The sequence below is a fragment of the Schistocerca serialis genome, chromosome 2, assembly GCF_023864345.2.
Source record: "Schistocerca serialis cubense isolate TAMUIC-IGC-003099 chromosome 2, iqSchSeri2.2, whole genome shotgun sequence".
In the NCBI taxonomy this organism is placed as follows: domain Eukaryota; kingdom Metazoa; phylum Arthropoda; class Insecta; order Orthoptera; family Acrididae; genus Schistocerca; species Schistocerca serialis.
In genome coordinates this window covers 982,603,046-982,853,024 of record NC_064639.1, presented here as the reverse complement: position 1 = coordinate 982,853,024, position 249,979 = coordinate 982,603,046, and the positions used below count along the sequence as shown (strand labels likewise).

Sequence of the window (249,979 nt, the reverse complement as noted above, 5' to 3'; positions counted from 1 at the left end):
TGTTTCCTATTGCGAACAAATTAATTTTTAATGCGTAATTTTACCTGTCCATTCGACAGAGTGGTCCAACATTAGTCTACTGCGATATTTGTTTTATCGATATGTATTATCAGGGAGTAAACTATGAAGAATAAACAGCAATCCAGCAGCGACTCAGTAGCGCTGCATGCTTGGCGGTAGAAGTCAGCGTGGGCTAGAGCAGTGGTGTCACTGCTGGAGTACTCGTCACTCTTTGAGATTTGTTGCTCCTTTTAATACATACCGATAGGACAAATATCACGCCAGACTAATCTGGGATGGCTCTATCGAATGACACGTAAATTTCCGCTTTAAAAATAATTTTGTTTATAACAAGATACAAACCGACGCTTTCCGTCGACACTGGGCGTCGCATGAAAGATGCGTTGAGCACTGTTTGTGTGGCCTGATTCCAGCGGCACAATGCAAAAACGAAATTGAAAGTATCTGATGAAACACCAGAGAAAAGGCGCCTGACGACTCATATTAGAGATACCCTGTATGTTTCAGATTTACTTTTACACATTCATCGCGGTTCTAGAACTTTCAGTGCACAAGATACCTCTTTCAATCCCTTTTAGTAGTAGTAGTAGCAGTAGTAGTAGTCGTCGTAGTAGTAGCTTAATTCATCCGTAGATCTCTTTTTACAGGGGTATAGGAGATGTCAAAGTATTTACAAATTTAGATCAATTTAAAATAAGCTAATTCGTATACACATATATTTACAGACTTCTAGTTAGAGACAATCATTAGATTTACTCCTGGTATGCAATACTATTTTTACAAATAACTTATTAAATAATGTAATGCCACATTGTTCACTCATATCTCACTATCAGTCATTGCACACACTATACACACATTGTTTCATAACACTTCACTCACTACACACACACACACACACACACACACACACACACACACACACACACACACACACACACGCACTGGTGATCTTTGGGCCATTTTCTGTTCCACAACTTCCCATTTGCTATCCTGAAAAACTGAGTCAGCATCCCTCCATAATGAGTGAGATGTTGAGCTCAGAGCTATTTTACGAGGATTTTACAGATATCACTACCATTTCTTAAAGATACTGAGACATCATGACATTAAAAACTGTCCTTTGGTGCCATCTTGAAAATGTCAATTCTAATTTACAGCCAATAACTATTAATATTCTTCTCATCTCATCTTTTTACTACGTAATGCCTGTTTATAATCCACCAGACGTAAAGTAGAGGCTGAAACCTGAAATAATACCTTCTGTCAGTTAGTTATTCCTGTCATTATACAGGTTGTCCGGAAATTACCTTGACAAACTTCAGGGACCTGTAGACAGGAGTGAGTACAAAATATTTTGAACAGGAACCCATGTCCAGAAATGTTATATGACAGTTTCAGTTCAGATGTTAAACTGATCCATGTTTCTTTGAGGAATTGAGTTAGATGTGACATAGTATGATTATTAGGTAACAATTCGAAAGGAAGTGTAAAGAAACATCCATTTATCATTTAAGCACATTTTTTGTGTTAACACATAAACTTTGTATGTTTATATTATTCCAAGATAAAAAAGAACCCAGTATACTGAATACTCTGAACAGTACTGATTCATTACAACACTGGCTCGATCTGGCGACCATCAACGTAGTTACAGACATTGTGCCTACGAAGTATTTTCTGGTACACACTCTCCATCCTACCTGGTGTCTCTTCAGTTTCTAGTGAAGCGTCCAGAACTCTTGCCAGCAGATTTTCCTGTGGCTCTACAGGAGTCTCGTAAATTAAACTTTGCATATGACCCCACAAGAACTAGTCCATAGGAGTTAAAACTGGCGATTGCGGCGGCTATACGGTTGGACCATCTTGGCCTATCCATCTTTCACCAGACTGTCTGCTGAGATATCTCTGAACTGTACATGAGGAGTGAAGTGGTGCACAATCATGTTTCAACCACATTTCCTGGCGGAAATTTGGTGGTCCGGCTTCCAAAAAGGGGTCCCATGCATCTTATGGGAAGATCAAGTATGCAGGACCAGTTAGCTTGAGAGGAAGGAGGTATTGCCTAATCACATGATCAACCAGAATACCTGCCCATACTTTAATACCGAACTGGTGCTGAAATCCCTGAAAAATGTGTCATGTGGGTTTTCGTCCTCCCTGACAAGAGCCACATGGGGTAGCCATGTGGTCTAAGACGCCTTCCCACAGTTCGCACTGAGCTTGAGAGGAAGGAGGTATTGCCTAATCACATGACCAACCAGAATACCTGCCCACACTTTAATGCCGAACTGGTGCTGAAATCCCTGAAAATGTGTGACATGTGGGTATTGTCCTCCCAGACAACAAGGGATAGAGCCACACGGTCTGAGACACCTTGCCACAGTTCGCACTGCTCACTGCTCCCCCCCCCCCCCCTCCGTAGGAATTTCGAGTCCTCCCTTATGTGTGTGTGTGTGTTGTACTTAGCATAAGTTAGATTAAGTAGTGTGTAAGCCTACGGACCGATGGCCTCAGCAGTTTGGTCCCATAGGAACTTACCATCACATGGCTGTTTCGCAAATTGAGAACACGGTCCATAGTGAACTCAGGTTCATTTGTGAACAGAACTCGACTTCGAAACTGAGGTGTGGCGATGCAACGGTGCAGGGACCATGTGCGGTAGGCAACACATTGTGGAAAATCAGCTAGACCCAAATCGTGTACCCTTTGCAAGTGGTGTTCATGTAATTACTGTTCAAGCAGAACTTTCCAGACGATACTGTGGCTAACACACACTTCACACGCAATTGTTCGAGTGGTCATTGACAGGTTCACTTCAACACGATGCAGTACATCTTCTTCAAATTCAGACAGGCAGCATTGCCATGGAGCATCACAGTCCTACCGCCTCACAGTGTAGATACCTGTTTCTCGGAGCCACTACGTAACTTGGGCAAAATGTGTGTGCATTGGCCTGCTACATTGTGGAAAACGTTCATGATACAAACGACTAGTAGTTCTTCCGTTACCTCGAGCTTTGCCATACACAAGAAGCATGTCTGTGTATTCCAAAAACGTTGACCGAAGCTTGTTTACTTATCGGAGACGCACAGGCACTGAATGTCTCGCAGCAAGGAGCACGTTAAGTGACATCAGGTGACCAGTGTATGAATTATACATCTGAATTGAAACCATAGTAGATCGGAAACGTTAAGTTTCTGGACATGAGTTCCCATTCAAAATATTATGTACTCACTGCCCTCCACAAGTTATAGAAGTTTGTAATGGTAATTTCCGAACACCCTGTATATGGAGATCTTTAACTCCCATTGCAAAAGCTTATTAACAGAGATAGAGAATAATCAAGCGATTGTATGAATGTTGGGTTACCAATTCTAATATCTCATTCCTCCAAAAGACCATCAGTACTGGCATTATATTATGTTCTCCTAACTTTAACAACATTTCCAAGTGAGAACTTTTCACAGATCCACTAAGATCTGACCATGTACCAATTTTGTTGAATGTTATCAACAATATAATAACTCAAAAAAGCCAGCTCCTATATGGATGGAATATTAGAAAGTTTAATGGGAAGTATACAAGGTCATCTTATTTCAAAACACCTTTAAATCTGGGGATTTATCAAATGTGAGAAATTAGTATAATAACCTAAGAAGTTCAATACTGGATGCAGCAGAACATTCAGTACCAAGGAAAAACTCAGTGCAATTGAATAAGAGGCCTCTTTCTTGCTGGTGGACTGCAGACTGTTATAAAAGAATTGGCATAAGGATACTTGCACCTCATAAATACAGGAAAAGTCCTTCTCTAGATAATTTTCTTCAACTAACGAAAACTGAGGTACAAACTAAAAAGAAATTAAAACAACAAAAAGTCTCATTGGCGAACTTTACGCAAGAACTTAAGTGAATGTACGAACTATGTGAGGTATGATATTGTCTCAAGAAACCAAGAAGCAGGGTTTAACTGGCAAGAAGTACCCTCAAACAACTGGATGACTCCTGTTTAAAATCATTGATGACAGACTGAATCAGCCCATTGGAAATTTTGTATAATATCTTCTTTTAATCAGGCCTAATTCATTTCTCCCTCTTCTTTGCACGCTCGTTTCACTCTGATTTCTGGGTCACCCTTTGTTTGAGGCTGCATTTTCTTTAAATATGATGATAATGGAGGAAATAATTTTGGAATGACTTCTGGTAAAAACAGAAGCCTCTGACAAGGGAATTCTGGACAGTTCCCATCTGAGTTCTTGTGAACTTCCACTCTTGACACATCACATTCCTCAAGTTCAGTATGAATAATTCTTCTGTTGGATGTATTCGTCCACTTTTAATACATCACTTTCCATCAAGTTCAATAAAAATAATACTTGTGATGGGTGGATTCCAGTCGCTTCTGCAGATGTTTTTTATCCAACATTTTCTGCTTCCCCCTTTATTGGGGAATCTAAACACACCTTCTTCCTTGCTGGATTTGTAATTGCTCTTGCAACTAGGAACACAACATTTTTCTGGTGTCTGTAGATAGAATAATACACTGATGGTTAATATCTTAAACCACCTACTATTGTTTATGAATGACAATAGAGAGATCCAAAAAATAATTTTAAGGTCCAATGTAATTTTTTGTTCATTCTGTTGGCGAAGGTCGATCGGATAGCACAGCTGCAAAAATAAATGTATAAAGACATTACAAACTTAACAGAACGCTACACTTACTTTAGTGTTTTATCTTCGACTGTAGTCATGACTGTATGCTACAATTTTAGCAGAGTCCAATATACCACAAATATGTAATTCGAGACGTGTTATTTCGAACCACAGTATTTCATGCTGGTATTACAAAAAATAAAATTTTACATAAAACTAGAGTAAAAACCCCTTTCCACACGCTGTCCGTATGTATGTTTTACGTACTTCTGAATGTGTTACATTCTGAACTTTCTTTCAATTTTCCATGCACAATACAGGTAAAACTGTCCCACTCAGTGTTTTCGTTTGTAACGCACAGAAATAACCTTGGCCTCAAATTGTTACAGAATTTCTGTTGAGATGGACAGCTACCATTAGATGAACAGCTACCATTAGGTTTCGGGTGCGCTTGCTTTTCCTTTGTCGACTCTTCACTAGTTGGGGCCACCTGACAATCAGTTGCACAGTGCATAGCATCCTTATCGTTACCCCTATTGTTGCTCCTACTCAGCAATAGTGCTCATTACAACAGAAAACCTAAGGAACTATAGAGTAAACATTTTACATTGGCTGACCATTGCTTGTATAGCTACATATGTACTGCAGTGGGCCCACCCACGTCATGATAATTTTAAAGTGTGGTATATATGTACAGTGTACTGTACATACGTGACTATGTGTTTCTTAATGTTTTAATTCCTACATTACAGTTAATGGTAGGAGTAAGAAAATTTCTCCTGTTGAATCAGAAACTGGAGGCTATGGAAGGACTAGACTAAAGAAACTTGCTGCTGGGTATGGAGTCAGTGAAGTAACAGTTAGAGATGCCACGAAACAGGGATAAAATTGAGAAGTTTTCAGAAAACAAGAGTTCTATTTCGTCATTTGAACGGAAGTCAGTGAGTACGAAATGGAGGTGCAGACGATCTTACTGCAAGTTCAGGAAGGTTGGTTAGGTGGAATAAACGATACGGCGTAAGGCAGCTTGAAATTTATGGTACACATCTTTCTGTGGATACTCAAACTGTTGGACTATTTTGAGAGAAATTAAGAACAATAATACAAGAAGAAAATCTTACTCCTGATCAACTGCATAACTGTGATGAAACAGGCCGAAATTATAAAATGCTACCATCTAAAACTCTAGCTTACAAGGAAGAACAGTTGCCCCAGGCTGCAAAAAACGTAAAGAGAGGATAACAGTTCTTGCTGCATCGAATGTAATAGGAGACCATAAAGTGAAGCTGCTAAGCCTAGAGCTTTAAAAAATATCACTGCTTTCTGCACTGCCTGTTATGTATGTCCACTAAAAATATGCTTGGATGGAAAAACATATTTTTAAGAAGTGGTTTTTCGAAGTTTTTTCCCAGAGACTAAAAGATGCCTGAAGAAAAAGTTCTTGCCTTCCAAAGCAGTCTTAAAGCCTTACAACGGCTGGCTCACACCTGTTGAGGGAGAATTACAATGTGAAGGTATTCTAGCATTGTTCTTACCGCTTAACGTGACGAGTTTAGTACAAACTGACCCAAGGCGCTCTACAGTGCTGAGAAAAAAAGGTATCGTCGTTGTTTGCTCCATACGCTTCTACAAACAACAGGAGGTGATGGAACCATCTAAAAAATTCCATTAAAAAACTGCGAAAAAAGATGTAGTTTACTGGATAACGTATTCATGGACTGAAATAAAGACAGAGACACAAAAAGTCTTGGAACCAGATTTTACGGAATGAAACGAATACCTACAGTACAGACGAAGATGTCCTACCATTGGCAGAACTGATGAAAAAACTTGCTGTGTGTGAAACTGCGAATGCGAGTGATGTTTCAGAATAGATGAACAGTGATGAACAGATGAAATTGTACCAATGGTCACTCACACCGAGGGTTTGGTAGCGCTTGATGAGGCATTGCGTTATATCAAGCAGCAAGTGGAAGCTATTCAACTGACACTGTAAAGGCAACAGTGATGAAATCTAAATGGAATTTTTATATTTTATGAAGTTGCAAAGACCGTTAATAGTTATAGTTCATTACTGATAACATGATGTAATATCTTTAAATTTTTTTTTGTTTATTCTTTGGTAGCAAAGATGTGATGATTCGGGGATAGCTGCTAAGTAAAAGTCAATAAAGAAGTCTTAAGCAGGCCAAGTGGCGTGTGTTCTTGGTGATTTAAAATTAGACTAAATATGGTCAGGCAACATCTTTTGGGAACTGCCGCAAATATTACGTTACAGCAGTTATATTTGGTGACCTCGACGTGATAATAAGAAGATATGACGACAAACGGGAGCGTTTCCGAAGATCGCCTGGAAGCAAACAAGGTTAGCATCAAAATTCCGCCTTTTTGGAGTGAAAAACCCGAAATTTGGTTCTATCAGGTAGAAGCACAGTTCAGCATTTGCAAAATTGTCACAGAAGAAATTAAATTTAACCACCTAGTATCACAATTAGAACCAAAATACATCGAAAATATCTGGGACATTATTTGCGGCACAGATGCGAATAAATATTCGTTGGCTAAGGAACATCTACTGAATATTTTCAAAGAAAGTGAAGATAAGCGTATTAACACATTAAGTCCCAAATTAATTTTTTTAATTGAATTTTTTATTCCTGAATTATAATGTAGATAGTGTATGAACCACAATAAGTACAAAAATAGCCAAAAAATATTTATACATGCTGATATAATGGCCATCCTCAAAATAGGACACTGGGATCTAACAGTATCGTATAGCATACTAAATTGTATTTTAGTCTCAACTATTTTTTTCTTGTGAAATGGTACAATCGATTTCACACACAGTGTTACACGGCATTTAATACAATATGTTTTTGGTTTCCCATTGCATTTAGCTTTTACACATATTCTTTGCGTCCTTCTTTTGTCAATCATATGACCAATTCCATCAAATCTGATGTCTGGTATCACTCTCAATTGACTTGATGGGTATTCCATTGGACATCTAATATTCGGTCTTCCGAGTCCAATTTCAGGTATGTAACTGTAACAGCACGTCTGAAATCCAGTAAATCCTGTGCATTTTTCCCATGTGTTAGTCTGTAGAAGAGTCAGGCATTTACGATGGCCATTTCCAGCAAATGTGTAATAGGACCCAGTACCATTTTTTCCCTCTAATTACTGTTGCATATTTTCCAACTAACCGGTCATGGTGGTCAACACCTCCCATGTACGCGTTACACACCTTCAAAACGGCAGGTTGTTGCACTTGTGTCTTCTTACTTTCTTGTCTACTGTACCGCGTAGCTGCTCCCAAAGGTTCAACTTGGTCAAAATTTGTATCAATTGTAACACATCTGTTGTCGTGCCATCAAACAAATAAGACTTCACCATTCCTGTCGAACTGGTAGTCATAGTTTCCTCGAACTGTCTTTTTCAGTTAGTAGTGGACAGTCAGCGACTCGATTCTCTCTGACAGTCCCAGTTGCTCAAAAACCTAAATTTCTCAGATGAATCAGAAGATCTGTACTAGTGAAGAAATTGTCAAAGTACACACAATGATTCTCGGGTTTTTCAATGCAGTCCAACATGTTTAGGACTACTCTTGATCCCAATAGTAGGTCATCCCTTGCAGTATCTTCTGGATCCTTTCCACAGTATAAATCAAATTTGAAACAATAGCCACTTGCTCCACAAAGAGACCACAACTTACAGCCAAATCTAATAGGCTTGCCTCGGATAAACTGTCCATCTGGAACTGTATTGTTTACTAATGAGTAAGATATTCATAAATATACTTACATAATACACTGTAAATTTCAAAGTAACTTCATATCCTATAATTTATATATAAAAGAGGGGTCGTTACTTACCTCAGCAACAAAAACTGGTAAAATTACCACGTTCTAAAAAGGAAATACATCAGCAGTAGCAGAGTTTCATATTGGAACATGCAGCAATACAAATAACTGAAATGATAACACCAAGTCCCAGTGTCCTATTTCGAGTACACCAAATTTTATAACAATAGAAAACAATGAATATAACTCCAATTGAGCTAACAATGCAAGTAGTTTAAGAGACACATTGTTGACTATAAATAATCGCAAAAAGATCTTTGCCACATATTTCAAATATTACTAAATTGTCGATAAAGTAAACACCTGTAATAACGAAAAGTGTGCCTTAGTATTCAATAATCAATTAACGGTAGGATTTATTGCTTTTAATTTTCTCTAAGCATACATTTGTTATAAAAAGCATCAACAAATGACGTAGAACAGTAATAGATGCAAATTAATAATTTATTGTGTATTTATAAATGAATATGTGCTCTGTTCTCAAAATGGGACACTGGTACTTAATGGGTTAAGAGATTAGTTACTAGAATTGATCTGGGAGACCAAAAACCTAGTCAGTTATTACGCAAATTGCAAGCCTTGGCAGGTGTAGATGTGTCAGAAAATGTCCTAAAGACACTTTGGCTAGAAAAACTTTCGGATTCTATTATGAACATTTTAATTGTCAGTGACGAGGGAATCGAAAAGGTGGCTATAATGGCTGACAGAATAACAGAAATAAATCCCCATAACGAATTGTTCGTCACAAAAAGTGGTGCCTGTAGCCAACAGGATGTTTCGATAACAATGAGTGCCTTGATGACAAGAATTTCGGGGCTAGAGCAACAAATGGCCGCGCTGTCAACTGGTTATCGAGGCAGGTCTCGTAACAGAAGCTGTTAGCGTCAATGTAAAAGAAGTCGTAGTAAGTCTCGAAATAAATACATCCCCAAGGGCAAGTACTGTTATTACCACTTTCGCTTTGGGCAGAACTGCAAGCCTGAAAAATGCACACCTCCATGTAGCTGGACTGAAAAGGGAAACGCGACCCAGCAGCTGAATTAGCGGCAAGTTCTGCTGCCCAAGTCCATTGCCGCAAAACCCGCTTATCTGTAACCGACAAAAAACGGGATTGCAATTTTTAGTCGACAGTGGGGCGGATGTTACTGTAATTCCCACTCACGCAAATGTTAGTGGTGAGTCACCATATAAATTGTATGCTGCAAATGGTACCGAAATTCCTACATACGGAATCGAACTATTGGTCTGGGACTGCGACGTCAATTTCAATGGCCATTTATAGTTGCAAAGATCATTAAAGCTATATTCGGTGCCTATTTTTTGAATAAATTTCAACTATTAGTAGATGTCCATTATTAAAGATTAATAGATGATGTAACCAAGGTCAATGCTGAGGGTAAAGTTATGTAAATCTCAGAGGAAAACGTCCTGAGCACCATGAACCAAAACTCAAAATTTACAGATCTACTGTTACAGTATCCAGACATAGCTAAACCTAATTTGGTACCTAGCGAAATTAAACATGATGTCAAACACTATATTACCACTGAAGGCCCGCCTGTGTTTTCTAGGGCAAGACAATTAGACCCAAAGCGCATGGCGATGGCAAAACAAGAATTTAAATTCATGTTAGACAATGGCATCATTAGACCATCTAAATCTGCACTTGGCAAGTCCTCTCCATATTGTACCTAAGAAGGATGGCTCAATATGTCCGTGTGGAGATTATAGACGGTTAAATGAAAGAACAACTGCAGACCGTTATCCTGTACTTAAAATAGAAGATTTCCATTGTATTCTTCAAGGCAAAAACATATTTTCTAAAATCAATCTCTTTAAGGCCTATTATCAAATACCTATTGCTGAAGAAGATAGGCACAAAACAGCTGTAATCACACTATTTGGACTGTATGAATTTAATGTCATGAGCTTTGGCCTGCGCAATGCACCTTCAACATTCCAGCGATTCATTAATGAAGTTATGTTTGGGCTAGATTATGTGTTTCCTTACCTCAATGACATTTTAATTGCCTCATCCAGTATTGAAGAACACCAAACACACCTGAAACTAGTCCTGGAGCGATTGTCTAATTATGGACTTCGAATCAACATATCAATATCAACCTTTGGAGTAAATGAAATTGAATTCCTAGGGTACTGGATAACATCAGAGGGATCCTGTCCACTACCTGAGAAAGTGCAAGCAATTTTAGAGTATAAGTTACCTGACAAACTGCATGAGCAAACTACTACTGTCGCTACCTTAAAGATGTGGCACAGACACAAGCTGTTTTGCATGACTATCTTAAGGGAGCAAGAAAGAAGGATAATAGACAAATTCAGTGGACTGAAGAAGCAAAGAAAATGTTTGAGAAATCTAAACAAGATATAGTAAATGCTGCATTATTGGCTTATCCTAACTCGGAGTTACCCCTAGCATTACGTACAGACACATCAGATATTGCTGTTGGTTCTGTGCTCCAGCAACTGGAAAATGGAAATTGGAAACCTGTTGCATTCGTTTCACAGAAACTGAGTAAATCACAGAAGGGTTACAGTACCTATGACCGAGAATTATTGGGAATTTACCTTTCAATAAAAAAGTTTAAGCATTTACTGGAAGGAAGAGACTTTACAATCTTCACTGATCATAAGCCACTCACATTAGTTTTCAAGCAAATCAATGATAAGGCATCTCCTCGACAGATGAGACAATTGCAGTACATGTCACAATTTTCGACCGATATTCGTCATGTCAGTGGCCATGACAATATTGTTGCAGATGCCCTATCCAGAGTTGATGAAGTAGTAATGCTGGACTATGATGAAATTGCCAAAAACCAGCAACAAGACCAAGAACTACAGCAACTCCAAACATGGGACAACTCCTTAAACTTCAAGTCATATCAACTTCCATCAGTGAAAACATTGTGGTGTGACACATCCACTGCAAATATCAGACCTTATATTCCTCAACCTTTTCGTTATAAAATATTTCTTCATTTTCATGGTTTAGCTCATCCTGGCATAAAGACAACAGTGAAACTGTTGAGTAGCAGAGCCATTTGGTCAAACATCAAAAGTAATGTGCGACAGTGGACTAAATCCTGAGTCAGTTGTCAAAAAACCAACGTCACTCGCCGCACAAAATCACCGCTAGACAAATTTGAAGAACCTGATGAACGTTTCAGTGTCGTGCACATTGACCTCATTGGACCTTTTCCTCCTTCTAATGGCATGACTTATTGTTTAACTTGTATTGACCATTTCGCATCTTGGATGGAAGTCATACCACCTGAAGATATTTCAGCTGAAAAGTGGCAACAGCCTTCTACCAGCACTGGATTGCAAGATTTGGTGTACCATCACAGGTAACCACTGACCAAGGAACACAGTTTAGATCGCAGTTGTTTAATAATTTGGGCATAGTATGTGGTATGAAAATTCAGCACACAACGCCATATCATCCTCAATGCAATGGTAAAATTGAGCGACTACAAAGAACTATGAAGTCTGCAGTCAAGGCCCATAACAGTTCTAATTGGACAGAAATTCTGCCTACTGTTCTATTGGGGTTGCACACTGCAGTGCTAGAAACATCGAATCATTCCATTGCACAGATGGTATATGGGAAAACTATAAGACTCCCTGGTGAATTTTTTGAAGAGCCCACTACAAAGATTGAACTTGATTCATTTGCATCTAATTTGCAAAAGCAAATGCTTTATCTGAAACCTAATAGGCCTACACAAAGCAAGTCAAGATCAGTATTTGTTCCAAAAGATCTGCTAACCTTTTCCCATGTCTTACTGAGATGTGACAGTGTTAGAAAACCATTAGAACCTACATATGATGGTCCCTTTCCTGTCATTTCAAGACATGAAAAATATTTCACTATTAAAAGGAAGTGCAAACACATAAATGCGTCAGTGGACAGACTTAAACCAGCTTTTCTGCTGCAAGAAAAATGGGAATCAGAGAAGGAACTTCCAAACTTTTCCAAGGACACTGAACCACAACATACCATAGAGGAACAATCTCCAAATATCAGAGTATCGAAGTCAGAACGGATTATAAGGTTCCCACCTCGATTCTTAGAACAGTTGTCTCTGTGGAGAATTAATCATATATCATACCAGATATTGTAAAAAGTTTTTGTAATTATTTTGTATCATATCTTTTGTCATTCCAACATGTTTTTTTATTGATTTGTGTTAATGTTGTGCTGATTTTTTAAGAAAATTCCTTCATCACCATGTATTAATTCGTAACCATGTTACTGGTGGGGGAGAAGTGCAAAGGCAACAGTGATGAAATCTAAATGGAATTTTTATATTTTGTGAAGTTTCCAAGACCGTTGATAGTTACAGTTCATTACTGATAACATGATGTAATATCTTTAAATTTTTTTGTTTATTCTTTGGTATCAAAGATGTGATGATTCGGGGATAGCTGCTAAGTAAAAGTCAATAAAGAAGTCTTAAGCAGGCCAAGTGGCGTATGTTCTTAGTGATTTAAAATTAAACTAAATATTGTCAAGCAACATCTTTTGGGAACTGCCACAAATATTACGTCACAGCAGTTAAAACACCATGATTCTTAGAAGATGGAGCAACATTGCTGCTGAAAAGTGAGGTTCCGTTTTAAAACAAAGGACTATGGACAATTTCTTTAAAATGCAACCTATATTTTTGCAACTTGTAAATGTGTTCCCATATAAATTCATATAAAACAAGTATGTACTATATTGGTTTTTATTGTTTTTTATTATTTATTATTTGTTTTTTAATAATTATTGTGCCCATTAATCATTTATTCATGATTTACACATTGATTTAGTGATATTTCCACATTATCGGACTTTTTTGTAATTTGAGGTAGCCTCAGCCCCAATTAGCTCCAATTACTGACTCAAAAATACACAAACATTTCGATTTACTATCAAACATTCACATTGATGCAGATGCTCTAATGTAACATTGCCATACTGCAGCCCTCAAGTGGCTAATACAGGAGCTGTCCATGGACTCCTCCTCCATTCAAGTCAGTGGATCATGCAACAAATTTAAATTCAAATCATTTTCCTTTGGGGTCTTTATTGTTATAGCACTTATGGGATTCAGTGTCATATCAACACAATTGATGTGGGTATACCATATCAATTCCCATTCAGCTGCCAAAATTATGACTCATTATTGTAACTTGAGAAGACAGTTTTGGAACAAGAATGTATGAACTGGAGTTTTGAAGTTCCACAGCTATCACAGTTAAAACAATTTATCCTCACAGCTCTTTTTCCTTCTTCACAGCAGAAGCAATACCCATAAAGAAACATTAATATTTCATAGATAAACAGGATATTGCAACATAGCAATTATATCAGATTGTGACGTTACTGCTCAGCATTTAATGTGATGAAGGGGCAAATGTATGACACTGAATAAAGCTTGGCTCACCAAAGCCCCAGGGATGAGCTGGACACTGCCCGCTCTATGCTCTGTTGTTGCATTATCAAAATAATTTACAAAAATGTCGTTATGTGATCGAACAACTGAGCATAGACAAGTTATGTGAATTATAAATTAATGAACATAAATGGCCAGGGAAACATTTGTAATAAAGATAAGCAACACTGCAAATTTAATGCAAGCTGTGACATGCACTAGGTACATAAGTTCCCTTACCAGCGCTCTTAAATGCCTATGAACAAGATTTGATTAGTGATTCGAAGCGTATCCACATAAATAAAATCACACCACTCTGCTGTACTCACCGATGGCAGAAAACTAGAGTCTTCCCTTCTCAGCCTATGTCTTGAATCTTTCTTTCTTCCCTTCTGTCCCTCCTGCTCCCAAGAGCATCTGTTTCCCCACTAAAATCATCAACATCACAACATTTCAGCCAATGGGAGCTCGAACAGCTCCCCAAGAAGTTGCACACTTCATACAACAGATGGACCACCATTCCGACACTAATGATTCTATAACTAAAATACATATTCTAATCGACAGGTTATGACATGACATGTCCATTGACATCTAACAGCAACATATTTGTGCTTCTAGTGCACACTAATTTATATTATAATCAGCACTGATCACAGACTAATAAATCGATTCACTAATAACAATATATTGCTTCATTTTATGAGAATAAGTATCGAGAATGGTCTGGTTCAATACCCAACGTAATGTTATAGAATATTTGACTACTATTGTTTGTTACATGAAGGCTACTGTTCAATGCTGTTACTGGACTTACGGTTTATTGTGTATCATAGAATCATTTATCACCCAGTAAATGTAAATATTTGCAGTGGAATGAATGGTTTGACAGCAAATGTGTTTATGGTTCCTGTTGGAAATTTTTTGTGCGATGTCTTACATTCCATTGATTGATTGCATTTACTGTACCAGTTTTTCTGGTCTCTTTTCGGAATATTTAAGTGTGTGTTATATCTGTCGTTATCCAACCACATACACTACTTTGGGTCCAACTACCTGCAGTCGAAGGCAACTCTCTGCAGATGGCTGTAAAGATCATGCCGGCAAAACCCCGTCACTCACCCGCTCTAATCCCCTCATTGTCCATAGGCTGACTCATTACTTACTCAGTGGAAACAATTTCCAACCTTGTAGCTTTTTGTTCTTACCCTATTCGAACTCAAAACCCACTTAACTATTTATTTTGTTCTACCACAACTTCGGAATTTCCACGTGACTCGTTAAGTTATGGTCTTCTGTTGTGTGTCCTTGTCGCACTTGCCGAATGGAAATTACACCTCGATCGCTCAACAAATGTTAACCGCTGTTTTTGTTCATTTCCAGCCAAAGATTTCTCCCTAGAGTCGTTATGTTATAACACCTCCATTTAATGTGACATTTAGCTTCCTGTATGGCACACAAAGTACCACCTAGCATAAGTTGTGACATTGAACATATTCTAAAAATTAGTGTCTAACCAGTAATTTAAACAACCTGTGGCGCACTTATTTTAACTACAAGGATCAGCAGAAACCAATACACTGCGTGTACAGTCATCATTAATTCAACTCGAACATCTGAATTAGAATAATAAAACTGTTTTAGCTTTCCAACTTTTAGATGTCTTTTAGGAATTTGTATTCATTTGAGTGGATTATTGCTTGCCTTAGTTAGTTAGTTAGTTAGTTAGTCACATGTCCCATGGATCATTTTTCATGATCGATAGAAATGATGTGGAGCGAGTAATTGTACACAACATCGCAAATTAATTTGAACATGTCTAAGGTTTTTTTTTACAAGAAGAAAAAAAGATATATACATGTGACTTAGTAATTCCTACCCATCACCTTTTAGACATCACAGTGATAGAAATTCTTCTATGGAATAGGAGGAGTTGTCAAGGAGAAACTGTTTGAGTTGGTTATCAAATTTCACTTTGCTGTCTGTCAGACATTTTATGTCAGTGGGTAAGAGGTCAAAATTTTTGTCGCAGCACTGTGCACTCTTTTTTGTGCTAAAGACAACCTTAATGTGGAGTAATGAATGTCATTTTTCCTTCTAGTATTGTGATTATATACCTCATTTTTTCTTTTGAACTGTACTGGATTATTTACAACAAACTTCATAATGGAATAAATATATTGTGAAGCAGTAGCCAGAACTTTCATTCTTAAAGAAGAATAAAAATATGCAAAACGTGTCAAATTACTGATTTGTCTCTCCCAAATATTTGCAATGATTCTAATCCCATATGTGGCTGAACTAAGTTGTTTTAGCAGTTCCAAATTGTGTCTTTTCCAATCTCAATTCTCATCAAAATAAAACCCCTAAAATTTTTGAACTTTCCATCGTATTTATTATTTTCCTCACCATGTGTTACACTTATCACTGCTGCCGTAAATCTAGATGTGCAGAGCGAATATGTTGTGTGTTTTTTAAATTGAGTGTGGAACCATTTGTAGAAAACTGCTCAATGATACTTTTAAGAACTTTAACTTCTTCAATTTCTGAACATATACTTGGGATTATTAAGATACTGATGTCATCGGGAGAAAGAACTAATTCTGCTTGTTGCATACTTGTCACCAGTTAGTGGAAAGATTACTAAATTCTTATTTCTATGACCACTTACAAACTCTTCAGAAACCAGAGACACATTGCTTTCTGAGTCAGGAGGCACGCATACCTTTTCATCACACATCTCAATCTCTATAACTGGTTGTATAATTTCAGCTTCTTTCGTCTCTAAACATTTCTCCCTTATTAGATCATTTGTGATAGCCCTTCCTCTTTCTTCAACTTCAAATTTATGCATCTCATCTGTCGAACAACCTTCAACATTTTCACGTCCCTATACCCAAATGGAAGCGATTCCCTGGTCTGAAACACCCAAGCCAGTTGTGACACAATCAATGTCCACAACGTTATCTCCTGAAATTTCTCCCTCACCTTCCCTTACCAATAAATGTACTACTTTTGTTAACACACACTCAACCTTTTCCAGATCCACTGTTGAAACACATGATACACTATAACTAGCTTCTTCAATATCCGCTGATACAATATACAAAGCACCATAACTATTTCCTTCAATGTCCATCAACACATTAAAAAAATTTTGTGGTCACTACCCACATCACAAGGATTGCTGCTGTTAGATTCTGTGCCAGTCAAGTTTAATACAGTCTATTTCCGTCAAATTTGCACTTACTTCTGGTCTCGAATTTGATATCCAGTTTTTCACCAAACGTTTTCTATTGTTATTCTTTTCTTCCCTTGAATCAAATAAACTTTCCAGCCCCATTTCATAGTCATTTAAAATATTTTTCTCACTTATCCCTCTCCCATTTTTATTACTTTGCTTCATACTACTCTCTACTTTCATCTCTTCCTTCCTCCATTTCCGTTATTAAAGCTCTGTTATCCAGGTTCCTTAGATTTGTTACCCATTGTGTGCTTTTGATGACAGTTTATTTTGAGTTCTGTACCAGAGACGTGGCGAAAATTATTTTTCCGATCTTCTGTCATTGTTATATGGTCCTTCTGTTTCCTACCACAATTCCTAAAATTTCTTTCTTGACTGTTGTCCACTTGATAAGTATACGCATTGCTGTTACTGTTCAGATGAAATTGATTATGTTGGTTTCATTCATGAACGGTGAAATTACCATAGTGATTCCCATTGTCTTGTCTGCTGTAAAACTTTTGCAGCTTAAATTTCAGTGCCAGTTCTAACTTTTCTATAAAATCTGGAAGTTCACCAATTGAGTTGGTCAGGCTAATCACTAGGTCCCACTACAAAGATTCTGTGCCTCATCGCTTGATTGTTGTAATTTCAGTCAGAAAATCCAGCAGCCAGCTTATGTGCATTAGCTTATTTTGCTCACATACACAAATCCCTTGCATCCTCATATTTCCATGTCTGTAACTTGGGCCATTTAAGAATTCATTATGAACTCATGTCTACCACGCCTAACTCAAGAACGTATTCACGAAGCACTTTTCAAACACTACGTAACTGATAAATGAATTATTCATCATATTTGTCTGTGATTGCACATCACCATTTAACTGCCTTTTAAGTAATTTGAACATAGTTTCATCAGACATTCCCTGTGCAAAACTATCTCTGCATCTGCATGAGGCAAGAAAATTTGCCATCACCCCAGCTCACAACACATCTTTCCCACTTTTACATCTATCAATTTTTTTACCTCACATATTTTTCTTTCCACCTGAATGACATTGTAATGTAGTAAGTTATTACGAAATAACATTCGATGCGGTAAGGCACACAGCCGTGTAGCACAGTGGCATCAGGATGGCTACGTTTTTTTTCACTCAGACTCACAGTGCAAATGATGCTACTGGCTGTGTGTGCGGTCTCAAGTAACATTCAGTCGGTACACAAATTCATACCCCCTACAAATCTAAATAAACCATAGTAATTGTCATCCGATTTTGTTCAAACTTGGTGCGCAATCTTTTGTTATTAAGGAAGGGGTCCTGTCAAAATTTCAGAATTTTATCTATTATAATTACGAAGATTGAGAAAATTACTTAACTGTCCTAAAACCGACACTTAGGTTTCAAAACTCAGGAACAATAACCAAATGTCTTTTATTATCATCTGAAGTCATAACAAAGCTCACAGTATATAACATGACTTAATTGGAGTATCCTTTGCAAAACTTCAATTACTCTACGTTATGTAGTACAAAAATCATTCAAAATTAATATTATTTTTTGGTGTGATACATGGGAATGAATGAGAGAGTATATGACGGACATAGATTAAAACTTAATGTCATTTTATGTACAACCTTATAAAATCGTACTGTGGGAAAACGTGTGTTTCAACCAAGTTGCTGATTATGTATGTCGATGGGTGCTTGCTTTTGTAAGAGAGCAGCCAGAATAAAAGTCTGAAGCGGAATAAGATTCTATATTAATTTAAAGAATATTTTGGATTTTGTTCTATTTTATTAAACAATACATTATAAATTGAAATCGTAATGACATTAATGACTGGTTATTGGTTGGCTATGGCAAGTTTTGCCACGAGAATGATCCGGAAGGAAGATTCTGATTGGTCGTTCAGATCACTACCTAATCAGAATTAAGCAGTTCCCCGTGCAGATAGATAGATAGGCAGTGGGGAGAGGAGCATCGAGAGGCTCTCTCTGACCTGCTTCCAGGTAACACCATGCTAGATGTCTCCGTGAATATAGTATGTAATATGAAGAACTAGTGAGATCATTTCAGATAGAATGTGTCGTGACTACAGCGGTTTAAGTTACAAACATTTTGAGGGACATATGATGTTTCAGAATTAAGTAGTTGAAGTTTTATAGGCATGTGAACTTTTGGTCGTAGAGGCAGTTCCGAGTGGCATATTCCGTGTTTTTGATGGATTACTTCTGTGAGCATTTCTGACATAGAAGACCATTGAAACGACCTGAAGTTAAACTCGCTAATAGGGGTGGGTCAGTGACTGTTAGATCACAAAATTAATTGGGTCGGACGTGCAGAAATTCTGGCTGCTTTTATGTGTGAAATATTTTGGATAAACAATGAACTCGGAACGATAAAGCATTTGCATCATTAAATAGGGACTTGACAGCCATTTCATGTGATTCCTTGCGAACAAAAAGACGATAATAGAATTTTCAAATGCTACTGCAATTAAACTACATTCCCCTACTGCCCAAAATTTGTGAAAATGAACTTACAGGAACTGGTTTCCAACTCGAGTTACACAGCCTCTGTGTGGTAGGTGTTAGGTAGTGGTTTCATCAACACTGCTTTACACTGCCTAGCATGTATCTACTACTGCAGAGTGAAGGGACGTCAGAAGGAAGAAATATGAAGAAATATAGAGGCAGGTGAACTGTCTGATGAAAGTGACTGAGAGAGAGAGAGAGAGAGAGAGAGAGAGAGGGAGTAAGGAGACGAAAGAACGGCTGACCGACCCCGCCCCGCCGTAACTGGTGCATTTAGCGCCTAGGAAATGATAAGTTCGAGTGTATACAAACTTCAAAAGCAGCAGTGCAAATAATCAGATAAATGAAAGACCCACACATGTATAAAGAAATTTTAATAGGACCACAGTAACGGAGTGGAGAATATAGTGGCGAGAACAACCGGTGTAGAAAGCGGCAACAGCTGAATATCGCGAGGCAAGGAGCAACAGCAGCCGGGAGTCTGCGGCGGTTGGTAGCAGTGGCCAGAGTATGGACCCAGAAACTACACCTGCAGGGCCAGAGCTTGGTGAATGGACCCGCAAGAATATCTCGCCATGCTGATGATGGTAGATAAAAGCTCTTCGTTTGGTGTGTGTGTGTGTGTGTGTGTGTGTGTGTGTGTGTGTGTGCAGTGAAACTTGTGAGCATGGTGTAAAATAATAACCATGAGATAGTAGACGAGAAAGTGGGGTGGATTTGGGTAGAGTAAAATATGAAGATGATGCAGTGACTAGTTAATTTAATTTTGATGTATCACAAGTAAATGATAATGGTCTGCCAAATTCAATGTATGTTAATTATGAGAGTGATAATGGACAGAACATGGTGGAAACCGATGTCCCATTTATACCTGTTACTGTTACAAAAATAAAGCAGGAGCCAGTGTCAGTTGCTTGTGAGCAGAAGGATAGTGTGTGAGATATGTTAGCCAATATTTTAAAACATGAAAGGTGAGATGAATATCAACATGAAATAAATGGGTTCTGATATTGACACTAAAATGAAGAAAATTGGTTCTGATATTTAAACTTCATTAAGTTCTGTCATGACCAGATTGAACATTGAAATAATTGGGTTGCATGCTGAAGTTGATGGACTGAGGTCTGAAGTTAATCAAGGTTTACGAACTTATGAGCAGAAATGGAATCCAGAATGGAAAATAAAATTTCTAAATTACGAGATTTATGGAAAAATGATATGACTTTGTTTAGTAATGGTGTAAAAAGTGAGGTTAATATAGTAAAACAAGAGTGTAATCATGATGTTGTAATAGTAAAAAGTAATTGACTTCTCGGATTAAGAAAGTTGTTGATGACAACAAACAGTTAAAGGAACAAGTAAATACAGAATTAGATAAAATCTAGGAACAAGTCAATAATGTGGGAAAACAATGTGAGGATAGTCACATTGTAATGGAAACCAAATTAAGGATGAAAAAGATGTGTGTGCGAAATTTGAAGTGCAAGTGGCTACTAAAATTACTAACATAGAAACGAATGGAAGTCAGTTTAGTACTGCTGTAGATGAATGACTGTGTGACCATGAAGGTAGACTAAACAGAGTAGAACAGAGTGTTAATAACAGTAGTGGTTGTATAGTACCTAGTGGTGTAATAGTATCGTCAGAAATTGGATATGTGACTCATCGGCAATTTTTGCGGTTCGACCCGAGTAAAAATGTACATCCAAAGGAATTGTGTAGTGTTTTTGAAGACGTCTTGCCCAAGTTTTGGAATGACAAACAGGAAATTGGTTTCATTACTTCAAATTTGATGGAGAAGCTAGAATTTGGGGAAATTGGGCATCAGATAAATATGACAAGTTAGAGGAGTTTAAACAGGCGTTTTTTGAGGAATATTGGGGCAAAAGAAAGTAGATGGAAATTTTAAACAAATTTTGGGCAGGGGAAAAATTTGATCCAAAGAGAGAAAGTATTAAAAGATTGGTACAAAAATGGGTAACAATTTTATCGCATTCGAACTCTAAAGTGGAGACAGAACAGATTATTATGGGAACAGAGAATAAGTTGCCTTTATACTGGCAGAATAAAATGATTTCGGCATCTAGTGATGATATTGACAAAGTCATTCATTATCTGGAGAGAGTAGAAAATATTTTAAAAGAGGAGAAGAGTGTAAGAAGATATTATAGGACTCACATTAGGCAAAGTGAAAACTGAGCTGTAGTACATGTAAACAGAACAGGAGTACAAAGATCTAATAATTACAGAGGCACATTCCGAGGGCGAGGGGGTCCTTGTGGAAATAGATATAGCGACAGAGACAGAAACATTGAATATAGACAGCAGCAACCAGCTGACAGGGTGATGTGGCGCAGATCGCCAGTCAAAAGGAATTTCAGGGTCAATGACCATGTAGAAGAGGAGGAAAACAAATGGCAGTCTGTAATGGCGCTCGCATTTGCAGACTAAAGCAGCATAATTTAAACCTGCTAGGAAAACCTTCTGTAAGAAAAACACCAGCTGAAGAATTTGGGGGCAATGTGGTAGAGATAATTATTGCAGAGGAAAGAGACACTGTAAGAAATTGATTTTTCAGGGGAAATGTAGTCGAATTTTGTGAGAGAAAAGATCAACACAGCGATTCAAGAAACCAGGTTAATAAGGAACAGATAGTAGAAAGTAACGATTCAGAACAGGTTGTGAGGGTGAATGAGCACTGCAAAGCAGATGAGGGGCTTACCGTAAACTGTGAAATTAGCACAAAAATAGGGGAAACGGTATTGGAGGTACCGGAGGTAGAGAATAATACGGCAGACGAAGTTTTGTATAGATTAAATGGAATAGTTTCAGATAGTGAGGAAAAAGAAACAGAAGAGAAGGAAGCAAAGGGTAATTTTGAAAATTCTGACAACACCATGGCAAGAGTTGCAGAATCTGGTGATACTATTAAAGAAGGGGAGTATTTAAAGAAGTGTTTCAATTTATCAATAGTGGACAGACTAATGAAAGCTGCCAGAGATAAAGAAGAAGACGAAACCCCAGTGAGCATGTGCGTTATTTCCACAGGCGTTTTAGACTTCAATAGACATGATGTGATGCAGGATTTGTTAGAAGAACCTGATTCTGAATTCAGAAACTACAGGACAACCTATAATCGAAGTGACGATTTTTTATGAAAAGGTTCCTTATTTATTGGATAGCAGTTCTGATGTATGTGCAGTGTCACAGTGTTTTGTAAATGAACTCCCTGCTAGTAAGGAGGTGTTTATAATGCCAGTGGGCGTCATAAATATTATGGTAGCCACAGGGAAAAATAAAAAAGTAGTTAAACATGAAATTATGCTACAGTCAGGTTTGGTGAGGTACAATTGGATCAAATTTCTTTTTATAATTAATGGATTAAGAGTTGAAATGCTGGCGGGTGCAGATTTCTTACAAATGTACCAAGGAAAAGTAGATTTTCGAAATAATGAAGCAGTCATTGTAGTAAATGGAAGAACAATAGTTACAGCTTTCTCTGGAAAAAGACAATACGTATCCAATGAGCAAAATTACATTCCTATATGGTATTGCTGAATGAAAGAGTATATTGAGGGGTATAATGAATATGGCGAAAGGAAGGAAGTAAATCCTTCTGAGGCAGAAAATATCAGGATGAAAATTGATGAAAAAATACATGAATTATCAAATTTGACTGAAATACAAAAGGACGATGGGGACAGTAGTAACTAACATTCATCGGGGGATGCGTGTTCTTTGGGTCGTCAGATGTTTGACGAACACCAGGCATCCCGAGTTGTTGGCAATATTATTTCCTTTTCGTTTCGTATTGTCAACCTAACTCTTCATCATTCAGAACTTATTGCAATCTTCTTTCCTTCTTCCCTATTGTAGTGAAGAATGGAGGTAAAATGTAGATAAAGAGAATAGGGGCATCAGAAAATAAGAGAGGGAGTAAAAGACTATTTTGGCAGTAGATGATTAAAAAAAACTAACAGGTGTTGATGTGGAATGAAAGAAGCGAAAGAAATGAATAATTAAAGGAATAAAGTAATGTGACTATGTAATAAGTAAATTTTAAATAAATTTTGAAACATACAGAAATCTTGTAAGATGTTTGGAGTAAACGGGAATAAGGGAATTAGAAATGAGTAAATATTTTATATATGTGATGTGTGTTTGAGAGCCACAGAAATTGGTATAAGTGATTTTCAGTATTTTCGACAATTTTGCATTCTCTTTGTATAATAATTTATTTTCTGTAAAATCATGCAGTTTAAATAGTAACTGTAAAGGAAATATTTTTTCTGAAAGGAAAAATTAATAGAGAAAATGTTTGTAATTTTTTTGGAATAAGTATTGCTTTCAGCAGAAACTTGCTTAAGTAATCTATCATTAAGGAAGGCATAAAATGATTGTTAAAAAAAATAAGGCAGTAGTGCCAATTTGGGTACTGTTGGTGTTTGTGAATATGGTTAATTCATTTTCTACTGAAAATAATTAGAACTATATGAGACTATGGTATACAAGATGTTGGATTGCAATGAATATGGAGCTGTCTTGGGAAAAAGTTTTGTGAAAAAAAATAAGCAATAATTTTTGAGTATACTAAAATTTGGAAGGTTCCTTGTAAAATTAAGGACTATCATAAATATATATGTGTAAAGTTAGGATGCAGACCTTAAGAATGGAGTCTTAGACTTACTTTATTTTGCAGGTACGAAAATTTGAAAAACTCGATATGAGAATGTAAAAAAAAAAAAGATTTAGGACTGAGGCTGGAAGCTGTATCTCAGTGGTGTGCGTATAAAGCAACTAAAGTGTAAGTGCGCAAAAGAAAATTGTTATACCAAATATGTGACGCTACAGGAAGTCAGTGTTTCGTTTTCTTTTTTATTATATAAAAAGGACGTACCCTCTATGTTCTCATCTGTTGAAAGGTCATTCCCCAAAGCAATTATAATAATATATTAGGTTAAATAAACGCTAACGTAGCAACTTGTAAAATGTTTGATTATGTTCAAAATAATATAGAAATGTGTAAGATAATTCTTCGTAGGAAAATTTAATTTCAAGGAAAATTCGAATATTTGCTGACGTAATGGGTTTGGTAATATTTTCTTTTTTGATAAATGTTAAAAAGAGGAATTTTGTACGAAAGATAATAATTCTGAAGAAAAAAGGAAATTTTGTAAATTAATTTTGCTAATTGCTATCAAGTCCAAGCCTCTGAAATTTGATGTCACATTGTGAAAAAACTGTAATGTAAGTTTTGATATTTTGTTCACCTGAAAATTTATTTTTTGTAAGTAAGAACAGCTTTCATTTGAAGCCCCATAGTGAAATGTCTCGGTGTAGTTAAAGAGTTCAGTAATAACATTGCCATTGTAAGAACTTCAAATGCACTCAGAAGTAATTTTAGTTTCTTAGGGGGGGGGGGGGGTGTAATGTAGCAAGTTATTACAAAATAACATTCGATGCAGCAAGGCATGCAGCCATGTAGCAAGGTGGCTTTAGGATGGCTACGTTCTTTCTTTGCTCTGACTCACAGCACAGCTGACGCTACTGGCTGTGTGAACGGTCTCAAGTAAAGTTCAGTCGATATGCAAATTCATACCCCCTACAAATCTAAATAAACCATAGTAATTATCATCTGATTTTGTTCAAACATGGTACGCAATCTTTTGTAATTAAGGAAGGGATCCTGTCAAAATTTCAGAATTTTATCTATTATTGTTACGAAGATTGAGAAAATTACTTAACTGTCCTAAAACCGACACTTAGGTTTCAAAACTCAGGAACAATAACCAAATGTCTTTTATTATCATCTGAAGTCATAACAAAGCTCACAGTATGTAAAATGACTTAATTGGAATTTTCTTTGCAAAACTTTAATTATTCTACATTATGTAGTATAAAAAACATTCAAAATTATTATAAACATTCAAAATTATTATTTGATTACTATTATTTTTTGGTGTGAATACATGGGAATGAATGAAGAGCAGCCAGAATAAAAGTCTGAAGCGGAATAAGAATCTATATTATTTTAAAGAATATTTTGGATTGTGTTCTATTTTATTAAATAATATATTAAAAATTGAAATTGTAATGATGTTAATGACTGTTTAGTGGTTGGCTATGGCAAGTTTTGCCACGAGAATGATCTGGAATGATCATTCTGATTGGTCATTCAGATCAATAGCTAATCAGAATTAAGCGGTTCCCACGTGCAGATAGTTAGATACGCAGTGAGGAGAGGAGCATGGAGAGAGGCTCTCTCTGACCTGCTTCTGGGTAACACCATGCTAGATGTCTCCGTGAAAGTAGTATGTAATATGAAGAGCTAGTGAGATCATTTCAGATTAGAATGTGTTGTGACTACAGCGGTTTAAATTAAGAAAATTTTGAGAAGAATGTGATGTTTCGGATTTAATTAATTGAAGTTTTATAAGCGTGTGAACTTTTGGTCGTGGAGGCAATGCCGCGTGGCATATTCCATGCTTTTGATGGATTACTTCTGTGAGCACTTCTGACATAGAAGACCATTGAAACGACCAAAAGTTAAACTCTCTAATAGGGGTGGGTCAGTGACTGTTAGATCATAAAATTAATTGGTTCGGACTTGCAGAAATTCTGGCAACTTTTATGTGTGAAATATGTTGGATAAACAGTGAACTTGGAACGGTAGAGCATTTGCATCATTAAATAAGGACTTGACAGCCATTTCATATGATTCCTTGTGAATAAAAAGACGTTAACAGAATTTTCAAATGCTACTGCAATTAAACTGCATTCCCCTACCGCCCAAAATTTGTGAAAATGAACTTACCGGAACTGAGTTTCAACTTGATTTACGCGGCCTCTATGTGGTAGGTATTAGGTAGTGGTTTCATCAACGTTGCTTTACACTGCCTAGCATGTATGCACTACTACAGAGTGAAGGGTCGTCGGAAGGAAGTAATATAGTGGTAGCTGAACTGTTCGATGAAAGTGACAGAGAGATAGAGAGACTAAGGAGACGAAAGAACGACAGACTGACCCCGACCCACTGCAACATCTTCAGTAGTTTTGCCCATTTCGGTTAGAATCTGTGGTAGCTTCCTCTCAATCATATCCCATATACCCATTTTAATTTTCCAATCTCAGTTTATATGTCCATGTTCAAATTCCCCCTCTCAGTTCAGAACTCACATTATAAATACTAGTTTGTATGTCTTCCATCATCATCGACAACATCTGTGCAGTTGGGCCCTCCATAACTAAATTTTCCCAATTTGATTTGGCACTATTCGATTAGGAACAACAAGTGCACATGGAGTGTTTAATCGGGACAAAATCTGTTTCTGTCATTGAGCCTGCTAAGTCATATATTTACATTTTCTCTGCCAGTATTTAGCTTTTCTGCCTTGATTACTGTCTTTGATTTGTTGCTGACCCGAAAGTGAAGAATTCTGCCGACGATGGACTATAGTCGATGTCGATGGAGATCTATGTGTCGTAGCCGTAGCCGTTTCTGAAACCTGTGCCTTCATTCGAGTCTCCACTGCTGCAGCCGACGTCTTGTACTCAGCAAACGTTTGCGTTGCTGTCTTCTTCTCATTTGAACATTGCTCTACAGTACATCTCCCGCGCCAAATTTCTATCGTCTTCGTATCCCGGACGAGAAAACCCCATTTGCGATGTAACTGCTCTGCGTTTGATGTGACAGAGGGGCAAATGTACCGCTCTGAATAAAGCTTGGTCTGCAAAAGTCCTAGGGACGAGTCGTATACCGTTTGCTTTACACCCTGTTGCTGCGTTGGCTAAAAGTGATCCTATGTTCGAATAATTTATGGTAGAAAAGTTATGTCAGTTATAAAATAATGAACATAAACAGACATGGAAAGCAATTGTAATAAACATAGGAAACCATACATATTTAACTTTAAGAGCAGATGATATATTCAGTAAGCACCAAACTCCTACTGAATGGTGGTCCTAAAGCAGTTTTATAATTAAAAAGCTATTGAAATATATCAACAGCCTTTGAGTTAACTAGTGTGATATGAAGGAGGACACAATCCCCCAAAGATCAAGGTGCGATGTGCACTCAGTACATAAATTCCTTCACTCGAATTCTTAAATGCCCATAAACAAAATCCGATCCGAGATCCGAAATGTCTCTGCATAAATAAAACCATACCACTCTGCCAGATTCACAAATGGCAGAAAGCTACTAGAGTCTCTTTCTCGCTCGATGTCACGACTCGATCTTTCTTTGTCTATTTCCTCTTGCTCTCAAGAGCTCCGCTTCCACCACTAAAATCCACCAACGTTACGACGCTTCAGCCAATGACAGCTCGAACAGCTCCCCACAATGATACTGACTTTGTACAACACTTTGACATTGACGCAGATGGGTCACCATTGCTACACTAATGAATCTATAACTGAAATATATATCCTTAATCGACAGGTTATATCGTGACATGTCTGCTGACACCAGTCCTTATCATTTTAATTACACTGATGGTAATAAATCGCAACACCAAGAAGGAGTTGTGCGACGTAATCGGAATTTGGTAGGCGTGTTTCTTCATTTGAAAGATAATGTCTATTCAAATTTCGCGCCAGTCGAGTAAGAGTGGCGCTAGCAGCACCACTATGAGGATGAAAATCAGGTATGCTTAAGATAAACTCTGTAACTGTCGTGAGCATTAGTGACCCATAATACAGGATGTGGTGGGTTGATGTTAGTCAAGAATGCCCTTAAGGCGACAAAGATCCCATTATCAACATCTCGCTGCGTTTGAACGAGGCCGTATAATAGGGCTGAGAAGCTGGATGTTCCTTCAGCAATACTGGAGAAAAACTTGGCAGGAATATAGCCATTGTACATGATTGCTGCAGTAGTGGTCACGAGAACATACGGTCGCAATTTTAAGATGGGGTCTGGATGGCCACGTGGCACTTTGGAGAGGGAAGACCACTGTGTTTGATGTATGGCTCTGGTGCATCACACTGCATCTGCAGGATCAATCTGAGTACCAGTTGGCACCACAATGACACAACGAATTATGCATATTGGTTATTCTAAGAACAGCTCCGAGCCAGATGGTCTGTAGTGTGCATTCCACTGAACCCAAACCATCGCCATTTGCGACTTCAGTAGTGTCAAGCGAGAGCTCAGTGATGGGCAGGGTGGATGTCTTTTGTGTTTTCTGATGAAAGCTGATTCTGCCTCAGTGCCAGTGATGCCCATGTGTTAGAAAGAGGGCAGTTTAGGACTTGCAACCAACTTGTCTGTGTGCTAGACACACTAGACCTTCACTTTGTCCAGTTATGTCCTGGGGTGTTGTCCTGTACGTCGGCAGGAACACTCTCGTGGTTACCCCATGCATCCTGAATGCATATTCAGACGTCAGTCTAGCGATTCGACCTGTTGTGCTGCCATTTTCTAGTCGTGTTTTCCATCAGGGTATCGCTCGCCCACATACCGCTGTTGTAAACATGCTCTACGAGTGTCGTCATATTGCTTTGACCTGCACAATCACGAGATCTGTTTCCAGTCGAGCGCATGTGCGACACCATCAGACGACAACTCCAGCGTCATCTGTAACCAGCACTAACTGCCCTGTTTTGGACGACCAAGTGCAACAGTCATGGAACTCCATCCCACCATCTAACATCCGGCACCTGTACAACACAATACATTCACGTTTTCATGCTTGCATTCAAAATTCCGGCGCTTACTCCAGTTATTAGTGTACAACCATTTCACATTCCCAGTGGCTTATCCCACACTTACTTTAACCTGTTATACTGGCATGTAATTACTGGCGCCGTAAGGAGGTGCGAATAATGTGAATTATTTCGATGTGTATGGCTCATAGATACTCTCATCAGCAGCAATTGACGAATTTGAGTTCGCACTTCCACAGTCTCTCACTACGATTACCACTGTAACAGTTTCAATTGATTGATATATTAACAGTTCTTTGAACACAGTTATATTTGTCTTCTTTCTTGAAGAAGAAGATGCAGCGTCCGGGTCCATGATAAACAAAACAGTATACTACAGTCATAAATAATGTCGCCATATGTTCCGAACTTTGCAGGCCACAGTGGATCCAGATATCATTTTCGGGATCAAGCAGTTTAGAACTGAAAGAAACTGCCTCCCTTTCCACAAGATATATTGTGTAAAAACTTTTGTAGTAGTACATACGTTGTCTGACACACGCACCAAGAATCATAACAGGAATAGACTGATACCGGAAGAGTGAAAACTTTGATAGCAGAATATGGAAACATTAGAATACAGATTTCTTTTCTTACACCTCTTTTTGGCTTGAGCATTTTTATATTGCATCCTTTCCCTGCACAATGTTGTGATACTTATTAAATGACGTATACTTGATGGCTAATCCAAAATAAGATGTACCATACCTGAAGCCTACTTTACACTGGTGTTGTCAATGATTACTGGACGACTGGATACAGTAGTGGTGATGTTACAAACATTAACGCAGATAATCATATTTCGCATGGAAGTACCATTTAAACTACTTTTTTTGCCTGGTTAGAAATCAAGTACCTTTATTTTTGGCCATGTTTACATCTTATTTATTCCCTGCACATGTCATATTCATTTGTTTTACAATTAATTCAAATGAAATTTACAAAACTTTAAATGTTCAGTTTCTGAGAGATCATGACTCGGCAAAGGGCAGGTTTGAATTAGAGTCTTTTGCTCCATTTTCGAGATGTAACCACCACCGATAGTTTGCATGGCCACATTTCCAGTTTTTAAGTAGTGTTCTTTCTATGCATACCTCATGGGACCATCGGTATGACTATAGAGAACAGTTCCGCCTCGAATCTATAATGTTGTAGACGATGAGGAATTGCATGTTGTTATAGTGTTCAGAGTATAGCTCCATAGAATAAGTATATGTTGATTTGTGTTTCGTTAAAAGTTCGATGCCACAATGGAGAAGCCATAAAGTTCCAACAATGGTTATACAAACCATGTTGTCCATCATGTATTTCAGTGTGCAAAAGGCCATCCTGTATCATTGGCTTAACGTCAAGAGCTCACCATATTCCAGGTAAGTCCATAAATTACTTGCTGTAATTCCTCCTTCATAGTAAAATTCGGCGTCCAACGCCACTACAAAGGGCAGTTAGAACGCTTTTCTCCTTGTAAGCACACGCAAGTTTGATCACTACTTCACACAAGTGTGTATTCCTCATTTGACACACGCTAAATATATGATATCTGGGCAGTTTTTCTTGAAGTTCCTTTTCATTTCGCATATGGTAAACACCCTTTTCACGTAATTTTCTTACATGTGTTTGTATTAGTGAATAAAATTTTATATGACTTAAGCAAAGAAAATAAAACATGACATAAATTTACTTCTTATAATTACACATAAATGTCACTTTAATATTAGCTGACTTGTGAGGTCTAATACATTTTACTTATATACTAGTTTATACATGAATTTATCACATCATTTTCGATGTTTGTATAACAATATTGAAAAGCATGTGAATAAATTTAAGTCGTTTTCGCCTTCAAAAATTCATAAGGCAACATTTTCGTGACAAGTTACTTCATATTAAATCTCATCATTAATATATCATTTATGTTTACAACTCCCATGAGGAGCTAGTGCTCTCTTTAACATTTAACCTCATGATTTAATCTTTGTTTACATGAATAATTTGCAAAACGTGTTACATGTTGGGCTGAAAAAACAATATACATATATGCAATCTGATGATATGCATGAACTACTACCATCATTTGATGTAACTCAAGCCTTTGTAATTCTAGATTGCTAACGAAAGGAACAGAGAGCCAACTTATGCATTTTCAGCACAGGAAATCATAACTACACTTAGCCATGCCTCTCTCAAATCTACCAGGTAGTGGTCTACGAATCTACAGAGAGATATGGCAAGGAAGGGAAAGAAGCATTTATCATCTCCCACCGAAATACATCGGTTACACAACACACAATAATTTAGTAAATTGTATGTGAACGCTTCTTTGTGTTTTACGACAAACTACTCATTGTTTGAAGCCCTATAGATAAAATTCTAACAACATTGTGTAATACAAGTTTATTAATTTGCTTAAAAGTACCTGTAATGATTGTACTTTAGTGTACTTAATTTATACTTTTCACTGCACAATACAGTTCCTGTGTACGATAATATGTTTATACGCAAATACTTTGCTATGAAAGTTGTGTCAAAAGAAGTGTTTGTGGAAGGACATTCAGGTAAGTCATGATCATGTGTAATTGTGTCTTGAACACTTGTATTCAGCGTTCATATCTGTTACTTACATTCTTCAATGTACGGCCCAACCCCCATTTCTTTCATGTCCTCTTGCAGAACTGGCCCTAGACTTCATTTCACAATGTTTTATGTAGCATAACTTCGTTACAACCACAAAACATTCACAGTATCACATTCATGCACATATTTATGTGTAAATAATTACCTATATTGTGATGTAGCCTGTTTCTTTTCATGCCAGCTATCTAAATTCTCTTTCTTCTCATTACTGGGATGTGTCCTTGCATCATTCCCTGTAAAAAAACCTAACATTGACTTATAAATCAAGTACATAGTTGCTCCAAGGCCAATCAATGTATGATTCACAATTTTTACGTATATATTTCCATCCAGCACACAATTTTTAAATTTTCTCACTGATTCTCAGAATTCAGTCCTTTTTTGTGGGAGCACAAATATTAACAGTATGTAACGTACAGAAAGTTCTGGTTGAGAGTTACAAATTATTCAGGAATAAAGAGTATAACTCAGGAAAAGGCAGAAGTGCTGTGTCATCGATAGGCACACAGACAAAATGTATAAGATTCGCTAGCTTTTGGAATAAACTTCCATTTTCAATCTTGTAGGAATAACATGTACACAAACATACACACACACACACTCAGTCGATCTCCAGCTTTTTCCTTGCCCACAGTGAGTGTACTGGGGTGAGGTGAGGGTGTGAGGTGGGGTGGGCGTGGGATAGAGAGAGGCAGGAGGAGAGAAGTGGTTGGAGGGAAGCTTCTAGCAGCTAATAGCCTAACCATTAAAATCTCTATTTCTTGATTCCACCCCTCCTTCTACTATGACCTTCATCTTTTCAGATTCCCCCAGTCTCTTTCCTGAGAAACCTGGTTCCACAAAAATACATTTCCATGGCACCCGAACCACCTCCACTCTCTCTGCAAAATACTGTTACTATGCAATCCCCACTGGCTACACTTCACCACCCACACTGAAATCCTGACACTCCAACACCTAGAAGAACCTTCCAAACAGCACCACTATAAGCTATCCAGCCTGCTGACATCCTATTCTCGCCTTGGGGCACCACTATCCAACCCCCAATCCTATCCACAGTGGAACTAACCCCCATAACACCCAGGCCCTGCCTAGCTGATCTTTTCAACCTACCACGTCCTCCAAAGTCCCCTACCAACACTCAGAAGAAGGTCCCACAATGAGCCCTCTACCCACATAAAACCATGTTGGACTTGTGAAAGACCTGTTCTCTTCTCAAGCTCCCTACAGTTGAAACACTTCTTGGCATCAACCCCTCTAATCAAAGACAATCCAATCCCAACATCGAACCCTGCCTGTCCCAATTCATACCACCATCCAACCATGACCCTACCACACTCCCACCTAACCATCCCTTAGACACCTTCCATGAATTTCGAACTTCCAACCTGGCCTCACCATCCTTCCCCAGGTCCCTCCCTAAGAACAACAACCTTTCAACAATAGGAAGGACTGTCCTATGCAACCTAGAGAAAAGGATCCTGAAGTGATTATCCTCCCAGCAGACAAATGTTCCACCATTGTTGTGATGAACTGGAGTGACTATCTGGCAGAGGGCCCCCACCAGTTGTCTGACACCTCGACCTAGAAGCTCTGCCAAAGTGACCCCATCCCATTAGTCCAACACAACCTGCAACCCCTGCTGAAATCCTTAGGCGCTTCTCAGAAACTTTCCACTGAATGCATCTCTCTATGCACCCCAACGAGAGCCTGCACACCCACCTTCTACATGCCCCCAAAATCTACAAACCTAACTATCCTGGGCACCCCATTGTGGGTGACTACTGTGCCTCACTGAAAGAATCTCGTCACTTGTTGATCAACATCTTCAAACAATTGTCCAAAACCAAGCATCCCACATGAAAGATACCATCCACTTCCTACATCAGTTCTCCACCATCCCCACATCCTTACCTCCCAGTCTCTACTTGTAGTTGATGATGCAACCTAACTAATTTACCCTTGAAGGGAAGGTGAACAAAAATATTCGTGGCATAGCCATGGGCACCCATATGGCACCTGCCTGTGCCAACCTCTTCATGGTCCACCTAGAGCAAACACTCCTAGCTTCCCAAAAACCCAAACCCCTAGTGCAGTTCAGGCTTATCCAGGACACCTTATCCTGATTCTTTCACAACCTCAACACCTTTTCTCTCACTCACTTCACCTGGTCCTTGCCCACCCATCATGCCACCTTCCCAGTTGTTAGTCTCATTCTTTCAGATGTGTCCATCCACACCCCAGTCCACATCAAACCCACCAATCACCAGGTACCTGCACTTTGACTACTGCCTCACTTTCCACACCAAAAAGTCCCTCCTTTACTGCCTTTCACTCATGGTAGAGGCATCTGCAAAGATAAGAACTCCTTCTCTCAGTAATCTGAAGGCCTCACAAAGGCCTTCACATATATGCAATACCCTCCAGATCTAATTTTCAAACGTGTCTCCCTTGGAATATCCTGACACACACCTGACTCTCACATTCATTCCAAGTAGTGACCCCCAAAAGGCGCTCCCTTTATCACCCAATACCACCAATGACTAGAAAGACTGAACCACATCATTTTTCAGGTTTTAATTATCTATCATCATGCCCTAAAATGATGTAAATCCTACTCCTCCCAGAGTGGTGTTCCACCATCTACCCAACCTCCACTACATCCTAGTCCGTGCCTATATCACTCTGTACCCCAATCCCCTGTCACAGGTCCATCCTCCCATGGAAGACCTAGATGCATGACCTGACCAATACACCCACCCAGCACCTCTTACCCCAGTCCTGTCACACGCTTATTCTACCCCATCAGGGGCCAGGCCACCTGTGAAAGTAGCCATATCATGTACCACCTCTGCTGCAACCATGTACAGAACTTTACATTTGTATGACAATGAATCAGCTGTCAACTACAATGAATGACCACCGCCAAACTGTTGCCAAAACCAATGTGCACCACCCAATGCCACAACATGTAGTGGAGCACAGCTTCCAAGATTTCCGTAGCTGCTTCACAACCTGCGCCATTTGGATCCTCCCAACCACCACTAGCTTTTCTGAGCTACACAGATGGGAGCACATCATTTGCTCCCATAACCTTCCTGCCCTGAATGTAGCTCATTACCTCTCCTGCCCCACCCAACAGTGTGTGTGTGTGTGTGTGTGTGTGTGTGTGTGTGTGTGTGTGTGTGTGCGTGTGTGTGTGTGCATGTGTGTGTATGCACACCATCCCCTATTGCAGTACCTCGATCCAATTTGTGTCCCCACATCAGCTAGTTGTGTGCTGTTGTCTCATGCCCTAGTCTATGAAATTACATGTCCATCCGCCTGTCGCCTGCACCCCTAACTAGACCACAGACAGCTCCCCACTCACCCATGAGCGGCTAGACGCTTATCCAAACACCCTCCCTCCCTCTGCCTCTCTCCACCCCTCACGCCACCCTACCCCACTCCCCCACCTCACTCCAGCATACTCACTGTGGCCAGGAGAGAGCTAGAAGTTGACCGATCACAATGTAGGAAGACAGGCATGTACATGTGATTGAGGGTGTGTGTATGTGTGTGTGTGTGTGTGTGTGTGTGTGTGTGTGTGTGTGTGTGTGTGTGTGTGAGTGTGTGTGTGTGCTAGTGTGCATGTTTTTCCTACAAGATTGAAAAAGGGAGTGTATTCCGAAAGCTAGCGAATATATGTACCTTTTGTTTGTGTGCCTATTGATGACAAACGCTTCTGCCTTTTGATGAGTTGTCTCCTTTATTGGACTGATGGCCTTTGTAGTCTGGTCCCTTCAACCTCCACAAATCAACCAACCTCTCCTTTATTGCTGAATAATCAGCATGTCTATCACTTTGACTTACCTTTTTACTTGTATTCCATATTCATACAATGAGTACACCTGAAACTAATAGGTATCTTCCTAGACGAGGCTCAATGTCAAGAGTGTAGCAAGATGGCGTCGAGTGAACATTTTTCGTATTGCGGTGTCTCAGTTTCTTTAAAAATTGATAGTGACGTTTGTAAAATCAGTACAAAATATCAAGAACTTCTGAGGAAATATTAAGAGCCAGAAACTAAATATAAAGCAGTGGATCGGAATTATCGACTAACTCAAGACAACGCTGTTGTTAATAGTTATTCGGCGCAGAAAATGTGGCGTGTGCCGAAAAAAACAAACAAGCAAGAACTACATGTAAGTACAGGCTCAGTGATACCATTATCAAACAAATTCTCAGCACTAGTAGCGGATTCCGGTAACACAACAGACATAAACGAACCAGAAAGTAATCGCAAAACTGCCCCTAAAGAACCAAAAAAGAACTTGCCAAGATTAAGATGCACCAAAGGGCTCCTTCTGTATGCCGACAGTCATGGAGCAGATCTATTTAAACGTTTTCGCGAAAGTAAGCCTTCAAAGCATTCAGTTTTTCCGAAAATCAAGCCTGGTCCAATGTTAAATGCAGTGGTGCAGAAAATTACACCAGAAACAAGTCAATTGAACAAAGACGCTCACGTTGTGATTATTGGCGGTGGCAGCGACGTATACAAAAACGAAAGCAAGACAGCCCTGCGATGCTTCCATAACATATTACCAAAACTATTTCAAACGAACATTGTCATCACAAACGTGCGAGTGCGACATGATTTACCACTGTGGTCGTGTGTAAACAAGGAGATTCGACACTACAATTCTAAGCTAAAGAAACTGTGTGATAAATTTAGCCACGTACATTTGGTAGACTTAAATAAGATGAATCGTGGTGAACATACAAAATACGGATTCCACTTAAATAGGAAACGGAAGGCCAAGCTAGTTTCCCACATAAGCAAACTGTGCGAGAAAGACAGTGTGGAGAAAGCTCCAATTGCTCTGGGCTACAACCACGAGGTTTTTTTTTAGAATAAAGGACGATAATAATAGTTTTCAGGGATGTATTTCGGGTATTACTGAGTCCCGTTCGCGTAAAGAAAACGCAGGCTGTGAAATAAGTGATCAGTCATTGCAGGTCAGTTCTAAAAAACCAGTGTATGCCAAATTTTGTAAAAGTTGTAACTCAAACAATTTTGATTCGTGCAAGATGGTAAATGAACAAGAAGGGATAACACCTTTAAAGTTAATGCACTTTAATGTACAATATCTCAGAAACAAACTAGACATTCTACAAATATTCATAGAGGAACACTTGCCACACGTACTAGTAATAACGGAACATGGGCTAAAATGCAGTGAAATAATATATTATAGATTAGAACGTTACATACTAGCAAATATTTATTGTACGCAAAACCATGAAGGTGGTGGTGTGGCAGTTTATGTTAATAAGGATACAGAAACTAAAAAATTTCCTTTCTTGAACACCACACCAAAGAAGAATCAATTGAAATGACAGATATTGTACTCCACAGTAATGATCTTAAGTTAACAAAGCATAAAGTGATTGGAGTATATAGCCCATCAAATGCTGATGTAATGTTTTTTATGGATAAAGTTTGTAGTGTTATTGGTCAGGCCGGTTTTAAAGACCTTACTATATTAGGTGACTTTAATACAGATGCAAACTCAAATAGTATAGTAAACTTGAAACTCAGTGATGTACTGACCTTATACAATCCTGTAAATATAGTGAACTCTGACACCAGAGTGACAGACACATGTTCCACTAGAATAGATTATGCTATAATCAACAAAGATGTTGTAGATAAGGTAAATTACAGTAACTTAGATTCTCTTTTTTCTGACCACATCTGTCAGATGATAGAATACAACAATTCAGTTGTGCCTAAAATAACAAAAAATTGTGCTACAGAAACGAATGCTGAATACCTCAAATATTAATGCTCTGAAAGACAAACTAGCGAATGAGAAATGGGATTCTGTGTAAGAGGTAAAAGGGTCGGATGAGAAATGGAATGAATTCTACTCAACCTCACTGCATCATTATGAATATAGTTGTCCAGTCAGAGAAATCCAGAATTAGTTAAACACTGTCAAAATGGAAGTAATCCTAGACTAAAACTCCCAACAAACCTGATTATGCTCAGGCAGCAAGTACATGACCTAAACCAGCTTTATAAAGCTACTACTATGCAGGTTTTCATGGAAAAATACAATAGGGCTAATCAAATTTTTAAAACTGAAATTGTTAACCTAGGGAAGCAGATTAACAGCAAAACAATAGAACAGTCTGACAACATAAGCAAAGCATCTTGGAAACTGATTGGCAAATACCGAAAAGGTCCCAACAAGATGAACATGGAACCACTCAGCATAAGACATGATGGTAACATTATAAAAGACCCAGATACTATATTTAATATTTTTAATAACTACTACATTTCTGGTGATCAGTCAACCCATATTATAGATTCACAGGTAGAGACCCAATGCCATCCCACCCAATGTACCGAATTTGAATTTGTGGAAGTGAATGAGCAGGAGGTTCGCAGGGTAATATACATGCTAAAGAAAAAATTTTTTTCTGGATGGGATCGTGTATCCAGTGCTATTACTAAAGCGTGCTTAAAAGAAATCTCTAAACATTTTACTCACCAGATTAATTGCAGCATTAGAGAAAACATGTATCCAGCGGTTCTAAAAATGAGTGTAGTGAAAACAGTGTATAAAAAGGGAAGGAAGGAAGATGTCTCCAACTATAGGCCAATATCATTAATTCCCACTTTTAGAAAGATATTCGAAAGCATTATCCTTTCTCTGCTAAGTGCCTTTTTCACAAAACATAAACTGCTTGTAGATTCACAGCATGGCTTCAGAAAAGAGCTAAGTAGAACCACAGCAGTTACACAGTTCACCAATGAAGTTTACTGTCTGTTGGACCAGAAGATGCAGACTGCAGGTATATTTTTGGACCTGACAAGAGCATTTGATACGGTAAACCATAGGGTACTTCTTAAAAAGCTAAAATCTTATACTATTGGGTATCAGGCCATGAATCTTCTAACCAAATACCTGCTCAATCGTAAGCAAAGCACTAAACTGTCATACAAACTAGATAATAAAATCATGAACTCCCAGTCCACCAGTGAACCTGTATTACAAGGTGTACCACAGGGCTCAATCCTTGGACCCTTTCTCTTCCTTATTATATTAACGACATCGCACAACCCATTAGCTCCCATATTGTAAGCTATGCAGATGACATGTCAATTTTATTCTATGGGAGTGAATCCAATGAGCTAGAATCTCTTGCTACTATTGGTGTAACAGAAGTAACAAAATACTTCAATGATCAGGGACTCACGGTGAATGTCACCAAATCTCAACTACAGACATTTAAAACAGGCAGTTCTCACCACAACAATATGAATAGTGTGTGTAATACCTCTGCAACAGAAAATGGTAACTGTAAATTCCTGGGTGTGTACGTTGATGAAAATTTGCGGTGGACATACCACATTAATTTCGTATGCGGAAAAGGCAGTAGTGCCATATATCTCCTCAGTCAGCTTGCAAAGATAGTTCCTAGCCAAGCACTGAAATTAGTATATTGTGGAACACTTTACCCCTTTCTCAATTACGGAATTGAACTGTGGGGCTGTGCATCTGATGTACATTTAAAAAGTGTACTACTACTTCAGAAAAGAGCAATAAGACATATACATGGGATGGGACATAGAGATTCATGTCGTGAAGTGTTTGTGCAGCACAAATATCTGGCAATATATTCTCTGTATATCTTCAAAATAGTTGTATTTTTTATAAGTCAACCAACAGAAGCTATCAAGGACAGTGATGTACATGATCACAACACTAGAACAAAGTGTAACTATTCCCATAACAGAACAATGTTAAAAATGACTGATAGAAGTTCCTATATCTGTGGTTGATTTGATATAACAAGCTACCAAACTCTCTAAGAATGTACACGGGAAACGTTTTTAAAACAAAATTAAAATCTTTTCTAATAGAAAAATGTTTATTTTCTTTCAACGAATTTTAGGATAGTGATCGTAACATGAGGCACTAGCATATCAGTTGTAATGTGATAAATGTAAAAAATAGACATAAGAAGCAACAGCTACAGAATATAGTGTATTTTATAATTGTAACTATAACAATAGTATTAAGTCTGACGTTTGCAAAAGCCATCATTATGATGGCTCCATGCAAAGAAAATGTAAATAAATAAATAAATGATCTCCTCTCATAGCTTACACAGAGTGCGAGCATATCTCTGGAATATTCATTCTTTTGGGGTATATAGTGATTTCATCTACTTTAGTGCTTAGTTTATTTTGTATATAGCTGTACCATAGATTTTTGTGTATACATTGTAAACAGTAACCCAGCTTGCAGATACATCCTGTTGTTAGTTCATTTTGTTTCCTTCAATGTAAATATTTCCTTAGCTTATTTCTCTATTCTTACATTAGTTTTATTCTTGTAATGTCGACATTGGTATTTATTTTAGTAAGCAATTTATGTTCATAATCTTTCTTGTATATTATGCTTGGTGTACAGGTATTAATGTTCACTGAGCACCTAGTGTGTTAAGCAGCTTATTGGACTTCTTTTGCCTTGGCTCATGCACTGAGGCCACTGTCCTGCAACGCAGATTTCCACTGCACTTGCACGTTGCTCCTTGTCGTAGTGCTACATCACTTGTTTCTCCCCACCAAATTCATCAATTTGCAGTTGGAAGGTGTATGTATATTAGTAGTGAATTAGCATCATGGCAGTTAAATTTAGCTTATTACTTATATCACAACATACATTTGTCAGTGATCAAAATCTTAAATAACTAATGACTTACCTTATTTCTATTTGCGCATATATAAATAACAAGAGAGAAACTTCCTGGCACGATTAAAACTGTGGGCCGGGCTGAGACTCTAACTCACGACCATTGCATTTCAGAGGCAAGTGCTGTACCGACTGAGCTACCCAAAAACGACACGCATCGCCTCCTCAAAGCTCTAATTCCTCCAGTATCTCGTCTCCTACCTTCCAAACTTCACAGAAGCCCTCCTGCGAACCTTGCAGAATTACCACTCCTGGAAAAAAGACATGGCTTAACCACATCCTGGGGGATGTTCCCAGAATCAAACTTTCACTCTGCAGCGGAGCGTGCACTGATATGAAACTTCCTGGCAGATTAAAACCGTGTGTCGGACCGGGACCCGAACTCGAGACTTCTGTGAAGTTTGGAAGGTGGGAGGTACCGCCGGCCGGAATTAGAGCTTTGAGGACAAGTCGCGAGTCATGCTTGCGTAGCTCATTCGGTACAGCAATTGCCTACAGAACGCAACGGCCCGAGTTTGCGTCTCGTTTTGGCACAGAATTTTAATCTACCAGGAAGACTCATATCAGCACACACTTCGCTGTAGAGTGAAAGTTTCGTTCTGGGTACGAGAGAAAGTTATAGCATACAAATCCCTTTTGATCCTTGTGTGGATAAAGGCGCTTGTCCCTTCCACTTAGAGGATAAGCTGGCCTACATGATCCTGGATGAGGGCCTTGTGTAATTACAAATGAGACCATGTATAAGAATTGCCATTTGCATTTAAGTTAACCATGTTTGGTAAACTTTGGTTGCATTCACAGCAATACTTCTTGTTCAATGCGGAATTGTACAGTGCGGCCCAATCTTTTGCCACAGACTTTTTTCTGTGCTCAGCCTTTTCCCCGAGATTAATCAAGGCTTGGCGTATTTTTTCTTAAAATGACGTATCTCAACATTATTTCAATTGGTGTAAAACATGTCGAAGTATGTGACAAGCTATTATTTATCTGCTGAAACAGCAAGCCGAACTCGATCCATTAAGTATGTTTCTGTGGTGTGTAGCAACGTATAAATCTATTAAATTCCTTAAACACCCTTCCTATGGGGCTTGCTTTGGGGTGGAATTGTGATACCAGTATGTGTTTATTTTATTTGTGGTTGCGAATTCCTTCCATCTGTTAGCTTTGAAGTACGATGCATTAACAGTTAACAGTATCTGCAGCTTCCCTGCTCTTGGGCGCTACTCGTCTGTAATTCTTCTAATAATAGAACTGGGGATCACTGATGTCACTGCATACAACTTAACAACCTGGAAAAAAACATCAAATAAGACAGCCGCATACTTTACACCCCCTTTTGCTTTTGGATAAAGACTGGCAGCATCCAATGATGCTAATTCTAAAGATTTTACAGGAACTACTAGATGCAGTTGAATTAATTTTGATTGATTGGAGTGTTTGGTCTTCTGACAAGTAATGCAGTTACGAATTACTTGGAAGATTTGGTGCTGCATGTTGAGCAAGTAGTAGAACGTGTTTATCTTATCAGCACATTTAGAAACACCATAGTGACTGTATATATTGTGAGTGTAAAGAATGAATTCATCTACAAACTTATCAGGTAAACATAAGCTCCACTGTTCTTTGTTAGGTGTACGTCGGTAAAACGGTACTCCTTTATAAAAATTATAAATTTTTTAAAGTTATTCCTCCTTTGCATAGTTTGAGTCTTATCTTTTTCCAGCAGTTGCTTCAGACTATTTTTTTGTTTTGCATAAGTAAGTTGTGGATTTCAGAATCCTGTTTGATGAGCTCTAAAATTTCAGTTAAACTTAGGGGTAGCCTTGTAAAGGCGTCAGCAATTATGTTTTACTTACCTTCAATGTACAACAAATCGAAACTGTATCCCTGCTAGTAAAGACACCCTCTGACTAATCTTCTGTGGAACAGTTTGCATGTCAAGAGAAAAGAAAGTGCTTGGTGGTCACAGTAGACTTTGGTGTATTTTTCCTACAAATAATTTTCGAATTTTTTAAAAGCACAAAATATAGATAAACTCCGAGCTTTGACACTGAATCTGATCGTTCACATTCAGTAAGAGTTCTTCTTGCAGAACTAATTATCTTAGATGTTCATTGTTAATTTATCTTGGTGATTTGGAATAGGCATGCCCCAAGAGCCTGCGTAGATGCATCAGTATTTAAACAAAACTCTTGTGACCTGTCTGGGTGATGCAATATGTTTGCATTGAGTAGAGATTCCTTTATGTTTTCAAAGTCGGTTTGGCACTGATTGGTCCATATCCATGGATTATTCTTCGATAACAGGTTTAACAGGGCATCTCTGTCCAGCAGCTGGTTAAGAATAAATTTTATAAAGAAACGCGCCAAGCCCAGACAAACTTTGAGTTGTTTTTTTGTTCCGAGGTAGGGGAAAATGTCTGATTGCATCTAGTTTTCTCGGATCTGGCAAGGTATCTTGTAGTGGTATGATGTGTCCTATGAATTTGACCTTTCCTTCCCAAATTCAGACTTCTTTAAGTATGATGTAAAGCCATACTCTGAGAATCGATATAGCACTTGCTCCAAAAGGCGCATATGCTCTTCTTATTGTAAGGGGTCATCTTGAATGTGCAGCCCGATTTTGTAATATAATTCATAAACTATGACTTGAAACAGTTGTCATATGTAGAAGAGATGGTATCTTTGACACCATTGAACCAAAGATGTTGCCTGAGTGACAGAATCGATTGTAAGCAGCAATGTACAGAGTGCAGTAGCAGTTGCTGTTGCACTCTGTTATAGGTAGAGTGTAAGACTTAAGGCTAGTGGCTAGCTGTGAGATCTTAGTTGTTGGTCCATACACACAGCATAATATGTTTTTATAAAATGAAGTGATTAACAATACTGTTTGTGCTCACATGGAGCCAGTAAACGTCAGGTCCATTGTCCATGGCAATTATGTAAAGGTAATGATTTTATACTGCTGCTTAAAGGGAAAGCGACTGCAGCAAATTTGTAAGGTAATGAAATTTTGTATATTTAGTTATAAGTATGCAGCAACATTATATGTGGATTTAGCTGAATTTTATAATATTGACCCTTGACTTTAGGAACCAAGTATTTTCCATCAGTTTTAATGTATAGGTTGGCAAGGTGTAACAAGCCCAGGAGTACGAATGGGTGGTGTACTTTAAACTGACTTCTCGTTTCGAGACCGTTGCTTTTCTTGACCGTGCGCCCTGTCCACACCACGTACCTGGTGATCCTGCAGCGGTCGTACTGTTCTGTTCCACACTGCTGCTTGCTTGCCTGAAATTATTTATCGAAATATGCAAGCGAATAAGGGGAGCCACTCAACGTTAAAACACAACACTGTTCGATGTCTGGTATGAACAACTATGTTCTGAGACGATTAAAGGAAAATCGCAGGTTGCACTATTTACATTCTCATTCAGAAGTGTTATTCCAATTAATAGATGATTAGCAGCCCACAAAATGTCATTTAGACGAGCGTACGCGTAACCGACACGACACGGGTGATTGTTGATGATGCGGAAGCCGAATGATCGAACGAAAGTTCTTACGCTCGTCACACACACAGATACCTGGTAGTAGTCCTCCTTGTCACTAGTAATGATATAACACTGTTCGTAAAGTTAATTTCTCAGTTCTCACTTGTACGAGCGTGCGCGTAACCGTCGCGGCGCGGCTGATTGTTGATAATGCGAAAACGCGATGATCGAACACACGTCCTCACGCTCGCTACAGGACACTGGCATTTGACTGCACCCTATCATGGTAACTAAATTTTTACTGATTCACATCAGTTCATTCTGGGAGACCGAACACGGCGCGGATGATCGATGCTGTGCGACACGCAACGAGAGGATACATAAATATGTTATCGACGGCACTGCTCATTTTTTCATTACTTCTAGACCCACTTTCCTCTGAATCACTTCCGTATTTCATCATTTTGTTGTAGCAGCACTTGTAGCAACACTTCAACCTGAATACTAAAAAAAGCCTCTCACATACAGAGCTACACACTACACAACATAACAGTACCATGTCCCGCGCTCGACTCTCTACAGACGCGGCTGCCCGCAAAGATACTCCACAATTAAGCCAGCGATATGACAATACGCTTACAAAGGTATATCCGATTTGTAATATTTTGTGTGTTTTGTAATCCTGATACAGGGAAGTTAAGTTTTGGAATCTATTTTGTCAAACGTTGTCAGACTTTTTCTCGTGTAACAATCCAAATGTTTCTAACTATGACAGTAAGTGCGAATTGCAGAACGGTTGAGAAGTTCACTGATTTTGAATGGAATGTAAAATGTTTCATATCAGATTTTTTGAAGTTAAAACTTTATTATGAATGCAATTTTCAAACTGAAGCATTTGGTCTTAGTATATCCCCTTATCAGTACCTCATCCTCTTCCATGCTGTGTTTATTTAAATCCAATGAATATTTTACTAAAAGAAATCATTTTTTTAATCAGAGGCAGAAAAATATAAATATGCCAGAATCAGAAAAGTATTAATGTTTCTAACAGTTTCAATGTGGTAGCATTGCACAGTGCTGAACCAATATCCAGTATTTTCAACAAACATTTGCAAGGTTTTTCATGTATCAGCCAATCTACTGATATTATTTGTATGAAGCTATTTTATGGCTGGCATTGCACTTTGCTGTGCCAAGATTGAATATGTCCTATGCCTACTGTGGAGAGATCAGAATACCAAGAGTACATTTGTTGCGACTCTAGAGCAAACGAAAATTTATTTCATTGTTTATTTGCACAGGAAATTTTGTCAATTTATTGTCAGGGCATAGAACTTGGCGCTCAAGAGTCTAGATAATTTCAGAGGGATTGATTTCATTATGGGCACTGTGTATTGGTTTTCCAAAGTAAGTTGTTTAATTTTTTGGATTACAGTAAAACTTGAAAGATGGCAGTACCTTCCAGGCAGGCCACTGCCAAGGTAGTACCCATCAGGCACCTCCCCTGTTATTTTATTTTGGTGATTATCATTCAATTTAATTCGCCTTTGGTGTATCTAAATTTTCCCTGATTGATATTAATCTGATGATTATTAGGGTTAGGGTAAAACACTACTTGCATGACTTGAGTAGCAGTAGTAAAATTAAACTCGGCTATGGAGACAGATTTGTGGACGCTGGAGGTAACCTGTGCATTAGGGGCAGCTTTAGAACTTTCCCTGAGCAGCAACCGAGTTCTCGGATTCAGCGAAGTGGGCCATGGGCCTAGCAAGGCAGTGGTTGTGGGTGGCCATTCTGGCGGCCGGCCTCGTTCCACTAGCGGCCGAACAAGAGGGTGGGAACGCCGTGGCTTAATTTGAAATGACATTTCTTTAGAAACTGCCGCCTCTGGGCGTCCTGGCGCCAGCCTAACCGCTTTATTAGCGAGTGGACGTGGTGTGGGAGTCTTGTCTCCTTATCTCATTATGCCCGGCGGGGTCAGGGATTTTCTCTGCCTCGTTATGACTGGGTGTTGTGTGATGTCCTTAGGTTAGTTCGGTTTAAGTAGTTCTAAGTTCTAGGGGACTGATGACCATAGATGTTAAGTCCCATAGTGCTCAGAGCCAATTGAACCATTTGAGCCTTATCTCGTGTGCGGGTCCAGGAAAAGCGTATTCGGGCTGGCGCCTGACTAATGTGTTTATTACAAGAACAGTGTACCTTATGAGACAGGATAACGAATTTCTCCGGAAGTCGCGTTTCTTAGATGCCGCCGCGCCCCTCCAAAACGGCACCCATTACATCGTGTTATGGACGAGACGGAGCTAGTTTTCACAAGGAAGCTTCCTTCATCTTGTGAAATGCGCCAGGGGTTTGGCTGCAGACACTGTGTGCTGATTTTTTTTTTTTTTTGAGAACAGAATGTGTACTGCAATACAGTGGTTGGTTGACAGGTCTCCTTGACAGAAAACATGATTGGCGGGGTAACCATTGTTGGTAAATGATAGTTTTATTCGAGAACATTGGGGGGAACGGCTGTTTTCGGAAGGTTTTGAGCAAAAGGGAGAGGCGGTGACTTGGTTCTCGAGTGTCATGGAGTACAGTTTGTTGTAAAGACATCGCGGACGTGAGACAATCAGCAGCAGATGTGGCATCATCTCCCACAGTATGACACTTCAGCTGTGCCCACTCGCAGATGACAGCATCTCGTCTTTGACTGGTTATATTGGTAACGTTGCGAAGCTTTGGCATATTCAGAAGCCTATCAATCACTTTCACGACCATCTTTTTTCATAGCAGCTTTTTACTTGCAGTAGTCACTCCCAGTGTCCATTGCTTGCTTAATTATATTTTGATGTTAGAGACCATTCAGTGGAATGATACTGCAGAGTGTGCTTGCCTAGATTGGCATCCTTCCACCCACAATAGCTAGTTTCATTTCATAAATTCCAGTTAGGATCCCCAAGCTATTGCCAGCCAACCTGAATTCATGTTAATGAAATGTTACACAGTTGAAGTTTCTGTTTATATGTTTGTTCTGTCTTGACACCGATATTAGTTAATAAATCTCTTTGTGTTACCATAGGTCTTGTTATTAACTTCTCAATGATACCCATTCTCATTACCTATGTTGTCATTTATGTTGCGGGTTTGAAGAAATTAATTTTATATGACGTTAGCCAACTCAGGGATGATCCTCACTGGGGCCACTAGTCACATATGCTTGCGCCATTGATATACGTGGCACCTCTTGGGTGTGATGGATATGACTTTTTAGTCGTTTGGCAGATGGAGAACTACCGCTACCACAGGCTAGCTTCCAAATTGATTAAGCACACCATTTGCTCAACAACACATCGTACAGTAAATTTTCGTAACACGAACATCCGCATTTCAAATTCATTGGCAAACAAACACACAAAATATTTTGAAGAATGTTATACATACACTATGTGATCAAAAGTATCCGCGCACCCCCAAAAACATACGTTTTTCATATTAGGTGCATTTTGCTGCCACCTACTCCCAGGTACTTCACATCAGCGACCTACGTAGTCATTAGACATCGTGAGAGAGCAGAATGGGATGCTCTGCAGAGCTCACAGACTGCAAACGTGGTCAGGTGATTGAGTGTCACCTGTGTCATACGTCTATATGCGAGATTTCCACTCTCCTAAACACCCCTAGGTCCACTTTTTCCGATGTGATAGTGAAGTGGAAACGTGAAGGGACACGTACAGCACAAAAGTGTACAGGCCTACCTCGTCTGTTGACTGACAGAGACTGCCGACAGTTGAAGAGGGGCCGGCCGCGGTGGTCTCGCGGTTAAGGCGCTCAGTCCGGAACCGCGCGACTGCTACGGTCGCAGGTTCGAATCCTGCCTCGGGCATGGATGTGTGTGATGTCCTTAGGTTAGTTAGGTTTAAGTAGTTCTAAGTTCTAGGGCACTGATGACCACAGAAGTTAAGTCCCATAGTGCTCAGAGCCATTTGAACCCATTTAGTTGAAGAGGGTCGTAATGTGTAACAGGCAGACATCTATCCAGACCAACACATAGGAATTCCAAACTGCATCAGGATCTACTGACAGTTAGGTGGTAGGTGAGAAAACTTGGATTTCTTGGTCGAGCAGCTGCTCATAATCCACACATCACGCCAGTAAATGCGAAACGACGCCTCGCTTGGTGTAAGGAGCGTAAGCATTGGACGATTGAACAATGGAAAAACATTGTGTGGAGCGACGAATCACGGTACACAATGTGGCGATCAGATGGCAGGGTGTGGATATGGCGAATGCATGGTGAACATCATCTGCCAGCGTGTGTAGTGCCAACAGTAAAATTCGGAGATGGTGGTGTTATGGTATGGTCGTGTTTTTCATGGAGGGGGCTTGCACCCCTTGTTGTTTTGCATGGCACTGTCACAGCACAGGCCTACATTGATATTTTAAGCATCTTCTTGCTTCCCGTTGTTGAAGAGCAATTCGGTGATGGCGATTGCATCTTTCATCACGATAGAGCACCTGTTCATAATGCACGGCCTGTGGCCGAGTGTTTACACGACAATAACATCCCTGTACTGGACTGGCCCGCTCAGAGTCCTGAACGGAATCCTATAGAATACCTTTGAGATGTTTTGGAAAGCCGACTTCGTGCGAGGCCTCACCGACTGACATCGATACCTCTCCTCAGTTCAGCACTCCATGAAGAATGGGCTACCATTCCCCAAGAAACCTTCCAGCACCTGACTGAACGTATGCCTGCGAGAGTGAAAATTGTCAAGTCTAAGGGTGGGCCAACACCATATTCAATTCCAGCATTACCGATGGAGGTCGCCACGAACTTGTAAGTCATTTTCAGCCAGGTATCCGGATGCTTTTGATCACGTAGTATGTATATAGAATGTTACACCACGTAGGAGTTCTTATCATCAATTATTCGACATACACAGTGACTTCATTAAGTAGTTATGGACCTAAAACTTTGTCTAACGCGGATATGAAGACACCTGCTCTCAATTTTAAGCCGAAAGGCAAGACACAAAATTTATAGCTTCTGCACCCATATAAAAGTCTGTGTACTTCGTACTGTCTTCATGGCTGCCATTTTACAAGCCATAACGTGAGCGAACAGTATGGCTAAAGAGAAAAGAGACTATTTACTGTTAGTGAAACTGTTTTATGTGAACGGCAGCAGTTAGAGAATTGCATTGAGAGAGTTTCGCCAACTGAGAGGACTGGTAAGAGGCCTAATCTCATTAAATAGTTTAAAGAAGATGATAGTGAAATTCCAAAACTTGGCCGAATTTTGTGTGACACCCGGAAGAGGAAGGTGTCCTGTCCAGTAGATGTTAACGAAGTTGCTGTTGCTTTAACTGACCATGCAGCACATGCCCCAGGTAGTGCTAGTGCTTGTGCAGTGTCACCAGAATGGTCCAGACCGTAGTCAACAGATCGAGAAGTTCTGTGGTCTGTTTTACACTGGTACCCATACAAGATCCAGATGTTGCAGCAATGGGAACCTCATGATCCGCAGCAATGTTCTCAGTTTGTTATTTGGTTTCTGGCATGGATCGAAGTTCATCATATGAGGCAGGGCAATTTTCTGTGGAGTGTCGAGGAACATTTTACACTGCAGGGTGTGAGGATTACACAGAACTGCCAAGTTGGAGTACTGCTAAACCGCGTGTTATGCACGAGATCCTTATGTGACTGTGTGGTACGGATTCACAAGCACCTTTACTGTTAGTCTGTTGTTCTTTGAAGGGAGTACACCCAGAGGACCTGTCAGGCATACCCTGGCGTCTGCTTGTTATCGAGGCCTCCTGTACAGCATGTGATTCCTGCTTTGTAAGAACACAACTTTGTTGAAGCTATTGTCTTCATGCAAGATGGTGCAGTACCTCATGTCGCCCGCCCAATGAAAGATCTTCTTAATGCAACTTTCCACGAATGTGTTATTTCCAGAGGTCTTCACCACGCGGTCTGTCGCACCTTGTCACGGTCCACGTGGGCTGCCCCCATCGGAGGTTCGAATCCTCCCTATGGCAAGGGTGTGTGTGTTGTCCTCAAAGTAAGTTAGTTTAAGTTAGATTAAGTAGTGTGTAAGCTTAGGGACCGATGACCTCAGCGGTTTGGTCCCATAAGGCCTTACCACAAATTTCCAGTTTTTTTTCCAGGGGTCTTCCAGATTCATGACCTGCAAGGTCACCTGATCTGAAGCCATGTGAGTTTTGGCTCTGTGGAAATCTAAAGAGCGCGTGTTCCATGGACATGTTTGGTCTCTATCCAATCTGAAAGTCAGTACACAGGAACACGTCACTCAGATTCCACCAGAACTGCTTTGAGAAACTGTTGATCACATTGTTTTATAGATGCAACAACTCGCTGACGTATCTGATGCACATATTGAACAACTTGTGTAAGTGATGGTCAACAATAAAATCAACATTATGGCTTTCTTACTTGTTTGACCACTTCTGGCCATATCTGGTTCCAACTCCGTTACATATGGAAACATTTCTATACGTCTTTGTTGCATTCACAGTATCAGATTTGCACCTGTTGGCTGAAACTGGAGCTAACGTATTTTCTAGTGTATATCGGTCCTGCATTAACTGCATAAGAATATCTACCAAGTTTCGCTGCCATACAATAACTGCAGTCGATACTGGACCTCTGTGAATAGCTGCACTTAAATTACAACCACTCGGTATTTGTTATGTTCCATTGCAGCCTTAGGATTCTCCAAAGACTGGTCAAGTTGCTCTCTTCTGTTGTAAGTGCGTCCTGGCCACACTTGCTGGGAGTACACTGTACCTCGACTGGTCAGCAAATATTAACTACTTATTATGTGCATTTCCTGCCTAGATTTTCTTCCCAGACTTGTTATGTTATAAGATTACAAAAGTGTTATTCAGTGTAATGAATGTTCAAAATGGAACTACAGCAAACTGAATTTTCTATCAGTGCTTTGCAGAACATGATAATACCAGGTGGTTATAATTAAACTTTCCCTATTTAACACATTATAACTAGGAAACTAATTACCACATGAGTACCATACTTGGTAGCATCAACGACCAGAGTATGGGGTGGGTGATTTCCATGCGTCACAGCGCCACCGACGAGTTCCAGTTATGGTCACCAGGTACAATGATTTGTCATCATCATTTATAGTCTCACACACCTGACCAGTTACAGTGCACTTGTTGACGTATCAAAATGACATTTGACAAGAGGGGCAGGGCATTATTGGTGAAGCTCTGTTATCAAAACAACAGTAATGCTGCAGATGCCCTTCGAGAATATCGGCAGCCGAAAGGATTATGAAAGGGTCCTCTTTCTCCACTTGCTGTGTGGAGCATGATGATGTATGAATCAACAGGAGAACTGTGTGTCGCTACAAGAAGAGGCCGACGACCGGTTGCACCACAGGTGGTTGATGAAATAGCTGTTGCTATGGCAGATAATGCTGCACGCAATTCACGATCATCAGAGTGTGCGTGCTGAACATCTGCAACTGTACTCGGGCTCGTTCACTACCTATTTTTCACGCGGCTCAGCTGCAAAGGGGTTGGCAGTGAACGGTTGCATTTGCGCCCCTACCATTAAGTCATATATTGGCTAGCTCATGAACAGCAGTGAATTGAACTATACACATTCAGATTGAAACTTATTTATTCAAAAGAAACACTTTAACTTTGTGGCCACGCATTTTTAAGTTCACAAATAAATCCGATCTGTACAAATAATAATCAGTGAAATTCGCACACGGTTTGTCTCGCACCTACACACTTTCACGTTGTTCCTTCACATACACTGGCGTCCATGCTAACACTCGCGGCACATTGCCGCTCCCAACTTGCCACCACAACCGACAACGACCAAAGACCCGATTTTCCCGGTCATATCCACAGTCATGAGTCAGGTCATGTGACACTACATTAGTCAAAATAATCCCTAAACATGGCCATAATTCGATTACAATTTTTATAAGATTTAAATACTTAAATCTAAATACATTATATAATTTTACACATTTATCACCACAATGTTATAATTCGTTGCAATTAAAAGAAAACCAAAACACTATGCAACGGAACTACAACGCCCATCAAAACACAAAACAAGTATTTTCCGGTCTATTTTGCCCAACATATTATCTCTGATGCTGTGCTTTAAATTTAAATTACGAACTACTTGAAAGAGCTCCATATTATCCCCTGTTACCTTACACATTCTGTGGTCCACTGTATGGAAGGTGCTTCGAACCATTCTCAAAGGGTATCCATACAAGATCCGTATCATACAGTAGCTTGCACCACAGGATGAACAATGACATGTTGACTTCACCCTCCATTTTCTCCCAAGGATTGAAGTTGACCAGGGCGGGCTGTGGACCATCCTATAGACAGATGTAGCTCATTTTTCTCTGACGGGTGAGGTGAAAACACAGAATTGCCTAGTGTGGGGATTTTCATATACAGTCACTGTGCATGAACTTCCTCCGTGTGGTGAACGTGCCATCATATGGTGTGGCTTCACTGCTATCACAGCTATGTTCATCATTGGCCCATTATTTTCGAACAGGTTGCTGCTCAAGGACCAAAGACATTTAGTAGCAGCATTACTGTGATATAATTTGCCCTTACAGGAGAGAGACACATTGAACTCAACAGTTTTCATGCAAGATGGGGCCCCACCGCACTTCACTCATGAAATTCACCTGCTTCTCTGAAACACATTTGGTAATGATCGAATTATCAGCCAATCGTTTCCAGATGCTTGGTGAGCACAATCACCTGATCTCACTCCCTGTGATATCTGGTTGTGGGGCTACCTGAAGGACAGGGTTTACGAGGGGAACATTCTCACTTGTGCTGATGTGCTGATATGAAGCACAGCATATCAAGAGAGGTAGCCAGCATACTTACAGACATGGTTTATTCTGTTGTGCAGAATGCTATCCTGCATTTGTAGACTCTTCTGTACACTGATGGGCGCCATATTGAGCTCCTTTTTTAGCAGTAATGTTACCAGTATGTAATGAACTGTAGCAGCACATTAAAATTGTTTCAATTGAATTGATTGTGCATTATTTCTCTCCCCCATATCTTTGACATTAATGCTAAGAAAGTTGGTCCTTGTACATAATTAGTTTCGATGTTATAAGGTGTTAAATAGGGAAAGTTTAATTATAACCACCTGCTAATATTAAGTAGGAAACACTTATTAAGGTTACACATAATTATATTTATGTGGTCACAAACTGACTTTTGCCTCTTAGTCTGTCATTGGGTGACAACTGAATTGCACAAACAGATAAAATGACACGTGACTTACACAGACATTATTTACACAGAAGATACAAAAGAAACAAAACTTGTAGCATGTAGAGGGTTTTCATTGGAAAATATTACATTTTTATCATACAGAAATAGTTTCAAAAATAAAAAATAATGTTTTTCATATGGAGATACATTTAACAACTAATGAAAAAACGATTTTCAATTTCAGTATATTATTTGTAACTAAAACTTGATTTAACAGAGGTGAAAAAGGTAGCTGAGTTTAACCAATTAATTCAAAGCTGGCATTCTGTGTCATATGTCTGTTGATGTTGCTGATTTCCAGTATTCACAGTAGTGTCATCTTTCTGTTTCTCTTTACAGAAAGTAAAACTTCACGTTCTAAGCACATAAGTGTCTTTCTGTTAAAATACGATTGGCCAAGGTTAATCTTTGTTTCTTAATCTCCAGCTTCTCTTATGTTCATATATCCTAATTGCCACATCTCTGCTTCATTGGCCAATGTGTACCTTATGCTTGCATATGATTTTATAGACAGCACTCTATACCAAATATTGCAGTTTGTCTTTACTATTAATTGAAATTTTTCATGTTGTTACAATTTTAAAATGCAGGTCTGTAGTTGGAAGACTTCAGATTTTTTGGGAGGTTATTTGAAATTTTGTCAATACACATGCAAAAACAAACCCACATTTTATAATACCAATGGCATATCAAAAATTTTATTCAGTAAGAAAGACAAACTACAATTTCAAATTGTTAGTGGGATTGTCTAATATTGTTCATATAGTGATCCAAAACGATGACATAGGAAACATCTCTTCTTTCGTTTGAATCTCATTACACTCTGGCAATGCTCACAATGAACAGGTAGAACAGTTAGCAAAGTTAACAGTTAGGTTAGAAATTATCTACCATTTACCAGTTCCTAAATCAGACCTTAGTCCATGGATGAAAGAGAAAATCAGTATCTACTGGGAAGAATATATCAGCTTATCTATTCTAGGAAGGACAATTGTATGCCTTGATACGAACATAATTTCATCTAAATCTTGGTTTTATGATAAAAAGATCTCTAGGAAGCTAATAACTTGTGTAGTTCAGATGCATTGTGGCCATGGATATTTTCCAACCTATCTACTTCTACATCTATACTCTGTGAATCACTTCAAATGCAATGGCAGAGGGTAGAAGGGAATATCCCACTGTACCAGTTATTTGGGCATTTGACCATTCCATTCATGTATGGAGTATGGGAAATGATTATTTAAATTCCTCTGTGCTTGCCGGAATTAATCCATGATACTTAGAAAAACTGGTAGAAACCAACCTCGGGGAAGATCAATTTGGATTCCGTAGAAATATTGGGACACGTGAGGCAATACTAACCTTACGACTTATCTTTGAAAATAGATTAAGGAAAGGCAAATCTACTTGTCTAGCATTTGTAGACTTAGAGAAAGCTTTTGACATTGTTGACTGGAATACTCTCTTTCAAATTCTAAAGGTGGCAGGGGTAAAATCCAGGGAGCAAAAGGCTATTCGCAATTTGTACAGAAACCAGATGGCAGTTATAAGACTCGAGGGACATGAAAGGGAAGCAGTGGTTGGGAAGGGAGTGAGACAGGGTTGTAGCCTGTCCCCAATGTTATTCAATCTGTATATTGAGCAAGCAGTAAAGGAAACAAACAAAAAAATTCGGAGTAGGTATTAAAATCCGTGGAGAAGAAAGAAAAACTTTGAGGTTCGCCGATGACATTGTAATTCTGTCAGAGACAGCAAAGGACTCGGAAGATCAGTTGAACGGAATGGACAGTGTCTTGAAAGGAGGATGTAAGATGAACATCAATAAAAGCAAAACGAGGATAATGGAATGTAGTCGAATTAAGTCAGGTGATGCTGAGGGAATTAGATTAGGAAATGAGACACTTAAAGTAGTAAATGAGTTTTGGTATTTGAGGAACAAAATAACTGATGACAGTCGACGTACAGAAGATTAGAATGTAGACTGGCAATGGCAAGGAAAGCGTTTCTGAAGAAGAGAAATTTGTTAACATCGAGTATAGATTTATGTGTCAGGAAGTCGTTTCTGAAAGTATTTGTGTGGAGTGTAGCCATGTACAGAAGTGAAACATCGATGATAAATAGTTTGGACAAGAAGAGAATAGAAGCTTTCGAAATGTGGTGCTACAGAAGAATGCTGAAGATTAGATGGGTAGATCACATAACTAATGAGGAGGTATTGAATAGAATTGGGGAGAAGAGGAGTTTGTGGCACAACTTGACTAGAAGAAGGGATTGGTTGGTAGGACATGTTCTGAGGCATCAAGGGATTACCAATTTTGTACTGGAGGGCTGCGTGGAGGGTGAAAATCGTATAGGGAGACCAAGAGATGAATACACTAAGCAAATTCAGAAGGATGTAGGTTGGAGTAGGTACTGGGAGATGAAGAAGCTTGCACAGGATAGAATAGCATGGAGAGCTGCATCAAACCAGTCTCAGCTCTGAAGACCACAACAACAACAACCTATAGGAGTAGTATGAAGAGAGTTGTAGTATATTCCTGGAGTCATCATTTAAAGCTAGTTCTTGAAACTTTGAAAAAGAAGACTTTCTCAGGACAGATTGTGTCTATCTTCAACAATCTGCCAGTTCAGATCTTTCAACATTTCAGTGACTCCCTCCCATGGGCCAGACAAACAGTGGCCATTCATGCTGCCCTTTTCTGAATATGTTCAGTATCCCTTGCTAGTCCTGTTTGGTGCACTTCCCACATACTCCAGCAATGTTCTATATTCGAATAGCATTAGAAGGTACCTCACAGCGCACAGAACTGCTGCCATCTTTCAAATGTGAAGCACTAGACGAAGCAGGGGAAACAGTAGCGATCTACAGAGCAGTGACACCACTGAGGTGTTGCCATAGAGATATTTACAAAACCACATTATGTTATTGGTTGAACTAGGCCCACAAAGTTGCCACAGCCATCCCACTGCCACTATCAAGGATCAACTTACGCCGACTCAGCTTCAGGGTTGGTCGCAGGAATGATCTGTAAGCAATCTCCTTTGTAGACTGATTGTATTTGATTAGTATTCTATCAACAAAATGAAGTCTGCTATCTGCTTTACCCACAGTGGAGAATATGTGGTTGTTCCACTTCATGTCCCTACCAAGCATTACACCAAAGAATTTGTAAGAGTTTACAATTTCCACTTTACAGGTTACTAAGTGTTTTCGTTTTGCGAAGTGCACCATTTTATATTTTTGAACATTTAAAGCAAATGGCCCATCATTGCATCTCTTTGAAATCTTATTAAGATCTGACTGAATATTTGTACCATTTCGTTCACACTGTACTTCATTCTATAAAACTGCATCATTTGCAAAATGTCAGAGGTTACCATTCATGTTGTTTGCGAGATCATTAAATACAATGTGAACAGCAAGGGACCCAGCACACTTCCCTGGGGTACACCTCAAGTTACTTGTAACTCTTCAGCAAATGGGAATCTTGTAGTGGTACATGCTGCTATAAAACATAGCCACATGTCTCACTTTCTTGTACTAGCCTGATGAAAGACGTGCATGTGAAAAACCTGTTTTAATTAATAGTAGTGTAAATAGCATCTACTGTGGCCACGTTTGTTGCAATTTATGTGGAGATATGAGAAAGAATAATGCAGGCACAGTTCAGAAAGTGAAGATGGATGTGTAATTTAAACTGGCACCTTGAAGTTATGCTTTGGGGGTGCTGTGGACTCCACGGACGAAAGGGACCTGACAACAATGATCGAGTAGTAAAGAAAAACGAATGTTGCTGTATAGACTCTGTGCTATGGTATCTCGAGTTAAGTACAAACTAAAGGTTTTGGTCAAACACTGAAGGGTCATGTATGAACATTTGGTCTGAAAAGCTTTGTTAATCATCAGTTGTTGTGAGCTGAGAACTGTATAAGCTCTCTTATAGCACTTACCCTCTGCAATTACAAAAGAAGTCAATGGTCAAATGCGTGGCACTGCATTAATAGGAACACAACATCAAGAGAAAACAAGACGGTGACCGGGAAATTCAGAAAAGAAGGTGACTGTTGTTACAGGGAAGAATAAAGACTGGGCAACTCGCACTATATCGATCGCTTAAAACCAACTCACAACAAGGAAAACATCTCACACAGCGTCTAACTTGAGAGTAAAGACAAGAGGAAATAAAATAAGATAGGTATAATGAAAAATTAAAACTAAAAACGAGAAGATGAACATCGTTGCCTAGGGCGACGGAAGTACGCAAGCCATCAGGACTGCAAAACACAAGGAGATAAGCCGACTAGGGAGAAGATTTTCGAAGAGCGGGTTCGACAACGACAAGTGTTGTGAGAGCTTTCAACAGCAGCACACCGTTGCTTCCCAGTAGGTAGCATAGGCAGGGCGCTACAGCACCTGGTGCGGCAAATTACATGAGCTGTGCAGTTTATCAACTCCAGAATTTGTGTGTAGTTATTTAATAATTGACTGTGACCTAAGGTGACACTCTTGATACTCAAATATAAAGATGGCAGAATACTAATATTTGGTGACAACAATTAGGTTTAAGATTAGAAATGTTGATCATTTGCGAAATATATTAAGATCGAGTAACTTCAGCTGCATAAATGACAACTGGAAGGCAGGAAGCATGTCTACATAATATAATGTGTTATTTTCATCCAAACAAAACAGAATTTGGTATTCTTAAGAGTAAACCAATTGAAACTTCTCCTAATCTAGAAAAGTTATAAGATCAATTAATGACTCAGAGCTAAAGAAGTTTAAAAGTAAGTTGAATTTAATAGAATGGAATAAAATAATAATCACTGCAGACGCAAATTAATCTATCAAGAAATTTTAGAACTGTTAACTTAACATTTTGAAGCATGTTGTCTTAAATACCACAAGAAAATAGCGAAGCAGATTCGCTGCACCACACAGCATAATCTAATAACCTGGTCCACCCCACATCTAAGTAGAATAATAATCATAATGCTATTCTGTCACGATATGTCTAAGCATAACAATGCTGACAAGGAAATATATGTGAAATGTCTGAAATCAAAGCAGAAAAGTGTGAAGCAAATGATACAAATACACTGAGCACAGTGAATAAATGCGAAGCTGTATGGGAAATTATTAAAACAGAAATAAACTGTGATGATAAAGTAAACCAGTTACCAATACCACCTGACAATCTAAATTGCACATTTTGTCAGTCCTTAATCAGATGACGGCATCATGAAGCATGTGAGTAAAGCAGACAGCTTTCAAGGGACTCAAGTAACTGAGAAGACATCAATGAATCAATAAATAATCTCAGAATTTCTACAGGAGAGAAGTACTATGGCCTCTCAGATTACGTTATTAAATATATCAGAAATCAAATTGTAATGCCATTGACGAAAATAATCAGTAAAATTTTAAATGAAGATATTTATCTGGAATACTTAAAAATATCTGTAGTTAAACCAGCACATAATAAAGGAGATATAGCATGTCCGGATAACTCTTGACCTATATCACTTAAACTCATAATAATACTGTATGTATAAACAGATGATTCAATGTTTTGAACATAATGATATTCTTTTGTCCTCACTCTATGGTTTCAGATCCAGCCTTTCTACATTCAAAGTAATTGAGAGCATAGTAGCAAAAATATACAATTGTTTTGAAAATAAGAAAATTATCTGTGCAACTTGGTTGGACCTCAGAAAAGCTTTTGATTTTCTCATAAAAAAAACTCCAACACTATAGAGTGAGAGAGAATGCTCTGTGCCTAGTGCGGTCTTACTTGGGCAATAGAAAACAGTTCATTAAAGTAAAAAACCATATACAGAATATCTTCTGATTGTAAAGAGGTTACCTCAAGGATGTATTCGTGGACCTTTCCTTTTCATAATTTTCATAAATGAATAATCCACAGTTGTATCATGTGATTCATTGCTATATGCAGATGACACAACACTCATCACATGTGATATCAACCCTGAAAATGTGCAACACAACTTGACAGTTGCAACAGAGGCATATACTACCAGGCTTGAGGCAAATGTACTGCAGAAGAGCGATGGTAAAACTGAAGACACTGTATTCAGTCTGAATCCTCCCAGTCATGATAACAAAACAGTCAAATTACTAGAATTTCACATAGATTAAGAGTTCAGTTGGGATACTCACAGAGGGAAATTATGTGACAGACTAGCAAGTGCCATTTGTTGGCTGTACAAGCTGAGGAGCAGTGTCAGTAAAAGAACTGCTACAATATGCACATTTTGCCTTCTTACATTCCCATCCGAATTTGGGATACTATTATGGGGCAATTCCATAGGTTCGAAATTAGTGTTTAAATGGCGAAAGGAAACTGTAACATGCACTGAAGGACTCGAGCCATATGAATCATGTCGAGATTGTTCAAAGAAACTAAATATAATGGCAGTGACTAGCCTTTACAATTGCAGTTGCGTTGTCTTTGTTAAATAAAATCTAGGCATATTTGACTTAGGGAGGGCAGTTTATGACCATAACAGAAGAACTGGGCGTACAAATAATGTGTCATACGCTATGCTTGCAAATACTCATAACAGTTACAAATATCTTGGTCCTATCTACTTTGACAAATTACCTGAAAATGCATATACAGTGCCAGTAAATAAATTTAAAACTAGTCTTTTGATATGAATGAAAAGTACAGTCAATTAACTCTGCTCAAGAGTTCCATCACTGTGTGTCAAATGAACCATGTTTCTTATAAGAATTAACAATAAATTAACTACAAACTTTACACATGCCACACTGTGTAACTATTTCATTACTGTTTCATATATTTATTGTTCGTTATCTGTTTGATTACTCAATAACTTTGTCATTCACTCACTATGTATTTCATATATGCTCTAATTATTAGGAAACTTTTTGTTGTTATTGGCATTTATTTAAATATATAGTTTATATAATTATCATTATTGTGTCAACTTTGATGACACTGACTGCATGTGAATATGCTCAAAGGTGAAATAAAACATTTTTAAATTTGTACATGAAGAAACAAATAAACCAAATGAGATGTCTAATGAAGTCGGGCAACTAGATGAACTATCTCAAAATAATAAAAAAGTAGACGATATGGCCAAGAAATAGAAAAAGTTTCAAATTACAGGAAACATTAGCTAATTTACCTAAGGAGTTGAAAACGAATGTAGTTGAGCGTTGTGATATAGAAGAGAAGATGCGAAAATAAAGTTTAAAAATGTAAATCAGAAGATGACACGCTTAGAGAAATCATCTTTGAGCAATTATGAAACTATATTCAATCAAATCTCAGAGATTCAATATAAGGTAGAAATATTAGAACTACATAAAAAACTTTATTGAAATTTCTACCAATGACTTGACTGATTTGGAGAAGCATCTAGAAGAAATGGTAAAACAAAAAGTACACGAAAAAGTAGATACCAACACCGCTACCTCTAGTACTGTGGAAGATACTATTAATAAAGGAGTGAGTCACACAAATTAGGGAAAGATTTAGGAGACACTAAACAGGAACTTAGAAGCAAAATAGCTACATCTAACATAGAATTATCGCCAGAATTATTGAAAGAATTGTGAACTGGAAATGGAGTTAGTTGTGCTAAGCAGTTTTCAAAGTTTAAGATGGAAGGAGAAGTACATTTATCGTACTTCTTAAGAATATGTTCTCAATCTATGCCTCAGAGGTATTGTGAGAGTTTAAATATAAGGAAACGGACGAGTAAGTTTTTCCCAAAATATACCGGCCCTTTCAAGATAATAGGGATACCACATTCTAAAGTAATATCTCTGATAGATCTCAAAATGGAAGCGTGCGCGAGTAATGAGTGGTTGGGCAAATGTCTATAAGGTACAAAACATATGTAGAATTGTGGACAGGTGGGAATGTGAGTCTCACGGGAAGCATGCAAGGGATAACCCCCCCGCAGTCGCGCTATTCATCTGTGTCCTCGGTGGCTCAGATGGATAGAGCGTCTGCCATGTAAGCAGGAGATCCCAGGTTCGAGTCCCGGTCGGGGCACATGTTTTCAGCTGTCCACATCGAGGTATATCAACAACACCTGTCAGCAGCTGAGGTTTTCAGTTAGTCATCATTTATTCCAGGGAAAAGCTGCACGGTCATCAACAGTAACTGTTCTTTCGAGAACAAGTTACTGTCTTCGTATATATAATTTATAGATTGCTTGTAAGGGTAGCCACACTATCTCTAATTGTGTAAGGTATTCCACATGACATCTTTCATATTAGTGGAGGAATCTGTAAAGCATAGCAACAAGTCTCACTTTTCATTTACTAGAACAATGAAAGATGTGTGTGTGTGTGTGTGTGAAAAACGTGACTTTAATTATTAGCAGCACAACGAGCATTTGCTGTGCCCACGTTTGTTAGAATTTATGTGCAGATATGAGAAAGAAAAAATGCGGCACTGCCCAGAATATGACAATGGATGTGTAATTTGAATAGGCCAATGAGGGGTCACCTGCACTTTGCAGTCATGCTTTGGGGATGCTGTGACTCCAAAGAAGAAAGGGGCCTGACAACAATGATCGAGCACTAAAGAAAAACGAATGTTTTTACGTAGACTGTGTGCTACACTATTACTGTGCTATACTAGTACGAACTTATAGTTTCGGTCAAACATTGAAGCATCATGTATTAACATGCATGAACATGCTGTCTGAAAAGTTTTGTTAATTATCAATTGTGTGAGTTGAGAACTTATTTGGACATAGAAGAGTTATGGGAACCATGTTTTGTGGTTTTGTAGTGAGTTGTTTGGATGTAGAAGCTCTCTTCTAGACCTCACCCTCCGCATTTGAAAAAAATGTCAGTGGCACTGTATAACAGAACGACATCATCAAAAGGAAACAAGACGGTGACCCAGAAATTCGGAAAAGAAAGTAACTGTTATTATAGGGAACGAGTAAAGACTTGGCATCTCGCAATATATCGACTACTTAAAGTCAAACCACAACAAGAAAAACACCTCGATCTTTAATTCTCCTTATTGTGATTGTGATATGTCCTATTTTGGTCTCAGCTGCTTTTTCTGCATTTGTTCCAAATGCAGTGCACTCTGGCAGAGTGCTATGGAAAATTTGGTAAGAACTAGTGTTCATCTAGCATGTGGTTTTCCAAGTACACTTTATGGCCACTCGACCCATAGGTATAAGTAAATATTTAAATTTTGTAATATACTCTTACTTTACATTACTGCTTGAATATAGCTAGAGGTTCTGGAAATGAATACTTAAAATCATATTTGTAACTAGTATTAACAAGGAACTGTATTAGTATTTGTAATGTGTATGTCTGTATGGTAATTTTTTGCGAACTTCCAAATTAATAAACAAAAATGAAATGAACATCTTAGGCTTCTTTCCGGTTCCAGAGACTCCTCTCCGTTAACTCCCCGGAAATCCAGTGCAATGTAATATTCTCAGAACTGGTCGGTTCTTGTATATCACACTTTTCTATATAGTTTATCGCGTGACTGTCGGCTTTTTTTTATATATCAGTGAACAAAAGGAGAGAAAGCAAACCTAACTTGATTACACGTTGAAATGATTTGGTATTTGTTCGGAAAGTTGTTATTGTCAAGCAATCTGTGCATTTATCTGTTTTTTTTAAAAAAGTGAGTTTGTTCTTCTAATTGTTAACGGCTTAACAGCGTAACTGATTAAGGCAGAACAGTGTAACTCTTGGTGCCTAAATAGTGTATCTAACCTGAAGGGTAAATAAATAAATAAGTCGTCTCTCTTAAGCCGATTCACATATGCAACTAATGTGGCGCCACAGCTCTTGTCTTTCGGTAGTGACACCTTGAGCCATCCCTCGCACAGGACGCCACAAATTCTACGTAGTTGCACAGCTTTCAGTACGGCGTCTGTTGAAATTATGTGGTCGGGTATGAATATTAATGTGCTGGATATGGCATTAGAGCTGTGACATGAGTTAAATACAAGGAAGACGAAACCCAAATGTAGGATCCATAAATAGATTTCACACAGGTCCACAGACAGAATTATAAAAGAAATATCACACGAAGACGACAGTGCTGTCTACAATGGCGAACTAACCAACGGCTGGCATGTAAATATCATCTGCAGGCACGTCACTCTTCCGGGATTTTAGAATCTTATTGTGTTCGTTCATATATGCATTTTGAATAACCAAGTTTTAGTTTAACAGCTGCTACCATACACTCGGGGGCTATTTGCTGCGTATAATACACAATTTGTATGTGCTGGTGTTCTTGTAGTTCCAGAAACTGCGAAAGTGCACCCGTCCTCCACTGTTTTCACTTTTTTCAATAATAAAATGAAAACACAATGAAATCGAATGGATTGCAGCAGCAATTACTCCACGATAACTGCGACAGAATGCTTTTGTTTCGAAACGCTACCATAAGGGAGCAGTAATGGAAGGACAGTTGCGCAACATAATACATCGAAGTTGAACGTTTTGTGGCATGACGAACCTTGCGTCTCTTAAGTTGCGCCACTAAAAACTGGAAGTTCACACATACAGCAGCATTGCAACCACAGTCTAACAGTCGCGACACTTACTGCTGTAAAAGTTGTTGCCGTTTGACAGATGGAGCGACACTAGCGCTTCAAGCGGCAGGTAAGGTGAACGTCAGACGCGTCGTAAGCATAATGTGTGTTTGCATTCATTTCCTACGTAATCTCCGAATTACTCGAGTTAGTTTCTTGCCTCCAAGAGTTTGTGTAGTATCAGAAAGCATATACGTTTCTAAAAATGATTCTAAAATAAGCGCAAGTATGGACAAAAGCCATGAATAGAGTGACAAGCTACAACACATTCGTGAAGAAACACTTGTGACATTGGACAGAATTGCAGCTTACCACGTTGATATCAAAAGAATATAAACACACAGATTCACATGTAAGAAGCACGGACATGTACCTCTACATGCAAAAGCGATGGACAGCTCGTTTATCGTTCTGTAGGCCTACTGTGTTTGTCACTGTCGCCTGTTGCCACAAGTACGACCATCTTTATGACAAATAGTGGGAGAAATATGCTGAAAACATTATAATGAGCTGATTACATTACATTTTACGTAAAAACCAAATATTTGAATAACTTTCATACAATCTGTCTGTAGGCACTTTCCTTGTCCCATAATAATTTCGCTCGAAGTCTAGCAATCTGCACGTTCTGACACTTCACACGCTTTTGCAAGACACGAACAGCTGCACTTAGTCTAACCACTTCATCGTCAAAGCAGGTCTGTGTTGATGATTCTCACGAATCTGGCACTAATACATGGAGAGTTGAACTGGCTGCTTCTGTGTCATAGGACTGTTTTACAGCTTTAGAGTGACTGTCGAATCTTTGTGGCAGTTTCCTCTTCGTCAGTTGAGGTGGCTTATTTGGAATGTCAAACAGTGTGGGTACTGCATTCCACACGAGTTTTTATTGTCTGCGTTCATGAACTGGTTTTGTTCTAAATGTAGCGAACAAAACCTAATATTATTATACAGGTAAACTGGGTCTTTCTTCATAAGGTCTTCTCGTCTGCTATTAACTAGCCATTTTTTTGCTCCTAAAGCGAAACATTCATCATTTATACACATACATTTGCAAGTGAATCCTGACGATACAGTTTAGTAACATGATGGTATATACCTCTCAGGATCCTTAGGAAACCTAAAAAAGACAGCTGTGGTGTCTTCTTCCTATTGCTGCTGCAATTTATTGCGCTACAAACGCTCCCGATGGTAAAAACCATTGTATAAATCAAAACAAACAATCACTATTCGCTTTCACAATCGCGCCGAACTCACAGTTCAAACTACCGGCCGCTTTGAGCGCTGCTGGCGCTGAATGCAACAAAATTGAGGCGAAGTGTCGCGACTGTTGTGTTAGACTGTGATTGCGACTGCAGTGTCCCACTAGCTTTGGCGATACTTTCGTTGTCTGTGTGGGCTCAGCTTTATTGTTTGGTGATATTGTATGAGCCTCTTTGAGAACGCGTTAATGTCAGACTTGACCTGTGATAGTTTTGATCTTTGATAGAATTGAATGTATTCAGCGATCTGTGTAGTGTAATTTGTTAGTAAGTGAACATTTGTGTGGAGTGATTTGCAGATAAAATAAAAAATGGCTGTGTTAGCAGCGGCAGCTCTTCTAGATGAACTTATGGGGAGAAATAGAAATATGGCACCAAATGACAAAACGAAGGAACTCAATTGGGAAGATCCAGAGGTACATAAATGTTCTGCAATTGCGTTTTTTTCTACCTTTGATATTATCAGTCCACCACCAATAATAATAAAAGACCATGTAACTAAAGCAATTTTCTCAAAAGATTTTGCAGTGTAGCAGTAAATGTGGGAGTGAAGCAATAAGGTCGAATAAAGTAGACGTATTACATATGCAAGCAGTTGAAGGGGTTCAACAGAACAGTTTTAACCGCTATTTTTAATTAGTTTGGAAACGCGCGTTAAACAATTTTCAGAGAGTATCTTCTGAGTATATGGTGTGTGGTAGTTATACCAAGCGTTTTATTTAAATAACAAAACTGTTCAAAAATGCCAAGCTTATCATGTTAGCTCTTTCTAATATTGGAAACGGTGCGAACTTCTGTATTCGATTAAAATAATACAGATACGTTGTTTTCATTAAATGCAGTGCTTCGAAAATGTGTTTATAGTTATCACAGATTAGTAATGCCGCTATGAAATGTGCCTGTTTTTAATAACCTTAGTGACGCCGTATCAGTATGTTACTGCTCTACTTTTGTCGTCACACCAAATATAATATGCTGTTCTTTTATAACCTGTGGATCGCTCCCTTGCCTCTCACCCCAAACCCCGTGTCTCCCAATTTCTTCTTGCAGTCTTGCCTTTGGTATATGACGACACATTTCACATCAGCTTCTGCATACATTTTTTCATGTCTCATTTCTCTGTTTCTACTGGAAGTGAGGACCCAGCACTCTACTCTGCCTTTCTAATTTTAATGTTTCAAGCTTTGAGTTCACAGAGGCTGCTGAAGATGGTTTCTGGAACTTGGAAACTACTAAAAAATTGGTTTCTCAATATTCACATTAAGGCTTTAGATCTATTAGTACTCATGTCTACTTTAAACTTCTTATGAATCATATACTCTAGATTCCAGACAGTGTTTACTGATAGCTCCTTGCAGTTAATATTAATATAATCTTATTTCGAAGAAGTGTATGAAAGAACACCACTTGTGAACAAGGCTGAAGAGTTGTTGATAAAATAATAATCTATGGAAGAAAACTACATATGGTAACATTACAGGTATATAGTTTGCTTAGGAGGCAGTCAGAAAATTTCACTACAGGCAGCTCCGTCTCAACCTGGTGTCGATGTAACCCTCTTTCCGCCCTGAGGAAGGAATTAACATTTTCAAGCAACATAAGTTTTTTTCTACTTTTAAATGTCAGTGTGCCATTTGCTCTTGAAGGCCCATTATTCTCTAACCATTCTGTTTCCCTGTAATACAATTTTCTCAAATGATTTTTTTTCCTGTTGATAATGTTTCAGGTATGAAATTTCGGGTCTGAAATTTGATTGATATTATAGCCATTTGTTTATATTTTTCTATTGCAAATTCTATGAAATCACATTTGTTGACAGTACTGCAAGCTGTATATGGTGAAATTTTGTCCTCATGACTTGTTTGTAAATACGCGAGCTGACTTGGGGCAGTGTCCAAAGGTCCATGATGATGAAGTCAAAGCACTGTATGAAAAATCAAACAGCTATAAAAAACAGCAGTATGAAGATGAATTCATAAGGTTCTGCCAGAGTATGCTTAATGAAGTGGAGAGGAAGATAATCAAAGGAAAACAAAGACTTGCCTTAATGGGTAAAACTGATATGGTAAGTTAACTGCAAGTATTAAAAATTATTTCTGTATTGCTTTAAAGTAACATATAAAATAATTAATCTCCATATTTCTTCTTCCAAGCTATGTGGTATTTGCAGCATTGACAAATATTCTTAATGTTTTATGATCAAAAAACTTGTTTCTCCACTATTACACATGTAATATGTATTTAGGGGAAGGGGTAGCAGATGATGGCTGCTATAGTAGCTGTGTGCTGGAAACAGTTTAGTGGTGGTGACAATCGCCAACAGTTGTAAATTCTAGTAATTAATCAATAACGGTGCGTAACACCAGTGGGAACAGAAGATAAATGTAGAAAGTGGTAATTATGAATAAAAATGAGTAACTTAGGTGGGCTATTCCATCCGACAGACTGGGACATTTGCATAACATTTTAACAAGTTTCGTTTTCAGGTTATTCCATGCCACATGATCTAGAGATTTCTGCATGATCATCACAGAATTTGAGTGAACATTTGCACATGTTCCCAATAAACATTGGTAAAGTTTCGCAATCACTAATTCAGTACTTCAATATTATGAAAAGGATAGTTGCTGCTCACCATGCAGTGGAGATGCTGAGTCGCAGATAGGCACAAAATGAGCTGTCGGTCAACAAGGCTTTTATCGGAAATGCAAAGCCCCCCCCCCTCCACACACACACACACACACACACACACACACACACACACACACACACACACACACACACACGCACGGCCAGTCTCTTGCAGCTGAATCTAGACTACGGGCAGCAGCGCATGATGGGAGAGGCAAGCGGACGGGGGTAAGGAGGAGACTGGGGTGGAGAGGGGGAAGGATAGCAGGTTAGGATGGGGGATGGTGAAGTGCTGCTAGTGGGAGCATGAAGGGACAAGATGGGGAGAGGGTAGGGCTGCTAGGTGGTGCAGTCGAGAGGTTAGACAGAGAGTGGGGGGGGGGGGGGGAGAGAGGTGTTGGGATAGTGGAAAAGGAGAGAATTAAAGACTGGGTGCGTTGGTGGAATAGAGGGCTGCATAGTGCTGGAATGGGATCAGGGAACGGGCTAGATGCGTAAGGACAATCCACCTAGCCCCTTCCCTGTTCCCATTCAGCACTGCACTGCCCTCTATTCCACCAATGTACCCAGTCTTGTTACTTCTCTCCTTTTCCACTCCCACGCTCTGTCTAATCACCCGACTGTACCTAAATGTCCTACCCTCTCTCTACCTTGCCCCTACATACCCCCACTAACAGCACTTCACTGTCCCCAACCACTACCCTGCTATCCCTTCTCCTCCACCCCCCAGCCTCCTCCTCACCCCCACCCAGTTGTCTCTCCCATCATGTGCTGCTGCTAGTAGACTGGCTTCAGCTGGATGCTATGGTCCTGTGTGTGTGTGTGTGTGTGTGTGTGCGCGCTCTCTCTCTCTCTCTCTCTCTCTCTCTCTCTCTCTCTCTCTCTCTTTTCGACAAAGGCCTTGTTGACCAAGCGTTCATTTTGTGAGGGTCACTTTGTTGTGCCTCCCTGTGACTCAGCATCTCCGCTGAATGGTGAGTAGCAACTATGGTTTTCATAATACTATCCTGGATTTTCTATTGTTTAACTCAATACTTCCAGAGATACGATCATTTGTTTGATCCCATAGCACAGCGAACAACAGTGCACTAGGCCGTCTTCTACAACTTTTTGCCCTCTCTTAAGCGAAATAATCGTAAAAAAATATTTCATGAGCAAATTTAATACGGATAATGTGAAACAATGTCCGTTGAAAAAATAGTCACGCGTAAAAGATGTGAAGTTTAGCTTTTTATATTTCTGGAAGTAATTGCTGGATGAACCTAAAACCGTGCATGTCATAACTTACCAATACAAGGTCTTAGAATTAGAATCTCTCTCTCTCTCTCTCTCTCTCTCTCTCTCTCTCTCTCACACACACACACACACACACACACACACACACACACACACACACACACACACACACAGCTAGAAAACAAGAAGTTGGAAGCGTATTGAGAAAAGGGGTAGTACCCAAAATTAAAGTAGACGTCTTTTATTGTGTTCTACAAATGTTTAGTGCACTCTGGGGAAGGCAATATCAAAAGTCTTGATGAGATAATGTCTGAATAACTTGAAAAACTCCAAAAGAGAGATGTCTTTGTCACGCTTCATTGTGACATATTTCAGTCTTCAGAGTCAAGGCGCCATTTTGCGGCAACATTTTGACAAGTTTCGTACTCATCAACTCGGGTGAAATAGGGAACTTTACCGCAGAATGATGCCTTGACTCAGCTGATAATGCGAGAAAGCCTGCCTTCCCATATATATTTCAATCTGTTTTTCTGCTGTAACTACAAAATCAAACTGGTTATAAACTTCACAATTTTAATTTTGCATTACCAAGCCAATGCAGATCATGGCAGTAAAACTGTTGCATGACAGCTGCAGCTCATGTTTTTTAAGTAGTCTTCACTTTTTACATCATTATGACATTCTGAAAATTATAGTGAAGTTCATAGCAGTCTTCTTGACAGTTTTTGGAATGAATTCATATTACAGAGAATTATTAGTATTTTTTAAATTGTGTAATTCTGTTGATGTGCTATTTTAATTCTGGTTTAAGGTATGGTGTACTTCATGTTAGCACAATTTGCGATTTATGTGGAACATTAGTATACTGGTGAAGAATTATGTAAATGTGTTGCTAAGGTCCATCATGGCTTAACCACTTATGGCATATTTTAAAGTGAGAAAACCAGTTCCTAACCACCCAGGGGTCCATGTCCGATAGCTGTGCAACAGCAGCTGTGGGTGATTTTTTTTTACCACAAGTTCCCAAGCCTGATTACAGTTTCTTTACGCAGGATATTCTGAGCTGTCGTCATGTGGTATCTTGAACAGAATAATCTCCTCTATGCCAATCGTGCCAAGCACAGATTTCAAAAACATCGATCATGTGAAACCCAACTTGTACTTTCCTCACGACATACTGAAAGCTTTGGATCAAAACAGTCAGGTAGATGCTGTATTTCTTAATTTTCGAAAAGCATATGGCTCAGTACCACACCTATGCTTATTGTCAAAATTACAGTCATATGGGGTATCAAATGAAATTTGTGACTGGATTGAGGACTTTTGGTAGTGAGGGTGCAACATACTATCTTGGATGGAGAGTTATCTTCAGGTGTAGAACTAACTTCGGGTGTGCCCCAAGTAAGTGTGTTGGGACCCTTGCTGTTCATGTTGTGTATTAATGGTCTTGCAGACAATAGTAAAATCAAGCTTTTTGTAGATGATGCAGTTACCTATAATGAAGTACTATCTGAAATAAACTGCCTAAGTATTCAGTGAGATTACAATGATATTTTCACATTGCAGCAGTGTGTGCGCTGATATGAAACTTCCTAGCAGATTAAAACCGTGTGGCAGACTGAGACTCGAACTCGAGACCTTTGCCTTTCACAGGCAAGTGCTCTATCATCTGAGCTACCCCAGCTTTCCTTCTTCCAATACCTCATCTCCTACCTTCTAAACTTCACAGAAGCCCCTTTGCGAAACTTGCAGAACTAGCACTCCTGGAAGAAAGGACATTGCGGAGACAAGGCTTAGCCACAGCCTGGGGGATGTTTCCAGAATGAGATTTTAACTCTGCAGGTTAGTGTGCGCTGATACGAAAGATCCAGACTTGGAGTCTTGTTCTGGCTCACAGTTTTAATCGGCCAGGAAGTTTCATTCAGTATATCATCAGAGGGTCACTTTTGGAACTGGCCAACTCATACAAATATATGGATGTAGCACTTTGTAGGGATATGAAATGGAATGATCACATAGATTCGGACATGGGTAAAGCAGGTTGTAGACTGCTGGGGAAGTGCAATCAATCTGCAAAGGAGATTGCTTATAAACCACTCCTGCGACCAGTTCTAGAATATTGCTTAAGTGTGCGGGACCCGTATCAGATAGGACCAATGGGATATTGAACATATACGGAGAAGGGCAGCATGAATGTTCACAGGTTTGCTTAATCCATGGGAGAGTGTCACAGAGATACTGAAGGAACTGAACTGGAAGACTCTTGAAGATAGACGTAAACTATCCCGAGAAAGTCTATTAATAAAGTTTCAAGCACCAGCTTTAAATCATTACTCTAGGAATATACAACAACCCCCTATGTATCACTCACATAGGCATCTTGAAGATAAGATTAGAGTAGTTACTACACACCCAGAGGCATTCAAATAATCATTATTTATGTGGTCCATACCTGAATGGAACAGGAAGAAACCCAAATTACTGGTAAATGAGATGTACCCCCTGCCATGTACCCCAAGTTTGTTTGCAGAGTATAGATGTAGACCCCCCCCCCCTACGCTGACAACATTTCTGTAAGTGTCAGAGGCCTTAGTTAGGAGAGGTCTCTTTTAGGATCCTAAACTTAAGTTTGCTCCAAGCTACTAAAATATTTTACAGGTTTCTGTAGTGCTGCAGCATGTTATGAGGAAGACTAGACTGCTGGTCAGATGATGTCACTGATGGGATTGTTTGGGAAGAAATTTTGATAAGACAGAATTAAAAAATTACGCTTTCTGGATGTGATTGCCTCTTATGATTAGATTCACAAAAAAAACTATCATTTTTATTGAATTTCTTAATTGATTTCATTTTTTATAAAGAGAATTTTGTAGAGTTGAATACTGTAGAGATGTCAAAAAAAAGGCTACTTATTTCCAGTACTCAAGTTCATTTCTTGGTCATCAGGGCCTCTGATTTTATTTTCCACAAAAAGTACTAAACAATTGTAGTTCATAATGAAGATATCAGATTTGATTATCAGTGAAATATGTACCCATCTTCAGTGCACCTCCACCGTGTCGTTGTTTTTAGTGTCTTATATGCTCACATTGCAAAATCAAATCAAGTTCTTAGGTAATTTGATTATGGTCTCTCTAGTGAAATTGGCTTATAAGAGTTTGCAGAAGAATCTTTCTTTGTAAAAGTGGGCCAGATATATTTGGCAATTTTAGAAAAATCGTCAGCTTTGCCCTCAATTTGTGAACTATTGGGAAGCAGTAGGAGAACAAAATTTTGCATTCTAAGACCTTGCATTGAGTTCTGAAGTAAAAGATTTCATGTTTATTCCACAATTGCTTCTGCAAATATAAAAAGCTAAACTTCACTTTTTTTTTTCTTCAAACATCCACTTCTTCGGCCAACTTTCCTTTAAATTATTACTTCAGTTAAGGGAGTGCAAAAAGATGTACAAAATGACCTAGTTTTGTTTCTGTCAAGAAAATATTGTTGGAGGTGTTATGTCTCACAGTTGCTGAAAACTCACGGGTGCTCTGTTGATAGCTCTACAATGGAACCAAACAAATGAACATATCTCTGGAAATATTGAATTAGTGATTGTGAAACTGTACCAGTGCTTACTAGGACCATGCGTAAAAGTTCACACAAACTTTCAGCAAAACCTGTGATGTTCATGTGAGAACTTTTGCAAAATTAGACCACTTGGTGTGGCACGGCGCATTCCAAACTTTAATTTATACTGGATCAGGAACTTTCTTTCTGTGACCATAACATGGGATAGACCTAAATACAATTTTAGTAAAACAAAATCATAGACATGCAAATGTGATAAAATGGTATAAAAATTATGTGAAATTACACCCAACTGGATTCTAAAAATTTTTATGGTAGATAAGTAGTGTGTAGCCATTTCTGCATTAATGTTTTGTTGTTCTAACTCCCCCCCCCCCCAAACTGACAATGGGACTGACACAAAACAAGTTTCATTTTAACCTGTTTTATTGTAATAATATTGGTTTCCAACATGGACATATAAACAAATTACACATTTTAATGAAAAATGTACTGGCTGTGAAATATTTATGTTCAAGCCAAGGAATGAAAATCGTTGTCAGTGGTCGAGACACATTAAGAATTTGAAGAATATCAGACCTAGGCACCCTTGCGGTATTATCGGCTCTAAATGTATTGTCTTTCTAAAGGTGGTGACTTCTTGTTCATCAGCATCTACTGTTAGAACTTTTGTTTGAAGTCTGTAATGGATTTTTTGGTTGCAAATTTAACAAAAAAGGAACCACTCAAATATATTTTCATCCCACATTTCATCATTGACTACATTATTTAGAGCACACAGAGAACTCACTGTTGCAATTTTCTCTGAAACAAAATTAAATTCAAAAACATTTTTGGTGATGAAATACTCTTTAGAAGTTATTATTTGGGGGGAGATTACTGTACAGTACCATTCCACCTGCCTGCTTTGTTCCATTACATCATGAACACAACACAAATAAAATGCAATGGACAGCTGCAGGAATTAGGGGGTTTTTGGCAGGGAGAAACGACAAATATGACGATATGAATAATGTCGGCATTCCATATGCTGGAAAAACACACACACACACACACACACACACACACACACACACACACACACACACACACACACACACACACACAATTAAAGCCACGAACTACACAACAAATGAACAATTTCAGGACCAATGACAAAACAGTAGCCGATAACTAATCACATTTAAATAACTGTCTCACAAGACAACAAAAACAAACTTCTAAATCACCAAGTAATACAGCAGTAAGTCTAATGCCATACTAACATCACTCGTAAACATAAACTCCGCACTGTAATGTGCTTAGCACTCCCTCTACAAACACAATCCATGTCAGTATGTCACACATGACAGCACACAACGTGACAGTTATGTCACTGGTCAAAGCCAACAAGTGGACTCTAAGCAAACAGTTGAGCATGTGGGCAATAGTGCATCCACACATTGTACAGAATAACTGTCATGGGTACTGCACAGTTATCATGAATAGCTACATCAATTAAAGACTTAAGCTTTTCAACTTATTCCTTACCAACTTCATAAACAGGACACCACATTTCTAGCCCAATATTTTCCAACCAAAAGCACATGCCATACCATTCATTTGAGTACAACTCAACAATGCCTTTACTATGAACTTGCTACCATGATACATTAGGCTAAAATTATATTGGATATTATTACTTTAACCACACCAGGGCCATTCCTAATTGAAAAACTATTTAAAAACTCACATAATGTAATACATCTATGAAAATAACTAATTTTAGAAAATATAATGTAATTGGATAGATTAAAAAATCTGTTCACCAAGTGGCAGCAGGAGAAACTACATATATAGGTTTTGAAATTTGCAAGCTTTCAGAGCCAATGTCTCCTGACAGAGGGGTTGTAGGGGAAGGAAGCAGGCAGAAGAAAATGACTGGGAGATGTTGGAAAAAGAGGCCAACAACCCCGGGTCACGGGAGACCCAGCTGGGATGGGAAGGAAGGAACGATTGTTGGGAACTGCACTGGATGAGATTTGAAAACCTAAGAGCTTAAAGGTGGAAGCTAGGGTGATATGCAAGACTGAGATTATTGACAAAACATCGTGCACGAGTTAATAAGAGTACAAAGCTAAGTGCATTTTATTTGTTAGAGGTGGGGCAGGGGGAAATGGACAGGGCAGAACATTAAAGATGTAGAAAACTAAATGGAAGTTAAGAAAGGAGCACTTATTGAGGATAAATGCTGTGACTGAAGAAATTAATATCAGTTAAAATGAGATGAGTGACGATAGCCAAGAACATGTTGTAATGCCAGTTCCCTCCTGCAGAGCTCTGAGAAGCTAGTGTGTGTGTGTGTGTGTGTGTGTGTGTGTGTGTGTGTGTGTGTGTGTGGAGGGGGGGGGGGGGGCTGAGCAGGAGAATGTAGGTGGCATGTGTGGTGAAACAGGTACTGGGGTCATGCTGTAAAGCATGCTCTTCAACAGGGTATTGTGTTGCCAGTGTGCATCCTCTGTTTATGTCCACTCATCATGACTGATAACTTGTTGGTGGTCATACCTATGTAAACAATGTTTACATGGCAGCTAGTACACAACATGGGTTGTTTCACAGGTGGCTCTCGCTTTGATAGCATAGTTTTTGCCAGTTACAGGGCTGGTACAGGTGGTGGTAGGAGGGCACTTAGGGTAAGATGTATAGCAGGAATGGTCAGAGATAGGAGCCAAAGGGTTAAGGAAATGGGTGTGGAAGTAGCATAAGGTCTGACAAAGATATTACAGAGATTGAGAGGGCGATTAAGAACTATTCTAGGTGTGGTGGGCAAAATATTGGACAGAATGGACCTTATTTCGAGGCATGATTTTAGTAAATCATAGCCTTGTCGAAGTAGCTGATTAACACATTCAAGACCAGTTCTACTAAGTTTTATTTGGGGGGCGGGGGGGATCGGCAGTACCAGGACTGGCTGTGATGGCTGGGGAAATCTGCTTTTGAACTAGGCTGGTTGGGTAATTACGTCCAGTGAAAGCTGAGGTGAAAATGGTGGTGTGTTCCTGTAAAGTGTCTGCATCTGGACAAACATGTTTGCCTCGAATGTGAGGCTTTGTGAGAGGGAACGTTTGAATGGAAAGGATGACAGCTGATAAAATGTAAGTATTTTTGTTTGTTGGTAGGATTAATGAGAACAAACGGCATTACGTGCTTGTGACAAGCTGGGGATGTTTCCATTACCATCACGCCTCATATGAGCTTAATATGGTCCAGGGTATTATATTCCGCAGGGATCTTCTTTTGCAGTCTGAAGATGAACTGTATGCCAACTTAGAGCTGCGCGGTTAGAGGCACCATGTCACTGATTGCGTGACCCCTCCCACTGGAGGTTCAAGTCCTCCCTCGGACATGGGTGAGTGTGTCGTTCTTAGCATAAGTTAGTTTTAGTAGGGTGTAAGCCTAGGGACCGATGACCTCAGCAGTTTGGTCTCTTAGTAAATCACACACACATTTGAACATAGACAAGGCGCATTCATTGGGGTCCGAGGGATAATCAGGTTGCCACCAGTGCCTTCATCTTGGCCTTAGAGGGTGACACACTACCCAACAAGGTCAAGATGATTGTCATCCGCTGTTATGTCAAGCCATATATCCCTCCTCCAATGCAGGGTCTGAGGATGAGGTTAAGATTCTGGCGTCCGCTGAGACCTAGATCTCGCCAGACCCTCAGACACAATGGATATAGCCTGTTCAGGAAGTAAGTTGGTGGCAGCAGGTGACCCTGATGCGTAGACTGCCTCATTGAATGTTTCATGCCTTCCCAGTCTCATGATCACGTCATCCTCCAGTGGAATTGCGGAGGTTTTTTCCACCACCTGGCTGAGCTACGGCAACTGTTACACGTTACACCTGCTTTCTGCATTGCCCTCCAGGAAACCTGGTTCTCAGCAACGCGGACCCTTGCCCTTAACGTCTACAGGGGATATTACAAGAACCGTAACAAATATAATAGTGTGTCAGGTGTAGTTTGCATTTATGTCCTGAACTTGGTATACAGTGAACCTGTGCCCCTTCATACTCCTCTTGAAGTGGCGGTGACTGTCAGGATACGGACAACACAGGAAATAACTGTCTGCGGCGTATATCTCCCTCCTGATAGTGCAGTACCCTTGAGCATATTGGTTGCACTGATTGACCAACTCCCTAAACTTTCCCTACTTTTGGGTGATTTTAACGCCCATAACCCATTGTGGGGTAGCACCATGCTTGCTGGCCATTGCAGAGATGTTGAAAATTTACTGTCCCAACTCGACCTCTGCCTCTTAAATTCTGGGGCCGCTACACATTTTAGTGTGGGTAATGGTAGTTACTGGGCCATTGATTTATCAGTTTGCAGCCCAGGACTTCTCCCATCAATCCACTGGAGAGCACATGACAACCTGTGTGACCACTCCCCATCTTCCTGTCATGCCCACGGACCTCTACCCATATGGGCTTTGAATAAGGCAGACTGGGTATCCTTCTCCTCTGCTGTAACCATTGAATCTCCCTCATGTGGTGCCATTGATTTGTGATTGAGCAGGTCACTACAACTGTAATTTCTGTGGCGGAAAACATGATACCTCGTTTTCTAGGGTGCCCCCGGCGAAAGACAGTCCCTTGGTGGACACCGGAAGTCGCTGAGGACATTAAAGAGTGTCAGCGAGCTCTACAGTGACATAAGTGGCACTCTTCCCTAGAGCACCTAATAGCCTTTAAGCGGCTCCGTGCCCTCGTTTGCCTGCTTGTAAAATGATGGAAACAGGAGTGTTGGGAAAGGTGTGTGTTGACCATCTGGTGCCATACGTCACCTTCCCAAGTCTGGATGAAGATTAGACGTCTTTTTGGGTACCAGACCCCAACAGGTGTCCCTGGCATTAACATCAATGGCGTGCTCTCTACCGCTGCAAACGCGATTGCTGAGCACTATGCTCGAGCCTCTGCGTCGGAGAGCTACACCCCCAGTCTTTTGCACCCTCAAACAGTGGATGGAGAGGAAAGTCCTCTCGTTCACTACATGCTACAGTGGACCCTACTACGCCCCATTTACAGAGTAGGAGCTCCTCAGCAGCCTTGCACATTGCCCCGACAGCTCCTGGGCCGGATCTGATCCATAGTCAGATGAGTAAACATCTCGTCTGACTACAAGCGATATCTCCTCGTCATCTTCAACCAGGTCTGGTGCGATGGCGTCTTTCCATCGCAATGGTAGGAGAGCACCATCATTCCGGTGCTAAAACTCTAAAAATCCGCTTGATGTGGATAGCTATCGGCCTATCAGCTTCACCAACGTTCTCTGTAAGCTGCTGGAACGTATGATGTGTCTTGGGTTGGGTCGGGTCCTGGGGTTGCGTTGCCTACTGGCTCCATGTCAGGGCAGCTTCCGCCAGAGTCGCTCTACCACTGATAATCTTGTATCCCTCGAGTCTGCCATCTGAACAGCCTTTTTCAGACGCCAACACCTGGTTACCATCTTTTTTTGACTTACGTAGAGCATACAACATGACCTGGCGACATCATATCCTTGCCACGTTGTATGAGTGGGGTCTCCAGGACTCGCTCCCGATTTTTATAAAAAACTTCCTGTCGCTCTGTACTTTCTGTGTCCCAAGTTGGTGTCTCCAATAGTTCCCCCTGCATTCAGGAGAAAGGCATTCCGCAGGGCTCCGTATTGAGTAAATAGTGGCTATTAACAGCCTAGCAGCAGCTGTAGGGCCGTGGGTCTCCCCTTCTCTGTATGTGGATGACTTCTGCATTTGGTATTGCTCCTCCAGTACTGGTGTTGCTGAGCGGCACTTACAGGGAGCCATTCATAAGATGCAGTCATGGACTGTAACCCAGAGCTTCCAGTTTTCAGCCGTGAAGTCGTGTGCCATGCACTTCTGTTTGCATCGTACCGTTTATCTGGAACCTGAACTTTTTCTTAATGATGATCCACTCACTGTAGTGGAGACATATTGATTCTTAGGACTGGTTTTCGGCACCCAATTGACTTGGCTACCTCACCTTTGTCAGCTTAAGCAGGAGTGCTGGCAAAACCTCAACGCTCTCCACTGCTGAGCAACACCAACTGGTGTGCAGATTGCTCTATGCTGCTGCAGCTCTACAGAGCCCTTGTTCAATCCTGCCATGACTATGAGAGTCTGGTTTATGGTTCGGCGGTGCCCTCAGCATTGCGTTTACTCGACCCAGTGCACCACTGTGGCGTTCACCTATCAACGGGAGCTTTTAGAACAAGTCCGGTGACCAGTGTCCTGGTGGAGGCTGGAGTCCATCCATTGCGGATCTGACGTGCACAACAGCTCACCAGTTATGTTTCACACATTCATAGTTCTCCTGAGCATCTGAATTACCGTCTCCTTTTCCCACCCGCGGCAGTTAATCTCCCGCATCGGTGCCCCAGTTCAGGGCTCGCAATTGTGGTTGGTGTGTGATCCCTTCTCACTGAACTGGAGTCCTTCCCTTTACCACCTCTACTTGAGGTCCGTTCACGTACAACTCCATGGTGTACACCTCGGCCGAAGCTTTGTTTGGACCTTTTGCACGGCCCTAAGGATTCTGTTAACCCTGTTGCTCTCCGCTGTCACTTCCTCTCGATTCTTGATGTGTTCTGGGGCTCTGAAATTGTATACACCTATGACTTCATGGCGGATGTTAATGTTGGCTTCGCTTCCACAGAGGCCATATTGAACAGCATTCCTTGCCCGCTGGCTGCGGTGTATTCACTGCATAGCTCATGATCATATCTCGTGCACTCCAGTACATCCGTTCCTGTTCTGGTGAGTCGTTTCTTCTCTTTTCTGACTCCCTGAGCAGCTTACAAGCTATCAACCAGTCCTACCCTCACCATCCTTTGCTGGCGAACATCCAGGAGCCCATCTCTGCCCTGGAACGATCCGGTTGTTCATTGGTGTTTGCGTGGACCCCTGGACATGCCGGACTCCAAGGCAGTGAACTTGCTGACAGGTTGGCCAAAAAGGCTACGCAGAAACCGGTCCTGGAGATGGACATCTCTGAAACTGACCTGCATTGGCTTTGGGAGACAGTGGCATAGCAGTATAAACAACAAACTGCATGTCATTAAGGAGACTGCGAATGTGTGGAAGTCTTCCCCGCAGGCTTTTGGCAGGGAATGAGTTGTCCTTTGTCGGCTCTGCATTGGTCATATGTGGCTCACACATGGTTACCTCCTCCATCATGAGGACCCACCTCAGTGTCGCTGTGGCTCCCAAATGACAGTCGTCCACCTCTTGCTGGACTGCCCACTTTTAACTTTCCCAGCACCCTACCTTCGGTGTTGGGTGACAATGCCTCAACAGCAGCTTTAGTTTTACATTTTATTCATGAGGGTAGGTTTTATCATTTGATCTGAGTTCTAGTGCATGGAGGTTTCTTGTTTTTAATCTCTTCTCCCTGTTTCTTGCGTCTCTGTGGTTTTCTTGTCCTGTTATGTACATTGTAGTGTTTGTTGTCGTTCTTCTGGTTCTTTCTTTCTCCTGTTATTGTGCCATTCATCATCTTTGTTTTCTTCTTTCCCTTGGGTAATTTTTCTGCTGGGAGCAAAGGACTGATGACCTCACAATTTGGTCCCTTTCCCTCCCTTTTAAACGAACGAACCAACCAACCAACCAACCAACCAACCAACCAACCAACCAATCTACCACCACCCTGTAACTGGCAAAATATATACTACCAGAGGGAGAGCCAATTGAAATGACACATGTTGTGTACCAGCTGTTATGTGAACACTATTTGGCCTTTTACATTGCCATGAATACCACCAAGTTATCAGTAGGGAAGAATGGGCATAGACAGGGGGTTTATACTGGCAACACACAATATCCTGTTGCAGAGCATGGGCTACAACATGATATTCGTGACCTCAGTGCCTGTCTCACCACATGTGTCATCTGGATTCGACCCCCGATACTAGTTTGTCAGAGCTCTGCAGGCGGGAACCATTGTTACACTTCCTTGGTTCTTGTCACCCAACTTGCCTTAATTTATACTAATTTCTTTGGTCTCTGCATTTCTTTTCAGTAACTATTCCTTGCTTCACTCCCTTTTAGGTTTCTATATCTTTTATGTTCTATCCTGTCTATTTTCCCCCGCCCCTCACCTTTTTCACATTCAGAGCGCTTAACTTTGCACTCTTATTAACTCGTGCATTGTGTTTCATCAGTAATCACTGTTTGCGTATTACCGTAGCTACCACTTTTAAGGTTTTTAAATCTCATCCAGTGCAGGTTTGCAACAATCACTCTTTTCTTCTCACCCCTTCAACTAAGTCTCCTCTGACATGGGGTTGTGGGCAACTTTTGCAGACTCTTCCCATTTCCTACACCCCATCAGTCATTAATTCCCCTTCCTTCCCCTTCAACCCTTTTGCCAGATGAAAGAACCACTGGCTCCGAAAGTCTGTAAATTTCAATACCTTTATATGTATTTTCTGTTGTGCCATTTGGATGGTGGGTTTTTTATCTATCCAATTACATTATATTCCCTAATGGGTATCAAATATTACTCAATATTAAAAAAAAACTTTAAATTTCTCTTTTTCATCAGAGTTTAGGATCATTAAAACAGTTCCTTCAAGTTGTTTAAAAGTAGGGAATAATAAACTACTTTCAGAGTTTCTTCAAACTGGTCTTTCAAGCTGTGATGGAACAGGACAGGTTACAAAAATTAATTGTAAAGTTTCAAATTTATGTTGTTAATTATTTGCATATTACATTGTTTTTGATAGTATTTATTACTTATGAAACATACTTGCATTTTTTAAATAACATGAAGTTGTTTGTTTTAGTGTGACAGAAAGGGACAGTGGAATACACATTTTTTAACTGCATTAAAGGCTTCTTTGCATTACAGGTCGATAACTATATTTTACATATTTAATAGTAGTACTAAAGAATTTATAAAAACAAAAATACAGAAAATTAATCACAGCACACTATAGGAAACCTGTCTTTTGGAACTGTGGTTCAGGAGCTTGCTTTCTTGTTAGCAGTACCTAGATTTGTGTCTACAATTGCCAGGGAATATGTAGCCTCTACTGGAGACATGATTCACATTTATTTTTGTAGAAAATTGTGTGTAATTTATTTAAAATTTTGCTTATAATTGATTGGATGTACAGATATGATCTGTTGAGAAAAGCAGCTGTGTTTGCCTGCAAGTGAAGAATGTGCTTCACTGATTAAGGTGTTTCGTAACAATATTTTTATTTTCCTACCCAGTTCATTAAATATATCATCTGCGGAATACTGATTTCGACCATTCATGAGTATTCATAGCTGTGTGACCCAGTTGTGACAACACTGCAGATAGAATCGATAAGATACGTAGCATTGAAGTACAACTGAAAAGAATACTATTCACACATTATGGGAAGACTTTTGGTGTGGTTGAAATGCATTGACAGATTTTGTTTTCCATTCGCTATAAAGCAGTAAATCAGAAGAAAGACGAAAGTAATGAGAGGTAGCAGAAATATGAACAGTGAGAAACTAAACATCTGGATTGGTTATCACAAAGCAGACGGGGTTAAATAATTGTGCTACCAAAGCATCAAAATAACCCAAGACAGTCAGAGCAAGGACATAAAAAAGCAGACCAGCACTGGCAGAAAAGGCATTCCTGGCCAAGAGAAGTCTACTAGTATCAAACAGACCTTAATTTAAGAAAGAAATTTTTGAGAATGTATATCTGGGACACAGCATTGTATGGCTGTGAAACATGGACTGTGGGAAAAACGGAGAAGAAGAGACTCAAAGCTACAGAAGAATGTTGAAAATTACATGGACTGTTAAGTAGGGAATGAGGAGGTTCTCTGCAGAATTGGTGAGGAAAGGAACATATAGAAAACACTGGCAAGAGGAAGAGACAGGATGGTAGGGCATCACTTAGAACATTAGAGAATAACTTCCATGGTACTAGAGGGAGCTGTAGAGAATAAAAATTGTAGAGCAAGACAGATAGGAATACACCCAGCAAATAATTGAGGATATAGGTTGCAAGTGCTACTCAGAGATGAAGAGATTGGCACAGGAGAAGAATTCGTAGTGGACCGCATCAAACTAGTCAGGAGGGTGTCTCAAGGAAAAAAGAAAAGAAAATGCAGAAAGTGGGCACAGTAAACTGGAAGTCAGCCACAAGTGTAAATAATTCTACATTGTGACTGACAGGTGTGAGGAGCAGTGTGCGGAAACAAGCTCCATGTGCCTCTCACGACAGAATATCTGTGTTCTGTAGAAAGCAGAAATGACAGATACTCAAAGGGATTGCCAGCCCCTTCTGGTGTTGTTCGGGTTGTAATCAGACTCCGTGATGGACCAGGGTTAATCTTTTCACTCATTCCAAAATTAAAAAATGCACAACACACAGCATTCAGTCACTTTCTGAGGTTGGCAGTGTCACAAACAAGGTTCAGGCCTGAACTCGACTGATATTTGAGACAACTACAGTTCAAAACACCTGCCGTCTGAAACTGCTGCCTTAAGTTCCCACAATACATCAACTTCCTAAACCTTAGCTACCAGACAAGTGGTTTTTTTTTTTTTTAATGTTAGGTCATATAATAGGGTCCAAAGTTTCATTACACAGTGTGTATGTTATTCAGACCAGACCATTGTAATGCCTGCAGTTGGTCTGTCACCAGAGAATTGAGTAATCTGATACATTGTGTTTGTGGACATTTTATTTTGCGAGCACTTTCTTACACATTTTGTCTTTCCAAATTGAAGTTAACAAGGCGATGTGCAATACCAGTAATAGAAAACTGGTTACATTTTCAGTATTTATATGCAGAAAATAAACCTATTTCAAACTATCTCTAATAAAATATTTCACCTGGATACAATTTGCTATGCAAGGGCATTTATTAGGCTTTTTTGCATTTTTACATTTTGATGCACAGTATTGCTATATTTGCTTTTCATGTCCCTAAAAATTCATAGAAATTTACATGTTACCATGCATGTTTTATGCAGAGCAGGAATCTGTAAACCTGACTGCAAAAAATTTTCGTCCATGCAAGCAACCAACTTTAATATTTTGAATTTCAATAAGGCTTGTTTTTAAACAGTCTGGCCTGTTAAAAAGAAAGGTTTTGTGATATAGCTTTTAAATTATGGACGAAACATACACATCAGTGACACACTAAAGTATGCTTGCAGCTGCTCCTCAGATTAGCATTTTCTTATGTCGTCTCCTCTTCTCCCCCTCTGTCCTTGATAGTAGACAACTGTAAATTATATCATCTGAGTTGTGACATTCAGAAACATGTATATGGCAGCTTGTGCACAGAGGATTGTTATTCCTTCATAGATCTATAAAAGTGATTGTAATATAATCTTGTTTAGCATATTGTATTTTAGAAAAACATAATCACATAACACTGGAAAATCCAGAATGGAATGTAATAATATTATGTAAAGGAAAGTTGCTACTTACCGTACAGCAGAGATGCTAAGTTGCAGATAGGCAGAACAAAAAGACTGTCATAGATAAAGCTTCCAGCCATCAAGGCTTTTGTCAGCAATAGATGTAGACACACACACACACACACACACACACACACACACACACACTCTGCAAATGCAACTCACATCCATAAAACTATTTGAGTTACAGAACTGAAATTTGTTGTACTTTATTCAGTTTCTTCTCATGTTTAAAAATGTAGCCTACTTACTAGATTCAGAAAACATTGAATTTTCCAAAACATGTTTTTTAATTCTTAAAATTTCAAAATTATAAATTTGTTTTGTCTCGAAAAGAAAGTTGCTTATACACTACCTATACTGAAGCACCAAAGAAACTGGTATAGGCATGCTTATTCAAATACAGAGATACATAAACAAGCAGAAAATGTCACTGCAGTCAGAAACTCCTATATAAGACAAGTGTCTGGCGGAATTGTTAGATCAGTTACTGCTGCTACAATGGCAGGTTATCAAGATCTAAGTGAGTTTGAACGTGGTGTTATAGTTGGTGCACGAGCAATGGGACACAGCATCTCTGAAGTAGCAATGAAGTGGGGATTTTCCTGTACAACCATTTCACAAGTGTACCGCGGATATCAGGGATCTGCTAAAACATCAAATTTCCGACATTGCTAAGGCTGGAAAAAAACCTGCAAGAATGGGACCAATGACTACTGAAGAGAATCATTCAACGTGACAGAAGTGCAACCCTTCTGCTAACTGCTGCAGGTTTCAATGCTGGGCCATCAGCAGTTGTCACCATGCGAACCGTTCAATGCCGAAGCCCCATCTTGTGTTCCCTTGTTACAAAGCTTTATGCCTCCCCTGGGCCCGGCAACACCGAAATTGGACTGTTCATGACATTAAACATGTTGTCTGGTCGGGCGAGTCTCATTTCAAATTGTCTAGAGTGGATGGACATGTACAGATATGGAGACAACCTCACGAATCCATGGACCCTGCATGTCAGTAGTGGACTGTTTAAGCTGTTGGAGGCTCTGTAGTGGTGTGGGGCATGAGCAGTTGGAGTGATATGGGACCCCTGGTAAGTTTAGATACGACTCTGACAGATGACATGTGCATAAGCTTCCTGTCTGATCATCTGTGTCCATTCATGTTCACTGTGCATTCCAATGGACTTGGGCAATTGCAGCAGAATGATGCAACATCCCACACATCCAGAATCCCTACAGAGTGGCTCCAGGAACACTCTTCTGAATTTAAATACTTCCGCTGGCCCCCAGACTCCCTAGACGTGAACGCTATTGAGCATAACTGGGATGCCTTACAGTGTGCTGTTCAGAAGAGATCTCCATCCCCTTCTACTTACAGATTTGTGGACAGCCCTGCAGGATTCATGGTGTCAGTTCCTTCCAACACCACTACAGATATCAGTAGAGTCCATTCCACATCGTGTTGTGGCATTTCTGTATGCTTGCGAGGGCCTTACATGATATTAGGCAGTTCTACCAGTTTCTTTGGCTCTTCAGTGTATAATGTGTGTGCTTAATCTCTTGATAGTATTCCAACGGGATCATACTGAAATAAAATTTAATTTTACTGAAATTTGCTTTGCCATCTGTATACAACTTTTGCAGACTGGTTCATGAAACTAAAGTTAAAATGATATTAAAAATTTTCTCATTGCGCCAGTTTTGTAGCAGCCTTCTGCAAACTGCACATTAAGTACTTTTTATTTTAGTTATGCACACAGACCCATTTCAGCGTATTTGCAATGTGTCTTCAGTGGATGTCAGATCAGTGTCTAAAGCTGTTTGTTTTACAATTAATGAATTACAACTAACATAAGTACAACCAATAAACAATAATTAAACAAAACTTTCCAATTAACTTTCCAATGAACTTAAATAGAGATCAATTCTTGAAACAAAATTAACAAAGCATTGGAGGGGGAAAGAGGAGCTGGTTGCCGGAGTGCAACACATGGTGCACGAGTCAAGCTTATGTGTAGCAACCTTTCTGAAATAGTAGTAGTGCCATTTTACACAAAATGCAATGAGAGTCATTACAGTCTGAGGGCTCGAGGACCAAACTTCACTGGCATGCATTACTGGGTTCGTGTAATGGTATTTCAAAAAATTATTGATTCATAGTTAATGCATTAATTTAATTTAAACTAATGAATTTTACATTTTTGTACCCCTTTTGGGTTTCATCTTTTTGATGCTTATGATTTATCTTCCTTTGATTTCATAAGAACATACACTTTGAATAAAAAGTGGTGAAAATCTTGTTGCAATCCCTTAAAAAGAAACGGAGACTGAATGATTGACCTGATCTGGAATACTGAAGAAAGAATGAAAATCTGCACTTTATGTAGATGGAACTTATCAGTGAAAGAAAAGTGAGTTGCTGATCACTGAAATCTTACGGAAAGGTACAACTGAGTTGTAGCACGTCTTATGATCTTGAATTTGTTAATGCTGAAGAAGGCTTGCATTAATTGAACCACTCGTTGGATTCAGTATGAAAATCCTCAGTAATAAAGAAATGTATCAGCTCAAAGAAATAATGCAAAGATAAAGCTGATTAAATTAATTTGAAATTAAGTGAACCTTCTTACAGGGAGAAACAGGTGAAAATTAGAAAATATGTGACTATTATGGCACACAACCAGAAACTATTGACTATTTTAAAGACAAGTTTCGCATTTCTAATAGAAGTGAAAAGTTTTTAGTGCTGATTTCCCTAACCAAAGTAGGCAGTACACTCATTTAGAAAGAGTTTGGAGTAAGCAACTAGGTGGCAAGGAAAACAAAGTGGAAGAAAAGAGCATACACTCTACTCTGTATCCTAAGCCTGGATAGACCTTGTCTGCTAAATCAGTTCTGCTAGTGAAAGAGTTTTATTGTAATGATAATAGTAGCAGGTGAATGCCTGACAAACAGGATTACATTTCTATGGGAAAAGCTGGCGATGGAAAGCGTATGTATGTTCAAAACAGATTAGCTTTAAGAAACCGGAGAGAAATGTACAAAATTGGCTGTATTAAGGCCAAACAATTGTATTACAGCTGGAGCTAGTGGGACTCATACTGTTTGCATTTGTACAGTTCATCAAAATGTGAAAGTAATTATAGCTGGAGCAAATGTGAACATAATGTAAAGAAGGAAAGAATCACACCATTGGTTGATTTCGCATGGACTGACCCATTATTCAGTCTTTTTTTCTTTTCTTTTAGAAAACGTAATAGCTTTATTATTTGTAGTAATGAGGAATACAGGGTAATAATGAATAACAATATTGTTACAACTTACATGCACAGTGTGTATTGCAACTATATTCCACCACATAATTTCTGCACGCTCTGTAAAATTAAAGCTTGATTCTTCATGTACTTTCACTTTTTTCTTTCCAGGGACAGCATCCTTCAAAATGCTTTAATTCCTCTTTCTAGTAATATTGTTTTTTTTTTTTTTTTTGCAAAAAAGCTTGAGCACTCTGGCTACCTCATTCTCTTTCCCGATACAGTTCATTCGCTAAGACTGAATTCCAAACCATGTTTGAAACCAGTTCTCTATGTTTTGGTGCTTTAAGAAACTCTCTTTCAAATTTATCACGCAATTTTGTAACTGTCAGGAAAGCAGTGACGACGACACTGGTAGCTTGAGAGCAAGGAATGAGTAGTTTTCCTCTGCTCATATTCTGTACAAGGGAATACATTTCTTGTTCATCTGAAATGTTATCTAACACCAGAACATGACACAAAACTCACATTTTGTATGTTTCAAAACAGAGTAGCATCAATAACTTGCTATATATGTCAGAATAGGCAAATCTTCAGTGCAATTTTCAGAAATTTCTGATGAATTAACTACAATTTCATCATACAGGGAATGAATCTCAATGCCAATAGTTCATGCCTCAGAGAAAATATCCTGTATAGATTGTACGCTGATCTCACCAAAAACAGTCGATTTTAAATTTAGCCCAATTACAGAGTGTAAGTGAAGCTTCTTTTCTACTTTGTACACCTGCCTGATGCTGACGTACTGACCTTCACATAATTGCCTATACTTTCCAAATCTCTCTTCAAGAATTATATAAAAGCCTGTGTTGTTTGGATTAATGCTGATTATGTTTCTTTTGTTTAGTAAGCCCTCATGATATCGAATGTTTACTTTTTCCCGTATACTTAGCCTTTCTAACATTCCATTAAGATATGCATACTCTGGGACAGCTGCTGAACATTGTTTTATAGGGCACATGAATTCATCATTTAATCTGTTACCTTTAAATGTTTTCACATTAGCTGTTTTCCACCATTTGACAAACAAACCAATGTAATTTGGTGTTTCTGCACAGTGATGTAAGAAGCGTTTTGAACCCAGGGTTTGAAGGGCATTAGCTGTGACATCACTGAAAATTTGCAGAGCTAGTTTAGAATTTTGTTTTTCAAAATTATTCAGTCTCATTGCTTTCAAAGTCAGACCATAACAATGGTTTGCCAGTTTTTCATGTTCAAGGTCATACAGCTTCATTCAGTAGTCAGTCATATTGCATGCATTGTGGGATAAATCGTACAAGAATTATTTTTTGCTTTAACCAGTTATGTCAGGCGCACTTCATAATGTGTACAGGGATGGTTACAAAAAACAAAGGTCTTGTTAAATCTTCGGGATGGTTATATACATAAGAGACTGAAGGGGGATTTGAAAATGATGACATTGCCTTTCTATTAACAGAATTATTATCTGAAATTACAGACAATAATTTGAATCATGTGTCTTCAAGACCCAATATATATGATTACTCTTTCTGGGGACCTAAGTTAATACTAGAAAACACTCCTTGAATTGTTGATGGATGAGGGCCTACAAAAAAACCATAATCCCTATTAAACCTATAAGCACATGGAGAAATGCTGTAAGATAAACAAGAAAATGTCACGAATGAAGGAGTATATGCAAGATCCATTGATGATAGTAACTTCAACTGTTCAGTGGTTAAGTGTATATTTTTGCTCTTTTCATACTCAAATAATTGAAATGTCTGCATTATTTCACACACACAACTCAAAATTTACTCAATATTATTTGCTGCATTAATCTGCATGTCAGCTTTTTCCTCACAAAAGATTACCTAATTCAACGATGCTTGAAACCCGTGTTAAAAACTCTTCACTGTTTAGACCTAACTTGTTTGTTTGCTTGTTCAAAACAAATACTGATACATCAAGGGTTTCACTAACAAGAACAGGATATTTTATCACAGGAACAGTTTGAATGTTAGCAAACAATACAGAGGTAGGTTTTGTAATAATACTCCAGAAGTCAGATAATTTTAACATTGACAATTTGGCCTTAACTCACACACTTTCCTTCATACTCTGCTGAACAGCAGCCTAAATATTTTAATTTAATTGTATAGATAAAAAATCTACTCACCATGTGGTGGCAGAACATGCATATAAAAGTGGGTTGTAATTAGGCAAGCTTTCGGAGCCAGTGACTCGTTCTTCAGACAAAGGGTTGAAGGGGAAGGAAGTGGGATGAAGGAAAAGGAATGGAGAGGTCTAGGAAAAGGGGTAGATCTCGGAAAAGCCGCCCAGAACTGCGGGTCAGGGGAGACTTACTGCACAGGATGAGAAGGAAAGACTTGTTCTTATATGCCTAAATATTTCGCTCTTCACATTTCTGTCTCTTCACCTCAGGACCAAATCTGTAGCTTCCAGGTTTTCTCAAATAGTGAGGGCAGTTTGGAAAAACAGATGGAACTGCTGTTGAAAGCAGACTTGGTCTGGTGAGTGTGTGAGGAACTTCTGTATTTCTACTGTTATCTTGAGATGTTCTTATACTTTCAGTAGGGTGAAAATATTGTTCATGCACCTATAACCAGTAACCCACATGATAACTATGGAGATCAGATTATCACAATCATAATGAAGACTATCTAATATTACTGAAGGACTATTGTAAAATAGTGCTTGAGAAACTAACATATTTGTAAATGTTAAATATTACATTTTATAAATTTTTCTGATATGTGTTTATGAACTGTTAGCTGAGTTACCATAATGAATTCAGTGTCTGACCATTCGTATGAGGCTAATTTATGAACTGTTAGCTGAGTTACCATAACGAATTCAGTGTCTGACCATTCGTATTAGGCTAACTGCTCTTTCCTAAGTCCCACTATTCAAAAAGCAGGTTGAAATCCTTATTCCTTTTTTGCAATATATTGAGCACTGTAATTACCATATTCTTTCTGAGAGCAGTTCATTCATAAAAACAGACCCAAAAAAACTTAACGTGGAAAACAATAAATCAACCTGCTCTAGCAAGTAAGAACACATCCTCACCCCTAGTACCTGATCATGGAATGTATAAGACTGATCAAGCCAGAGATAAATTGGTCTCGGTCATAACAAAGGGCATCAGAATGAAGTAAAAAAGAGACATTAAAACTAATGAACAAAATAGACCCAGTGTAAACACTGTACTTCCCTGCAGCATAAATAAGCTAATTTTGTTACATATGAATGTGCAGTCCTTAAGGAGTTAAGTTACTGATCTCCAGTACTGGCTGAATGAAATCATGAACAGCATTCTATGTTTGAATGAACACTGGAATAAAGAAAAGAAATAGGCTTGGTTGTATAATTTGGTTGTTCAGTGACAACAATTTGTTTTTGAAGCCTCTGCTATGGCACTGTGCACTCAGAAGTGTCTGATGAGGAAACATTCGCAAAAAGTTCTCCACTTTAATTTTAATCAGTTCCAAATACAAGCGTTATAGAATTTTTGTCACAGGATATATTAACCCAGAAATAAGAGTAAAGAGAAAAAAATGTGATGTTTCCTAAATGTGTTAAGGTCAATAAATTTCTACTGCCGAAATGAAAAATTGACTAGGAAGGGAGTGTGCCTTAACAATTAGCAATGTGTGTAGAAATTAAGTAGAATGTGACACCATCAAATTAGGCATACCTGACCATTCTGGCATATGGCTCAAAACTGGAAACCTGCTTACTGACAATTCCAAGATGTCAGCTATATATACATAGTTCTCAAAGAAGGGGACACTGAAAAAATGAGAAATTACTTTTAACTAATTGAGTTGCCCAATAGACTAACCAGTGAGAAAGAGGGTAATGAATGCTTCTTTACGTTCATTTCCATCATGAAACACACTAGGCAGTAACTGCCCTCTTGTTTCTAAAAGATGCAAAACTTGTGATAGTCACAAACCACAATACAAAAAAATGGTATACACTGCAACGTAGTAAAATGAGGATATTTTACTCATGCTGAAGGACATAACTGCTGACAGTTGAAAGAACAAGAAAAGCTCTATAAGCTTAAGAAAAACCCACATATCAAAAATTAAAGCAGCAAGAATCAAAGCTGATGAACAGTACTTTAAATCTGAAAAATAACTGTAAAGCACCTAGAATGTGGTAACAAGTGAAATAAACATGGGAAAGGAGGAGATCACTATCTCAATCAACTGTAAGACTCTCAATGAGTATTTTGTGAATTCTGAAAGTTCCCTTGTATCACAAAGCGGCGATACATGTGGTTTTCTTTTTCTTTTTTCTTTTTTTTTTTTTTTTTTTTTTTTTTTTTTTGGGGGGGGGGGGGGTGGTCTCCTCTGCAGTCACAGAGTAAAACTGATAAAAGATTCACTTAGAGAAGAATTGGTGCTACAGACCTTATCTGCTCTGTAAACAAGCTGAACTGCTCCAGAACAGAGGACTGTCATGGGCTCAACAACAATGTTCTAAAATGTGTAATTGTGGAAATTAGAATGTCAGTGCTCTGTCTTGTTGAATTGTTGATAAAATTATTGATGATAGTACTTTCCCTGAATGCCTCAAAATCACAGTTGACAAAGCCAACTGCATGGTAGACATGCTGAAGAGCTGACAGACTTAAATATTTAAAACTGCTAAACACAATGCCTTATTGGATTTATATGAGTGGCTCGTTTCACATAGTAATAAACCACAAATATGCAGTGCTCCAAATCAGTAACACACTGCCAAAACATTAACACAGTAAGTGCTAGGGATCGTATAAATTTGAGGTTATGCTTCACATTATCAACTTCATAAAAATTTTCTCTCAGGCCGCCTTTGCACATGGTCACACAATATCTGTAAGGCATTTGTCTCTCCCTAACAGAAATAAGTGCTGTGTACCACAGAAATAAAATTAAAAGCATTGTAAAAGGCTACATTGTGCAGCAGTCACGCATCCCTATGCTCAGTTTCTCAGCACAACACGAGTTGCTTCCTTTTGTTACGACTACTCTTGGCATACCCATCTTGCTGTTCACAGGCAGCGCACAGGCCTTCTCAATCTATGTGGCATTGCAGATATCCTAACAGTGTCATCAGTAACCAGTTCAAGATGGTAGTGATTTGATGAGAAATAGTTGGACCATATCGCTTTTCCACTTTCTTGAATAAAATATTTCACTGCCTTTCATGACCAGAGACGGCTACACAGGATCTGAGCAAAAGGGGAGGTGGGGGGCTGGGGGGCTGGGGGGAAGAACTCTGGGAGAGGAGGAACCCCTATTTATCTTGTATCCCCTTACCCTCTTAACAGATAGGTCCCTCTTATTCTGGGGTCTGAGTGATCTGTGCATCCTTTTCAACCTTCCCTAGTTTACACACTTCACCTCCCCAGGGAATGAATTATTGGTTCTGAAAGCTAGGATACTGTTTTGAATTTTTATGTGCAGCTATTGGCAGTACTTAAATTCCATTTTCTAAAGGTGAATATTGTCCAGCAATTCTCATAGTTTTTTGTTTTGTAGAATGAATTTTCCATATAATACAATTAAAATGCTCTGGTTCTTTTAAGTGTTAAGATTTTTACCTCTACATTGTGTAGGTCTTGCTGGCTGCTTTATTTTTACTGTTTTCATCCACACGTAAAACTTTTTATATATAAATTTCTTATATAACATTACTCTTCCGTTGCAGGTGTCCTTGTCACCGGCTCAAACTCAACGCAATGAAGAGCAGATTGCATTCCTCACTGAAAAAATCAATGGTCTTGTAAGTGAAGCAGAACAAATGGGTATTCAGGGAAATGTTGAACAAGCACAAGGACTTATGAAGCTATGTGATCAGCTAAAAGAAGAACGTGAGCAGTTAAGAGGAACCAATGAAAATAGTCATTGGCAGCAAGTAAGTGAAATACAAATTAAACATGGTTCAAAAAATTCCTGGTAAATCTCCCCAAGTCTGGTTAGCAACTGGAGAAATACATTATTACTCTGTTGCTTAACTTACAAAAAATATTAATAACAAGCATGTACTGATATATTTTACCTAAGGGCTCTGTTGAATTTTACAAACAATTATACATGGATGTGCAACAGAGAATATTTTGCTATTTTGTATATTAACTCGATTTAATTGCTTGAAACATATACCGGTCTTTAGGTGTGTTTATACGAGGTCAGGCAGTATATAAAGATAAGCGGTTAATCACTTTGGTATCACATATAGAATGACATACTTTCACATTCTCATGTCTGTATAACTCATGTCCTGAGATGACACAGGTCCCAGAATAGTGGTGGAAGGTGATGATCTAACTGCAATCAGTCTGTAAGGTAAATAGTAGATACGTCCAATAGGATTAAATTCCGTAAAGCATGCTGACTGTGGTTCTTAAGTGATACTCTTATTTTGTAATCTTCCTTGTAAAGCTGTTTGATTCTGGACCTTGTTGTCCATAACAAGGAAATATGGGCTAAAGTGCACGTAACAGTGCTGACAGATGTTGCTGGCAATGCCTTGAGATAGCTCTTAGTCACGTGACAGTACGCAGTAGCCAGTGGGAATCACTGGATCTAATATGTTCTTATTTTTGAAATGAAGAGCAGTAACTTCCATTCATCTGGTTATCTAGAATGTTAAGGTTGGTTACTGATTTTTATATATTTTTTGTGTTGCATGTTTCTCAGAAAATTTCAGGAAGTTTGGTGATATTGTTTTGTATTCCAACAGAGTTGATTTAATTTGTCGAGATAAAATTGTAGAATGGCAGTTTGAGTAAGGTCTTATTACTAAACAAAGAATTTAGACAATGGAAAATCCAGAATGGGTTTTAACAATAATATAAAAAGGACAGTTGCTACTCAGCATAAGCAGAGATGCCGAGTCGTAGATAGACTGTCGCAAATACAGCTTTTGACCAACGAGGCCTTTGTCAAAAATGGAACACACACACACACACACACACTCGCCCGTGCATGACCACAGTCTGTGGCAGCTGAAGCCACACTGCTAGCAGCAGCACCAGTGCATGATGGGTGGGGGCAAGGGGGAGGAGGGATAGCAGAGTAGGGGTGGGGGAGTGTACAGGGATGAGGTGAGGGAGGGTGGGCAGCTAGGTGCATTTGGGAGCTTAGATGGAAAGCAGAGGAGTGGTGGGGGAGGGGGGGGGGGGGGCAGGAAACGAGCGAGGTAAAAAGTGTGTGGGTGGAATATAGGGCTGTGTAGTGCTGGAATGAGGAAAGGAATGGGGCTGATGGGTGAGGACTATGAGTATCAAAATTGAGGTCAGGAGGGTTACAGAAAAGTAGGATATATTGCAGGGAGAGTTCCCACCTGCACAGTTCCTGTAACACTTGTGGCCTCGATCTTCATTAGTCATTGTCCTCACCCATCAGTCCCTGCTCTGTTCCCATTCCAGCACTACTCAGTCCTCGATTCCACCCACGCTCTTTTTACTTCTTTCCTGCTATCCCCCCCTCCCCCCCACCTCTCCCCCACCCTCTGTCTAAGCTCCTGACTGCACTTAGCTGCCCACCCTCCCTGCACCTCATCCCTGCATGCTCTCGAGCAGCACTCACCGTCCCCCGTCATTACCCTGCTATCCCTCCCCCTTCCCACCCTAGTCTCCTCCTTAACCTCCACCCAGTTGCCTCTCTCATCACGCACTGCTGCTGCTGCTCGCAGTGTGACTTCAGCTGCCACAGACTGTGGTCATGTGTGTGTGTGTGTGTGGGTGTGTGTGTCTTATAACTTGTTCCCAAAAGAAACAAACATGCGCTTCTGACTGTACTGGAAAATTTGTTTTTTGTAATCACTACTTCAATTAGTCACACTGCCATTTTGTTGATTTTAACAGTAATGTTTTCTTTGCAAATGTCTAGATTTCCAAGATAATGATTAACTTGAGAGTAGCAGCACATCTTAAAGTTATGTTAATTGACTAGTACAGTCCAAGGTCTAGGTTAGGTTGGACTATGACAATTTGGTTGTGACTTGGCGAAGCAAACAAATCTCAACACAAAATTTGACTACCATAATACATTGCTGGATAGCATAGGTTGAGATAAGCTTTCGTATTGGCAGTAAACTGCATGTATTTCTTATTTCTGATTTTACTGAAAATTTGATGATCTTGTCCATTTACAACTTAACAGAACGAAATACCCTATTTTATTTCTGAATGAGCACTCTCATTGGTTAACAACAGTTGTCTTGGGATTCATCGTATTTCGTTGAGGCATATTTGTCTATTACCTTCGAAAAGTAATCATGTTCCAAGGTTTTGGCTACATTCTGTCTTATTAGCAAAGCTTAAATTGCTACAAGTGAACAAAATAATAGCTAAATATATTTATGAAGCAAAGGAAGTTACGAAGGAAAATATCATTGATTATCTGCTTCTGAACACGATTTGTCGTGTTGGCTTCTCGTGATCGATCACACGAACCATTACCAATAGCAGCATGCCACAGAAAAGCTGGTGACAGCATAAGTGACTTTTGGTATCAACTGTTTTTTTAAGTGTCAGCACGTCGAATTGAACTGTTGCCTATTTTATGGAAATTGAGAGTTCTATACCAAGTAAATTAACTTTTTGCTGCTATGGATTGTATTCACATCCTGCTATGCCACTCGCCAGGTGCTGTAGATGTGTATATGCATGATGCTTGAGTTTTCTTTCATGCTGCTGATCTCTAACTGCTGTGGAAGAGTTCCTTTCTTATCTCGGTGAATAAATACGTTTCAAAGTACTTGGCATAGAACATGTGTGTTTCAGTTCTTAACAACTGTTCCCCTTTCATGTCGTTTGACTCTTGTAACTGCAGTCTGGTTTCTGTACAAATTGAAAATAACATTTTGCTCTCTGTATTTTATTCCCGCTACCTTCAGAGTTTCAGAATGTAGTCAAGTCACCATTATCAGAAGCTTTCTCTGAATCTTCAAATGCTATAAACATAAGTTTGCCTTTATTCAGCCTGTCTTCTAAGAAAATGTGTAAGATCTGTATTGCCTTGTGTTTTGCGTATTTTTCTGGACCCCAAACTAGTCTTCTCTTAGATCATCTCCCAGCTTTTGCTTGCCCATGTAAATAACTTAAGTCAGTAGTTTGCAAGCATGGTGGTTTGTTAGTGTGAACAGGTCTACTTCAGAATTGGAATTCTTCCTCTTATATATTGCATACCACGTGAAAAAGTGGCTGGCTGTCCCAGAGATCTTAATAATTCTGAGGAAATGTCTACTCCAGGGACCTCGTTTCCATCTAAGTCTTTCAGTGCACCATCAAATTCTTCTCACAGTATCATATATCCCATATCATCTTTACTTTCTTACTCTTCTCTTTCTATGATATTGTCCTCAGATTTGTCAAGCGGTTCTAGGCGCTGTAGTCCAGAACTGCGCGACTGCTACGGTCGCAGGTTCGAATCCTGCCTCGGGCATGGATGTGTGTGATGTCCTTAGGTTAGTTAGGTTTAATTAGTTCTAAGTTCTAGGGGACTGATGACCTCAGATGTTAAGTCCCATAGTGCTCAGAGCCATTTCCTCAGATTTGTTTGCATTGCATTCATCTTCTATATATTCTTTTCACCTTTTAGCTTTCCCTTCTTTGCTTAGTACTAGTATGCCATCTGAGCCCTTGATATCCGTTCAGCATGTTTCTACAGCCTTGCATTCCTCCTCTAGCTATTCGTGCTTAGCCATTTTCCATTTTGTGCTAATCTCATTTTTAGACATTTATATTTGCTTTCATCTACTTCATTTTTACATTTTCTCCTTTTGTCAATTAATCCATTACAATTGCACACCTCTTATCCATCCTTTACCCTCCACACCACTTACACGAGATCTGCCACACAGAACTATTTCCATATGTTGCCACATGACCATCCTTTCTCTGTTGTAGAAACCATCTCTAAATCAGCTGCTCATGGGAATCTAATAGATATGTAACACAGAGTATATGTTTATAATGCTTGCAGACAGCTGAACTGGCAGCTTCACAAGAGAAACAGATGGAAGTCTGTGATGTCTGTGGTGCATTTTTAATTGTTGGAGATGCACAACAACGAATTGATGATCATCTGATGGGGAAGCAACATGTTGGTTACGCAAAGCTTAAATCTGCATTGGATGAACTTATGGTGAGTTCCTAGACAGTAACAGCATATATCATAACCGATAACTTGGTTTCAAGTGAATATACATCATGGATTTTTGTGTGCACTCACTCTAAACATTCCTGTTGTCATACTTTACCATCACATGCGGAAATATGTGAACTACACTCATAAAAAATTCATGACTTTGAGGTGTGTCCTTGCATTGGATCAGTACATAAGTTCATGCCATTTTTACAGTGCTAACAACACAGGTTACTGTGTGTTCTATTTTCAAAAGTAACAGTGAGTGCCTATTCAGTACATCAGCAGTTTTTTCATTTCATTTCTTGATAGCAATTTCTGTGATCAAGAATGCCAGTTTGGTTCCACTAAAAGCACAATTTTTTTAGGGTATTCATCACCCTTCACAGGGGGTGTTGCTTTTTTTGATAGGCAAAGCTTTTCTTTCCTCTTCTTTAAGTTTGCATAAAGGCACCATTTCTTGTCACCTGTAACAATGTTTCTGGTTTGTGCCTATGAAAAGCCTAATGGTAACTGGCCAGCAAACGCAAACATATGGTTATTTGTAATTTTTGTTGTTGTACCTGTACTACCCTTGTACCAAATTTTTTATTCCATAATTTGTGAGTTTGCCATTCACAGAAAACCCAAATACCCAGATGTAAGAGTAGAAAACTCATTGTGCCGCCCCACCCCACAAAAACATGTATTTTATGACTGTACTTAGAAGAAAACAGCCTCAAGACAGAATTGAACACAGAAAGCTGTTTCCCTAAGCAGTGGCTGCAGGGCCAAAACAGTACATAATTTAGAAATACAAATACAAATACACAAGAACAAGACAAATATTTGACTTATGACTAGCTAGAGTAAGACAATGACCCAAATATAAGTTTATCTTTAAATTATATTCCTTCCCCCTCCCCCTTCACCCTCTATACATGTTTTGATCAATACTGTGTTGATGGTATATCTATGCATAAATAGCTATTAGTGCATATGCAAATGTATGCATACCTCATATTAATGATATGTGGTTTATTATTGGCGTCCAATGTTTTTATGGTTTATCATTGGCAATGTTATAATTTTACTCAGTAAAGTTAAAACATAGCTCTTTGGAGGGTACTTGACTTCTCATACACTAGACCCTGCCCCCGCCCCAGATTTGTTAATTTGTTACATTTATACGTTCCATAAATTTTTGTTAAGTGACATGACCCGACCCCCTTTTCACATCATTAGTGTGGCTGACACCAGTTTCTACTCAGACATCCTTTTCTATTACTAGGGACCTAATAGTAGAATGGTTCCACATGCATGTTGTACATGATTAACAGTATACATACTATCAATGGAAAATCCAGGATGGGATGTAACAATATTAGAGAAGAAAAGTTGCTACTCACCATATAGCAGAGATGCTGAGTCGTGATAGGCACAACAAAAAGATTCATACCATTAAAGCTTTCGGCCATTAAGGCCTTTGTCAGCAAAACACACACACACACACACACACACACACACACACACACACACACACACACTACTTGCAGTCTCAGATAAGAAGTGTGGTTTCAGGTATCTGAGACTGTAGACTTGTGTGCAAGTTGCGTTTGTGTGCAAGAGTGTGTGCGTGTGTGTTTGTGTGTCTATCGCTGACAAAGGCCTTAATGGCCAAAAGCTATAATTGCGTGAATCTTTTTGTTGTGCCTATTGCGACTCAGCATCTCCTCTATATGGTGAGTAGCAACTTTCCTTCTCTAATATAGTATACATACTATTGGTGATGCCATAGATTCAGGGCTTTTATATGCTTCACACCACTAACCTCCCCCTCCCCCCACCACCCCTACCTCTTTTTATACCTTTACATTTTCCATGTTGTTGAAACAGTTTTAGCTAATTTTCGTATGGATCTTGTATTTTTCTTTATAATTGGTCTGCACACATGGTACAAATATTAAACAATATGTATACTATGGGACAGACCATGGAGACATACAGCTACAGCAAATGTTACTCCGATCCCTGAAATTCTCTCCCCCCCCCCCCCCTCGCCCCCCCCTGTTCCTTTAAATTCTTACACTTTTGTAAAGCAGAAATAATTCCACAGCTAGCTTGTTCGGGTATAACATACATGTAGGTCTTTACTGATAGTTAAATCCATTGTTAGATATTCATACTGCTGCAATTGGATTGTGAAAGGTGTATTGAGCACATGACATGTTCAGATTACTGGAAATTTGTTTAATAAAATTGGTTAGGAATGGACAGTAAAGTCACACATGTTGTAATAATATGAATAATTACAGTTCCTGTATGACACCATTTGAAGTGACTTTAGCCTTGGTGTCTGTTGCTAACACTGATTAATCCTGGTCTTATATGGACTTGTCTTTGGAATTGTTTTGGTTGTTTGGTTTTTATGGTCTCTGGGTTTAGTGGTTATTGATTCTCATATTGTTTTAACATTGTCTACGTAAACTTTTTATTATCAAAAAACAAAGATGATGTGACTTACCAAACGAAAGTGCTGGCAGGTCGGTAGACACACAAACAAACACAAACCTACACGCAAAATTCAAGCTTTCGCAACCAACCTTCATCAGGAAAGAGGGAAGGAGAGAGAAAGATGAAAGGATGTGGGTTTTAAGGGAGAGGGTAAGGAGTCATTCCAATCCTGGGAGCGGAAAGACTTACCTTAGGGGGGAAAAAAGGACGGGTATACACTCGTGCGCGCGCGCCCACACACACACACACACACACACACACACACACACACACACACACACACACACACATCCACACATATACAGACACAAGCAGACATATTTAATATTTATGATATGATTCACTGATGACATTGCTATCCTGAGTGAAAGTGAAGAAGAATTACATAATCTGCTGAATGTAATGTGCAATCTAATAAAGTACAGAATATGGATTGAGAGCAAATCTATGAAAGATGAAAGTAATGAGAAGCAGCAGAAATGAGAACAGCGAGAAACTTAACATTAGGATTGATGGTCACGAAGTGGATGAAGTTAAGAATTCTGTTACTTAGGCAGCAAAATAACAAACGACAGACAGAGCAAGGAGGACATCAAAAGCAGACTAGGACTGACGGAAAGGGGATTCCGGGCCAAGATAAATCTACTAGTATCAAACATAGGCCTTAAGTTAAGGAGGAAATTTCTGAGAAAGTATGTCTGGAGCACAGCATTGTATGGTAGTGAAACACGGACTATGGGAAAACCAGAACAGAAGAGAATCGAAGCATTTGAGATGTGGTACTACAGGTGAATGTTGAAAATTAAGTGGACTAATAAGGTCAGGAATGAGGAGGTTCTGCACAGAGTTGGAGAGGAAAGGAATATGTAGAAAACACTGACAAGGAGGCGGCACAGGATAGTAGGACATCTTAGACATCAGGGAATTACTTCCATGGTACTAGAGGGAGCTGTAGAGGGCAAAAACTGTACAGGAAGACAGAGATTGGAATATATCCAGCAAATAACAGAGGACGTGGGTTGCAAGTGCGACTCTGAGATGAAGAGTTCAGCATAGGAGAGGATATGGGGCGGGCCGCTTCAAACCCTGTCGGATGACTGGTGACCACAACAAAAAAGTTACCTTGGAAGGTGTTGAGGTAACACATAGCAACCAAAGACACTTGTTATTGCAATTCAGTTTCCAATGTTCAGCAGTGGATTCAACAGTTTGGTAATGCTGTATATTGTTTCAAGTGTGACCATGTTTAACCTTAGACTAAGTTTTTGAAGAGAATCATCTGAAGTATCTGTTGATCTGCACAAGTACTGTGGTAATGGGATTATATTAACTGAGAATGACAGTTGAATTTAGACGCTCCCTTAGTCTGTTCCAATTTTCTACTGTTGTGGCATGCTTTGATTGCCTTGGACCTGGACCCATTGCAAGCTCATCATATTATGGCTGTTAATATCACCTCTGTACATTGGCTTCATGGAATGCACTATCACTGGCTACCTGTGGGCTGCTTTCACTCAAGTTACATTGAATAGTGGCAGGTGATGAAAAATGGATATATTTTGCGAATCCTAAGTCTTGCAAATCGTGTGAATCCTGGCAAACAATCAACATCTACTGCAAGACCAAATCGCTTTGGAAAGAAGACAATGCTCTGTATTCGGTGGGATCAGGAGGAGGTCACCTATTATGAGCTGGTGAAACCATTAACACTGGTCGCTAATAACAGCAAATGATCAATTTAAATTGAGCATTATGTGAAAAATGGCCGAAACATGGGAAAGGCAAGCGCTCCATGATAACGCCCTATCACACACAGCAAAACGGGTCTGGGAAATACTAGGACATGCGGCTTATTCTCCAGACTTGGCTCTGTCCGATTATCATCTATTTACATCACAGGGACACACTCTCGTTGAACAGCACTTCAATTCATATGAAAATGTATGAAAGTGGCTCGCTGACTGCTTCGCTTCAAAAGAACTGTTTTATTTTTGCATGCCATTCATAGCCTGCCGGAGAGATGAGAGGATTATTTTGAATAAAATATTGTTTACCAATTTCAAACAACAGATGTGTAATTATTGCAACTAAATTCCGATTTTATACTTCTGAACCTGGTATGTTGTCTTAAAGTGCCACCTGTTTCCAAATATTGATTATTTGTTCATTTGTTGAAACGTTTTCTTAGTCGTGGTTCTTAAATGTAGAAATTTTGAGTCTGAGTTCTAAAAACAGCTGTTGGACAAAGCTTTTTGTCTGTAAATATTATCTTATTTAAATTATCATTAAACTAAGGTGTGTAATTTCATGAATCTGAAAAGGTAATCCTTTTAATTGGTTCTATATCTCTTAGTTATTTTTCTTAAATAAGTATGGTTTAATAAACAATGATTTAAACTCAATTCTGTCCAGTCCTTCCACTTAATTTTCTGTTTGCCTGCAGGAGGTTTGAACTCAAAATAGGATATTCAGATTTATGCATGCAAATTAACACACACAGTAAATAACACACTCCCTTGAAAATCAAGCACCTGGAGCAAAGAAGAAGAAATTTTAAACCTATGCATAGAAAGCACATTATGGCGTGGAAAATGAATACTAATAATAATAATAACAACAACAACAACAACAATAATAAACATTCATATGACATCTTGGGTGTGGGGGCATGATGGTAGGGACCATGTTCCCATGCAAACAAATACCAGAATGGAAAATAATCAGAAAAAAGACCACGACATCAGACTAACTATTGACAGTCATTTTACCACTGCAGATACATTTATAAGATATGGTTAAATACATGCAAATAACAAAATTGTTGCTAAAATGGTAGGAATTATGTCAACAATCACATACACAATGTATTTGATATCTTTGACCATCACTACAAAGGGCATCCTGCTGCCCAGTAACCCTTATGCCACGTCCTAAGTGAGCAACAGAGGCAACTGGCAGCAGGCAACAGGTTTAGACAACAAAACACAACCACACTTATAGTTACGGAAGTGACCTAGATGAGTGACATCTGTGGGGCTGCCTGTCCTCCGCTGCAACTCGTGATGTTTGAAGTCAAACATGTTTGAATTTTTTCACTGCAGTACATGCGAAAGTGAGAGCAACAGCTATGAGTCTTCTCGACAAAGTGCTGGAGCAGACATGCCAGCTGCTATGAAATACTTATCTGACTTCAAGGAAACTACGAGGGTGGTTTGAAAAGTTCTCAGAATGGAATAGAAAAAAGTACTTACATCAGTGAAACTTTTTTAAATTTTTCAATGTAATCTCCTTGTAGATTAATGCCCGGCTATCAATTCTTCGTTTTAAGTGAATCTTCATCCAACAAGAAAAATTTTCAGTTTTGAGAAGAGATGGAATTCTGATGGAGCCATATCACGTAAATAAGGCGGGTGTGGCAACAATTCATACCTCCGTTCATGTAATTTTGCCACGGTGACAGCACGTTTGTGGGAGCGCATTGTCTTGATGGAAGATGACTTTCTTCCTTGCTAAACCTGACCTTTTTCCATGTATCTTTTGTTGCAATTTGTCCACAAAGTTAGTGCAGTATTCTCCAGTAATTGGTGGCCCAGTTTGCTTTCTTTGGTGGCGGAGAATCAGCATGTTTCCACTGCTTTGACTGTTGTTTTGTCTCTGGGCACAAAAAAATCTTGTTCATTTCTCCTAAAACAGGTCAAACACTGTCTGATATGTCCATTCTCATGCGTTTTTGATCCAGCGTCAAGAGTTGCACCACCCATTTTGCAGATAATTTTTTCATTTATAATTCTACAGTTAAAATGTGATATACCCTCTCAGTTGACATCTGGCAAACGTGAACAATTTCACGCATTTTCAATCGGTGATCCTCCATGACCATTTCGTGCGCACTTTTGCAATGATTCCTGGAGTGGTGACACATTTTGTCTGCCACTGTGTGGATCATCATCTAAGATCTCCTGACCAAATTTAAATTCATTTGTCCACTTGGCTACAGTTGAATGTGAAGGAGCGGAGTCCCCCAGTGTATTCTGGAAATTAGTATGAATGTCCTTTGCTTTCATATCTTTCTTTACGAAGCACTTAATCACTGCTTGAATCCAGATTTTTCCATCTTCGCAAATCACTATGCGGCAACAACAGAGCCACATCACCCCCGACACTCTCTTCCACGAGCACTGATGTGGCACATGCTTACAGGCAACAGTCCAATGAATATCATGTGAACAACTTGTGCTAGCACTGACCTGTCGTGGTGATTCCGAGAACTTTTCAAATTACCCTTGTATTCAGTGAAAAAATTCTACTTATCATCTTACATCTTGATATCTTTGTTCAATATGGGATTGAATTTTTTTGTTGTTCATTTTAGTTACTGTGCTGCTCAAAACGAAGTAAAGGACTGCACAACATTTTTAAGAGTTTGCACAGTTAAAAATGCACAGTGTAGACTTTGCATGTTGTTCATTTTAGGTAATACGTATCTGCCTATGAAACGTAGCCAAGATAATGAAATTGTATTTAAAGTTGAGAATGGAACGATATCTCTCTCAGTTCTTGAGATTTTGAATTGTATATGTAGCAGATGGGTCGCACGTGATGTGTCCAATTCCATCCATGTGCATCAAGAATCACAAGTTTATAAAAATCATCATATTTCATAAATGGTTCAAGATATTGAAATGTTTTTTGCAAATGAAAGTACACAAAGATGACATTTTGTCATCTGATTAACAAACGGAATGTTTTAGTCAAAGGTTTGAGCAGAGCAAAGACAAGATTCCCTACGAATTGCACAATGTGCTTTGTCTAAATTTTTACAGCCAAATGAAAAGAGAGAAATGTGCAAACAAAGTATCAAAGTGACGAGCATGTGGTGTAATTTTGCAACAAAAATTTATGCTTGAAAGTAATCAAGGTAATTAAGGGAAACTTAATTACTGATTTTGGAGAAAACTGAAGTATTTCATGAGCAGTTGCTGCTAGCTAGGTAAATGAAGAGTCAAAAAGTTCATTTCTTCAACACCTAGTTATTTTGTGCACAAACAGAGACACTGGACTGAAATTTAACTGTCAACAAGGCTTCCTTCAAATCAAGTACTACATTTAGGACATTACAAAAACAGAAGACTGCTAGGAAGGCAAGTGAGATGTCAGTACTATCACATTTTTTTGAATGAATCTGGGGGGGGGGGGGGGCAGGGGGAAGAAAAGACAAATCATATATTTTGTGAAATGATTTATATAAAAGAAACAAAATATATTAGAGAAACATTTCACATGCCTCTGAATGATGCTTGAAATCATGTACAGTGAATGACATGGACCAAATGTTTATCTAACCTAGTTTATTTCTTAATTTTATATAAATCATTTCATAAAAATTCCACCCATTTTTTTCAGAAAATTGTGTGTTTTATTTATGCAGGCTATCTGGACTAACTGAAACACTTGGCATTGACAATGACTGCTGATGATTTACTTTCCAACAACCAAATATCAGTAAAATTTCGTGGTTGTTCAATGTGTTTTATTAGAAATTTAATGTGTGTGATATACTGGAACACGTGTATATACTTGAAGTCCAAGTACTTTGGCAAGACGTTAAAAATATACTTTGAGATGCAGTGCAAAGAGTACATATAAAACTTAAGAGACCGAACAGGTGATATGATTGTAGTTGAGTCAGTTAAAATATAACCAGCAGCTTCAGCTCAACCCAGAATAATTCAGATTACTAGCCAAAGACGCTACTGTTACACTAAGGTGATTAATTTATTGAATTCTCCACGAAGAATCCTTCCTTTGTAAATTTCATTCACCACACTCCCTTATCACCTTATTTTCCTAATTAAAGCTAACTGTGTTGCCTTCCTCTCAAGCTATAATACTCTTGAATTTAATCCTGCCTTTATCTCAACACAGCGAAACTAGACTACATGCATCCAGTAACAAACTACTGAATGCCACCAAAAGAGAAACGGCAAAGTAGTAAACCAGCTTCTGAGATGCATCTCACAACTTCATGTTAATCTGTCAGGAACAGTACATTCAAGTTACCACATAATTATTCACTAAATAACTAGTCTCAAAAGATGTGTGACTCAGCACTAAGTAACAGCAGACAGTCACTACAGTGGTAATGTAGACAATGCAGATAATCATGTAAATAATGGAAAGAGTAAAAAACTAAAGGAAGATGGTTCAAAGTTAACACCAGGCAGGCAGGTCTTCTAAGACCATTTTTGGAGCAATAGGAATGAATTTTTTATAATATTCTGTAACGATAATAATTTTTTGAACTGGAAACACAAAGAGGTGAATATGACTATTGGACTGAAATTTTTTCAGGCGACTGTCAACTTGGAGAAATGCATGGTAAACACTGAGCTGTCTTACAATATATTTATTCGCAACCAGTTTTGATCATTGATCATCTTCACAGTACTGGCATAAAAATGGAAACAAAGTGAAAACTGAATATCAACACAGATTACATTTTCATGAGAATTATTAGTCCGAAAAATTAAGCATACTTACAAAAAATATTGTGACAACTTCACTTGTCATACATGCCATTTAACCACAAAAGGCATCATAGCTGACTTGCAAATAGCAGAAAAAGGTACTTCACACCATAATACCGACTTAAGCAAGCGAAAAACATTGAAAAATGAACTATGTAACAGTAGTAGATGCAAAGCACCACTAGTCAGTTGCAACAACATCCATTAGGTAACACACAAGTGTCAATCAAAGAAGCTACAAGTCAAAGAACAAGGTCTAAGACCAAGTTCCAAAATATGCGCACACTATAGTACAGTCACAGAGCAATACATGTGCACTAAAATCACAATAAAAGAAATAAAATAAAAGCAGATGCAAATGTATAATTTTTTCACTTCATTTCAATACAATATTATGTAATACAGTAGCCACATGATACTAATCATTTGGTCAAAAACACCACATAAGCAAAATAAACACAGTCATGTACAATAATATGCAATAAAACCGTCACATTACCCAATTGCAATATCACATGATGAAAACTGAGCATTTAGTAAGACCTGCATCATACAAAACTGTAAACAGGTATGCGATGTTGAAGAAATTACATTAGGCAATCCAAATACCATGAATCATTGAAACTGGAAGCAGACAGAGGTCTGAGGATGCAAACAATGTAACAGAATGAGGAGCTGCAGACTGCATACAGTGTTATGTCACATAATAATCACCTGATATTATTAAAAAAATTATTGATATTACAATGTCAACATAACAAACCACAGACTTGGTGAAAACACCATAATAAAAAGTTTAATATAATAGAGGGAAACAATCCACGTGGGAAAAATTTATCAAAAACCAAAGATGATGTGACTTACCAAACGAAAGTGCTGGCAGGTCGAAAGACACACAAACAAACACACAAAATTCAAGCTTTCGCAACAAACTGTTGCCTCATCAGGAAAGAGGGAAGGAGAGGGAAAGACGAAAGGATGTGGGTTTTAAGGGAGAGGGTAAGGAGTCATTCCAATCCCGGGAGCGGAAAGACTTACCTTAGGGGGGGGAAAAGTTCCACTCCTGAGCCTTTCTTTCATTTCCATCATTGCTTTTTCCGCACACCAATTGAACAATAGGGGGGAAAGACTACACCCCTGTCTTACACCCTTGTTAATCCGAGCACTTCATTCTTAGTTGTCCTCTCTTATTATTCCCTCTTGGCTGTTGTACGTACTGTATAGTACCCATCTCACCCTATAGCTTACCCCTACTTTTCTCAAAATTTCGAACATCTCGCACCATTTTAATTTGTCGAACGCTTTTTCCAGGTCGACAAATCCTACGAACATGTCTTGATTTTTCTTTAGTCTTGCTTCCATTATGAACCGCAATGTTAGAATTGCCTCTCTGGTGCCTTTATCTTTTTTAAAGCCCAACTGATTGTCATCTAGCACATCCTCAATTTTCTTTTCCGTTCTTCTGTATATTATTCTTGTCAGCAACTTGGATGCATGAGTTACTAAGCTGATTGTGCGATAATTCATGCACTTGTCAGCTCTTGCAGTCTTCGGAGTTGTATGGATGATAGTTTGTTGTGACTTGGCAAGACAGCCAAGCCACTATGAGATAGCCGAAAGGCACGCATTTAAGCTCACGCAGGCTTGCGTGAGGTCTGGAACAGTTAAAGGAGTTCAGTCTAGTAAAAAAAGTATGTAGCTTTTGGAATAATTAACTTCAATCCATAATTGGCAAACATCGGTCTGACGGTACATGCATCACAAGATAAATAGCAAATGATAATTGCGCCTTGCTAGGTCGTAGCAAATGACGTAGCTGAAGGCTATGCTAACTATCGTCTCGGCAAATGAGAGCGAAATTTGTCAGTGAACCATCGCTAGCAAAGTCGGCTGTACAACTGGGGCGAGTGCTGGGGAGTCTCTCTAGACCTGCCGTGTGGCGGCGCTCGGTCTGCAATCACTGACAGTGGCGACACGCGGGTCCGACGTATACTAACGGACCGCAGCCGATTTAAAGGCTACCACCTAGCAAGTGTGGTGTCTGGCGGTGACACCACATATTTTTCCAAACCTCAGATGGTATGTTGCTGGACTAATACTTTCTACACATCAGTGTGAATAGTTGTTTTATTGCCACTTGCCCTAATGATTTTAGAAATTCTGATGGAATGTTATCTATCCCTTCTGCCTTATTTGATCTTAAGTCCTCCAGAGCTCTTTTCAATTCTGATTCTAATACTGGATCCCCTATCTCTTTAAACTCCTGTTTCTTCTCCTGTCACTTCAGACTAATCTTTCCCCTCAGAGACCTTCAATGTACAAGGTATTAAGTTGAGCAACATTACTCAAATCGAGCAATTTATCGGATCAGAAAGCTCCTTGTATAAGATGATTTCCACCAAGGAACCAACAGCAAATTCAAATTGCCAAGACCACACAAATGTTCCATCTATAGATAACACCCGTGTCCACAACTATTAAATAGGCAAAAATTTAGAAGGCTACCAATCACTCCAAGGCACATCAGATTCAGCCAGAGGGCACATACTGCCCACGGACTCTGCGCGGCTCCCCCCCCCCCCCCACCCCCCGGTCCGACTTCAGAACACCAACTAGCCATCCAATCTGCTGCTGCTTCTCACTGCCCATCATGGCTCCACCACACACCATGGCACCATGAGCTCCAAGCCGCAAGAAGTGACATACACCAGGCGCGTGGGGCTTGCTTTCAAAGAGGGACCCAACCGTGGCTCATGAGCATCATGAATCTTTGTGTTTGTACTGCATTTTTATTTGGAATTATAAAATAATGCTGGTAACAACTATGTTGCGTCTCATGTGCATCTTTGATAGGTAGTTTTAATTTTGTTACTCATACTGCCAACGGCAGGTACCTAGTAGCTAAGGATTTTCACTACTTTCTTTGTGTAATTTGAATATTGTGTGTTGCTTCAGACAGCACGTCAGAAAGCTCGTGAGGAAAAAGAAAAGAAACGTGAAGAGGAAAGAAGAGAACGGAATCGATTGAGGGAAGAAGAAGAACGGAAAAGGAATCGTGAAAGAGGCAGAGAAAGGGATGAACACCGTAGAATGAGGGAAGAGGAAGAGAGACGATCACGTTCTCGAAGATCCAGGTTTGTAGTAATTTAATAATTTGTTGTTTCTGTATTGATCTGAAAGATGAAAGAATTCCCCATGTGTAATGATTATTATTCTGCATGTACTAGGTAAATGTCAAGAGGAAGCACAGTTATGTGTACTGAAACAAATGAAAGTTGCAGTTGTGGTTCTAGGTGTTGCATTGATACGTAACACATGGGACTATCTCCCTCTTGTCATTGTAATGGTGACACTTTGTCTAAGATCAGACAGAAGTTTTTGTTTTCCTTTAATAATAAAACTTGGAGCATGCTGCCTGGCAACTTGACTCTGCTTTGTATTTGTACATTTACTGAAACCTGCTTGAATATTTCGTCCTATACTTTCCTGTTCAGTGTTTCCTATAAAATTTTGTGCAGAAACAAACTTTGTATATTCTGGAATCTTTGTCCTCACCTTTGTGTTTTCTGGATAGAATTTATCATCTGTTATTTCTATAATTTCTGAACCAAATTTTTAAGTCTTTAACATGTTTAAGAAGGACAAATGACAAGATCTTGAGCAGTCTTTGAAGTGATGTGTGCAAACCCTTATTCAGTCTAATTTTGTAATTGTACAATTAAAAAAAAAAAAAATAAATAAATAAATCCATTTTCTCGTACATGACGTTTCACATTTTCAGTGATCTGGCAACCAAGAGACACTCAAATTGAGAGCGAGACAACTATTAAAGATGCTTAGAAGATAGACATAATTTTTGTTCACTAAAATACTTGATAATTCCACATAAAAAACAGCACGAAAATAAAACACATTATATTACTAAGTGACTGTCCCGGAATCCCAGAACCAGCTGAAGGATGAGTATCTGACAGCTTCCAAGGGCAACAAAAATTTTATTCTTAACATTTCACATAATTATTGACCAAATTTAAAGATTCATAATACTATCATAAACTGCTCATTAAGAGGTATTATGTATTGTTAGAAGTTTAACACAATAAGACAAGTATTGCAGTTAGAAACAGTTTTAAGACAGTGTAACAATACCTGGACTTTTTTCACCCAGTATTTAAGAATCGGATCGCTTAGTAGTTTGCAACAAACTTTACACATAATTTCAAATTTTAATGAAACTTTGTCTTTCTGACACCCCCAGGAAACGATGAAAGGAAAAAGTTTATTGCTTATTACATTTTCGCTGTTCATGCAGTAAAACTTCAGCATCAGATATGACATTTTAATTAATACTTCTTTACTACTGACTAAATTCACAACACAGTTTGCAGACAGTATACAAATATACCTGCAATATATCATTGCGTGATTCACAATCCTGGAGATATGATGCGATAAACATTGAGATGCATGAAAAACTTGCTGTTGCTTAACATGGAGAGTAAATTACCCAACTTTCTTCATCCAGTGTTTCACAATGAGAGCAGTTAGCGACTTCCAACAAGTTTAATGGCATAATTTCAAAGTTTTTGTCACTTATATGCATAACGTCGAATATTTAAGACTCTGACTCATTTGTAAAGTTATTGGACATTTGGAGCTGAGCTATACATGAGAGAGAGATTCTTTAAAGAATCGGGGATTTACTTGTTAGTACTAATTAGAAAACTCACAAAATTATGTATACTGATGTAAGCACTTAAATTAACTGCTGCTTATATTAACAATTCATGTGTGATATCTTAATTACCAGATTCTGTTCCAGAAATTTGTATTAATCCTGGGTGATACTAAATGCCAAATAGCTCGGCAAGCTTAGCCAGCTTATATAATGGGAAATTTGTGCAATAACAACTATAAGCAATGGGATAGATTGTTGCCCACCACCGTAGACAAGGCATTGAACAGCAGATACGCATATTTCAAAGTGGATTAATCAATTGGACAGTCCTCCTCCACATGTAAAAATCTCCCCCCCCCCCCCTACACACACACACACACACACACACACACACACACACACACACACACCAGTCGGGGCTTAGAGTTGCACAGAGGCAACTGGTTATAGAGTGTGTGTGTGTGTGTGTGTGTGTGTGTGTGTGTGTGTGTGTGTGTGTGTGTGTGTGTGTGTGTGGAGGACTCCATGAAAGCTGTCTTACTTTTAAATGTGCAGGTCTATTGCCAGCATCCAGTTTATAGAGTGACTAGCAATCTAGCCTATTTCATATTGTTTTTTATGTATCTACAAGGTGTGTGAGAAAAATAGTGAGTGACAACACTGTGAGCGATCTGGCAACACTGTGCTGTTCTTCTTGTGTAGACCGGTGGATTCATCCCTAACAGATGCTCAGTCAGAGTTTGTTCTGTACAGCCATCAAGTGATTTTCGAGAATGCCATCAGTGAAACTGTGTTTGTGTTGTGTGTTATGAAAATGGAACAGCAAAATTTAGAGGAATGTTACGCAAACAGTTTTGTGTTAAACTTGGGAAATCCATGAGTGTGTCCTTTGAAAGTTGGAACTGGTCTATGGGGAACATTTCTTTTCAAGAGCACGAGTTTTTCACTCGCACAAATCATTTTTTGAAGGATGAGTATATGCTGAAGATGAACATTGCTCAGGGAGACAATCAACATCACAAACTGTTGAAAATATAAAATGTGTGCATGCTCTTGTGAGATTTTCGTCTGGTCAAACTATCAACCAAGTGGTTTACAAAGATGGAATTGAAAGGCTCAGGAAAAGGGTGAATAAAGTGACACCGTACATTGCAGACATGCGGATGCTGCATCTTGACAATGCCCTGTGTCACAGAGCCCCTCTATTACGGTGTTTCCTCCCTCAGAAGGCATTCCTGTTGTTCTGCAGTCCCCCTATTCATTTGAGCTGAGTCCTTGTGACTGTTTTCTTTTCCCAAAATTGAAAAATGTCTTAAAAGGACTGACATGTTAAAGACCCTACCGGTTCAAACCTTTCAGTGTTGCTACCCAGACTGGAATGACGTTTCTGCTGTGTACATTGGCTGAAAGGAACTACTTTGAATGGGACGATATTTTTATTTGAAGAAAATAAATCTCGTTAGTTTTCTCACACAACTTGTGTATAATGAAAATCCACAGTGAAACATCAATGTCAGTATTAGAATAGAATGCTACTCACGACATAGATGTGGTGTCAAATGGCTGGGAGGCACATGTAATAGTAGCCTGCTCAATTTTAGCTATTGGACGAAGTCTTTAATTAGTTTCTGATAGCTACAATCTAACAGTGTGTTATTAAATGTACCTGTCTGCTGCCAACCACATCCTCTCTGTGGTGATTAGCTTTATTCAGTCTTGAGGTTTGCGTTTTTGTACCAAATTTCAATTTTTTGTGAATACTCAAATTTTCATATGATTAATAGTTAAAAATGAGAATGTTAGTTTTATTAAAAGATTATTAATTATTATTGATTAATTAACATTTCTGTTTGATAGTAAATTTAAAATTAAAATAAAATCTAAAAAGAAAAAGAAAAGAATTGGTTCTAGACAAAATATAATTAGTGACTTTGTGACTGCGGGACTTAAATATTATCCATCCAGCTACCGGTGGCTTCATTCTTAGTTTCTCTTCACTTACTGAAAATACCATACTTTGTTGCAGGATTATCAGTCTGTAATGTGCATTGCCACTGAAAATATCCATTTAATTAAATTCCGTTGGGAATATACATTCAAAAATTGATCAAGAACCATTCCTTACCTTGTATGGAAATAACTTTTACACACAAGCTTTGACACAGCCTGATGGTCTGCATCTGTCATTATACTCTTCCAGCTACAGCTCTGAAGTAAATTCCTTAGAGATTGGGATGTTTGCCACAGCAATACATCTATCAAATTCGCCTCGTCATGGAATACCTCTTTGCTTTTTGTGACTCATATATTGGTATTTTGCATCATTTTCAGGACACTGAATGAGGCATTCGTTGAGATGTACCATATGTGTGTGTGTTTTGAACACTAGTCTACCCTTCTGATGCTGTTGTGATCACTCGCATCTCATCCCATATATCTCTCTCTCTCTCTCTCTCTCTCTCTCTCTCTCTCTCTCTCTCTCCCCCCCCTCCCCCCCCCCCTCACACACACACACACACACACACACACACACACACACACACACACACACACACACACTTGCGCGCCTGAAACATCTAGTAACTTAGACATGTCAGGTGATTTCGATAATTTTTGCATTATGAGCATTACCTCATGGTCCATTGGAACAAGGAACATTGGGTACAGAAATATACTTTGGAGCACAGCCTAATGACTATAACATTAAAAAATCACCATGGATGCACATACCAGTCTTGAAAGGGTGCATTGAGGTTACAACTTCTGTCTCAGGTTAGTGATATTTTACGTGTTCATAACCAAACCCAAAACAGAATTTTGCGGCATCTTAAAAATGAAATGTTCCAAGCACATTTTAATGTATTAATATGAGTGACAGGATAATTTGCCAACTCATGGGTGGGGGTAACTCCAAAACCCTACCTCAAACCAAAGTATTGTAAGTGCACAAATAGTTCTGAAAGAGTCCTGCAAATGGGAGGACACTGTGTGACGTTCACTTGCTTTATTTCTTTGTTGATAGTCCTTGGTGTCAACGTATGGCATTGTTATGCTGGCTAAAAAATGGAGTGGAAATTCAATACTGACTACTGTAAATGATTTAGCTGACAGTTGTACAGCTTTGTTTCACAGTTCTTTACTTTCACTGCTCACAATCCCCCAGTATTACACAGTTATACAGTCAGTTCACTATTGGTAAACTTTTGATAAGCCTCATTGATAGTTTGCAGGCAAACATCAGCATTCTGCTACAATAGTTTTCTGTTGAACATCTATGAGCAGTAAATACCTAACCACACAGTTCTTTCAGAATAATAATACACTATGTGTGATATTATTTCTCAAATCAATTGAACAGACACTGTCATTGTTTTAACACACAACCTATTTGTGTTACACTAATTCCAATGTTAAAGCATTATTGTTATTTTAATGATACAGACTTCCCATCTGAAAATCGGCTGTGGACAGACTGTCTCGGGACCAAAATTCAGCCATTTATATATCTTCACAATAATAGGCACTGAAACTATACATTGTTCAATGTTTAAGTTACAGAAATTGCAATTGAAACATAACTCATCCAATTAACTGAATACATTGAAAATTTCCTCCTCTTTAACAGTTCCTTCCATCACAGAGGTTAGGCCAAATTATTTGTTTAAATAATGAAATTAACAGATATAGTTATGCAAACAAGCTTTTTACAAATCTGGTAATTATTTTGGTATTAAATAAGGGCAGGCTTCGCTAATACATTTTCAAATAGAGCCAAAAAATACTTTAAGAATCCTAGTAGTTTTTCTTCCAAATGTTTATAATTAGTACACAATTTATATTTTTTTATAAACATTCAGGCAAGTTGAAATGTTTTTAACTGCTTAAGATGAATTTTTTTCATATTGCATTCCAAAAAATAGGTTTTTATTAATGAAAGACATTTTATAGTGAATGACATTATATAGAGAAATAATAGTATAGCTTTTAAAACTCAAAATAATGCATTACAAATTTTTCAAGATCACCATTAATAAAATCCTGAGTATACTTGTGCACTGGACGTAGGCTAAAATATCCTGAAACTTAATCATTTTTAGTTTCTGTGTAGATATGAAGTTCAACCACATATTTCACAATGATTTCCTGTGAACAGAAATATTGGAGGAGTTGAGTTGAGAACAGTGGACATATATCTCTCTTACCACTGGTGAGCAGCTGTCAGTCGGATGACGAACTGTTGTCACTCTGTCTCTAATGAAGTAATACCACATTCTTCTTCACTTTCTAAGATCCTCAATTCAATGGCAGACCCATGATCTCTATAGCCAGTAATTTTTTTGTTTGTTTTTGTTTTGTGCACTGCCTAAACAGTAATATAGGACAGAGGCTGAAAGTGCACATTTTGTTGTTAAGTATCCATAGCTTTGCACAGTAAAGATGAAACATAGTGCCAAACACCTCAACCGAAACATGACATCAGGCTACAAACATGGAAACGGATGCTCTTGTGACCAAACAGTGAACTATCAGCACCGAGACGGACATAAGCAATGTTTTATTTCTTAATTTATTTATATTTCTTTAATTTATTTTTTTAAAAGGTTTGTTGTTAATCTGCCTGAGTATACTTGGAATTTTAAGTTCTATTAAAATAAAATAAAAAAACAAGATAACTTAGGATTTTATGTTAAGGAATTAACATACTTGTATATAAGACACTACCATTTGATTCGCAAATGTGTAATGATTGTGATGTCCACATTTCAGATTTTAACTGATTTGTTTTATACATAGACATAAACACAGTTTTGGGTTTTAGGTAAATTGTATGGCATTTGGTAGTCACAATTTCCTGCGTAATTATTTTAGTCTTCTTCCGTATTAATCTGACAGTGTTTTAATGGCACATTTGAAACCAAAAACTGTGTTCTAAATTTTACATTTCATGGATAGTAATGTGTAGGTGTGTCTAAATAGGTTAGTTCGAGTACAGGTGTGATTTGAACTGAGACTGTGTTGTATGATCTTTCTTTCTCTTGTCTAATTTTAGATACTTTAAAGTTGAGCTTCACAACTATACTTAAGAGGGGGAAAAGCTTGTATTATCCTGCATTATTATCCAGATGCTATTACCCTGCTGAAGTGCATGCTAAATGTATAGTAAATATGAGGGCCATAGTATATTTTTCTCTGACATGTGGCAGAATTGAAAATTAAATAGAGTGTGAATACCGTAAAGGGTTTATGTACAGATACTTCATACGCATATTAATTTATTTTACAACGTACTCATTGTGGCAAATGACATTTGAGGCATTAGTCATGATGATACACCAGTGTTCCTTTCTCCGCTGTAACAGATGTTGAGGAATGAGGAAAAGGCAGACAATACCATCTATGATCAGCTGTTAAATTTATAGATAGGCTGTCAACTGCAGTCTGAGAACATATTGTTGTCAGAGAGAAGAGGGAATGCAAACGTAAACTCTTTGTATGATACAGTAAAGCTTATTCTGAGTGTTAATCCTCTTTCTAATATTGCTAACAGTGATTGTAATAATCCACAATATTAAATTTTGATGCCAAAACCCAGGGAAAATGGAGAAGAGGTAAGGATTTATATCCACAAAGAAGAATTTTGACACACTTAAAGTTCAAAAATTTTGAAAGCATCATCCTACACTCAACAAATAAATAATGTGCAACAGTTGCTATTCCAGTTTTGCTTGCTGATTAATTTCTCATTGGTTTACATATATCCGTGTACATAAAGGTCTGTGATTGCAGTGCTGATTCTTGATGATTTTAGCTTGCGTAGATAGTCAGTAATGAACTATCTGAGTTTGGCTATTGGAAGAATTACACGCTATGCCCAGGACAGCAGTGATTATATACAAGATACACTCCAAACATATCACATTATGTAAACTGTAAATGTTGACTGCCATAAATGTCACACTTGTTAAAATTTTCTGGGTAATTAATCTGTGGTCAAATGAATTTCATATTTATATCCAATGTTTTGTCTCCATCTGGATGACATCTACAAGGCAGTTGTAGTTTTTTGAAGGTCCAGTGCGTACCCTAACTCGCTACTGAGTGAAGTAAAATTCCATTTCCGTGTGCTTCTGCGCAGATCTGTGGTGACACCTGTTTTGAGGTCGAGTGCAGTTGGCTGTTATCAGTTGCTGGTGTTTGCTATTGATATCACACCTGGTGGAAGAGTGGTACACATCTGCTTCAGTACTGGAATCCAGGTACTGCTCAGTTTCACACCCTCCTCTTTCTGATTAAATTTACTTGGGTGTTCAGTAATCTCTGTTGCCACCCTGTGTAGCCTTTCATAGTAGCCACTTGCCCCTGCCAGTACCAGAGTTTTAACAAACTGCATCAGGTGGTCTCCTGGCTGCAAAGCATAATCTTCAATAGTTTGTCTTCCAGTCTCTCCTCTTCTACAGTTGCCCTTATTTTCTTTTAGTCACTTTTCAACAGTTCTTTTAGTATGGAATAGATCCACATAAATTGAGAAAGCTTTTGTGAAGACCAAATACACAAAAATCTGCGAAAGCCCAAACAGGTGAAATGGTTTAGTGGAAAGTATATTCAAGGGATGGGGATAAAACACTTACAGTGCTTCAGCTCACTTGCCTAAACATAAAGGTCACCATCCAGTATTAAATTACACCCATATGTTGGAGACATAGAAAACAGCAGAGAACTGCATTGTCGTGTTATGTTTTGACAAGTTACGGTGTTACTATCTCATTAACAATGGCAGTATTACTTAGTCTGGTCACTGAACTAAGACAAATTGTGACATTACAACTATTATCAAAAACAGTAACGTTCTTCTGGCGTGGTACAATAGATAAGGCTTAACACCCAGACTTCTTTTTTACATATACTCTATAGCATCACAAACCATTGTTAATTTGCCTTATAGTTAAGTCACCACTTCTTGCTAAATCCTAATATATTTCAATATTTATATTCTTTTGTGATGAAGACTGTCTTAGTTTACTTCACCAGGAATTATTGGATAAAGTAAATACTTCATCTCTAGATATACGTTTACATGTTTCATCACTGATATCAATTTATTTCATGTCAAAACAATTACACCAATGCACAATATTAGACCAAGGCCAAGATTAAAATTGTATAAACAGCAAGATCATACTTCTTCAATTGTGTGGCACATAGTAACCATATTTCATTTCAAAACACTTATAAATTTGTTATAATAATATGCAACGAAGCTCGTGATAGTGCAGCCTACAACTTCTCCCTGGCATTGGCCATTAGCTGTTTCGCTGTAGTGACCTGGACTGTCACCTGTCAGGCCCGTAGATAAGTGCCAGGCCACATTGTCAAGAACTTCCCCTCGTGAAACTGAAAGAAAACACAATTTTTTTTTTTTTAATACTTTGGTAGATATCTACATCTGCATTTATACTTCGCAAGCCAGCCAACGGTGTGTGGCGGACGGCATTTTACGTGTCACTGTCATTACCTCCCTTTCCTGTTCCAGTCGCGTATGGTTCGTGGGAAGAACGACTGCCGGAAAGCCTCCGTGCGTGCTCAAATCTCTCTAATATTACATTCGTGATCTCCTCGGGGGGTATAAGTAGGGGGAAGCAATATATTAGATACCTCATCCAGAAACACACCCTCTCGAAACCTGGATAGCAAGCTACACCACGATGCAGAGCGCCTCTCTTGCAGAGTCTGCCACTTGAGTTTGCTAAACATCTCCGTAACGCTATCACGCTTACCAAATACCCCTGTGACGAAACACGCCGTTCTTCTTTGGATCTTCTCTATCTCCTCTGTCAACCCGACCTGGTACGGATCCCACACTGATGAGCAATACTCAAGTAAAGGTCAAACAAGTGTTTTGTAAGTCACCTCCTTTGTTGATGGACTACATTTTCTAAGGACTCTCCCAATGAATCTCAACCTGGCACCCGCCTTACCAACAATTAATTTTATATGATCATTCCACTTCAGATCGTTCCATACGCATACTCCCAGATGTTTTACAGAAGTAATTGCTACCAGTGTTTGTTCCGCTATCATATAATCATGCAATAAAGGATCCTTCTTTCTATGTATTCGCAATACATTACATTTGTCTATGTTAAGTATCAGTTGCCACTCCTTGCACCAAGTGCCTATCCGCTGCAGATCTTCCTGCATTTCGCTGCAATTTTCTAATGCTGCAACTTCTCTACTACAGCATCATCCGCGAAAAGCTGCACGGAACTTCCGACACTATCTACTAGGTCATTTATATATATTGTGAAAAGCAATGGTCCCATAACACTCCCCTGTGGCACGCTAGAGGTTACTTTAACGTCTGTAGACGTCTCTCCATTGAGAACATGATGTTGTGTTCTGTTTGCTAAAAACTCTTCAATCCAGCCACAGAGCTGGTCTGATATTCCGTAGGCTCTTACTTTATCAGGCGACAGTGCGGAACTGTATCGAACGCCTTCTGGAAGTCTTGGAAAATGGCATCTACCTGGGAGCGTGTATCTAACATTTTCTGGGTTTCATGAACAAATAAAGCGAGTTAGGTCTCACACGATCGCTGTTTCCGGAATCCATGTTGATTCCTACAGAGTAGATTCTGGGTTTCCAAAAATGACACGATACGCGAGCAAAAAACGTGTTCTAAAATTCTACAACAGATCGATGTCAGAGATATAGGCCTATAGTTTTGCGCATCTGCTCAACGACCCTTCTTGAAAACTGGAACTACCTGTGCTCTTTTCCAGTCATTTGGAACCTTCCATTCCTTTAGAGACTTGCGGTACACGGCTGTTAGAAGGGGGGCAAATTCTTTCGCATGTATAAAATAATATACATTCAGAATAAAGTGATTTTTATTTACATGACATTGCTCAGGCAGAATATGACAGCTGTGTAACAGTGAATATTCTGGAACAGTACAAAACACTTCCGTATCAACTATAAATGAACACCCTTTCCTCTGAGGTACTCAGGAACACCTAAATTATAAGTAGATGAAATCATTTACTGCAGAAATCTGTAAGCAAACTAAACAAAAACAAAAATCTAAATGAATGATTGTTGTAGAGTTTTTTGAGTAAATCGATGTTGCTGACCCCCAAAATGTTGAGGGATATGTCTAAAGGGAAAGCAGAGTTGAAAATTTCGGGACAGTTTCGCAGCAGCTTGTATGAAATTGACAAAATGACACTGCAGACCATCTAATCACTCCATATTAGACTAAGAATAAGCTTTGTGAATGGGATTATTCAAAAAAATCTCAGAGCCAATTTTGAACTGATAAAAATGGTGTAAAGTAAGGATGCCACAAAGTTCTGTTCCTCTACTGTTCTCTGGATACCTATCGATTCTGTCACCAGAATGTGAGTGCCAAGTCACCCCCCACCCCCTCCGCTCCTTTTTCAGGTACTAAGTTTTGCAGCAGTTAAGTGTTCATCATTCTTTATAGTTCATGAGCTGATATTACCCATTACCATATCTGCTTTTCATAATCATACCTGACCTTTACAACTAGAAAACTTTCCCGTTATTTCTTACATCTCATAAGAGAGAATTGGTATGTATTAAGAAAACAGTAGAGGAACTGAACTGTGTGGTACTCTTTAACTTAACAGCACACAGTCAGTTTGAAATTCGCTCCTTGTTTTCTGTCACTGCAGGAAACACACTGTCCTGTGTGTGAAATGTACCATTGGTGAGTCTCTCCTAGTCTTATAATTTTCCAAATTATACAACACGTAACATGGACCACATAATTGAATGCTTTCGTAACATCTTAAATTACAATTTAGTCATAAAAGCACTTTACACGGAGAAGAATGATGTTTCTCTTACCACTTCATTTCCTATGTAAAATCTAATTTCATGTTACTTCTCTTTTCTGTGTTATTTTTTTCAAACCTTCAAATTACCATTAGTTACAATATTAACCAGAAATTGTTTTCCTTCTTTCTTTCACCATTGTTGTAAATTGATTTTGCTGACAGGTATTTTAATTTATTAGGAGAGCAACTGCCCAAAGGGCGAATTGCGCAGGTGGCAGAGTGCAGCACTAATATATTATCCTTAAGATTGTTAGCCAACTTGATATTTCATCATACTGCACTCTCAAGTGATTTCATGCCTGACACAATCTCGTTATGGCTTGTTTTCTGTAAATGCATGTTACATAACTCTCATGTAACACCAGCTTGGAGACCTGCATACTAGCTGACTATTGTCAGAAATCGGTGATTAAATATATTGCATCACACTCATAGATCACTGACAGTTTCATTCTTCCTCAGAAGAGAGATGATATGGGATATAATATGTTGACGACCTACACAACTGACCACGGGTTTAATTTTTTTAATGAGTCCCCAATTTTCTTTCGTGTAGCGCTCTCGTGGGGAAGATGGTAGAACATCAGTTTGTTGTACAGAGGATCCTGGGTTTGAGCTCTTGTCATGCCAGTATTTGTACTGTAGTACATGTGAAACTATTATTAATAATAATAATAATAATAATAATAATAATAATAATAATAATAAACAAGCATTGGCCAAACAACTTAGAAGATACAAAAAAAGTGAAAATAGAAGGAAACAAAACCAAACATTCAACACAACCCAAAAGAAATTTTACCAGACAATAGATAACACACACACATTAAAAATAGACAATCCACCTAACATAACAGACATGGAACACTTCTGGAGCAACATATGGTCAAACCCGGTACAACATAACAGGAATGCATGGTGGATACAAGCAGAAACAGACACATACAAGATGATACCACAAATGCCTGAAGTGATAATTTTGCAACATGAAGTCACCCAAGCAATTAATTCTACTCACAATTGGAAAGCCCCTGGAAAAGATAAAATAGCAAATTTCTGGCTAAAGAAGTTCACCTCAACACATTCACATCTAACTAAATTATTTAACATTAACGATATGAATATAATAGAGGGAAACATTCCACGTGGGAAAAATATATCTAAAAACACAGATGATGTGACTTACCGAACGAAAGTGCTGGCAGGTCGATAGACACACAAACATACACATGAAATTCAAGCTTTCCCAACAAACTGTTGCTTCATCAGGAAAGAGGGAAAGACGAAAGGATATGGGTTTTAAGGGAGAGGGTAAGGAGTCATTCCAATCCCGGGAGCGGAAAGACTTACCTTAGGGGGAAAGAAGGGGTATACACTCGCGCGCACGCGCACACATCCATCCGCACATACACAGACACAAGCAGACATTTTGTGTGTGTGTGTGTGTGTGTGTGTGTGTGTGTGTGTGTGTGTGTGTGTGCGAGCGAGTGTATACCCCTTCTTTCCCCCTAAGGTAAGTCTTTCCGCTCACGGGATTGGAATGACTCCTTACCCTCTCCCTTAAAACCCACATCCTTTCGTCTTTCCCTCTCCTTCCCTCTTTCCTGATGAGGCAACAGTTTGTTGCGAAAGCTTGAATTTCATGTGTATGTTTGTGTGTCTATCGACCTGCCAGCACTTTCGTTCGGTAAGTCACATCATCTGTGTTTTTAGATATAAATTATTTAACAGTTACATTGCAGACCCATACACATTCCCTGATACACTTACACATGGAATAACTTATCTGAAACCTAAAGATCAAGCAGACACAGCAAACCCAGCTAAATATCGCCCCATAACATGCCTACCGACAATATACAAAATATTAACTTCAGTCATTACACAGAAATTAATGACACACACAACACAGAACAAAATTATAAATGAAGAACAAAAAGGCTGTTGCAAAGGAGCACGAGGATGTAAAGAGCAACTGATAATAGATGCAGAGGTGGCATATCAATCTAAAACTAAACAAAGGTCGCTACACCAGGCATACATTGATTACCAAAAAGCTTTTGATAGTGTACCCCACTCATGGTTACTACAAATATTGGAAATATACAAAGTAGATCCTAAATTGATACAGTTCCTAAACATAGTAATGAAAAATTGGAAAACCACACTTAATATCCAAACAAATTCAAATAATATCACATCACAGCCAATACAGATTAAGCATGGAATATACCAAGGAGACTCATTAAGTCCTTTCTGGTTCTGTCTTGCTCTGAACCCACTATCCAACGTGCTAAATAATACAAATTATGGATACAATATTACTGGAACATACCCACACAAAATCACACATTTGCTATACATGGATGATCTAAAACTACTGGCAGCAACAAATCAGCAACTCAACCAATTACTAAAGATAACAGAAGTATTCAGCAATGATATAAATATGGCTTTTGGAACAGACAAATGTAAGAAAAATAGCATAGTCAAGGGAAAATACACTAAACAAGAAGATTACATATTGGATAACCACAGCGACTGCATAGAAGCGATGGAAAAAACAGATGCCTATAAATATCTAATATACAGACAAAAAATAGGAATAGATAATACAAATATTAAAGAAGAACTTAAAGAAAAATATAGACAAAGACTAACAAAAATACTGAAAACAGAATTGACAGCAAGAAATGAGACAAAAGCTATAAATACTTATGCTATACCAATATTGACCTACTCATTTGGAGTAGTGAAATGGAGTAACACAGACATAGAAGCACTCAATACACTTATACGATCACAATGCCACAAATATAGAATACATCACATACATTCAGCAACAGAAAGATTAACATTAAGCAGAAAGGAAGGAGGAAGGGGATTTATCAACATAAAAAACCTACATTATGGACAGGTAGACAATTTAAGAAAATTCTTTATAGAACGAGCAGAAACTAGCAAAATACACAAAGCAATCACTCATATAAATACATCGGCTACACCACTGCAATTTCATAACCTCTTCTACAACTCTCTAGATCACATAACATCAACAGATACGAAGAAAGTAAATTGGAAAAAGAAAACACTACATGGCAAGCACCCGTATCATCTAACACAGCCACACATCGATCAAGACGCATCCAACACATGGCTAAGAAAAGGCAATATATACAGTGAGATGCAAGGATTCATGATTGCAATACAGGTTCAAACAATAAACACCAGATATTACAGCAAGCATATTATTAAAGATCCCAATACCACAACAGATAAATGCAGACTTTGCAAACAACAAATAGAAACAGTAGATCACATCACAAGCGGATGTACATACTAGCAAATACAGAATACCCCAGAAGACATGACAATGCAGCAAAAATAATACATCAACAGCTTGCCTTACAACATAAACTTATAAAATAACACGTTCCCACATACAAGTATGCACCACAAAATGTACTGGAGGATGATGAATACAAATTATACTGGAACAGAACCATTATAGCAGATAAAACACCACCCATAACAAACCTGACATCATACTCACCAGTAAGAAGAAGAAATTAACACAACTAATCGAAATATCCATACCCAATACGACAAATATACAAAAGAAAACAGGAGAAAAAATTGAAAAATACAGCCAACTGGCTGACGAAGTCGAGGACATGTGGCATCAGGATAAAGTTGACATTATACCAATTATACTATCAACTACAGGAGTCATACCACACAATATCCACCAGTACATCAATGCAATACAGCTACATCCAAACTTATATATACAACTACAGAAATCCATAATTATTGATACATGTTCAATTACCTGAAAGTTCCTAAATGCAATATAACATATACTGTACAGTTAAAAGGAAGTCACGCTTGATCAAGGTCCGCGTCACTTTCCATTTTTGACCAGACGTAACGTCTGAGAAAAGAAAAAAAGAATAATAATAATAATAATAATAATAAATTAATTCCACGTTTGTGATACAACTGTTTCTTTATTATTTTATTCAGATTGTTTGTGGTTATTCTATGAAACTACAAATTTACACTATAGGTTTGCTTCTTTCAAATAAACGAAGTAAAAGCAGACTGCCAGTAGAACATTGCTGTAAAATCTGATCAGTGATTGTAAATGTCAGAACATGATGTCCCATATAACAGTTTCACATGTAGTGGCATGACCAGGGCTCAAACCTGGGATCCTTCACATGATAAACTAATGCTATGTTAACTTCCCTATGGGAGCACTATACTATAGACACTCACTGTTATGCTTTTCCTGTATGCTTCAGGTCAGGTGCTACTTATTACTTACCATTTACGTGCTATCTCCTGGACAGCATCACATCGCATAAATTATATCTGAGTTTCGGTTGATACTCTGTCAGTATACAATGTTTGATATCGATATGACTGTCAGAGGTTTGAGTGTTGGTATAATGCATGAGTACAAGCTTTAGTATTGTCTGCAGTGAAATTCAATGGCTGGGCTGTTACTTTCCTTGATTAATATATATTTTTGCACCAGATGCAACATAGTCGTGTATATGAACAGTGATCCAATACTGTCAAATGTTTTTTATGCCAGTCTTTGATCACAATATCAGTTCTTTTGACGTTGACCGGTTTCAGTCAGTAATGACCATCCTCAGATCTTTTCTACACCATGTCCTAAAGTGATAAGGCCGTAATGGCATCGTCAAAACATATAAATTTACTCAGCACAGCATCGTCGCATGGATACGGCCTACTCTACATCTTATTTTAGATCTATGTGACGATGCTGTGCTGAGTATATTTATATGTTTTGACGATGCCATTAACAGCCTTATCACTTTAGGACATGGTGTAGAAAAGATCTGAGGATGGTCATTACTGACTGAAACCGGTCATCGCCAAAAGAATTGATATTGTGATCAAAGACTGGAATAAAAAACATTCGATACATTTTTGCTGTGGCGTGTTATAGTGTAGTCTGTTTTTTGAATGTTTCCTTTGGGCAGCTGTCAGCAGTGAACATGTATTTCAGGAAATTCATGACTCTTAGGTTCATTAGAACAATTTATTAATTTGCTACCAGTTTTGGTCACTGACCATCATCTTGCATGAAAAATTGGCTACTGCAGGTCTTATTTCAATTGTGTTGAACCATGAAATCACATTAACTATCATTGTTGTAAGTAATAATGTAAAAGAACAATGCTTTCTGCACATCAGGAAACTGTTCCCTGTTGTGTGTTCATGAGGAAGGCTGCTGATGTGTGAAAAGGAATGTCCTTCTATATTATTACTTATGAAACTGACAGTTAATGCAATTATGTGGTTAACATGATTCACATGTGACTTGCCGTAGCCAATTTTTTGTGCCAGATGATGGTCAGTGACTGAAACCAGTAGCAAATTGATAAATTGTTCTATTGTAGCCAAATGTCATAAATTTTCTGGAAATATGTTTTTTGCTAAGTAATCTTTTAATGGAAAATAGGTGTCAAAGAAAATTGTTTTCGTGTTGCCTTTTGTCATAGTTGTGTCAAGTGTGTTTTCTGATTTGTCCTTAAATGTTTTTGCTGCAAGTAGACTCTTATCTGTAAATATTTTTTGCCTTCTAGAAACATGACTTCTGTGGCTCCTTTGTTTTAATATTTGTGTTATCATTATGTGACGAGCTTCTATTCAGTTTTCTCTGTGTGTTCCTTTCAGCAATAATGTTGGTCACTTGTTAACAAAGATTCTCTTATGTGGAGTTTAAACTAGTACAGGACAAGGAATGCCAACTTCTGTAAACTGTGAGTCACTTCAATTTGGACTACCATAATTAGGAGAAAAGGTGTTGATAAAACCATTGTGTCCAGGTATTAAGAATGTCACCTAATCCTCAGAGAGATCTGGAAATTACATTGGTACTTGACTTTGTAAGATTATGACTGAATTCTCCAGGTTGTGTCTATTTTAGAATATTCCATCAGAGTAGTAGTAGTAGCTGAGAATTTGTTTGGATTGCTTCAATAAAGCATTGGAAAGCAGTGATCAGAGGGTAAACAAGGGGCAGAAATGCAAGTTTTGATGGCTGATACGTGATGAAAACCTACATGGTAAACTGGGATAACATAATGACAAGAAACAGCAACATACTGGTGGCAGAAGGAAATAGTTGGTACAAGCATTGCTACCATAGAACCACGGTGTTTTAATATTTGAATAGTTCTGCTCTGTGGTCATTTTCCGTGCCATTTAGCTGTGATGAAAAAAATTGTTCCTTAAGAGGTTGTTTTCATAAACAACCTGCTTGGATATGTCAATATAATCCTTTCTCTTGGACCATGATTACTTCTCCATCTTTACCATGAGCCCACAATATCCCTTTACGCTAACACACGTTGATTTCAAAGAAAAAAAATCTTTGGCGTCATGTTGTGGAATCTGTTCATTATTTTGTTTGTGATATTTGTATATTTTGTCCATGAATAACCAAAAGTGTGTTTAACCTTAAGCGGGCATGCTGTTTTTGCTCGAGTAGGCGCGTGAGGTATTCAGTACCCCACCGCCTATGAGCAGTTATAATTTCTTTAGGAATTGTTAAATATTTTATATTTTGCAGTAATATTTTTGTACATTTGTTTCAAAAGCTTTAATCAGTACCTGAATGAAGAAATTATGTAAAAGAGTGAGAAAATAAATTATTTAATTCATATATGACAATCAACTAGTAATATAAAGATAGCTATACATTTTAATTTCAATTATTTTTTGTTAACTCTTTAGAAATATATTGTACCTACAATAAATCAATTGCACAAAAATAATAAATGATGATTCAGTCGGTCTCCTCTTGATGACATGTAACACACCTAGGGTCTGTAATCTGATGTGCGTGTCAAGTAAACCTATTGCACTTCACACAAACTTTCATTTTGGAGTTGTTTTTTTTTCCCTTCCACACACAAGGCAATGCCCTTCTTCCTCTTCTCTGACTGCACTGGTGTGAGTGACATCTGAAGGGACTTTCCTTCTTAGAAATTTAGGAATATTGGTTGGTAGTGATATGATTTTCGATGTATTTTTCAAGTGTCCATTCATCAGTGCAAACACTAAAGTCTTCAAAAAATGTTGATTGTTCCTTCTGGTTTGAAAAGTGAATGCAAAATTTGGCAATTTATTCCAGCTATAATTAGCAAAGTATAAAATAAGATCAGAGGCCTTCTCCCTGTAATTCGAGAAACATAGTATCCTGCTATCAATTTGTCCATAGTATCCACTCCTCCTTTAGTGCGATTGTAATCAATAATGATGGTTGGCTTTCCTGTTTGGAGGTCAGTATCATCCGTACCATGCATTGTGGACAGCAGTATCACTGAATGATTATTTTTTGTTGAGTATGAGAAACGATTTATTACCTTGAAAGCCAAAGTTTGATACTTTTTTAGAGGCAAGTGGGATCTCCCTTTTGTTCTTACGAAGAGTGCCTAGAATGGTCACTTTTCCTCTAACATATCTTCTGCTAACTGGCACCTTGTGTACCAGTTGTCAATGGTGACATTTTTGTATGTACCTATTTGTCGCTTGTCAGCCTTTTTTACAATTTCTACTGGTCTGTTTGATACTTGAAATGGTCCATCTGGCTGCTTTCCCATACATACTTCAATATTACTGATGTAAAGATTCTTTGCGTCACACATGGCCAATATTTTTATCCCATATTTGGTGGGTTTGGATAGTGTGTACTGGATCTAGGAGCAGTGCCCTGTAAGTCCAATCAACATTTCGTCGGTCCTCACATATTCAGTAGTATTATAGGATCCTTTCAGGTTGGTTGTAATGGAATGTAAAAGCTTTCTGACAGTAGCTAACTTGTCAAGTTTTCTCCTTTCATTTCGAGTGGAAATGTCATCTAACCTCATACGACGCATTACAAACAGAAATCTCTTGGGATATCCATCCTGTACCATTTGACTCCAAGTTCTTCTGTATTTACGTGTTGACCTTTCTTTTTCTTTATGCCTGTCAAAAATAAAATGTCGAATAGTGCCATGATTTCACTTTTGTCTGTAACTTTACAATCTCTTGTACATTTGTAGTTTGTTCTAAGGTTGTCAGTATATCTGTTGTTCTGGGATAGTATTATATCAATTTCAAAAAGCTTGAAAAAACACATCTATTCCAATAGAAATATTGTTTGAATAGCTTGTGAGACTGGGTGAAACTTTTATAATAATGTTTTGCTTAATTGTTCTTGTTTTAGAGGCCAGTTTTGTACTCCATTTTGATTGTTTGTCTTTTCCTACGAAAAATTCAATTTCTGAACTTCTTTCTTCCTCACTCTTACTTTCGCCCTGCTATTCGGAGTTAGTTTCATGGTCTTGATCGCTAATATGAACTTCTTTGTTACTCAGGTCATCTTCACTTTCAGCTAATTCAAAAAGTCTCTTGGCTTTGTCAGGCTCTTGAAGATATGCAGGTATGTCCTCAAATGTTGTAAAATCTTTGGACGTAAAAATAAATAGGCAAGAAAGAAAAAATTGTTGGCTAACAACTCTTACATTGCAAAAATGTACGAAAAAAATACTTGCATATTTTTTGATAATTGTAATAAATGCTGTTGTGAAAAGGTACTTTTATGGTTCAATACTTTACTTAGATAAAGTGAAAATTGCACACTCTTTCCAAATTGTCAGAAACAAGTATAATATGAGTTGGTGCACCACATATGGACTGCCCCACCATGTTTTCCCTGTGATACAATGAGATACTGAGTGCTCAGAGTCGAGGAAGGAGAGTAGAGGTGAGGAAAGGGGCAAGGAGGGTACAGTGATCAAATGCCTAGAGTTGCCACATCACAGGGGTCTGTGTTATACCACAGCACTATGTAATTCCGCAGTGGGTACTCGATACCTCAGCACGCCTGCTCTAAGATTAAGAAGTGCTTTCTTAATATTGCTGTGCATTGATGTAATCGATTATAGGTTTGTGCAGATGAATGCCATTTATACTTCTGTAGGTACATACAAAAAATACAAAATATAATAATATCATAGTGGCAAATTTAAAATAAATTTCCTACTTATGCTTGGAACACAAGCACAGAAACAAGTTGCAGTAACTAAAAAAATTGACTGTATTGGTGGTTTATCATTCCAAATACATTTGTCACAACTCTCAGACCTACACTTTAATTTGGCTGCAATTAAAAATGATTTTGGTGATGATTGCAGAAGCCCACACCATTCCTCTCACAGAAGTAGGAGTCATCCCAGAAAAGGAAATGAAAAAGAGCACCACCACAAAAGCAGAGGGAAAAGCACAGAAGACAGGAGCCAGTAAGTTCCTAATACTTGTATAACTAAATTATTAGCAACTTGTAATTTTCATCTACTTTGGATCTTAAATCAAAAGTAGTGAAATTGTAATTTGTTTTAAGATTTAAAGATATGTACCATCTTCAGTGCTTGGTGGCCGACACACGTGATATTTCGTTTTGCACTTGGAGAGTCAGACCAGATGTAAAGATCCGCACCATTTTCTTAATGAAGGGCTAGATGTTCACGACAAAATTCAGTATTAAACTGTTGAACTAGTCTACTACAATCATCGTATATACTTGCTGTCAGAAGCATCTCATTCAGACAATAAGGTAAGGTTTTAAGAAATGTAATAGAAGCTAAGAATGTAATTAACGGAATTAAATCAAAGCAATATGGGATGTGAGGTGGTCAGAAGTGAGGGAGCACAGGAGCTGCCAAGAGATCAAAAATTGAAATCCAAGTTAAAGTGCCACTAGGAGCATAAAAATATGCACATCTTGTCATTTCTCACTGACTGCATGTAATATATCATTTAGTGTCATGCATTTGTGAAAAATCACAGATGCATTCATTCAGCAAGTACTGAAGAGAAAACTGATGAGTTTATAGTGATCACAATCATTCCTGCCACTAAGAAAAGTGTGTGTCACTCTGTCCTCAAGTACTTCATGTGGTCAGTGGCAATAGGAATGTTTTCAAACCCAAACTGAAGACTCCTTTCTTCAAATACTCATATTCTCTGCAGAAATATTTAAGGATTGTTTATCTGTGGTTTTTGTTACTACAACACGCTAAATAAAATTCTTGAAATAATGCTGTTGTATTGATGATTCAAAATTATTTCTAAAAAGTCTTGATTTTGCCATTGCAGCAACTAAACTAGGTTTGGAGACATAATACAGCCACATGACATTGTTGCTCATATTTGGACTTTAAAGATAAAATGGAAATGTCGTGTGGCTAGGGCCTCCCGTCGGGTAGACCGTTCCCATCGACACGCAGGTCGCCGAAGTGGCGTCAAATCGAAAGACCTGCACCAGGCGAACTTTAAAGATAACAAAGGTATAATCAAAAAGTATTTTGCGACTGAGTGTCCTTTGTCGAAGGTGGTAGAGTATATGAGAACAAAGTAATCGGCACTTCAGACTACTACATGAAAACAAAGCATCAGAATTCACTTAACAATTGATCTCCTTAGATGAAATGTGCCTTCGGTGTCAGTAATTGCTGGTGAACAGTACACAGTCATTGATGAAATGGATCGCCACATAAGACTGTGTTATACGAATAAGAAACATGGAATTAATGTTTTCGAATTGACAGTGAGCTTGTATTTTGTTGTAAATACAGAAGCCCTGATAAGGTGAATTGAACATTAATATCCAGGTACTTCTCACAAAGAAGTTACTTCAATATCATAACCACAAATGTTGGAGATATTGATACGGTTAATATTTTTAAAGTAAGCTTACATATTGTCACATGTGCACACAACAAAACACACATTTATTCGTAAGCTTGATATTGTTTTGGTTGAGCACTATGGCGATTATTTGCACTTTTATATCTGATTCTGTAGGAAGTATTCCTCAAGGGTTTGCATGTTTCCAATGGCCTGATTTAGGACTTACATCTCATTGTCATAGTATTTGTCTTCACTGTGTGTCTCACAATCCAGCTTCTTGTTGTGTTTATATTTGTTTGTTTTTCAGTTTTCTGTCTCATTGTTAATTAAATGATTCTGATTGAAGTGACTTCAATTTTTTTGTAACCATTAGGAGTAGTTGCCACAGTAGAAAGTGATTAGTTACTGAACTCCTTTCCTTTTAGCTGTGTTTTCAGAATTATAATTTTGAGATAATAGAAGCTTCAGCCCAGTGTGTCCACGGTGTGAGTCTGGTAGAAAGAAGACATCACAGTAATTCTTAACCAGAAGGACATTTGATACTAATAAAGCATTAATTTTAGAATGGCAGTTCACTAATATTTAAGTGTTTCATTACAGTCAGCTAAAGTAGTCAGTCCTGGAACAACATTCCCTCTCAGCTGTTATGAGGGATAAAATGGTACTTCATTTCCCTGTAAAACTCATTATGCACATTGTTCTGTCTGGAAATTGTTATTTATTAAGTTTTGGCTAATGAGGGTTTGCACTGCTTTCACACACTTTATCAGCATTGGCTATGTATATCTGTTGGAACATTAGTTAATGCCACTACTGCAAATAGAGGAGGAGAAGCTGGAAGTAATTTTGCTGTACAGTACCTCCAGTATGTATACACAAGCATCTGTTGGTGGCTAAATCTAAACTTGACATGCTGATGGATCGATTATGTGCTGTCACAGACACTTCCTCTTTCGAATGTGAACTTTAAATATCTGTATGTATGAGATCATGAGATATCATGAAAGAAGGTTGTATACCTGGAAGAATCCTGGAGATACTAAAAGGTATCAGATAGATTATACAATGGTAAGACAGAGATTTAGGAAACAGGTTTTAAATTGTAAGACATTTCCAGGGGCAGATGTGGATTCTGACCACAATCTATTGGTTATGAACTGCAGATTGAAACTGAAGAAACTGCAAAAAGGCGGGAATTTAAGGAGATGGGACCTGGATAAACTGAAAGAACCAGAGGTTGTAGACAGTTTCAGGGAGAGCATAAGGGAACAATTGACAGGAATGGGGGAAAGAAATACAGTAGAAGAAAAATGGGTAGCTCTGAGGGATGAAGTAGTGAAGGATCAAGTAGGTAAAAAGACGAGGGCTAATAGAAATCCTTGGGTAAGTGAAGAAATATTGAATTTAATTGATGAAAGGAGATAATATAAAAATGCAGTAAATGAAGCAGGCAAAAAGGAATACAAACGTCTCAAAAATGAGATCGACAGGAAGTGCAAAATGGCTAAGCAGGGATGGCTAGAGGACAAATGTAAGGATGTAGAGACTTGTCTCACTAGGGGTAAGATAGATGCTGCCTACAGGAAAATTAAAGATACCTTTGGAGAAAAGAGAACCACTTGTATGAATATCAAAAGCTCAGATGGCAACCCAGTTCTAAGCAAAGAAGGGAAGGTGGAAGGAGTATATAGAGGGTTTATACAAGGGCGATGTACTTGAGGATAATATTATGTAAATGGAAGAGGATGTATATGAAGATGAAATGGGAGATAAGATACTGCGTGAAGAGTTTGACAGAGCACTGAAAGACCTGAGTCGAAACAAGGCCCCGGGAGTAGACAACATTCCATTAGAACTACTGATGGCCTTGGGAGAGCCAGTCATGACAAAACTCTACCATCTGGTGAGCAAGATGTATGAGACAGGCGAAATACCCTCAGACTTCAAGCAGAATATAATAATTCCAATCCCAAAGAAAGCAGGTGCTGACAGATGTGAAAATAACCGAACTATCAGTTTAATAAGTCACAGCTGCAAAATACTAACGCGAATTCTTTACAGACGAATGGAAAAACTGGTAGAAGTGGACCTCGGGGAAGATCAGTTTGGATTCCGTAGAAATGTTGGAACACGTGAGGCAATACTAACCTTACGACTTACCTTAGAAGAAAGATTAAGAAAAGGCAAACCTACGTTTCTAGCATTTGTAGACTTAGAGAAAGCTTTTGACAACATTAACTGGAATACTCTCTTTCAAATTCTGAAGGTGGCAGGGGTAAAATACAGGGAGCGAAAGGCTATTTACAATTTGTACAGAAACCAGATGGCAGTTATAAGAGTCGAGGGGTATGAAAGGGAAGCAGTGGTTGGGAAGGGAGTGAGACAGGGTTGTAGCCTATCCCCGATGCTACTCAATCTGTATATTGAGCAAGCAGTAAAGGAAACAAAAGAAAAATTCGGAGTAGGTATTAAAATTCATGGAGAAGAAGTAAAAACTTTGAGGTTCGCCGATGACATTGTAATTCTGTCAGAGACAGCAAAGGACTTGGAAGAGCAGTTGAACGGAATGGACAGTGTCTTGAAAGGAGGATATAAGATGAACATCAACAAATGCAAAATGAGGATAATGGAATGTAGTCAAGTTAAATCGGGTGATGCTGAGGGGATTAGATTAGGAAATGAGACACTTAAAGTAGTAAAGGAGTTTTGCTATTTAGGGAGTAAAATAACTGATGATGGTCAAAGTAGAGAGGATATAAAATGTAGACTGGCAATGGCAAGGAAATCGTTTCTGAAGAAGAGAAATTTGTTAATATCGAGTATAGATTTAAGTGTCAGGAAGTCGTTTCTGAAAGTATTTGTATGGAGTGTAGCCATGTATGGAAGTGAAACATGGACGATAACCAGTTTGGACAAGAAGTGAATAGAAGCTTTCGAAATGTGGTGCTACAGAAGAATGCTGAAGATTAGATGGGTAGATCACATAACTAATGAGGAGGTATTGAATAGAATTGGAGAGAAGAGGAGTTTGTGGCACAACTTGACAAGAAGAAGGGACCAGTTGGTAGGACATGTTCTGAGGCATCAAGGGATCACAAATTTAGCATTGGAGGGCAGCGTGGAGGGTAAAAATCGTAGAGGGAGACCAAGAGATCAATACACTAAGCAGATTCAGAAGGATGTAGGTTGCAGTAGGTACTGGGAGATGAAGAATCTTGCACAGGATAGAGTAGCATGGAGAGCTGCATCAAACCAGTCTCAGGACTGAAGACCACAACAACAACACGAGATATCTTACTGTTGACTTTCATTAAGGACAAAGTTTAGATGTCTCCATTAAGTGTCATTCCAGGATTTGAAAGAACCATTACTGAAGTCATCAAGAGCATTACACCAGTGCTGCTTGAGAAGGTTTCATGAAAATGGAATTTCTGGATAGGTCATATTACCCATGGGCTCACATTTCTCTGTACATATTTCAAACTTTTCTGTTTAAGAGAGTAGTAAAATCATGTGTCTGTGTTCAGTCGTGATGATGGTATAGCCTTTTGAATTTTTCCAGTAATTAGTAGTCAGTCTGTACTGTGTTGTCATGTGATTGCAAGTAATTGATGGCATAGTAAATAAATTTGTGTTCCAAGTCATATCTGTGATTTGTCTCAAAATGGTCTTCTGTAAAATATGCAGTGTATTAAACATCAGGATTTCATAAATATGTACTGAATTATTGTCTCCATTCCAGATATTCTATAGTTGAGTGAGACACTATTGATGAGAAACACACTTGTTGGTACTCCTGACCATGAGATAGATCAAGTAAAGAAGGCACCTTGCACCCCTTGGTCAGTAAGAAAAGAACTATAATTTAAAAAGAAATAATGTTCACCAAACCTGAGAAAATTCTGGTCCTACGCAAAATCACAAAGTGGGTCTAAGGCTTCTATCCTTTCTTTTGTTGACAAGTATGGTGTGGCAGTAGAATATAGAAGAAGGGAAGTTTAAATTTTGCATTTAAGATATAGTTCACGGTGGAGGATTATACAAACATACCACCGTTTGGCCCTCGCACAGACTCTCATATGGAGGACGTGGATTCAGGCATCCCTGGGGTAGAGAAACAATAAGAGTTAAAAGCAAATAAGTTTCCAGTTCCAGACAGAATCCCAATTCTCTTGTACAAAGAGTGCTCTACGGTGTTGGCCCTTACTTAGCCTGCATTTATTGCAAATCTCTGACCCAGTGCAAAGTCCCAAGCAACTGGAGAAAAGTTTGCTGCAGAATTCTCGAACATATTCTCAGTTTGAACATAATAAATTTTCTCGAATTACAGTATAAGAGAGAAAGATATTCTAGATTTAGGAGCAGCAGACCAAGCAGCACAATTTTTGTCACTATCAAAATTTAATTTGGCCTGCATAACAAGATTATATAGGAATTTTAGTCACAAAAATGTGCTGCTATTTATTAAAAATACCAAGCCTCACCATGTGGTCAGTAAACAAACACACTGCAACAAATGACACCTACTGAGTGGTATAGTTAAAGTGTGGCTAATCATGGAGGTTCGGTGTGGGCTGTAACTATTGTGCGGCAGTGAAACTTAGTAGCTAAGCTAATGCCTTAGTGTGGAACCTATTTATGCTAAAAATAATTTGTTCCAATTTTGACCACGAGGTGTAGATCTGGTGCTGTACAGTATCTCATCGAGGAATTGTGCAAGTGGCAGTTAACAATAAAATCAACATTATGCCTTTCTCAATTGTTTGATCTTTCCTGCCCACATCTTGTTCCTAATCCATTGCCCATGGGAACATTTCTGTACACCTTTCTTGCATTCACAGATTTACAGCTGGTGGCTAACATTGGAACTAAGTTTCTTACGTCATGAATCGGTTCTGCATTAATACAGTGGAATGTCTACCAAGTTTCACTGCCATACGATAATTGCGGCCCACGCTGATCCTCGGTGATTAGCTGCACTTTAATTTTAACCACCTGGTACAATAACTTTTGCACTGCACAAGTATATTCAGTGAACACTTCCATTTTTTTTAACAGTGCAGACTAAGTAGATTAGTGGTAACAAAAGGAATTAGAGCGTGTAGCATTGAGAGGAGGAAACTGCATATGGAGCCAAAAGTCAATTGAAGCACGAATTTCTTAAATATGCAATCACTTATGAAAAAAATATTTGACAGAGTAGTTAAACCAACAAAGCATACTGCAACAAATGGATTCATTTGCAAAAAAATCAAAAGCTGTGTGGCCCATTATAAGAGACGTAGTTTGCAGTGAAGTGGACTATAAATTGTAGCATGTCAGAGAAATTGCTCAGATTTTAAGTTTTCCAATGTTTCAGGCTTTGGTGGTTATGTGAAAATTTAATGTCCTACAAATTTAAACCTAGTGGATTGGGATGAGGTCCACATGAGAATAATGAAAAATGGTTGTAGTATTGCAAGCCCACTGTCCCTCAAACCAACCAGTCTTTTGATGACTGTGGATATGTTTGTGGAATAGAATGGTGTGTAGTGCTGGTGTGGGAGCAGGGAATGGAATTGGTAGATGGAATGAATAGTGAATGTTGTGGCTAGAGGGGGATGGGGGTGGTGCTATGGGAATGAAGTATTTGTTGTATAAAGACAAGACACAGGCATTTGGAGTGGGTGGCTGTGCCACTATTGAACACTATCTTTGCCAATGCCTGACTGACCCCAGACCTAAAACATCCTTCCAGGGCACCATGACCATACCATCATCTGACCATCGGAAAGACTATAGAGAAGCAACAAATAAATCACCAGGTCCAGATGGAATCCCAATTCAATTTTACATAGAGTACTCCACAGAATAGCCCCGTTACCCAGCTTGCACTTGTTGTGAATCTCTCACCCAGAACAAAATCCCAAGTGACTGGGAAAAAGCTCAGGAGACCCCAGAGTGTAAGAAAGGTAAACGAAAAGATCCACAAAATTACAGATCTACAAATCAGCACGGTTTTAGAAAGCATTGCTCTTGTGAAACTGAGCTTACCCTTCTCTCACATGACATAATGCGAACTATGGAAAACAGATTCAATACTTCTAGATTTTCAGAAAGCGTATGACTTGTCCCAAAGACTTCTTAAGTAATAGAACCCTGCATGTTGTCCTCGACGTCAATATTCCCCACAGACAAGGGTTTGTCAGCAGTGCTCCAGAGTAGTGTGATAGAACCGTCATTATTTTCTATATACGTAAATGGTCTGGCCAACAGGATGGGCAGCAATCTGCAGTTGTCTGCTGATGATGCTGTGATGAACAGTAAGGTGTTGAAGTTAAGTGGCTGTAGAAAGATACAAGATGACTTAGAAAAAATTTCTAGTTGGAGTGATGAATGTCAGCTAGCTCTAAGTGTGAAGAAATGTAAGTTAATATAATAGAGGGAAACATTCCATGTGGGAAAAATATATCTAAAAACAAAGATGGTGACTTAACAAACGAAAGTGCTGGCAGGTCGATAGACACACAAACATACACAAAATTCGAGCTTTCGCAACAAACTGTTGCCTCATCAGGAAAGAGGGAAGGAGAGGGAAAGACAAAAGGATCTGGGTTTTAAGGGAGAGGGTAAGGAGTCATTCCAATCCCGGGAGCGGAAAGACTTACCTTAGGGGGGAAAAAGGACGGGTATACAAACGCGCGTGCACACACACACACACACACACACACACACACACACACACACACACACACACACAGACACAAGCAGACATATTTGTAAGTTAATGTAAGTTAATGCATATTAGTAGGAAGGACAAACCTGTAATGTTAGGTTACAGAATTACTAGTGTCCTGCATGGCACAGTCAAGTCATTTAAATATCTGGGCTTAATGTCGAAAAGTGACATGAAATGGACCATGCGTGTGGGAACTGTGGTAGGGAAGGCGAATGGTCGACTTCAGTTTATTGGGAGAATTTTAGGGAAAAGTGGTTCACTTGTAAAGGAGACCACACATAGGACACTGGTGCAACTTATTCTTGAGTACTGCTTGAGTGTTTGGGATCCATACCAGGTCAGATTGAAGGAAGGCACTGGAGCAATACAGAGGTGGGCTGCTAGATTTGTTGTCGGTAGGTTCGAACTGACAGGTTTGAAAATTACTGAACTGTCAGTTTAATAAGTCATGGTTGCAAAATACTAACACAACTTCTTTACAGAAGAATGGAAAAACTGTTAGAAGCTGACCTCAGGGAAGATCACTTTGGATTCTGGAGAAATGTAGGAACGCGCAAGGCAATACTGACCCTACAACTTCTCATAGAAGATAGGATAAGGAAAGGCAAAACTCTTTTTATAGCATTTGTAGGCTTAGAGAAAGCTTTTGACAGTGTTGACTGGAATACTCTCTCTCAAATTCTAAAGGTGACAGTGCTAAAGTACTGGGATCAAAAAGCTATTTATAATTTGTAGAGAAACCATATGGCAGTTATAAGAATTGAGGGTCATGAAAGTGGAGCAGTGATTGAGGAGGGAGGGAGGCAGGGTTGTAGCCTATCCCTGATATTATTCAATCTATATATTGTGCAAGCATTAAAGGAAACAATGGAAAAATTTGGAGTAGGAATTAAAATCCAGGGAAAAGAAATAAAAACCTTGAGATTTGCTGATGATATTGTAATTCTGTCAGAGACAGCAATGGACTTGGAAGAACAGCTGAATGGAATGGACAGTGTTTTGAATGGAGGATGTAAGAAGAACATTAACAAAAGCAAAATGAGAATAATTTAATGTAGTTGAATTAAATCGGGTGATGCTGAGGGAATTAGAGTGAGACACAGAAAGTAGTAAATGAGTTCTGTTGTTTGGGCAGTGGTGATAGTAGATTAGAAGCTATTGAAATTTGGTGCTACAAAAGAATGTTAAAGATAAGGTGGTCAGATCACACAACTGAGGAGGTGGTACTGGCCTCAACATTCGTTATTCGCTCCGTCTACCTATTCTGTTCCTTGCTCCCACACCAGCACTACACACCATTCTATTCTTCCTATGTACCCACTGTCTGTTCCCTTCCCTACCTCTTTCTCCCCCTTTTTTTTTTTGTTCCCTCACTGTCCCTCCCTGGACATAACCTCCTGACTCTGCACCTAGAAGCCCTATCATACCCTCAGCACATCCGTGTACACACTCTCGGGCAGCACAACATTCTCCTCCCCCTACCCACCCCATGCCTCCTCCCTATCCCCACTACCCACCCCAGATTGCTGATTATGTCAGAGTCAGTTGCAGCCAGCAATCGCAACACTGCAGCTGGAGACAATGACCATGTGTCTTGAGGTAAGCTTGTATGAGTGTCCATGTGCGTGTTTTCTAGTTCAAAAGAATGACTTGCTTGTTCAAAATAATGAGATCGGCAACAGTGAGAAAGACCTGTAGTTTCCCGTTTCACCTTGTGTTCATTTTTTATGAATTGGCTGAACTTCAGCATATTTTAGTTGATCTGGGACATCCCTCATGAAAAGAATGGTTTATTTGAGTGACAGTGTGTGTGATCCAGCGAGTTTAAATAAAGGGATCACTCATTTAGTACTGGAGGGAAGCGTGGGGGGGATGTAAAAATCAGTGTGACCAACTGATGAATACATTAAGCAGATTCAGAAGGATGCAGGTTGCAGTAACTACTAGGAGATGAAGAGGCTTGCACAGGCTAGAGTAGCATGGGGAGCTGCATCAAACCAGTCTTTGAACTGAAGACCACAAGAACAACAAGTCTGCACAACACATAAGTGTTACAGAGATGCTTCGGAAACTCAAATGGCAGTCCCTAGTGGGAGGGCGACGTTATTTTTGAGAAACACTATAGAGAAAACTTAGAAAATGGTATTTGAAGCTGACTGCCAAATGATTCTACTACTGCCAACATACATTGTGCGTAAGGACCATGAAGATAATATTGACAGTAATATTGACAGTCCTTTTTCCCTCTCTGTATTCATAAGTGGAAGAGGAAAGGAAATGACTAGGAGTGGTATGGGGTAACATCTGCCATGAATCAGACGGTGGCTTGCGGAGTATTGATGTAGATGTAGACCAATTACGTACTCACCCACAACTACTTCTCTTTTCAAGGCATCACCTACAGAGAGGTGGGTAATAGAGCAATAGGTACCCACATGGCACCATCCTCTGTCAATCTATCCACAGTCTATTCATGGGCCATCAAGAGGGATTGTTCATAACCAACTAGAATCCCAAGCCTCTCATCTGCTTCATATTGTTTGATGACACATTTGGAATCTTGACTGAGGGTGTGGTCACCTTACCCACATTCCTCCAGAACCCCAACCTCGTCTCCCCATTCAATTCACCTGATCCTCCTTAATCCAAAGTCATCATCCTTCATATTATCATCGTTAAAGGATGGCTGCATCAGGAACACTGTCCACATCAAACCTACCAACCACCAATAGCTGCCATGCATTCCATACCAAGAAGTCCCTTCCATTCAGCCTAGCCGTCCTTTGTAATCACATTTGTAATGATGAGCAGTCAATCCCCAAATATGCAAAGAGTCTCAGAGGGCTTCACAGACCGAAATTACACTCCCAGTCTTGTTCAGAAACAGATCTCCTGTGCCTTCTCTCTCCAGTCATCTACCACCTCTGTCATACCCACTGTCTAGCCAAGAAGGAACAATACTCGCATGACTCAATACCACCCAGGACTGGAGCAAGTGAATTGCATTCTCCGGCAGGGTTTCGACTAACTTTTGTTGTGCCCTGAAATGAGGAATATCCTACCTTCTGTCCTCCCAACCTTTCCACTGTGGTATTCTGCCACACACCGAAACTAAGCAATATCTTTGTCCATCATTATTCCTTCCCTGCTCCCAACCCCTTGTCTCAGGGTTAGTATGCCTGTAATAGACCTCGACAGTGTCGAGAAATGTTGTAAATGTTTGAAAATGATCCTCATTTTTTAAACTCAGTTAAAACTGGTGATGAGTCATGGGTTTTTGAGTACGACCCTGAGACAAAAAGGCAGAGTTCAGAGTGGCACACCCCATCGTTGCCCCATCCCAAGAAGGCACGCATGAGCAAGTCCAGGATCAAAACTATGCTCATTGTCTTCTTTGACGTCAGAGGCATTGTTGACCACGAATTCGTACCTACCGAGACTACAGTGAACTCAGCTTTCTACTTGGAAGTGCTCAAAAGATTGAAAAGGAGGCTCTCATGCTGCCGAAGCTACATCAAGGACACGTGGAAAGTTCACCATGACAACGCACCAAGTCACAGCGCCTTCGTTGTCAACGACTTCCTGGCCAGGGCTGAGACCCCATTGGTTCCCCAGCGTCCCTACTGTCCTGACCTGGCTCCCGCTGACTTTTTTTTTGTTTCGTCGGTTGAAACAAGGAGTCGTGAAAGGAAACCATTGGGACGCAATTGAAAGCATCCAGGCGCATGTTACATCTGCTGTAAAGGACATTACGGAAAAGGCATTCCAGGATGCCTTCCAGGCATGGAAACACCGCCTCCAGAAGTATATGGATGCAAGAGGGTGCTATTTTGAGAATTTTTGATTATTTGTACGAATATATTCAAAAAATGATTTTTATGAATTTGGTCGCATTACTTATGGAATGCACCTTGTATAGTAGCTTCTCTGGAGCTCTTGGAGTGATAAATGCTAGAATATCTTGACTATCAGCCACATAGTTTTTCTGTTAAATCCTTCAATACAGAAATTTTCCTTGAGTGCCCATGTGCAGTGCCTTCTTCTTAAAAACCAGGAGCCTGTGTTGAGTGATGAGCAGCCACTATTTTGAATGAGTATTTGTCGGCAGATACCTCAGGAATGTAATAAAGCTTTTTCATTGCACCTTAACATTTTTTTTTAAATCTCTGTCTTTGAATGAAGTCCTTGAAAAATAGTGAACTGTAACTGGTGCCTCCTTGTTTGCATCATTGAGAGACATGGCCAGCTACGCCCTTTGTCAGACATACCCTAAAGTCTGCTGTATTGGTTCTCATTACTTTGGTTAATACACACACTGTCTTGCATAATTTGATACAACTTGTAAAGTTAGTTACAGGCAGAATGGAGTGTGGTCTCCAACCCAGTGCCATGCTACGAACTGCTTTTAAATAGTAATATAAATTACTCTCTGTAGATTATTAGCAAATAGAATGGAATTAACCCAGGACTAGTGCAAGCCATGTGTTTAAAATTTGTAGTGGCACGTGTACCATATGTTAGATTTATAATAAAAGTGTAGACAAATAAATGATTGTGTGCCACTGCATTGCTTGTCACATTATCAGTGGGTTTATATTTCTGTAGAACAAAATAAATATCTTGAAAAAGTACGATTGTGACACAGTTGATGTCAGTTTGAGTAGTTTCTACAATTAAGTCCTGATTGTTTCCCTAGCTCTGTTGAAACCACAGAGTATGTGCTTTCCTTAATATCTTCTTCCAGTAGAATGTTAAAATACCCGATGCATAGAAGAATGTATCATACACACATAACAATGAAATGTTAACTTTTGTTTCAGTCACTCCTCTCATCATAGTCACTCCATTGATGGATCTAACCGTGACCATGGGAGAAGCGCAAGCAGACATTCAGATCATAGAAGGGAAAAAGACAGAGGTAGAAATTAATATTTGTAAACATGTTATTTCCTATTACCTTTCTTTCTCTCTGTTCACTGTACCATAAACTACTATAAGCAATAAGCAAACAGATAATGCCCATTCTCATAATCCGATAAGATAGGTTTCCACTTTCAAAGCCAAATTTTTTTCAAAAGAAGTGAAGAAAATATATGATAAAGAAAAAGTTTGTATTCATTTATGTTTTGCATGAGTGACTTTCTTGAGAAAATAACACCTTGTGGCACATCCACATGAGATGCTAGTATGTAAATCAGCTGCCAACCTGTCAAAAGTAGATTGGTGATGTGAATTATCAACTGATTATTGTATCTGTCTGGTTCTAAAATTTAGTGTGTAGAAGTGTGTGTGAAACTTATCAGCTTGTACTACCTTTGTTCTCATTAATTCGCCTGTTTTCAGTGGATATGTGGTTGGTGCTACTGTTTGAATGAATGTAGGAACTTTCACAGTGAGTCGTCAGCAGTTTATAAATTTGGCTCCAGTAATTACAGTGTACGGTCACGTTAATGTGACCACCGCATGTGTTAGACATAATGCAAAATAACCACTCGCATATGGCAAGTGGAGGGCGCTAGTGGAGAGGGTATATGAAGTGTGTCGGGAGGATGTGGAAAATAGTGCAGTAATTGTTATAATGCAGAAATGGAGTGATAAACTGTCGTCCAAAAGGGCATGATCATTGGCTTATAGGCCAAGGGTGGAAGTATTTCAAGTGGCAAAGTTTGTAAACTGTTCACATGCCACCGTGGTTAAAAATGCTGTGGATGGCAAATGGTGCTATCCTAAACCAGTGCCAAGGTAACTGTGGTGCACCAAGGGCCATAGATGACACAGGTGAACGATGGCTGCGGAGATGTGTGTGGACGAATAGACATGCAACTGTTGGGCAGTTGACCATCCAGTTGAACCAAGGGGCTGCCAGTGATGTCTCCTCAATGACTGTTCCATGAACGTTGCTGCGTATGAGCCTCTGCAGCAGGGGCCTAGTTTTCACGCCCATGCCGACTGCTGTTTATTGGTGATGCAGGCTAGACTTTGTATGGCAGTATCGCAACTGGATGTGCACCGAGTGGCAACAGGTGGCCCTTTTGAAGTGAATCATGTTTTATGCTCCTTAGGACAGATGGCCTTTGGCGTGTATGGCACTGAAACAATTGACAGAAGGGTCCAGGCTGGAGGATGGTGCATTATGGTCTGGGTAATGTTTTTGTAGCATTCCCTGGGTGATCTCATCATTCTGGAAGACACAATGGGTCAACAGAAGTATGCATCTATCCTTGGGGACAATGTCCACCTCTAATTGCAGTTTTTGATAATACAATGTAAATGGATAGACAAAAATCTACTCACCAAGTGGTGGCAGAAGAACACAAACACAAGGTTTAACTTTCAAAGCCAGTGGCTCCTTCTTGTGACAGAAGAATTTAAGGGTAAGGAAGAGGGCTGAAGGAAAAGGGGTGCAGTTTGTTTTTTCTCAGCATGATGGCATCTACCAGCACTACAGTGCAACATATCTCACAGTTTGCAACGTACATGCATGCTTCAAAGGACAACAGAAAGAGTTTACCATACTCCCATGACTGCCAAATCACTCAGGATTTGAACCCAATCAAGAATCTTGATACTACCTCAATCAGGCTGTTCTCACTGTGGACCCTTAGCCGTGAAACCTAGCACAGCAGACCACAGCATTGGAATTGGCAGGTCTCTACATTCTTGTCATTACCTTACAGAACCTCAGTGAGCATCTTCCTGTATGTCTGCGCTGCAAGAGGTGGTTATTCAGGCTTTTGACAGGTGGTCACATTAATGTGACTGAACCATGTAATATAATTACAGTGATATGTATTTTATAATTATACAATATTATGTAGAAATAGATAGCACAAAAGTTCGATGGCATATCAGGAAGAAAATACGCTAGGTAGATACACAAAATCGTATATGCCGCAAGTTATGGATAGTTAAAAATAAATAAGAACATGTCTAGAGAAAAGTTGTTGTACATTGTATTTAACAGCATGGTGGGAAAAAAGGTGCAAGAGCTGACTTTGGAGAATGGAGAAGTTTTTCTGGAGAAACATCCAAAGAGTACAGCTTGAGGTCTAACAACCAGGCAGTTGTGTTGCAAGACTAAGCCAAATGATGTTTTTTGTGATGTTAGCTTGTGTTATGTACTTCAAACACAATCTGTCGCCGAGTCATTGTCCACTAGATTGTTAATGTAAATTGTTAATAGTAGTGGCTGTACAACACACTCTTGTGGTACTCCCAAAATTATCTTTACATTTGTCTCTCTTATTAAATTAAGAACGACATGTTGAGTCCAATTTCAAAAGATGTCCTGTAACCAATCTCGAATTTGGTCAGATACTTGGTAAACTAGTATTTTGTTCATTAAAGAACTGTGGAACTGTATTTGAATGCCTTTTGGAAGTCAAGGAACATGCCATCAACCTGGGTGTCATTGTCCCTGAGGCAGTGGATGTAATGGACAAACAGACCTGAGTCTCACAATATCTCTGTTCGCAGAATCGATGTTGATTTTTACAGACATTTTTTGTTCAAAAACGTTGTAATGCATGAGCGTAAAACGTCTTCCATAATCCTATGAGAGATTGACGTCAGCGATAGAAGCCCATACTTATGCACATCTGTCCAACAGTTTGTATAGAAAATGGGCATGATCTGCTCTTTTTCTCCAATTGCTAGGCACCTTTGGTTGCTCCAGTGATCTACGATGAACTACTGCTAGAAGGGGAGCAAGTTCTTTCACATAAACAATATAGAACGTCACAGGTATTTCAGCAGGTCTAGTTGTCTTTCCACTGTCAAGCATTTCTAGTTGATTTTGTATTCTGGGATCACTAATCTCTGTATGTGCAATTTCAGTATTTGTGCATTGATTGAAAGGAGAAACTGATGGTCTTCCGTGGTGAAACATCAGAAGAAGATCAAATTCACTTTTTCAGCCTACACTCTGTTATTTTCCATTTCAGTTCCAGTATGGCCACTGAGCAACGAAATAGGTGATTTTGATCCTTTTACTGACTTTATGTTAGACCAAACCTTCTTAGGATTTATAGTCACTTCTTTAGGCAAAATTTTACTTTGAAATTCACTGAGTGCTTCTTGTACTGCTCTCCTCACACTCATTTTGGCATTATTCAACATCTGTTTGTCTGTCAGGCTTTGACTTCACATAATCAGAGATGAATCTGTCTTTTCTCTCGCAATAACTTTGTAACATGGCTGTTGAACCAGGGTGGATCTGTTCCATCCCCTACGACCTTGCTCAGCACATACTTGTCTATGGCATATTGTACAGTGCATCTGCTCCATATCTTCATTCAGAGGGCTGAATATATGATGATGATATCTTAGATACTCTGCATTTTGTATCCTGTCACTCTCACTAACCACCTATTTTGGAGTGCTAACCTACCATGATTTCCTAAAGTAAAGGATGAGATCTAGGGCTGCAGTTTCAGTGGGGGTGAAGAAGCAGCAACTAATAGTGGTGGATAGGAACCAATGTTTCAGCACATCCAAAATGTGGTAGGATGGCATAAGGAATGTGCAGCTTTAGAAAGTGGTTGCAAAACTATCCAAAATGGGTAAATGGTAGAGTTTAATAAACTATTCCAAAACCCAAAACAATGGTTGCTGTGTCATTTCTTAAGAGTTAACACAGTCATGCTGTTCAACCCATTCACTGTGACTTTCTGTGCCCTGCAATATAAGCACCACAGGACAAATGTACACTCGATGTTCTTATTCACAAGACATGTACATTAGTGTTTCAGTCATCTTTGTTTCAGCATGTGTCCTGTTGCCTAGTAGGCACAGGGTCCACCATGGGCCCTGATTGCTTGTTCCATGCATGATGGCATCAACACATATAAGCCACAAATGGCGTCCTGTGGTATAACCGTCCATGCAGTTGGTTCCAAAGTTCATCTTTGGTGGTTGGCATTGGGTCAAAGTGCTGCACCCGTCATTTCACCATACCTCTCACCTTTTCTTTTGGCGACGAGTCTGGTGATCTGGCGGACAGGGTAAAAGGCTGACATCATGTGACACCAAGAAGGCATGTGTTCATGCAGCATGTAGTCATGCATTGTCTTGCTGGAAAGTGGTGTTTGGGTTGATGTGCGGAAAAGGTGTGGCTAAGGTTTGCAGGGTGTCATTCACGTAGGTTACATTGGTCACCGTGCCCTGGATACACACAAAGTGTGATTTGCGGTTGTATCCAATAGCAGCACCCCACACTGTACGTATCGTAAGAATGCAGTGACTGTGATGTCACTCTCCGTCTGCAGCAAACCAAAATGTGACCACCATTTTCAAATAAGCAGAACCTGGATTCGTCCAAAAACACTACCTGATGCCATTCCTGTCCCCAGTGATGTTGTTTCGTACACCATTGCCATCTTGCATATTTCTGCACATTTCTCAAAGGTAGGCGGAGAAGTGGACGACATGCACGTAACCCATGCCGTAATAAACAGCAGTACTACCCCTGTTACTAACAATTTGAACCTAGACATCCTCTATGGCTTTGCTGCCAACAAAAATGTAGTTCAAACCTCAAATACAATTTGTATCTATGAAAAATTGCGTAAGAGAACATCTGTGCCAAATGCGAAGCCCACTGCATCAGAACAGAAAGACATTACAACCAAACTGTTGATCAAGAAACACAATGAGAAAGGGGCAAATGTACATGATTTTCAGTATTCTCTTACTGACAGAGCCTAGATAATTTAAAGACAGCCGTAAGAGGAAAGTTCTTTTTCATGCAGTAAGTACACATAGTTCTCGTAAACTTGGCTATTATAAATTTTTGTAGTACAGAGTAATATCACTGTAAAGTGCAGTTCAACCTTTTGTTCGTGGCATGAATATTGATGAAGTTCAAGGGAAAGTAATTATTCATTGGCACATGCATTATGTCACTCTCTTATTGCAATCTGATTGCCATGCATTACTCCTGTAAATGTCCTTACTTTCATCGGATCATTTCTCTGTGCAATGGTGATGGAATGTATGTGTTGCTAGAATGTTGTCTTTGCTGACCAGATAATATGAAAGAAATTTAAGGCACTTCTTAATTAAGTTGAAATATAAGTGGTAATACACTGAACTGTACTCTATGTTGACAATGTGGCTATATTCATCACTTTCATAGACATAAAGTTTGGAAAAATAGGTGGCTTACGATGTATTCACATTATTTGTGAATAACTCGAGGACACCTTTTCAACATTACATACTCCATTATGATCTGATCTGAAATATCAGAAGTTCATAAATTCGTTACTGTTAAGCAAGGTACAATAAATTTATTGGTAATACAAAGAATATTAACGAATTATTTGTGTTTTGATTTACTTATCTACTGCAGAACTGATCGTGAAGGTGTTCATTTCTGTACTGGCTTATGCTTGTTCAGACAATATGGGAAATTTGTTTTTCTATGCCAAAAAGATGCTCAGACACAAAGGAAGACTTTGTTACAATGAATTTATAAAGTTAAACTTGTGATCTTTCATTGCTTACCGTTTCATGGTACCAACCAATAAATTTCTGTATTCCTTCTCTGTACCATGGAATGAGGTGCCATTGATCAGTTTGGAAATTTAAATTGCTGTATTTTCGAAAATTCAAATGTACTGAAAATGGAAAGAAATAGGATATTGTTTTTTACTGTACAATTGATACAATGAATTTGATTTTTTAAATGAGCAATATGTTGAAGAAAAATGCAAATGTGAGTGATCAATGTTAAACTGTACAGTGAGTTACTTTAATTCCCCTGATTTTTTCAATGAAATTGAAAGCAGTCCCTTTGAGCAACATTTTCCCTAAAGAATGGAAAAAATTGCTTAAGTGCAAAAAAGTTATTAAATTTTTAAAAGTTTGAGGGTGTCATTCATCAGGGCAATAAAAAATACTTTTGAAAAAAATCAGCCTTATATAATAAAGTAATAAGTAATATGATAGTGTTTTACAAACTGTTAGGAATTCTAGAATGATTAAACACAGATCAAAACATCAATCACAGTTTCCTTGATCAGAAATATTAATTGTAAAACATAATTAGAAACTAATATCAGTCATCTTCTTAGATCTATAACTCATGAATATTAATTTCAAATGAAAAAATAACAAATTCACCCTCCTCTATAAGTTTTGTTAAAAAAGATATTGCATTGTCATGATCTGTTTCTGAAATATCCTGGGTTCTTTTAAATTTCGTTTTATTTTCAGCTGACTTGAAAATCTCTACAAGTAAGGATTCTGTTTCAGTAATTTGGCAAACATATTTTCAGATATATTTGCCATGCCTCGAAAACAATTTCACCAACAAAAATGTCTGCAACTCGTGGTCTAGTGGTTAGAATTGCTGCCACTGGATCATAGGGTCCCAGGTTCAATTCTCGGCCGGGTTGGGATTTTCTCTGCCCGGGGACTGGGTGTTTGTGTTGTCATCATTATCATTTGTGATAGTGGCTAAATTGGACTGCTTAAAAATAAAGAAAAAGACTGTGTAAAAATTGGGACTTTATATAGGAACTGATGACCGTACAGTTTAGAGCCCCACAAACTAATCATCACCACCAATAAAAATCCTTCTGAAGTGCGTTCTGTCTACTCATCTTCATATTTCACCAAATCTTCCTCAGGATCATTTTCATTCAGTTGTCTATCTGGATTTCCTCACTTATACACCTGTAGCTCTGGCTTGAGATGAAACTGGCTCAACCAGTGCTTGCGTTTCTATTTCTTGATGACCAGAATCTGTGGTGGCGTTCTGTTAGTCTCTCTTGTTATTACTGTGCTGATTTTGAGATTGGAATGTTTCCTCTCGCAATACAATATTCTTTCCAGGAGCTACCTCCAAACCTCTCTTCTTTCTTGCTGGTCAGTTTGAAGTGCTTCCATATCTTGAGTCTTTCAAGAAATCTGTTGAAGTATTTTTCAGTTCCCTGTTCTTTAATATGTTATCTTGTAAGGCGATTAAGAACTTTTTGATTGTGAAAAGGACAAATACCACTTTCACAAAATCTGCTCACAATATTCCGTTTAACCCTGGAAGTTATGCCTTTGTGAGAAAAATTTGGTTTTTGTTGTGCTTGATTCATTTTATTGAGAATCTGGAAATCAGAAAATCTGGAAATGTATCCTTTGGAATAGTTGACAATTTAGCATTCTTCATCTTCCAATTTGTCAGCACTTGGTGTCGGGCTGTTTTTATTGAGCGGGAGAATGCCACCTCCAGAGATTGGCATAAGTGTGTTGAATGTGGCACTAAACATACAAAATCATCATCATTTTCACCACAAAGTTATATGACATCTTCATCTAAATGAGAAGAAAGATTATCTCCAATAAGAACTTTACATCTAGGCGATCTTTTTGAATGCGGCAAAAAACTACTTCCAAGCCAATCTCTGAATGTTCAAGTATCAATCCAACCTCTGACTGTACAGTTAAATGGTGATCCTGTTTAGGAACAATGCTGATTGCGTATGATGGTAAAAGCACACCGTAATCAGACCCACAAATCATAATTGATGTGATGCTTTTAGATAAATTCATTGGCTTTTCCAGGTATTTGTCACCTCTACGATATATCCCTGGATCATCACTCAAGTTAGACTCATTGTAAGTGAAAATAAGAGTCCGGCACATATTCTAAAGTTTTTTCGAGGTTGTTGAAATATTTCTTGAAATTATCAGGGGATACTGCGGCTCGAGCTCGTTTGATGTTAGTAGCAACCTGTTTAGAATACTTGTTTTTGTGATGCTTCAGTAGTATGACCAGTCTTCTCCAGTAAGCTTGTTTCTATAGCACTGAAACAAAAAAGGCTAGCCATCATTGCAAATGTATTGATAGTTTACATTAAAACTGCAAAATTGCTAGGTCTGAGGGTGAGATTGATCAGTGACCAAAGAAACCCCTTGCCTGTGTTCAGTGACACCCTCTGAAGAATAAAAATAAATAAAAAAAACCTTACAGTGAATGAAATATTTGAGGTTGGAATACAAAACAAGACCTCTTTCTCAAGCTAATTAAACACATACCAACATAAACTACCATATTTCTAGCACCTTTCATATCCAGTCTGGTACCCTGAAGTTATTTAAGCCTTTGAAATAGTTAAAATGTGATAGGTTTTTTATGAAAATCTCCCATATCGATCCATTTGTACATGGAGTTCTTGGTCGCTGACAAAGAGTTACTTTGAGTGCTGCCAGTGCAGAAACAAAATTCGACACGAAGTAATTCTAAGTAATTCTTCTTTTTAAAAATTGCGAAGTTTTTATGAAAGTTACGCCGTGAATCAAAGTAATGCCATTCGGCAGTATCTAACACAATTAAATTTACAGATAAAATCTGCTAATGCACACTTTTTTGGTGTTTTGTATAATGTTGGCATTCACAACTGCCCTCAATAAATATTGAAGAAAATCTTTTTCCACCATTTTACAGTCTTTCACTGGAAGGGATAGTAACTCATCAGCTGGTCTCCTCTGTCAGCACCTGTTTTAGACAAGTTGTAGTCTAATACAATGTCTGGCTTTACTACCTCAACATATCTTCTCCAGGATTTTACACTGACATATGAAGCAGTCATCTTATGCTGTGTTGACAACATCACGTTTGTCTTTCCATTTCAAGCAGAAAATGTGACCTTCGGGACAAAATGTCATTTCTCCTTCCCTTAGTTTTTCATTTGTTAGGTCACTAGGCAAACCTATCCTGTTTCTCATCACAGTTCCAACTCCCGTTGTATTTCTTTCCCATAGTTCTTCAAGGACTGCAGCACTTCGATAAAATCTGTCCGGCCAGGTATACCACAAGTCCTTTTCCCAAGTAAGAGGGACATAGCCTAAGCAGCAGGGATTTCACAGAATTTTCAACATTTCCTCCAGCACAAATGTCAGAATTGCACATGTAACCTGTTTGAGCATCACTTACAAAATACAGTTTTATCCCATATTTTTCTGATTTGTCTTTCATATAAACATGGAATCCAGCTCTTTCTCAAAAAGGACATATTTCTTCACCCACAGTCAGGTTTTGTGATGGATAAAAGACTTTTCTGCACCTCTCTGTGAAAAAGTTCCAAACAGGCCTTACTTTATGCAGAGAGTCATGGTCTGGTTCTTGTTGAGGTCTTCATAGCGCATTATTGTTCACATGCAGCATCCTGAATATGGCAAGAAATCTGTCTTGTGACATTAGCTGAGAAGCAAATGATGAAGGAAGCACAGGGTCTTCAGACCAATAATCCCTAAGCTTAGGTTTCTTTAGAGCACGCATATGCAAAACGATTGCAAAAAATTGATGTACTTCATGTATCCTTGCTGCTCTCCATTTCTTCCATACAGATTTTGGTTTGATTCTGTTCTGCCGCCGAAGTTCAGAAATAGTATCAGTAGCGTATATATTTGTCTCTGGCTTTCCTTTTAGAAACCTGCTGTGATCAAAAAATTGGTACAAAGTTAGTTTTGTTGATAATGTATCAACAGGAACCTGAATTCCACTCATTTCTTCAAACAGAGGTAATTCAGGGAGTGCATCAAAATGACACCATTCATTATGAAGGGCAGGCTGTTGAACTGAATGACAAACCTGACTAATAGAAACTTGTGCATTAGCTTCTTCATACTCACTACCATCAGCAGCACAGGTTTAACTCTCCAGCTCATGCGAGTCATCATCGTCTTCTGAAAAATTGCCGATGTCGTCCAAAAGATCATCAAGTTCTGAGCCATTGTTCAAGAGTTCTTCAATCTCTAAGGTTGACAAGTGAAGTCTGTTAGCCATATTCACTATTTATTTGTGTCTCTACACACGGGAAGGATGCACACAATAGCACAACGCTTATGAAAAGCCAAACAATTAGTCTTGCCACTCACAAACGTAAAACACACATTTAAATCACAAATAAATAAGTCAGAAGTGAAGGACATATGACATACATCTGTCAGATTTTATGGTTAAAACATAGTGAACGTATCTAGTACGTCCATCGGCTCCAGTGTGTTAAATTATTGCAAGGTTGCGGTTACTGATGTCATTCAGTGCAGAAGGTGGTCTATAATTTTGTATTGTGTCTCTCTTTTTAAAAAACCACTTTATTTGCCAAGATCGCTATGTTAACACAATAACTGGAGTAATAGTTTCGGCAATATGTATTGCCATCCTCAAATCTTTGAAAATGAAATATCTAGAGGTTACTGCCCTACAATCAAAAAATAAATAAAAATGTAGTAGGAAATACATAAATATTTTTTAATAAATGAAACATACCATAAAAAGTCAAGGCATTGCAGTGATGTGCCCCGTGAGAAGCACTGCATCAGTAATGATCAGCGTTGTCATCTAAATTAATTACAACAAACACCTCCTGGTTGGGAGAATAGGTACATCTCAAGTCTTTACCTCTACCTGATGGATTGAACGGGACACACATGTATGCTATGGAATGTAGCATACTGAACACAACTGAAGGATCCATTCATAACAAACTCTGCTATTTGAACTGGCGGTAGATGAATGATGACTCACGTAAAATACATTCATAATTGAATACTCCAGTTAACAGTGTAGGGAAAGATTGCTACTTACCATAAAGAAGACAAGTTAAATTGCAGACAGGCTCAAATAAGACACACCAAGTTTTCGACCACAGCCTTCATCATTAAAAAACAAACAAACACACACACACACACACACACACACACACACACACACACACACACACACACACCATTCATGCACACAAGCAAGCACACCTCATGCACACATGACCGCCAACTCCAGCATCTCGGGCCAGAATGCAGCTATGACGTGGGACGCAAGCAGAACTCAGCAGGGGGCAGGGAAGGGGAAGGGATAGTAGTGAACGGGCAGGGGGAGAGATCAACACTGTCTGGTAGAGTGTACAGGGACCAGAATGCCAACAGGTGGCGTGTCGGGAGGTGGGGCTGGGAGATGGGGAAAAAGGAAAGGAGCAGCAAAAGACAGACAGATGCATTGGCAAAGGGTGGCAAATAAACAGGGCGAGAGACGAGAATGAGGAGGAGTGATAGGACAGAGGGTGTGGAAACTGTTGGTTGAACGTTGTGGGGACTGTATGTTATTGCAGGTTGAAGCCAGACTAATCACGGGAGTGGAGAATGTGTTGTAAGGATAATGCCCGTCTGCACCGTTGAGAAAAGCTGGTTGTGGAGGGAAGGATCCACATGGCTCGGGTAGTGAGCAGTCATTGAAATCAATTGTGTTATATTCCAACATGGTTGCTTTCACAGGTGACGTGCCCCTGATGGGGTAGGATACACAGGACTGGAATAGGAAGTGCTGGGTGGGTGTATTGAGCAGGTTTTTCACCTGGGTTTTCCACAGGGATATGATTCTTGTGGCAAGGGGTTGGCATTAAGAGTGGCATAGAGATGGACTAGGAAGTTGTGGAGGTGGGTGGACAACGGAACACCACATTGGGAAGGGTGAGAAGTATCTTGGGTAGAACGTCGCTCATTTCAGGGCGTGATAATAGGTAATCAAAGCCCTGGTGAAGGATGGGGTTCAGTTGTTCCAGTCCGGGGTGGTACCAGGCGATGAAGGGACACTTCTTTGTGGGTGGTTCTGGGGGGGGGGGGGGGGGGGGGATTGGGGATGTGAGGAGAAATGGCATGAGATCTGCTTGTGGAACAGGTATTGGTGACAGTGCCTGTCTGTGAAGGCCTTGGTGAGACCCTCAGCATACTGAGCAAGAGAGTTTGTCACTGCAGGTACATCATACCCGGGTGGCCAGGCTGTATAGAAGAGATTTTTTTGTGTCAAAAGGTATGACAGCTGTTAAAATGCAGGTACTGTTGGTGGGTTTAATATGGACAGAGGTGCAGATGGAGCCATCAGACAGGAGGAGGTCAACATCTAGGAAGGTGGCATGCTGGTTTGAGTAGGACCACAGGAAGCAAATGAGAGAGAAGAAGGTGTTGAAGTTGTTAAAGAAAGAAGGTGTTTCTTGGCCCTGGGTCCAATCATGAAGATTTCATCTGTGAACCTGAACCAGACTAAGGAAGGTCTCCTCTAGATGGCCCCTAGAAAGGTTGGTATAGGAGGGTGCCATGTGGGTGCCCATGGCTGTGCTGCAGATTTGTTTAAATAACTTCCCTTCAAAGGAGATACAGTTGTGAGTTAGGATAAAGTTGGTAAGGTGTATGACGAATGATTTAGTGGGTTTGGAGTCTGAAGGATGTTGGGAAAGATAGTGTTCTGGAGTGGTAAGATCATGGGTTCAAATGGCTCTGAGCACTATGCGACTTAACATCTATGCTCATCAGTCCCCTAGAACTTAGAACGACTTAAACCTAACTAACATAAGGACAGCACACAACACCCAGTCATCACGAGGCAGAGAAAATCCCTGACCACGCCAGGAATTGAACCCGGGCGCGGGAAACGAGAACGCTACCACACAACCACGAGCTGCGGACTAAGACCATGGGCATGAAGGATGATGGTGTATAGGGAGGTGGTGTCAACATTGACAAGTAGGGATCCAGGAGGTAAATGGGTGGGAATGGTGGGGGGTTAGTGAAGGAAATGGTTGGTGTCTTTGACATGGGGAGCTACATTACAGGCAATTGGTTAGACGTGGTGGTCATTGAGGGCTGGAATTCTTTCAGTGGGGGCATGATAACCAGCTGCAATGGGGTTTCCAGGATTGTTGGGTTTGTATATTTTGGGAAGCATGTAGAAGGTGGGTGTGTTGGGTATTGTAGGGGTGGGGGGGGGGGGGGATGGATTCAGGGGAGATGTTCTGGGAAAGGCCTAAGGCTTTAAGCAGGGATTGGAAGTTGTGTTAGACTTCTGTGATGGAATCACTCTGACAGAGTTTATAGATGGAAGAGTCAGGTGATTGGCAGAGCCTTCTGCCACTTAGTCACTGCGTTTCACAACAACAATAGTGGAACCTTTGCCTGCAGGTAGGATGATTAGATCAGGATTTGTTTTGAGGCTGTGTATGGCTCTCTTTCTTCTACTGAAAGGTTGGTGCTCTGAGGAAGGAAATTGGGGAGGGATGGTGATGCTAAGTTGGAGGTAAGGAATTCCTGGAAGGTTACCAGCAGATGGTTAGAAGGGAGTGGGGGATCACAATTGGATGGTGGTATGAACTGGAAGAGTAAGGGTTCGGTGTTGGAATTAGGATGATTTTGGTTGGGGGGATTGGTGGCAAAGAAGTGCTTCCATTGCAGGGATCAGGAGGAGGAGAGTAGGTCTTTGACAAGTCCAACATGGTTAATTTTGGGTGTAGGGCTAAAGGTGGGGCCTTTGGGTAGGACTGAAACTTCTATGGAGCAGAGGGTTTTGGTGGAAAGGCTAACAAAAGTGTTACAGGAATGTTTAGGATCTGGGTTTGGTGGAGAGTTGGTAGGGAGTTCTGGGGGATGTGGCAAGTTGAAAGGTCAGCTAGGCAAGGGTATGATTTACACTGTGGATACGATATGCCACTCCTAATGCCAAATCGAGGTGCAAAACTTACCCAGTTCACCCACCCATCACTTCCTGTTCCAGTCCTGTAATCCTACCCCTTCAGGGCCGATCCACCTGTGAAAGCACCCATGTCATTTACCAGCTCTGCCACAGTGATTGCACACCTTTTTATATTGGTATGACTACCAACCAGCTGACCACCAGAACAAACGACCATGGAAAACTACGGCCAAGAGCAGAGTAGACCACCCTGTGGCACAACATGCATCTGAATGTAACACACTTGATTTCAATGACTGCTCACTACCTGTGCCACATGGATGCTTCCCTCCACCACCTGCTTTTTCTGAATGGTGCAGATGGATGTTATCCTTATAACGCATTCTCCACACTAGTGATTACCCCGAACTCATACTATGGTAACATACAGTCCTCACACCCTCCACCCAACGGTTTCCACACCCTCTGTCCTATCATCTCCTCCCCATTCTCATCTCCCACACTGTTTATTTGCCACCTTCTGCCAATGCATCCGCCAGTCTTTCACCACTCCTCTCCTTTTTTGCACCTTTTTCCCCATCTCCCTGCCCCATAACCTCCTGACACTGCACCTGATGGCCTTCTAGTCCCTGCACACTCCACCAGACAGCGTTTGTCTCTCCCCCCACCCATACACTACTATCCCTTCCCTTTCCCCTCCAGATTGCTGCTTGCATCCCACGTGATAGTTGCATTCTGGCCTGAGTTGCTGGAATTAGTGGTCATATGTGCATGAGGTGTGCTTGCTTGTGTGTATGAATGGTGCGTGACTCTTTTACTGATGAAGGCTGTGGCCGAAAGCTTTATGTAAGTATCTTTTAATTGTGTGTATCTGCAACTTAATGTGTCTTCTTTAAGGTAAATAGCAATCTGTCTTTCGCCTCATTGTTGATATTCCTACCTGAAGTTTCCATTGTTTAATACTCCAGTTATATATACCCTCCTATTCACATACTAGATATAGTTTGACTTAATACTCATACTATTTAAGTATTTACACTCATAATTGAATTTACTCCTAATAAGTAAAATGTATGTATGTTATGTGTGATGCCTGACACAGCACAGAGTTCATTATTAATAAACTTTCCTCCAATCAGCGATAAACGATCTGCCAATTTACATAACTTGTATTCAGTATTCAGAACTAAATAGTCCATCTATATACTAATTCAAAATCATGTGCATACTGCATTAAAGTGTAAAACTATTATGATGATCAAAAATTAATAGGAATATTTGTTTTTCTTAAAGAATCTTTAATTATTGATCATCATCAACAACTTTGTCCCTTTCAAAGTAATCTCCCTCAGGTACAATACACTTGTGCCAGCACTTTTTCCAATCTTAGAAGCACCTCTGGAACTCGCTTTTCATTATGGTGTTCAGCTCCTTCTGGGATTTTTATTTTGTCTCGTCAGCAGTGCCAAAACTATGTCCTTCCATGGTTCTCTTCAGGCTTTGGAATAGAAAGAAATTGCAGAGAACCATGTGTGATGAATATGTTGGATAAGGCATGTGATGATTTTGTTTCTTTCCAAAAAATCATGAACAAGCATTGAGGTTTGAGCGGGAACATTATTGTGACGGAATTTCCATGATTGGTTTTGCCACAGTTCTGGTCATTTTCTTTGGGTTGCTTGACGTAAATGGCACATAACTTCCAGGCAGTATTCCTTATTGGCTGTACAGCAGTAAGACAGGAACTCACGTTGCACTATGCCATTGTGATCAAAGAAAACAGTGAGAAGAACCTTCACACATGATCAAACTTGTCGAATTTTTTTCAGTCTTGGCTCCACAGGCAGTTTCCATCAGGACGATTGGGCCTAGATTTCGACATCATAAAGGGACACCCATGTTTCATCACCTGTTATAACATTGTTAAGAAGTTCTGTATCATTGTCAGCTTCATTCAGCAATTCTTGAGCAATTTCAGAACAAACTTTGGTACTACAAGTTTCGTGCTAAAACATCTGAAAAAATTGCTTGATAGGGGTCAAGAATATGTCAACATCACCAGCAAATTCTCTGATGGTGATTCAGCAATTTTCCAAAATCATTTTCAGTACTACTTCCACATAATCATCAGTAATTGATGTGCCAGGGCATCCATGATGGTCATCATCTTCTCGACATTTCTTGTGTACAGACTAGATTTTGGTCTTTACACCATTATTGAATACAAAGATCGTAGACCATTAACTTATTTTGTTGTATACAGTGACATATTATTTCACGCCATTATATAGTACAAAGTTCTTAGGCCATCCACAACATTTTGCTGTGCACTGTATAAGATGACAAATGTACAGTTCAGCACATTTGATTGAAATGATATAAATGATACAAAATTAACTTCTCATAGGAATGCAGCTTATCATCGTGCAGGCACATCATATTTGAGGAAGTCAGCCCAAAGCAGGCACACACACTCTTGTCTTACTCATAGATTTGCCAATAGCCGCAGTCAACATTTTGAATGCGATGCTGCACTTTATTCCATTTTTCAACCAAACTTTAATGCAAATTCTTCAATTCATCTTATTCAAAAGTAAAAGTCACGAAGCACTCAAAAACACATGTAATAATCTTTCCGACTTTCATCAAAAACTAAATGCTGAAAACAGCTGAAATGCAAACATATGTCAGGAAAATGTGAACCAACAAGATAAAAAAAATTGCAAAATTTATTTCTAAAGCCCACAGAATAAAAACATTCCAATTACTCATTGATCCCACTTTGTACTTGAGTATCTCCACTTGTAATTCTACTTTCTTCACCGCCAGTGCATATCAGGCCAAAATCACCGTTTAGAAACTTGTTACAGTTTAAAGCTTCATTTAAATGTTGACATGTGGCGAAATCACAACTCAGTCCCCCAGTTACACTTTCACTACAGCATAAGTATTTTTCATATATGGGTTTAAAATAATCATAGACTTTAGTCAGCTCACTAGGACACAAAAATTCTCTTTTAAATGCTGTTTCAAATTGACACAGAGTTTGAAACGTACACTGGTATTTAGCACTCTAGTCTATAGATTCCTGTTGTAAATTTGTAAGAATAAAAATAGATTGAGTCATATCTGCCCAACTTTTTGCTAACTCTTCCTTACATTGTTCCAAAAGTGCAAATGAATGTACAGAACCATCTGGTTTGAACTTTTGAAATTTCTTGCTGGTGTACTGAAATATCACCCAAAGAATTGGTGATTGTGTTAGTAAAATCAACATTCTGTTGTACTGCTGGTTCGTTTCGTTCTGTTAGGTGCTTCTCCAAACTAGTCACCGTATATTGGGCACTCTTAACTACTACATCGAAAACTCTACTTTGTTATAATCTCTCTACATACCCACCCATATCTGGGATTTGATTATATAAAATTTTGGGTTAATTAAGTATCTCTTGAAATCATTCATTCACTTCATTGCCTATTGGGTTACTCTATTTGTTTAGTTTGGCAGGCAGCTTCTTAGGCAAAATCTAATATTAAGAGTTTCTACATTAGAAGGTTTATCATTTGCAGAGTCTGCTTGCATAGCTACTTCCTCTCCTTGTGTCTTTACATCGGAGATGCCATTTTTTTAACACCTCTTTTTGGGTTTTAAGTGTGGTAATAACATCAGTTAACTCTTGCTTTGTGGTTTAATGTCTATTTACCAGTTCTTCTAACTGGTCTAGCTTCCCTAAGTTTTTTTTAATATCTCTGCTAACAAATTTTCCGTATTACATGTAGCCTTAGTCAAAAGGTAACAATACTGCATACACTTAAGGCCATGATATCCTGTTATTTTGTGTTGAAACAAACAGGAAGAGGCAATTGTTCATTTATCTACAACACTCTGAGCAAATCACTCAATATGTACCTATTTCTTGTTGTAGACCCAGTTAACATGGTCAGCTAATCTTGCTTACATCTAGTGTAGTGATAAATTACACTTACTTTTGTTTTACAACATGATGGAATTACTTCTTCGTAAATATTGCAGTCACATTGGACTTTGGTTTTTACTTTGTGTACTTGTGTTGCTTGGGACAACAGTGTATATTTTTCTCTTATTTTCTTCAAATTATTTTTTTTTTTTTTTTTTTTTTTTTTTTTTTTTTTTTTTTTTTTTTTTTTTTTTTTGTAAAATCCCAAATACTCTCTTTTTCACACCTCCAATTTGCATCCTGCACCAGGGAGCTAAACGAGGTGTAAACAACCAGGCAGTCCTGTTGCTGAAGTAAGCCAAATGAGATGTTTTGTGGTGTTACCTTGTGTTATGTACTTCAAGCATGATCTGTCACCCATATTGTGTGTATGATAGTTTACGTCGTAAGTAATTTCTGGTCGCAGTTCTTAAAGCAAATTACTTGCTTGGTCCTGCTTTGCAGTACCACATGACATTTCTCTTGAACTACTTCACTGTGATGCGATTTATTGGTGCTAGAAGAGAGCTGTATCTGTCCGAGCTACTAAATGACATACACAGCTTAGTGATAATTTTTCTGTATTTTACACCCATTGATTTTTCTACACAGCTTTAATTACAGTGATGGTTGAGCACCTCTCATAGCTCATGACATACTGTTTAAAACAGATGTGTGTCGTACTATGACATGAGCAATCAAAAGTAAGCGACAGTTTTTAAAATGACATTTGTTTCTGCTTGTTTACGTTGTTGAGCCCATTTCTCTCTTCCTTGACCATCAAGGCATTACCAAGCCACAGTGCCCAAGGAGCAAGTGCTGTGCCACGGCAGGTGTAAAGGTTTATTTGCTGTAATGTCTTGCCAATGTTCAGAGCAGACATGATGTACATTTACACAGACATAGAAACAAGAGTGTGCAGAATGGGATATTTTACGCTTGCCTACTACCTAAACCACCTGTTTTTTCAGCTCTCACAAAAATCTTTCATTTGTGTAAGAGAGTAAGAGTGGAACATGTTATTCTGAAGAATCTGGTGTTACACTACAAAATCAAAGTGTTTCACATTACCATCACACTGTGAATTGGAAAAGGAGAAAAGCAGCCTGTAGATTAAGAAGCATGTATTGCCTGAAAGTGTGGTGGTTTCTGCTCTTGGATTCTTACCAAAGTTAGGGTCCTTTTGCTGCATTTCATTCCACAAAGTTCCCATCCCTTTACTGTATTTAGAAAATATTGAAACTAGTTGTTACAGTTTAAATACATATCATTAATTGTGTGACTGGGCAGAATGTACTGAGTATTTTGTTATAAACACAAGTGTGAACCATTAAAGTATCCATAAATAAATGATCTATACCTATAAGACAGAGACACAGCAAGCACCCTTAATATCTAAATACAAGCACAAAATGGACAGCAGATAGCATTTCACAGACACAATTTGTTTCAGTGGTACGTAAACACAAATGGCAACTTACCATTCAAGTCAGTGTACAGGAGTAATAGACATAGTGTGGTGCAGTAGTCATACTTGTCACAAGTAGTCAGTATGGACAAGAAAGTCACTCACGTAAATCATGCTTTAGACTGGAAAAAAAAGATTAAATTAAATGTCATTTTAACAGCCATGAATCATGTTCTAGAGAAATGGCTCAATAATTAGCAGTTGTGAAAGAACACAGAATTAAAGCACAAGTTCAGCAGGAAGACTGGAATAACACAAACAACCATTATTATTGTTAAGTTACCATCTTGATGAAATGAGAGTGAATTGTAGTTATGCAATGATTTGGAAAGTTAAGTCACGAAGGCACATGAATCGGTCATTCAGAGTTGTACTTTGGTAAGCAACCAAATATTTGTATAGTTACTTCGTGACCATAGCCCCAAGTGACAGCAAATTGTATAGTTTCTTGTTCAGTTCTTCCTTCCTATTACATCTGTATCATTTGAAAAAACTGATTTATAGTTTTAATGTAGTCAATACAAAGTGTTGCTAACCATCCCTTTCTGTGGTACTAGATGTCATTAACATAAAGATTATACAATAATATGAACTTGACGTTGTAATCTTCATCTCTATCTTAATAGTATAGTGGATATATATATATATAGATACATATTTTTTATAGGAGTAAATGGAGATTCAAGTAGACGTGGATCATCACCTCATCGTAGCTCCAGTCATTACAGGCACAGTTCACGGAGTGCAGGAGGAAGCGGATCGCATGGGAATGTTTAGCAAGTGCCCAACATTTGAATCAGTGAGTGAGATTCTCCAAACAGGTATGTGCTCAGTTTCATTGAGATTACTGCTGAGGAAAATCAAATGCTACTTACCAATTTGCCTTTCAGAAAAATCAGCTATGAGGTAAGTGAGACATGTTGGCCTTCCTTAACCCCACTACCAGATTTGTCTGTCACAGGAGGCCCTGTTACAAATGGAAAAATTCCCTATTCCAGCTTTGTTTGGTTATATGTTCTTATCCTCATTGTATTAGAAAAATAATTGTGTTAGTGGTATAAAAATATTTATGCAGTGGTCTCGCAGCATGTTAGTAAATGTAAAGAAATTTTAATATGAAGTCATTCATGAATTTATTCTAATTGGAACTTTTTTCATCCACACATTTTAATAACTTTATTATTGGAACTTTGTATGTGGCTGCTTGATCTGTGTCTGATTAATAGGTGTTTGTAATTTCATGCTGTATGTAGGCGGTAGTAACACAAACTTAAATTTTTTGTGTTTCAGTAACAAGGAATGCCTGTAATTTTCCAATATATTCTTGATACTTCTGAATAGTTTAACATATTGTACCCCATAGGGGGGGGGGGGGGGGGGGGAACTGTTTCATCCATCAAAGTCGGTGCGAAAGTTCCTTAACAAACCAACGTGTGTAGCTCGTATGTTGAAAGGCATTCAATTTTGAGAATAAGTGTATGAACCCTGATCCATTCTTAGACTTCTTGATATATCTGTGTTGCTGTCTTTGTTTCTTCAAGGCACAGTTTTTCAAATATTGTATATTTCGTTTTGCTAACCAGTACCTAAACAATGCAATAATTTCCTCTTCAACAGATTTGTGTTAGAATAAAAACACTTTGAACACGCTACAGTGAAACCTCTATATAACGTTTTTCAAGGGACCACAAATTCTGAGTACTGTATAGAGGAAAACACTATAAAGAGGAAGGCTTCCAAATAATAATTATAGGGCATTACTGGAGATAGGGATACCACTAATCAGCTTTGAAAAATTGTGCCATAGAAGACATTTTAAATTTTCACAATACCGTAATATGATATTCATTGCAAATGATCAATGTATCAAATGATTAGTTTTTTGTAATTAAACCATGAGGCCCGGTAGGTGGATGGGTGAAAATAAATGGATCAGTTTGTACTGTGAAAAGTTATAACAGATTCTTAAGATATGAAATCATTGTCCAAAGCTGACAGGTGGTATCCCGTTCTTCAGTTGACCCAATTATAGAATATGAATCAAATTTTGTTTATGATATACTGCACATATTACATAAAAACACAATAAGTGGTACAGATTAAAAAAGAATTAGTCACAAAAAAATTACTTTAATAATTAAATTATGAAATGGAACTTAAATTTGCACAGAACTCTAGAAACCTATCCAATCTGAAAATCACATACCTATGATTTTTTTAAATATTCAAGCAAGCATATTTGTTTTCTATTTCTCCTTGACTGTATGGCAATCATTTATTGCTTGTTCTGTCCTCAAGTCTATGGGCCATCATATATCTCCTGAATGTTTCAAAGACTTCAGCTGCCTTAGTGTATGAGGGCACAGGGTCGTCTTCCTTGTCACTGTCACTTCCACTACCACTATTATTCTCCAAACTTCTCTCTGCAGTCAGCTCCTCAATACTTTGTACTCCTGTGGTTTCCACGTTGTCATCCACAGCCACAAAGTCCTCAAAAGTGACAGAATCACTGCCTATTAATTCCTGAAACTCTTGCAAATCACTTGCAACATCTTCCGCAGGAGCTGCCATCTCATTTTCATAGAATCCGCTTTTGTGAAACAGTTTTTAATAGTTTCAGCACTGACTTCCCTCCACAAGTACATAATTAAATTTATTGCCTGTAAAATATTCAGCTTCAGTTGTGAGCTCTGCTGGCTTCCTGGTTTTCTTTGATCCATCAAATTCAAGGCCTTTTTGTACAAGGGCTATCCTATATTTAACCTTAAGGGCGTGTATTATTTCCAAGTCCAAAGGTTGCAGTTGGGTGACAGGAAAATTACTTTCGCATTTCTCAGAAAGGATAAGTCTGGTGGACGTGCTGCACATCTATCCACAAACAGCAGCACTTTTCTTGCAGCACTCCCCATTTTGGCGTCAAATTCTCTGAGAAAACATAAAAATATCTCACTCGTCATCCATGGTTTGGCATTGTTTGTATATTTGCACGGAAACATGGAAATGCTTTTGAAGCACCTTGGAGTTTTTTGGCGTTCCGATAACCAAAGGTTTCAGTTTTTCACTGCATCGGTGTTTGTACACAACAAAACGGTAAGACATTTCTTGCTCTTCTTACCGCCTTGGCAGTTTTCCCCATGAAAAGTAAATGTCTTTATCAGTTTGTAGCCATGTATCAGATTAGGGAGAGTCTGCATACACTGAGTTACAGTTGGTTCGTCCACACTTTCACTTTCTCCACATTCCGCTTTGTATACAACACCATGATGCTGTCAAAATTTATCAATCCATCCATTGGACGCCTTAAAATTTTCCATTCCTAACTGCAGTGATATTTGAAGCACCTTCTCCTTCAGATTAGTTCAGTTTATAGGAATGTTTGCAATGCGTGCTTTCTGAAACCAAGTTAATAAAACTTCCTCCATTTCGTCATAAGTCGATGGTTTCACATGCATGCATTTCCAATTTCCACAATTCTCAAACCCTTCCATTATCGACGATCTGTTTTTCATAGTAGTGTTGAGGGGGCCAGTTCAAATTGCTTCGCTAGCTCCACGTGACTCTCACCAGAAGATGCCTCCACTTTTTTAATAACAGAAAACTTCTCTTGCAGAGAAATGTTCTTCCACTTTTCACTCATATCCACCGATGAGAGCTTTTTTTTAAAAAAAAAAAGTTATATCGAAGACACACCCTCACTAGACACACAAACTGTTTGCTGATCAGCTCACACAACATGCTATGAATACAAAGCATCGACTGAAATGGCACCAAAAAGCAAGAAGAATGTGTGTCACATGTCACGTGACCGGATTCTGCCACTGACATATGAAACACGCTGAGCGCAGGCTTTCGGAGCTGGTGCAAATTGTGAATCCACAGATTGGAAAACTGTGTGTTTACATCCAGTCACTTAAACATTATAAAGAGATGAATAATTGACCAGGGTTCCAAAAATATGAGTGAGTGTTACATGGAGGAAATTGTAATATAGAGTAAACTCAGTAAAGAGGAAAATTTAACATTGTTTATATGGGCTTTTAGTCAGGACCGAAAAAAACGGACGTAATACAGAGGAAAACATTATATGGAAGAATGTTATAAAGAGGTTTCACTGTATAATTAAATGCAGCTGATTCCATAATACTGTGACAATCTTAGTTTCTTTGTGTATAAAACACACAATTTTCAATTACATGGAAGAGATTGAATTTATTGGATAATTTTATCCAAATTTGCTGAATAAAAAAGCCTTTTAAATAATTCCACTGTTAGAACTTTCAAAATTACTAGATGATGTTTGATTAATTTTGAGGATGGTAGTTACACAAATGGTACCTATGGGACATGTTTGTTGATGAAATTTCATGAAATGAATTCCTCTCTCTGCTCTAAATATTTTACCCCTTCCTAGTCCAAACACCATTATTCGCTGTCCATGCATCTTGTTGCCTGGGAAATCTTTGTAAACAGTCTAGTGCCACCGTGTGTGTGTGTGTGTGTGTGTGTGTGTGTGTGTGTGTAGAGTAAATTAGTGGCTATCGATTATCATTACATTACATTAATACTTGTTCCATAGATCATGAATAATACACACAGACACGCGGTGTTCAAAAAGTCTCTCCGCAATGCCATATGATTGCCATATGATTGTTCACTTGCCTGGGTTTTTCAATGAAACAATAAATGCACGATACCACAGTGATATTCTGTACCTGTTCGTAGGAGAACTTGTGTTAAGTGAAATACTGAACGGTTATTTTCAACAAGATGGTGCAACCGCGCATACAGCTCGCGTTTCAATGTCACTGCTTGCTGATGTTTTTGGTGATCGTATAATTTCACAGGGACTTTGGCCTCCACGATCACCTGATCTAACACCACCTGACTTTTTCTTCTAAAGCAACTGTCTATAAAAACCGTCCAAAATCCAGCAATGAATTGAAAACTGCAATATTCACTTTCACTGCTTCTGTTACAGAAGAAATGTTACAGCTTGTGTTTGGAAACATGATTACGTGAATTGAATTGTGTGTTCAAGAACAGGGGTGACACTTTCAACATTTAATTTGAAAATTTGTAAGTAAAAATGAATATTCAATAAATTAATAACTTGTATTTCTCAAAATTTCGTATTCATTATCTATGGAACAAGTATTAATGTAATGTAATTATCTATCAGTGTGCTGCTTTCTTGTACCATTCGAGTAGGAAAATCAACAACTGACATGAAATTGAAAGAACCGAGTAGTACTTCAAAGTCAGTCTTTCTATCAGACTCTTTCAGAAAATCTACATTGAAATCCCACAAACAATAATCTGTTTCCCTCTGTCTGACAGACAGCACAACAAAGAAGCCATGTTTTTCAAAATTACCTGAAAACTTCCCAGTGGAGACCTATACACAGCTACAGTTAAAAAAGTACCGTTATTTAGTCTAAGCTACCACACACATGCTTGTATACGTTGTTGAATGCAAAAATTTTTAGTTCATAAATTTTTCACTCTGTGATAAATTTTAACAGGTATAGCAACTCCTCCTCTCTCCATAGTGTCTCCCTTTTCCATATTTGTGACTATATGATGTTCAGACTGGCATACTAGATTTATTCCACCGCCAATTTCTAAATTTTCTAAACAAACAAGAAGCTCATCTACTTTATCAATCAGTGGAGGTGCTAGCACTTTGGTCACATAATTTTTTTTTTTTTTTATTTTTTTATTTTTTTTTAAGGTGTGCATTATATGTTACCTGACTTGTAAATGTGCTCTTGAAATTGGTCATTGTGGCAGAGCAAAAGTAGTGTGCCTCCTTATATCTCTTAACAGAAGATATATTAAGAAACTTGTTCTCTTCCTTACTTTGTTAATAGGGAGGTTTTCCGAATTTACCTAACGATCACAGCGCAAGGTGTATTGTACCACATGGAATCCATTCCAATACATAATCATGTAAGAGGATAGACGAGTACAGTTACATAAAATGATGTTAACATGGTCGAACCAATATTGTGACGACCTGCAACTAAGTACTTTCATGTGATGTGCACCTGCTACTTTGTAGTCTGATGCAGACATACGGCAGTTAAGAGTATGAAGTCACTGAGTGAGACTGTCATATGGAAAGAAAAAAAAAAGATCTGTATTTATGAATGCCAGGCTAAGATACATGTACTAACTGTAAGGACTGTGCAGAAATCATATGTGCTTTGGACATATTTTTGCTATAGGAAAATACCTTTAATGTATCAACAGCAAAAAATGACTTTTCATGCTGGAGTAGTGGCTGCTCAAAGCTCCTTCTCCGTCAGGTGACATCAGCTTCCTGTTTTGTTATTTTGTTATTGTTATTCTCACATTTGGCTGCAAATTTCTGTAACAATACAGTCAGCAAGTATAATAGCAATGTAGCATAACATGATCATCAATTACAAATTATAAGACAAATGATTTAGACAGTATGGAATCCTGTTAGGGGAAAGCCATGTACGGGAACAATCTGGGCATTGGAGGGAAAAAAATCTGACCAAATATGCAAAGTAAACTGCAGAAATGCTGTTTGTTGCTTTCTAAAACTTGCAGCAATGGAAGCCATGTACTAGCAATGAAAACCAAAGAAACATACATCCTGTCCAGATTTGTGAATGACTGAGTAAATAAAAAATTTTAAGCATTATTTCCCTGAACAAGCTAATATTTGAACAAAACAGTGTGGCTGATACTTGTTATATTATTATTATGTAGTGGGTACCTTGCTGTTATACCAAAACAAACAAATTGCATGTATTCATAGTAGAAGGTATCATGAAACCAACTAAAGTTCTTCTAAAACTAATTAGTCAAGGCACACACAATAAAGTAAGGTGCACATGTTAAGATGTAAATAATGTGACTCAAGCTCACTGGCTAAGTGACAGAGTGCAAATCGGAAGGCCCTAGTTTCGATTCCCACTCAGTCTGAGGATATTATTCTGCACTTACAGCTACTTTCATCTCTGGCAATGAGTTGTATATGTGGAAGAATGTGAATTTGTACCTTGCTTTGGATCCACACTACCCAGAAACCTGTCAAAAGCATAAGACTTTTCCATATCCTTTACCCTGTCACATTGAGTTACAAAATAACCCTTTCCTTAATTTGGAACTAGTTAATGCTCTTGACTCACCACTTGATGTGGCCCCAGCCCAGATTGAATTCATAGTTAGATGATCCATCATGCTCTGCCAACAGATTGAAAGGATATTAGCACAGTGAATATGCTGGGGTCTCAAATCACAGGGCCTTGTAGCCCCCTACCATCTGATTAGGCTGGAAACAGCAATCCGGCAGCCTTTTTCTAAGTGTCAGTATCTCATTGCAGCACTTTTTGACCTACGTAAGGCCTGTGATGCCACTCGGTGCCATCATTTTACTTCTATAACTCGGGATTTCAAGTCTCCTTGCCAATTTTTATTCACCAGTTTTTATACCACCAGTTATTTCGTGTTAAGAGTTGGCACACTCAGCTCCCCTTGGGTCCAAGAGACTGGTGTGCTGCAAATGTCTTGAGTGTTACTCCTCCTTCTCACCATCAGTGGTCTAGTGACTGCCTTGGTACCAGTGGTCAATCTCAAGCTGCATTTCGACGACTTTTTCATTTGGTATAATCTCTAGCCTCGGCTGAACACCTGCTCCCAGCCGCCATCTAAGGGCCTCCCTTAGGACCCTTCCTCATTGCTTCCAGTTCTCTCTGACGGAAAAGTGAGTGTATCTGTCCTTGTCATCGTATTTTATAAGTTCCCCTCACCCAGCGTTCTGGGTGACTTTTCCAAACTCTCCCCATTTCCTAAACCTCCCCAGTCCCCCCCCCCCCCCTGTCCCTCCTTATTCTTCCCCCTTTCCACCCCAATTCTTTTTCTTTCCACTTCAGCCCTTCTGCCAGGAGGAGGAGCCACTGGCTCCAAAAGATTGCACAGTCCCTTAACCTTCATATCTGTGTTCTCCTGCTGCTGCTGCTTGGTGAGTAGATTATTTAGCTATTCAGTTACATTATATTTTCAAAAATTGATTAGTTTCGTTGATATATTAGCCCATGGAAAAGTGAATCAATCAATGCAGATGGTTGGAGACACCTCCCGCTGCATGTTAGATCTGGGGGTCTCTTGTCCCTACCTCCTTTACCAGCTGCCTTGGTTATTGACCTTTCACTCTGTTGTTCATGCTTCTAGATGCAGTTACCCTATTTCTCGTCTATACCCTAGTTTCCGTTTTAGGGGTAGCTCTCTGATGAATAATGAAATGGTTGCTGTTCCCATCTTTAACTTTGACTATAACAAATTGGGAGTGGGATGCATGTGCGAGTGATGGCCACCATCACTTGCGGAGCCATTTGGGACACTCACCTGAACCTACCCATCTACTGACCTGTTATTTCTCTCCCCATATTTTCTTATTGTTGGTCCAATTGATGTCTTTCATTTTTAGCCTACTAAGTTTTACTATCATGAACCTCCCTGCTACAAAGCATTATTTACTCTGTAACTGTCCTCACCCTTAGTCTGGTTGGTGCGGATCAGCTGAGAGTGCTGTTTCTCTCACCATAGATGATCCATGAGTGAGTTCTATTCTGCTCTCTGACCCACACACTGGCCCGACCTATATACTTTTACCTCTTTTTAAATTATGTCTCCGATCTGGCAACAGTATCACTTTCAGTGCCTTGATTTTACCATTTCTTACCCACTTTCATAAGTTGATCAACTTTCTGGCTAATATTACTTATACTAGAGAATCTGTGTCTTGATCAAGGGACTTATGAGCTTGCTATTTAGTCCTGTAATCCCCAACCAACCTACTATAGTCGATAGGTTAAAGTAACCTCCAACTAATATAGCATGATCAGGGTACTTCCACGCTGCTGAGGCAAGGCTTTCTGTGAATGATTCTGCAACTGTTAAGGTGAAATAGGGTGGGTGATGAAAACCTCTAATGATTAACTTAAATTCACCTAGGCCAGTTATTCACATCTAGATAATTTTGCATTCAGACACTATTTGGACTTCAATAGATATAGTATTTTTGTTAATCACAATGAACACTTCCACTCCTGTGGCATTTAACCAGTCTTCTCTCATTAAATATTGCAAAGCTTCCTACTGCAAGTTTCATCCAGCTCACTGTTCTGAGTGTAATTTGAGTATGACCCCTTTCCTGGAGGGCAACAAATTCAGGGACGCTTGAACAAATTACTGTTAAAGTTTTGACATTTGAAGTTTATTTAATTTCCGCACAATTCATTTTACTATCTCCACATCGACTGGTGAGTGTTCATCAGAGGCCCTCAAACTATTGCCTGACCTTAGCGTCTGCTTCCCCGTATAGTGTATTCCCGACTATCAAGGAGAATCCTACAATTGTCAGTCTCATAACACATGTCTGAAATCTGCAGCCAGGACCATCACAGAAGCAACTTAACCTCTCATTGAGACCTTCCACTCACTCCAAAGCAAAAGACCTGATCAATTCTGGGTACAGTGGTGCAAGTTGTAAGGTCTGCTTGCACCTGACAAAAAAAGACCAGCAGTTTTTACCACCTGTATGTTCTTAGGTTGCTCTCAGAACCCAAGCAACAGGCATCATTGGTGCCAATGTGAGCCACACACTGACGGCTGCACCCCTGATAGCTGCAGGCAGGGCTATCGCAACACCTTGGACGAGCCCCATGGCAGATGTACTGAGTGCATGGTGGACTTCTGTCCAATCATAGACACTATTTCCTTAAGGGTCCATGACAGACTTAATGTTAGAGATCCTTATAACTAGCAGACACCTTCATCAGTGTGCCTGCTCAGATGCTGTTGAAAGAGAAGCCATTTGTCCTCTCATAGGATGAATGTTTGAGGCCAGTCTCCACATTGTCTGTGCCTCAACCATCATGAATGCTACTCACCTTGAGGCGAACACTAGAAGGTGCTCTAGCTGTAGAGTATGTGGCAAACAACCAACACCTGAGGTATTCTGTGTGATACTCTGTTTCCTTGACACCTCTACACCACAAGCTTCAGAGTGCTGACCATGGCCAACAGCATCTTCAGTTCTTCGCGAACACGATCTACCTAAGGGGCTGTATCTTTTTTTTTTTGGTCGTGTATGCAATGTCAGCTGAAGTAAATCTAATGAGACTGTTTTTTATCTTTTTATTGGTGGATGCAGTGTTTGTTGCCACTGTGAGGAAGTAGTTGTTGAATTATATCACTGATTTTCCTACTTTTCCAGAGCAAGTAAGGAGGCTTCCTTTGTTTGAAAGTGCAGTCATACGTACCAAACCCTTTGTAATACTTTAAACACCAGTGAAATGTAAGAAAGAGGCAACCCATGATAAATGTGGCAAAGCAGTCCACATATTGCCCCCAAAGGCTCGGAGAAATTGCTCCAGCAATCACACAGCATGGAGTTGTGCCTGTCCTGTTTTTCCAGAATAAAAGAAAGTGGAAATGTGAAGTGAATGCACTGTTGTGAAGTGAAAATGACACTGAACTGAAGGTGTCTACAGAAAAGTGCTAGCCCCTAATTTAGTAAGAATTAGTCTAATTGAGCAATCTGTTGTGTTTTTCAAAGCACCTCATGCTGGAAACAAGTTTTTCCATGTGTACTACTAGAAAGAGCTGTCTACTATATAATTTGTTTTGTTTTATTGTTATGTTCTTGTCTTTGAATTTAACCGAGCATATATACACAATAACTCAAAATACACTCGTATGGGTTAACAGTTTGACGACCTTTTCAGTGTTTGTCTCTAAAAGCTGATACATTGTCAATGATGAAAATAAATTCCAAATATGACTCTACAACCATAGTTACATTATTTTTTCACAGTTTCTGTGTAGGTCAATCACAAATTTATTGCAGTGACAAATTTTTACAGTCAGCATTGTTAGGTGCTGCTAGAAAATTAAGCTTAAAACGCAGTTCCCTATCAAACCACTAATATCTATGGTATAAAAGATTCTATTATTTTGACATGAAACTGTATTTTTAAGCTTTGTTTTAAAACTGTATCTAATGATGGCTAATTATTGAAACTGTACAGCATGCCTGTTTTAATATTTGTGTGTTCAGATTCAAATTTGTTGGTATCTTGAAGTTCTGAACTACTGCATCTGTAAATAAATTTTCTTCTTGGACCATGTTGGCACAGGTTGCTGGGCCTTGTTTCCACTATCATTGTACTTGTGCTGTAATCGAATAAACTTCACTAGCTTTTTGACACACTGTGAAATAATACAACATGCTTCCTCTTTTAACAAATGCATATATTGCCTCTCATCGTGCAGTCACTTATTGTGTGTCAACATCTAACAATAGGGAAACATCTCGTCTGTACAGTTCGAGATTATACATTCAACTAATAACATTTTTGACAGATCTCTAAACATCTTCTCTTATGTTATGTTGTGGCATCATTCATCATTGTCACAGCATTCGGGGTTTGTCTGCAATGCACTGCACTACTCCAAACCAGTATGCTGACCCAGATATTACCAAACCCCATGCAGGTACCACAACTCATTGTAATGTTGTGATCGCCATTCCACTTTGAAGACATGTGGCGTCCGTCCATATAAGTGTTACATGCAAAACGGATGACAGAAATCCGCAAATAGCTTTCCATCCTAAACTACATTGTTTTAGTTATTGTGACCATCGTTGGTTGGTAGGTAGATGTAGGGTTATATGTCACTGCCAGAGTGATATGTCACACCAAATATTCCCCGCTTAGATGAATGATGTCACTTTAAATAGACAAATATGCTGCAGTACCTATATTTAAACTCTTGGCCTTTCCATTACTACATTATCTTTGAATCTTACTCCTGTTTGTACAGTATTGCTTTGATTATTCATTCCAAAGTGGAATCAAAGAAATATTAGGTCCTATTATGATGATAATACAGGGTGGCGCAGGGGAACGGGAAATTTTGAACGTTACAGTTGGCAGCACTGTAGCGCCGGCAGATGTTCGAAACTTTGCACAATGGATGTGAACGCATTGCCATTTAGTAATCATGGAGAATTGGACTGGTGCGGAACTTGCAGTAGCCGTGAGAGCGTTTTACAAAAATGGTGATAGTGCGACTGCCGCGCAGAGAACATTTCGACAGCAGTACCGGCTTGGACGTCATGGACGTGTCCCATCTGCGCATGCGATTACAATGTGGGTGTGTAATTCTGAAGAAACAGGATCTGCCTTGAAAAAGAAACCTCCAGGTGGCATTCCAACGGTAAGTACCCCAGAGAACATTGCAGCTGCTAGAGCTGCAATCGAGAGAAGTCCTCGCCGCTCCGTTCGACAGCATGCATCTTCGCTAGGGATTAAGCAACGAAGCGTACAAAGAATACTGTAGGAATTAGACTTCCATCCCTATAAGTTGCAGATTGTGCAACACTTACATGAACGAGACCCAGCGTCACTTATGGAGTTTAGTAGCCAGATATTGGCTAAAATAAACGAGGACGCGAATTTCCTTGGTAATTTGTGGATATCAGACGAAGTCCATTTCCACATGAACGGATTCGTAAACAAACAGAATTTTCGTTATTGGGCACAGGACAATCCTTGTGAGTTTCACCAGCGACCTCTACATAGTGCCAAGGTCACAATATGGTGTGCTGTATCATGTCATGGTGTTATCGGCCCCTATTTTTTTGAACGTGGGGATGGTAGTGCAGTGACAGTAACTCGATATGCTTCAAACATTCTTTACACCGAGACTGTACGAGCTTAATCTTAACGTCGAAAATATGTGGTTTCAGCAGGACGGAGCCACATCACACACTGCTCGACAATCAATGGCAGCAGTTCGTCAATCAATGGAAGACACATTATTTCATGTAACGGTGACATTGCATGGCCTGCGAGATCCCCTGATCTTAGTGTGTGCGACTTCTTCCTGTGGGGATATCTTAAAGGCAAGGTGTACCCTACACGTCCTGCAACAATCCATGAACTGAAGGAGAACATTGAAAACGAAATCACTGCCATTCCCCAAGATTTGCTACACCGCGCATTCCAGAGTTTTCATAACAGGCTGTTAGTGTGAACGCCGAATGGGAGCACATCTTTCCGATGTCATCTTTAAAAAGTAAAGAGACACTTTTGGACATTTTGATCGTAAAGACATACTGAATAATGGCATACTGAATACATTCACTTTCATTAATGAATTACTAGTTTTATGAATTTATTCATGGAAATGACATTATTTCGAAATTTCCTGTTTCCCTGCGCCACCCTGTATTACATTACTTCGACTGGAAGCTACTTAAGTTGTGCTACATCCTGCTGCATGGTGTCTTCAATTTGCACCATCCCCTTTTGGGTTCCCCCAGAACATGCCAGACAGGTGCCCTCTTGGCTAACCTTCTCGATCAACTAAGCCTCATTTGTCTTAACACGGGAGCACCCACATACCTTTCAGATTCCATGCACATCTATTCCCATTTGGACCTTTCCTTCTGCACTGCCCATCTTGCCTATCATCTCGAGTGCTCCATACTCTCTGGCATGTACTCAAGAGACCGTATCTCGTGTGCTATCAGTTTGCTGACTCCTACACCCATGTGCACAACCAAATGGCAGCTTTCTAAGGCTACCTGGAGGCTTTACTCCTCCCTGGCGACCTTCGACGAACAACATTTCCCCAGTTGTGATGACCATGTAGAATATCTTACAAATGTTATCCTTACTATTACAAAACATTCAATTCCTTGCACATCATCTATACTGTGCCGTGTCTCAGTCTCTTGATGGACTGAGGCTTGCCACGACGCAATAGGCATGTGGAGACATGTTCTCCACGTTTTTGACCACCATGCTATGATGGCACACTGCATTCGTTATAAACAGTTGCGTGCACTGTGTTGTGGTGTTCTTCAGGATCACAAAAAAGCTAGCTGGTTTTGATTTACTAGTTCTTTTAATTGTTCCACTCCCTGTTCTATCGTGAACCAAGTGGAGGCGGCTCAGGCAGTACTCTTCTCTTCTCAGAATCGCGAGTGCTACAATGCCACTTTTACTATGAGGGAGCTAAATTATGGTCTTACTATATCCCGATCCTCCACACCAGGGCCTGATGATGTTAACATTCAGATGTTGCAGAACGTTTCTCTTGCGGGCAAGTACTTACTCCTTCATACATACAATCGCATCTGGGCAGAGGTAAAGTTTCCCAGACGCTAGCGTGAAGCCACTGTCATACCCGTGCCTAAGCCTGGTAAGGACAGAAACCTTTCTTCTAGTTACAGTCCCATTTCTCTCACTAGCTGTGTTTGCAGAGTGATGGAACATACAATTTATGCCTAGCTGGTGTGGTGGTTTGAGTCTCGCAGTTTACTAACCACTGCACAGTGCAGATTTTGAGGGTAGCATTCTGAAGTTGACCATCTCGTCACTTTGTCAACACGTGTCATGAATGGCTTTCTGCGGAAATATCAGACTGTGGCCATATTTTTTGATTTGGAAAAAGCATTAAGACACCTGCTGGAGGACTGGTATCCTCCGTACTCTGTATGTGGAGGTTCTGCCTTGTTGGACACCTTTATACTGGAAAACGGTGTGCCTGGTTCCGTCCTTGCCATCACCATTAACCCTATTATGGCTCGTCTCCCGGCGGGCATCTTCAGCTCCCTTTTCATTGATGATTTTGCCACCTATTGCAGTTTTCCAGACATGTCTCCTTAAGCAGCATCTTGAGGGTTGTCTCGATCATCTTTACTCGTGGCGCATCAACAGTGGCTTTTGCTTTTCCACTGATAAAACCATTTGTGTGAAATTCTGATGGTGCAGTTGGTTTCTTCCACTGTCTTTACATCTTGGGCATGTTGCTCTTCCATTCACTGAAACTACGAATTTCCTGGGGGCTCATTCTTGATAGGAAACTTTCCTTGTTTTTTGGCATGTCTTACCTGGCCGTCCACTGTATGCGGTCCGTTAATGTCCTACATGTCATCCGCAGTACTCCCTGGGGAGTTGATCAGATCACTCTCCTTCATTTGCATTGGTCCCTTGTCCATTCAAAACCAGACTGTGTGTGTTTTGTTTATGCATCTACAGGTATGCAGAAGTTGCCGAACTACCGCTGTCATGCAGCCATGATTTTCTCCTCAGCAGATACACATGCCGTTTGTCTACCATGCCTGGCCACCCATCCTGTGCCGCCTCCTTCGTTGACTCCTTTGATCGCCAGTATGGGGTGCATCCCTCTTCTCTGTTACCTCCAGAGTTTGCTTTCGGCTATTGCTCCGACAGCTCAACTTCACACCACCTGCCACTTTGCCAATGGGTGTGAACCCTTCACTGCCTTGGCTTCTTGGACAGCATTTGCTTCCTAAGGACATTACTCCAGACTCGGCCTATCACCATAAGTTTCTCAACCTTCGCACGGAACATCGCTTTAGTACCTCTGTGTACACTGATGGCTCTTGGATTTACCATGGTGTTGAGTGTGCTTCCGTCCTTGGCACCAACAATTTTCAGTATAGCTTCCAGAAAACTGCTCAGTATTTACAGCGGAGCTCTTCGCTCTTTTTTCATCCCACAAAATACATCCGCCGACACAGGCTTTTCAATTGTCATCTGCTCTGACTTACTTAGTGCCCTTCAGAACCTGTTTGTTCTTTACACCATCCATCCCTTACTGTAGTGGGTTCAGGAATGCTTTCACTTGCTCGCTCTTGATGGAGCCATTGCGATGTGGGTCGCTGTTAACCTCCATCTGATGGGGAAACGAGGCTGCCATCCTCCTACCTCGGCCTGCTAGTTTTCCATTCCCTCCAGTGATCTCTGTATTACCGTCTGTCAGCACGTGGTGTCACTTTGGCATACCAACTGGTCGTCCCTTCATGGGAACATGCTCTGGAGAATTAAACCTTTCTCAGTGCCTTGGACGACCTCCTCTTGGTCCTCTCTCTGTGAGATCATTATTTTAGCTAGGTTGCATATTGGGCAATGTCTTTTTAACCATCACCATTTGTTAACTGATGATCCCCCCACCTCTTTGTGCTCATTGCCCTCAGTTTTTGACAGTTCACCATTTCCTTAGGGAATGCCCTTTTTTTAACCACTTATGTTCTCATTTATGTTTGCCATCTGAATTATTGGCCATTTTAGTGAATGACACGCTGGCTGTCGACCGCATTTTACTTTTTATCCATCGTAGCAATAGGGCAAATGACATTTAATCTTTAGTTCAGGACCTCAATTGTCTCTGTGGCATATTTTATGGACTTTTCTCCAAGTCCCTTTATTTTAGCTGTCTTTCCTTCCATCGATTGGGCTTAATGTGTAGTTGTTTTTAACTCCTTTTTCATTTTCGTGTTCGACAGTTCTGACATGGGCGGTTATGACCCTAGTTGTTTTGCACCCAGTACATATTTTTAGATACACCACCTGACCTTAGTTTGCTTAATGTAGGCACAAGGGCACCTGCATCCTATTTTAAATATCCCTTCTCATTTCTTTTTGAGTTTCCACAAATATTTGACCCATTCCACACCCATGACAAGTGATGCTCAACACAGCGAAGTTTCTTTTCCACATCGGTCGATCCTTATTCAATACAATTTTCCGTAGCTCTCATATGCTCCATTCTTGGGGAATCTGACTTTACTGGGCATCAATGCTGCATAGTACTGCCATTAGAGAACTCTGTGTCAAACTGTAGCAGTTCTGTTGAGAGAAAGGTTGTAATTATTACAGTCAAATACATTGGTGAAAATGGTTAGTTTGTCATGCACAGTCATTTCTGAGGAAGAGATTGTAGAGCTTTTGGAGGAATGTCTTAGTGAAAACAAAAGTGACAATGATTTTGATGATAACAGTGATTCATTTTTCAAGAACTTGAGTGAAATAATGATGGTAACAGTCCCCCCTGAAGTGTTTCAAAAAATATCACACAGTGCAAGTTTTTGTGTTGTAATGCTTATGTGTTAAATATATTTGAATGAAAGTACACTTTTTATTTTAATGTATATCCTATTTGCCAGTCAATGAACACATTTTTCACTTAAAAAGATTTGTGCAATTCTCTGAGGCATGCTAGCCACCCAGGTGACAGCAATTTAAATAAGAATGCTTGGAGAGATGCCCTGTCTGCATTACATATTACAAAGGGTTAAAGTCATCATTTGACCTAACATAAATTTTTAAACATAAATATACAGCTAAACATCAGTTTTTTTCCACTGTAAATAATTTCCTTGAATGCTAATACTAAGTTATTAGCACAGTTCTATGTAGACATTAGACATAACAAAAATTGACATCCCACTGGTGTAAAAGATTCAAAGTACCACTTCCAAAAAGTCGACAGAATTGTATTCTGTATTCGTTTCAACCACTGTAATTGTAATTGTGCTCTAAAATTAAACAATCTTTCCCTGAGCAATCAATTGCAGATGTCATCTGATGAAAGTGTTGTCAACAGAAAATGTAATATTTTGCTGGAAATTTTGCAACAATAAATCTTTATTTCATACCTCAAAGATTGCAAGTGTGGAACCCGACATGTCTGCCTCACTTAAATCTATATTCTGTTTCGAATTATCAAAATTGACACTTGTCTCTGAAGTTTCAATTCAACAAAACGTTTAGTTAATAGATTTACAACTAAATCAAACTGTATAGATATATAAAAATGTAACTCCTCTGGTATATTTTAAATGGTGGAGTCTAGTTTAGTTTTTCTATTATTTGTTTCTAATTTTTCCATGTGAGACTCTGTGATGCTCTTCTGACTTTTGAACTTGCTTATCTGTTTTCTTCTTTAAATCACCACTAGCAGTCTCTAGTCTGTCATTAAATTCAGTGATTGTACCTTTGACTCATGAAGAGTCTTTCCAATCTAACCTCTAGAGTGTCAGTATTTGAGTTAGTAGTCTCCCATCTAACACCTCAAGTGTTCAAGCCTGTATTGAATTATTTAGATCTGTTTTGATTCAGCTTTATTTGCATCTAGCTTGGTATTTGAGTGAGTATTATGAGCTTTCACATCTCCCAGCATCTTAAATACCTCTTCCCTCATACGGGTCAGTACAGGCATACAGTGAAACCGATGAGTCTGCAACTAATCTTCTCCTGCTTAAACTCTCACATTGGAGAGATTACTCCAGTAAAAAAAATATCTTTTGAACACTACGACACTTTAATTACCCCAATAAAAAAGGAAGAGGAGGAGGAGAAGAAGAAGAAGAAGAAGAAGAAGAAGAAGAAGAAGAAGAACAATAGAAGTCAGTTTGGCTTCAACACAGCTCACCTGAGTGATTTATGTGGCTCGCAGCATCGTGACAATGACGTGGCACCATATCACTGTACTCCGTGAAGTGGACTACTGTTGGTAGGTGCACTGCTGGTGATGATACTACCTACCTACTACTGTGATGTAGTCTTTGGAACTTATGAAACATAGTCTTTTATAATATCAACCAACGATCTCCCAACTGGTGGGCTTTAATTCTTCTATGATTTAATAGTTTTTGATATTTAGTTATTATTTATTGACAAATTATTTCTTCTCAAATGTATTTATTTCCTTGGATGTTATTACTTGCTGTTGATTTTGTTACTAATGACAACAGCAATATAACCATTGATAGGTTTTTAATTAAATTTTACTTTCACATTATAGTCAGTTTAGTCTGAATATTTTTTAAAATTTTTATTGATTTCCAGCACCGAATTATTCTGGGTCCTGTCACCAGGGCGCCAGAAGTAATGTTCCCCTTCTGATATTTGTGCGCTCATATTCGGATTTGTTATCTTGAAGATCTGAATTGTTGCGTCTGCAAATAAATTTTCTTCTTGGACCGTGTCAATGCAGCCACTGCACCTGGACCTCGTTTTCACTGCAGTTGTATCTATGCCTTTATTAGGTAAACTTCACCAACTTTCAACCCTCTATGAAGGAATATAAAGTACTTCTTCTTTTTTAAAAAAGTTCTTATATTGCCTCTCAGTGTACAATCACTTATTGTGTTTTAATATTTAGCAAGAGGGAAAAATCGATCATATGTGCAGCTCAAAATTGAACAGTTGACTGATGACACTTCTGATATTTCTCTAGAGATCTTCTGTTCTGCCTTGATGTCATTTAGCATTGTCATGGCACATGCATTTTCTCAGTGGTGCAATGTGGTGCTCCAAACTACGCCAACCCATGTAGGTTACATAAACCACACCCATGTACGGCAATGTGTGGTAAAATTACAGTTGTTGTCACACTTTGAAGACAAACAGTATTCATATGTGTAAATGTTACAACTAAACTATTACATGGTTTGAACTACTGCAACCATCCTGTGTTATTCGTCATTTAGGCAGATATAAAGTTACACATCAATGTGCCAGAGTGATATGCTTTACACAGCGTGTAGTTGCAGTTAATTTATGTACAAACTAGATGAAAATTATTCAAAATAATGGTGTGTGTGTGTGTGTGTGTGTGTGTGTGTGTGTGTGTGTGTGTGTGCGCGCGTGTGTGTGCGCACACTACATTTCTCAAATATCCCCTTGGTGTTAGTTCCTCAAACTTCACTGAGAAAGGAGGTGAACAATGCAGAAAAACCTCATTACTAAGATGGCTCTCCTTTCAGCTGTGGCATAGTAAGAAGTTCATAACAAAAATAATCAATTATTGACAATATAATGTAAATGGGTAGATAAAATATCTACTCACCAAGTGACGGCAGGAGCACTCACAGAAAAAAGGTTTAACTTTTACGAGATTTCGGAGCCAGTGGCTCCTTCTTCTGGCAAAAAGTTGAAGGGCAAGGAAGAGGGGTGAAGGAAATTGGACTGGAGAGGTTTAGAGAATGGGGTACAGTCCAAAAAAATCACCCAGAACCCTGGGTCAGCAGATACTTACTGGGTGGGATGAGAAGGAAAGAGACATTCCTTTTTCTTTACCCCTCTTCCTTCCCCTTTCAACTCTTCTGCCAGAAGGAGGAGCCACTGGCTTCGAAAGCTTATAAAAGTTAAACCTGTGTGTGTGTGTGTGTGTGTGTGTGTGTGTGTGTGTGTGTGTATGTGTGTGTATGTGTGTGTGCGCGCGCGCGCATGTGTGCGTGCGCGTGGGTGCTGCCTCTAGGTGAGTAGATAATAAACAGTTTGCAACAATGAGGGAATTTGAGTACCTTGTTCCAGGAAAACAATGCATTCTACTAACACTTCTACAGAGGTGTCAAAATTATTAGACTCAAGGTTGTTTTTTCTTCAAATGAACACATTTTACAGTTTAAAAGAATTTGTTCACCAAATGAGAATACCTTAGTACTTTATATGCAATGCATGCCTTTATTCCTAATGAGCAGTTCGACATATCGTGGCTTTGTGTATGTGAGCCTTTAGCATGAATTTTTGATGTCTTCATCATGATGTCATATATAGATCAGTTTCTTGATGAGTTGCAGCCTTGAATTGCTGATGCTCCTCAACTTCTGGTTAACAATTGCCCCCCAATTCTCTATAGCATTTATGTAGGGGACTATTTCCAGCTATGACAAAGTTTTTACATCATTTTCAACTAAGAGCTGTGCAGCTGAATTAGCTTTATGGCAAGGTGCACCATTGTGCATAAACACAAAGTTACCGTTGGGAAATAATTCCTTCACCTGGGATAAAAGCCTCTTTTCCTAAATTTTACTATACCGAGTCTGATTCACAGTTCCTTCCACAATGTAGAGGCAGCCAGTACCCTTTGCTGACATGACACCCCACCCCACAACAGACTTAGGATGTTCCACAGTTTGCACTATACAAAACTCAGAAATACAAAACTTAGAAAACTCTTCCTCAACCATGCTTCAGATGTACTGTCTACTTTCTTCATGTATGGAGAATATAGACTAGTCAGGAAAGCAGACCTGAAAGGGGGGGAGGGGCAGTTTAATCATAAAAGGGCCATGATTTCAGATGTTATATGCTCATATGAACAGAAGGAAAAAAAGAATTTCTCCATATCTGTTTTCAATATTTTGTTGAAAACAAACATTCAACTTTCAAAATAAATTTTCACGTATAGGTTCTCAATTGGTTTAAATAAAGTTTATTTGCCTAGCTCAAGTCCTCTTCAAACTGATTTCTAGCTTCATGAATCCATTTAAATCTCTTTGCTCTCATTGCTAGAATGCTTTCTGCAGCTTGTAGAGGTACAAACATTGACTCTAAAGTTCTCCAGAACCGTGTTGAAATCTTGACTGGTAGCTGATCTGTTGTTTTTTCGCCATCTGAACAAGTTTACATTGAGTTCTAGGGGACAGTAGGCTCTTGCGTCCACAGTTCTCCTGATGTGCAGGACTGAAATTAATGCCATCTTTCACTGCCTGGCAAATGTAGAGTACAGATTTTTGTGAAATTTGTAACCTGCTTGCTATTTCTCACTGGGAGTACTGTTTTTCTTCAAGTAACTGTTTGATAGTAGTAACTTTTCTTGGTTACAGATTGCTTTTTGGACCCAAGTCCAACAAATACCTGACAAATGAAAGAATTATCGATAATAAAGACAATATTTATATTTTATGGCTAAAATTCAAGCAGAGATACTCATAAATTATTGTTTAATTATACATTAAATATAAACACACCTGAAGTATGTCCCAGCAAAATTAAACTGTCTCCAAAACAGCTGCAAACAAGCAATCTCTGCCTCAACAATAACAGTTGACTGATAGGGAGTGCTGCCAACATTGTTATTGGCACAGTACTGCCATATAGATATAATTGAGTGAAAATGCCAAAATCAGATGGTTGAATAATTCTAGAGCGAAATACACTCCTGGAAATGGAAAAAAGAACACATTGACACCGGTGTGTCAGACCCACCATACTTGCTCCGGACACTGCGAGAGGGCTGTACAAGCAATGATCACACGCACGGCACAGCGGACACACCAGGAACCGCGGTGTTGGCCGTCGAATGGCGCTAGCAGCGCAGCATTTGTGCACCGCCGCCGTCAGTGCCAGCCAGTTTGCCGTGGCATACGGAGCTCCATCGCAGTCTTTAACACTGGTAGCATGCCGCGACAGCGTGGACGTGAACCGTATGTGCAGTTGACGGACTTTGAGCGAGGGCGTATAGTGGGCATGCGGGAGGCCGGGTGGACGTACCGCCGAATTGCTCAACACGTGGGGCGTGAGGTCTCCACAGTACATCGATATTGTCGCCAGTGGTCGGCGGAAGGTGCACGTGCCCGTCGACCTGGGACCGGACCGCAGCGACGCACGGATGCACGCCAAGACCGTAGGATCCTACGCAGTGCCGTAGGGGACCGCACCGCCACTTCCCAGCAAATTAGGGACACTGTTGCTCCTGGGGTATCGGCGAGGACCATTCGCAACCGTCTCCATGAAGCTGGGCTATGGTCCCGCACACCGTTAGGCCGTCTTCCGCTCACGCCCCAACATCGTGCAGCCCGCCTCCAGTGGTGTCGCAACAGGCGTGAATGGAGGGACGAATGGAGACGTGTCGTCTTCAGCGATGAGAGTCGCTTCTGCCTTGGTGCCAATGATGGTCGTATGCGTGTTTGGCGCCGTGCAGGTGAGCGCCACAATCAGGACTGCATACGACCGAGGCACACAGGGCCAACACCCGGCATCATGGTGTGGGGAGCGATCTCCTACACTGGCCGTACACCACTGGTGATCGTCGAGGGGACACTGAATAGTGCACGGTACATCCAAACCGTCATCGAACCCATCGTTCTACCATTCCTAGACCGGCAAGGGAACTTGCTGTTCCAACAGGACAATGCACGTCCGCATGTATCCCGTGCCACCCAACGTCCTCTAGAAGGTGTAAGTCAACTACCCTGGCCAGCAAGATCTCCGGATCTGTCCCCCATTGAGCATGTTTGGGACTGGATGAAGCGTCGTCTCACGCGGTCTGCACGTCCAGCACGAACGCTGGTCCAACTGAGGCGCCAGGTGGAAATGGCATGACAAGCCGTTCCACAGGACTACATCCAGCATCTCTACGATCGTCTCCATGGGAGAATAGCAGCCTGCATTGCTGCGAAAGGTGGATATACAATGTACTAGTGCCCACATTGTGCATGCTCTGTTGGCTGTGTCTATGTGCCTATGGTTCTGTCAGTGTGATCATGTGATGTATCTGACCCCAGGAATATGTCAATAAAGTTTCCCCTTCCTGGGACAATAAATTCACGGTGTTCTTATTTCAATTTCCAGGAGTGTACATTAGAAAACATCAATCTTTTTATTTTGTGTCTAATAATTTTCACACCTCTGTATACTAAAAAACTGCGGTTTCATTAATTATACACCTTATTTCTGCCACAAGAAACAATAGACAATGTGGCTCTCGCAGATCCCATAGCACAATGCCCCCATTGTTTCCTCAGTTTAGAGGTAATAAAACAAACTGCCATGAAACTGAAAATTAACTTGTCCTTGTGCCAATATGCTGATAGCCTCTTGATGTTTAAGAAGATATTTATATTAAAGACTCTTTGTAACACTTTCTCTGCATATGGTCATTCTTTCCTGTTGATCTTCCAGTCTGTCCCCCAATTCTTACGGATACTGCTGAATTAAGTCAGTGGTTAGCTTCTTTCTCTTTAACCGCCTTCTCTGTTAATGTTATAACAGCAGTAAGACACTTCTAACGGTGCTTCTTCCGTGTGTGGAAGTCTTTTGACCAGTATTCTATTATGATATTTTGTTCTCTATACACATCAAGAATCTGAAAGCAAGAGCTCTTAAAACACTGAACTTGGTAGTGCCTTAATCACATCTCATGGGGAGCTGGCATCTGCTCACATCTTAAAAGGTTTTTTATCTGACTCTTTTTATTATCGATATGTGTACTAATCAATTAAGCCTGTGTATTTGGAAATTGCGAGTTATGTTTACTGAGATAGGATTAGGCTGGCTTCATATGCTTACATAACAAACCATGTATCCAGCTTCTATGGCCTTACTTTAAAGCCACCACTTTCTGTTCAACAGCTGCTTATGTTACATCAAATCATAGTCAGCTTTATAAGGTCCATCTATTTCACTGTTATTAGCATCCTATACTGATTCTCTCATACACACTAGAACTGGTCGTCATAGCTCATTTAGAAGGGGGAAAAAAGAAGAAAATTGGAATCACCTCCAACATCAAACATGATACCACTTGGTTTGAGCCAACTTAGTTTGTAGCTAGAGCATTTGTGAACTAGTTTGCCATTTGGATGTTTAAGAAGCCTAGAATCTTTATTGGCTTGCTGGTGTGCAGAATTAGTTGTATGCCATTGTACTTTTGTAAATAAGTTGTATAAAATATTTCAAATGCGAACCATAATTATGAAGCATTACAAGTAAATGAATCTGTGTAGTAGGAGCATTATACTGCTAATAGCTCATGGTTTGGATGATCATGTTCTCAAAAGGTTTTCAAGCTTTATGAATTGTGTGTTAAGCAGAGAAGCTAGTCGCGAAGGTTCAAACTCCCCTACCTGTTAACAGTAGTAGCAGTGTGTTGTATCATTTTATTGGATGCCCAGAACTATAGGAAATAGGTGAAATTAAGCTATGGCAGTCAGTGTGTCCTGAAGAAATGTTGTGGCACAACATGCCAGTGTGTCCTGAAGAAATGTTGTGGTACAACATGCCGTCATCTTGGTGACATGGGGGAAACAAGTTGTCAGAAGTGAGAAATACTAAGTTGTAGTTCATAAAATCTGCAAGCAAGTCATCACAAACATTGCTCCTGCCGTCTTAGATGACAAGGTGGGTTCGGTAACTAGTCTCTGAATAACGCATTGCCCTATTACTTAGGAGTTATTCAGTCTAGACTAACAATAAATATGAAATGCTTATGGTACATAAGTTAGTGTGTTGCCTTTTAAAAGGGGACCTTTATAAGTGATCAGTCATAATTTTTTTGTGTAGTCACTTTAATCCTTTTGTTCCATTTCAAGTGTACTTTTTTTTGTACAAGGCCTTTCCTAAGTGTTAAACTTATTGTATGCTTGTGTGTGTGAAAGAGCTACAGAAACTTCTTTTAAAAAAATCTTAAGCACTAATAAATGAATCCCCATTTCCTCCAAGTATTTTAGTGTGTTTGTTGGTATGTTAAACATAAAGTGGTTATATTTTTGCAGTTTCTGCCAAATATGAAACTTCCTGGCAGATTAAAACTGTGTGCCGGACCGAGACTCGAACTCGGGAACTTTGCCTTTCGCGGGCAAGTGCTCTACCGACTGAGCTACCCAAGCACGACTCACGCCCCGTCCTCACAGCTTTACTTCTGCCAGTACCTCGTCTCCTACCTTCCAAACTTAACAGAAGCTCTCCTGCGAACCTTGCAGAACTAGCACTCCTGAAAGAAAGGATATTGTGGAGACATGGCTTAGCCACAGCCTGGGGGATGTTTCCAGAATGAGATTTTCACTCTGCAGCGGAGTGTGCGCTGAACCCACCGATTCCATAGTCGTGCTTGGGTAGCTCAGTCGGTAGAGCACTTGCCCGCGAAAGGCAAAGATCCCGAGTTCGAGTCTCGGTCCGGCACACAGTTTTAATCCACCAGGAAGTTTCATATCAGCGCACACTCCGCCGTAGAGTGAAAATCTCATTCTGCCAAATATGTTTTTGCAGTCAGAAATCTAGCTTTTACTTACAACTGAAGTGGAAATAACATTAGAATTCAGCCTCTTAATATCTAACATAAGGACTTAATCTCTGTACTTATGCAGGAGGTTTACTAGCTACAGATGAAAATGAAAACTGCAGTATTATAATGAAAATTGCAGTATTGTAACTATATCTTCCTGCTGAATGGAATTTACTTAGTTTGTACAGCAAATAATTTATTTTTGCTTAGGCCATTGGCCATATCACATAAAAACATATAAAACCTTAGACATCATCAATCTAACTTGTTGCTCCCAAGCAGATAACCTGACATATCGTACAAAATTGTACACTACTTGCCATTAAAATTGCTACATCAAGAAGAAATGCAGATGATAAACGGGTACTCATTGGACAAATATATTATACTAGAACTGGCACATGATTACATTTTCACGCAATTTGGGTGCATAGATCCTGAGAAATCAGTACCCAGAACAACCACCTCTGGCTGTAATAACGGCCTTGATACGCCTGGGCATTGAGTCAAACAGAGGTTGGATGGCGTGTACAGCTACAGCTTCCCATGCAGCTTCAACACAATATCACAGTTCATAAAGAGTAGTGACTGACGTATTGTGACGAGCCAGTTGCTCGGCCACCATTGACCAGACGTTTTCAATTGGTGAGAGATCTGGAGAATGTGCTGGCCAGGGCAGCAGTCGAACATTTTCTGTATCCAGAAAGGCCTGTACAGGGCATGCAACATGCGGTCATGCATTATCCTGCTGAAATGTAGAGTTTCGCAGGGATCGAATGAAGGGTAGAGCTACGGGTCGTAACATATCTGAAATGTAACGTCTACTATTCAAAGTGCCATCGATGCAAACGAGGTGACCGAGACCTGTAACCAAAGGCACCCCATACCATCATGCCGGGTGATACACCAGTATGGCGATGACGAATACACGCTTCCAATGTGCGTTCACCGCGATGCCGCCAAACGTGGATGTGACCATCATGTTGATTTAAACAGAACCTGGATTCATCCGAAAAAATGACTTTTTGCCATTCGTACACCCAGGTTCATCATAGAGTACACCATTGCAGGTGCTTCTGTCTGTGATGCAGCGTCCAGGGTAACCGCAGCCATGGTCACCGAGCTGATAGTCCATGCTGCTGCAAACGTCATCAAACTGTTGGTGCAGATGGTTGTTATCTTGCAAACGTCCCCATCTGTTGACTCAGGGATCGAGACGTGGCTGCACAATCCATTACAGCCATGTGGATAAGATGCCTGTCATCTCGACTGCTAGTGATACGAGGCCATTGGGATCCAGCACGGCGTTCCGTATTACCCTCCTGAACCCACCGATTCCATATTCTGCTAACAGTCATTGGATCTCGACCAACGTGAGCAGCAGAGTCGCGATATGATGAACCGCAATTGCGATAGGCTACAGTCCGACCTTTATCAAAGTCGGAAACGTGATAGTACGCATTTCTCCTCCTTACCCGAGGCATCACAGCAACGTTTTACCAGGCAATGCCGGTGAACTGCTGTTTGTGTATGAGAAATTGGTTGACCTCATGTCAGCACGTTGTAGGTGTCGCCACCGGTGCCAACCTTGTGTGAATGCTCTGAAAAGCTAATCATTTGCATATCACAGCATCTTCTTCCTGTCGGTTAAATTTCACTTTCTGTTAAGTTTGTTAAACATGATGTTTAGAACCCAGGGAGACAATCCTGTTGACAATGTTGTTCATTACCTCCCTCACAATGCCTGCATATTTTAATGCAAGATTTTACTCATCAAGAACAGTGAAGTGTGAATGTGGCTTATAATATACGATGTTGATACAAATTTGGTCTTTGGCCTTGCTAAGATAGCTAATGATTATTTAGTTGTATTAATCACATAAGACAAAAAGTGAAAAGATTCCCATCCAACATGAGCAACAGGTACAGGACCAGTAGATAAGAAGCATGAGAGAGGATCTTTTTTTTCCTATTCAATAATTTTCAAACATACTTAATTTCCCTCAGTCAGTTCACCAAACAATTATAGTCTTTCACATCATCTTTCTTCCAGTGTGTCCAAAGAAACAAACATTTTCAATACAACAGGGCCCATTTCCACATACTTCTGGTCTCATTATCATAATTTATACATGTCTCATCTAATGTGACTGGTTGTCAATTTTATATGTACTTTTTTTGGTAATTCTTCATTAGGTGAGTTAACATGAAGCAATGTCCTTTTTTAGGATGTCATTGCTGTTTATTCCATGTCCAGATAATGTTTCATGAAATTCATTACATCACTGGTGTATGCCTAGAAAATAATGGGAGCATTAAAAGTAATTGCTCACCATATAACAGAAGTCATCTGACACATAAACCAGATTGAAAATGAGGTTGAACTTTGACAATAAAATTTTCTTCTTTAGAGCTAACACACACACACACACACACACACACACACACACACACACACACACTGTTTTGGCTGCAGTGTAATGTTGTTTTATTTTGTGTGTTTCTTACAAACTAATGCCTAAACTGAACTTTAATTTGCAAATTATAGATCATAGAGTTGCAGTCTTACTCAATAGCCTTGAGACCCGTATGTTTACATTAGTGAGCTCTCTTGAAAAACAAATGAAGGAAACATTTTTTGTTGTTGTTGTAGTAATAAGACACTGATGCATAACAGTTGCTTCTTCAGTTGTTATATTGTTATTTGCGTATTGAGTTCTTACTATTTCAGAAAGTTGATTAATTTATTATATTTGTGAACAGCATAAAGAAAAGTAAAGTCTAAGGTTTTTGGAGAGCAATATTTACAACTTGGGGTAAGATCCATTTCTATGCATGTTCATTCACATCTCAGCTGCAAAATGTTCTGTTTACTATAGATTATCAATTTATGTGTCTGTTATTGACATATTGGGAGCTGTGACAGATAAATACTTTATTCCAGAAATCAAACAATGGAAAATCCAGGATGGAATGTAACAGTATTATGAGAAGGAAAGTTGCTATTCACCATATAGCAATGATGCTGAGTCTCAGATAGGCACATCAAAAAGACTCTCACAATTAAAGCTTTCGGCCATTAAGGCCTTCGTCAACAATACACACACACACGAGACTGTAGTCTCAGGCAACTGAAACCACACTGCGACCAGCACGGGACTGTAGTCTCAGGCAGCTGAAACCACACTGCGACCAGCAGCACCAGTGCATGATGGGAGTGGTGACTAGGTGTGGGTAAGGAGGAGGCCGGGGCAGGGAGGGAGAGGGATGTATGGTGGTGGTGGCGGCAGACACTGAAGTGCTGCAGGTTAGACGTAGGACAGGAGAGAGGTGGGGAGGGGGGGGGGGGGCAGGGGTAGCGGAAAAGGAGATATATAAAAAGACTAGGTGTGGTGGTGGAATGACAGCTGTGTAGTGCTGGAATGGGAATACAGAAGGGGCTGGATGGGTGAGGACAGTGACTAACAAAGGTGGGGTCAGGAGGGTTATGGGAACGTAGTATGTATTGTGGGGAAAGTTCCCAGCTGCGCAATTCAGAAAAGCTGGTGTTGGTGGGAAGGATCCATATGGCACAGGCTGTGAAGCAGTAGAAACATTGATCAATAAGTCATTCCGTACTAACTACGACTGGCCTTCCACTTTCTTTTGTTGTTGCAATATGCAGATAGTGAACTCAGTACTTCTTTTTTATGTATTTTTCTGTAGTTGCTTCAGCATTGTACAGCTGCAGCATTTTCACAAAATCATTTTATCATGACTCTCTGTAGTAATATAGGTGAATCTCTCTCAGTTCATGCAGCTTCCTGTACTCTAACCTCTGCAACACTCCCATTATTGCATCCATGCATCATAGCAGTCAGCTTAAATAATCACTCTGTTGTATGATGTTTGTCACTGTAGTGTATCTTCATTATAAATACAAATATGAAGGCATAGAAAAAAAGATATATGGGGATGATCTAAGGGATTACTTCCAAATTGATTTTTATCTTTCTCTTCCTTGGACTTCGGACATTTAATATTAAACACTTTTTGTACTTTGTATTATTCATTGGTGTATTCTCTGTTTAATAGGAGTGATCTAAGTTAAAATACAGGAGCACCATTCGTTTTCTAGTTGTTTATTATGGAGATTTAAGAGAAACAACCGTGTACTCCTGTGAGCAAGACGGTTGCTGTTGCCTTCAAACAAGGTCTCCTCTTCACACCTCCCCTCTGCCCTGTCCACCGTTTGTGAATATTTGTCATTAACTTTATTAGGATAAATTCAGAGTGTCAACAAATGTTGATTACTTATAGTTCCTTGGGCCCTGGGTCTAAATTTATTTTTGACAGTTTCATAGCTTTTATATTTTCTCATTGTTTTATTACTGTTATTAACTTTACACATTACCATATATTACCTTTTTGTTTTTATGTTATAGATCTTATTATCCTGTACTGCTACCAATGTTGCCCCATTAATTTCACTCCTTCCCCCCCCCCCCCCTCCCCCCCCCCTCCCCCCCCCCCCCTCTCTCTCTCTCTCTCTCTCTCTCTCTCTCTCTCTCTCTCTCTCTCTCTCTCTCTCTCTGTCTCACTAGTAACATGGCATGCAAAGATCCACATCCATTATTCAAAAGTGAAAAATGGTTAGGTTTAATTGTTCAAACTTGTTCAGAGTGTGAGAATTTCTGTTGTATAAAAACACACTGACAGTAGAATGGTGTCAGTATGGGGTTTTCCTTCCCTGTTTACATGATTATACATTGAGTCTTCACCTGTATTTAAACAGTGCGTGTTCAGTTCTTCCTCTCAAATCTGAATGCTTGTGTTCACTTACCATAAACCGTTCTATGAAAATGTCAGATGGTTGTCACTTATTTCATGTAGCCAGCTTCCATTTTCTGTATCATCACTACATATTAGACATTTTCACCATCTAAGACTTTATTGTTGATCCAGTACTGCATTTATCAAAGTTGTTAGTGAAATGACACAATTTCAGAGATTTCACTGGTCTAATGTAGAAGTGCTTTTATGTATATAGATTGAAGCGGCGAGTGAAAATTTGTACCAAGGCCGGGAATTGAACCTGGGTCTCTTGCTTACTATGCAGATACACTAGCCACTAAACCACCTTGGCACAGCAGATAGCACAACCGCATGGCAGCTGTAGTGGAAGTGAGAATTTGGATGAAGGAGGAATGAATGCCAGGGTAATCCATGCAGTTGTGCAAACCACTGTGCCAAGGTGGCTTAGTGGCTAGAGCATCTGCACAGTAAGCAGGAGACCCAGGTTTGATTCCCAGCCTTGGTACAAATTTTCACTTGCCGCTTCGGTCTGTATACATAGAAGTTCGTAGTCACTGCATGAGTGCAAATCACGTTTTTCATTGTTATATCAAATTGGTGCTGTTTGCATCAATATTGCAGTCATAAATATAACATTTGCTTTGAAGTAAACAAGTCATTAGGAAGCGTACAGTACACGTTGATGGTTTAGTAATAGCATTTATGAACAAAGCTTAGTCAGAAACTGGAATGGACTGGAACAGTACAGTAACCATCTTCAAAGTTTTGAGACTTCGTCTTGGTTGTTATTGTATCTTGTCATATTTTTAAAGTAATCTTCCTTGAAATGATCGTATGGCATTGTTGTCTGGGAGGCCCCATTTGGGGGAGTTCGGCCCCCGAATTGCAAGTTCTTTTTAGGTGACGCCACATCGGCGACTTGTGTGCACTGCTACATCTATTCAAACCACTTGCTGAAGGCTTCATAATACTTTTTTTTTTACAACATTATTAAAGCAAGCGTCGTATGTAGGGACATCTGTTTCTGCAGACGCAAATCGACGACCTTAGTTTGGCGAACAGGAAGAAGTCATAAAGATAAATTGTAACTATAGGGTGGGTGAGACAGTGTCTGGACCCAAGACTTCTCATTGAAGTACTTAATTTTTTATGCCCAGTAAGCATTTATTTATTTTTTAGTACTCATCCATAGCTGAGGTCCCTTCTACAGGTTGGACAAATAGAAGCCTCCCGGAAAACATAATTCCAAGGGACAAAGAAACACAGTAGAGGAAAGGAAATACAGTACTAACCTGACTATAGCAGATGTTGAAAGTGACCACCATTGTTTTCTTGGCACTTTTGGGTCCTGGTCAGCAAGTTGCTAAAGGCAAAACAAAGCTGGACTGCTGGAATTGCTGCAGCCTCATCCAAAATGTTCTGGTGCAGTTCTGGAGGGTTGTTGCGATACCCCTTAGACTTCAGGGCTCCCCACACAAAGTAATCACAAACTGACAGATCAGCTGACCTTGGTGGCAAGCTATGACCGCGATTAAACTGACCTCTGCTAACATCTCTGTTAAGCGTAAAGATTACATAAATGGGCTCAGAAGGTTAGCAAGTTGTGGGGTGGCTGCACCATCATGTTGGAAGTAACTGTAGATCTTTACCTTTGCTGTTCGTTAAGGTACATTCATGTCCAATTGTATCCATTCATCCGGGCCACTTTTATTTGCCGCACCCTGAACATCATGAAGAGTCACTGTCAAATGTTTTATAGCCACTATCTGTGGTATGTATCTTCACGGAGTACACTATACTGACCTGTTTGAGTAGGGAGCTGAAGTTGAAGGCTTCTGTCTCTCATACTAGCAGATGATGAAAGAGCCATAAAGTAAAGCAAGGTATCCTAGCAAATTTAAACTGCTTCAGGTGTACACAGCTGTGTGTTGGACTGAGCATATGGAGCGAATGGCCCCCTCATGCAGACAAGGCCTGGGGATAACTCTCACTGTGGTTCCCTACACAGTGAACTATTCCATGTACTTGGGTTGGTATAACATACTAGTAGCTCAGCTGGCTCACTTTCAGCTTAGCTGACACAGATTTTACACTAGTGTTACGTCACTAATAGAATTATGGCCTAGAGAATGCCCTGGTAAAAGCACCACCATTGAGGAACCTTCCTAAAAATTAAGGGATTTTTGACTACATTATTTATTCCCCTAAAAACCAATGCACATCTGCCTGTTAAAGTATCATTTATCTACCAACTTTTTCTGGTACTAAATTACAGAAAGTGGACATGCTATAAAGTGTTTTATTTCGTAAATATTTGAAGATTTAAGTTCTGATAGGATTCATTGCTGTCATTAGTCTATGAGATTTTTCTCCTCATCTGTGTGTTTCTTGTTTCTTTTATGGTTTAACAGTTCAGCTATACGAGCATGCTTATTATGTGCAGTTAGTAATCTACAACTACATACATATCCATAAGCCATGATATGGTGCTTGCTGGAGGGTACCTTGTGCCACTGTTAGTAATTTCCTTTCCTGTTCTAGTCACAAATAGATCAAGGGAAAAACAGCTCTTTGCATGCCTCCATACAAGCTCAAATTTCTTGTTCCTTTGTGGTCCTTATGTGGTATATATGTTTGTGGTAATTTGCTGAATGGAACTGAAAGTTGTGCAGTGGGATGTGAAGTGTGGAAAATATGATGGAGGTCTTGTTTATATGAGGAACCTTCTATTTGATGTAGATTCAGTTTTTGTTTGATATGGATTCTATGTGACAGTGTGTGTTTGTTACCTATGTTTCTGTGAAGTCTGCAGAGATTTGATTTCAATGAAGAACATCACAGTTCCTGGCTATAAAAAGCTTAATTCATGATGTTATCACATTGTGATTGATAGACAAAATATTTTCAGATTTCCAGTCAGATTGATAATTCCATATTTATTAATGACCATAATCATATTCTATAGTGCTTACTACCAGGACTCCAGCCATGAATATGTGTGTGTGTGTGTGTGTGTGTGTGTGTGTGTGTGTGTGTGTGTGTTTGTGTTTAATTCCTTCATGATAAATGATAAGGCCGACAAAATGCACTTTTAAATATGACTCGTCTTTCCAAGAGCAGAGCGTATGCAGAAATAGTGTATGTGTAGACATTAGACAGGAGATAGTCCCAAGAGTAATAACTTTCGAGCATCCCACAAAGCATATGTACTTTGTACTGACTGAATGAAATTCATAATGCCTTTTCACAACTGTGTTTTACTTTGGTTCTTTTGGGTTCTCTCACTCTTTTAAATGTCTTGAAAAGAATTTCATGGTTTCCATGCCATGAAATCTTGCATACAGGTGATGGAGGACACTACATTTGCCTAGTGCACCTGCCCAAATGATATATTCCTCTACATCATGGTTTTTCAGTGTGTGAGTTGGAACAAGAAACTTGTGAAATACCCTTGCATCCACCTTCTGAATCTCTTAAGTTTTGCTGCCAGCTCATCAGATACATGACTTAAACTTGTAATTTAAATGTAGTTTTTTTGTTCTGTCAAATCTTGTCTAGTTAATGGAAAACATCTCTTGCAGTAAATTTCTGTGTTGGGTATCAGCATTAGCATGTAAGGAATTTTGAGGTAATCACCACCTTCATTACACATTGTTTTTGTTGTTCGGTACAGAACAGTTTGCAGATATATGAAGTAAATAGAGACCATTGTTTCATTATTCATTATTTGCAAATATATTATGTGACCAAAATTTAAAAAAGACAAAGTGGGCAACAATCATTTATTTTTCACTTTCTTGTTCATCATTTCTCTTTGAAATTATTCTTAGACATTATTTTATATTGTGGAAAGGATTTTCAAAGTGGTTGCTTTGATGATCCATTACTATGCAGTGATAAAAAAAAACATGCCACAATGGTTTGGACTAAATGTTGGCCAGTGTTCAGGAGTTGATTTTATGAAGATGGATGACACCTGTTGTATGCATTTCTGTATTGTTGGAGATTGATGCTATAATTTTGTTCATTGTCAAGCTATTAGTGTCCCCTATATCTAAATATGAAAATTGAAAATTGAAAAATGGAAATTTTATGTCATACTAGTTGCGCGTGAAAACCTGATTAGCAGCAAATTTGGATTTTAGCCAGCAGCAACTTGAGAAATGTTTCATGCATTAACTAAATGCAATTCGTAGTGAGCTTAGGAAAGAGAAGATAAAAAATATAAAAATGTAACAGATACATACACAGTAAATTATTCAGAGAAGTTCTTCCATATTTGTTTTGTCTTTTTGTACATATTTCTTTTCTTTTCTACAATCACCAAAGAATGGTACTTTAGTACTTACAAAGCTCAAAATTTATTAAAGTCTTCTTATATTCATTTTTTGTTGATCATTCCCCAACAGCCAAAGCTTATACTGTTGGGTCACTTTATTTTGCTGTGATACTCTTACAGCTTTCATTTATTATTTACTTCTTAGAATGTCACATTCTGTTTTCATATCTGATATTCGAAATGTTTTTCGTAGTCCACATGATTTTTACTTCTTGTTGATTTTTGAAAAATTCCTCTCCCACCATTTGGAAGTATTTCACAAAAGTAATCACAATATATATGCTCTCCATTTCTGTTATTTAGTGGGATTATTTTGTTTTGCATTAATTGCGTAGCTCACAGAAAACAGACTGCTGGAAATTTGGAAATTCTCTCCCAGCTAATTTCTTTCTTGTGTCAGATAAAACTGTTTGTCAAGTGATTGTTTAGTGTATGTGATTGTTACCAGACTATGAACAGCACTAAGTTTCATGAATACTGTATATATTTTTGAATTTAGTATGTGTTGTTATTCGTGTTAGATCCACTAACAACAATTTTAAGCATTGAGAATGCAGAAGTTAGTTAAAGATGTACATGTTTCCCATATTTATTGAAAAACTTGTTTATTGATCACCCCTCACACCTACCTTAATTCCACTTCCATAATAGCCGAGGAGAATATATTAGATGTGCATTGGAAAGAATAAGCCACACTCCGATACCTTGCCTCCAACATTATACTCTCATACTTAATATTGTGCAGTTGTAATTTCATTTGTGTTTGAATTGACTGTTTGCATTACGAAGTCAACAATCCTGTGTAGATAAAATTACAATGGAAGAGACTACTATAAAATACATGTTTTGTACCAATAAAGTAACGTAGTGAATTTGTGGGGATAGTGATGTAAGGAGTTTGTTAGTTTTGACTGATTGATAGTGTAACATTTACTCCACTAGCAATGCTGTCCGCTCAGCCTGCTTGTGATTCGTTGGTTGGCTTAGAGCCTGCTGGTGTAAACATCTTCAGGATTTTACTCATTTCCAGGTGATCTCTAGCTACTATAGTTTAAGGATCTCATTTATTGCGTGGTTTATTTGTGACAACATTTAAGATAGCAAATGTTTAATTACTTAATATTAAATATTTTATTTTAGGCAGATAATGCATATAGTTATATTAATTACGTGCTTTTAGGATTTCTGAAACACTTTCTGGCAAGCAGCACCAGTGGAGGAATCTATCTGGGTATACGTAATTATCACTATGAACTTGTTTTTGAAATAATTCCCAAAAACTATTCACTGTGTGTTTAAATGTCTTAATGCTTCTTTGTTAAATTGTTTGAAAGTTGAGCACAAAATATAAAAGGATTCATTGTTGTTGGCATGAAGTGCCTAAATTAACTGTATGTAATGAATAAACTGTTAAAAATGGTTTCATCCTGCATAAAAGGTAAATGATGACCTATTAAAACCAGTTCACTCTGTGTGAAAATAGCAGTTAATCGTGTGCAAGTGTAAAAAAACTGTTTGTGTTGCCACAGTTGTGGCCAACATAAAATTTCAACTACCATCATATCAAAACAGTTTTATTTTGTGCTTGAATTTAATTTGATAGATTTTCTTTGTGGCTGTTATGGCACTGTTTCAAAATGTTCACATAATTGTCGAAGATAAACTGATACAGGAAATATTAAAAAATTAAGAGTTTTAATCTCTACTGAAATGAAACCAAAATCAGAGGAAAATAGTTGTCCATTTTATAATTCCATTTATGATTCCTGCATCTCTTTCAAAGTCCCTTAATTTCTCAACCATAGGGTTGTGCCATGTACAAATTTGATTTCATATCCTTCTGCATTAAGAGTTTTATTAAACTTTTCCTGGGGCCTCTTAATAGTAGGACTGTGTAGTATCTGCTACTGGAGTTTCTGGAGCATTTAAATAACTCTCTTGCAGTCACTAAACGTGACTATGCCACAACATGCTCCATTTCATTAGATATTTTCTATCTCTTCTAAACTGGTAAGGCCCCCAGACTGATAAGCAGTACCCAAGAATCTGTTGAATGAGTGTTTTGTGAGCCACTGCTTTCGTGGATGAAGAATGTTTCCTTCACATTCTGCGAATAGCTTCTTCTGGTAATTACTGGTACCAGTGATTTATCATTTATAATGTAAGGGAACAGTAATGGAGCCCCTTGCCTATTTATGTGCAGTATAATACATTTCTTTACTTTTATGGTCACAGTCAACTGCCAGATTCTGCACCAATTGTTGAACCTTTGCAGATCCTCTTTCAATTCACTACAGTCTTCTGAGGTTTCTACTTTCCTATAGACAACAGCAATGGTTCACAAATAGCCTCCCAGAATTTCCAATGTTATCCACTAGACCATTTATGTATTACGCATATAGTAAACAGTACCAACCCTATAACACACTCTGATTACTGTTGAAATTACTTTTACACTTGTTGATTTAGTCCCCTGAAAAACAAGGTGATGAGTGCTATGTACTAGGAGACCCTGAATCCAGTCATAAATGTTGTCCAATATTTGGTTCACCAAACTACTGTGCAGAACTGTTTCGAATTCCTCCTGGAAGCAGAGGATCACAGCATCAACCTCGCTACTGTTGTCTGTTGTGCTCTGTTTCTCAAGGATAGACAGAGCAAGCTGAGTTTTGGAAAGTGTCTGGCTGTGAAATACTTGTTGGTATTTACAGTTTACAAGTCATTTTCATTCTCCAGTCATTTTCGTTCTCCAGAAATGTTATGATGCAAGAGCATAAAACATGTTCTTCAGTTCTGCAACAGATCAGTATTGATATATAATTATGTGCATCTGTCAGATGAACCTTTTTGGAAACAGGAATGAATTTTGCCTCTTTCAGTAGCCTGGTACTCTGTTATTCCAGTGACCTACAACAAACTGCTTCTAGAAGGGGAGCAAGTTCTTATGCATAATTTCTATTCCTCAATCACTTATCTCAATATCTGCCATTTGAGAGTTTGTGCAATGACCAAAAAAGACAAATCGTATTACACTTTTCCACAGTGAAGCATTTTTGAAAGACTGGATTCAGTATTTGACCTCCTCTATGTCATCTGCTTTGGCACCAGTATGATCACTGAGAGACTAGATTATTTTGACTGGCTTTTGACTTAATCTAAGGCCAACACTTCTTAAAATCTGTGGTCAGTTCAGTTAGCAAAATTGTACTTTTGGATTCATTGAATGCTTCTTGCATTGCATTTGTTATTGCTAATTCTTGACGTGGCTTAAATCTGTGAGGCAGCTCTCTTTGTTTTCATAGCAACTTTGTAAAAGGGCTCGATCAACAGTAGGTCTTTCCCATACCTCACAATCATCCATTTGTACTCCATGTCTTCATTCCCAGCACTAAATATTTGATCTGACAGATTGGCTGCTCTGTAATTTGTTTTACATCATCCAATAAAAATGTTTTCCTACCTTAAGACACCTTATAACACCTGTAGTAATTGATGCTATAACAATCTCATGATCACTGATGCCCTTTTTATGTTAAATGATTCAAAATTTGTATATGTTAGTCACTGAGGGCTTTAAGATGTTACAATCTCGACTTAGTTCTCTAACTCCGTCAAACATTTTTCAGAAATAAATGTTCAGAACAATCTCTCACTAATCCGTGTTCTTGACATTACTTTTAATGATGTGACTGTCACCTTCTTTTGCTGACAGATTAAAGTGTCACCCTGTTACAGTCATCTGATCAGGAAACTTATCCATTATATTCTCCAGGATTTCTCTAAAGTAACCTACCATTACAGGTTCTACAGCAGCTGGTATATAAAAGCACCTGATTATCGTGTTTGACCTGTCATTAATGCTTACCATCACCCAGATTATTTTACTATCTATTTAGGTGGCCCTACACTTCTCCAACCAATAGCATATGCCGAGAACGCCACATCCAAGATTGTCACACCATACTTTGAGACATGGTTAGACCTTCCAATTTTCTCCAGACTAGAGGGTCACAATCATTGATTATACATGTGTGATGCTGCAGATAGTGATCCATGCTTACATCCTGCGAACTGTGTAAAAGAACTGAGGATGACCTCAGAACCTAGATGGCAAGCATCATTTGTACCAACATGAGCTATGATTTGCAGCCAGTTGCAAGTAGTATTTTACTCATTATTAAAGGTTCCGCCTTTTATGCAAAACACTGTTTTTTCTTGTTACCCAAACATGTTTTGGCCTCTCTGTGCCATCATCAGTGGGTTTTGTTTATTGAAAAACTGTAAAAAGTGTATGTATTTTAGGTTGTAACTGGTCTAACAAACTGAAGCTGAAAGACAAGTTTATATATATATATACAATTATGACAGCGGGTCATCTGCAAACCATACATTGTAAATGTGAATTTTATCTGCAAGTTAACACATCGCTTAATTTTTTTAAATGTGATATTGGTGTGGCAAAAGTTTTGCATATATGCTTATTAATGTAATGTATTTGATTTAAAAATATATATATTTTGTGTATATATCTGTTAATGTAATAACAAGTATATACACAAAACATTTTGACATAGCAAAATCGCATTTTTTTAAATCAAAGGCTGTCTTAATCCACAGATAAAATTAACATTTACGTCATTTGGTTTGCAGATGACAAGTTATCAGTGCAGGACACCAAACAGATGGTTCTGCAAAATCATATGACATACAATCAAAGTATGGACAAAAACTTCCTGTAGTCCTCATTTTGTTAGGCTGCTTACAACCTAAAAATGTTGATTTCTACAGTTTTTCAGTAAACATAACACACTGATGATGGCACAGAGGTGATGAAACATGTTTGGAAAACAAGAAAAAACAGTGTTTTGCATAAAAGCCGGAACCTGTATCCAATAAATTTAACAACAAACATAGACAAAAGTCCAAAAGACAAATACAGGCATATAGTATGTTCAGAAGCTGCCAATAGTCTCTCTTTCCCGTCTTCGACAACACCACTTTGTAAACATTCGAAGTACACATTGGCCTTCATTTGTGATGTGCCAGTTATTTCTCTAAAGGGCTCCATTACCCATCTAACATTGGTGCTCCCAATTGCCAGTGTGTCCACTCTGATCTTGTGTGGACTTGCTATGAAAATCTAACTGGGCCCAGATTTGAAGCATGCTGTGCTGGCTCAGATATGTTATCAGCATAGGGCAGCACTTAGTACCTACCGAGAGAATGTAAGCGGACAGCTGTGCTCTCTGATTTTGGATTCTCCTTCTGCTCTGAGAAAAGAAATCCACTATTCACTCAGCAAGTGAGGACAAATTTCTTACCTTGCTCATTGGTATGTGGTGCAATGTTGGAGATATCAGCAACACTAGAGTGTCACAACTTTCGCTAAAGTGCTCAAACATTGCTACAACTTGAGCTGTGGCCTGAAGCCTGTTGATCTTGTTTGTGGCTACTACCTTTTTCCAGACAATGGCCAATTCCCCTCATGTCCACACTCACAAACACCACAGTCCCTATCCATGTCTCGTTATACAAAACTATATAATAATAATAATAAAAAAATGTGTCAACCAAAGTAGTCAGAAAATGAGAAGTGCAAAAGATAGAAAAAATAAGCAATGGAACACCCCAATGGTGATTCTATAAATGGCGTAAATCTCAGCTATGGTGTCGTCTGGACATACTGAAGACGATACTGCTAATCCCTGTCAAGGAAAACCACAAGCTCCAATTTTAGTACAGATGCACTAAACACAGCTGAATTGCACACAAGCCACATGCATATATCAGTAGGCTGCTTAACAACAATCAGACTGTCCTATTGTGGTGCTGTTGATAGTAGAAATCTACACAATTAAAAGTATGAAACACACAAAATATAAACAAGGAAAATAGTTATTTTTGTCAATTGTAGTAACAATCCTCATCAGTAAATGAGCCCTGCTTTGAAGATAACCAGTATGGTCAATCACGTAAGCAAAATATAGAAGTCAGAGGTTGGGGAAGAATAAGCACCAAACTTCAGTTGGCAGGAATAATGTGAAGAAGTGTAGCTTGAGTGCAGTAGTGAAGTTTGTAAGACAGTCATGACAAAACTACCTGTATATCATTCCTAACTTGTTTGGCTGGTAAATGTGTGAAGAACATCATACACACTGCCAGCAAATATCAGATAAGTGGAACAGAGTGGAGACTTACTTTTGAAACCATTAACTCACTAATAAAGTTCAGGGACAAGGCAGTTCTTTTGTCCTCTTTTTTTTATTTTTGGAGACACATTGAAATATGACAAGTCAAATGATTTGCATAAATGCACAGACTTTCTTCTCCTTGTGATGCATATGGAAAGGAATGGTCCTTGGCATTTGGAAAATAATGGTTGGTTGTTGTCATAGCCATTCAGTTTGTGCACTAACAGAATTAGGAGGAAAAAGACATAAACCATTCATCAATACAAAAGTGATGTTTGTACTTGAATAGTTGCACAGAGATTAATTAACCTGACTTAAGATAGTTAAGATGATATGGGAATTCACCAGAATAATAATTTATTTCTATAATAATGGTATTAAGAGAAATGTGCTAGAGAAAAATAAAAAATGAAAGCTTGGGTTTCCATTGGCATAGCATTCCAATGGAAATGTTATGTAATTTCTTATGGGAATGTGTTTTTCATATTTAGGGTCTAAGTTACACTGATGTTTCTCATAACAGAGGAGGAAGTCACTTTGTAAGAAAACGTTATCAAATTTTTTAGGCAGCTTTAGTTTACTTCTCACTTTTAATCTATGTAAAATTTTTGAAAACATTATCAGCAATCCTATATATTAATATGATAATTTAGAAAAAAGTCTTGATCGCAAATTTCTTTTAATCGGAGTGACCGGTTTCAATCCTTAAGGATCATCTTCAGACTCCAAAACGGCAGGTGGACTTCCATGAAGAAACATGCGCCGACCCACGACACTGAACTGACTGCTCTCTGCACCAGTTCAGCATTGTGGGGCGGTGCAGCTTGCTCCATGGAAGTCCACCTGCCATTCTGGAGTCTGAAGATGATCCTTAAGGATTGAAACAGGTCACTCTGATCAAAAGAAATTTGTGATCAAGACTGTTTTTTAATTATCATTAACCTATTTCTCCATCTATTGCTTAAGGATGACATTACGTTCCTACTTTCCAGTCTCCTGTCTTCTTACATTTCTAATCATTATTAACACCACTTACACAACTCGACATGCACTTTGTTACTTGCTCAGGATGATTACACTTCAGATATTTACCATGCAAGCCACACTAGTATGTATTGTGTATCACTTGAACTGCTTACCACCCTCACTCATCCCAAACTGATTCCAATTACATTCCCTCTAAAAATCACTTCATGCTTCATTTCACTATTAGCCTGTAATAGTGATGTAATGCACTCAGTAATTGTAAAACAACTCATTCACAGAAGACTGCATTCTACGAGGGTGGTTTGAAAAGTTCGCAGAGTCTGATAGAAAAAAAGTACTTACTTCACTGAAACTTTTTTAATTTCTCCTTGTAGATTAATGCACTTCGTCCAACGATGTTCCAGTGCCTTGATTCCATCTCAAAAATGAGTTTCCTCCAGGCCTGCAAAATAGTTGTCAACTCCGGTTATCAATTCTTCATTTGAAGTGAATCTTCGACCACCGAGAAAAATTTTCAGTTTTGGGAAGAGATGGAAGTCTGACGGAGCTGTATCAGGTGAATAAAGACAGGTGTGGCAATAATTCATACATTAGTTCGTGTAATTTTGCCATGTCGACAGCACGTGTGCGGGCGCGCATTGTCTTGATGGAAGATGACTTTCTTCCTTGCTAAACCAGACCTTTTTTCACCTATCTTTTGTTGCAATTTGTCCAGGAAGTTAACATAATATTCTCTAGTAATTGTTTGCCCAGTTGGGAGATAATCTACAAACAGAATCCCCTTCGCATCCCAGAACACTGATGCCGTGACCTTTCCCGCCAAAGGAATTGTCTTTGCTTTCGTTGGTGGTGCAGAATCAGGATGTTCTCACTGCTTTGACTGTTGTTTTGTCTGTGGGGTATAGTATTGCATCCAATTTTCATCTGTGGTCACAAACTGACACAGAAAATCTTGTTAGTTTCTCCTAAAATGGGCCAAACATTGTTCCGATATATCCATCTCATGCATTTGTGATCCATCGTCAAGAGTCGTGGTACCCATCTTGCAGGTAATTTTTTCATTTCTAATTCTTCAGTTAAAATGTGATACACCGTTTCAGATGACATCTGGCAAGTGTGAGCAATTTCACGCACTTTCAATCAGCGATCCTCCAAGACCACTTTGCGCACTTTTGTAATGAGTTCTGGAGTAGTGACACATCTTGGTCAACCACTGGGCAGATCATCATCCAAGCTGTCCCAACCAAATTTAAATTCATTTGTCCTATTGGCAACAGTGGGATATGAAGGAGCATTCCCCCAGTGTAATCTGGAAATCGGCATGAACGTCCTTTGCTTTCATACCTTTCTTTACGAAGTACTTAATTACTGCTCAAATCACGATTTCCCCCCCCTCCTCCCCCCATCTTTGCAAATCACTACACGGGAACAACAATAGAGCCATGTTACCACCACAGTTCTCTTCTAAGATCACGGACATGGCACGTGTTTAAAGACAACAGCCCAATGAATATCACATGGACAACTCGTTGCGCTATCGCTGACATCTTGTGGTGATTCCAAGAGCTTTTAAAGCCACCCTCGTAAATATTGCTCCCTTCATGAAATATGACGAAGGTTATTTTATGGGTTGTGGACATTTATGCAATAAAAGCTTTACATTTCCTCATTATCACCAAAAAATTTGAAAATGGTGAACATTAAAATTGAGTTAATAGAAGCCTTTCATCACTACTGCGAAAATTAGTAATGCAAAGCTAACTTTTTGTATAATGTGTTGTTAAGCAATTCATAACCGTAGAAAAGAAGTTGAGCATCTTGGCTTAGCTTTCGATCTTGTTCCTGTTTATAGCAAGCTTGCACATACTGTATTTGTCCCTCATTCCGGAAGATTGAGGTAGATGTTGCATGGAAAATTATTATATGACATCATATTGCAGTTCTCTTCATACTGAGTACATAAAGTACAGTGTTTATTATGTTGAACAAGTTTAATCTTTCTTGAAGTAATGAACTGGAGAACATATAGTAAAAAAAGTTTACAGTTTTGTGTCAACAGACATACTGTAACTTTAGAAAATCCAGTAGGGAATAATAATAATATTATGAAAAGAATAGATTGCTACTCATCATATAGTGGAGATGTTGAGTCAGAGATAGGCACAACAAAAAGACAGTCAAACAAGTAAGCTTTCAGCCAAAGGGCCGTGTTTGGGGGGGGGGGGGGGGTAGTGTTTAATTTGGAAGAAGGCATTTTGACCAAAAGCTTACTTGTCAGTCTTTCTGTTGCACCTTTCTGTGGCTCAACATCTCTGCTACACAGTGAGAAGCCATCTATCCTTTTCATAATACCAAAGGGCTGTAACTTTAGCCAGAAGTAAAACTAAAACATTTTCTCATGCATGTTAATATTGTGTGATAACAGGTTTGGCAGTAAATGAAAACTGAAATGAATTCCCTTCTTAAATCTTCATTGAGGTTAGCTGACTGTCAGTGTGGTCGTTCGTCATAACTAACTTCACTTGTGCCATGTGTTGTATGAGAGCACATATGTTTTAAATCATTAATTTCATCTCTCCGCTAACATTGTCATTCTAGCTTTTATGTTTGCTCCCATGATAAATCTCACTACTGCTGTAGCCAGCTGCATTCAGGAGCCTCAGAATTTATGTTAAAAGAATGATTTGAACAGATTCCTCCTTGAAAGTTTTTTAGTGGCAGTTTAACAAAATTACAGCTTATTCCCTTACTTGTCACAGTAGTTCACTTTGAGACTGCAGTAGTATTGTTTTTTGCCATAGTGTGAATATTATGTTGAGTGCCCTGGTATCTAACGATTATGCATTTTCTACTTTTGCCTTTTGTACTGGGCACATTAAAGACAGTATAAACAAAATCTGCTCTAATTTTGTTAGTCAGAAGACAGGATGACGGGTGGAATTCCGTGACTGTTTATGTCCATTGTGCTGACCTCGTAATACATTGTAGCAAGATTTAAGCAGTGGTACATACTCAAGTGAATCACAGAAAAGCTGTTTGAAGTATCTTTAAAACTGCGCCATTTTGCTGTAGATTTGTTACAGAATGAAATAAAAATTAACAAGCATCTGGTTAAATGTTAGAGTGAGAAATATGATATTTAGTAACCATGATGCTCTTTCATACTACAAAAGTACACTTGAGTGCTGTAATCTATTTGTTGAAACAACAGAATTTTTAAAGTAATGTCTGCATTGCCAGAAAGTGTGATCAGAATCCTAATATATATTTACAAATAAATCATTTGGGGTAGTTCTGCTATTTTATTGCAGCAGATTAGGCATGGAAAATAACTACTATGACATCATATCCAGCGCAATTGTGTGGGGACAATTTCATCTTCATTGTATCCCCTTATCCCCACAAATGGTGTGTTAATGAAAGGATTCATTTAGAGGTATTTATATTTTTTCAAGCAGGATTTGTATATCATAGTTAACTTTGATTCTCACACATAAACACATGAAAAAATGCATGTGTTTTTGTGTATTAAATGACTGCAAACTTGGCAATGAAAAACTGTTATTTTGCTATTTTTTACATTAATAAAAAATAAATATGATTGGAAATATATAAACAGTTTCCAGTTAGTAATGTGTTCATTCATAAATTCAGCTGTAAAAATATAGAGAAGTTATCCCACTTTATATTGTGATTCATTGCAGAAGTTAAAATTTGATTTGAAACATAATGAACTTTATTGCCTTGTTGCTGCAGTTACATGTTATAGTTGATTATTAAGTTTGAGATGGTGTAATGTTTTGACAGTAATAATAAGCAATGTAATAAGTGAGAAAAACAGTAAACTTGTAACTGGACTGACCATACATGCAAGGCATAGGTATTTTAGTGAAGTGACACTGCACTAATCTCTGTCTTATGATTGGTGATACTGAATACTCAGAATACAGTTGTTTGTTAGCTGAATTTAAAGTGTACTTTTAAACTTCAATGTTGCTTGATATTACATGCATGCACACGTGGTAATGATAATTGTACTTCATTTGCAGTTAGCTCAGAATCCCTAAAATGAGTAATTTGGTTATTCAATTACTCAGTATTTTACGACCATATAATGGTGTAAAATGCACATTCACAAAACTTCAGATGTCTACAGTGAATAATTGCAGCAATATTCTTATTTCCAAAGTAAATATTGTGCTTCTGTCAGTTCCTCGCACCATCTTGAACCAAGTGTGCTGATAAATATAAGATATTGTGATATCTATGACTAAAAGCTGTAATATTACTTCTTTCAGTCACATAAAAAGGGTATGCTGTCTACAGTGTACTCAAGAAGCAGTGTCAATATCCTTGCAAGCAGGAGTACAGAGCTATATTTGATTGAAGATCTTGGTCTCTCACTGTGTCGGCACAACCTGGCGATGTTCTGTTTGGAAATGTTTCTCTTGGAATCTTCAAGATGTCATCCCAAATGCAAGGTGATCTTTATTTATAAGCATCCTTCTTTTGTTATTGCTACTGGCTCTGAAAATTAAAAATCACATTCCCCTAGTGTCCAGTCATTTACATTAACTGGTTTATATGAATTTGTAAGATTAATAAATTGTGGTTAACTGAATGTATTACATCACTACTCACTTTCAGTAAATGACAGCATTATCTTTGTAATCATTGTAATAGTTCATCATTCATCATGCATTTGTGTATGTTACTGTGAAGTGAGTAGTGTCTTGATATGGAGGCAGCAAATGTAATTTTGTTACTCCCAAGTAAAATGTGATAATATCAAATGAGCAGAAAATATGCAACAAGCAGACCACCATATTGCTGGAACTGCTGTAATTTGCTGCATGACTACAGCTTCTTTTATCATTGTTTTGATGCCACCTGGATATCCATTTTGATAAGGTATGTTTGAAGCATCTTTAATGTTTTAGAATGAAATTACTTTTTATACAAATGATGATTCATAGTGATGAGTTACAAGAATTGTAAAATTATGTTATGGAAAGGAAATAAATTCTTGAACATCAGGAGTATTCTTTTTATTGTTGGAATCTTGTTATTTCTTTCATTTGAAACCCATGATTCTTTTATCATCAGACAGGATTAAAATTTCAGTAATATCTGTCAAACTAACAGTCAGATGTGGTCAGTAAGATGTGTACATAATGTTTATCTCTCATGTGGGTCATGTTGTTATTTGACATGCCTGCAAAATAATCCTCTCTGTCTTGTTTTAAGGGAGATGACATGATGATATTATAAATACCAAGGTTGTATGGTTGATAGTATCTGTGAAAAAGTTTATTTAGCATTCCTTCAAATAGACTTTTTCTGAGTATGAGTCATAATTGGAAAATGCAGACCCTGCGGTAACACTAGGTACATGCAAAGGGTTGCCTTTTTGTCACAGAAGAATATATATAGTTATCAGAAGGTGACCATTTGTCAGAAGTGCCATGTGATTCACTCTTGTACAAATATGGCAATTAAAAGCTGTTACCCTTCACCTTTTCTCAGATAAAATATAAATGAGCATGAATACATATGCACATGATATAAAATTGTGAAGTATTATTTTAATAACTCCAGATCAAAATATTATTACAATAATTGGAAAACTTTCAATATCAAATCTGTAAAGACTGGTAGGAATCATCAATACTCACATTTTGAGACAAACTGTTCTGTTGAGGAAGTAGCACAGTGATGAGCATGAATGCTGTTGCATTGCGCGCGCGTGTGTGTGTGTGTGTGTGTGTGTGTGTGTGTGTGTGTGTGTTTGTTTTTATTTATTTAGTTATTTAAACTTTTTGTTATGATAAGGTACAAGCAGCAATACTTTCATTTTGTAGCATTCTAAAATATATGTATACACCTTGAGTGAACAGAAATGGTGAACATTTTGGAGAGCTCAGCCTAACGTTGTCGCATTCAGGTTTGGTATACTTGAGGCCGCTTTTGCAGAAAGTCTTCTGTTATAAAACTTGCAGGTATTTAACCTAAAAGTATTAGACTTGATGATGGTAGATTGTGTGATTCTACATCTACACAATTACTGTGCAGTTCACTCTTAAGTGTTGGGCAGAGGGTTCATAGAAACTTTCTGATTATTTCTCGTCCTTTCCACTCTTGAAAAGCAAGTGGCAAAAGTGAACACATGAATCTTTCCATGAAAGCTCTGTTTTCTATTATTATATTGGGATGGTCATTTCTCCCAGTGGCAACTGTGTCAGAAAGTTAGGATTTTCTGAATTGCAAGGATGATAGAAACTGTTAGTGAAAAGAACTCATAAGTACATTCATGGAAAAAATGGGTCTGGGAAGTGAAACAATCACTAACATATTCATCTTGCTCATAGCTGTGGGACTTTGTACTACATAACATGTCCTCCCAGTAATGCCATCTTATATTAATCTCTTGGAGCACTAGAGTCTGGTTGAGGAGCACAACTCTCTTTAATTTCAATACTGGATTTGCATTTGGGAGGATAGATTCAAATACCCGTCCAGCCATCCTGATTTAGTATTTCCATGGATTCTCTAAGTCTTTTAAGGCAAACGTCAAGATGATTCCGTTGAAAAATACATGGTCAGTTTACTTCCTCAATCTGAGCTTTAACTCTGTCTCAAGTAATGCCAAAGTAATAGAGCTTTGACATTTTAGAAGAATAGTAACATATGTCTTGCACTTTCACTTCATATCCATTGAAACATCTAACAATTTAGAATATTCTGTTTCATTCATTGATTTACTGTCATGTATTATTTCTAATGACGTGCTCAGGATTTGAGCAATTTGATCAACACTGAAATGCATTTGTTGTTTATTGTCTAAGTGCAGTGGCAGTCCATTTTCAGATAACCAGTTGTTAATTTTTAAGAAAATGTGATTTAATTTTCAAGCGTTGCATTGTCAGAAAAGAAACTTATTTCTGCTTCTTGGATATATGAAAGCAGATCATTTACATAAAATGAACAAGAACAGGCCCAATATTGATCCCTGTGGATTCCTGTAGAGATTATTACCCATTCTGAAGACTCTGGTTATGTACATTCATTTGGGCCTTAATCTGATAAACACCTTCTTTAAGTTAGGTAGGATGAAAACTAGTTATCAGCACGATCTCTGATACAACAATATTTGAGCTTCTCTGGTAGAATACTGTGAACTGCACAGTCAGATGCTTTTGACATGTTACAGCAAATACCAGCAGGTAATATTTTGCCTTTTAAATTTTATATAATCTGATTCATGAGTTGAAAAATGGCATGGTCTGCGGAGAGACATTTTTTATGTGCAGTTTGAGATTAAGTATCTCATTTTAGGGAGATGCATTGTGGTGAATTCAACTGCAGTGATGTGTTTTCAGGATTACACTGTGTTTCGTGACATTTTAACTTACCTTGCTGCTTGTTCCTGCTCACTGTGCTGCGTTGAATCCATTCAAGTGTATAGTTATCATTCCTTTTGGCATTTTAGCATAGTAGCAATTCAGTTAGATAGAAGTTTTGATAGCTGTAGTTCTGTGTAGTTTGTAGTCAGGTAGCTTAATCAGATGTAGTTCATAGCAAACTTAGCTTAAGGCATTCTTAGATTAAGTAGGTGTAGCTAGAAGAATATAAAGCATATTTAATTTTAATATAACTCATTCTTTCATTCACATAATAATCTTGTACATAGTTTTTCATTCCTGTGTGTGTTTCTATGTTTATAAATAGTTCGTGTGTGTGTTTTTCCTTTCCTCGTGTCTGTATTCCTTTTTTGTAGCATTTAGTTTTCTTTTTGTAAATATCCTCATTCCCTCTCCCTCTCTTCTTCTTCTTCTTCTTCTTCTTTTTTTTTAAGAATATTGCTTCCTTCTACCATCTTAATCTATTTCCTATTTTTCCTACTAGTTCATGAAGAGTACCAACACTGGCACTACATTTAATCATTCAAATTGTCAGAATAATTGCTCTTTCAGTTGCTTGTGGTAGCACTTGCCGCTTTGTAAAAAGCTAGGCAGCATATTGTTAGTATTTTGCAGTCCATCGCCTGTGCGACATGATTGCTGTGTTCTCATGTAATTGAGAAGTACTGTGGGGAGGGGGAGAGTGAATGACCTTCCAAACAGACCCCTTTTCTGCTGCACCTTACATACGCGCTGCAGGCAGTATTGTTGTATACATATACATATATGTACTATTGACGAATATGTTTAATGCACAGTGCACTGGGAATGTTTACCTTTCCAAATAGTATTACAAACATAAATTCTATTACAGCCTATTTCATTTCAAGTCATCTTACTGACCTTACTTTGCATGTTATTTACACCTCAGTCTATATACGTGTGTGTGTGTGTGTGTGTGTTCGTTTTTGTGTAATAAATGTCATCCTAACAACAATTTTTTTTTACTTCCATATTTTGCCTTCATATGTGATTTAGAAATGACTCTCTCTCCTAATTGCATTCTGTGTAATGTTTGAGGTCCATGACCTCCATCTTATTGTACAAATTCCTTTATGCAGGCACAATCCATGCTTTTTCCTGGTGTTTGGATTACTTAGTAAGTAATATCGTGGGTGTCGTATTTTATGTATGATGTAAGGTCATACATACACTAATTGCCATTTTTGGTTCCGTTTCCTATGTTTTATTGATGGTGGGTGTGTTCGTAACAACACTACTTGCCCTACATGAAAAGTGGTCTTAGGGCCAATCTTTTTATCCCGAGTACTTGCAATATCCATTTTCTAACATTTGGGAAATAACAGAACAATGTGATTCTACTAGTGCACTGTGTTACCCATAATGTCCCCAAGCGTTGTGTGTCTACTATATAAAACTGACGATGCATTTTCCTGGCAACCAGACACCAGTTATGAGAATCAGGCATTCTTCGGTAAAATAATACTCGATTGTGCTATTTGTATTAATTCCCTTGTTCAGAGTAGTAATTGTCCACAAGCTGTTGCCTTGCCTTATGCCACTGTTCGTCGTCTTCTTGTAACTGGGCCATGTTCTTTCACATTTTAGGGTAATAATATCTGAAAGAATTGTTGTGCATAAGGAGTACTCTGAAATCTGAGGTCTGCTCCGTGACTTCCACATACTCAATCTTTTCTTGTGGAATTCTAGAGAAGGCATCTGCCAAAATATTCTGTTCACCCTTGACATGAATGATTTCAAAATCAAATCCTTTTAAGAACAGGCACCATCTGGCTAACCGTTTGTGTAGTAATTTGCACATTAATAGGAATGAAAGTGCTTGATGATCACAGAATACCTTAGTATGATTTATCCTTAAAATTAATGACATTTTTAAAAAGCTCAGTAAGCTCGTCACTCTCTGTAAGTGCACGACTTGCGAAACTGATGATGTTTATGTTTTGACATACATGTTCTGTCGTGATTTGATACAGTATTGCCCCCCGTCCTTGTGTCAAGGCGTCAGTACTAAGAGAGAATTCTTTCGTCGTATCTGGGTATATTAAAATGTCGGAGTTTAATAAAGCCTGTTTAATTGCCTCAAAATCCTCCTGGCACTCGAGTGTCCACAACTGCATGTGGGTTTTTCTCAAAAATTCAGAGGAGCATTGCTATTTAATAGCTGATTTGGCAAGAATCTGAAAAAAATGATACAAACACTACAAATGCCTTAGGCTGTTCCTTTGTCCTTTGTCCATGGTCTAGGAAAACGTTTATGTCTTGCCTGTTGGGATCAGGTCTAATACTTGTAGGTGAGATGATGGTGCCTAAAAATTTTCTCTCTTCCTACACAGACTCGATTTTTTTTCAAGTTAGCGATAAATTCATATTCAGAGAATCTTTCTAAAAAATTTCTGAGTATTTGTTCATGAGCTTCCCAAGTGGATGGGGCTATGAGGTAGTCAGCCACATTCACAGTGACTTGGCTCAAAAGTTCTGGCCCAAGCTCTCCTGTCTAATGCAACAATAAATACTCCGACACACGTTAATGCCAAATAGCTGAACCCAAAATTGGTAACTTCTACTGGTGCACACAAAGGCAATGTACTGGCAACTTTCAGGATGGAGTAAAATTTGCCAGCACAAGGCCCTGAGGTCAGTCAAGGTCAAGTACTTAGTGAAATTTTAACAATTACTCTTCAATATGTCTGACCTGGTTTTTAAGGATATGATCATTTTATTTGTTTTGCTGGTAACAAGATGAACAGTATCGTCAGATTTGGTTACTGCTAAAACTGGATTGCAGTATGCTGAGTGCGATAGTTCAGTTATACAGGGTGTTACAAAAAGGTACGGCCAAACTCTCAGGAAACATTCCTCGCTTAATTTCCATGTTAGAGCTCATTTTAGTTTCGCCTCAATTCACCGCCAGTTGGCCCAATTGAAGGAAGGTAATGTTGACTTCGGTGCTTGTGTTGACATGCGACTCATTGCTCTACAGTACTAGCATCAAGCACATCAGTACGTAGCATCAACAGGTTAGTGTTCATCACGAACGTGGTTTTGCAGTCAGCGCAATGTTTACAAATGCGGAGTTGGCAGATGTCCATTTGATGTATGGATTAGCACGGGGCAATAGCCGTGGCGCGGTACGTTTGTATCGAGACAGATTTCCAGAACGAAGGTTTCCCGACAGGAAGACGTTCGAAGCAATTTGATCGGCATCTTAGGGAGCACGGAACATTCCAACCTATGACTCACAACTGGGGAAGACCTAGAACGAGGAGGACACCTGCAATGGATGAGGCAATTCTTCGTGCAGTTAACGATAACCCTAATCTCAGTGTCAGAGAAGTTGCTGCTGTACAAGGTAACGTTGACCTCGTCACTGTATGGAGAGTGCTAAGGGAGAACCAGTTGTTTCCGTGCCATGTACAGCGTGTGCAGGCACTATCAGCAGCTGATTGGGCTCCAGGGGTACACTTCTGCGAATGGTTCATCCAACAATGTGTCAATCCTCATTTCAGTGCAAATGTTCTCTTTATGGATGAGGCTTCATTCCAACATGATCAAATTGTAAATTTTCACAATCAACATGTGTGGGCTGACGAGAATCCGCACGCAATTGTGCAATCACGTCATCAACACATTTTTTCTGTGAACGTTTGGGCAGGCATTGTTGGTGATGTCTTGATTGGGCCCCCTGTTCTTCCACCTACACTCAATGGAGCACGTTATCATGATTTCATATGGGATACTCTACCTGTGCTGCTAGAACATGTGCCTTTACAAGTACGACATAACGTGGTTCATGCACAATGGAGCTCCTGCACATTTCAGTCGAAGTGTTCGTACGCTTCTCAACAACAGATTCGGTGACCGATGGATTGGTAGAGGCGGACCAGTTCCATGGCCTCCACGCTCTCCTGACCTCAACCCTCTTGACTTTCATTTGTGGGGGCATTGGAAAGCTCTTGTCTACGCAACCCCGGTACCAAATGTAGAGACTTCTCGTGCTCGTATTGTGGACGGCTGTGATACAGTACGCCATTTTCCAGGGCTGCATCAGCACATCAGGGATTCCATGCGACGGAGGGTGGATGCATGTATCCTTGCTAACGGAGGACTTTTTGAACATTTCCTGTAACAAAGTGTTTGAAGTCACGCTGGTACGTTCTATTGCTGTGTGTTTCCATTCCATGATTAATGTGATTTGAAGAGAAGTAATAAAATGAGCTCTAACATGGAAAGTAAGCATTTCCGGACACATGTCCACATAACATATTTTATTTCTTTGTGTGTGAGGAATGTTTCCTGAAAGTTTGGCCATACCTTTTTGTAACACCCTTTATTGTACTTAATCATGCGCTCGATCTCTTTCCTGATGGCCTTCTTTTTTGTTGGTGGACTTGTGTATGACTTGCGACATAAAGTTTAATGTGGATATACCTTCATTACACTGGGTTTTTCTTCAAAAACGTGAGAGAATTGTTGCAATAAAGCATGTGAATCATGCTTCTGTTCTTGTGCACATGTGGTTGACTCAACTTTTTGATGTATATTCTATTGGGCCCCCCATGAACCGTGGACCTTGCCGTCGGTGGGGAGGCTTGCGTGCCTCAACGATACAGATATCTGTACTGTAGGTGCAACCACAACGGAGGAATATCTGTTGAGAGGCCAGACAAACGTGTGGTTCCTGAAGAGGGGCAGCAGCCTTTTCAGTAGTTCCAGGGGTAACAGTCTGGATGATTGACTGATCTGGCCCTGTAACACTAACCAAAACGGCCTTGCTGTAGTTGTACTGCGAACGGCTGAAAGCAAGGGGAAACTACAGCCGTAATTTTTCCCAAGGGCATGCAGCTTTACTGTATGGTTAAATGATGATGGCGTCCTCATGGGTAAAATATTCCAGAGGTAAAATAGTCCACCATTCGGATCTCCGGGCGGGGACTACTCAAGAGGACGTCATTATCAGGAGAATGAAAACTGGCGTTCTACGGATCGGAGCGTGGCATGTTAGATCCCTTAATCGGGCAGGTAGGTTAGAAAATTTAAAAAGGGAAATGGGTAGGTTAAAGTTAGATATAGTGGGAATTAGTGGAGTTTGGTAGCAGGATGAACAAGACTTCTGGTCAGGTGACTACAGGGTTATAAACACAAAATCAAATAGGGGTAATGCAGGAGTAGGTTTAATAATGAATAAAAAAAATAGGAGTGCAGGTAAGCTACTACAAACAGCATAGTGAACGCATTATTGTGGCCAAGATAGACACGAAGCCCACGCCTACTACAGTAGTACAAGTTTATATGCCAACTAGCTCTGCAGATGATGAAGAAATTGATGAAATGTAAGATGAGATAAAAGAAATTATTCAGGTAGTGAAGGGAGATGAAAATTTAATAGTCATGGGTGACTGGAATTCGACAGTAGGAAAAGGAAGAGAAGGAAACGTAGTAGGTGAATATGGATTGGGGTTAAGAAATGAAAGAGGAAGCCACCTGGTAGAATTTTGCACAGAGCATAACTTAATCATAGCTAACACTTGGTTCAAGAATCATAAAAGAAGGTTGTATACATGGAAGAACCCTGGAGATACTAAAAGGTTTCAGATAGATTATATAATGGTAAGACAGAGATTTAGGAACCAGGTTTTAAATTGTAAGACATTTCCAGGGGCAGATGTGGACTCTGACCACAATCTATTGGTTATGAACTGTAGATTAAAACACCGAGTGAGGTGGCACAGTGGTTAGACACTGGACTCGCATTCGGGAGGACGTCGGTTCAATCCCGCGTCCGGCCATCCTGATTTAGGTTTTCCGTGATCCCCTAAATCGCTCCAGGCAAATGCCGGGATGGTTCCTTTCAAAGGGCACGGCCGACTTCCTTCCCTGCCCTTCCCTAATCCGATGAGACCGATGACCTCGCTGTCTGGTCTCCTTCCCCAACACAACCAACCAACCAGATTAAAACTGAAGAAACGGCAAAAAGGTGGGAATTTAAGGAGATGGGACCTGGATAAACTGAAAGAACCAAAGGTTGTACAGAGTTTCGGGGAGAGCGTAAGGGAACAATTGACAGGAATGGGGGAAAGAAATACAGTAGAAGAAGAATGGGTAGCTTTGAGGAATGAAATAGTGAAGGCAGCAGAGGATCAAGTAGGTAAAAAGACGAGGGCTAGTAGAACTCCTTGGGTAATAGAAGAAATATTGAACTTAATTGATGAAAGGAGAAAATATAAAAATGCAGTAAATGAAGCAGGCAAAAAGGAATACAAACGTCTCAAAAATGAGATCGACAGGAAGTGCAAAATGGCTAAGCAGGGATAGCTAGAGGACAAATGTAAGGATGTAGAGGCTTATCTCATGAGGGATGAGGTAGATACTGCCTACAGGAAAATTAAAGAGACCTTTGGAGAAAAGAGAACCACTTGTATGAATCTCAAGAGCTCTGATGGAAACCCAGTTCTAAGCAAAGGAGGGAAAGCAGAAAGGTGGAAGGAGTATATAGAGGGTCTCCACAGGGGCGATGTTCTTGAGGACAATTATGGAAATGGAAGAGGATGTAGATGAGGAAGAAATGGGAGATATGATACCGCGTGAAGAGTTTGACAGAGCACTGGAAGACCTGAGTTGAAACAAAGCCCCAGGAGTAGACAGCATTCCATTAGAACTACTGACAGCCTTGGGAGAGCCAGTCCTGACAAAACTCTACCATCTGGCGAGCAAGATGTATGAGACAGGCAAAATACCCTCAGACTTCAAGAAGAATATAATAATTCCAATTCCAAAGAAAGCAGGTGTTGACAGATGTGAAAATTACCGAACTATCAGTTTAATAAGTCACGGTTGCAAAATACTAATGCGAATTCTTTACAGACGAATGGAAAAACTAGTAGAAGCTGACCTCAGGGAAGATCAGTTTGGATTCCGTAGAAATATCGGAACACGTGAGGCAATACTGACCCTACGACTTATCATAGAAGCTAGATTAAAGAAAGGCAAACGTACGTTTCTAGCATTTGTAGACTTGGAGAAAGCTTTTGACAATGTTGACTGGAATACTCTCTTTCAAATTCTGAAAGTGGCAGGGGTAAAATACAGGAAGCGAAAGGCTATCTACAATTTGTACATAAACCAGATGGCAGTTATAAGAGTCGAGGGGTATGAAAGGGAAGCAGTGGTTGGGAAGGGAGTGAGACAGGGTTGTAGCCTATCCCCGATGCTATTCAATCTGTATTGAGCAAGCACTAAAGGAAACAAAAGAAAAGTTCGGAGCAGGTATTAAAATCCATGGAGAAGAAATAAAAACTTTAAGGTTCGCCGATGGCATTGTAATTCTGTCAGAGACAGCAAAGGATTTGGAAGAGCAGTTGAACGGAATGGACAGTGTCTTGAACGGACGGTATAAGATGAACATCAACAAAAGCAAAGCGAGGGTAATGGAATGTAGTCGCATTAACTCGGGTGATGCTGAGGGAATTAGATTAGGAAATGAGACGCTTAAAGTAGTAAGAGTTTTGCTATTTGGGCAGCAAAATAACTGATGATGGTCGAAGTAGAGAGAATATAAAATGTAGACTGGCAATGGCAAGGAAAGTGTTTCTGAAGAAGAGAAATTTGTTAACATCGAGTATAGATTTAAGTGTCAGTAAGTTGTTTCTGAAAGTATTTGTATGGAGTGTAGCCATGTATGGAAGTGAAACATGGATGATAAATAGTTTTGACAAGAAGAGAATTGAAGCTTTCGAAATGTGGTGCTACAGAAGAATGCTGAAGATTAGATGGGTAGATCACATAACTAATGAGGAGGTATTGAATAGGATTGGGGAGAAGAAGAGTTTGTGGCACAACTTGACTAGAAGTAGGGATCGGTTGGTAGGACATGTTCTGAGGCATCAAGGGATGACCAATTTGGTACCGGAGGGCAGTGTGGAGGGTAAAAATCGTAGAGGGAGACCAAGAGATGAATACACTAAGCATATTCAGAAGGATGTAGGCTGCAGTAGGTACTGGGAGATGAAGAAACTTGCACAGGATGGAGTAGCGTGGAGAGCTGCATCAAACCAGTCTCAGGACTGAAGGCCACAACAACAGCATTCTATTGGGGTGGTCACGTTCTTTGTCAACTGAAATAGGTTTTTCGTCAACATACAAATGGCACTTTGCTTTATCTAGATCAATCTTTATGGGATACTTCTTGAAAAATTCCATGCCCAACAATCAGTTAAGTATTAATTTTTCTACTACTAAAAATGGTCATGTAAATATGTTTTCATTTATGTTAATAGTTAAAAAAAGTTTGCAGGCGACAATTTTTTTTTACATGTCTAGTTCCGTAGGACCAAACTGAGGAGCGAATCTCGAAGGTCATGGAACGTATCAGTACATGAAATTACAACATAAAAGTAATAACAGATAAAAAAAATTTTTAATCCAGAAAAAGACACACCATAAGTTATGTAAATACCGTCAACAATACAACACAGGAATCAGCTTAATTTAGCAAGGAACTCCTCAACAGAATAGGAGTAGTGAGCCATGAGGAAACTTTTCAGTTTTGATTTGAAAGTATGTGGATTACTGCTAAGATTTTTGAATTCTTGTGGTAGCTTATTGAAAGTGGATGCAGCACTATACTGCACACTTTTCTGCACAAGAGTCAAGGAAATGTGATCCAAACACAGATTGGATTTCTTCCTAGTAATAACTAAGTGAAAGCTGCTAATTCTTGGGAATAAACTGATATTGTTAACAAGAAATGACAGTAGAGAATACATATATTTAGAGGTCAATGTCAGAATACCCAGACAGATTAACAGGGGTCGACAAGATGTTCGCAAACTTACGCCACTCAATGCCCAAGCTGCCCGTTTCTGAGCCAAAAATATCCTTTGAGAATGGGAAGAGTTATCCCAAAATATAATACCATATGTCATAAGCAAATGAAAGTAAGCAAAGTAGATTACTTTTCATGTCGAACTATCACTTACTTCAGATACCGTTCAAACAGTAAATATGGCAGCATTAAGTCTTCGAATAAGATCCTGAACATAGGCTTTCCATGACAGTTTACTGCCAACCGAACATTTAGAAATTTGAACTGTTCAGTTTCAGTAATCATATGCCCTTTCTGTGAAATTAAAATGTTGGGTTTTGTTGAATTGTGTGTTAGAAACAGTACAAATTGAGACTTACTGTGATTTAGTGTTAGTTTATTTTCTACAAGACATGAACTGTGTCTTGAACTGCACTATTTGAAATGGTGCCAACGTTGTGCACAGCATTCTTTACTACCAAGCTAGTATCATCAGCAAACAGAAATATTTTAGAATCACCTGTTATACCAGAGGCCATATCATTTACAGAAATTCTAGTACTTTTCAGTTGTAATCTTATTCTGACATTATCGTCAATGTATTTCCTTTACCTGATTTTACACTAATTGCAAGAATGAACAGATGTGCAGAACTATAGGCCTATATCTCTAATGTCGATCAGTTGTAGAATTTTGGAACACGTATTATGTTAGAGTATAATGATTTTTCTGGAGACTAGAAATCAACTCTGTAGGAATCAGCATGGGTTTCGAAAAAGACGATCATGTGAAAACCAGCTCGCGCTGTTCGTCCACGAGACTCAGAGGGCCATAGACACGGGTTCCCAGGTAGATGCCGTGTTTCTTGACTTCCGCAAGGTGTTCGATACAGTTCCCCACAGTCGTTTAAGGAACAAAGTAAGAGCATATGGACTATCAGATCAATTGTGTGACTGGATTGAAGAGTTCCTAGATAACAGAATGCAGCATGTCATTCTCAATGGAGAGAAGTCTTCTGAAGTAAGAGTGATTTCAGGTGTGCCGCAGGGGAGTGTCGTAGGACCGTTGCTATTCACAATATACATAAATGACCTTGTGAATGACATCGGAAGTTCACCGAGGCTTTTTGTGGATGATGCTGTGGTATATCGAGAGGTTGTAACAATGGAAAATTGTACTGAAATGCAAGAGGATCTGCAGCGAATTGACGCATGGTGCAGGGAATGGCAATTGATTCTCAATGTAGACAAGAGTAATGTGCTGCGAATACATAGAAAGAAAGATCCCTTATCATTTAGCTACAATATAGCAGGTCAGCAACTGGAAGCAGTTAATTCCATAAATTATCTGGGAGTACGCATTAGGAGTGATTTAAAATGGAATGATCATATAAAGTTGATTGTCGGTAAAGCAGATGCCAGACTGAGATTCACTGGAAGAATCCTAGGGAAATGCAATCCGAAAACAAAGGAAGTAGGTTACAGTACACTTGTTCGCCCAGTGCTTGAATACTGCTCAGCAGTGTGGGACCCGTACCAGATAGGGTTGATAGAAGAGATAGAGAAGATCCAACGCAGAGCATTGCACTTCGTTACAGGATCATTTAGTAATTGCAAAAGCGTTACGGAGATGATAGATAAACTCCAGTGGAAGACTCTGCGGGAGAGACGCTCAGTAGCTCGGTACGGGCTTTTGTTGAAGTTTCAAGAACATACCTTCACCGAGGAGTCAAGCAGTATATTGCTCCCTCCTACGTATATCTCGCGAAGAGACCATGAGGATAAAATCAGAGAGATTAGAGCCCACACAGAGGCATACCAACAATCCTTCTTTCCACGAACAATACAAGACTGCAATAGAAGGGAGAACCGATACAGGTACTCAAGGTACCCTCCGCCACACACCGCCAGGTGGCTTGTGGAGTATGGATGTCGATGTAGATGTAGATTGAAGCTTATTATTTATCTGACATATAATACTACTGTCCTTCGCCTTTATGTTGGTTCTATTTTCTCGTTTTATTTGTATTTGTATTATTTTTGCAATTTTAAGAGTAATGTGAGTTTGCTCATGGGGTGGCAACTGGGTCATATCAGGCACTACTTTGGTGCTTGCAATAAAATTTTTAATCATACTGTCTCCAAGGTATGGTTGTGTGTTAAATTTCAGGCCTTTGTTTAGTATGTTCATTTCTGTTGGAGTGAATCTAATGTTGGTCAGATTTTCAACCCTCTGGAAGAAACTTAGGTTACTCTGCATGTGATATTTATTTTCATTGAGTTTATTTAAATATTTTTCATGTATGAGCCTACGTATCTTCTGTTCTGTGTTAGTCGTATGTTTGAACCCATATATTACATCTTGCAAATTTATCAGTTGCTGATAAAATGTGATTTGTCTCTAAGTATGATAGGACACTATCAAGATCTAAATGAGCTAAATATAGTTTAACATTTAAATTATTCTTATGTTTAAACTTATCATGGATTTCACTGGTCACCCAATTGCGTTCTTGTATGCCCATGTTTAGGTATTATTTCTGACAAAATTACTCGATGTTTCAAGAATACAAAATTACACACCAGCTACAGAACCACTAACAGTCTAAAAGATGATTGAGACACATACCATGTATATCAGAACCATTTCCGTAATCAGGAATCTACTAAATTAACTGTGAAGAATGCCCAAAATTTCATTTTGACAAACAGGAAGAAAAGTTAGTACACGATTTAAAGAACACATGGCAATAAGCAACAATAACCCATTCACGTTTGCTGCACACTAAAAAGATACCAACCACAAAATACCTAATATAGATGGATCACTTCAAATGTTACGTAGGTTACAGAAAGGAAAAATTGTGGAAGAAATTGAAATTTACATCCACCTAAAAGATCAGTCAGTCTAAGATTTAAATGAGCAAAAACACCTGTGAAATTGCAAATTCCTAGACAACTTTCTACCAGTTCTATAGTGAAACATCACACAACCATAAAGCAATACTAGACTCTCTTAGTTCTCAGTACTGTTTCATTAGAGTACTGTGATAGATTTCATATATAAGATCTTTGTACCAACTATTCAAAAATAACGGCCTCCCGCGATTACAGAACAAATATTTACAAGTTATTTTAAAGAAATTACATATAGTCATATTTACACCAATGATGAACGATAATTAAACATAACTGAGAACAAAAGCATATGCAGTAGCAAATTTCTGTAAAATAATTATCATCTTCCTAGTGTTAAGTACATTAAAACATGGGCCTTATATATAAGACCTTTGCAACAACTGTTCGAAAGTAATGTGCTCCTAAAATAGCATGAACACCTCGGATTTATTTTATGAGCATAACATGATGCCATAGGAGCAACGACATGCATGACATAATCTACTACTAAAAAAATCATCCATAAAGTAAGTTATAATGCGCCTAGTATATCTACAGATGTGACTTGGTCCTACACCAAGATGACAAGTGTCACTAATGTATCCAGTGTATGATACTTTCATTTTAGATACTTGAAAATGGCCTAAGGCCGAAATTCTACAATCGTACATAAAATAAAGAGAATGGCAAAGGCATCAAGAAATCTTTCAAAAAATTCATCACAGCTGCGGACCCTTTCGCACTGAATATACACTCCTGGAAATGGAAAAAAGAACACATTGACACCGGTGTGTCAGACCCACCATACTTGCTCCGGACACTGCGAGAGGGCTGTACAAGCAATGATCACACGCACGGCACAGCGGACATACCAGGAACCGCGGTGTTGGCCGTCGAATGGCGCTAGCTGCGCAGCATTTGTGCACCGCCGCCGTCAGTGTCAGCCAGTTTGCCGTGGCATACGGAGCTCCATCGCAGTCTTTAACACTGGTAGCATGCCGCGACAGCGTGGACGTGAACCGTATTTGCAGTTGACGGACTTTGAGCGAGGGCGTATAGTGGGCATACGGGAGGCCGGGTGGACGTACCGCCGAATTGCTCAACACGTGGGGCGTGAGGTCTCCACAGTACATCGATGTTGTCGCCAGTGGTCGGCGGAAGGTGCACGTGCCCGTCGACCTGGGACCGGACCGCAGCGACGCACGGATGCACGCCAAGACCGTAGGATCCTACGCAGTGCCGTAGGGGACCGCACCGCCACTTCCCAGCAAATTAGGGACACTGTTGCTCCTGGGGTATCGGCGAGGACCATTCGCAACCGTCTCCATGAAGCTGGGCTACGGTCCCGCACACCATTAGGCCGTCTTCCACTCACGCCCCAACATCGTGCAGCCCGCCTCCAGTGGTGTCGCGACAGGCGTGAATGGAGGGACGAATGGAGACGTGTCGTCTTCAGCGATGAGAGTCACTTCTGCCTTGGTGCCAATGATGGTCGTATGCGTGTTTGGCGCCGTGCAGGTGAGCGCCACAATCAGGACTGCATACGACCGAGGCACACAGAGCCAACACCCGGCATCATGGTGTGGGGAGCGATCTCCTACACTGGCCGTACACCACTGGTGATCGTCGAGGGGACACTGAATAGTGCACGGTACATCCAAACCGTCATCGAACCCATCGTTCTACCATTCCTAGACCGGCAAGGGAACTTGCTGTTCCAACAGGACAATGCACATCCGCATGTATCCCGTGCCACCCAACGTGCTCTAGAAGGCGTAAGTCAACTACCCTGGCCAGCAAGATCTCTGGATCTGTCCCCCATTGAGCATGTTTGGGACTGGATGAAGCGTCGTCTCACGCGGTCTGCACGTCCAGCACGAACGCTGGTCCAACTGAGGCGCCAGGTGGAAATGGCATGGCAAGCCGTTCCACAGGACTACATCCAGCATCTCTACGATCGTCTCCATGGGAGAATAGCAGCCTGCATTGCTGCGAAAGGTGGATATACACTGTACTAGTGCCGGCGTTGTGCATGCTCTGTTGCCTGTGTCTATGTGCCTGTGGTTCTGTCAGTGTGATCATGTGATGTATCTGACCCCAGGAATGTGTCAATAAAGTTTCCCCTTCCTGGGACAATGAATTCACGGTGTTCTTATTTCAATTTCCAGGAGTGTATAAAGTTCATGGGCAGGGCTATGAATTGCATATAGCTACATACGGGAAGCTGCTTACAAAAAAAGATGTTTATTGTGCTTTAAAACAGATATGTATTAATTTGTGAAATGTGGAGTTTAACACATTGAAAATTTTTAAAAAATCTACTATTTGCTGATACTGTCTTAACTACATTGAATGAATACTCTAATTGTAGATGCTATAGGCTCCCAACACACAACATATGAGGAAATGGAGAGTGCACATTAACACAGTAATTAATGTGTTCACGTGGATGGACCATTGCACCAACCTCGTCCTGGAAGCAAATTTTACACAGCTGAGTACCCTCAGCCACATGCTGTTCAGATAACACTGCTTTGTTCAGAATGTCTGCCTCAAGTTTAATTTTTAAGGCAATGTTTATTGTAATTATTGCATTTTTCATTTGACAGATAGTTGTTGCCCTTCACACATATCAGAAACACACATTTGGAGAACCACAGAGCGTGTGCTGTCCATGGATCGTCATTTTCATGTAAATGCTTCAGATCACCACCACACTGAAAACACACTGTTTCATCACCATCACAATCACCATTACCAGTGTAAAAGTACACCATTTCACTTAGCACATCCGGTCACTGCTTAGTAGCAAGAAACTACCCATCGAATGATGCAAATCAACCTCCTGCATGCTGTACTTAAGCCACACTGGTCTAACGCCCTTGACCTTGGCATCTAGCAGGATTTCATGATTCCTGGAATAACCTTGGAGAAAAGGAGAGGCTGATACTGTTGTCAGCAAAATATAACATGTTCAGTTGTCTCAGCTGTGATATGACGCCACAGGTAAAAACATGCTGACAGATAATGAGTTAGAATTTTTGGGCCAAACAGGCCCTGTCATACTACTACAGCCAGTGTTAATCTACAGTGCCTGCAAACAAAATGTGATCCATGTCAGTATTTTTAGATGATGTCAAGCCAGATATGTTGTGTATATCTGAGCACTGGCTAGCCAAAAAAGAGGGTGATTACCTGCATATGTATTGATACCTTGAGGGGGTGACTTCATTGTACTACCACTCATGGACATGTGTCTTTATAAGCCAACATGAACCTCAGTACAAGGAAAAATGACTTAATAAATTTCAGTTCAGATTTGTATTTAAAACTGGCTACTTTGGAACCAGTAGATATTAATATAATTGTTGTTTCTGTTAGCATTCACCAAATACAAAATCTGAAAACTTTATTGGCCAAATGGAAAGTTGTTTATGTCACCCTGTCACATCTTGGTCCAACAGCTCAAATGTGTAGTGATTTTCAAGTGTACATAGGTGACAATAGTGCAAAAGAGAGAGTTATCTTGAATTTGATAAATAGTTATGGTATGTTTGGAGACTTCCAGTAAGAGGTGATGCCTGTCTTGATACCTTTATCATAAACTTAGGTAGCTGGATTACAAAATAAGTGTAGTTAATCCGATGGTAGCAGATCACATTGCGCTAGCTGTGGAGCTGCTAACGAAGAATATGAGAAATCGGCAGTTAAATACATGACAATAAAATGATGTTTCTCGGGAGAGTTGTACTAATGGAAAAACTAGAGGCCTTCAGAGCTGCACTATCTGATATTGACAGAGAACAGAAAATTGTAGAATCAGTGTTTTCCAAACACTGCAAACCAAATGTGATTAAATATTCCCAATGATACCTAAGAAAGGTAACGTGAAGAAAATACAAAAAAAAAGTAGTCAAAGAAAAGACATAGTACACACTTGAAATAGCCAAACTGAAAAGTGTTATCTTAATCTTGAGTGATCATTGCAAGACAGCCACAGATCTTCATTGTAATTGTTTGAAGGCCAAGAACCTGTACAGGAAAGAAGTGGAGAAATCCGAGGAGAAAGGCAATGACAGGTTCATGGGAGAAGCCTATAATCCATGCTAAGCACCCTGGAACCTTGTGAATGAAAACTGGAAAAACCTATCTCCTTCATAAATACCTGCAGTCCTGATAATTTTAATGATTACTTCATTAAAGTTGTTGCAAACACTAGCTGAAAGCCCAAATTTGGGTGTGGATCCTGTTGTTTGCTTTGAAACCATAATCCACTGCAAAATGGAAAATCTGCAGAAAGTGCAACCAAATGACATTGTAAAAATAGTGGAAGTCTAGAAACGTTTGGGGTGTGTAGACATTTATGAGATGTCCTGTACCATCCTGAAGAAAATTACCACTGAAATGGATCTTCCTTTAATCACTCCAATAAACAACTGCTTATCTACAGGAGTCTTCCCAGGCTTCTTGAAACTGGCAGTGTTAGCTAAACTGATTGAATCTGTTATAAAAAATGGGTTTTTGAATTACTCTAAGTAAAATAGTGTTTTCCATGATACACAACCTTGTTTTCAATCAATGGGAAGTCTAGTTTGGAATATCGGCAATATTACAAAAAAGATAGACTGCTACTCACCTTAAAGGTGATACATTGAGTTGCAGACAGGCACAACAGAAAGATACAATGGAAAGACTGTTGCACATTAAGCTTACTGCTAAAGCCTTCATCAGAAAAGAGAAACACACATCCATTCACACAAGTAAGCAAGCAAGCCTCACACACACGACTGCCATCTGTGACTGCTCATGCCAGAACGAAACTGAAAAATACAGAAGAGGAGCAACAATACATAGTGTGCTGGGAAGGGAGGAGGGATACCTGGTATGGGTTGGGGAAGAGGGAACAATGCTGGATGGCAGAGCATGCAGAGATTAGAGGTGGCAGAGATGGCTGCATGGTGCACTGTCCGGAGGCTGTGGGGAGGTATTTAAGGGAAAAAAGGGAGCAAAAAGAAGAGGAGCAGATGAGGGGAAAAGATCGGTGGCTGTGCATTAGCAGAGAGCAGTGCACATTGAGCGTGGGGACATGAGATGGGAGACGATAGGACAGAGAGGCAGAAACTGTTGGGGGAGGAAGTGAGGACAGTGGGTTACTGTAGCTTGAGGTCATGATAATTTCAGGAGGAGAGAATGTATTATAAGGATCACTTCCAACTGCACATTTCAGGAAAATTGGGTTGTGGAGGGGGGATACAGATGGCCCAGGTTGTGAAGCAGCCATTGAAATCAAGCATTTTATGTTCAGCTGCAAGTGGACAACTTAGCCACCTTTTGGTGTTGACCATTTATCTTCGTGGATAGCTGGTTGGTAATCACACCAACATAAAAACTGAGCAATGATTGCAGCAGAGCTGATACACAATATGGCTACTTTCACAGGTGGCCCAACCTCTGATGGGGTAGGATAAGCCTATGGCAGGACTGGAATAGGAATTGCTGGGTAGATGGATTGGGCAGGTCTTGCACCTGAGTCATCCATGGAGATATGACTCCTGTAGCAATGGGTCGGGACTGAGAGTGGCTTAGGAATGGACTTGCATGTTGTGAAGGTTGAGGGATCAATAAAACACCAATTTAGGAGGGGTGGGAAGGATCTTGGGTAGGATGTCCCTTATTTCAGGGCATGATAGGTGATTAATGCTCTGACAAAGGATGTGTTCAGTTGTTCCAGTCCAAAGGGGTGCTGGCTGATCAAGGGGGAATTTCTTTTTAGCTGGTTCTGAGTGGTGGTGGGTAGATTGATGGTGTGTGGTGCTACAGTATGGAAAATATATTTGTGGACCAGGTCTGGGGGTAATCCATGTCTATGAAGGCAGCTGTGAGACCTGCATCAAGCTGGAAAAGGAGTTTGTGTCACTGCAGATATGCGGTCCCTGGTTGGTCAGGATTTTTTGGTGTAGAGGCGATGGCAGATGGCAAAATGCAGGTACTGCTGGTGGTTGATGCATTTAATTTGGATAAAGGTGTGGATGGAGCCATCAGAGGGGAGAGGTCAGCGTCCAGGAAGGTGGCATACTGGGTTGAAGAGGACCCAGTGAAGCAGATAGGACAGAATGTGTTGATGTTTTGAAGGAATGTGGATAGGGTGTCTTGGCTAAGAGTTCAAATCATGTGAATATGGACAATGAACCTGAACCAGACTAGGGGTTTGGGGTTTTGAGAAACTAGGTAAGTTTCCTCTAGATGCCCCATAAACAGGTTGGCATAGGAGGGTGCTATACAGGTGCTCATAAGTGTGCCACAGATTTGTTTGTATTATGTTTCCTTCAAACAAGAGGCAGTTGCCCAAAATGCATCCTCGCACATCAAAGATACCAATCACTTCTTCATTGACTCTTTGCTATCTCCACTCCTTTACCACCTGGATCCCTACTCGTCACTGCTGATGTCGCTTCTCTCTACACCAACATCCTTCATGCCCATGGTGTTGCCCCTATTGAAGATTACCTCTCCTAGCACCTGTCAGACTCCAAACTCACTACCTCATTCCACATACATCTTCCTAACTTTATTCTAAAACACAACTAATTCTTGTTTTGAGTGAAGGTGGACAAACAAATCCATGGCATAGCCATCGGTACCCACAGTGCACCCTCCTATGCCAACCTGTTTATATGTCATATAGGAAAGCTTCCTAGCCTCACAAAACCCCAAATCCATGGTCTGGTTCAGGTCCATTGATAATCCCTTCATGATCTGATACCCAATCCTAATTCCTTCACAACCTTGACATCTTCTCTTCCATCCACTTCACCTGATGCTCCTCATTCCAGCATCACTCCTTGTATTTTTGTGCCTCCCTCATGTTAAAGAAAATATAAATTCCTTCAGCAAAAGGCATGAGATACACAACCACACCACCCCCACACAAAAAGAACATAAACAACCTATCAACTGTCCAAAACAAGAGACAGCTTTCTGACAATTGCCATGGAAGAGCAGGCCCTGCCACTGGAGAAGTTCAAGAAAAAAGTCTCAAAAAACTTAAATTTACATCCACTCTACTTTAGGGTTGCCATCTGTCCCAGCATATCAGGAACACCATAGTTATGGACATTCTTGTCATGACATCCCGACAAGACCCAATTTTTGTATGTCCATCCTTTTGACTAGAGGTCAGTGGGACTATAATCGTTTTAAGAAAATGAAACACTACAGCTGTTCTTATGATGTCATTTATTGTGTAGCTACCAGTTTCGTTGCTTTAATGCACTAACTTCAGCACTTAGTTGATGCTGAAGGTGTTATCACGATCCATATATATGATGCATCAGTGGCCAATGTAACTGGTTTATGTAGACTATCTGTAACTCTGAGGTCGTCTCACCAACCATCAACTGTCAACTCATTTTCTTACAATAGACTCAATTTTGTCCTGATTGTGCAAAACCAAGAAATAAATAATTTGAGGAACAGGCAATGGTTTTCTATATCGTATCATTTGATTACTTAGAGAAATTGGTAATTTCTTTTAATAAATGTCAAATCTTTGATTGGCTGACACTATCTGAAACACAGAATGTGTGATGATTGAAAGCACTGTAATAAACCTGACTGAAAATGACGTGAAAATTTCAAGCAACAATTGTTTTCAGGAATATATGTACCTGAAGAACTTTTTAGAAATAAGGCGTTGCTGAGAAGAATGGAAGTCTGAAAGAGAGGTGGATTTACTTACTTAAGGAAACCAAAAATCCTGAATGCAAATGCCAAATACTAAATTTATGCAAGTACTTGTTTTCTATTCCTACACACAGTAACACTGTCGAAAGAAAATTTCGCTAATGTCGGCACAGTGGACTGATGAAAGAAATCGACTGCTGTCAAGGACTGTGGAATCAATAGTACAGTGCCAGTTTAACTACAAGCTGACTAGTATGAAGTTTTATAAATACATAAAAGTGAAAAAAGACTTGCTGTAAAGGTGAAATAGTCCAGAAATTTGGTGTACCAACTACTTCTGCCTCAACAAGCTCCATGTAATTGTGTTCTAAATAAGAAGCAATTATATTAAATAATTTTTTTACTTCATTTCCACACATCCTTCTCAGTGTCCTGATGAGGTATCAGATAGATGTGACACAGCTAGCTGTACTCCATCCAGGTATTTTTTTACTCTGAGGAAAGTGAATGGATTTACCGAACAATCTTCAAACCTCCTAAATCTGGCAGAGAACTGAAATGTCAAAGACATATGAAATTTGTCTATATTAAAACGCTTAATCTGTTCAAATTTTTTGTAATTTTACATATTTTTGCATGTAATATATCAATTTTGTAATTTTTATACTAACCAGCTATGGCTGGTGAACGATGCTGACTTGTTAATAAATAATAATAATAAGTATTAAATTGTAACGTATTTACACGGCGCATAGAAGATAATGTGCGCAGACTCGCTGCACGTTAATACAGGTAGCGTAGGAAAAGTGGTGTCCCTGTGAACTACAAGCAGCACTGTTGCTTGAGATTCAGGTTGATGTGTAATAGGACAGTGTCGATTGTTTTTGGCTAGATTTACTTTGTGGATTTGTTTACGGTGTTTTGAGTGAATGTTGAAGAGCTGAAGACCACAAGGAGGTGTTAAGAGTACTTAGGTACTCGTTTTTACAGAAGAAAAAGAAAAAAAATGGCTACGTTTTTCGTTCCAGCGTGCAGATCTGGCTGCAGAGAAACTGAAGGTAAATATTTTTAGGACCTCAAAGAATGAAGTAGAATTTTTTAAATGGGTGAGAGCATTTCATCCGAAAGACGCAGATCTCTCTCAAATGTTTTGTGTGCGATTCATATTTCGGTGAGGAAAATCAAAAAGCAGACTTGTTTATCGTGGTAAACATGTTGAGATTCGAAGACAAAGTTGGTCTCTTAAACCAGGAGCGGATCTTAATTTATTTTCCAGTTCACACACACACACACACACACACACACACACACACACAAGAAAATCACCTGTAAAACACTCGCAGAAGAGAAGCTGCGGAAAGAAAACAGTAGACAAGACGCAGTTGCGATGTCTGAGTGTTTTTTCTGTCCAGGAAAACGTTGGGAACGCTACGTTACCGGATGGAGCCTAAGTTGAGAACAGCATTGAAGTGAAGTGCAAAAAAATGGAAATTGTGAAATCAAGTGATAAAATATGAACAGCGAATGCTGAAATAAACCACCTGCGAAAGTAACTCTCGGATTAAAAGCGTAAAGCCCGGTTTACACGACGAAATTGGGTTGCACCACTCGTTGCGTGTAGTTAGTTGAACGCAAATGTTTTCATATTTGACTGTAGACACGGCGAAACCAGTGTATACATTGTTCCGTCGTTTTGTGGGTCCCTGAGTCGTGTCTGAAATGAAAGTTTTGGCAGCTGCCCGTCGCACGAGATGTAATGGAGTTAAAGTTTGTTGCGTGGAATCGGTGCATAAGAACAAAATAATAAACGTGTTTCGATTCGTGACTCGATGAAGAAAAGACGTCAGCTCGGTTGCTCAGCATCCTTGCTGAAATAATTTATCTTAGAAGACCCCAGAAGCGCTGTTAATTATCTTAGATTGTCACCAGAATTGTTCACCTTTCTTCTAAATAGAGTTAATTATGCGATAAGGAATAAAGGTACTTTAATGGATGAAGCACTGTCGCAGGAACTGAAATATGTCATTACTGCGTGCATTACAATCGAGAACACTTCGCATGCTATGAGATACGGTTTTAGTTGGTGATGACGCCATTTCATTAACGCCTATAATTATTAACATTAACAGTAATAATTATTAACATTAGCGACAATAATTATTCGAAGCAGGCCGCATTAAGAAGAGAATGGTTTGCAAACTTATCTCCAAAGACAGATCTGTACAGTGGCAATATTTCAATATTCTAACATGTGTGAATGGAGAGCACTGCAGCGACGTTTTAAATAGATGAATAAAGAATGCAGCTTCTAGAATTTGTATAGCCTTCCCTCCTGTCAACAATACTGTTGGTCAACTTGAACTATGGGATGTTAGTGTTGTAGACGAGAGCATTGCTAGAATTACACCTGCTTGTATTTTTATTAATTCAGTTGTATATGTGCTCCTAACTCAATAAATTTTGCCCTGCAGTTCAGATATTGTCAAACATATGTTATGATCGCACATGACGGTCTCAGCGGCAGCAATATGTTGCTTATTTTTGTAATCAGCATCACTGAAATCCCACAAACACCTATGCAAAACATAGATATCCAAAATGCGAACATTATTCACCGTTCCCCACTTCTTATTTCAGTTTGTCTATACTCAACGAACACCCACAACCTCAAAACTCATGCAACTAGTACTCGCCAAAGTTGCCACACGCTGAAAGTGTTTAGTTTCACCAACGAGTTGCGCAAACGCGCGGCGCCCATGCGCAGTGGCCGGTAGCGCAGTTACCTGCAACCTAGTGTCGCCGTGTAAACTAGGCTTAAGACAGCTCAGTCAAATGTCCCCCATCACTGTAAAATCGGTAAGAAAAGGAACTCGTGGCTGACACTCATACATTTACATACGACACATCATCCGAAAGACGAAAACCGAATTTCGCAAACCGTGTTTCATTGTCGTGTTTACATGTTACGGTCTGAAGCGTATTTGCAAGCTCGGTTAAATATGGTGCTTGGAAAACAGCTATTACAGTTTCTTATTTAGTCTGCACAATCGCTGTTTCTCTTCAGTTACATGAGGTGTAAACAGCTTCAGTCTAATATATTTACTTATCCTTCACCGTCCATATTAGCCAAAATTTTTGAAAAACAAGACGAAACCTGACATCCCAACCACGTTTCAAAACTCGTTGCGTTTCATGGCAGCGAAAATCTGTTGCTGAATTGGAAAACTGGCAACCAGAAGCAGATTTCCAGAATCGATTTTGAAGTGTTTAGTAGACCAGCCAGAAGCAGTATTGGGAATTCGGTTTACGAAATCCAGTTTTGGGAGTCCCATGCGAACGGGCTGACTACGTCAAAGAAACGCCACCAGAAAACAAGCGAATGTGTTATGACAACGAGTTTCTTCTGGACAGCGTGCTCTTAAAAATTAAGTAACCCAAAGGAGATAGATATTTTCTAAGCACCGTTTGTTCACACAACCTTCCGAAACCCAACTCCCAAATTTAGTAAATAATCTCAGCTGCTCAAGTGGAACTAAAATACATGCTATGGAAGCCATTAGGAATTGTTTTGCAGGAAATACAAGATGAAAACAAAGAAGTGCTGCTTTTTGATGGAGTTAAGCTCCAAGAAAAGCGGTACATTACAATAACACTTCGCTGAAAATTGGCGGTTTCGTCAATTCACGGATATATGGTAATCAACCGAATGAAAAGATCTGCAATGTCTAGAAATTACTGGCATAAAAATAAAGTTACCTGCTCTATATCGAAGTACGCCCACGCGCAACTCTCTGCGCATGCAGAAAGTTGTTACAAATATGGTAAGTTCACACGACCACAGTTTCAATCTTCTGCTCGCCCGCCCTTTGTCGGTGTAAAAAATAAATTTCAGTGGCAAGCGGCTACATTCTCGTGAAGTAACCTCAGAGTTTATTGCATTTATTCGGAAATGGAGAAAATTCTATTACGGTCTGTGTTTGTAACTTGGGTTACAAAAAGAAAAGAAAACCAGAAACGGGGAGACAGTTCAAAATGATCTACATAGTGGCTGCTTCGGCAAATGCAGTAGCAGAACCTAAATTTACTTCACGAGTTGGCCGGCCGGTGTGGCGGAGTGGTTCTAGGCGCTACAGTCTGGAACCGCGCGACCGATACGGTTGCAGGTTCGAATCCTGCCTCGGGCATGGATGTGTGTGATGTCCTAACGTTAGTTAGGTTTAAGTAGTTCTAAGTTCTAGGGGACTGAAGACCTCAGAAGTTAAGTCCCATAGTGCTCAGAGCCATTTGACCCATTTGAACTTCACGAGTTGCAGCGCGGACCCAACCACTGACGTAGTCATATGAAGATGGATTTAGAAAGGTATACTCATCTTTTGACGCTCGTAGCAGGTAGTATTACACGTAAAAGCTTTTATGAGGAAAGCAATTTCTCCACGTGAGTGTATAACAGTAACTTTAATATTCCTGGCAGTAGGAGGTACGAGGGTCTAGAATTTGCTACTTCAGTTTCGATATTAATCATATCCAACACATGTGAGCCATTTAAGCTGTCCTGAAGGATTATTACTTGAAGACAAGTACAGTACTGTATCTCAGTACAGTTACAAATCATAATTTTACATTTATAGACGTGTTTGAGACTCAGCATATTCTTAGAAGTTATATACAATTGTCAGTGAACTATAGTTCAGTTTGTTTCTAAATCAGATTTTCCGTTTCCTGCCTGAAGTCCGCCAGCAACTTTTGCACCAGAATATAAAATTCCATTCTGAACTCTAGACAGGCATTCATAGTGTGGTATATTTGCGAAGTTTTACTTGTAGAATTGTGGTACTAAATTCTAAAGTTCACCTCTAAATCATTCTTATTATGAACCACTTATTATATTAGGAAGTAAAAGATGCATAACACTAATTATGTTCCTAAAGGCATATTAGACGACATTAGATTCAGTTTTCTTTCCATAGACCCAAAAATGACTTGATTTTCGTAGGTGTGAAATAAGTCAGAAAATATAACAAAAAACATAAAACATTTGAAAATAATACTCACTTCCCTGATTATTTGTGAGGAGATTGTCAAAATATGTGAATATATTACAGTAAACTGGAACTGCTAATATTTAGAGAATTAATAAACCGTCAGAATGTAACATACTTACGCACTTTTAATAAATTTATCATTCACGAAATTTCTAATCTTGACTTTGTGACCACATGTTGTCAAAACTGAGATCTAATAGACATTTTTAACAGTCCCTGTTAAGATATTCACCTATAGAGCAGGAGTTTCCTGTCAAAAACTCTTTCAAACTTTTTTTAAACTGTGCTTTAACTGAAATCAAGTTTTTAATGGTTGCTGGCAATTTATTGAAAATGTGTGTTCCTTAATATTGGACCCCATTTTGGACCAAGCTAAATGATTTTATGTCTTTATGTAGACTGCCCTTATTCCTAATATTGATACTACATATTGAGCTATTGGTTGGAACCAGAAATATATTACTTGCAACAAATTTCAGTAAGGAATAAATATACCGAGAATCAGTGACTAGAATACTCAGTTTCTTGAACAAGTTTCTACATGATATTCTTGACTTTATACCACAAATGAGTCTTATTGTGTCGCTTTTGCATTCTAAAACTTTTGCTTGGTTTGACTAGTTACCCCAGAATATAATCCTATTTGCCATAATATATTGGAAACAAGCACAGTATGCAAGTTTCTTGTATATATATCTCCTACATCTGACATTTGCACTGCAAATACAGACTTTTTTTTTAGCGATTCAGCAATTCTGTGGTACGCCCTTCCGAACTGAATTTACTATCGAGTTATAATCCCTGAAATTTAGCACTTGCAACCTCTTTGATCTGCTTGACTTCATATGTTATACACATACTGGAAGAAAATGTCTTACAGATTCTGAACTACCTATAGTGAGTGTTTTCAAAGTTTAATGACAGCAAATTAGCTTTAAACAGTTTATCAATGTCACTGAAAATTTAATTAGCAGACATTTCTAAATCTGTACTTGATGTTACAATGTTTGTATCATCTGCAAACAACACAGTCTTAGCATCTGGCAATGTAACAGATAAGAGGTCATTAATGTACACAAGAAAAAGCAACTTACCCAAGATGGAACCTTGAGAAACATCACATGTAATTAATTCATAATCAGATGAAGAATGATTGCTTATTCCACAGCTATTTTGCAACAACACCCTTCGTTTCCTGTTAGTTAGATGAGAATGAGACTCGAACCATTTTGCAGAACTGCCTGTGACACCATAACATTCTAATTTACTCAAGAGAATGCTATGATTCACACAGACAAAGGCTAATGACAGGTCAAAGAAAATGCCAGTAGCCTCTAGTTCATTATTTAATGAATTAAATACATTCTCACTGTATATGTAAACGGCCTTCTCTATGTTTGAACCCTTAAGGAACCCAAATTGTGACTTGGAAAATATATTATTTGCAGTCGGATGCTTAAGAACATGCTTGAACACAACCTTTTCAAATGTTTTCAAAAAAGCCATGATACGTGAAATTGGTGAATAGTTTGATGGTATCTCTTTATCCCTCTTCTTGTAAGTGACTTGAATGCAGCATATTTCAGCCAGTTTGGAAATGTTCCACTGATAAGAGATTGGCTACAGAAATAACAAAAGATATAAATCAACTCTCATGAGTACACTTTGATTAATTTGGTTGGTATGTTATCGTAACCACTAGAATACTTTAATTTTAAGGATCTTATGATGGGTGCTACTTCTCTTAGAGACATGAGTGTCATTTCAATTTTACTGAAGTATTTTGTAAATTCTAGTCTTAGATATTCCATTGCACTGTTTACTGAACATGATAACCTCGAGCTGTCAGTAACAGAACCAAATACTTGTTATTTTACAACACTACATGCACTTGTTAACAATGTCTCGTTTATTTTTACAGCTATTTGTCTCACTGCCTTTTTTGTCCCATCTGTCTCTGTCTTCAGAATATCCTGTACAGTTTTATTTTGTTTCCTGATGTAGTTCTCTTTTTTCCATTATAAAGCTGACTGTTCCACGACTCTCCTTCACTGGCTTAACACAATAATCTGACTGCACTTCTCTTCAGAACAAATAGGGCCTACTTTTTTTTTTTTTGCTACCCTGTCACATCTCACATTACGTTACGACATAGAACAGTACTGAGGGAAAGTATGCTAGCAATCCCCCGCCACCAGATCGAATTGATTTCGTTACTATGTTTAGGTTTGTGGTAAACAGTCCGCAACGAATTTTTTTGGTACGTGCCGTTGCCGTGTTTGCTGTAACGTCAACCGCTAGTAATTTCTCTGCTAAAGAATTGTAAGTAGCTGCCTTCTTATCTGTGTCGCTGTTTTCCCTGCTTTCTACAAACATGTATGCCTCTTATACAAAGAGAAAATTTGCTAATGCACTATCTAGAACACTGACGTGTGTTTGCCATTTTAAAATTCAGTTTGCACACACAGACGAGAAACACCTGAGTGAGAACAAACCATTGGTGACAAGATCCTGCAGCTGCCACAAGAGATTGAAGTTTTAGAACAGTCGTTGAGAAGCGACAGCAAGAGGGACACGCCGAAATCACAAACTCCAGCGATTGCTACAGCGCCGCGAGCGCACACCTGCGCCGAGAATTATCCACGTGCAGATTCGTTCGTGCCAACTGCGTCGCACATACAATTACGGCACCTCCATTTACGCCCGCAAAACCGGACGTATGGCTTGCGATCGTGGAAAGCATTTGCGCACAACAACAGATCACAGACGACCGTGAACAGTTTACGCTGGCAATTAGTAATTTGGACCAGAGAGCTGGACGACGAGTCAGATTCAAGTACCCCTCCTACATCATTCACGGGGGGGGGGGGGGGGGGGGCTATGTGGGAACAAGAGACCGACCGACCAGTGAAGTGTATTGTTTGATCCTTGGACGAGTAACTGATTTCGATGGTTTGCTGTTTCTTTGTTATTTGTTTAGAGCTGTACTTCCGACATTACTCCCAGTAAATACACTAGTGGCCATTAAAACTGCTACACCACGAAGATGACGTGCTACAGACGCGAAATTTAACTGATAAGAAGAAGATGCTGTGATATGCAAATGATTAGCACTTCAGAGCATTCACACAAGGCTGGCGCCGGTGGCGACACCTACAACTTGCTGACATCAGGAAAGTTTCCAACCGATTTCTCATACACAAACAGCAGTTGACAGGCGTTGCCTGGCGAACCGTTGTTGTGATGCCTCGTGTAAGGAGAAGAAATGCGTACCATCACGTTTCTGACACTGATAAAGGTCGGATTGTAGCCTATCGCAATTACAGTTTATCGTAGCGCGACATTGCTGCTCGCGTTGGTCGAGATCCAATGACTGTTAGCAGAATATGGAATCGGTGGGTTCAGGAGGGTAATTCGGAACGCCGTGCTGGATCCCAACGGCCTCGTATCACTAGCAGTCGAGTTGACAGTCATCTTATCCGCATGGCTGATCAGCTCGGAGACCATGTCTGTGGTTACCCTTGACGCTGCATCACAGACAGGAGCGCCAGTGATAGTTTACTCAACGACGAACCTGGGTGCACGAATGGTAAAATGTCGTTTTTTTTATGAATCCAGGTTCTGTTTACAGCATCATGGTGGTCGCATCTGTGTTTAGTGGCATCGCGGTGAATGCACATTGGAAGCGTGTATTCGTCATCGCCATACTGGCGTATCACCCGGCATGATGGATTGTATGGGGTGCCATTGGTTACACGTCTCGGTCACCTCTTGTTCGCATTGATGGCACTTTGAACAGTGGACGTTACATTTCAGATGTGTTACGACCTGTGGCTCTACCCTTCATTCGATCCCTGCGAAACCCTGCATTTCAGCAGGATAATGCACGACCGCATGTTGCATGTCCTGTCGGGCCTTTCTGGATACAGTAAATGTTCGACTGCTGCCCTGGCCAGCACATTCTCTAGATCTCTTACCAATTCGGGGACTTATGACCTAAGATGTTGAGTCCCATAGTGCTCAGAGCCATCTTACCAATTGAAATCGTCTGGTCAATGGTGGCCAAGCAACTGGCTCGTCACAATACGTCAGTCACTACTCTTGATGAACTGTGGTATCGTGTTGAAGCTGCATGGGAAGCTGCACCTGTACACGCCATCCAAGCTCTGTTTGAATCAATGCCCAGGCTTATCAAGGCCGTTATTACCGCCAGAGGTGGTTGCTCTGGGTACTGATTTCTCAGGATCTATGCACCCAAATTGCGTGAAAATGTAATCACATGTCAGTTCTAGTATAATATATTTGTCCAATGAATACCCTTTTATCATCTGCATTTCTTCTTGGTGTAGCAGTTTTAATGGCCAGTAGTGTAAATGTCTCAAGTATATGTGAGATTATTTTCTGACATATATACTTTTTAACGATGATGTCATCAACTAAATTTTGTTATTGGCAATATACTTCCCCAGGATTTGCTGGATTGAAAGTTTGCCACTCACTTGTATCCAACATCATTTAAACGAATGAATGCACCAGTTCAGTAGAAAATAGTTTAAAATTCTTCAAGGCATTTAAAGCAATATGATTCGAAAACAACAAATCAGCAGGATGATTCATTAGATATATGAACAGCTTAGTGGATGCATTTTTATTTTCGTAATATGCTTTGTAGAAAAAACCCAGAGGTTCACAAAACGTTAATGAAATGGAGAAGCAATCTTGGTAATGAAAGAATTCTCCAGTTGCAGAGTAACCACCGCCAGTGCGTTAGGAATAACTTACAGAAAAGGAGTCTCAGTTATGTCCTGACAGCAACAGTGTTTCAGCATTGTAGGATCTCGAGTTCGAATGGTCATCTGTCAGTAATACAGTTTGTCAGATTGGACAATTTACAGCATGTTTACATCCCTGTGAAATTTTCAGTATCTTCCTGTGGAAACTGTGAATTTTAGTCGACATCATACGTAAGCCAAATATGGATGTTAACTCAGCGTTTGCATGACAGAGTTGTGGAACAGGAAAACATGATCAACACAATTCTGTGTACTCCACAGAACTTCACAATGGTTCAGTCCGATGCACTACGTAAATTTCATGACTGAATGAGTCTGTGTGCTGCTTTTGTTGTTCAAACGTGTCCTTCCATGGATCACAGGAGGACCAACTGACATATCTCGGCAGAACCACTTAACTAGGGGAGTCAGCACACTTTCCCCTTTAATCACTGTGGAATATACAAATAAAGAAATACGGACCAAGACTTGACTACATTAAACATATTGTAACGGATGTGGGATGGAGTAGTTCTGCAGATATGAAGTGCCTTGCACAGGTTAAACTTGTATGGTAAGCTTCAGACTGAAAAACCAAACGTGGGGCTGGAGAGGGCGCTGATGGTAGAGGGCATGGGTCACATCTCTGTGGTGCCAGTTGGGTCTATCAGTAGATTGGGTTTCACTAGGCATGGCCTGCACCTCAACAGGTATGGGAAGGGGATGCTGGCTAAGCTTATAGATGACAGTGTAGTGAGTGGTGGTGGTGTCTCTCATGGAAACATTCCTGTAGTAGTTGGTGTTAGAGGTGCACCTTTTTGAGATTGAAGTCACCTGATAGGTATACCTGCTTAAGGGAAGTCCCTCTAAGTAAGGGCTCACTTTCCAAGGATGTAATGTTTCCAAGTAGAGAAGGAATTACCACATTTCATCAAAATATAAGAGGTATTAGAGATAAAGTTAGTGAACTGCTTATAGATGTTGAGTATGAAATTATTGGTATATCAGAGCACCACTTAAATAATTTGACAATTCAGAGGCTTCATTTACCAGGCTACAGATTAGCTGGATGTTTCTCAAGGAGTTCCTTGCGGGGTGGGGGGAGTGACTCTGTAGCAAAAAACAGTATTCCATTTGAGTCCATAGATGTATCACGACACTGCACTGAGCAGATATTTGAATGTTGTGCATCGGCAGTTGAATTTAGTGAAACTAAACTTCTAATTGTTGTTGTTTATAGGTCCCCTAACTCTGACTTCAGAGCATTTCTGCTCAAGCTACAAAGGGTTTTTGATTCACTTTGTAGGAAGTACCAGAAACTAGTTATACGTATTGACTTCAGTATAAATTTTGTATATGATGGTGCAAGAAAAAGGATGTTGATAGATCTCCTAAGTTCATATGATCTGATGCAAACTGTGTTTTTTCCAACTATGGTGCAGGGGAACAGTAGCACAGCCATAGACAATATTTTTATTCATTCTTCATTACTAGATGGGCATTCTGTTAGTAAAAGTGGGAATGGCCTTTCAGTCCATGATGCACAAATTTTAACACTAAAAGGCTTTTGTAGTCAAACCAAGGTCATATTTAATTGCAAACTATACAGGAAAGTTAATCCAATAGCAACAAAGAATTTTTTAAACCTTGTCAAGGAACAAGAGTGGCAGGATGTTTATAGTGCCGATAACATCGATGATAAATACAATGCTTTCCTGAACACATTTCTCATCATCTTTGAGAGTTGCTTTCCATTAGAACATTCTAAATGGGGTACTAGCACTAATGGGCAGCCCTGGTGGCTGACTTGTGGGATAAGGATATCATCTAGAACAAAGAGGGAATTATATCAAAATGTTAGAAGTAGTCACAATCAAGCTCCAGTAGCCCATTACAAACAGTATTATCAGGAAGGCAAAGAGGATGTGGTATGCAAATAGAATAGCTAATCCACAGGATATAATCAAAACCATATTGTCTGTTGTGAAAGAAGTATCTGGTTAGCAGCACAAGGTCGACAATATAAAGTCAGTTCGCAGTAAAAATATCTCTGTTACTGATAAATCAGATATATGTACAGTATTTAACACTCATTTTCTGAGTATTGCTGGTGAATTAAAGAAAAATTTAGTTTCTACAGGAAATCGTATAACTTCCTTGACAAATGTCTTTCTGTGATTGATGTCTGAAATACTCCTCTGTGATACAGACAAGAGGGAGATTGGTCAATAATTAAATCACTGAAGACTAAGGATTCTCATGGTTATGATGGAGTGTCTAGTAGAATATTGAAGTACTGTGCTGCATATGTTAGCCCTGTATTTAGCCATATTTGTAATTTTTCCTTTAGGAATGGTCAGTTTCCTGGGCAATTAAAGTACTCAATAGTAAAGCCACTTTATAAAAAGGGAGAAATGGATAATGTAGATAATTTTGGACCGATTTCTTTGCCATCAGTGTTTGCAAAAGTTATTGAATAGGCTGTGTATGAAAGGTTAATTGATCATTTTACATCACACGATTTGCTATCAAATGTACAGGTCGGCTTTAGAAGTCGTTTAACAACTGAAAATGCTATATTCTCTTTTCTCTGTGAGGTACTGGATGGGCTAAACAAAAAGTTTCGAAAGCTTGGCGTATTTTTTGATTTAATAAAGGCATTTGACTGTGTTGATCTCACAATATTGCTCCAGAAGTTGGACCATTATGGAATAAAGGGAGTAGCTCACAACTGGTTCACCTCTTACTTTAGCAACAGGCAGCAAAAGGTCATTATTCACAATGTTGATAACGGCTGTGATGTGGGATCTGAGTGGGGTACTGTCAAGTGGGGGGTGCCCCAGGGATCAGTGTTGGAGCCGCTCCTGTTCCTTATTTATATAAATGATATGCCCTCTAGTATTATGGGTAACTCTAAAATATTTCTGTTTGCTGATGACACTAGCTGGGTAGTAAAGGATGTTGTGTGCAACGTTGATTCGGTTTCAAGTAGTACAATACATGACCTCAGTTCATGGCTTGTAGAAAATAAACTAACGCTAAATCACAGTAAGACTCAATTTTTGCAGTTTCTAATACACAATTCAACAAAACCTGACATTTTAATTTCACAGAACAGTCATATGATTCGAACGGTATCAGAAGTGAGTGATCCTTCGACACGAAAATTCGTCTACGTTGCTTATTTTCATTCGTTATTGTCATATGGTATTATATTTTGGGGTAACTATTCCCATTCTAAAATGATATTTTTGGCTCAGAAACGGGCGGTTCGGGCAATAAGTGGTGTTAGTTCACGAACCTCTTGTTGACCTCTGTTCACGAGTCCTGGTATTTTGACATTGGCTTCTCAACATCTATATTCCTTACTGTCGTTTCTTGTTGCCAATATTAGTTTATTCCCAAGAATAAGCAATTTTCTCTCGGTTAATACTCGGCAGAAATCAAACCTGCATTTGGATCGGACTACCTTAACTTTTGTGCAAAAAGGTGTGCAGTATACTGCTGCATCCATTTTCAATAAGCTGCACCTCGAATTCAAAAATCTTAGCATTAATCCTCGCGCTTTCAAATCGAAACTGAAGAGTTTCGTCATGGGTCACTCCTTCTATTCTGTCGAGGAGTTCCTTGAAAAATTAAGCTGATTTTTATTGTATTGCTGATAGTGTTTACTTAAACTTATGGACCGACTTTTTTAAGGTTCATGAACGTTTATTTTTATCGGTTATTACGTTTATGTTGTATTTCATGTACTGACACGTTCCATGACCTTGGAGATTTGCTCCTCAATTTGGTCCTAAGGAACTTGACGAGTAAATAAAAATAAAATAACAACAATGGATGGAAGTGAACAGACTAGGTGCAACATTTAAATTAAGAAATATGCAGACATTTCTGAAACATTACAGACGAATTTACGAAAGAGTGACAAGAAGGAAATGCAACTGGCTCAGGAAAGTGCATGAAAATCTGAAAAAAATGGTACAAACAAACAGAATATTGAAAACAGGTCGAAGTACAGAAATAAAATTAAAACGTTACACTTTCCGCTCTCTAGGGGACAAGGGCGAAAATGGACAGCACTTGAGAGAACTGAAAAGTGTAAACAAATGATGAAGTATTGTATAAAAGTTAAAGCTAACTGCAGTTTAAACGTTGTGTTCAGATGAACTTCAAAAACAGAAAGAGGTAATCAATGACTGATTCCTATTTGGTCCCATTGGCTACACCACGAGTTTGCATCTTTTAACAAATAATTGGAAAACATGATAGTAATATACATTTGATAAAATTTTCAAGGGCTTCCAGCTGCATCCAGTGGTGGATTTTAAACCACTGGACGTGGCTGGAAGACAGAGAAAATTTTATCAGTATACATCGCCGCGAAATCCATGCATTCGTATACTGTATGCATTTATCCGTAGATAAAATTGTTTAGACAACATAAGTTCGTTGGCGTCCACGGACAGTGTCAATTTGAATAAAATCAGTTCGGGCGTTCGGCCATTTCATTATAATTCACTAAAACAGCTACACAACCGACGTTTTGGTTGTCGTCAGTGCTGTAGCCGACCTGAAGAGAACCATTGATTATGTAGTAACAATGGTTGCTCTAGTGCTTTGCAATGATGCTGCCCAAAATGTTGCCCCTCTAAATGTCACCATGCTGTTATCCATACCATGTCTTACTGCAGCCCACAGCTTTCTAAACATTCACATAAAGGACGAAAATGCATCAAAAGGTGAACAAAATGCCCAATGAGATGAAACTAAAACCAGCCCAGTCAACTTAATACTTACAACTGCGAAAATGAGCCAAAAATGCACGAACGAAGGACGGACGATGTCACATACGCAGATGTGTGCACAGTAAGCAGTAAAGGTGGGTAGGAAATCGCGTATCTGTTAGAAATCACCGTGACTGAGAAGTCACAGATATCATAGTAGCAACTTTACAGAATCTAACTGCGATTTCAGTCACAGTTAGCAGTCGCAAGTTGCATTTCACATTCAAAGACGTGAGCCATCTATTGGTCGAATTTAGCACTGCTTTCTGCGAATTCAGTGACAAGTCGCAACTTTGTAAGAGTCGCAAGTAGCAACTAAAAAGCGCGGTTAACAGTGGCATCTGTTGGCCAAAGTTCGTACTACGTCCATCTCTGCGGTACGCTATGGAGTCCAACTGCGATTTCCGTGACAAGTCGCAACTAAGAGTCGCAAGTAGCAACTAAAAAGCGCAGTTAAGATACTTTTCCTAGTGTCATCTGTTGACCGACGTACGTACTTCGTTATGAGAGCCTAGTGCCTCACGAGATCGATGTGCTGTGTGTGCATATGAAGGGCTTATTTCAATAGTGGTACAAGTCCATTTTTGTTCATTTTGAGATACAGAGTCGTAAAGTTAAATGAACGCTGAAAAATCTGCAGTTGAGATACCAGAAATATTCAAGCATATGGCTTCTTGCTAGAGATGAACCTTTATTTATGTTTGTTTGGATCACTAATTTCAGAAGCATTATAGACAGAAAAGTGGAGGTAATGGACTTGTACCACTATTGAAATAAGCCCTTCATATTATATGACGACATGCACATTCAGCATCAGTTATGGTTGGTCAAATACTGCTGTGACTCTGAATGTATTATATTAATAAGAAGCAACATTGCCTTTTTCTCTTGAAAATATCAAGTAACGTAACAAATGTGTTTGATTCTGCTTCCAATATGACAGTTTTGGTGAATACTCCACATGCCTACAGGACTTTGCAATGTTAACTCAGCAGAACTCAGACATCTGTATAAGTGTAGAGAAATGAAAACAGTCATATGAATGCCTCACTTTTGTTCTGACACAGTTCAAGACTCGGGAGAAAAGTTTTACACCTGGTGTTCTACATGGCAACTTCACACACAAGAACTTTTTGCCGACACTACTACCACCTACATAAGTAAGCTTTTCCTGTGTTACTTTCAAGTAATGCACTTAAGCTATTCCTGATTTAACTGGAAGATCTGTACTTCCCACTTTCATATCAACAGTCTCAAAATGCATATTGTAGACTTCGGGATATGTGACTCGTCAGTGTCACACCAAGATTGTGGAGAAAGGGGGGGGGGCATGTCACTCTCCAACAAGTGTTTACCAATAAGTAAATGGCGGAAAATTATGGGTATAGGACGGCTTAAACATGTGGAAAATGAGATTTTTATTATTCACTCACTGTATTTGACATTTATTATTCCTTTAAAATCGCACAACAACTTCAATAAAACACAGTTTAATCATTCACACACTTATTTCACAATTATTTCACTTTTAAACTGCAAATCCTCTTAGAGCTGTCTTGAATCTTCACGAGTCTCTCTCAACTGCCTTGATGTGGATAGATACGTACAGCAACCAGTAATCAGAGTCAGAACTGTGTCTGCAAAAACACAAGGATTATTAAACAATTTTTGCTGTCATTAATTACTAGCAATATAATTGACAGAGTAGATTGCTAATATTTGCTATAATGAATATCACATTTGCAAGAACGATCTCACTGAAGTAATTAAGTCCATCGAAACGCTTAGAAACTAACCTCTCGTCTGACGAAAACGGTTTAAAGACGCAGTGGCAATTTCTTCAGATCTGTTGACAATGATATTTTGAGTTATCACTTTACTGAGTGACTGAAATGTAGTTCAGGTACCTGTGAACATAACAATATGCTAGAATTCATTTTCTAAATACGAACTATTAAGGTACTGTACGGCTACTTACATATTAATTACACTATTAATATTTTCACAGTTGTTTCTTTAATACAAAATTAAAGCCAACGGAAGAAAAAACGTAAAACATACTTGCCAATGACAGGTTTGTTGAGATGCAATTTTCTGTGTTGACAGATGTAACTTTTTCATACGGTGGTAAGTCGCAGAAATCGCAGGAATCACAGAAATCGCAGAAGTAGCAGAAGTCACAGAAATCGCAGAAGTAGCAGAAATCGCGGAAGTAGCAGAAATCGCAGAAATAGCAGTGGCGGAGGGATACACGACGTATGTTCCTTAACTGCGACAAATCACAGTTAAGAATAACAGATACTGAAAAGTAGCATTCACAGAAATCACTGATATCGGAAAATCGCAGTTTAGCCCATCATTAGTAAGCAGCTATTGATAAACTTAAAAACAATAAAGCATCTGGCTTCGATGTAATCTCATCCGAAATTTTGAAATTTGTATGTCCGAACTTAATTAATCGCCTTGCAAAACTGTGCAATATCTCTTGGCAAAGAAAGTAAATTCCAGTAGACTGGAGGTCTAGCATTATTGTTAAACTACTGAAGAAAGGTAACCAAACGGAATGTACAAATTGAAGAGGTATCATGCTTCCGTGGGTGCCAAACAAAGTCGTTTGCCGTATTCTCTTAGAAGAGATACAAGAAACAGCAGGTTCTCGACTACGAGAAGAACAGGCTCACTTTCAAAGAGAGAGATTCTGCTCTATAGAAATATTTGTTCTGTGGAACATAACAGAAAAATTCATAGAATTCATCTGTCCACTGCACCTCATTGATTAAAACAAACAAAATATACCGATAATCGTTTTGGAATGTTATACGCCTATATGAAATTCCTGTCCATCTCCTTGATGTTTTCAGAAACTGTCCGATTCGAGTTACTGTATGAGAACACGACACCTCTTACTTTAAAATTCTGACAGACATCAGACAAACATGCATTTTATCACTATTCTTTTTAACATTAATCACAGAATTCATAATGAGAAAACAACTCCAAAATGATTATGTGCTGGATTAAGAAATCAAGTCTTATGCACTGGATTTTGCTGACGATATTTTTCTTCTGTCAGAAACACAACAAATTTTATAACCAATGATTACCAAGATGGGTGGAATGACCAGTTGTGTAGAGCTAAAAATAAATGTTGAGAGGACAAGCGCAACGTGATTAAAAGTGGCACTATATGTACTGAAAATAGAGTGCAATGGAAGGTACTACAAGATGTTGGTCGATTTCCATGTCTCGACAATCTTATCTGTTTAAGGGTTATGTTGATTCAGACATCAGGAGCAGAATTTCACAAGCTTCTACAGTCTTCAACAAATGCGATCCATATGGCAAACAGACTTTATAACTATGTCCACAATGCTGCGGCTATAGCTGTTCTTCTCTATCAGCTACCGATGGCCATAAATGCATATGAGGTCTGGAAAATGTCAATAAAATCAGCACACAAGAACAATATTTTTCACCAACGATACTTGACGCGAATTCTAAAGGTAAGTTATCGGGACAAAGCTTTAGATAATGAAGTGTAATGTAGCCCACAAAAAATCGTTGCTGGAAGAATACTGACCCTTGTGGGGCATGTTGTATGGAACAGTTCCCAAATCAACACTGTAATGGAAACCACTGGCTGGAGATGTATCTGAAGACTTTGAAACCCGAGAAAGAAAACTTTTGAAAAGGGGTCGTTCATGCTTGGACATGAACTGGAAAGAAGGTGAAAACCCTGACAGCTGATCGAGTTCGCTGGAGAAAACTTGTAGCCTGATATGCATTTTAGCATTGGAGGAACTAAGTCTAACACGATGTAGCCACCAGTGGCCACAGTAGAACAGCACGCCTGACGCGATATGTCTGGCCTGGAG

General features: G+C 39.0%; 2 protein-coding genes across 4 annotated transcripts; both read left to right on the top strand.

The window, feature by feature from the left end:
* The first annotated feature begins 12,051 nt into the window (after positions 1–12,051).
* Positions 12,052–12,693, top strand: LOC126456573 (uncharacterized). The gene has a single exon (XM_050092318.1). The coding sequence runs from the start codon at positions 12,052–12,054 to the stop codon at positions 12,691–12,693; it is 642 nt and encodes a 213-aa protein (XP_049948275.1).
* Positions 12,694–65,618: 52,925 nt separating this feature from the next.
* Positions 65,619–209,720, top strand: LOC126458406 (luc7-like protein 3). 3 transcript variants are annotated; one of them, XR_007585631.1, is made up of 10 exons: positions 65,622–65,921; positions 67,325–67,570; positions 93,400–93,606; positions 97,683–97,844; positions 109,820–109,998; positions 130,627–130,731; positions 143,660–143,757; positions 163,391–163,544; positions 198,446–198,533; positions 208,980–209,720. XR_007585631.1 is itself a non-coding variant. In XM_050095421.1 (9 exons), exons 1-8 carry the CDS (start codon positions 65,817–65,819, stop codon positions 163,498–163,500), a joined length of 1,212 nt encoding a protein of 403 aa, XP_049951378.1. In that variant the 5' UTR covers positions 65,624–65,816; the 3' UTR covers positions 163,501–163,544; positions 208,980–209,720. The 3 variants fall into 3 exon arrangements, 2 of the variants coding, with proteins under 2 accessions (XP_049951379.1, XP_049951378.1); XM_050095421.1 differs by lacking the exon at positions 198,446–198,533 and having other exon boundaries at positions 65,624–65,921; XM_050095422.1 differs by lacking the exons at positions 130,627–130,731; positions 143,660–143,757; positions 163,391–163,544; positions 198,446–198,533; positions 208,980–209,720 and adding an exon at positions 110,092–110,370 and having other exon boundaries at positions 65,619–65,921.
* The last annotated feature ends 40,259 nt before the right edge of the window (positions 209,721–249,979 follow it).

Excerpts from the sequence above, each read along its gene's own strand:
- LOC126456573 (XM_050092318.1), top strand. The coding sequence starts at position 12,052 with ATGAAGTCTGCAGTCAAGGCCCATAACAGTTCTAATTGGACAGAAATT.
- LOC126458406 (XM_050095421.1), top strand. The coding sequence starts at position 65,817 with ATGGCTGTGTTAGCAGCGGCAGCTCTTCTAGATGAACTTATGGGGAGA. Across the intron at positions 93,607-97,682 it reads AAAATAGTCATTGGCAGCAA|ACAGCTGAACTGGCAGCTTC; the intron begins GTAAGTGAAATA and ends TAATGCTTGCAG. Across the intron at positions 143,758-163,390 it reads TAGAAGGGAAAAAGACAGAG|GAGTAAATGGAGATTCAAGT; the intron begins GTAGAAATTAAT and ends TATTTTTTATAG.